This window comes from Hippoglossus hippoglossus, chromosome 16 (genome assembly GCF_009819705.1).
Source record: "Hippoglossus hippoglossus isolate fHipHip1 chromosome 16, fHipHip1.pri, whole genome shotgun sequence".
Classification (NCBI taxonomy): Eukaryota; Metazoa; Chordata; class Actinopteri; order Pleuronectiformes; family Pleuronectidae; genus Hippoglossus; species Hippoglossus hippoglossus.
In genome coordinates, this window is record NC_047166.1 from 19,334,740 (window position 1) to 19,591,479 (window position 256,740).

General features: G+C 40.1%; 7 protein-coding genes and 4 long non-coding RNA genes across 18 annotated transcripts in view; 6 read left to right on the top strand and 5 right to left on the bottom strand.

The window, feature by feature from the left end:
• Positions 1-8,384, bottom strand: part of ano10a (anoctamin 10a) — a 25,695-nt gene extending 17,311 nt beyond the window's left edge. For 2 of the 3 annotated variants that reach the window (XM_034609929.1, XM_034609930.1), the window contains exons 1-7: positions 8,174-8,384; positions 5,385-5,540; positions 5,116-5,313; positions 4,132-4,266; positions 2,644-2,763; positions 1,621-1,805; positions 1,041-1,425 (exon numbers count right to left, since the gene is read on the bottom strand). In XM_034609929.1, coding sequence (XP_034465820.1) covers positions 1,041-1,425; positions 1,621-1,805; positions 2,644-2,763; positions 4,132-4,266; positions 5,116-5,313; positions 5,385-5,540; positions 8,174-8,369 — 1,375 coding nt within the window. In that variant the 5' untranslated portion in view covers positions 8,370-8,384. Of the gene's footprint in view, positions 1-1,040; positions 1,426-1,620; positions 1,806-2,643; positions 2,764-4,131; positions 4,267-5,115; positions 5,314-5,384; positions 5,541-7,685; positions 7,722-8,173 lie in introns of those variants that run through there. The other variant, XM_034609931.1, reaches the window with a different exon arrangement.
• abhd5a (abhydrolase domain containing 5a) lies at positions 8,335-17,268 on the top strand. The gene is made up of 8 exons (XM_034609934.1): positions 8,335-8,473; positions 9,080-9,121; positions 10,628-10,713; positions 10,856-11,231; positions 14,611-14,765; positions 15,111-15,222; positions 15,399-15,585; positions 16,671-17,268. The coding sequence occupies exons 1-8, from the start codon at positions 8,442-8,444 to the stop codon at positions 16,758-16,760; spliced, it is 1,080 nt and encodes a 359-aa protein (XP_034465825.1). The 5' UTR covers positions 8,335-8,441; the 3' UTR covers positions 16,761-17,268.
• Positions 17,269-69,985: 52,717 nt separating this feature from the next.
• On the top strand, positions 69,986-89,880 carry LOC117776208. Its single transcript, XR_004616411.1, has 3 exons — positions 69,986-70,156; positions 80,032-80,118; positions 89,602-89,880. It is a non-coding gene; the product is annotated as an uncharacterized LOC117776208 (long non-coding RNA).
• A 3,497-nt stretch (positions 89,881-93,377) lies between these two features.
• Positions 93,378-103,427, bottom strand: zgc:114181 (uncharacterized protein LOC619255 homolog). Its single transcript, XM_034609891.1, has 12 exons — positions 103,347-103,427; positions 102,473-102,583; positions 100,561-100,704; positions 99,949-100,111; positions 99,454-99,542; positions 98,608-98,805; positions 98,407-98,491; positions 96,356-96,516; positions 95,858-96,022; positions 95,594-95,735; positions 94,128-94,275; positions 93,378-93,758 (listed from the first exon to the last, which is right to left on the bottom strand). The coding sequence occupies exons 2-12, from the start codon at positions 102,581-102,583 to the stop codon at positions 93,680-93,682; spliced, it is 1,485 nt and encodes a 494-aa protein (XP_034465782.1). The 5' UTR covers positions 103,347-103,427; the 3' UTR covers positions 93,378-93,679.
• A 1,836-nt stretch (positions 103,428-105,263) lies between these two features.
• taf2 (TAF2 RNA polymerase II, TATA box binding protein (TBP)-associated factor) lies at positions 105,264-127,175 on the top strand. The gene is made up of 27 exons (XM_034609884.1): positions 105,264-105,701; positions 105,919-105,973; positions 106,412-106,572; positions 106,765-106,883; positions 107,106-107,247; positions 107,618-107,849; positions 109,136-109,320; positions 109,535-109,648; positions 112,418-112,517; positions 113,174-113,259; positions 113,350-113,485; positions 113,607-113,761; positions 113,996-114,110; positions 114,247-114,356; positions 115,236-115,301; positions 115,495-115,621; positions 115,905-116,030; positions 118,751-118,891; positions 119,357-119,467; positions 119,682-119,875; positions 120,114-120,253; positions 120,699-120,768; positions 121,418-121,527; positions 123,073-123,302; positions 124,325-124,516; positions 124,608-124,710; positions 124,837-127,175. Exons 1-27 carry the CDS (start codon positions 105,652-105,654, stop codon positions 125,127-125,129), a joined length of 3,663 nt encoding a protein of 1,220 aa, XP_034465775.1. The 5' UTR covers positions 105,264-105,651; the 3' UTR covers positions 125,130-127,175.
• An 86-nt stretch (positions 127,176-127,261) lies between these two features.
• Positions 127,262-168,068, top strand: enpp2 (ectonucleotide pyrophosphatase/phosphodiesterase 2). Of its 2 annotated transcripts, none has more exons than XM_034609889.1 (25): positions 127,262-127,622; positions 128,253-128,358; positions 133,524-133,679; positions 135,390-135,515; positions 136,002-136,062; positions 136,300-136,397; positions 136,607-136,686; positions 137,647-137,766; positions 138,457-138,512; positions 141,151-141,216; positions 142,127-142,199; positions 142,458-142,566; positions 142,728-142,853; positions 143,833-143,864; positions 143,972-144,099; positions 147,260-147,335; positions 147,479-147,566; positions 148,486-148,655; positions 150,900-151,035; positions 151,439-151,578; positions 152,482-152,617; positions 153,043-153,120; positions 153,217-153,349; positions 153,982-154,135; positions 167,764-168,068. In XM_034609889.1, exons 1-25 carry the CDS (start codon positions 127,605-127,607, stop codon positions 167,932-167,934), a joined length of 2,637 nt encoding a protein of 878 aa, XP_034465780.1. In that variant the 5' UTR covers positions 127,262-127,604; the 3' UTR covers positions 167,935-168,068. The 2 variants fall into 2 exon arrangements, with proteins under 2 accessions (XP_034465780.1, XP_034465781.1); XM_034609890.1 differs by having other exon boundaries at positions 127,264-127,622; positions 150,990-151,035.
• On the bottom strand, positions 143,384-144,731 carry LOC117776207. The gene is made up of 3 exons (XR_004616410.1): positions 144,717-144,731; positions 144,399-144,401; positions 143,384-143,500 (listed from the first exon to the last, which is right to left on the bottom strand). It is a non-coding gene; the product is annotated as an uncharacterized LOC117776207 (long non-coding RNA).
• Positions 168,069-169,911: 1,843 nt separating the features above from the next.
• nod1 (nucleotide-binding oligomerization domain containing 1) lies at positions 169,912-181,927 on the top strand. 3 transcript variants are annotated; one of them, XM_034609885.1, is made up of 12 exons: positions 169,912-170,223; positions 170,862-171,054; positions 171,155-171,329; positions 172,612-174,424; positions 174,520-174,603; positions 174,948-175,031; positions 175,128-175,211; positions 175,707-175,790; positions 175,872-175,955; positions 176,039-176,122; positions 176,216-176,299; positions 177,083-177,447. In XM_034609885.1, exons 2-12 carry the CDS (start codon positions 170,884-170,886, stop codon positions 177,153-177,155), a joined length of 2,820 nt encoding a protein of 939 aa, XP_034465776.1. In that variant the 5' UTR covers positions 169,912-170,223; positions 170,862-170,883; the 3' UTR covers positions 177,156-177,447. The 3 variants fall into 3 exon arrangements, with proteins under 3 accessions (XP_034465776.1, XP_034465777.1, XP_034465779.1); XM_034609888.1 differs by lacking the exons at positions 169,912-170,223; positions 170,862-171,054 and having other exon boundaries at positions 171,192-171,329; positions 172,616-174,424; XM_034609886.1 differs by lacking the exons at positions 175,707-175,790; positions 175,872-175,955; positions 176,039-176,122; positions 176,216-176,299; positions 177,083-177,447 and adding an exon at positions 181,684-181,927 and having other exon boundaries at positions 175,128-175,210.
• Positions 181,928-184,551: 2,624 nt separating this feature from the next.
• znrf2b (zinc and ring finger 2b) lies at positions 184,552-201,934 on the bottom strand. Of its 2 annotated transcripts, none has more exons than XM_034609893.1 (5): positions 200,748-201,934; positions 189,875-189,970; positions 185,770-185,875; positions 185,044-185,120; positions 184,552-184,943 (listed from the first exon to the last, which is right to left on the bottom strand). In XM_034609893.1, exons 1-4 carry the CDS (start codon positions 201,151-201,153, stop codon positions 185,063-185,065), a joined length of 666 nt encoding a protein of 221 aa, XP_034465784.1. In that variant the 5' UTR covers positions 201,154-201,934; the 3' UTR covers positions 184,552-184,943; positions 185,044-185,062. The 2 variants fall into 2 exon arrangements, with proteins under 2 accessions (XP_034465784.1, XP_034465783.1); XM_034609892.1 differs by having other exon boundaries at positions 184,552-184,945; positions 185,047-185,120; positions 200,748-201,933.
• A 3,286-nt stretch (positions 201,935-205,220) lies between these two features.
• LOC117776894 lies at positions 205,221-208,108 on the bottom strand. Of its 2 annotated transcripts, XR_004616512.1 has the most exons (4): positions 207,976-208,108; positions 207,497-207,632; positions 207,009-207,096; positions 205,221-206,040 (listed from the first exon to the last, which is right to left on the bottom strand). It is a non-coding gene; the product is annotated as an uncharacterized LOC117776894 (long non-coding RNA). The 2 variants fall into 2 exon arrangements; XR_004616511.1 differs by lacking the exon at positions 207,976-208,108 and having other exon boundaries at positions 207,497-207,881.
• Positions 208,109-243,721: 35,613 nt separating this feature from the next.
• On the top strand, positions 243,722-248,052 carry LOC117776967. The gene is made up of 3 exons (XR_004616523.1): positions 243,722-243,846; positions 247,681-247,776; positions 247,887-248,052. It is a non-coding gene; the product is annotated as an uncharacterized LOC117776967 (long non-coding RNA).
• Positions 248,053-256,740: the final 8,688 nt, after the last annotated feature.

Below are 256,740 nucleotides of genomic sequence, written 5' to 3' on the forward strand. Positions count from 1 at the left end.
TTGTAAACTGTGTTGCACTGACTGGGCTGATACAATGCAATATGTTGCACTTGTGGCAGTGGCCCAGTTCGTGGCAGCTGGTGTAGCAAAACTTGTACAGACTGGGCTGGATTTACATTTCTCCCTCACCCTCTTAGCTTGTTGCACTTACCAGATGAAATGACTTCCTCCTTTATTCTTACTGGTAACTATAGTTTAGTGACCTTACTTAACTAACAGCATAGCTCCAGCCAACTTTGAACCTGAGGTGATCATTCTGAATAAGTAAAAATAAGTGAAACATGTGCAGGTGTGTGGTTCCTTGAAGAGGATGATGGTTTTCTCTTTAAAACCTCTGTGCACGTACACAGGTTTTTGACTGGGAAGACCAGATTTTGGACCAACATGGAAGCTGTAATCAGTGATTTTATCTAGAGTTGCAACAAAACCTTATTTAGGTTTTAAAGGTTCAGTGTGTAGAATTTAGTGACATCTAGTGGTTAAGTTGAACGTTGCAGCTGAATACCCCTCAACTCACCCTTCCCTTCCAAACATGAAAGAGAACCTGTGGTAGCCTTCAGTTGTCATAAAAACTCAAAAGGTGTTTAGTTTGTCCAGTTTGGACTATTGTAACAAAAGATGGTGGGCTCTGCAGAGAGGACCCACTCGCAATGTAAATATAAAGTATTTAAATACAACCCATTCTAGGGTAAAGAAAACAACAATCCTTACAATTTAGAGGAAACACAATAGTGAAAATATCACTACGATTATTTTTATATTTAATTTCTGCTAATAGATCCCTTTCACCTAAATCTTACACACTGAACCTTTAAGATGAGATCTTCAAATTGCTTATTTTTCCAACAAAAGGTCCTAAACCTGAACATATCCACTGTCCTTTAAGTTAAAAGCAGCTAAATGTCACATCTGAGATTCAGGAGAAAGATAATGTCGAGGATTTCAGCTTCATAACTATTTTAAAGTATCAGTTGATGTCAGTGTCTGATTTGATGTATGTTGTTTCTATATCGACACTCTAGTGTCAAGTAACAACTCACCCCACTCTGTAAGGAACTCCGCAGCATATCTGTAGATGAGGTTCATAATCTCTATGACCACAGCGTAGATAACACTGGGGATGAACAACAGTATGCCGGTCCAGAATGTGGGATCCTCGTCGTGCACTGTCAGTGCCCATCCTTCCATTTGGAAGTAGATCATCATTACGTAGAGGGACAGGTAGATGCAGAGCAGGACAAAGGGCAGGGACACAAGGTAGACACGCAGCTGCCTCTTGGCATTGGGGTAGAGAGGCTCCTCACGGCCCGTCACAGGGTTGAACCCAAGGACGCCATGGAAACCAGCCCGAGGTTCTTCAAAGGCTCTCTTCCTGCTCAGTGTGCCCCAGCTGTAAGCTAGTGAGGCACTGCCCCGCTTCCATAACTAGTGGAGGAGAGGTTCAGCTGATCACTTTGTTGTTAATCAATAAAGCTACGACAGAATATGCTTATACCATCCATCTGCTCGCATTATCACTTCATTTTTTAGAAATTATTAAAAGTCAAGTTCACTGACTGGTAGTAAAAATGACAGTATGAATTTTATTTATTTAAAAATCTGAAAAATCACTGTCCGTACCTCCAGGATAACAGTACACCAGACCAAGTTAAACGCAGCAAAGCCCACATATTTGTCGTAGTCCTCCCAGTCAAACAGATAGTAAGGTACTCCGATGAGGGCCATAGGCAGCAGGGCAAAGGTGAAGTACTCCAGGAAGCCAAAGTAGAAGGCCAGGCCTTCACCATAGTAGTGCCTGATGTCATCTGGGGACAGAGGAGAAATAAGAGAAGAGGAATAAAAACATCCATCAAGGTAAGGAACAGCCCTGAGCTGGAACTCTAGACCCCCCAGTCAATGGTTGGGGCATATATCTTCATTGCCTGGACAATTAATGAGTAGAAAAGGGGGAACAGCTTTAGGATGAATCCACTACTATAGGGGTGGGGGGGAACAACTCCATTTTCACAACTTTACCTCACCCAACCTGGGAAAGACTGCCCGATCTAAACTTATTAAACATTTATGTACATTTACTCTGAGTTGTCAGTTAGGCTGCTTGTTAAAAGGGATGACAGCAGGTTGCAAACAACAGCTCAACTAACAATTTGGCATCCTGTTCAGCCCAACATCAGAGTAACTGACATGACAGCAAGTTCAGTTGAAAAGAAATGGGTGGTGGTGGGTTAGAGTCTAGAGTACAGCCTCTAATCCAAACACACTTCAGTGATCACCATGAAAAACAGCCAACAATGGAATAAGGGATTAATGCTACTTTACCAATAGACCATAAGAAATACCTATAATAATATAGTATATTATTCATTTTAATGTTGACAGGACGGTGTGATATTGCATTTTCAGATTATTTTCTATTAAATATATAAATAAGAATAAGTATGAATTGAAATATTCCTGCAAAGGCAGTAAAGTTAAAGTTACGTCATTTAAAAAAAGATTATAGGACATTATCAAATAATAGAGTTTATATAGACCCACTGTGGTCCATGATTTATTTTCATGAATAATCAACATTTCAAAAACAACTACCCCCACTCCTCAATTTTGTTCCCAGATCACACTCTGGCTATTTCTTCCACTTACCAAGAGGCTGCAGGGACAACTTCACCTTCTTGTACCAGGAGAAAGACAGTCTCTTCAGCTCCTCCCTCTCGTGGAGAGGAAACAGTTGGATCAAGATCCCTTTGGACTGCATCCTGCGAACTAACATGGAAAGAAAATAGTTACTTCCTGTGTTGTGATTTTTCTGTAATCAATGTACTTCACCATCACTATCAAACCATACTGATCTTATTTTATAATCTAAATGATGATTAGCTGAAAAGTTACAAAGATATTTTGATAAAGACTTATTTGCTCAGAGGTTTGAATTAAAGACAGATGTTGCTGCATTTTTATCCCTCACTTTTGTTTGTCTGAACTCCCTCAACAATTAAAAATGCAGCTTAAATTTCTTTCAAAAATAAGTTTTACGTACAGGCACATAATGACTATAGGAGCCAGCCCATTCTCCACAGTGCACTGTCTATATAGCAATAATTCCTATTGTCTGACACAGAGTGACTAAGTAGAAGTACATGAAAGCTCTATCATTTTATCTGCCATTCTTTGAGTGCATCATTTGTCGAAAATGATTACATTCTGCTTTAACACCATTTTTCAAAGACAGGCACTGAATAGAGGCAGCCTATCTCCACTGAAAGTTCATTGCTTTCTTATCTCATGTTGGGAATATTTCACAGCATTTGCATATTTATTGTTTCCATACTGCAGCCACAGGCAGACATACTGGGTTTAGTCTGGTGAAGGCAGAGTTTTACTGCCTTATTTAATTACAACTTATAATCATTACAATTACTAACAAAATATATGTAATGCATATATGGATGAAATAATGTAAATATGCCACAATATGTTTGGTGTCAGATAATTGAAAAGCATTCATCATCCATTTAGAACAGCATTTAACTGTTATTTATGTTCTGCATTAATTCACTGAATATAGTCAATCAGGGTTTAGTCTGTAGCACCATTAATGAAAAAGGCCCATTAAGTGATTCATTGGTCCAAGGTGACATCTCTAAATTACTTATTTTGTCTAACAAACATCATAAACCATCATTTTTTATATTTATGAAAATATTAAAAAAAGAAGAAAGGAGTAATTAATCTTCACTGAAGAGAAGCTTCAGCCAGAGAATGTTTCTGATTAAATATTTATCAGAAAGTTGAGTGGACTAACTGATTAGCTGAGTGCTAATAGGTCTGGTGATGATGATGATGAGATGTAGTTAATTTATAGGAAAATCAAAGAACTTGTTCATGGATAAAATAACCACATCTGCTTTTGTACCAGACACATTAGGAGAGATCCCCACATAGCAAAACAGTTTTGGCCCAGATTTGGACCACATCCCACATTCAGCCCACAGACCGCAAGGAAGGATGGCACTTGGGCAATCTACTGCTGTTTGCCAGATCTTGGCCACAAGTAAGCCATAGCGATACCACATGTCAACCAAAGGTGCCAAAAGTGGCCTGAATTAGCTTGAGGCGTAGACAGACACTTACCGATAGACTTCCCAGGGTAGAGCTTGACCTGTGTGTATCCTGGAACATGAGTTTCATCTTTGGCTCTTAAGGTGTCCAGCTCATGTTTAATGATGTACTGGCACTCGGCCATGCTGAGGAAACTGTCTCCATCACCTGAGCGGGTCAGAGATAAACAGTCACCATGACACTCAAAAGACAGGCATGTAACAGTGTAACCAACAGTGCAGGGTGAGTGTGACAATTACAGAGACCACTGTTTGTTCTGAAACTACAATTCAATTGACTTTTGAAGCATTGTGTGAGTCTTCAATTGTCATGATTAGACATAAACTAGTTTAGAAAAGTGGGTATAATTCAGCAATGCTCCAAACAGGCAATATCCAACAGCATTTAATTATACAATAATGATTTCATTATTATTTCTTCAAAATAAAATAAAAAAGTGAATTATACGCATTATAGTTTCTCGGAGCCCAGAGTGACATTCATGTTTGAATATTTTGTCTGATCAAAAGTCCAAAAACCAAAGAGATTAGATTAACATTGATGTATAACAGAGAAAATTGTAAATTTTCACATTTTTTGCAAAAAAATTGATTAATCATTCTGTCGACAAGCTAATCAAGAAATAAACTAAGTCAATTTTTGATCAGTTATCATTGTTTGGTAAAATTAACAAATAAGTGTCAAACCAGGGTTTTTTAATCAGTGTGCTTTCAAATACCATTAATAGAAGAACCCTGGTGGTGAAACAGTTACAGGTCACGTAACATCACAGCAGTGTCCACAGTTCAATTCAGGCAGAAGATCATCTCTGCATGTCATACGGAAATATACTGAAATAATAATCTTTAGAAAAAACAATCAATAACAAATAAATTAAGGTTTAACTTACCAAACATATCCTGGTGCAACTTAAGCTACAGTTTTAAACTTTATTCTAAAGCAGAAATATTCACAAACCAAACAATGGCCTTCATGCAGAGCTCCCCTAAACTTCACCTTTAAAGTCTTTGAAGTTGTGCTTGTTGGTGGAGGTGAACGCCCTCATGGATCCATCACTGAACTCCTTGAAGAGGCCCACCTCCTCAGCACCAGAGAGCAGCCTCTGCCAAGAGGCCCCCACTAGGAACATGTTGGGGTTTTCCTTCTCCTGAGCCCCGACCCCAGGGCCCAGCTGCTCCACCAGCATCTCAGCACCTGGGAAAATGGCAGGATTAAAAACACTGGATGAAAAAATTAAATGTTAGGAGAGAGAAAGAGAACTCTACCTCCATTTTGCTGTTTGTCTCTTATCCTGCCCAGCAGCCATCCAATTGCCTCCTCCTTTGCATCTGAGGCCAGCTCCACCACCACTAGAGGAGTGAACGTGGAGCCACTGCTGTCTACTGATGGCCTCTGCAGCGACATCCCTTCTCCCTGAGTGCCTGCACAAGACAGGAGTGTGAAATGACAAGTGAAGAAGTGTTTTTCTATTTGTTTCCCAGCCATAAATCTGATTAAAGTAATTTCATGAATGTAAAAAGATATAAAACACTTTTTATTTCTCTGAAAACTTAATTAGGTTGTTGGTGGTATTTGACCACTGGACACTTTGGGGCTGACGTACACAAAAACAAAGGCTTTTCACACATAAAGTTCAGAACTCAATGATAACCACTGAATTTCTCTGATATCGCTGACATTCACTACCAAACACACAAAGTATCCAAGTGTGCACCAAGTTCAATCAAAAGAAATTGAAGTACCAATAATATAACAGAGCAGTGATAATGTGGAACAAAGGGCCTAGTCTAACAGGAATGACACAACCTTTTCACAAGGCGATTATCCTATCAGCCACAACAATCTCCAGCCAAAAATAAAAACTATCCAGTGAGTAGCAGTTCTGTGTTGATGAAAGAGGTCAGAGGAGAATGGTCAGACTGGCTGGAGCCAACAGAAAGGCTACGGTAACTCACATAACCTCTCTTTACAATTTTGGTGAGCAGAACTCAGAATAAACAACACGTCCAACATTAAGGTGGATGATCTACAACAGCAGCAGAGACCACGTCAGGTTCCACTCCTGCAAGAACAGAAACCTGAGGCTGCAGTGGACACGGGTTCACTAATGCTGGACAGTTTACGACTGGGAAGCGAATCTGGATTTCTGCTGAGGCTATAGATAGTGGACTCAGAAATCTGGAGTCAACAGTTTGAATCAATGAAGCCAAACTGTCTTGAGTCAACAGTCCAGGCTACTGGTGATGATGATGTAATGGTTTTGGGAATGTTTCCTTGACAAACTTTGGACCCTTAATACCAATTAATCATATGAAAGTCACTGCCTATCTGAGAACTGTTTATCCCTTTATAGCCACAGTTTACCATCTTTTATTGGCTACCTCCAGCAGGATAATACTCCACGTCACAAAGTAAACCTAAACTGTTGTCACGACAGTCAATTCAATTAACTTCAGTAAGACCTTAGTGATGTGGTAGAGCAGGAGATTGGCAGAATGAATGTGAAGCTAACAGATCTGCACAAACGATGTGATGCAGTCCCGTCAACATGGGCAGAATCTCAGAGGAAAAGTTTCCAACAGCTTGTGAAATCAATGACATGAAGAACTGAAGCCGTTTGAGATGAACTACCCATCATGTTCCTAATAAAGTGTAAAATAAAGGGAATAATCAACCTATTAATTCCACAGACTTTCTATCTGTGTGTAGAACACATATCTTGTAAACTGTTCAACTTATCTGCTTCACACTTGGTACAAGTATTGTTAAAGGCCCAGGGAAGTGCAGTGCCCAGTTTTGTTTGATTTGTACAGACAATTCCTTCAATATGAATACAAATTGAATTAACAGGCAACCAGTGCTCTGTAGCAGTAAATGACAGTGTGCTAACTGTCAGTCTGCGGACCGAGTTGATCATGTCTTCTTCTACATCCTCGGATGAACTACAGCAGCAGTTGGCAACATGGTCAATCACCACCAGATTACTTTGCTTAATATTGATCTGAATTACAGAGCTTTTATTTTGAAACGTTATTTTGAACAAACCTTTGAAATAGCCGACATGCAATGTGAAGTGATGAAGCAAAATCAGTTTCATTGAAAAACAATGACTATAAAATCTTCATTGCAGATAAACCAGGTAGGATGAAGCTTTCTAACTTCACTCTGCACCATAGACTGTTCATCTATATCTCACTGAGGTTTACAGAAGGAGTGTCAGGGTGTTTCCACCCTGGTATGTACACTGAACTCTGACTAACAGCATGACCTCATCATCACTAGTCGAATCAATGATAATATCACATGTGCACGGTCAATTGATTTATCGCAGATCCATAAACTGTGAGGCTTGAGGCCTGGAGAACAGATGACAGGCAGTCTACTGACAGAAACAGCTGATCGACTCATACAGGGGGAGGGGAGGGGGGGGGGGAACAGGGGTTATGTGGCAGCGACGCGTGTCAGTGACGAGAGCATTAAAGGGGAGTGAGCAGGATTCATTCCCTATAAGGAATCAACATGTAATGAGCGTGTGTGTGAGAGAGAATATGTAGCTCGATACTTACCCTGATCTCTCTTGCTCGCTCTCTGTGTAGCTCTGTACTGTCTTTCTGTGTGTGTGTGTGTGTGTGTGTCTGTCTGTCTGCAGTTTGGCTCTCACCCTGATCTATGTGTGTGTGAGTGTGTGTGTGCTCCTGCCTCGGGGCGGGTGAGCTGCTGATGTGTGAACAGTCAGATTGGTGTATAAACTACATATCTCTAATGTGTGTGTGTGTGTGTGTGTGTGTGTGTGTGTGTGTGTGTGTGTGTGTGTGTGTGTGTGTGTGTGGAGGCTCCTGCACCCAGAGGAGCTGTCACATCCGCAAACGTCCTCTTACTGTAACTTGTACTGTTCATGCCGCTGCTCGTGTGGACATAACACAACATTTGTTCATGTTCATGTGCGCACACACACACACACACACACACACACACACACACGTGCCGTGGTGTCAGCGCGTGTATAAGCGGTTCACGTGTCCAAATGAAGAACAACAGTTATTTCTCTACTCACCGCAGCCCTCTTCTCTGTTTGGGTTTGACAGCGCAGCTACTTCCGCATTACGCTTCTGACGCTGAGTGCGCTCGTTTCTCAGCACGGACGAGAAAAGAAACGCCGACACGGGCGGGGACTGCCGCTTCCCGGGCGTGTGTGCGGAGCGGGGCCTCCCCCCCCCTTCCTCCCCAGACAGTAAATCAAGCGTCTTCATTCATAGTGACCTAATGTAAGAGGCTGCCCGCACACGTGACCGCGAGGCGCTTCACAGAAGTGTTGTGGCAGTATGGCCGATCGCGCGGTGACAGTGAGCAGAGGGTGAGTACTTTCTCCAAACACTCATGAGCGACAGTCAACACGTCTAATCGTTGTTACAGCGGTACTGAGTAGTTCTGTGTAGTTCTGTGTAGTTCTGTGTAGTTCTGAGTAATCCAGGAAAAATGTACCTGCATGATGTCACACACTGGCAAAGCTGAACTAGTTGACAAAAGTCCGGCACCAGCTGAAGTTCGAGTAAACACACATGAACACTGGCATGCCACTGGAGGGAGAAACACACAGAGCTCACATGTTTACACATTTGATCTGTCATAGATTATAGTTCAGAGGAGATGACGACAAGCAAAAAATAGACATCAGTAAAGTAATAATAGGTGAACATGCAGTACAAGGAAATATGAAACACATTCATGAAATTGAACTAATACATACAGTTTATATACAGTGAAAGGGAGTGCATATGAGCCAATGCATTGCACAGGCACATGTGAGTTGCACATATAGAGATATTCATGGCAGACCACTGTAACTATACCCTGTCACTACTCAGCCGCTGCTGTTTGTCCTCGTCCACTTCTTTCACTTCTTGTTTCACTATGGCTGCAGCGTTGTTCAGAGAATGCTGTCTGTTGCTTGTGTTCACAGTATGGTCAGCAGTGTGTGGAGCTACGTGGACACCACAATGAAGTAAGTCGGACCTCTGAGCGTCCACACATCTCTTCTGCTCTCGTTGTTAATGATCAAGTCCCTGTCCACTTAGGAAGGAGGTTTTCTTACTTTTTACTTACTGGAGGTTTGAGCTTCTCTCTGCAGAATGATGTAGGTACAGAGTTTGACACTGGAAGGCTGAAGGATAAAGTTTCTCCAACAATGTTCCAGGGTGCAACTTACACAAGTGCGATGAAGAAACTTGAAACCTCTATTGCATGTGTAATGGGCCTCTCAGAAAAGTGAGAGACATTTAGTGAACTGCAGTTAAACTTTTTATTTATGCATAACCATAGATAACCTTTTAAACATAAGGTAATAAATGTGTCATTTTATGAATTTCCAATTAGGTTTTTGTCAATAAACAATATTAGACACACACGCATGGTCCTGTACTTTCCAGTTGTCCATCTCCGGTGTTAGAGAATAGGAACCTGCAATATATTGTTTTGATTAACTTCCTGGTTTATCAAACACTTTGCACAATGCACTTTCCAGCTGTTGGCAAACATTATATCAATATCAACAGTTAGCAGTTTATTAGCAGGTGAACCCACTGTGGCTATAATGAATCCAGTCAAAAACAACAGCACTGCAACAAGTCCTACCTTGAAGTTATGTTTTTTTTTTACAAAACTGTGGTTATTTTAGAGGTCATACTTTGTGAGGCTGGAAAACGTATTATTTTATCATATTTTGTCTAGTCCAGTTATATCACAGAGGGTAGTAAAAATATTAGAAACACCTATCCATCACTTTTTGTGAAATATCTAGTAGTACATTTATCAGATCACATTAAAGGGTAATTTGTCCTAAACACAATTTATAGAGGTGGTGCAGGTGAGTCTGTGTAGGAGGTGCAGACACAGTAACATTACAAGGTAAGGAGGATGTAGCATGTGTGTATGAAATTGAGAATTTCATTTAGAGTCACTTACAGGTAGAAGTAATAGTAATAATATGCACATAGTAAATGGGTAATTCCATGTGGTGTAAACGTGTGTGGAATGGACCACATGAAGTCAGTGTGGGAATGAGGTCAAGTTTGCCTTTCGTTTCTCCTGCAGAAACTTTGTTTCACGTTGTTAGTTCATCAGGCTACACTGAGCTGTTAAAATGATTTATCGTATTTAAGTCCAAGATTGAACCAAATAACAAAAGATATCTTTCATCATCAATGTTTTTTACAACTTTAAAACCACACTGTGTCCAGAGTCTATGATATTTGGGAAGTACCCTCTGTCTAGTTCAGAGTAACACTGAGCAGCTGATATAGAGGATATTGGATTTTAGGCTCATAATCATAATAAACACTAACATTCAGTCCTGATGCTGTCATGTGTTGTTTTTAATAAAAATTCCTGAATTCATACCATAAAATCAGCTGGTTTATTTCTCTGTTTTTCTCCATCTCTGTGTGACATAGTGTCCCTGTATACCCTCTGGTTCATGAGGATGGTGCTCATAAACCTTCTATCTGTGTAGGTGGTGCTGGATCCCCAGTTGGCTCCCATCATGGTGCCCCACTTCTCAGAGCCAGCTACAGGCTGCAGAGGACATGATGCTCCGATGTAAGGATCAGTCCTACGCCTCTAATGTTGTGCATGTTTGTACCACATCGTGTGTAGGAGTTCAGGTGATAAAAGGAAATAATCATCTTTAATCATCTTTTCCAAATTTACCTTGTCATTCCTCTCTTTGCTGTGTTGCCAGGTGTAGACAGTTCTTTCTCCAAACAGTATGTCCCCATATCCAGTGACAACCTGCTGTGGACCTTGAGCTTTAGCAGTGTCGGTGTGAAAGACAAAACCCCTTTGGTTCTGCTCCATGGGTTCGGCGCTGGTGTGGGCCTTTGGGCCCAGAACCTGGATGCTCTCTCTCAGTGTCGGCCAGTCTTTGCTCTGGACCTGCTGGGTTTTGGTCAGAGCAGCAGACCTCTGTTCTCTTCAGACGCACAAGAGGTAGAGGACCAGTTTGTGGAGTCTATTGAGCAATGGAGAGCTAAAGAAGGTCTGGAGTCCATGATACTGCTGGGACACAACCTGGGAGGATACCTGGCTGTGTCATACTCCATTAAGTATCCAGGCAGGTGGGTGCAGATTATGTGATTTCTGTTATATTACTGAAGCAATATTTTTTTATTTAAAACTATTTCATCATTGGGGCTGATCTTGTTGATATGAGCGATTTTAAGTGTGATAAAAGTTAAACGAGTTATACGCTAAGATGATGTGATTCACTCTGGAACATTCAGCTAATTAGACTTCCTGGCCAACGTTAAGAGGTAGCTGGCAGGTTTATTAGATTAATCTTACAGACAAGTATTTTATATGTGTATCCTGCCATGCACAGAGCAGAGTCGTCTACAGTTTTTGACAAATATTAGCAAAGTAATTGATGACACAACACATTAAGAATTGCTTTGCTTTCAACACCGCACATCCTCATTAGACGGGCTACTTCAGAAAACACTGATGGCAACTACTTGACAATTTTCCGCTGTCATTTTTCTCCACACAGTTATTTATGGGTGTAAGGAATGAAATTAGAACTTAGGAAATAACTGACAAACCTTCCTCTGTACCCAATTTGCTGAGCATTTAGCATCTGAAGAGTTGATGGAGACATATTTTCAGATCGATAGATTGAAGCATCAACTATAAAAGGTGAAGATATGACAATGCTGTGTTGTATTTACAACTTGATAAGGCCAAAAAGTCAGTTATTGCAGGTTAACTCGGCTGAAGATGGCCACATAATATGGATGAAAGCTCCTGTAACTAGCCTTTAAATGGACCTCAAATGCACACCACATTGGTTATAAACCAGAATGATCCTTTTAAGCAATACCGTTGATTGAAAAAGAACTAAAGAAGCAGAACCTGCCGGGAAGCCGAAAAAACCCTCTGCATTGAACATGGTTTGTTAACATGACCGTAGAAAAACATGCCAGCATCTGTACAGGATATAGTTGTAGCAGTGTGGTTGTAGGTGCTGGTAGCCAGGGATATCAGCAGTTTCTTCCATGCATCTCTACCCCCACTTAACTCTTATCTCTCCTAAATCACTCCCTCTTGCCGGGTCTCCAGCACCAAGCTTCAGCAGGCACCCGGTGCTACCCAAGAAGCAGTTGATAAAAACTCCTCAATCCTTTATCTCCCTGCTTCATCACTAACACTAAAAACTCCTACTTTTCACCCATTACTGTAAATGGCCTTTAGGTTAAAACAGGAGATGCTGTTATTCAGGGACATAATGTCGTCATATTAGCTAACTGCTCATTGTTCATGCCATGGCCTAAACACAAAGATGCTGTTTACCGACAGAAAGAAACGTCAGATTAGAAATTGAGGTCTAAAGTGATTTTTACTGTGTAATGTTGAACAATGAGCTGCAGTTTTGCAATGGATGGGTTTTAGTATTAACTGAAGTTTTCTTTGTCTATCACCCAGTGTATGTGATGACAGTAGAACATGAGTTTACTGGTACTCATTCACTGTTTAATATAAGTACAAAACAACTTGTTTTTAGAGCTCTGGATATTATTCTTCCCGGTTTAGCACTGTACTCACAAAGCACAACAACATCGCTACAACAGACAAGGCAAGAAACAGCAGTCTGATGGTGGGACAGGCTGTGGACACAACAGCAATTTTAACCAAATCATCAAAACCAATTTATGTGGAAGTAAAGAATTGAGGGAAGAGGAAAACTGTTCTCATGCAACTACAAAAAGTACAGGAGGTCAAATTGAACCACAGTTTGGATAATAATTCACAATTTTCCCTCCCTGTCATTTGGTGATTTGTGTGAGCAAAACTCAGAAAGGCCTCGGTCATCATCACCTGAATCTCTAAGACTAGACAGATCAAATCTGCACAGCCTTGATTGACGACAAGAAAACCTCTGTGCCTTACACATGGATACTAGATTGCTTGGTACAATACAAGGCTAACAGCGCAATGAAAACCGCCATCGAGAACTCAATGTGGCTATGGAAAAAAAACCTGGAAGTCAACCTTAAGGCCATTACACAGGTCATCTCAAGCCTGTTCAACATATGGCTGAACCCCGTGAGCCAGATCAGGGCAAAGAATGGATATGGATACAGATTCAGAAGTGGAGTGACCATCAGCCACCTCTTGGATAATGTCAACGAGTTGTACATCAGAAATGAATGAGACTCACTTGTCCACCTCATCAGGATTTACAGTGAGCACATCAGGATGTCATTTGGACTGGATAAGTGTGGGTGCATAGTGGCAAAGAGAGGGGAGGGGATAACAGACATACAGGACAGCTACAAGTACCTGGGTATCCTAAATAGCTCCACAGGGCAGGTGCTGAGAAGCCAGCTCATTGGTAGGGAGACCCAAGCCATCAGCGTGTCGCCTTAACAGTCACCATGAAGCTGGCCACAGCAGGAGACAGATCCAGCTCGATGTCAAATTACAAAGACTCCTTGAAACTCCTGCAAAAATCATTGCATGGAGGGTTCCACTATAAGTCCACCACCCCAAAATGAAACACAGAGCATCCATGAATATATTATGAAGATGGGTCCCTAGGATGAACTGCTAAGAGTCTGCATTAGGCTACATATGACGAGAGGATGATGAGGAAGAGATATCATGGAAGGCCAAGGTCCTCCGTATGTTGTAAGGCCGACATGAAGGATGACACTCTGATCATGACAGCATGAGAACAGGCCTTAAGCACCTGATCCACAGAGGCTGGCATATACCACAGCAGACAGGACCCAGTAGTGTAAGATGCATGCTGGGACAGCGTACACTGAGGAACAACTGTTCTGAGTTTGGATTAGAAGAACTCAAGTCCTAATGGGACATATCATAGAAAGTGGTTAAGAACAACAAAGCCAAGACCCTGTGGGGTTTTAGGCTCCAGAAACAGTTGCTATCAGTTGGCAATTCCAGCTGACAGTAAGAGTATGAGAAGGTTAAGAAGCTGGGGTACAAAGTGGTCCACGAGGCCATAGCAGCATTAGGGCTTAAAGTTACAGAAGATGAGAAGATTGATCCTCACACACTTATTTCTGTTATTAATTAAGCTGGTGGCAGGACACCATTACCTTCGCTTGCCCTTGATTTCCTCGAGATGTCAGATGGTTGCCTGGCAACGTCTGGTAGCCAATAAGATGAAGAAGAATTTTTACACTTAGTTTTTATGTCCACAGTGATCAAACAAGACATAACTTGTCCATTTTGTATTTAGCTTAGTGCTAATTGTAGGCAGATTTTACCATTAGACAGAGCTTGGTTTGTAGTTTCCACCTGTTTCCAGTCTTTCTGCGACACACAAGCTACACAAAGCTTATTTCTCAAAATGTTTAACTTTTCATTTTATTTTATATTAAGATATATTCACAGGTCTGTTTAATCTATTTCACATAACGGAACATTAAATAGTCCAAAAAGCACACATTGTTTTTTGTCTCTGGCCTGCAGAATCAAGCAGATAGTTCTGGTGGAGCCCTGGGGCTTTCCTGAGCGCCCAGACACAGAAGAGTCTGACCGTCCCATCCCGGTGTGGATCAAAGCCCTTGGGGCCATGTTCAGCCCGTTCAACCCCCTGGCTGGCCTGCGACTGGTCGGACCACTGGGTAAGACTGGAGCAATGACTTGGTAAAAGATAGATGAAAGAAGAGGGTATGAATATACAAATGTATGAGTACATCATTTTACAGGGTAAAACAGAACATTTGAGGCATAGACTGACAATGTTTGAAAAATACCAAATATATTATAAGCTGTATAAAATTTACTGAAATAAATATGATTGACAACTTATCAATACTTGAGATATGATGAGGACATGAATGCACATGTATTCTTGTAAAGCTGATTTATTATGATTTGGTCCAGAAGATATTTAAGGTGAAACCCTGGTACCTGTGTGCACTGTGACCCTTCCCATTGTCCCAGCATCTCTTGTGTGGCCCCTGCAGGTCCCACCCTTGTCCAAACTCTGAGACCTGACTTCAAGAGGAAGTTCTCCTCCATGTTCAGTGACAACACTGTGTCAGAGTACATCTACCACCTGAATGTGCAGACCCCCAGGTCTGTCTCTCGCTGCCTCTGTTACTGTTTCCCTGCCAAGCCTCATTCTCGCTGCTCATGTAAATAACTGGAATGAAAGCACTTCATTGCATTTGCTGCAGTTGACTTTCATTTCAGTTTTACTGCTCACTTGTATGTCTTGACATCATCATGTTCAACTGCTTGTTTGTTCACAGTGGAGAAACAGCTTTTAAGAATATGACCATTCCCTATGGCTGGGCTAAGAGACCAATGCTGCAGAGGATGGACCAGCTGCAGCCACAAATCCCCATCACCATTATCTACGGCTCCCGGTCCAGTGTCGACAGCAACTCAGGCTGCACCATCAAAAAGATGAGACCACACTCTCATGTGGAGATCATTGTGAGTTTAAAGTGTCCTGGTGGACAGAAAAGGAAATGAAGTCATGCACATAATTCAGAATCTTGTTATGAGGTTCACAATTATGTTAATTAGGTAGTCGACAAGTGTCCTTTGATATTTTGGGTTTAATGACAGAAATATATAAACTTCATGCCACTGTGATTGTAGCAAAAGATTATAGCCTTTTACACATCATCTCTGATGACTTGTTTTTTTTATGGTAAATAGATGAAATAGCATATAATAGTTTATGTATTTATTGTATTTTATTGATCAAAAGTCAGAAAAGGCTTTACTGGTAAGGCTGTTGTAACTATTGGGTAAATGTAAAACGTCATCACTTTCTACTTGTGCTCATACAAAGAATTGGGTGTTCAACTAAAGTTTTTGCAGTTTCTTGGGAAATAGGCCTGTTTCTGTGGATACTGAAGAATATCATATTTGTACAGTTTGTGCTGAAACAAATCAGTCTTCTACAGACCTCATAAAGGAAAATGTAAGTACAGTTCAGTTGTCGGTTCGTAAAGTCACAAGAACGACTTGCTGGCATTGCTGTACGCAGTGGATAATCCTTCTCTCCCACTTGATACACTCATTTATTTCAAGTCAGCTATAGACCTTTTTCACAGACATTTTGCCATGCGTCAGTAGGAAAAGGACAGATGTAATAAAGTGAATAATGGAATTCCATTTATCTACTTCCTTTTCTTAAAAACTCATGTCTTAAAATCATCTTTAAATTATTTGGTATGTTAATTTACACCTTCATTTAGTCCCTGTTCAGACTTGGATTTAACATCCGTCCTGAGTGATCTGATCACACGTGGACAGCTCTAAGTACATGTGTAAGGCACCCAAGATGAACAAGGTGGTCTTTAATGGTTTTGCTAACATATGTCCTTTTTCTGCAGTGAAAAAATCCAATAAAGATACAGTATGCTCCCATAGAAGAACTGAAATATAAGATGGGTATTAAACCAAAGACACCCTGGCTTTTAAGCTCAAACTGTAGTTCATTTGGCCTCTGTTCATAGCTTCCTGTTTCCAGTCACCTGCTTCTCTTCCTCACTAAATTCTCTGTGCAGACGATCCGTGGAGCCGGACACTATGTGTATGCCGACCAGTCAGAGGACTTCAACCACAGAGTGTCGCAAGCGTGTGAAAAAGTGGCATGAAGAAGAGACGAGCCGTACCATTGAACTCTGGAGAAAAAGGGGAGCACCAGTAACACCACGCACATCACCTAGGCAGCTGGTGTAGAACCACAGGAATAAGGAGTGTTTGTACATAAGAATATTCTAAAAGGAGGATCACACTGATGCTCACAAGTTGTATCTACTGACCAGGGAATTCAGTCATGTTCTTAGAAATTTGGTAAATATGATATGATGGATCAAGTCCACTCTTAAATGCTATTTAACAGCCTTCCTACTCGAAGATATGGGCTGACGTCACATGCTACATTCTAAAGCACAAACCACAGCTGTAACGTCTTGGTTAATCTGTTTCGGCTTTAGTCATACAGTATTTTCTCAGAACTGCCTCCTAATGCAGTGAAGAAACAACCTTCATTCAGCGTTGAGCACATCTTCGTCCATATGTGGCCTTTAATATTTCCTACTGTTTTCCTGATACAAACGTGCAATAATTTGTATATAACTGATAAATATACATTTAACAATTTATGAGTTTCATTTCATAATGTTATATATATATATATATATATAAATAAATGATATGGAAAATATCATAATTAGTACACCCTAAAGTACATCAGACTGAAACAGAATCAATGTCACTGCATTCAAAGAGCTCAGTTACACTTCCTGTACAGAGCTTGATCTGTGCATTGTGGTTTTTCCATATATTCTGATACAGACAGGAAATATACTCATCAGTATATAGTTCCACTGCATCAGCACCAGGAAGCGGCTATAAATGAATCTGCTGCCAGTAATGTTCTTTTCTGTAGCGTCTCTTCTCTGGAATTTTTTCATGCTCTGTTGTTTTACTCAAATTTAATTTCCACTGCATTAATTGTGAATGAATCCAGATAAGCATTAGTCTAGCCCAGCAATGAGCTGAAAACTACAAGACATATAACGTTTGTTTTCCTGTAGCCTGCATAGAGTTTACAGTTTGCCTGTGTGACGGTGTGTTAGTAGAGAAGTGCCAAAGATTTTCCACTGTACAGAAGTGATCCATACAGTGTTAATGAAGTTAGGGCCAAATGATAATACGATTTCAATTTTATTTGTATAGCACCAAATCATAACATACATTATCTCAAGACTCTTTACATAGTAAGTTCCTGACCTTGAAAATTATATACACCCAACAATTCCCACAATTTGATGCTTTTTTTCCCCAAGCCCTCGACACACAATCTTCATCTCAGAGAGTTCCAGCAAAAACACAATCATTTGAAAACATTTTAGAGAAAACTGCCAATTGAAATTTCTTATTTGTAAACTGGAAGCACAACTGACAGTCAGTATTATGCCTCTTTATTTCTTCTCATGGTTGATGTGCAGACATAGGTGTCTGAATTCTGTCTTTATAACAAGGGTCTGTCCATTTTTAGTGACAGTGCAACGTGGCAGTGTATGCACACACACTTCACATATCACACTTAACTGTTGTCTGGAGCATTGACGTTTAAAGGAGCACAGATACATGATTTCCACCATCATTCTCTTTTTTAGCTGGAGTCTGTTCACAGCTTCAACATTCAGCCATTCTTGTCCTGCTATTGGTACACCCCCCCTCCCCCCCCAATAAAGATACTCGAATTGAACATTATTGAAAGATCAGATGGGACATGTCTCTGTAGTAAAGATGCAAATTCAGTGTTTATCATTAGAGTATGACATGTCTTAAATTAGCATCAGCCTTACCAATCCTGCAGTGAACATTACAATGTTTTGATTCTTTAACATATTAGCTTGGAAAACCCAGTAGCCAGTTTCATGATGGTGTTTGTAGTGGTATTTGTCCTGTAAAAACAGACATATATGTCTGGAGTAAACCACACTACATCCTGGTGAGCAAGGTTAGGTTCCAAGGCTTAATAATTGTAATTTGTGCAACTACAAATTCAATTTTGTGGTTTTAAATTCCAGTTTTGCTTTTTTAACGTCATCTGTGGTTGCGTAGCCAAAAGTCTGAAAACATACGCTCTGAGGATGCGAGAGTTTGCACTCTACAAATTTATTACAGATTGCATTCTGGGGGTATAGAATTTACCAAGCATGAAAAGGTTCAACAAAGTATCAGGTTGCATTGTGGGAATTGTAGGATCTAGCGATTGAGATGGACCCATACTAGGGCTAATAGTCTGAGTACATAATCACTGATGTGCCCCTTACAGGGAATAACTGCAGTGTTTCAATGTAAATTGAAATAATTATCATTTTAAAGAAAACAATGGAATGTCTACTAAGCCTCTATGCATATTTAATGGACTCACATGCCTCTCTACCTCTCTCTAGTTTTTAAGGCAGGTGATTTTATAAATTAAATGTTCTTATGTTATTATTCCATAATATTAAATACACAAACTCAGCATTCAAAGAAGCTGAAGGGAGAAAGTCAACAATGCTCTTACTGTGAATTGATATTAGAAGTAATTTGTCACAGGGAAATAGGACTTTGTATTTTTACAGAGTGTCTTGAGCCAGTCGCTTAGCTGTTATTGTTAACTAAAAATAAATTTGTATTGCATCTTTTGTCTTGCTTCCAAAAATGTTCCCTCTTGTGACAGTTCACACATTTCTACTTATTTTAAATGTAAATCCAAATAAATGTTTGCCATAGTATAGTTATGGTCCACTTGCTTTTGTCTTGTGTCACACATGAAGAATGTAGCTCTAACTTGTGTCTGCATCACATGTTTAATCTTTGATGCAACACATTCATTCTGCTACTCCCCCTCTTTTGCTTTTCATTTCAATGGGGAGAAAGTGACTGATGAATCAACATTTCTCCTCCAGCTCCCCTTATCATTTCAGAGCTGTCAACCCTCTGCCAGTGAGAGAAATGAGTCCTGTGCAAAGGCCTCTGTAGTTTCCCAACACAGCCGCTAGAGGACACTCATGTGTAGATGAGGAAACCTTGTGTCCGCTGTATCACCTTTTTGGCACTTTCCATGTCCACCTTTTTCATTTCATTTTAAATGACAGTAAACTGGAAACAACCAACAGTTAGATATGTTTACATATTGGCTCTTACTTAAAGATGTCTGTAGATTACGAGAACAAAGAGAATATTAGTTGAGAATCTCAAGCAGATGTACATGGTCTGTTTCCATCTGTTTCCATCTGTTTCCATCCAGATCCGGATTTAAAATTGATATATATATTGATCGTAAAAGATACCCTATCTGTTTTTATTCTCCCTCTTTAGTTGATAAATGGGAAATATGCAAGCTCAAGTGAAATTATTTCCAAGTCATATGGAACCAGTGAAGGCACTTTTTGTCCCACTCAGACATTTAGGGAATGATTGATGTGGGTATAATTAAGTTCCCTTACACTGTTGATTAGCCTTGGAAGGAATCTTATTTCTTTCTTTCAGGAGCTTCATCAGAGCTATGCTTTCGTATAAGAATATTACATCATACAAGGTGTCTGCCTCATACTGAGAAATTATTTGTCTGTTCACTTGACTGTGTAAATATCGAAATACATCCCCACTCAACCAGACTGTGAAACCTCAGCCTCTCATGGTGGTTTATTGATAGCATTAGTTGGTTATCAAGCAATTAACTTTGACCACACCTCCGAGTATGCGCTATTAAGCAACAATAATCCCATCCTCCCTCTGACATGAGACCATTAAACAGAACATGGAAGGGTGGGGCCTCTACAGACCTGACTCTGTCTGAGAATATCGCACTGATGAATCACAGGATTGATTAGTGGAGCTGGAGATTTCACATATCCAGTCAGAGTCAAATCAGAGGGAAGGTGCAACATCATCAGAAAAGCAGGTCCAAATGTGGGCCATCAATTCTCTGACGTGATAAGGATACAAGCACGGCGGTATAGCAGCGTGCAGAGGAAATACTGATTCAATTGAAGAGAGCAGAGCAATGTAGTTTCAGTCATTTAGAAATTGTCCTCTCTGCTGCGTCATGGCTTGTAGATTCTCCAGCAGAAAGCTATCACACAGCTTTAGTAAAATGCAGATCTGAGCTACTCTGCTGTGCTCTGACTCGGAGCAAATGCAGGTCCACTGCTCAAAACCTCCACAGAAGACGGCACTGTCAGCTACATGCATGCTGCCTGATATCTTTCTGTCTCAGCTTGTTGCCCACTATGCAAAACTCAGCCACAGTCATCTTTTTGAACTGCTGATCTTAGTGTTGCAAATACCATCAATCACAGGATTTTATTACAGAGACTGGAACATGTTAGTAGAATTTATACAACTGCACACGGCTGGTTTTAATCAGAGTTACAGATTCTACTTTGTTCATGTTAACAATTACTCTTCCTTTCACACAAAACTGAGTGATGGGATCCCACAAGGCTCTGTGCTGGGACTGATACTTTTCACCTGATATATGCCCCTTTAGGCAATATCATCAGCGAGCACCACACAAATCTCCATTTCTATGCAGATGACACCCAGCTGTATTAACAGAGTTATTGTACACGACCCTAGGCAAGACCCTTAATGCAAACTTATCACCATCCATCCATCCATCCATCCATTTTCTGTTGCCTTTCCAAAGTTGGATTGCTATGACAGTAGATTAGGCTGACGGTTTCATTCCTTGACAACATTTCCCAGCTCCTCCCAAAGTGTTCTTTGGCCAGTTTACCTGTATAGCATATTTCTTCTAAGTCTCCTTAAAGTTTGATGTGTCAGGAGAACCTCCAATGGACGACAACTAACTCCTTTCAATGCAATTAAGCAGCAACTGGTTGAACTGATGACGGAGTTGTCTTAGTATTCTACCCAACCCCATTACGACATAACGTACAGTTTCCTAGAGATGTTTGTTTGCGCAGCCTAGCCATTGGTCCAATGACAACCAGAAGATGACAACCAGAAGATAAACTGACTGCTCCCTAGCTCTTGACACAAAGATTTCCATACCTGGGAAAGTAATTGGGATCCTCTATCTGAGACAATGTCCAGGCAGATGCCATTAAGAAAAACGCACATTATCCATCAAGAAGTCCACAGTCACTTGAGCTGGGGGGACCTTGGATAATGCCATAGAATTAACAGAAAATCAGTCAACTATAGTTGGGATTGTTGTTGAGGTAGTAGCAGAGGGACACCAGCAAAAGTCAGATCACTGTGATGCAATCATGCAGCATTTTGACACACAAATGAAACTATGCTTGAAATAATGGATTATTTTGATTTAATATATGATATGCATGGATAAAGGGAAAATATAGACAGCAATTACCACAAGTGTTGTAGTATCTTTTGAAAATTTGTTTTATCATTGTGTTGACTCTCAGGGCCACTGTGTAGGAGAAACTTCTGTCTGGAATGAAGATAGAATTGGACAGATAAGGATCTCAAATCAGAGTACTGACAGAGAACAGCTCAGTGTTGGAAGCATTTATCTAATCCACAAACCGTTGGGTGGAGTCTGACTGGATCAGAACAGGAGAGGAAGTGACTGGGTCCATTAATATCTGGAAGGCAGAAGAGGCTTCTTGAGTCCAGACAAACTGAGGATGACTGAGGAAGTAAGATGATTTAGGTGCCACCAAAAATGCTGCACAAATTAGCAAACCCCAAAAACCTCTACAGTACTTTTCTGGTTGCAGGCCGAAGCCATTCTGTGACTGCATGTGTTTTTTCTTGTATCTGCCTTTACCTGCCTGCTCTAGATGATGTATCCCAAAAAGCTACCAGTGCTGCCATGGAACTCATCTTCTGTCTGCTTTTACGAAAAGCTTTTTTTTCCGGTAAACACTGTAAATGGTAATGGCCTGTATGTATATAGATCTTTTCTAGACTCGATGACCACACTTTACAGCACAGTTTTTACATCCCCCCATTCACACCCACATTCATACAGTGCATCTATGTGCAGCACTTTCTCTATCGCACATCTTTCATACACTGTCGGCACAGCCATCAGGGGCAATTTGGGGTTCAGTGTCTTGCATTAGCAAACTTCGTAATGCAGAATGGGGGAGACGCGGATCAAACAGACGACCCTCTGGTTTGTGGACCACGCGCTTTATCTCCTGAGTCATGGGAGCCCTGTACTGATGAATCACAGGATTCAATGTAGGGCATGTCGGACATGGGGGAACATGTTCATTGGGATAGTGATGATCAATATGTCAGCCAGACACTACATCATTGTAGAGGTCTTTGAAAATTATGAGGGCGTTGGTGAGTCTGATTGGCATGACTAAATTCTCAAAGTGACCCAGTGGTGTGTTTAACACAATTTTGCGCTCGTGCCCCTCTCTGATTCTCACCAAAGGATAGGCATTGTGTAGGCCTAGCTCCGAAAAGATAGTGGCACCCTGGAGAGATTCAAGAGTTTAACTGCTCGATGGTAGTGGGTATTTGTGCTTAATCGTGACATTATTTAAACCACAGACTTCAATTGAAGAATGGAAAGTTTTGCCTTTCGGGTAAAACCCAGCACAGAGAAGAGAAGAGAAAGACCATTACGGCTGCTAGTGAGTCTTTAATGCATTTTTCAATAGCTTCTCTTTCAGCATGTGAGAGGTTATAGAGCCAACTAGAAGGGAGAGGGGCTCCAGGGAGCAGCTCGATCACACAATTACATGGTATGTGTGGTGGCAGGAAGAGGGCATGCTCTTTGAATCACGACCACTAAAAACCTCCACAAGTCATGATATTCAGAGGAAATGGAAGTTATATCAGGAAGTTTGGGTAAATACATGTTGAGAATGGTCTTCACAGGGGACAAAGTGGACTGCAGGAAGGAGGAATGAAACTCATCACACAGAGTCTCAAGGCAGGGAAGACCTAAAGGGATAGTTCACCCAAAAATGAAAATGTACTCGTATACTAACCACTATGCCGATAGAGGGGTGAAGTGTTTGAGTCCACAAAAAACTTTATGAGTTTTAGGCGTAAACAGCGTTCCAATCCAATCCAATCCAAATCCAATACAATTGAAGTAAATGGTGACCACTTGTTCATATGTAAAAAGACAACAAAAATAAACAAAAAATTCAGGTTCAGATCACCCCCCCCCCCCGCCTTTAGAGTCAGACCCCTCCCAATGGATCAATTTGCCTACAGAAGCTTAGCTCTTTCCCACAACACACCAACCCCTTGACAACGTTAATGTGGCATGGCAATTCTCAGAGAGGCTCTTGGAAATAGTATAGTATTTTATAAATGTAAAAGAAAGCTGGAATTCTGGTATGCACAAATGTACAAATACAAAGTATGTATCTAGAGGGCTCACAAGGACAAATTCATATTTCATTTTATAAAAAGTATACAGAGGGATGTTGTAAGGTGCCTCAGTGTCTCAGTTGTAAATCAATGGTGTCATTTGCCCTCAGGACATGAATCTGCTTCTAAATATACTTGTTTGTAACAATGACCGGAGCAGTTATTGTGTCTGATATGAGTGAGCAGGAAGTGAGGAAGAGGAAGAAGAAAAAGCGGAGGGAGATGGAAGAGGAGGCGCAGGAGAAAGACCTTTATTCTGGAGCACAGACCAGGCCAGACCAGGCTCATCTTGTCTGGGTTGCTAGGAAACCGACAAGGCGCCTGATCTAATTTATTAAATTCAGCCTCTCGCCTCCTCTATATCTCCCTCTTTCTGCGTCTGTCTCACTCGCTCACTTTCGGCCTCGTTGCTGCTTTCCTTATCTGCCGTTATCTTTCCCCCCCTCTGAGGCGTTTATCTCCCTCCCTTCCTCTCCTTTCTTCACTTCTTCTCTTTACCCCCTCACTCTATCAGGTACTCCCCTGCTGCCTGTATGTGTGGATATATCTTTCTCTCTCTGTCTTTTCTATCATCCCTCCATTTCAGAACTCAGACAGAGTATCCTCTCAGGCGGTTCAGCAGTGCCACCCCCATATCTTTCACACCGATCAGTGAGTACCACCCTCAGGCAGACTAGACCTTCTGTGACTTACCAAGCACACAAAACACACACATGTAAACACACACACACACACACAAATGCATTACCATTTAGACTGTGACTTTGTCTCGCTTTGCTATACAGTCTAGAACCATAAATGTCGATGCATCAGCCTTTCTCTACAAAGCACATTGCTCTGCTTATTGCCTGAATTATTCAACAATAACCATTTCTATTTTGAACCCGATCAATGACCATTCGTGTTTTAGATAATCAATAAAACAGGAGGTCTATGCATGGTATTTTCTCCCCAGATATAAAAATATTGAGTTCATCAGAAATGTATGTATGCCAGGTTCTGCAGGAGGAACCATGTGTTTCAGTCTGATGTGAATAAAACTGGAGCAGACAGAGGGACACATTTTGTATTTTACTCTTAATCTTTGTAAATTCATATTTCCTTTTTAATTTGCATGTGTTCATAGCCACAGATTAAAAGTGTAGAAAGTGTGGCTTTCTTGTAGCTACAGTTCTCCAGTTTTGGTAAGAAGTAACTTGACCAGATAAGATAAATTATAATATCTCATATTTGTGGTCAAAAGTTTTCAGACTTAATTATCAGTAGTCTATAATCCATGGTCAAGCAGAGTCAGTGAAGCCAGATTAATTTATATAGCACATTAAAAACAACGAGGGCTGAGCCACAGTGTTTTACCAACATAAGCTGCTTTCAGACATGTACTGAACCCCGGAGATCCTCTGGACTTTCTCAGGATGTTGTCCCTTGCCAAAACCTGTTTTGCAAACACAGCCAGGGGCAAAACCCTGTCTTAGCAGCAGCTCTCTCACCGCATTGTTCAGGCTATCTCTCTGGCTTCCCAGAGCAGAGGCCTGCTGATGCATCAAGGTGTGAGAGCACATTCGACCAGGGGTATGACAACTTCATCAGGTATTGTTTAAAGTGGTATCCGTGAGTGATATCTGTGCTGCAGCTAGTTTGTCATCACCATGTAGTGTTTGGTTTCACTGTTTGGATGTGACTGCCCCTTTAGTGGCCTGTGTTGTTCTTTCTGCGTTTTACCCTGTTTTCTCTCCTTTGAGGAGATTTTGTTTTATTATAAATTTGAAAATTAGTGTGAATCTACAGAGGTAGGATCCTAAATCTGCCAGAAAGTGGCCCTATACATGTATTAGCGTGTTCTAATTGATAGTATTTAACAGCCACTAAACACAGAGCCATCATCCTTCCTTACAGTCAGATTTTCTTTCATGAGAAAAAAAAACAACGTTTCTCTGTGTAATTACTGCGCTTTTGCTTCTTCAAGGGCACTTATTATTCCATATTTACCCTGATCCTGTGGCGTATTCTGTTCCATACCGACATATCTCTGCTGATCCAGGGACATAGATGCTTCTACTACTACTAACATACCATCAGTCACTTTTTAATTTCAACACTACTGGTTGTTTTTTGGGATGAGCGAGGCCATTAACGCTCCCCTGCTGTCCCAAAACCCACAATAACTGTCTTAGGACTGTACAATTTATGTCTTCAAATAGTAACAGTAGACAGGAATGCCTCTGTATGTTCATGCTTGTTCTTGTGTTGTATTTTGTTCGTGTGTGTGTTTAGACCTTTACTAACAGTGGAAAAATCTTTGTCTCTGTCTCAATTACACCCCTGTTTCTTCACACAGAGGCTGGAATATACATTATAAATGAACAAATCATCATCATCATCATCATCATCATCATCATCATCATCGTCATCACCACTATATAGTCGATTGTGACCTCAGCAGAATGAGATCAGTGGCACCGCCCCATGCGATGACTGTAAGCTCCAGTCATCATTTTTGTCGGGCACAGTGACACAGCAAACCGGGAGGTGGCACGTTACTCAGAGGCGCCTCAGATGCGATGTGAAGCCTCCAAGAATCACACGCCCAGGAATAAAAATCAAAGGCCATTAAAATGCTTGCTAAAGCAGAATTTTCAGCTGTTCCCTCACCAATTTGATGTCACCATGTCTTAGGTCTATGAATCCTCACCACCCTCTGGGTTTCCAGTATGTACGACGGAATGAGAGGGTGAAGAAAAAGAGAAATAATACCCACCCACTGTTGTAATGCCCCAAGGGAGCAGGGGGCTTAACACAATTTGAATACGAAGATGTGGTAGCTTGTGCGTGTGTGTTCTTGCTTCTGATTTCTTCATGTGTTTGTGATTGGAGATGTGAAAGCCATAGAGTAACCTGCCACTGACTAAATTGAGCTTTATCACTTCAGAGTTTTAAACACAATTCCCTACTTGTCTCCTCTTATTTTTAAGCCTCTTTGACCCTAAATAGTAAAATGGGGTCTGCTTACTCACAATGTGAATCAAAGATGCAATAGCAATCTACAAACAGTGGCTGGTTCGAAGGAGGACAAACACTAAATCTTCTCTGCTGGTTGGCACTCAGATGGCAGGATGTTTGAGCTAAAATTGAAATCGTCGTCTATGGCAGTGATTGACAGCTGACATTGCCCAATGGCGCTGAAAAGGGAGGACCAGCTGTTGTCTGCAGACCCACTCTAACAAATCTATGTTGTGTTGCCATTTACCTAAAATTCATTCATTTTGTGAAGAAGTTGGTTTTGAGTGTTTATCTTTAATAAGAAAGCAGATATGTAGTTTTGGTCCAACACCCTGCGCCTCGTCTACTTCGTAGAATTGACAGTACCCTGGGAGGAAGCTGTTGATGAAGCGAATGAGAGGGAAAGGCTGTGGTATGCAGACATGGCATTTGAGGCAGAGCAACGTGGTCCAAAAGCAATAATTTGCCCTGTGGAGGTTGGCTGCAGGATTTTCATTGCAACATCCACCATCAGGCTATGGACAAGCCCTGTTCCAGACCATAAAAGAAACATCACACACTGCAGAATGCTGCAGCCAATGGCTCTGGATCAGGAGGAAAGATCCCAACTGGGCCCCAAGATGCTAGGGACATGCACCCAGGGCCGATCAACCTGTGGTGGGCCTGCCTTAGAAGAGGGTGTCTTGTGATTAAAAGGCAGAAACACCTGATGACGCTAAGGTATACAACTGAAGACTGTTGGTCAATAACATCCCATAACATCAACTGGTGGTGGCCATTAATCAGTGCGGTAGAACATAAAAGGGATATTCTCCATCTTGTCCTATGTTCTAAAATGGGAAAACGTTTAGTGCAAAAAGGCGTAGAGGTAATGATGTCTGATCTACTGAGCAGCCACATGGCTTTAATAGTACTGCCATACAAGCCAGTAGCCAAAGTTACCTTTAGCCTCAGCGTACCCTCAAGTTCGTCCTGTATCATTGACTACAAGTCCAAAACACTTGATGATGCTAAGGCGCACAACTGAGGTTCTGTCCCTAACATCTGCTGGTGGCCGCAGACATCTACTTGTAGTTGGTAACTTAATTTGTGCAGAAGACCTTCAAACATATAAGAGCTATTCACCATCTAGTCCTATATTCTAAAATAAGTTAGTTACTGTCTGCTAACTGATATCTGCTGGTTTGTGGGTCGGTTTATCAGGTCTCTTTACTGAAGACAGAAACTGCTGTGGCTTGAAACAGGTCTGATGAGAGTGATGCGGACTGTAAAATCAAAACAATGAAGCAAAGACACAAAAAGGTTTAATGGAGAAATTATTTAATTTTGGTTTTATCACTAACATATCTCTTTTGGTTTCATCACCTATGTATAGCTTTTAGGTAAAAATAAAATTGTGTTTCAGGAAGTAGAAATGTTAATTTTAATGTTTTAGTTGATTTATGGACAGCATGGTGGTACAGCCAAACTGCTGGGGCTGACTCCAGTCTCCCTGTCATGTTTAAAGGATAAGCAGTATCGATGGACTTTCTAAACATTTGTCCAGTCTGTTTTGTCTCTGCTTCATTTGTAACTGTTCTTTCAGTTTATTTTTTTCTGTCGTTCCTTTGTTTCCTCCAAAACAGAGTCTTGCCCTTTCTGAAAGCCTCTAACGGTGTCTGGGATGTCAGAGGAGCATCACCGCTCTGTCAAACAGCACCTAGTTTGTCTCATTGTAATTCCTCACCGCCAACAGTACTGACGACTTCACGGAGAACTGTCGGATTAATTAAACTTTAAGATGAACGAATTAGTTCACTGGCCCCACACAAACACACGTACATGAAAACACAAACCTGTCTCTGCAGCTATGTGTTATGCTTCTCTCAGTTCTGTCTAAAAGCATTTAAATTCACAGCTAGGAGTTTCTGTCTGGCCTTCTCATCGACCCGCAGAGGGAAAGAGCAGGATGTTTGAGCTGCAGAGTCACTTCGGATCAGGTTTCAGGTATTTCATGCAGATGGGCTCACATGTCAGTGGCAAACAGTGACACAGTGTTGTTCCTCATACTGTATTCAACCTTTATCAGCAACTCTGCAATTCACTGCAATATTTGCCATCTTGTTTTAAAATGTTCTGATTGACGTGTTGCCGGAGGAAAGAAAGTTGAGCTTCTGAGGGGCTTCAATGTTGAGTAAACATCGGTACTGTGAACACGTCTGAGCTGTGAATCCTCTGCTGTGTTGTGCATGTGTAGAAGGCAAACTCCGGACACAAGACTGTGGAGATCCTTCTGAGGTCATGTCTGAAAACATCAATAGTCATGGCATATGAGAGTAATGAGACAGACCAGGGCATCTGACAGAAGGGAGAGTACAGGAACTTAGTTTGGGTCTTGAGGAGTTGTAGCATTTATCAACTGACAAACTGCACATAGACCTCACCGCTAGTTCTCAGCTATACTGCTATCTTCAAACCAAAGGCTGTATATAAAGATGGATTCTCTATCACTATCCAGAAATGAAGCCCAAATATCCCAGATTCGATTGCTGCCATCTTGCGTTGAAGACGTCAATTGAAGCTGTAGTCTGTGCAGTTGCAAGGTCCTGCTGAGACCATGCCCAGTTTTTACAGCATCAAAAAGTAATTCAAATCAAACTTACTTCAAAAGTTAACACTGGAAGGAAAATCAACAACCAAGAAAGCCACTTATTTGTTTTGCGTAATTCGACTATTTAGTTTGGTCCCTGTCCCATCCACAAGCATGGAGTGGATGGCATTTATGACCCATACTGCAGTCAGCCAGCAAGAGGCGATCAATATGATTTGGCTTCACTTTTGAGGAACAGTCAATATGCTTCTTAATCTCTGTTCCAGTCACAAGCCTCATGACACACACCCACTCGCTCTATCACTCATCTACACACACACACACACACACACACACACACACACACACACACACACACACACAAAGCAATAAACAATCCATTGAAGCAGCGTTACTACAATATTACTAAACAATTACTATACTTTTTGTTCTTTTCTTGGTTTTTCAGAGATAAACTAAGATGCAGCAGCTCTCCTGGCCGTCTTTTCATCTCTTTCTCCCCCTTTCATTTTCATATATCTTTTCTTCCTCTCATACCTTCACAGCCACTTCTTCTCTGAATGGCAATGTTTCAGCAACATTGGAAAAACACTATATGTTGCCCAGTGGACGTTGTTTGTGCCTCCCGCCCCACAGGACTGCTGGTCCTATTGTACACACTCACTCACACACACACACACACACACACACACACACACACACACACACACACACACACACACACACACACACACACACAGGCCTCAGCTGCTGTGACATGGCATAGGGAATATGAAAGCGGAGGAAGAAGAGAGATGAATAGAAGAAAAGGAGTGCTGGAAAGACTGCAAAGTGCCAGGAGCGGAGAGAAGGAGTCGGAAGGATGGGGATGGTGGCTGAGGGAAACAGATGGAGGGAAATCCGAGGAGAATAAATGGGAAGGGAACGCTGTAAAGAGGCAGAGGGAGGTGTGTAGAAGACAGACAGAAAGCAGGCGAGATCCTGCATGCCAAAATCAATGTGAAGCTAGCTGTGTTAAGTTATGTGCAAGCAGAGCGAAAACAGAAATACACTCCTAAAAATACTCTGCAGCTACAATCGACAGCAGGGGATCTGCAAACAAAGGAGGAGAAAAATCCATAATACATGATGCCGATGATATTGTATAGGTAGGGAGGTGTGTAGTCACCCACCCCAGCATCTGCCAGGCGAGGCAGCACCCACAGCGACGCACACGCAGGTCTCCATGGTGATATCGCCATAGCGGCGATAATACTGATGATGTACACACCTGCCCACAGCATGCCTGTAAGTCTGAGTCTGGAACTGCTCAGGTGAGGTGCTCTAAGAGCCCCTTGAGTGGGGTTGCCATAGCAACCAAGGGAGTCCCAGCTGAGAGCAGGGATGTTGGCTGGTGACAGGAAGACAGGAAGACAGGTACTGTAGGTGTGGAGACAGATATGCAGGTAAAAGAAAAGGTAGACAAGTTGCAGCCAGGGAGAAATGCATCAGATAGGAAGTTCAGTTGGTGACAGACGTCCATCTGACATCTTTTTTTAGAACAACTTTAATTGAGCCATATAACAAAAGCATGTCAGAAATATTAAAGAAACAGAATAAGAATCGACTTACAGTATGACTGTCAGGCCACAATCAGGCTGACCACAACACACAGTTAAATATCATCGCTGACATGCATCATGGTGACTGTACATGTGGAATACCAGGCTTTTCCAGAGAAATGATCATATTTTTGTTGACGTGAAAGAAAAACCTGTGTTACTGGTTTCCATCACAACACGATTGTTGTGATGGAAACGGCCAATCTGTGTCATTACAGTCGAAAACATTGTGGATTTCTTGTAACCACCAAGCACTTTTGGCAAGACCACATTCTAACATATAGACAATGTTACTTAGGCTGGTTTTCTGGTGAGCGAGCTAAGAAGCTGAAATCTCATCCAGAGGGAGTATTTGTGAGCAAGGAGCCTTTTTGCTGCTGCAGAGCTGCATGAACCAAACACAGTAAAAGTGTCAGTTTTTGATGAAGAATCATCACAGAGCAGATTTCTGATCTGGTCAAAGATATTGAAAAAAATTCACTTAAAGACCCTGCAAGAAATTAGAAAAATACATGTGATCACTAGTTTAGTAAAGCCCCGTGGCAAAGTCCCTTGCCACTGTGGGTCTACCAACAACAGCCAGACGACAGACGCTCACTGGTTTCATAATTTTTAATTAATCGAAATCAAAATAACAAACATGAACTCAGTACCTCAATCATACATGAAACATAAAGCCTGGCACTTAACCTCTTTCAGGTGGCTGGCTCTCCTCCCTGTGTCTGATGAGCCTCCTTCACAAGCACTTAAAGGGATACAAACTAAAACCAACATTGATAGGAAAAGGTACAATAGCCAAATAGATAAATTTACAAGACAGCATGCAATGGTCGAGTTTTAAACAAAGGGGTTGTAGCTAACATAGAGGACAATAGGTCATGTTTAAGTATACGCTCCCAATTACACACAAACTGAATATCTCAATCTATGCTCTTTTTTTAAAGGCTGATTCAGATATTCACTCAGTTTCTTCAGTTGATATCAGGTTATCAGGTGACAATATGGATGCAATGTTATAAAAAAGTGAAAGGTGTCTTTGGTACTGATGAACTTACAAAGCATTATCAGCTGAATCTGCAGCTCACCTCAGCTTTGCAGAGCTTTATAGAGACTTCCAGCTCATTGATTGTCTGTCCCGACCACAACTCTACGGCCCTGCCTCACTCTCACTCCTCTCGTGATGCTGTTTTCAGCCACAGCCGGAAGCTGTTTTCATAGAAACAGATCTAAAAACCTTCAATATCAAAGGAAATGCAAAGTGTGTGAATGAAAAAGCTCAAAAAGTCTACATAGAGTACTTATGGCAGTGGAACTAATCGTATTAAGTTAAAGACACAACCATAATGAATCAAAGCAAATTAAATGTGCAGATGAAAAGTTTTTAATCTGCTTCTAAATGCTGTTCAATGTTTAAGCTCATCTGGTGAAATCTGGCAGAGCATTCCAGCAGCTAAGACCATAAATGCCACAGTAGTTGCCATATTTATAACAGTAGTATATATAGACAAAGTGCTTCAGAATATGAACAGAGTAAAGCTATCCTGTCAAAACTTACTGATTACTACATTCTCAATGATGGAAAACAATGGTCAGCCTTCCATTGTTTATTCCAGATCATGACATGGCTGACCAGGCCTGCAGGATGTTACTGTTCCACCAAATCACAATCAATTCCATGTCTTTGCTTCAGGTGACATGGGAATTGTCTCAACTACCTCAAACGCTTCATACATTTACTACAGGGATTTCTGTTCACAGAGATGCTTTGTGAATTACTCTTAGATCAAAATGTGCATTTCCAAAATTTTAGACTAATGCATATTTTTGGATCAACACTGTACACTTGCATGCATGGAGGCTCTTTTACTATAGATGCACAAAAAATATGACAAAATGAAAAAGAATTTGTACAAAGTACAAAGCCTGACCATTGCAAGGGGTCAGCGTGTTCTTTGATGTCAGGATAACCCTTCATCCTGATTCTTCTGATGGAGGCAGAGGGGTCTGTGCTGATGACATCCACTGCAACCCCGGACTACAGAGCAGACCTTCCACCCCTCTACAGCACCCGCTGACTCCACAGCAGGTGAGCCGTGACTATTTTAACAAGGAAAAAACAAGTTTTCTCTTTCGCTTTTATTTTAGAATATGAAATAATGTAGCAGGTTTAAAATCATAACTGTGCTGAACTCTGCAATAATGCAGGATCTACATTTTGTTCTTGACTTACACAACTGGCTCTTTAACAGATGATGGAAAAGTCATTACTGCATCTTGTCTGCGGCCTGGTAGATGGTGACTGCTGTGTTTGTGCAGGTAAGGGAGACTGGGAGAAAGAGATGTTTAATTGTTCTGCTTGAAATCGAATGAGGTGTCTTATACATTCAGTTGGGTGGCTGTATCTCGACCAGGGCCGTGCAGAGACCTTTAGAGGGGCAGGTGCTCAAATTTCAAAAGGGGCACATGGAAAAAGGCTCATATGCCGACATAACTTAAAGCTACAATTAGCTTTTGAGGGGGTTGCTGGAGAGGTTGCTGCTGTCAGAGGGCTGTATTGATCTGAGACTCTAGACATTAAAAACAGAGGAGAGATATTAGCTGATTAACAAGTTATGTGACCACGACAAGATGCAAACCTTGTAAATATTACTGTTGCTGCTGTTGAAATAATATTTTGTCATATAACAAATCTAATCCTGTTCTGAATTCATAATTTTATTCTATTTTTGATGATAATTAAATAAATAAAATACAAGTATTGATAATTGGGAGGATGAGAAAATCACGGTTCAAATCCATTCACTATAAGACTTTTTTTATGGCACACACACACACACACACACACACACACACACAAACACACACACACACAGTGCAGCACCTAAGCCCTCCGCAAACCTGGGGAAATCCCCGTAACTTTCTTTAAACCGGTGGACAGAAGTACAAAAGAAAGACATACAGAAAGAAAACATCATACGTGTTTTCCTCAGGCAGCAGCAGTGGTTTGCAGATGTCGCCTAACGTTACTTGTACAGGCTGCGCAGTGAACACAGCGATATAAACCACAACCATGCATGTTCATTGTCCACTGCGTTCATGTAGAAAAACACCAAATAATGTGCACTCTGCTGCAAATCCCCATTACCAGGGTTGAAGTTCTTCGTCCCGCTGTCTCAGACGGCGCTGTGCGTCTGCAGTGTCAGCGCCTGGTCGCAGCTGCGGAAGACAAGAAGAGGGCAAGTCAGGATGAGCTCAGGTGAAAACTCATCATGTGACTGACGGCAGCCAGGTCATTTGATTTGTAGCTAAATTATTAATAATTGTTAAATGTTCTTCATGAAGGGCCATGGGCATGATTTCACAAAAAAAAAAAAAAATATGGAAAATATGCTTCTGACAAAAGGGCACATTTGGGCATCTAGGGCAAAGGGGCAGGTGCTCCAGCACCCCCCCTCTGCACGTGCATGGTCTCGATCCAGATTTCTGTGGCCCCATGTTTGAGGGAAGATTCAGGTTTCGCCTCTCCCCTGTTTGAGCCACAGTACAGAGTCAGCCATCCATTGTCGCTGTAAAGTTCGGCCCCGTATTGAGCGAGGTAATATTTAATAACGTAAAGAGTGATCCCCTCTAATGTATTTAGAGGCTCTGGTCATCTCACTCCTAGACTATTGCAACTCTCTCCTGGCTGGTCTACCTGCTAGTGCCATCCGACCTCTGCAGCTCATCCAGAATGCAGCAGCTCGACTGGTCTTTAACCTACCTAAATTCACTCACACTACTCTGCTCCTCCGCTCCCTTCACTGGTTACCAGTGGCTGCCCCCATCCGTTTCAAAACATTAGTACTTGCGTACCCTGCTGCGAACGGATCGGGTCCAGTCTACATCCAGGACATGGTCAAACCTTCCACCCCAGCCCGTTCACTCCGCTCTGCTTCTGCCAATCGGCTTGTTGCTCCCTCACTGCGAGGTAAAGACTAAACAAAATCACGTCTGTTTGCTGTCCTGGCTCCTAAATGGTGGAACGAGCTCCCCATTGACATCAGGACAGCAGAAAGTCTACACATCTTCCGCCGCAAACTAAAAACACATCTCTTCCGACTATACCTTGAATAAAAAAAAAAAAGTGGCGCTTAGTAGCACTTATATGGCACTTACATAAAGCACTTTGTAGTTTGAAAATTGTACTTTCTTGATTCTTGTTGTTCTGGGTTTGTACCCTCATGGTTGAATGCACTTACTGTAAGTCGCTTTGGATAAAAGCGTCAGCTAAATGAAATGTAATGTAAATGTAATATTTGGTTGCAATTTGATGACTGACCTTGTCTCCCCCTATTTGCAGATTAAGTACCAGACTGTTGCTTTGCCTACACCAGTGTTGTCTGACCACTGGTTTCTGGGTTGGATTTATACTGTTGGTCCGACATCTCCATGCATCACATTCCTGATGGACTGTTCAACCTTTAATTTGTATTGATTGTTTTTTTAAAATCTTTTATTGTGACCCTGAACCAACTGACTCTCACTCTTGTCCTTGTTTTAGGCAGCTGGGCGACCTACGGGGAGTAGTTGTGGGATTCACACCACTTTGCATGTAGTGTGGTGGGCCTGAAGGGCGGTGGTCACTTGAACAGTGTGTTGTGGTTTTGTCCTTGCAGTGTGAGTTGCAGTGGTAGTGATCAGTGTGCTCACGTGGTGGTGTCTATTGGGGTTTGAGATAGAATCTCCCCGTGGTAAGTACGCTGCCTACATAATGGTCCACGCTATTAAGGTTAAAGTGTGTTGTATCTCTGTGGTCTCAGTCGTTGTTATTTTAGCTTTTATAAAATTAGGAAATAACGTTTTTTACCCATAAATGTAGTTATTTTTATAGTTATCTCCATTCTAGTCCCCACCATAGTTAAATAAAAATAATTGTGAACTGAATGCACGTCTCCGCTTGTGAAATTTGATGGTATCCATACACACTGAGGTCGATGGGGTCTAGTATGACCCTTAGGCTGTTTTAAAGACATATCTGTCATTCTAAACAGGTCGGGACACAGTTGCTTCAGCTGTGTACAGCAGTGAGGCCATTGTGTTGAATGGAAGTCAACAGAAAGTACTGTATTTTTTTTGTGCAGTGGACCACACACAAGAATGTACACAGATGATTTTAATGTAATGTTGCAAATAGATTTAGTAATGTCTTGACATTTAGCTGTGATACACTGCATTTACACAAGGTTTAGTTTATGTGGGTATTTAGTCATGTGTATTAAGGTACAGACAATGTGTATGTAAGCAAAAAGTTTTTTTTTCAATAGTCTAGTATATTGTAGCATAATATTTTATGAAGGTCACCAGTGGATCTGGCTTGTCTAATATAGCATTGTGCGTCACTTATTAGAGAATGCATATGGAATACATATCTTCCTTTTTTGTTACCCAAAGAGTTAATCAGCTGAAAGAAAAGGCCTCTCCTATATGGATGCAGTATCCTTGAAATAATCAGACATAATGCTTCCTTGCTGGCATGACTTTCAGGATAACAGAGAATTTCTTACTGGCTAACAAAGTGGTACAGATAATGAGACCAGCAACACTCTTATTACTAAACAAAAATGCTAAATCCCTGTGTAGAAAAATGTTTTATCTAGACTAAGCAAAAGCTGCCTACAGCAGCTATTTAGAACATTTTTGAGTTTTTATGACAACTGAAGGCTACCACAGGTTCTCCTTCATGGTTGGAAGGGGAGGGTTGAGTATTCAGTATTGGTATTCAGCTGCAACATGCAACTTTACCATTAGATGTCACTAAATTCTACACACTGAACTTTTAATTCCTATTAAATATACAATCACATTACATGAGAAAAAGAACTATGCAGACTGAAACTGCACTGGTCGGTGGAGGCATACATCCTCAGAGACATGATTTCATATGAAGGGGAATAATTTTCTGATCAATATGTTGTAGATGGTCTCTCTATTATTTGCTGATATATCTCGGGGAAACTTATTTTTGTGTGCGTCTTAAAACCACAACTGAAAACATTATTTTTCGGCTCTTTTAAAGTTATTCCTATAAGTGGCCAATGCAGCAATAATATATAAACTCTCATCCTTTTGGACTCTTTATTTGATTATTAAAGAATATGTAAATATGTCATGGATGTCAAGATGCCACCGTCACCTTCGTGGGACCTTCACCTTTTCCATGAATCTATAATTTCATCATCCAGAGCAGCTCTGCCTGAGAAATGTCTGACTGAAATTCCAATCTGCTGGCTGTACTATAGGCAGGTGTGAATACATATTCTGTTCAAATGTGCAGCAAGGCTTTGTTGGAAAAAGTGTGCATGCACTATTAAGCTATTCGCCTTTGCCTTTTTAGTATTCAGAGTTTTATGATAATGCAAATTAGCCCTGAGCCGCTAGACTGCAGCTTCAACTCTGCTCATCAGACATACAAACCTCTATATGTTTTAGTAGCTGCAGTAAGCTACATGATGGCAAGTGGTAATATAGAGGTCATTAAGTCAGACTGATTAAAGCTAGCAACTGATTAACTCTTCATCAAAAAGCCAATAAGATGTTGCAGTGAGTTCCACAATACCAACAAACAATGTTGGCCGTCGGGTTGGGTGATAATTTGGTGTAAATTTGTCACTGGAGGTAATTTCTTTTCTTATACTTTGGACTGTGTTTTTATCTTAACAATAAAAGCAAGTCACTTGGACATGCAGACTGGAGGAGCCAGGAATTGAACAACCAACCTCCTGGCTGGTGGACGATCCGCTCCGCCTCCTGAGCCACGGCCATCCACAAATATCAAAGTATTGCTCAGTGCAGTTTCAAGTATCTGCACTTCATGGCTGCAAAGGGATGCACAATAAATGAAACAACCCAGGCAACACATTAAGATATGAATTCCATCCTATGTGATATGTGAATAATCATCAATCAAATTATGGAGGGGAAAAAAAGAAATTAATTAGATAATACTGTTAATTTGTATCATTGAAATAACTTGACAAATGACATATGTTGAACAAATGAGTCATTAGAGGAAATGATTTCTTTCCACCTACATCTTCCCTCTTCCAGGAATCAGGAGCTCACACAGGAGTCCAGCTGCAGCTTTGTAGACCCAACAAACCTCTTTCTAACACAATCATTATCATTGTGTCCATTTGTTAGGAGCAGCAGAGCATCCAGATCCCACCCTTATCACCCTCACCATATTTGGAAGCGCAACTTCCTTCACGTTTGCCCTTTACTGCCACAACCGGACTTGGAAGCCTTGATGAGAGAGGAGCAGACCATAAGTGTGTTCGCACACTGAATGACAGCTGTGAGCTCCCAGCCCTGACTCTGGCCTTCTCTAATTGGTTCGAGGGGCGAGGCTCAGTCTTGTGAAGGGAATATCTCTTCACTTCTGCCAGGCTGTTCAGTGAGTCCGGCTCCGACCGCACTGCTCCACATTCAGATATGTTTGGGGGCATATTTCTACTAAACAGGACGAAGTTAAAATCTAGTGTGTGTGTGTGGACCATGTTTGGTCAATGTGGGAAATTGAAGATTTAGTTGAAATGATGCTAAAGCCTGAACTAAATACCACTAAATTATGTTAGTGGATAATTAACATATTCATGATGTTTTTGCAACATTGTTCCATACTACCTAGAGTCACTGTTTACCCTTGAGACTGTAAACTCAAACACTTCACCCACCCCTCCATCAGCATAGTGGTGAGTGGATAATGAGTGAATTAACATTTTTCAGTGAACTATTCCTTGAAATGCTTTATTCTCATAAGGAGCCTGAACAGATGAAGTAAGACAGGTTAACATCTCATTGATTTAAGTATCTCACAGTTCAGAGAAACACAATGTATTGACAAGTGTTTGTTGGTTGACTTATTTTTTAGCTTTTACGGGTTACAAGTGAAAGGGTTGGAACTGATCAAGGGATTTGGGATTTTTTTCTTTAGCTGTATTTGCAAAACACATAAACAACTAGAGCAGAAAAATACTCTCTACAAATCACAAAGACTGAAACAATGTATAGTGTTTATTAATTATAAAATGTAATTTAACTATTAATTTATTTTGTTGACACACGTGTACACTCAAATGTACACACACAAACCCAAAAGATATGTAAGTCCCAGCTTTAATTGCTAACCATATATGTAGGTTTGGTTTGGGCTGAGCTTTGGCTTTATTGTCTTACGACACACAAGTACACACACAGGCACACACACACACTAGTATGACACAAGAACAAGCATGAACACATATTGCAAGTGCATTTATGACCAACATCTAAATTGTTTCAGCTCTTCTGCATCTTCAGATAATGTGAATGCATCAGTGTGTAGCCATCCTAGATAGGTTAAGTGTGTGTCCACTGCATCTGTGTGTGTGTGTGTGTGTGTGTGTGTGTGTGTGTGTGTGTGTGTGTGTGTGTGTGTGTGTGTTACTGCCAGGCCTGCACTAATAGTCTTAATGCTTCCTGAGGAGTTGCCCAGAGCTGCATTAGCCGCTGGATGGGCCATTGATTTGACGAAAAGAACTCAGCCCTCCACCCTACCCATCCCAACACACACACACGCACGCACGCACACACACACGCACGCACACGCACACACACACTCATCCAGCCCCTCAAGCTCTATATGGTCAAGGCTTCCTGTCTTGCGCCCACGGGGTTATCTCCCCAATGCAATTAAGGTGTTTTAAAAGTGCATTTTCAGGAAGAAGAGGCATGGGGGTAATGAGGGAGAGTGCTGGCTGGACAGCTCTGCTGCTGAGTGCAATGGGAAGCCCCCGTTACCCACCAAGAGCCCAGCCAGACACTGAGATGGATGGATGGACACACCCCAACTAAGAGTGTAGCAAAGGGGAGGAGAGGAAATGGATGTATCACTAGGGGGGGAGTGTGTGCGTGTCTGCCTATGTGTTTGTGTAATATTAGCCGTGGGTGGGGAATGGGTTGGGGGTGAGGCGGTCTTGTAATGTAAATATAATTAAAGGACAGTAGGTTTGATGTTCATCCTTTTCCTGCTACACCTTGATAATTGTTGATGTGTTGATCCTGTTCTGTCTCTCTCGCTGAGACCAGATTTTTAAAAATTTAAAATAATACCATACATATTTGTAATGTTGTAAAGCATTACTTTATTCATTGATTCATGTAAAATAAGTAAAGTCATGTTATTTGTCAAAAATAGGATCTCAAGACTGTCGTCATTTTTAGGTTTTCTAATATTCACATGATGTAGAAAATAGTCCATTAAGAGTAAACATCCAGCAGTAGAAAATGTTTTCATGTTTGGAACGATTTTATTCTGAAGGATTTAATGTACGAATAATGTAGAAACCTACGCAAATTCAATGCCAAAGTGCACTTTTCAATACAAGTCAGAAAGTGCTTTACAACAAACAACTCACAAACAATCTGAATAGAAATAATAATATATTTTAATAAGACAGATAATATAAGCAATAGACATTGCGTGATAAAAGCTTAATATAAAGATGTGTCTTAAGAAGTGAGATAAAACAGGTAACTGATTCTGTGAGTCTAATTCTTGGCTCGGGAACCAAGTGTGGTTTGGCCTATCTGTGTGGATATATATTATTATAATAAAATATATTAACCCTTCAGCCTGATACTTTAATTCATGTTCATTCATCAATTATCAGAATTACTTTAAAACTAAACAAACTAATCGACAAATGATTCGGTCAACGCAGCGGTATAATCCTAAGTGGAGGTCACATAAACCCAAGATGGGTTCATGTCGGTCATAATGTGTGTTTTCAGGTTGAAGCAGGCTCTGTAAAGTGGAATGTCTGCTGCTGCTCCACATTAAGCCGTTTCCCTGTCCAGATGATTTAGACACATTAGGGTTAATGGGCTAATTACTGTGGCTGCTCCCGCTCTCTCTCGCTGCATGTTATGCAATATCTGGGAGGATACAGACAATTGGGTTTCAGCATCTGACACTGACGGAGAAAGTCTGTCTGACTGCGTCCCTGCTGCCCTAAGCAGTATGTTTCCAGTCCATCCCAGAAAACACCACATTCTGTGATTGGGACGGAGCGTTTAAAAAAAAAAAAATGGGAGCAATAAACTGTGTTGTTTGTCTTTATGTTAGGGTTCTCATGAGTGTGCGTCTCGGTGATTTAGCCTACCTCGAGGTGTGGCATAAAAATTGTGTTACTGGGCAAAAGAAAAGAGCAATTGAAAATGGGCTCGATCTTACAAGACAATCTTTTTTGGGAATGATGCGCAAATTACAACTTTAAAGGTTCAAGTAACAGAAGAGAGATAAAGAAGATAGGGAAGGAAAGGAGGGAGCTGTGTGAGCAACAGAGAGAGAAATGAGACAGATGCAGCTGATGTCCCCAGGCTCAGATGAATTATAACGGCTTTTCAAGCAAAACAAGAAAGTAAAAGGAAGTGTTTTAGCTAATGAAGGCAGGGATGGTTCCACTGAAACTTTATGAGAGGCCAGGAAAAAAATAAGAGGTGGTGGATAGGTTAAAGAAAGGAAAAGATGGATGGCAATAGAAAGAGAGAGCAGGCTAGAGGAGGCGCTGTGGCTACCACACTATAAGCTAATAAAGTGGGAGCACTCTGCTCTTCCATCCTGCCTCTGGTCCTGCTCTGCTGCTCTCAGTAAAACTGCTCTCTTTCGGAAATCAATAGCCCCATAATTTCACCCAAGTAGCTGCCCTCGCTGCTGTGAAATGGCGACACATCACAGGCGCAGCGGCAGCGGTGGCCGCACACACCGCCACAGCCCGCTCGGCCCCACAGCTTCGATGAGGAGCCAAATATTCTATTTATCTTCCCTCAGATCACTGAATACAAACTGGGAATGAGATTTGTGAGACAGAGAGGAGATCCATGAGATGCAGAGGGGGGGGGGAGAATGAATGCAGCGGCGCATACTGTATTCAGACAGGACTTACAGAGGCAATGAGGCATTTTATACCAGCTGGATTTGAGGCAAGCCGTGGTGTTTTGATTGCATTGTTAGGGCTTTGTTTGAGGTCCAGGCTCCACTCTTCGGCGGGGAAAGGCATTGTCGTATGCTCGTAGCCTATTTTGTGCTTTTTGGAAAATAAAAACCTCTTCCATTTTGAGTCACACATTTTTTTCACAGCACTTCAGTCAAGCAGAGCACCTCTTTCACAACAATACTCCGAAGTGGATTTCTCTTCTTCTACACAGAGATGTTGGTCTTGATCGGTTAGTTTTGAGCTTTAATGGCACCAAACAATCTGTATGAGGTCATTTTCCCCCCTTATGTATTGAAATGTCAAAGTTCTGTCTATACCCGGGGAATAATTATTCCATCGTAATAAATCTCGATCACATTTAGCATGAGGTTACAGTGACAATGACATGCAGCAGCCAGAAAGTCCAGTATGTCAGCAATAGTGCAGGTGAAGTGGAGCTGCTGGTCTCGAGGTCGCTGAAATGATTACTAATGACGGTTGCTATTACATTTTTCAAGTTTTAATTATCACTGAAAGCAGTTTGGATTAGAACGCTTAGGAAAAAATCCCAGTTAATACTGTCCAGTATCAAACACAGTTACAAGCAGTCTCTCAGGCGCGGCATCATGGTTTTGTCAGTGAAGTGTGCTCATGCTTTGGTTAAATAAGAGTGCTGAGGAAATCTGAGTGAAGATTTCCACCTTGTCTGCAGAACATGCACAAAGGAAATCACAGATAAACTGTGCATGTTCAGTTTTAGCTCAGTGAATGAAGGGCCTTGGACGGTTTGTCTGTCGAAACTTACTAATAGCTTGTCAGTAATGTAAACTGAAGCTTTCAGTGTTACTCTTAACAGATTAGTGCTGTGTGTCTGCAGCCTGTGTTTCCCCACCGCACACAATAACACCTTATATAATTTATGTTTTACTCATTTACAATCTGACAGTTGTTGAATTAAATTGCTCCAGCTGGGGAAACACTGTAGAAACACACAGACTCATATAACAGACTCCTGTGTACATTTAATCTGTCGAGCTCATTACAGTCACTGTCATTGTCTTCTTACTCTTCCATGTAAGATGTGCATGGGGGCATTGAAGCACCACAGGCGATAGACTTTGTGATCGAGTGAGACAATCAAATAATAATAGCCTACTCTAAAACAAAAATAATAATAAAATGATTTCAGTGTGTGTATCAGCAGTCTTTGAACATGTTCAGCACAATTTAACATTTACACAAAAATACTGACAACCGAGATAAATGATTGAAAAAACAGATTACATATAGGACAGCAGTAAAAGTGGAACAAAAATTATATGGCTATAAAATGTTATCACAAACGCACAAACTTAAATTTGTTTTTGTTAACAAAATCACCCATACGTGAATGCATACTAAAGGTGATATACAACAGCAGGCTGATATTTATGACCCTTATTATATGACTCTATAGAAAAGAAAAAAACATTTCTGTGTTTTTTGGGAAGGTGCCTCCTCTGCTGTATGGATTTCTAAAGGAAATGTGTGCAGGGCTGTTTTCATGCAGTGAACTATTCCTATAAGTGCCACAGTGTTTTACACCTACACACAGCACTGTGATGGGCAGACAGCTTGTTACACAATAAGAGGCGTCTCCCAGGTCTATACCACAGACTGGAAGTGGCTCACTGTGAAGGAGCAGGACTTGTTTTTGTCAAAGCTGCAAATGAGGGAGTGGAAGTGATAGAAGGCCGCAGAGAGATGGGGTGGAGAGAGGGAAGATGGAGGGTGGGGGATGATGAGTACAACAAAGGCTCTGTGGTTAAGGTTATGATGCAGAGTCACAAGTGCACAATGAGATAATCATTTACTCCTTCCAGGATGCACGGTGCGGCGTCAGCAAATTACATTTTTAAGGCATCAGTCTAACTCAAGAATGAACAGACAAGCAAAGATAAACAGTCACAGTGAAATCACTGGCAGTGTGCCCTAATTGTGAGACATACAGATGGAACTCTTATTTGTTGTAAATTACAAAGAGGAGGTGGAACACAGTGAATATAAAAATAAAATAAACTATAGATATTTAGGTGTATGTATGCTCCGATGAAGGTTTATTGGCTGAAAGTTCCGAAAATATAGTGAAAACCCTACATTATATTATTATTAGACTCATGATTCTTCCAGCATCGTTCTGCAAGGGTATTTTATATTATTTTTGAGAGCTGATGAATTACATTGCTTTTCTCTGTGCTAAAGAGGGAATGCAGTATAATACATATACTGTGTGTGGTTCGTCTGCAGCATATGTGCCATTAATGCCCAGCTGTCACTACCTGGAGAGTTCTTGGTATTGGGAAATTTGAAATAAAGTGAGAAATTTAATATACTGCAAGACTCAAAGGGGGTTAAGTTATTATTTACAAGAAGTGTACAAGTTGAAATCAAACAGATGACAAAAGAAAAATAATGTGCAGGGAGAGGGAAAAGAACATATATACCTAATTCATATAAAACAACATTCCCCGGGTAAGATTATTATTATTATAACATTGTTATTATTGTTGTCATTGTTGTTGTGGATAGACAGTACATTTAAGTGAGACACAAATGTAATAGAGTGTATTATAAAACCATATACACCATGATTTCTATTGCTTTCAAATTTCAATGGTTAAGAATAATTTAACTATCCAGACACATATTCTCTATTAAAGATGAAGCACTGTGATAATGTACTGGCTTTAATGTTAGAACAGTTCTATGTTGTTGGTTTAGGTTTAGGAGCAGGAGATAGTAAAGCTGTTATCCCCCTATCACAAGAAGACGGTTCTGGAACCTTGGCTTTTCTGGGTTCTGATCTTTCCTCCTGTCTGTATGTTTGGTTAAATGGCAACTCTAAATAGCTTGTAGGTGTAAATATGTGTGTGAACAGTATACTGTATATGTATAGCCCTGTGAAAGGATGATGGCCTGTACAAGGTATACTCTGCCCTCCACCCAATGTCAGCTGCATGGGACAGTCTCCACCCATCTCCAACCTCTAAAGGACAAGCAATGGAGGGAGGGAGGGAATGGACAAAACTGTTATCAGTGTATTGTGTAACGGGTACATTTGGTATCAGATGACAGAGACATATGGTACAAATAACGTGTAAATGATGCATTGGAAGGTGAGCTACAATTTCTTTGAGTTTCACACTTTTTTTTATTTTGTCTTTACTACGCTCCATAATCCAGTGTATAGCCCATATTAAAACTTGAAAAATAGAGAGCAGAATGAATAAGAGTGAAATGTTACAAATAGCATTCCTTTTCTCTCTTTATAAATCCAATTCTCTTCTACAACCTTTCATGTGTTTAAGGTTAAGAGGTGAAGGGTCAGCTACACTACTGTAAGTATGTGACAATGGCAGAGTGATGAGACTCATGCACAGAAAAAACTCAGGAGACGAGGGCTTAGATAAAAAAGCCAATGTCTTTACTCATGGTCAAAAAGATTATTCACTGGGAGTTCAGTCCAGAACAGGCAAGGAGCAGGTGGGAAAACTAAAAGGCAAGCGACAGAGACAGGAATTAATCAGGTGATTGAAAACCAGAAACTACGATGACAGGAAACGTGTTTTTCAAATACCTGGAGGAATCACAATAATTGAATGGATTATGTACACTGGCAACCTTTTTTCCAGTCCACTTACAGTATATGTGCCTGTACTACACACAGGACAATGGCCTAATGTCCTGTCTGGTGATACTGTATTTTCTCTTTTTTTCAACATGTTCTGTGTTAGCTTTATTTGTTTAGTTAGTATTACATAAGCATATTTTTAGGAGGTTTAGAGTTACAGGGGCGCAGTCGTAAAAAAAAATAATTTAAAAAAAGAATGACAGTGGACTCTGTTCTAGGCTCTTCTTGAAAGTGAAGAAGTATTGTGAGGATCTCTATTAATAGTTCAGTGTGCTATTTTAAAAGCATGACCCATATTACAAACAAAGGTTTAAAAAAAAAACTGTACCAAATGTACTGTAATGGCAAATGAAACAAATCATACATTTTTTTTATTTTCACCAGGTAGTCTTGAATTGACTCTAAATATAACACACTATGTAGCACACCAAGGCCAAAACATACACAACAGTGCCAAATGTCTTGTTGGCTGGTTGCAAGTTATCAATGTTGATGTGCCATTTATTTGGAGATGTCCTTTTGGTCGCATGCAGGGAGAAAGACGCAGGAGATGATGCAAGAAGAATCCAAAATTCAAGGAGAAATTCCGATGGCTGGAACAGCAACCAGTCAGAGCAGGAATGGAATGGAAAGCGATCTCCACCACAGAGGCCTATGTGCATTGTGCTGCGTTGATTAAAGCCTTCAGCATCCTGTGGCTCGGTTAACATGCAGGGGAGTGGGAGCGCAGGAGGGAGGAGAGGAGAGGAAGGGAGGGTGGGTGGATGGTAGAGGGAGACAAGAGACAGGGAGAAAATAAACTGAATGCATGTGTGTGAATTGGCATCCACCTATGTGAATGTGTATGTGTGTGTCTGCAGAGAGACATGAGAACGAGGCGGGCACCTAAAGGAGAATTGACGTGGATGCACGAGAGGAGCGGCAGTAGCCACCTTTATTGCATAAAGGCTGCTCTCAGGCAGCTCACTCACTGGAGAGCCCAAACTCAAACTTGTAAGAGCTTCTCAAACCCACACACACACACAGATATCATATGTTTGTGTGTGAGCATGGAAAGCCAAAAGCCTGAGCAAGTCAATGTGACCCTTTTGACTTTCTACAGATGCACATGCGAGCCTGTATTTGAGTGTGTCACTACTTCAGAATATGTGCATTTGTGAATGCATGCACGTAAGTATAGGCTGTGTGTGTGTGTGTGTGTGTGTTGTCAGGAGACCAGTGGTGAGGAGGAGGAGGAGAAGAGGCTAACAGCATATTAACAAAGCTAAGAGTAGGTGGGAAGAGAAGCTTACTGCCTATTTTACAGCAATTAAACACAGCAGTCGGTTTTAGCCTATAGTCTGCTGCACCTCCCCCTCTCTTTCTTTGTGTCTCCTTCTTTCGTTTTCTCTGCGTCTTCCACATCTCCCTTGTCTGCATCTTTACTTTCCTTAATTCTAAATCTACCCTTGTCTCTGTTCTTACTCCGTGTCTCCACATAATTGTTTCTCTTATCCTCTATTCTCTCTGGCTCTTACCAGTGGTGATTGCAGTTCTGATTTTCTGCGTCATGACAATGGCAAGGGTTGTTTTTTTTCGGGTGTCGCCACTTTAATATAATTTGTCATGTTTATGTTTGTGGCTGACTGAGGATTGAGGTTTTTTTGAGGAAATATTGCAGCTCCCTCATCAGTTTACAATCACAAACGACTGCCTTTTATTGACATGTATCTCTTATTGATAAGTGACTGAACACAGACTTAAAAACTCCCACACGTGTAAATGTGAGTGTTAATGGTTGTCTGTCCATATCATACTGTATGTGCTGGTACTGTGATCGTTAAGTGACCTATCCAAGTCTACCTCATATTACATTACTATAAATGTGACCTGGGAAAGGCACCACATGCCTAGGACCCTGCAATAGATTGGAAATAATAACAATTGGGTGATAATTGGGTAACACTCTGATAACATGGTTGTTACTGACCTAGGTCAACGTAGGTCGAGCTGTGTATCAGGGTGAGCAGGGTGAAAACAAACGACTTAGGTTCAGACAAGCCATTAGCGGGGGCGACTGATTGGAGAACATTATCAGGTGTTGGCTTGGCCGCCAAGTGGGGACCAGGTGTTAAATTCACGTGAGGTTTGAAGGATGTTGGGGCTGGGCAGCAAAGGCTCTGGGTCACTGGGCAGCTAGGTCTCTATGGCACTGTGCATCGTAGGCGACCACTGCCTGTGAGGAAAGGTTACTGCGAAGGAAGTACTGCGCAATGTCTTCAGGATCAAAATGGAAGCTGGTAATCTCGTGGACAGGAAGAGGCAAGTTAGCTCACGGGGAGACTGGATGGTGGCTAGCAGAGTGGGAGACTGTCCTAAGTTAGGCTTTTTTCATCCATGGCTTTAAGGATGCTTTGATACCATACTCATAGGAGCCTTGTTGTGCTTCTTACTTGCTTCTATTTCATTCCTCTCTTTGTCTAAATGTCAATGCAGTTCATCCTCAAATTTGGCTGGGCCCATGGCCGGTTGGTTTATGGTGTAAAGCCCAACTCATGCTTCTGCGTTGAAGCTACGCCATAGGTGCGCATGCAGCCTACGCACGGAGCCGAGCATTCAAAGTTGTGCGTAGGTATGTGTAAGTCCCGCTATAATTACTCTATCGAAACGCTAGTGGCGGTAGAGTTTCTATGCTGGTGTTGAGTGTCTTCTATTTTCTGTTCTGCTTATTTACAAATTCTCTGGTGTCTCTGATTACTTCAGAACGATGGTGAGTTTTACTAAGCGGATCGTGTTGGAGTTGGAGCTGATAGATGTTGAAGACCAATTCCTTTTACTTAATGAACTGTAACGAAGAAAAAAAGAGACATCGTCCGTGTTCGTTCCTTCAACTCAATTCCATCGGATGCTACCAAGCGGACCAATCACAGCTCTTGCAGTCTGTGTCGCCTCGACGTGTAGTTACATTTTTAGGGAGGTGTACATTTACGCGTAGGCTACGTCATAGCATCACAGGAAGGGACCAAAACACAGACAGATTTCGTGGAGAAACCTAAATAGAATATAAATACGCTGAAAGGACTTGTTAAATGTCGTACTATAGCCAGTAGCTCATTCACCTAGCTTAGTAAAAAACACTGACTTTTTGTTATCATGGTGGGGTGGCAACAATATACCAACATAAAATTAAAGCAATTTATTTAGAGATGACTATCCTGTATATTATTGTAATATTTAGCTTTGAAACCAAATCCCCAAATTAGATAGTTTCTCCTGACACCAATAGATAAAAGAGATAAAAAAAAATTATAATATGCAAAATGTTAGTGTGTGAGTATGTGTGCGTGTGTGTGTTGTTCAAACACGTGTTTGGCCCACAGATATGCTCCAGTGATTCAGCCATTTCTCTGTGCCAGTCAGACTCGCACTGATCCTACACTCTGAAGCCTTGCAGTTACAAACAGATAAAACACAGAACCAAAGGAGGTATACCTTTAATATGATGTATGATTTTATGCCACAGAACAATAGAGCTTTATATTCGCACAGCCTGCAATGACCCTGCCCATTAAGTTTCTGGACTCCCAAAGACCATTTGTGAGTAGAATAATAATCAGAATATGAACTGATATGTAACAGAATTATTCTTAATGTTTTGTACGCTTAATTCAGTACAAATGCTGCAGAGAAATGAGCTCAAGGTTGTCTCTCTCAGATGAACTGACAGTTTAGATGGTGAAAAATACAGACGCAGTCAAACCCAGTGTGCTTCACAGTGGGATCATTTGCTGCCCTGTGTGTTGCCGGACTCGATTGATTGATTCCATGGTGTTTCTTCTTGCAAGTTATGGCATGGAATGCAGAATATTTCAAGTAGCTGAATGACATTGGTTGCTGTTAAAAAGAAAATAATCTGTAATCATATAGTTCCCATACATTTTGGAAAATTAGATTTTTTGTTTATGCACACATGCATTACAGGAGCATGGCTGAAAGTACATAATAATGTCTGTATATAAAGAGGAAAGATGTGTCTCCTCCCACTGTACAAAAATAGAGCCAAAATATCCTGCTGCCTTCTTGAGTCGATGACATCACATGGAATCAGAGGCATGTGTTTTCGAGGTTCTGCAGATTCTCCCAACTAACAAACCATGGGTCCGTTATGGGTCCTCAGCTGTCAATCACGACGTTTCATCCCATTTTTATGGCATCAAACATAAAACCTAACTTGAACATGAACTCTTGAAAATACTGTACATCAGTGTGATAACAACTACTTACAATGACAGAAACCATCTTTGGAAAAAAAATGATGAGCCGTGTACGTTGACCTCTTTTTTGCAAGTTGTCATGTTTCATTGGATGAAACATATTCGACAGTAAGAAATGCCCTGTCTCCTCCTAGGAGTATTTTTATTTTGAGATGTAATTTAGCTCATTAAATTGATCAAAGAAAATGTTCCCAATTGAATTAACTGATTTACATTTTAAGAAGGAGTGCATCTCTATCTCGATCTCACCAGTCGACTAGCAATAGCTGCCAATAGATTTTGTGTCTTTCTTTTATTGCCAGTTTGTGGTTGCTGAGCCTGTACCTGGCCGGGATCTTTCTCTGCTTTGCATCTCTGACAGTTAAGAAATAATCATAGAGACATGATAAGTCTACTTTGGCCTTTCATCCAGTGTTTGTAATTGGTTTCTTTACATTGTGTTATAATCCGCTTTACTCTGACTGCTGTTTGGAAAGTAGTGTTGTAGTGAGACAGGTCAGTGTGTTTGAGAGAGGGCAATTAGTCTCTGCACCAACTGACAACAGGAGCTTGAGTGCTCTCCTTTGAATGTTAATTATCTGTGGGTACCTGCCTAATTTAGCTCAAAGGGTATTTGTTCATTTTTTTCTGTCATATAAAATGTTATGGAGCCTATACTTCACCACCACATAGCACAATGGACAGGATAGTTAGTTAGTTAGTTAATTGGTTTGTTGGTTGGTTGGTTGGTTGGTCGGCCATTCCGTCAGTCAGTAGGTGACTGGTTGGTTTCTTTTAGTGCATTTATTGCCAACTTGAAACTTACTGTGGCTGTTTTACAAAGGTAGGTGAATCTCATACTCGGTTAAACTTGTGTGAACTTTTATTTATTTTACGTATTTTAAAAGGCCTAATTGTGACATGTCTAGCTCTTGCTTCAGTCCGCTTTCAGAGGGAGACAGTAGAACGAGGTCACCAACATAAAGCCATGACATCACCTCACAAACAGTTAAGTTAATTTATCCTCATTACTCGTGCCTTCCTTAAATTGATAGAGGTTGGTATCTCCAGTCTCACTCACAAGTGGTTGTCACCCTATAGGTAACTCCAGAAAATTAGAGGGTCCAGCCCCTCTCCAGGGGTTTGGTTTGTTGCCAGAACCCATGCTAAGCATAGAGGTGAACCCAACTATATGTGGTTATACCGCTTTACTTCTTGCACCTTCTCAGGCTCCTTCTCCATGAGAGAGGGGACATTCCATGCACCTAGAACCAGTCTGCAAAGCCAGAAGTAAGCGTAGATTCTGCCACCCTGCCTTAGCGGTGGTTGATGAGCCAACAGAGTGGCAAGAGGTACGAAATTTAGTCATCATTCATTATATTTGTGTTTTACAAGTGTTAATTCATATTTACGTCTGTTCTTTTCCCAGTGTGCATGCCTGCTGTGAAAGAAGCCTATTTTGTACATATGAAAATGATGGTTGAGGGACATAGTTTGAAGATTGCAGCTGCATCTAGTTCATTATTTTCAGGAGTGTTTTGTGTCATGTCTACACTGTAAAGAATTGACTAGAATTAACAGTAAATACCTGGCAAAAAAGTTGCCAATAAAGTACTGTAAAATTACTGTTAATTACTGTAAAAATAATTACAGTATATTACAGGATACGTTTTACAGTTTTTTGTTGTATATAAATTACAGCAATTTCTTGTTTGTTTTTCTTTTACAGAAAACTGCAATTACTTGTAATCTAGTTTACAACATTACCTTGTATTCTATTCAGATTACAGAAGTTACCTGGCAACTACAGTTGCCAATAAATAGCTGTTAATACTTCACAATACAATATGATGTTGTACAATTGTTTTAGTTATTTTTATTTTTTACATTAGCAGTTTAAATTATGCATATTGTGAGGTATTTTGAATGAGACCAGGCATACTGTTTATCCAAAATTCATCTACATTGCACTAAAGTCTTTTCACCTGTTAAATAAAAACAACAATACAGTTTCACAACGTTTTAAGAACATAGTGTCCTTTTTTTCAGAAAAGCTCTTAAACGTAAATTATACATCTTTGGACACCGGCCACCCAGTGGAATTCACATTGACCAGAGTTTCAACATAGTCAAACATTATTAAAACTGACAACATACTCGGCTTAAAGGCCCAATCTGAAACCAGGACCTGAGGTAGAAATGTATTAAGAAGAAGGTCACATAATTTTTGGTATAATTTAACTTTTAGCTAACTAGCTAAAAAAGATGACCTTTTTTCAGTGTGTTCTTAATATATCAGCAAAAGATGTAAATACTAATAAAATGTTAAGAGAAGAACAATGTCCAGTCACATAGTGAGGAGGAGAACAGTCCTCATGCTTTACGTTTGACTTACACTCAAAACCATTCAAAGTCCATTAATCTCTTGAGGAGAGAAGAGATGTGAGGACTGACAGAGTTGACAAGATAATCATTTGCCCATTTAATATGAAAAGCAAAACTTCACAAGATTGCATGAGCTGACCAGCAGTGATATAGTTGCATCAACATAACCTCAGGCAGCATGTCCTCTGGTTGGAGATTTCCTGATTTCCTGAAAAGTTATACCTGCTAGAACAAAACAAAAAAATGGTATTGCAGTGTATCAGCCGATTTGGCTCACAGATGATCAGTGATCTGCGGGAAAAAACAGCAGGTCATCCCTACTACAAAAAATGAAAACCAAAACCTTCAGTAAAATAATTAGCTGTGCATTCATTAGCCTACATAAATTAGCAAATTAACATGCATAGTGGATCACAATATACAGCTTTTAATTTTATGAAATGAGCTTTTCTGTTTTAAGTGCTTTATAAACATTAATCTAAGACCTACCTTCGGTTTGCCAAGCGCTGAGAAGCCTCGACACTGGATAGGTGTGATGTTGGCAGGGAGATCCTCCTCTTTGATGAACTGCAGGTCAGATCTGGATGCCACTCCAATGCTTGGGACTGTAGTTTGTCCTCTGGTAGGCTGGGTAATACCACCAACACAGCTTGTCTGATGTCCTCCCCCAGTACTAACATGTCAGTATATGTCTGGGAGGGAGTGGTGAAATATAATCACTGATGTGCCATTCAGCTTGTACACCATTAATGGACAATAATCAAGGAGATCTTCTTGCTTAACACACATGTAGTTTGAGCCCTGGACTACCTCTGTTAGACTGAATACCCAAATCAGCAAGTTCCACAGCCAACTGCCTCCCCACAATAAAGTAGACAAGATGAATGCCAAATGTCCCTATGTTCAAAACACGATTTAGCTACAATAATGGGAAACTGCAGTCACTGACTGTTCAATTTAGGCCCAATCCCATTTCACCCAGCTAGCGCGCTAGCGTTAGCATGCTAGCATTAGCGCGCTAGCTTTAGCATGCTAGTTTTAGCGCGATGTTACTGAGCTTAACTGCTCCTCTCATAACAAAGCATCCTGGTAGGGTTGCATACTAGCTTTTCAATTTCAAATGCCATTGATTCACTTTAAGTCATTCACTTTAGTAAGTTGTCACTTTAGTAACTGAAAACAATAGCATTGGTTTAATTAAGATCTCAACAATGTTCTTACAATGACATCCCAACAAAGTTGAAGCCCATATTAATTTTGTAGGCAATTAACATTCAACTTACGTATTACGTAGTGGCTGGACACGGCTGTTGCTCCTCTGCTCCCATGCTCTCATGTCAAGGTCGTCTTTCCATCCGCCTCGTGCAACGCAATCGATATCAACAGTATTTAACTGTAACATGCACCATCTACAGTCAGAATACAACTTGCCTGTAATTTTACAATGTGTTATTGTGGAAAAATGCTGTTAGCTACTGTCATTATATTTGTCCCATGATGCATTGCGATATACAGGTAAACATCGTAAAACGACAGAACAAGAAGTTACTGTAAAATTTTACTGTAGAAACTACAGCAATTTGTTACAGTGCAGCTTATAACAGCAACAGTTGAAATGTTACTGGGGTCATAAGATATAAAGGTGATTGAGCTGCATTTCAGTGATTGAGGTTATGGCAGCACGACGAACTGCAAGAGGTCCTTGATCTGATCGTCCAAGATGAGGAAGCAGATAGTGATTTGGAGGAGGAGGAAGACAACATGGAGGAAAACTCTGATTACAGCCCCACTGATGAAGATGTCTCTGAGGGAGAGGAGCAGGAAGCACGGGGGACATTTATATATAAAAAAACAATACTATCAGTTGGTCCTCACTTCCACAATAAGTCGCAGAAAGTCATCGGAGTGACTCGGTATTAATGGTTATCATGGTTATACGTGTTTTTAAAATAAATCCAAACAGTTCCAGAATGTTCTTGCCATTCTCACTTTCAATAAAATATATTCAAATGGCCGTTGTGTTTTCATGTCTTAGGTAAAACAGAACATGATATTGTGTGATAGTTGATGTTTTTCTCCAGCAACGATTGGTGTAAAAACCTAAAAATACACTCTCCCTGTTCTCTGAAACATTAATTTAGGATGAATCATCCATTTATTAATGTCAGATATTAGAGAGGCTACTTATACAGTCTAAATAGATCTGGAGTTCAGTGTAGAGACGTATTAGGAGGGAATTCTTGGCCCGGGTTCAAATTGACCAGGACCCTGTGAGGGCATGAAATATGAACATAGGTTTAAATAGTATTTTTCCCTCTGAATACTGGTAAACCGAAACCATTCCTCTTGCCCTCATCAGTCAGGAGTCTTGTGGTGACTTGGACATCCTACACTTTTACGGCGGGAGATAAACTAAGGTTCAGCGAGAAGGGAAATGGTGTGAAGGGGTAAAGTCAGCTGCGGCACTCGGGCTACGACGCCGAGCACCCACTACTAATGATGACGTGAGCGCAGAGGGCAGCGAGGAGGCATCCATCACATCAAATGTGTTCGGGAACTTTATTGATCATCCGCTGATGCTCTAATCCTTCGCACATGTTGGGCTTGTTGTACAGTGGCCCTGGATAACAGGGAGGACCGGAGCCAGGAGCACCGGTGTCAGTAGCAACTGTTGCTGATCTCTCCAGTTCTTCTCCCGCCCGGCTCACACATCACCTTCCAGCAGCTGCCCTCTGAGACAGGCTGCTTCATCATCTGATGGTGAAACCAGTTAAAGGTGAGCTGGTGAAAGCTCCACGTCTCATCAACACATGTTACTGACTTGACTTCTTCCCCAGATCCAGGACTGCGGCAACGGCGGCGGCCACATTGGAAGCTGTTTGTGGATTGTGATTACAACGAGATTACTTAGATATACAATGTGCCTGCTCACATATACGATACCATCATTGGCTGTACTGCTATTGTTACGCTTGTCATTGCAGATGCTTTTATCTCTGTCAGACTTTAGACACTAACGTCTTGTCTCACAAATGTAAATATTCTTATTTTGCTGACGTGCTCAGCGTCTAATCCACTTCCATCCAATCCCTCCCACACCAAAATGTTTTTTTTAGTAGTGTTGAGGAATTTTTGACCATCCTCACACCATTAGGAGAATAGAGCTTAGTGAATATGGGCTGTACAAATGAAATTTCTCATATTTAGTAATCTTCTACTTTGCGTTGCTGCTATTAAAGAGATACTGCACACCTGGTTTTGTTTTTATTTTTTATTTGTATTCTTGTTCATATAATGTCAAATTCCTGACCACATTTATAAATAATCTTGTAATGCCACCAAGGCAAGGCAAGTTCATTTATAAAGCACGTTTCAACAACAAGATAATTCAAAGTGATAAAAGGCATCATGACTAATTGTAAATGAAACATAAGACAATATGAAAAACAAGCATTTAAAAAGAAGTTAAAAGTTAAAAAAGGACTTCAATACAGAGTAGAAAATAAAAACTGAACGCTGCTTATCCATGTTTAGTTCTGACTCGTCTACCAGTCAGAGATGTCGCTCAGACACAGCTGCTTTTTAGGTTTCTTCTGGACTTCTTATGCTGCTCCAGCTTTTCCCTGAGCTCTGCAGTTTCTCTGCGGAGAACCTCCATAGCCTCGGCCTTTGCACGGATCTTGATGAGGGTCTCATCTTTGGTTGCTTTCTGGTCCTCCAGTTCCTTTTGGAGAGCCACAAGGTGATGATGATAGGTGTCACTTTCTGTATCCAAACTGAGTTTCAGCTCATACCTCAAGATCTTCACCCTCTGCATCACAATGGTTAGAGACTCTCCCTGTGTAATCAGAGACCAGTTCTTTTCAGTTACAGCCTCAAGGCTGAGAGGGAGCTTTGTAGTGTCCAATTGGAGAGCCTCTCTCTCATTGTCGGATTGTTTGACTGCATAGTGGAATTCCTTTTCTCTCTGCAGGTCATTATTAAAACCCTGTATCAGTCCTGACTGAATATTGTTCACTTCAGTCTCCGTCTCCAGCTCGGTATTGATCTCACTGAGACTCTCGGTCTGAGAAGGAAGATCTTGCAGTTCCTGCAGTGAGGCGTCATCCTTCAACACATCCCCCTCGATTCCGTCTATCACCTGGTCAATGAACTGATCTTCCTGCTTATGACTCAAGGTTGGCTCATTCTGCAGCTCGTCTGCAAGACTCCCAACCTGATCTGAAGGGGTCTGGTTCTCTTCAGACTCGAGCTCCAGCTCGGTATTGATCTCACTGGGACTCTCAGCCTTGGATGGAAGATCTTGCATTTCCTGCAGTAAGATGTCAGTCTTCAAAGCCACTGCCTCAGATTCTTCCATAAGAGACGCAACCTGGTCTGAAAGAAACTGGTACTCTTTAGGCTCCATCTCCAGCTCGGTAGTGTGGTCAATGAGTCTATCAGCCTGACAGAGACGATCTTGCAATTGCTGCAGTAAGATGTCAGCCTTCATCCCCCCCGCCTGATACTCATCCATCAGCTCATCCAAGAAAGCATCTTCCAGCTGATGACTCTGCTCTGTGATGATCTCACTGAGACTCTCAGCCTGAGATGGAAGATCTTGCAGTTCCTGCAGTGAGGCGTCATCCTTCAACACATCACCCCTGTCTGCTTCTATCACCTGGTCAATGAACTGATCTTCCTGGTCCTGACTCAAGGTCTGCTCCTTCGGCCGCTCGTCTACAAGACTCTCAACCTGATCTAAAGGGATCTGGTTCTCTTCAGACTCCATCTCCAGCTCGGTATTGATCTCACTGGGACTCTCAGCTTCATGGGGAAGATCTAGTAGATGCTGCAGTAAGATGTCACTCTTCAACGCCACTGCCTCAAATGTCTCCTCAAGAGACCCAACCTGGTCTAAACGAAACTGATAGTCTTTAGGCTCCATCTCCAGCTCGGTCGTGTGGTCAATGAGTCTGTCAGCCTGACAGAGACGATCTTGCAATTGCTGCAGTAAGATGTCAGCCTTCATCCCCCCCGCCTGATACTCGTCCATCAGCTCATCCAAGAAAGCATCGTCCAGCTGATGACTCTGATCGGTATTGATCTCACTGAGACCCTCAGCCTGAGAGGGAAGATCTTGCAGTTCCTGCAGTGGGACGTCATCCTTCAACACATCACCCCTGTCTGCTTCTATCACCTGGTCAATGAACTGATCTTCCTGGTCCTGACTCAAGGTCTGCTCCTTCGGCCGCTCGTCTACAAGACTCCCAACCTGATCTAAAGGGATCTGGTTCTCTTCAGACTCCATCTCCAGCTCGGTATTGATCTCACTGGGACTCTCAGCCTTAGATGGAAGATCTTGCATTTCCTGCAGTAAGATGTCACTCTTCAACACCATTGCCTCAAATGTCTCCTCAAGAGACGCAACCTGGTCTAAAAGAAACTGATACTCTTTAGGCTCCATCTCCAGCTCGGCAGTGTGGTCAATGAGTCTGTCAGCCTGACAGAGACGATCTTGCAATTGCTGCAGTAAGATGTCAGCCTTCATCCCCCCCGCCTGATACTCGTCCATCAGCTCATCCAAGAAAGCATCTTCCAGCTGATGACTCTGCTCTGTGATGATCTCACTGAGACTCTCAGCCTTAGAGGGAAGGTCTTGCAGTTCCTGCAGTGAGACATCACCCTTCAGCATATCACCACTGTTTTTTTCTATCACCTGGTCAATGAAGCGATCTCCCTGCTCTTCACTCCATGTCTGCTTCTTCTGCAGCTTGTCTGCAAGACTCCCAACCTGGTCTGACATTGTCTGGTTCTCTTTAGTCTCCAACTCGGTATTAATCTCACCGACACTCTTAGCCTGGAGTTTGTCCATAGTAACCTGTTGATTCTTGTGAACAATTGTCCAATGCTTTTTGTCTCTCAAATCTGTTAGCTACTGATCTTCTTCTCTGTTTGGAGCGTTCAGAAAGCCTTTAAGGTTGGTAACCAGCTTCTTTAAACTACTTGGTGGTCCTTGATGCCTTTGTCCTTTGACCTTTGTTCTGTTTATTGGTGGTAACCAACCTTAAAGGCATTCTGTAGTTCAGAATGCCTTTAAGGTCGGTAACCAGCTTCATTAAACTACTTGGTCCTTGATGCCTTTGTCCTTTGACCTTTGTTCTGTATTGGTGGTAACCAACCTTAAAGGCATTCTGTTCGGAGCGTTCAGAATGCCTTTAAGGTCGGTAACCAGCTTCATTAAACTACTTGGTGGTCATGATGTCCTTTATCTTTGTCCTTTGTTCTGTTTATTGGTGGTAACCAACATCAAAGTGTTGGTAATACTTTGATGTTGTGTCATGGCATCAACGTGGTATTGCATTACCTCCAGGAACGTTGCACCAACACAGTTGATGGCGTTAATGCACCTTGACTTTGGTTTCTATCTGCCAATAAACTGAAGAAGAACATCAAGGTGCATTACCGCCATCTATTGCTGTACTTCTATCTGGAAATAGCATTTATTTATTGGAATAGGGAGTATTCTCACTGTTACTGAAAGAGACAGTCATGGAAGAATTACAGTATATTACAGGATACGTTTTACAGTTTTTTGTTGTGTATAAATTACAGCAATTTCTTGTTTGTTTTTTTTTTACAGAAAACCGCAATTACTTGTAATCTAGTTTACAACATTACCTTGTATTCTATTCAGATTACAGAAGTTACCTGGCAACTACAGTTGCCAATAAATAGCTGTTAATACTTCACAATACAATATGATGTTGTACAATTGTTTTAGTTATTTTTATTTTTTTTACATTAGCAGTTTAAATTATGCATATTGTGAGGTATTTTGAATGAGACCAGGCATACTGTTTATCCAAAATTCATCTACATTGCACTAAAGTCTTTTCACCTGTTAAATAAAAACGGAGCCAGAGCTGCAACAAAATAAAACTCAATACAGTTTCACAACGTTTTAAGAACATGGTGTCCTTTTTTTCAGAAAAGCTCTTAAACGTAAATTATACATCTCAGGACACCGGCCACCCAGTGGAATTCACATTGACCAGAGTTTCAACATAGTCAAACATTATTAAAACTGACAACATACTCGGCTTAAAGGCCCAATCTGAAACCAGGACCTGAGGTAGAAATGTATAATTTAACTTTTAGCTAACTAGCTAAAAAAGATGACCTTTTTTCAGTGTGTTTGGAAATCTTAATATATCAGCAAAAGATGTAAATACTAATAAAATGTTAAGAGAAGAACAATGTCCAGTCACATAGTGAGGAGGAGAACAGTCCTCATGTTTTACGTTTGACTTACACTCCAAACCATTCAAAGTCCATTAATCTCTTGAGGAGAGAAGAGACGTGAGGACTGACAGAGTTGTTCTTGTTTTCACGCACCTTCCCACTTCTTTGGCCGACCAGCTTTGCCGTCTTGGTGCCTTTGGTTGGATTGATTCCAATGAAACATCTGAAATCACAAAATCACACGAAAAGAAACTTCATGAAAAATCTGCGCCGGCAGCTCCTTTTAAAAGAGGGAGCAGAATCCATCAGGTTGTTCAAGACATGATAATCATTTGCCCATTTAATATGAAAAGCAAAACTTCACAAGATTGCATGAGCTGACCAGCAGTGATATAGTTGCATCAACATAACCTCAGGCAGCATGTCCTCTGGTTGGAGATTTCCTGATTTCCTGAAAAGTTATACCTGCTAGAACAAAACAAAAAAACGGTATTGCAGTGTATCAGCCGATTTGGCTCACAGATGATCAGTGATCTGCGGGGAAAAACAGCAGGTCATCCCTACTACAAAAAATGAAAACCAAAACCTTCAGTAAAATAATTTGTTGTGCATTCATTAACCTACATAAATTAGCAAATTAACATGCATAGTGGATCACAATATACAGCTTTTAATTTTATGAAATGAGCTTTTCTGTTTTAAGTGCTTTATAAACATTAATCTAAGACCTACCTTCGGTTTGCCAAGCGTTGAGAAGCCTCGACACTGGATAGGTGTGATGTTGGCAGGGAGATCCTCCTCTTTGATGAACTGCAGGTCAGATCTGGATGCCACTCCAATGCTTGGGACTGTAGTTTGTCCTCTGGTAGGCTGGGTAATACCACCAACACAGCTTGTCTGATGTCCTCCCCCAGTACTAACATGTCAGTATATGTCTGGGAGGGAGTGGTGAAATATAATCACTGATGTGCCATTCAGCTTGTACACCATTAATGGACAATAATCAAGGAGATCTTCTTGCTTAACACACATGTAGTTTGAGCCCTGGACTACCTCTGTTAGACTGTGAATACCCAAATCAGCAAGTTCCACAGCCAACTGCCTCCCCACAATAAAGTAGACAAGATGAATGCCAAATGTCCCTATGTTCAAAACACGATTTAGCTACAATAATGGGAAACTGCAGTCACTGACTGTTCAATTTAGGCCCAATCCCATTTCACCCAGCTAGCGCGCTAGCGTTAGCATGCTAGCATTAGCGCGCTAGCTTTAGCATGCTAGTTTTAGCGCGATGTTACTGAGCTTAACTGCTCCTCTCATAACAAAGCATCCTGGTAGGGTTGCATACTAGCTTTTCAATTTCAAATGCCATTGATTCACTTTAAGTCATTCACTTTAGTAAGTTGTCACTTTAGTAACTGAAAACAATAGCATTGGTTTAATTAAGATCTCAACAATGTTCTTATCCCAACAAAGTTGAAGCCCATATTAATTTTGTAGGCAATTAACATTCAACTTACGTATTACGTAGTGGCTGGACATGGCTGTTGCTCCTCTGCTCCCATGCTCTCATGTCAAGGTCCTCTTTCAACGCAATCGATATCAACAGTATTTAACTGTAACATGCACCATCTACAGTCAGAATACAACTTGCCTGTAATTTTACAATGTGTTATTGTGGAAAAATGCTGTTAGCTACTGTCATTATATTTGTCCCATGATGCATTGCGATATACAGGTAAACATCGTAAAACGACAGAACAAGAAGTTACTGTAAAATTTTACTGTAGAAACTACAGCAATTTGTTACAGTGTACTTTACTGACCTCTGGAGACACACAGATGTTAAAATAAAACACGAGTGGAAATGAGCTCACAAGCACAAGGTTTGCATCTGCTGTTGTTTGAGATTGAATCACCCAAAGTGAATCATACAGTGTTCTTCAGCCTGATGACATAGTGATCTGACTCATAGATGATGCTGTTTCTCTTACTGGCGATGATGCTGATGATAGTGACAATGCTGATATTTCTTATGACAGTTGCACTAATCACCACTTCACTTCTGATCACACTGTGACTGATAAGGCACAGACAGAGGTCGGTGTGCTGGGAGAAAGAGAGAGAAAGAGGGAGGGGAAGTGCTTCAGGGTAATGGGGGAGGCTGACTCACCACTAGGTGAGAAGGTAAAGGAGTTTACAAGTGGACAGCTGGTGTCTCATATTAAAGGCAGAGGAGACTGAGACACAACAGAAAGTACCACCTGTGGTCTTCTTGGATGGATGTTTGCAAAATAAAAGTGGTGGCTTCGCTTGCGGTGATGCAACTGTGGGTTTCACTGTCAACATTATAACACTGCTGTGTTCACACTGTACTCGGGCAGATACAACACAGGGCTTCAACAGCAGTTATAATCCATTTGTTGAACTGTTATTAATATAAAACACATTTAAAGGACATTTTCAGTTTCTAATGAAAATGTTTCATGCAAACTAGATGGAAAATCATAGTATTTCCATTAAGTCCATGTTCAAACAGATATCTGAAATGTATTTGGCAATAATGCAATGACCCTGAGGCAACGTTTTAGTTTCAACATAAGTGAATAGTGTTTGTGACTTGATTACTTTCAACTGAAGAAAAATGGGGATTCTCCTGTTTAGAGATCCTGTCTCATGATGCCTGCCCACCACCATTAACCGGGCCTGAGGCAACCACGATCCCCAGTGTCTTATACTGTTCAGATTGTATTCATAAGCAGTTCTGTGGTAAAACCATTTCTGTCTTCTTCCCAATTTTCATTCCACATTAGAGTTATCAGAAGATTCTTGAAGATTCTTTGAACTTGGTAAAAAAAAAAAGGAATTCCAATATTAATGTGATCCTGTGGGGGTTTTAATCTCCAGAACCTCTATCAAGCTGTTGCATTTGAATTTTATTAATTGTCAGATCAAGCTCATGAGAATACAAGTGATGTAATAAATGGTTCAACCCATGATTTTACACAATTTCACGGACTGACCTTAATATTCTAACATAATAGCAATGTACCAACAAATACAAACAAAAGTTAAGACTGCATGCTTGTGATGTAGATGAATCATTTCAAATACCCATTACAAACTAACTGTTTTAAGCTAAGTTAATGAGGATATCATATGTGGACAAACACCAGTGGAATACATGTTCACATCATTCCCAGATGACATCGTTGTTGGTGTCCTCACTCAAAAATAGGTGTGAATGGAAATACATCAAAATACACAAACGCCTCATGTAACTCACAAAGTAATTGAGGCTTTTTGTTTTCCCTCTGCCTGTAGCTGTAAGGATAAGGAGATGATATCACTTAGTACACAGATGAAGACATCCTCTTCATGCTGCTCCACATTATCTCCCCTCTTCTTTAATTGATATGCCAGTGGCCTCAGCCCCCCCTACTGTAGCTTGTACAAGTCTTCCTCCTGTGTGTCCTGTATGACTCAGCCAGTCTGTGAAAAACCTCTTATGGGTTCATACTCCAGCCTCGATGAAGAGCAGTAATGAGGTTTTTTTCCTGCCCGTACTCTTCTCAACCTCTTTACATCCATGTGAATATAGAAGCAGATTTGCTGTAAAATTTATATTAAAACATTTTACAGGACTTTTTGTTTATTAACCAGCTCTTGTGTTTCTAGCAGACCCATTTCTTGCTATATATATGCATGTTAAAATGAGGTACCCCCAACAGTCACCTGAGAAATGGCGCATGCGAGGTGAAATGAATCCCCCTCATTCAATTAGGGTGAAAAAAATTGGGGTTTGGCTATACCCTACCTTTTGTCTTCATAAAGATAAACCTGTGATCAATAAATCCCTACAACACAGTCCAACAGGAACGACTAATCACACATTTTTGTACATCGCTGACCACAGCATGCTTCGACTTGTCAATCACAGTCTGTCCATTGACACCATTTATCCTAATCGTGATCACACTGACAAAAACTAGAGCAGAGGAAAAGATAAGCGAGCATATGTTGAATGAACCCGCTGGACCCTGGCTACAGCCAAACTTTAAATTAGGCAGAAGTAGCATGGCTGTGATGCCAAAATTTGAATGTTAGCTAATTAATGCGAGCGTGCCCAGGTGGACGATTATTCCTGCTTGTACAACAGTACAACTAACTGAACCAGGTAGCATTAGAATTAGGTCAACCAGGAGAGACTGCAGTTTATGATACTGTGTTCATACTAAATGTCAAGGGAAGACAACAATTTTAATATTGAACAATTTTCTTATTATTGTAGTCGAATTAATGGTTGAATTAGTTTTGATAAATATAAAGAACAGTTAAATTTGAGGCAGCTCATGGGCCTATTTTTTCTGTACAGGCAGAAACCGTAAAACAATACAATGTAAATGCCCCAGAATAAATAAAAAACGGATGCTATCTAATTTAGCCTTCAGGCTTCTAAAAGGCAGATATTTTGTGTTTGCACTACAGCTACATTCAACCTCCTGACGGACTTTAATGCAAGAAACAGCTCATTTCAATAAAAGACAGGCTTTTAGACTGCATAACAGCAAAGTCCAGGTAAACAATTTAACAACACACTTATTTTGACTTAAAAGCCACATTTGGTAAATATGGGAAAGGGACACAAACAGTCCAACATCAGTCAGTCCATCATTACAGCGTTAGCAGAATCTTTCCGACTCGCGCTGCTCTTTTCTCTGCCCTGTTAGCAATGTTCCTAATGGGTAAGTTCACAGCAGCTAGCTGGTGTAATCATAACACAGGCAGAGGAGTGGGTTCACAGTCTCCTAATGGCCTCATCAATGTAAATTTCCAGAATAATAATGAGATGAAATGTGTGTACATGCACAAACTAGTGCTGCACCTACAGGAAAGAATATTCATGCAAACAACTTGATGGTTTGCTAACGTGGCTACGTGTATTTTGTTGAGTTGATGCTGCTCTGAGAGGACACAAATCAAAAACTGTTGAAAAATATTAAAATCTATGTCTTGAACCAAAATCACAGTTTTTGTGTCAAGGGTTTTATTTTGCTTTTTGTTCAAATATCACGGTTAAATGTATGTATTTGTTTACACAGGCCCATTGCTTTGTAGCTGTACTGAAATAGCAATGTGGCCTTACACAAAATAATTAATCGTATAATAAGTTGTAGATCATCTCGTTGAATTTATAGAAGCCCTTTACAGTTAATGGTTGCACACTGTGCGCATACATGGACAGACAGAGATGGTAAAACACTAGAGATGCTCTGTTGAGTGGTGTCTATACTGCAGATGTATCATAGGTTTGTGTAAAAATAACACCTTTCTTCTCCTCCCCCTCCATCCTCACAGCCTCTTCAGCTGCTCTCTCTCCAGAGGTCTCAAAACACAATCACCACTCCACAAGCTACAAAACACCATGATCAGTATTGATTTAAAGTTGTTATTTCGGATTGTCCAGGTTCTCTTACAGCAATCCAGTGTGAATGTGAAAAGAGTCTCCTAACATTACACACAAGTGTAATCCTCAACCTCGTACATCCAAGCTGGAAATCACAAAAACCAGCTCAAGTAGTTATTATATATCGTATTATATATGAATTCTCAGACGTTTTATCTGAGCTAGTTCTTAGCACAAGGTCATTATAATAGGTGATTTCAACATTCATGTAGATGTTGCTAATGGCAGCCTTAGTTTTGCCCTTAATTCACTTGTAGACTTAAGTGGTTTTATTCATGCAAATAACCCCACTCACTGTTTTAATCTCAAACTTAGTAATTATCTGGCATATGGCATCGATGTTGAATATTTAATAATATTTCCCCAAAACCCTCTTTTGTCTGACCTTTTTGGATAATATTATTTTACAATAATCAAAACATCAATTATAATCTGACCTTTTCAGATAATAGTGTAAACAAATTTAAGGAAATAATTGTCAGTGAAATGTCAGCAAGGTACAGTAAAGTTATCAAAACTTCACTCCTACATTAGTTGATGGCTTTGTCAACTGTACAGCAGCCTCATTGCAAGCAACCCTTGACACTGTCTCCCCTTTGAAAAGGAAGGTAGTAAATCAGAGGAGGTTAGATCTCAAACACATGCTTTAAAACAGACATCACAGAAGTTGGAAAGGGAAAGTCGGCTTGCAGCAGGTGTCAGGCGGTACATGTTCATGTGGGCGTAGCTTTGATGAGACGGCCGATGGGAGGGGGTGGGGTGTATCGGTTGCGTTGTTTCAAAGTGTAGCCTGCTGTTGCTAACTTTTCCAGGATTACCAACCCTAGCTTTAACTACAGGCATTTCTAGTGTGACAGGCACCGTATGTTTTATCACGAATTTAGCATTAATAAAATGTAAATATGTGCTGCAATAACTTCATAACTACAAGTACACAAATTCATTACAGTAGAACAATGAACATTGCTCTCCCACTGCCCATACCGTTGAAAGGTGATATTCTTTCATCTTGTGTGCACATGATAATCATCTTGGAAACATATAGAACATTGAGTCAGCTGTCCAGGAGTTGATATGAGTTGATAAATGACATCACATGACAAAACGTGAAAAACAGCAGAAGAGACACCACCGCACTCTTGATATACTTTTGACACAGATGCAGATGAATAATGACTTCATGTGCACAATCCCACACCTCAGAAGTGTGATAAAAAATACGCACAGTCTGACACGTAGGAACACTGTGTCTGTGCTGTGGTGCTGCAGCAGGAAACCACAGGAATATTGTGTGAGGGAATCTGAGTCTTTAGGAAAACACTTGACAGAATAAAGCATCCAACAGTGTTGTTTTCTTCAAGCAGAGCTAATAACTAATATGCTGCTGATGAAGGTAAAACAGGTTAATGATACAATTAGTTACACAAGAGGAAAGATAAAAGTTGGTTTCCGAGCTGCCTCTTACTAAACATGGCGTCGTGTAAGTGGCACCGAGACTGCAGGGGCTTCTTCGTGCATCTGTCAATCACACAGCCTGTCGATATGAGCCCTTGTACCCATTAGCTGCACCGTATGGTGCTAGAGGCTTGAAGGAATCTGCCGTACGCGTTCTCATTTGTATGTTGAGTCAAGTCCTGAAGTGCATCTAATCCGTCCACTTGGTATGAATACTTAGATTTTAAAATGAAAACTTTCTGTTTATCTTCTATTTCTGAGCAGTTTAAAATTGTAACATGAAAATATGAAGCTGAAACATTTCATCAGTTAGTCCAATGAGTGAAAATTAAGTTATAGTTTAATTTTAATATGATAATAATAATAACTCTGGACCCTGCAGCTCTGGAGTCAGAGATACTTTCAGTAAGGACAGAGAGAAAGAGCACAAACCACAGACAAAATTATTTTCGAAGAGAGAAGAAGGAAGAAGTGCAAAGTATGTCATGGGAATTCTCCCAGAAGCCTCAGTCTGTAGCAGCCAGGATGCTTCAGTGCTCACCCGAGCAATTAAATTGAATTAATGAAGACTTTGTTTATTAAAAAGTACTAAACACTTGCAATGTGTTGCACTTAGAGGTTCTGAATCTCTCTCTACCATTAAAAAGGAGAAATTAAGTATGTAGAGCTAGTGGCTGTCCGTTGAACATGGTGATATAGGCAGAACTAATTTCACACTCCACTGTGACGGCTCATGGTGGATTGGTAATCGATATCTCATCTCCAAGGCAGCTGTGCATTTGCATCACTTCACGTGGCACACGGTTTGACGAGTGATATAAACTCCAATGTAACATAACAATTGAATTTAACTTTATTTATAAAGTGACAAATTGTCCTAAGAAAAAGGCCCCTGCCTTGACTGGCAGGGTTGAAGTGAAAGAACTGGAGAAGGGAGAAGTGAGGGGAAAGAGAGAAAGAGAGGAGGGAATAAGTTGCAGGTTGAAGGTGCAGTGGTTTGTTCCTGTTGTGTTTAAGCACTGTCTGGTTGTTTTAATGACAATAATAATAGCTCTGCTCATTGTTATAATGGGGTTCGATTCAACAGCAGAAGCAGTGAAAAGATTTTCACTCATCAGTTCTAAACATCACTGAAGACAAACTAAAGTCTTCTGTTTTTGTTTAAGATGTAAATGGAGGACGAAGCTGTGGACACTATTCAAGTCTTACATCATCATCTAACATTATAGACAGTTTCATTATGTGCGTGCAATATACTGTACCCGACGTCACCCATGGTTACCTCTTATGATTTAACTTTAACTGTCCGAACGAAAATATTTGAACTATGATGAACACACATGTTAGTAATTAAGAGATTACCAACGAGTACATTTGAAAATTGATTTTAAAGCAAAATGCATAAAAAGCATATCTGCTACAGAATTTTCTTAATTCATATTTGGGGCAAATTGAAGTTCTTATGTCACAGAAATATCTTTCCTTTTAAATATCCTAATAAATATGCTCATACCAATACAGCCATTTTTCTGCTTATCATTTAGAAGAGATGTACATCGAACCAGGCAAACAGTTCAAACTACCGGAAGAGAAGCTGGACTAGTGCTCAAGACTCTCTCTCTCTCTCTCTCTCTCTCTCTCTCTCTCTCTCTCTCTCTCTCTCTCTCTCTCTCTCTCTCTCTCTCTCTAAAATGCAGACACACACACACACACACACACGTACCCCTCTGACTCACCTTCCTTCATGGTTCAGTAGTTATTCATTCAGTCACACCACCTTTACCCTCCCAAACACACACAGATGCACACATTGACATAACCACATTAGCATATCCTTCTGCAGCATTTAGAAGCAGCCAACTGCCAACAGGGACGTGCAGTGGATGTTAGAGGGGCGGGGGCCCAAATTCATAAAAAGCAAATTTTTTGGCAAAAAAAACATTAGTGACAATGTTACAGGGAAAATGTTCACAATCATTTACGTAACGAATCCCTGTCTCGATCTCTGAAAGCAGGACTTCATCTCCAAACTTCTTTTTACTCTTTGATGTCACTTTCATGAATCAACATTTCTGACATATGGGGCAGGACGTAGCCTTATATGGTATCATTGGTGCGCTAATTGGGCAAATTTACTATCCTCGTGCACCTTTGCTCAAATACAAACAGGAGGCATTCTCCATTTTTACCAACGTCATTTGCACACCTTTCTGACGATAGAAGCATTTGCTGAATCTGACACAACATTACCATAAGAACGACACAAATCGATTCAACCCGTCCGAAATAATCCGATTAATGTAGAACAAACAAGACTGAATCATGAACACGAACTCATGAGCCTAAACAGCTCTAGTTTGCAAATCCACCAATCTGACTGTTGAGGGAACAGCATCATCCTGAGGTGAAAGTGAGTGAATGGACACGAGTCTGATCAACTGTGAGATGACAGCTCCCGTTGAGGCAGACAACCAGTCAGTCACCCTGCGACCTCGCCTCCTCCGTCACTGTCTCACAATCAGCGGCGCCAACCGTGCAGCCGGGTTACAACCTAAAGAATACAGCATCACAAATTCATGACCAGGCTCTTTGTTCATTTTTTATCATACATTTGATTTCTATCTTTAAAAATACTTCCTGAGCTGAGAGGCTTCATTGATTCTGTCTACAACCCTTCTGGGCATCACCCCTCCTCCCATACCCATCCTCTATTCATCTATCCTTTCATTCCCAACCGTTTCCTTTCCTCGGCTTTCTCGATCGTCCATCCTTTTTTTTTCGCACACTTCCTCCCATTCTCCTTTCCTCCCTCCCTTGTTTCCTCACCCCCTCCTTTTCTCTGCTTCTTCCTAAAACCTAAATGCAAAGGGAGGATGTAGGATGCAAGGCTAGACCTCCAGTCGTCGGTGGGAAAAAAGGGAGAGACCATCAGCCCACAGACGGAGGGATGCAAGAAAGGTATAGGTTGGAAGGTAGCAGTATAGGCCGGCTCAAGCCTCCCTCCGCCTCCCCTCCCTGCATCCCATCAGCACCCCCCCTTTCCTGTGCCAGGGTGGTATGACCTGCTGGATTACAAAACAGCCCTCCCATGTGTCTGCCCATTCTCTTTGCCAGCTGAGAGACAGCGCTACCAAGCTCCTGGAGCTCTGGCAAGGGTTACAGAGAGGAGGAGAAGAAAAGGATGAGAGAGGGTGGGAGGGAGACAGAGAGAGAGAGAGAGAGAGAGAGAGACCGATAGAGGAGAAAGAAGGATGAGGAAAGTGAAAGAAAAGTAAGAGATTGAGAAAAGAAGAAACAAAGAGGCAGAGAGGTGACAAAACAGAGAGGCAGAGAGAAAGAGACAGGAAAGACGATTTGGAAAGACAGAATTGGTGGAAAGAAAAAGAGAGTGTGTTTAGGAAGGAGTGGGGGGGGGGGGGGGGGGGGGGTTGAGTGATAGTGAACATATTTTAGATGAAAGCTTTGAGGGGAGCAGGACGATGAGAAGCATCAGTGCTGTCAGAGCATGTTCAACCCTGAGGGGCAGCCGGGGGTAAGTTACACACTACTGTGCTACACACACACACACACACACAGCAGCATCTTAATGTACAGTATGTCTAATACAGCCTTTTCTGCTAGGCCCAGGGGCAAAATTTCACACATCGTGCACAGTTAAATGAAACTAATCTTTTCACGACTTGACTTGAATTTACAACCTTTGGATAATCTAAAGAAAATATGTATTTATGGTAATTACTGTCATTCCAGTTCAGTGGAAGTTGTAAGATCCATAGCACTTTAAAAGGAGGAAGACCTTGAAGGCATCACCTTCATAACTATACACTTCTATGCATTTATGGTGTTTTTTCTTCACTTTTATATCATCTGTTATTTGAGTCTGTTTGCTTTCTCTTTGTTCCTCAGGCTAGTGCAGGGTGGGCCATTTTATAACATAACAAAAGATAAGAGCGACTGATCAAGACCGAAGTCGTCAGCAGATACAGATAATGGCGTAGGCAGAGGAGCATTGGCTCCGTGGAATCAATTTCATATGATGTCTGACAGGCTGTTGTGGAATCATTATGCAATCCCCAGAGACAAAAAATGCTTTAAGAAGCTGGTGTGTGTGTGTGTGTGTCTGTTTGCACTTCAGCACACATTCCTGTAGCACACAATCGTCCTCTCATTTGTGGGCGGAAACAGCTCAATTTCCAAATCACCAAGCAATTTGCCCCTAAACTGGGTTTCACCAGCGATTCACGGAAGTTTCCAGCAAGAAGCCAGAGGAGAGATGTTTTCTCCAGGCTACAAGAGAGAGAAGCCTCAGTCCCAGGGAGCTGTTAGGTTAGATTGTTGGTTAGCAGCACTGTAGATCCAATTGATTCCTGTGCCGGGAGGCGAAGGGTTATATAACTTGGTGGAGCCATTTGGATAGAGTGGGTTTTATTGCGTGAATGAGAGACACTTCCCCAGATTTAGTTGCTTAAACCCCCCTGAGGTGGAGGAATTATGGGAAAGACAGGAGCGGGCGGAGGAGCTGGCTCTCACAGGTTGCTCCACAGCAGCCATATTAGCTCTCTTACAGGCCCCAGGAGGACAGAGGTCGTCATGGTGAGGGGGGTCATCATGTTAAGTGGTTGTCATGGAGATTGTGGATGTGGTGGTGATGATGCTGAGCTGATGTGGACCCCTGTGGACGGGGCTCACCTGGTCTGAAGAGATCATTAAGCTCATTTTCTCCCTGCAGCACCTTTTCCTTTTTTCATCCTCTGTGGAATTATGTTCTTAAGTTTGTTCATCACATTTTCATGTGACTGATGCACAGAAGGAAAAAGGAATTCAACCTTCAACAAGACAAAGCCATTCTGCTCAAAAAGGTGGGGTCACTGTGATTTTAACTCTGCTGATGTTGATGGTCATGATGGACTCTGTTTCTTCTTTTCATTAATTAGTCCATATAACTAAACTAAATAATGCTGACATTTATGCATGCACCACTGTAACAGCTGCATTCAGACCGAAGCAGAAAGACAGTTTTAACCCTTTCAAGGAGGGTGAGCAGATTGTGAATAGTTTTGCTGTGCTAACTTGCATCAGGGAAAATGAAAAAACAGTGAAATCTCACAGATATTTTCAACAAATCTCATATATTTGGTGCTCAGAATGTCGTTATTTGCACCGACAGCACAGAGTGAGCGGGTATGTGTGTGTACGTCTGTGAGTGAGTTGCCTTTTCACACAGTTGGGCGGCTCACTATTAGGCCAGGAGAGAGCGTAGATCACCTTCACCCACCAGGTCCCCTCTGTGTGGGCTGAGTCTTCTAGATTCTGACTTATTTTCTCTCTTCTCTTGTGTTTTTTTTTTTTTCGTCTTGATCGTAGAAATTCTCCCCTTCCTTCATCTAACAACTTCCTTTGTGTGCTAAGCCCAGAGCATTGACAGCGATATCATTCGGGTTTATGTGTTTGGACATTGTTTCTGCCCTGAGGCCTCTGCGCTCTCACATGTCAGCAACCAAGCAATCATTTGAATATCTAAATGCACAAAGCAATTACGGTTTACAACCATGTAATGCAACAACAAACACACAAACTGAAAATATGAAAATAGATGTCATTAAATAATCGTATTCCGCTGCTTAGTCATTGAAAGTCATGTGTTTGAAAGCAAAGATTTAGGAAAAAATCCCTCACAAATTGTTATTTCACAAGATAATATCACATCACAGCAGTTGCTCCACAAAGAGACGCCCCAGTTCAATTTGCTGTGTTTAAATCGAGCAGAAGTAATTCAATCTGGTTTTTCTTGCTGAATGCTTGGTCATCCTTCTCCGGGCCTGTGAGGCGCCGGCAGTGTTAGGCGGGCTGTGGTTTGTCTCTGCAGAGTATAATGTGAGGCTACAGCATCGTCGCCACACACCAAGCTGCTTCTTGTGTTTCATACGGCAGCACTGGGCGCTGACCCTGTGGCTGTGTGAGAGCGGAGTGCGTGTTTGAGTCAGGGCCCCTGGGTGTGGCATTCACCCAGAAATCCTTATACAACAGCAGCTGTGTGAATGCGGTGAAATGGTAACATTCAGTATTTCATCCTTGACACCAAGTAAGAATTTTGTAAGATTTTACTGCATCCTCCCCTTGCCACTTGATTTTTTTCTTATCATATTTGGTGTAGTTGCAAATATTTGGTTGCTCACAGAGAGAAAAATATGAAATGGGTTCACACACTTTTATGAACTTCTTGTGGATTTCATATCCACATCCCTTATAATAAATACTAGAAGGTGTTACTGTCACTTCTGTTATATGTTTGTGGGAAACACTTTAGGAATCAGTCATTTTACTTGGGTTCTTTTCAATCTGTAAACAACTTAAGTCAAACTAACTTTTATATGAATACAATTTATTTAGTTTAAAACCATATCCTTGTCATTGCTGCACTGAAATACTTCAGCGTGATTTCCGCCATTTTATTCCAACAAAGGGAAACATCATTTATTTTAAACAATGTGTTTCAAGGTATTTTATTTAATCTCATAATTTCAACATGAATTACACAATAAACATCAACAATGTAAGTCATCTGTATTACTTTTAAAAATATATTATTACTGGCATTGTCATTTCCATCCTATCTGTTTCACATCAGTAAAAAAGTGCGAATGATTCTCGTTTTAAAGGACCTTTTCCCACATTTCCCTGAAAGGAAACGTGATGTGTTAGCGTGTTAGCATCTTTATGGGGTTAGCATTCAACATTTATCGAGTCCACAAATTTATACTGTTAATTTTCAATCATTCGGATGTTAGTCGTCACAGCTCACTCATATTTAGCCATGTACTTCATTCAACCTCTGTTACATCACCATTTCTGTGGAAACCACGAACACAGACACTGAAGGAACTGAATTGACTTTATGAGTGGTGGAAATGAGCACGACCCCTAACAGGCAAATTTCTAAATAAATAAAAACATTTATTTCACCATATATACAACTTGATAAAAACATATATGTATCCGTATTATTTCATGTCTTTATTGTATCAAAAAACTATAAATTATGATATACAAACTCACGTATAAATTGTTTAAATTGAAACAATCGTGCTGATCTATTTCCCACCAATTTGTTTGAAGTAACTGTGGAATAATAAAAATGTTTCATGCTCTTTGTGATACACACAAGCAGCCACACATGAGGGTGGAGTGTAAAGGTAACAGCAGTGTGAGGATGAATTCAGTCGTTAATACTATTTTAACAACCTGCTACATTTAATGCCTGGTACTGAAATTACAGTTGAGCGCAATAAATATAATGGGCCGCATGCGTTTGTGTGTCTGTCACTCAATGTTGAAATCCTTTGTTCTTCATCATAGAGTTGATAACAAAGACAGTTACCAACAAATTAAATTATTTCTCAGTAACAGGGCCTCAGGACATCTGTTCTCTGACTTCTGTTCAGCAAAGTGCTTCTGAATAAAAAGGTGTGGTGCAGAGTGGTTTAAATTTCAGTATCATTGTAGTTAATGATTTCAAATGTGAACTGATTAATTTGCACTTTTTAGTTTAATTTAATTACATATAATTTGAAAACATATCAGATTAAAACATAATTAATTAAGTCTTACAATTAAAAATAGAATTAAAACAGTGCAACTGTTATAATGATATAATGTGGGTTAGAGGCTGCTGTCGGTGCATTTTCAAAATATGGAACAAATGTTAAATGTATGTTAGATTAACAAATAATATAATTGTGATATAAGCAAAACACTGAAAACAATATAAGAGCAACCTTTCCTGCTCCTCTTTTCCTCCTCTGCACTAGCTGAGAAGCCCGATTTTTGTCACACACAAACCATCACACACTCTTTCTAAAAGGTAGCAGTGTGTCTGTTTTTTAAGATTTACATTTGTGCCACTGTGAGATTTATGCAAAGTCTCCTCAGTTAGAAAAGTGGCGAGTTGGCTGGACTCTGCAGAATCTGCAGTCAGCAAAAAGTAACCTTGGTTCAGACCAGCATAGCTCGAAACAGCACATTTATCCAACAGTGTGATATTTCCAAATTGCAATGCACTAAAACATTTATTAGCTTTCATTCTTGTGTAATGGCACGATCAGTAGTTAGCAGCCCAGTCCACTATAGTTTGCTCTTAGTCTCTTTTAAAGAGCAGAATCTGGCCAAGGCCGGTCCAGTGGCCTTTGACTCCTCACGTGTCCTCATCAGCACCATGTTAAAACATCCACCAGCTTCCTATCCTGTGGTAATGGCACCATTACCACCCATCAATAATGCAGAGGGGGTAAGTACATGTAGCCACACTGCCCCTCGAGACTAATACAACGGATGTGAGAGCTGTCTCCTACTCACTTGCTGAGTAGAACGAGGGGTTGTGCCTGTTTGTTTAACCTAACATCGAAACCCTTCTGGCTAAAAACAACCTATGTGTGAATATACACGCATGAGCACGGAGCTGCATTGTTGTAGTGTGCATGCATGAAAAAATATGCACCAGACATCGTGAGATGCATGGCGCACAAATGCACACAAAGCGCACAAAACAGCTGATAAGGAAGAGGCAGCGGAGAGACACCACATGCTTCCACATGCATGCATGCGTCGCCACATCACATGATCACACGATCTGTGAGTAGGAGTCTTTGTGTGCCGGTTGCTGGAAGCATATAGGAGTGGAGGATGTGTGTGTGTGTGTGTATTGGAATCTTTGGAGTAGCAGAAGCTGCAACAAGGCAGACTGTTGATGCTGCATGTTTTTTAGCCAGACACTGTGAGAAAGTGTGTGTGTGTGTGTGATAGAGAGAGTGCTACTCCTACATGTTTCCATCCAGACAGAGCTACGCATCAGTGTGGGAGGGGTTATGAGAACAATGATGGGTTCTCGTCTCAGCCTCCTCGCACACAGTGTTTTTGAGCGCGTGGGAGCGTGCGTGCGTGTGTACGTGTGTGTGCGTGATGAGCAGGACTCTCACATGTGGCTGTACAACTGAAAGGTAAGCCCTTGTCTTTTTTCTTTGTCTTTGTGTTGCTGGATCATGACATGGATTTATTATTTTAAAATTTTCTTTACTGTCTTTTTATGCTTGGAAATATTTCTGTTCTATCTATAAAGGCAGCGGATGTTAACTGTACGCTCACATTTCTTTGTTCCCATTGGCTGAGTTACTGGTAGTGCATGCTAACCTTTCTCTACTTTGAGCACTTAGGTACTTAATGTGGATAAGCGGGTTTGAAAACATTAAAGAGCTTATCGGCTCATAGTAACTCCATCATCCACACCTACCATTTATCATGTGTCAGTCTGATGTGTGTGTAAATTGGCTGTGGGTTGCAACAAACCCTCAGAAAACCCTAGAGATAACGCAGCCTCAGTCCCAATTTGTCAAAACGGTTTACGACAGGGTTCCCTGAGGATGCACCATCCATTTTTCATTGTCTTCCCACGCTCCGTTTACACACACACACACACACAGAGAATGGTGCACACATGCAGAATCAGATGTAGTGCACATGTATGCAACCCACGCAGCGGCGGCAGCATTTCCATATCAAAGATTGTCTCCCACCAAAGGAGCTGTAATGGGCGGTAAACTTTCCATTAGAATTTGTTGCTGGTTAATATTAGCTCCTGGCTGTGTGCTGGATGACATCCGAGGGAGGAGAGGAGGGGGGAGGGAGGGTTAGATGGAGAAGATGGAAAGAGGCGAAGGGGGTGAAAGGTAAAGGGTCGCGGAGATGAGGTGAACACGTGAAAACGGCGAAGAATGACGGTGCATTTGAAGGAAAAGAGCACAAAGGAGTGCGGGAGAAGGAGAAAGGAGAGTCAGTGTGGAGTCTTTCACACTGCTGGTTGCTTCCTGCAGACAGCACCCCCACCCCCCCCACTCCAAACTAAAAAACACAGGCACACACACACACACACACACACACACACACACACACACACACACACACACAGACCAGAACACATCCCTGTCCTCCCTCCCCCCAAGCCTGCATGGGCATATGGATGGCTGGCAGACAGGCAGGCGTAGCGGCCCTTTGTTTGACACACAGCTGCACACAAAGGCATCCAGACCTGAACTATGGCTGGAGAGTGGAGGCATGGTGCGCACACACTCACACACAAAGGCACACTCTCATCAGGACCACTTCTGATTGGCTCAAACTGTGCTTCGTGTTGATGCGGCAACGATCAATATGTGCTCTTGTTTAAACTTTGTCGCCATTTTTCATGTTCAGAGGAATTTAGACAAAACATTAAACTAAAGGTTGCGTATTGTAATCTCAGACTAAAAAGATGATAATGATTCCAAAGAGCACATCAGCTCCTCTTGAGGCCACGTGGCTCCACCATCGCCAGAAGTCGTCAGGTTGAATGCACGGTTTTAATTCTTGTTTCTAGTTTTGTGTCAAGAAAGCAGAGCCAGACCATTCACTGTGGGAGGATAAAGGTTTGCTATGTTTGTATTCAGAGTAAATGCAGGAACAAAGCAATGTGACTGAAGCACCAGTGTGCATTGGAGATCAAATCACTAATATGGTTATGTTGGGTGTACTGCCAGGGTATGAGTGCACCTGCAGCGACTCACGCTTGAATAACATGTTAGTGTTCCCGCGGCTCAGGAACCAGAACTGTAAAAGTCTCCCGACACCTTTTATGAAGCATTAACCCCGCTGTGACAGAGCAGCCATCTTCGTTCGCTGCGAGCAGACAATTCTTTCACACAGGTGAATTGGACACAGACAAAGAAACATTTGGCAAGAGAAGAATATCCTGATTTCTTTTTTTATATATATATATATTTTTTACACCTAAAGTAAAGCTTCTTCCACATTTCAGTGGGATCTTTTCAATGAGATGACAAGCTCTCTGCAAGAATCTGTGGTAAATGGATTTCACACCACACTCCTTGCAACAGGGGATTTAGGGCGCTGGCAGGCAAGAGAGCAATATCCGCCACCGGAATGTCAGCAGTTTCCAATCTGCCATTTGAACTGCAAAACACTGTGGAAAACACTGTACAAGACAGTTCAGGGCATTAGCCCCTCTTGGCATCATCAAATCTCAAAATAATTCTGCCGCAGAGAAATTAAAGCCAGCATGCTGGAATTTTAACATGATGAAAGTGAAAATAACGCCCAAAAAAGAGACAGACATGGTTTAAATCTGCAGTTATATATGAAGTATATGGCAATTCTGTTTATAAGAGCTGAGGTCTTTGTGAGCATAGGGAAGTTATTACCACAGCGCTTAATCCCACACACTGTGCTGAGCTACTTAGAGAGAGAAAACGTGTGTAGATGAGAGGGAGAGAGAAAGAGGTGAGGCTCTAATTCCTGCTGAGGATGGCAGGTATGTTAAAACCAGATAAAACCAGACATTAATTGAGTGACAGTTGAGTGACAGAGTTTAGGAGGCTTTATCAGAGCCTGTGTGTGTGTGTGTGTGTGTGCGGGCATATTTGTGAGAAAGAAAGGATTTATGGATGTGGCCTCAGCGAGTCCTCCTCTTCCTCTTTCCGTCTTTTTAATTCCGCCTGTCTCCGCTGGTTTCGGCCGTGTTGGCGCAGGCCGTGTGTCACATCGGGACACCGGGGGCTGGAGGGTGAGGCGAGGTGAACCAGGTGCACGACTACACGGAGAACATCAGCTCTGGCTGTCTGAAAAGCCTCATGATCCTGAACTTGAAATCAGAGGGCTTTGAAAAGCCACCCGGGGGCTTTAGAAGATGTAAAAGCCCTTGTTTGTGACTCTTCAAAGACCCGAATGATTTCTGTTGAATTCCTCAGATTCTCACACTTTTTCAAATCATCTCCGAAAATAGGACAAAAATCAATCTTCTCAGCTATTCTTCGTAGTAGAATGTGACTAGTGACGAGTTTGTTAATCAATCCTCGCATGTTCCTGTCACTTCAAAGTGATGCAGTTGAAAGCTAATACAGTGTGCTATTCGAGGCGTTGTCTGTGTGTGTGTGTGTGTGTGGGTGGGTGTGTGGAAATGTGTGTGTGTGTGTGCGCATGCATGCGTGTGTTAGTGTGCAACCTCTGTCTGCTGCTTTTAGTGGAGCTGTGAGGACACATTTGCTTTCATTTGCGGAGCAGAGAGGTAATTTTGACCCGACCCTGGAGTCTCAGTGCTCATCCTTCTATTACAAGCTTTTTTTAGGCCGCCCTGATTCCATATCCTCATTTCTTGTGGAGGTGAGGAATTGCTGTAACACAAAGTACAGCACTCAGCATGACTTCAACAACTATCTGTCATTTGAACGCAAGGCACCTTATTGTGCCTTATGTTGAATCTCATTATATATAGCGACCTTATAGTGATTTTCCCTATAGATTTGAAGGAGCCCAAATGATTAACTCACTTTTGTTCCTCTGTTTGCCTCAGGATATTGAGACATCTGTCTATTTCTTCAGTAGGAATGAGCTCAGTTGAAAACTGTGGATCATCAATGTTAACAATGTTAATCTCTTATATTGTTGAGGAGGCTAAAATAAAGCAAATCTTTTTTTTCTTTCTTTTTTGGGTAGTTTGGATGAAGGAAACTGTATATTTAGTTTGAGTATTTTCAGAATAAAATGAGGTAAACTCTGTATATCTTTTATTTATTTTTCATAAATACAATAGTTTGTGTGTGTGTGCGTAATATGTGTTTATAGATCCTCGCAATTTTTGACGTGTAAAGTCCTTGTCAAGTCTCTCCAATGGCAGTTTGCATATATTTTGTTTTTGTTTTAGATAGATTAATAGATACTTTATTGGTCCAGAGGGACATTTTTGAATTATTTGTATTTATCTGCAATTATTATGTCGACCCACAATATTATTCTTATACATTTTTGAACAGTGAACTGAACCAAAACCACAGTCAGGATTAATGCCCCCTCTAGCACCTCTGATAACTGTCCCATCCCAAAGGCAAAACATTTAGTGTCCTTTCATGCTCGAATCAATAGTCATCTGCTCTGTTATACGCCAACAACCTCTGCCGCCATTGGTGCAGAGGCAGCGGCCGCTTCCTCCCAGGCCAATCAATGCTGATAATCATAGCAGGGATATAGACGAGGGGCTGCGGGCTGTAAGGCTGCATGATTAATGAGCTTATTATCAACGCAGAGCGGACCTCATCACAGCCACACGCCTGGAAGAGACACAGTCAATAGGGAGGCAGCACACACAGAGAGGCTATAGGGACGACACACACACACACACACACACACACGATGGACCACTCTCAGGTGATTTATTACACTGAATTAAATAAGCTACAATGTGTGTGAGTGTGTTTTTATGAGGGGTCAGGTCCAACCTGTGAAACACGCACCAATAGTCCTTTATTAATTTATTAATTCTCAAAGAAAAACAAATTTATTACCATGACATTTGCCTTTTTCCTGCAGGTCGGCCATCACATCAGCCCTGGAGTCAGCTGAGAGGTCCGGAGGTGCTGCGAACTCTTTAAAGCCATTCTACTTGGACAGTTAAAGGTCAGCTTTATTTATCTTTGAGCATATTGATTTTAATCTAATTCAATCCAGTATATACATACATACAGAGTATATACAAAAATATACATCATCTGCCTGTTGGTTCAGTCTGTGCCTGATGAGGAAAAAGTGGGGAAACTTCTCCCCCTGGAGACTCATACGACTCAGCTGAAACAAAGTGTGGACAATATTCGAGGGTTACTCAGATGTCTGGAATTGTCAATACGTAACACTAACAAGGAGCCCAAGGGACACTCAGCGATCCTGTTGGAGCTGATTAGGCTGAACTCAGACAGAGCAAGGATTAGGATATAAACTCACAGAAAAATAAGTGAGTCTATATTATTTTTCTTCCTAAAAATAATGGTTGTTCTTAGTCAATTACAGATAAAGGGCGATGTACTGTGTTTTGGATAGGTAGTTAAAAGGGAGAATGAGAGAGTATGCTCTTGGTACTGTAGGTAAATGTACACTCTCTCATTATAGGGTATTAACAATAATAACTAATACATGAAATATGAAAAACTGAGCAGACTGACAAATGGACTGATACAAAATTATATTGACTTGAGTAACTTGAAATAACCTCATTATTATTATTATGATTATTATGATTATTATTATTTTTGTTGTTGTTGTTGAAAAAAGCCCTGTAAAGAATTCATTCAGATCCTTTTTTATTCTTTCAGTAAAATATTTTCACCATATTTGGAACATATATTGTACATCCATGGTTTTATACATCATGCATCGATACATTGGCTTCTAGTATAGGACAGAAGTGGTAACAAATATAGTTATTTCTGTGGAAACAAGGAAATCTTAGAATAAAGTTTAAAAAATACTAAAAATAATTTTAGGGTTGGGTATCGTTTTTTTTTTCTTTCCAATACTGGGGCTAAATCGATTCTATATAACGGTTCCAGTGCCTAAAAGGTGCCAGAACCAATCCTTTTTTTTCTTGAAAAAAGCATGGTCGGCAATAACAATGACCTTTTATTGCTAAGGCAAATTGGAAATTGAAATTTAACCTTCACAGCAGATTTATATTTTATATTTTATTTATACTTATTAATAGTTGGTTACTATTTATGGCCAGTAAAAGAATTACAAAAATATATTGTAATTCATATTTTTTCGACTAACCTAATAGGTATTTTGGGGTTTACATGTTTATATTTGCTTTAGTAAAAAGAAATGACGCATATCAGTTAACATGAGCACCAGATTAAGCAAATTGAAAAAAAAGTATATTTTCTCTCCAGGTCTTTTAAATTCCATTAACCTAAAACTAAAATGTCTGTTTGTTTGACCTGATATATGCAGATATATGTGACCTCTTACGAAACATAATTTTCAAACAAATGTGCTGAACATGTTCCGAGAGTCTACTTTTACCCAGAATTTCGACCTACATAGCAGAGTGGTGTCTCTCTGTAGTCCTCATATGCTGTACATGAAAATTGAAAGCAAGCTGAGGTGTAAAGCCCGAGCATGTCAGGGCGTCCTCTGGTGCGTCCACTGTGACAGTCCGTCCAGAGAAAGTCTCCAGCTGCCCTCCGTCCATTCAGCAGATCCTGCCCTTCTAGAACTGCTCTGCTTCTCTCCTCCTTCCTCCGTCACACAGTCGCTCCCGCAGGAGTCTGGCAGACATCCTGCTCAGTTAACTAAAGGCATAAAGCAGGTGGTCGCCCACACTGTCCATCTCTCCAGGAACATCATCACAGCACAGCCATAGCAACCTCTGTCACCCTGCATTATTCCGCCCTTTCACTCTTATCCCTTAAAGTTCTCACTGTATCGGTGAAACTTCTCTACACGCACAACAAACTTGCTCATAAAGACGAAGACACAAACCTCTTGTGTTGAACATTGTTTTAATTAGTTCTGAGTTCTGGGTTGGATCCAATCTGATAATCCTGCCTCCACTTTTGTGCACCTGCTTAGTAACCATGACTCACTGTATTCAATTTGCCTCTGCACCTTTTAAAGTATTTAGCAGATTACATAATTGCATAAATGCATCAATATAATTTTAGTCACACAATTTGCACATCCATCTCCGCGTAGGACAAATCTTTCAATCGCTATTTGACTTGATTTTTCTTCCATCATTTCCACATTAGGATTAATATAACAAGAGGTCTCTCCTTCACCTGGCTCAATCAGCTAAGCTATATTTCACTCTTATTACAGATGCTATCATTTAATGTGGCCTGGAAACGACTCCAGCCAGAGCAATGCCCACAGGTACCTCCGATAAGAATTATTCCACAGGAAAGGATTAGAAAAGTGACATGCACATTTTTGGGATGTGGAGCCCCCAAGTTCACGGTGAAGCTAATTAGGAAAAGCAACAATTTCATAGTTGCTGGTAATTTGGTAACGCCGGATCTGCAGAGGACGACTCAGTCGGTTCTCGAACACACACTGAGAAATGGCATCACCTGCAATGGAGGACAGATGAAGATGCAGAGTGAGGTTTGCTCCTGTCAGTCAGAGCAAGACATTACATTTCTCAACCATTTTACAGTTTGTGTGTGTGCGGGTGTCGTTGTCTTCCCCTCTTTTCTTCCACATAGCTCCATCTTAACCTTGCCTCAGTCTTTCTCCACCTCTTCATCTGTTTCTTTGCCGTCTCTCTGCTCCCCGTCTTCCTCTCCTCCTCCTCGCTCTCTCTCTTCCTGTCTGTCTATCGGTGGATGCCAGCTGGTTCAGTGCTGCTGCAGTGTGCCACGCCTGCCAAACATTCAGTCAAAAGGCGAACCAGTCTAGGATCACTGCTTCACTTTCTCTTCTCCCGTCTCTGCAGCTGCAATACGATAGCTCCCCCTTCACCACATTATCTGTGACTCTGCATCCTCGTCTTGCTATTAGGTCGCACTCCATTTTGTTTTATTCTGCTTTAAAATACGACTACACTTTATATGGCATAATTCCCAGAGATACTAGACATGATATTTTTTTCTTATCATTTATTTGATCATATTTTGCTCCACATTTCCCGAGATTTCTCCAATATTCAATATCCATTATTTCCAATTATATATTTACTTATGCTTTACTTCCTACAGCACTGTCAAATCGTTTGTCCTTATTTATAATTAGTTTTGCCTGTATGGTGTGTGAATGTAAAATTATGTAATTTGAGGTAAGATTTAAATCTTAAAACATGGGTCCTTGATGTATCGTTTTTTTAGATTATTACTATAACAATGTTACTTTATTACAATTTTATGACACAATGGACTTCTGTGGCTCAGACAAATAAGACACACATTTTTCATAGTAGATCACATCTTTGTTTGATACGGCCTCTTCTTTTGATGAAATGGTTTATGTGTGTGTGTGTGTGTGTGTGTGTGTGTGTGTGTGTGTGTGTGTGTGTGTGTGTGTTGGGCAACATGTACCTATATTTGTTGCATGTGTGTGCCGGAGCTTCCTCTAAGCCACAGAGACTTTGATAACAGCCCATGCAGAGCGCCAGACACAGACCAGTGGCTTCTTCTAATGAGCAGACTGTTGATGGTCGGCCGTGGGGACCCAGCTTCAGGGCTGGCACACCCTACATGATTTTAAGAACTAATTAAGCACTAAAAGTTGCTTCCTTCAGCGAGAAAGTCAAGATTCATATGGAGCTCAAAGACAACTACGGGGCGAGAAAAACATAGTGTGCAATATTTCATCCCTATCTTTTATTTGCATTTGGACTATAGTGCTCAGACGTGTTCAAGTTTGGACTGTTTTCCAAACCAGAAAGAAAAAGTCTCTATTTATAGGCATTCATTATTCTTCCTACTGCTCTGCCACTGTCCTGATGGACCTGAAGATACTGTCATCTTCACTTTGGAAAGTAAACGTGGATCAATCCCATGCTGATGTAGAGATAAAATGAGCCTGGAGACACAGCCTGGATACTGACAAGTCAGTGGCAGCTCTTTGCTCAAACCCCGATGAGGACTTTTAGATTATTTGATCAACTAATTCAATTCATTGTTATACTTTGATATGTCCAATTTAAAGATGTCTCAATTTTTTATTTATAATCATCTGGTGTCATCTTCAAATGTCTTGTTTACATCAACTGTCCAAAACCCGCCTTAAATTCAGTTTACAGTGATGTAAGAAACCGCTTCATTCATATCCTCTAAATTTATCTCCAGATTCCGGCTTTTTGATAAAAATAAAAATAATTGTAGCTTTGTCAAATATATGTTTGAGTTAGAGTTTGTTATCCTGATGCAAACTCCACTGCTGCTCCTGCACGGTTTCCAAAATGCTCCTCAGGCGATGCATTACAGTTACATCAACCACCATTTCCGTTCATGTTAGGATTTTAGTCCTCTTTTCACAATTAAATCAAATGTCATTGGTGTGAAGGGAGGCAGTAAAGGGAGGCAGCAAAGTGAAGGGAGGCAGCAGCGTTTCACAGTGATCACGGTGAAACCACTTTTTGCTTAAAAACATAACTAATAGGTTATATTCAAGATAATATCGTATAGAAGATTAAATGCAACCCCGCACAGTCCTCGGGTAAATGTACTAGTTAAAAAATAACAATCTCAACCCATTTCTGACACAGCTGGATTTCCTGCTGATATACAGTAGCTGTGAATTGATGGTGACTTTATACCACTTAACTCTACAGCTACTTTCAAATGTCTACCAGTGGAACACACACACACACACCCACGCACCAGAGAGAGGCTGGATTGGCAGGTAGGGCGTGTGTCAGCATCGTCTCTGTCAGCCGTCCTGCTCTGCAGCCAGCTGCTCCTCCTGTGATAACGCTAAGAGTTTATTCTGGGCTGAAAACACTGGACTCAGTCTGGCTGTCAGCCCATCACTCAGCCTTTTCTGTCTGTCTCTTCACAATCTGCTGCCTATATTCCTCCCCGTCAGTCAGTTTGGGGCCGAAGCTTGTTTGTAATTCTCTTTTTGAGTGCATTTGTAGTATTATTTTTAACTCTGTGGCTTTTTAATAACTTTATATTCAATTCTACAGCCTTGTCCCAGTCACCAGGGTCACACAGTAAGCTGTGCATGATGGGAATCTGAGTCGGAATTGATTTAGAAGAAATCCTTAAAACAGGAACTGAAAAGAGCTTAAATCAAAAGACACTGATTATATAGATCATACTTTCATTTCACATATTTATGCTTCATGATTAACTGAATGCATGCACCATCCCTCATTTCTCAGAAGTGTCAGCCACCCTCATCTCCTTGTTTTCCTCCTTCTCCTTACAAAATGAATAATGTTAAATCAATGATGCCAATGTCAGGCGCCGTCTGAATGACTGATCTGAATAAAATGGCCAACTCTCAGTTAGGAAACAAAAAGCTTGCTTTTATCCAGCAGCAGACAGACGCTGTTTCTCTCTCCGTCTCTTTCTCTCGCTCCCTGTCCGCGTAGTGCAGAGTAAGCACAGCTGTCTGAAAGCAGCGTGAAGGATGGACGGCTCCAGCAGGAGCGGGGAGAGGCAGGGAGACGTGGACCTGGGGGAGAGCAGTGTTAACTGGGTGTGGCGTGGTTGGGGTTGTTTTGGCTGCACAGACAGAATCTGTGGCCAAGATGCATCTGGCCACTGAGCATCTGGCAGAAAGTCAAAACACTGTCGAATGCAACAAAGCCAGCTACACAGATTTTTCATCCTTGTACCTTTACTTAGTCAAGGAATGTTAATGGCTGATGAGCCTTACGGGACACACAGTAGCAGTTGGTGTTTGAAACTTCACATCAGGCAGCTGTGGCACAGAAGGAATAGCGGGTTGTCCACTAACCACAGTGTTGGCCGTTTGATCCCAGTCTCCCCATTCCGTGTGCCGAACAGCGTTGCCAGATGGGAAATGTTGAATTATCATACCAGAAGCTTAAAATCATTGTATTTTGACCAGAGTAGGGGTGGGATGCTCAATACCAAGGTTTTCGAAGCTGTGGCAAGATTCAGAAGCGATTAAGTGTGAAGAAACGATCCGTTTCAAGGCACAAAGCTCTTATTCTGAAACATGAGACAGGAAGGACTTGGGTTAAGCTCACTAGTCGCGAGTTATGGCATCATCAAGATGTGTAAATATACACGTAGGTGTCCTTGTTCACGTTCAACATAACAACATGCATGATTTGCTGAAAAGACGTCACATGAGAGGAGATGCGCAAACACAGACGTGTTCCATATTTTACTATCCAGATTACAACCGATAATACTAAGTTTCACAAAATGAATATGAATCATTGTACATGTATTTTTGATTGTGCATCGTAAAGAGGACAAAATTATCGTACAAATACAAAGTGTCCCAGGCAAGATACGGATCCTCAATGTGAATGGGTGAACGGCGAAACTGTGCTGCAAAAAGCTTTGAGTGGACTAGAAAAGCTCTATGCAAATAAAGAACATTTTAAAAGATCATTTATTATGACTTGGCAGGCGGGGAAGAGGTAATCAGATCTTAGGTGAAAGTGTAAGGAAAAAATCCTGAATTCTAAATATTTGTCAAAATGAAAGTTCAGAGATATTAGCAGATAAATGTACTTAATATATAAAATCTTTAAAATCTATAAAGTATTAGAATGACCCCTGTCAGTGTGTTACTGCTACTAGGTATTTAAATCTATCATTTGTTGAGTAAATTTAGAACTTAGTTTGTATGTACAGTCTCGCTTTTCAATTTAAGCACCACAGTAGGAGTATAAAGGAAGAAATAATGAAAATAATAAAGTATGAGTATCCCAAAATTATATTAAGTACAGTACTTGACTGTTTGACTTTTTGATAACAGTCTGTCTGAATTAATATGGTTTTATGGCCCCTCTTTGAAATTCCCAGTAGGTAATTTTAATTTGTCAGAAATTCGGGATGACATTTTTAAATATTAAACCTAATATTGAACTTAATTGTTCCTGAGTGAAATCAACCCAACATCTGCCCTCTCAGATCATATTCTGTGAGTCATGATCCACAAAAGAGAAGTTCAAATGTGAGACCAAGATACTAGAAATATCAAAGTCAGGCAGGGTTTTTTTAAACTCTTTTTCCCTAATTATTTGAATATGAAGATTTGGTAGGATTTATTTTTTATATTTAATATTACGCAGTGGTTAAATTCCTGAAAACACAACAAAAAGCTTAATAGCCAATTGACCTTTTAGTGATTACTTAACAAGAAACAAAAGGAGTGCAGTGATCAGAGAGGACGTGAAGCCAACAGTTTAACCAGATTACCTAAATTATTTTATTTCAACAGTGTCTCTCTGACACTGATGAATGACAAAAGTTACCTAAACTAATTTTTATTGTCATATCAGTCATTCCCTGTACAGAAAAAGAAAATACTAGCAGACAACCTGCCCTCATGAGACTGTTTAGTGCAGCAGGTTAAATGTGCTGAAATGACACCGGCCGTCTCCACACAACGTCAGAACATAAAAGATGCATATATGAGACATGGGATCTCCACATATTTATACTGTAGAAACATTGTTAAATATATACTTTTAAATATAATAGACACACATGAATTATGTATTCTGTATGACCCTATTGAAAGTATAAAGATAAGCCTCATCCTCACCTTGAGAATTCATTGGTCTTCACTTCCTCCATTAAATGAATTCACCGAGTGTACGTGGCTGTGTTGTCTCGTGTTTGGGAGGCGTTGTAGCAAAGGTGTCTGCTAAGCAAAATATTGCGGTAAATGGAATTCAGACAAAACCGCCAGGAGAGCTGTTGGGCATGTCACAGGAAACATGCATGAGGACCGCCAGAGGCTGAGTGGGTTGTCCCCCTCGAAGTGGATTCAATCAGGGGCCGTCGCAGACAGACAGACAGAAAGCAGGGTGTGACACAGCACAGGGATCTTTGGTCTGGATAATACGGATTTAAGGAATAAGAAGGGGTTTGCCAGAAGATAGTCCCAAAGTTATAAAAAAAATAAGATTAACTGTAACAAGTTCTTATACCTTTAAATATTTTTTATAATAAAATGATGAATTAATTTGAAAGAGATGAAATCATGGAATTGAAATAAATGATTCGAGGCACAATTTAGCTTCTCTGGCTACAATTTGTTGTGTTTCCCAAAGGCTGCACAAATTCAGTTTCCAGAACAAAGTCAATAATGAACAAAATACAATAATTCATCCAAATTTATTCTAAAATCTAAGCACATGATCTGAACTCAGATTGGTTAAAGCTAAGGTTCACATTTTAACACTAGCTAACAACTCACTATCTATAACCCTATTATATTTATACAGCCTAATTTACAACTATGAAGGTGTTTATAAGGAAACATACTGTCGCCTGGAGAGAGGAGGCAGAGGCTGTGAGCCTGGTGCGTGTACAACTATACTTTTCTTTAGCTTTGCATGGACGTCTGGTATCTGAGGTTACCACTAAGACAAGCTATGTTGTGTGTCCCGAGCAGGAAACTGTGATTGGTTGTTGTTATGACAACAGTATCACGTACTCCCACTGTCAAATGTTAAGCAACGAGTATGTGTGAGTGCTCGGTTAACGTGTACTTTTCATTATGTAGTTAAGGTGTTTGAATGCAGATCTCATTTAAATAGCAGGTATAAAAGGGATTCTGCAGAACACCCACACATTTCCAACGCTGCACATGGGAGGCTCTGACTTTAGATTGTAACTTTCTGACACTCGAGCACAGACACTTCACAGCCAGTGATTGGACTGTGAGAAAGTAGGAAGTTATCTCTTTATTCTCCACCAAACTACTCACAGAATGTTTTATGTGTACAAAAAGTGCTGTGCTCTTTGGTTCGTACGTCTCTCCTGACAAGAGACAATATGAACCAGTTTGATCAAAGATAACCTGACATTTGCAGTAAAGAAATGTATTTTGGTAAACTTTGATTGCAAGTCGGTGACCGGATGCAGACTCCAGTCTAACACCCCGACCTCCACATGCTTATTTTCTGCTTGGTTTCCTAAAGGTCACACTAACCTCCACTGAGTGTTGGTGCTGGCTTTGCTGTAAATGCTGACGTGCAGCATAAATGCAACTCCCAGGTCTGACTATTTTGAGTTTTCACAAGTCTAAAAGTTTACTTTTGGGCTTCATGCTGCTCTTAGTTCCTCTTGCCGCAGTGACAGACCCCCTATTGCTCATCTCACTAAGCCAAAGGCGTCTACACCCTGGTTAACTGAGGAGACACATGTCTGCAGCAGGCCAGCAGGAACTTGGAGTATAAGGGTGTAATTCAAAATCAGAATCTCTCGCCAACCTCAGACTGTCGGACTCCTCCAAGGCCTTCAAATTGTAAAATTCCTCTAACATGGTTACCTTCGGTCTTAGTCTCAATGAATCAGTTATAACCAGCATATGTTACCCGTGTTGTGCTGCTGACGAGACTCTCACTCAGTTTGCTTCCTCGAGCACATGAGCATCTAGGCCGCCTCTCCCTCTCTCCCGTGGTTTTATGCCTTCTCGTTTCTCCCCTCCTGTTGCTCCCTGCAGGTATTTCTGCCTCCAGAGCTGGATCCGTGATTGCTGGCCTCCTACTGTCCCAGAGTTCCTACTCATCACCTGCTGCTACAATTATTATAATTCTCTCCCACTCTTTCTCTTCCCCCCTCTCCTCTTTTCTGTCTCAACCCAACCGGTTGAGGCAGATGGCCACCCGCCCCGAGCCTCGTTCTGCTCGAGGTCTCTTCTTTCTTTGACACTCTCAGTGTTTCCTTGACACTGTCACCAAGTACTGGCTCATGGGGGAATGTAACACACTCAAGAACTAGATTGAAAGTGCTCTGAGATAACTTCTGTTGTGTTTTGCTGGAAGATAAATAAAATTAACTTCACAATTAAATACCTTACCCTTCACCTACCTTACCCCAGACCTTAACCTATAACCCAAAGTCAGCCAAAATGCCCTCAATCTGTACAAGGTACAAGCAAACACACACACACACATACAGGAACACACACACATCGTCTTCTCTAGCTCATCATTTGTCAGGCTGGTTTTCAATGTTACTGAAATCCTGGTGCTCCTTCTCCCCAGAAAAAAAAAAATCCCAATCCGTTGGCTCTGACATGAGCTAAACTGTGAGGCTAGTGCCTGGGTGGGTTTTTCTTCCTTTCTCACATTGTGTACCTCCTTTCCCTCTTCCTCAGTGAAGTGTGTCTGGCCATTATGCACAGTGACACTCTTTGTCTGAAGGACACGGGCGTTCAGCCAAGAGCTTCACTGGTCCATCCCAACCATTTAATTGAAACCATAAAAGAACTTTCTTTTGGCACAAAAGCCCTTATGTGGGCGTTGTTGCAATTAGATTGACCAGAAAGGCCAGGGAACCTGATAAAAAGGGATTAGAAGAAATGTATTGCTGGGATATTATGTTGAGTGTGACACGGCAGCTTGTGGAGGAATCAGGAAAGGCCTGACCGGGCCTGGGTTGGTCAGGCTTAGGGACAACCCAATGATTAATGGAGTGGTCAAAGGCTACACTTAAAACCCAATTTCACAAGAAGAGGTGACTCGGCGGCACAAGTGGCACAGTAAACTACCTCAGTCACCCCCAGTCCAACACAGCACTCAACAGCTGGCTGGAGCTCAACTGTATGAAGCTGCCCATTGTGTGGGAGCAGAGCTTAGCCCACAGAGCTTCCAGCTTCACGATTAACTTAATATTTAATATTAGTGGAGGAATTAAGCTGTATACTTATTTGAGTAGTAATATTTTCAAAACAGATCCCACGACTTAGCATAATGTAAGAGGTGTCAAATATTAACACATTCCCTAACTGTCAAATTAAAGTAATGTTTTTAATTCAATACTTACAGTTTTATAATTGGTACTTAAAATACCTCACAAGCTCCTACACCTCCGCTGCACACCGGTTTGAAGTCTGTCTCTTAGGGAAAAGAGGATCTTTAATTCAATTGTGTAATGTAAATGTTATTTGAAGAAGATTTTATTTGACATGTGGCTATCATTATCTGTCTCCCCCGCTTACATCCAATGAATGCAAACTGTTCCTGGATAATTCTATTGATTCTTTCAAGAACAGACCTGATAGGGATTTTATTTTCTAACCTTCACGTTATACTGAAACGCCGGCTGAAGATCTGCAGATCATTTCTACTATAAACCCACTTTACTGTGACATGATTTCAGCTTCCATCCACAGCGGGCTGCTTCAAGGTGGATTAAGGCTCGCTGCAGTGAAACCAAAGTTATTCTCAGCTCCATCACGGCCCTGTCCTCAATACCACCGCACTTTATAAATAGGCGACCAAATGGAGCACTGTTACATCTGAGGGCAGCTCCGTGTTTCACTGTGCATTCACACTGAGATTGTGTAGGTTTGTTGAGGATAATCACTGTGGTCAACATTTGCACTTTACAGTTATGTTACATCGCTTCAAGTGATTTTTCAGGTTCTCCATCCTGCTGTTTTTAAATGCTATGTTTCATTTTGTAACACATTTTGCTTTCTCTGTCTTCTTTGTTGCAGGTTAAAAGATGAAAGCACAGAAAGCTGCTTTATGCAAACTGCCCTCCAATGGATACAGCACGTACTTTAGTCATTCTCCTTCCTCCCAGTTTAGTTTCATCCTCCAGTGTTTCTGATTTCACTTACTTTCATTACCACGGCTGTACAGTGATGGGAGCATCTGCGGAGATAGGTTTACTGCAGAGGACAGGTGAGTGCTCTCAGTCCACTACTTTTAATGCTAATAAGGGCGACTGATGGTCTCTGTCTGAGTGGTTTGAATAAAAGGTGGGTAGAGTCCATTTACCTCTGAGGCTCCACTGTGTCTGCTGCCCTCTCAGAACAGTCAGGCTGCTGTCCCGTCAGTGGCTCGTCCCTGTCACTGACTCACTGAAGACAAACTCCTAAACTGCGGCCTTCACACCGCCTCTGCACTGCACAACAGTACTGTGAGAGAGTGTGTGTGTGTGGTGAGGTGCGGAGGGTCAGCTGGTGTTGTGAATCAGGCCGCTGAAATGTCAGACACGGCTTCTTCCCAACACCAGGGTTCCTCCTCACCACTTCCTGCTGGGATACCATCTCTCCTCAAAGACTGTCGATTAGCTTATGGCCGCCGTGTGTGTGTTCCATAAATGCTGCAGGAGAAACGGAGGCTGTGACGACACCTGACACCTCATCCATAACTGAAATAACTGTAAATTGTATAAGTAGTTCTTATGTGTCCAGAGCTGCTTAAATACAGATTTTCAATTTGCCATTTTAATGTAAAACGCTTTGTGTTTGATTTCCTTGCCAACATCTGTATCTTTAAACTATAACAAGCTTATTTTTTGTTCTTAAAACACGTTTGAATTATGTGCCACAGATGTTAATTATATTGTCACTTCAAAATATCTTAAGCAGCTCAGCAGGTCTGAGCCTACAAATGGATTTGTATTGGTGGCAGGTAAGAAATCTCAGTCCACTGCACAGGCTTCTTGAATTTTCACTATTTTACATCAATAACTTCTATTCTAACTCTGTTTTAAGCCTCCCCATTCAGCAGCATATTAACAATTGACATTATTGTTGCAAGCAAATACCACAATTTGTAACTATTGGTAACTAATTATATTTTGTCTTCATGAGTATTCAACACGTCTAGAATCCAAACTGTGAATGATTTATAAATGCGTATATAAATGCTTTCTAACTGTTTGTGTGTATAATTATAAAAAAATTATATATGACAACATCTATGTTAGACACAATAAATAAAACAATTAAAGATGTTTCATAAGAAGAGTAATAACTATTAAGAAACACATGAATAAATATTTTATCTTTGTTTATCTGCTTTGTTTTACAATAAGATACTGATTTTAAAAGAATTCTTGAAGCCTAAAATATAATTTTTTCTTGTGTTCAAATGTAAAAAACACATAAATGCCAAATGTGAGAGTAAATCACTTGTTTAAACGTATTGCAATATTCTTATTGAACACTGTTGACTCTCAGATGCATTGTAAACCATATGAATTTGCCTGAAGGGGACTTAGTCTTGTGTGTAGTGCTCAGACAATGGCTGGACTCTGTCCATAGATACATTAACCGCTGGCAGCAGCGTATTTGTATGTGCAGCGTCTGTATAGATTTTAGTCTTGGCTCTGAAATAAGAGACTGTGATTTCAGTGAATGTTTTACCTGTAAATAAATGTCTCATGACTGAAGCAACAATACGTGTGTGTGTTTGTTTCATTATTAAAGCTCAACACTCAATGGAAATATTTCTACCTATAATAAAAAATACACACATCATTGCATTGTAAAGCTTTTACTACTTGACACACATGCACACACACTTACAGTGCTGTCTGACATTAGGAGGAACATGAACACATTCCACATTTGCAAAGTGAGTGATGATCCATGGACACTAACAAACAGTCAGAATGTAGCATGTACCATTACATTGACTCACGATGCCAAATGAAAACGATAGGTAGAGAGACAGAGATGGAGATAAATAAAACACAGAGATAAAGGCAGTGGAAATAGAAAGGCGTCAATGAGAACTCATTGTACCTTTAAGGACGTCACATAACAATGCTGCACAACATCACACACTAGTCCTCTTAATCTGGGATACTTCATTCAGGTAGGCGATGAATAACTTGGTTCCCTCGATGTAGTTGTACCTGGGAGAGGAAGAAAAGAATGAGACACTGAACTAGATTTCTGTTAAATTTCCCTGTGGCATAAATTAAGACTTACAAAGCTCTACGGAAGCTGACTGACATATTTTATTTTACAGTATATTTGATATATATATCTTTAATTCTGATATTAAAGTTTGTATGATCTTGTAGCTTTTTAGCCATTTATTCTGTTTATTCTCCAGGTCTCCTGGCTACACGTGTACACACACAACACACACACACATACAAGGTTAAAGGATAGTGGAAGATGAAGAGAGGAAAATACTGCTGGAGGTGCAGATTCCACACCAATAAAGGCTTCTTGTAAAACCTAAATGAACCATGAAGAAATGAGCTATGGAGTCAAACCTGCTCATTTTCTCATTCTGCGAGTGCAGCCCGTCATCAAAGCCTCCGATGGGCATCATGATGATGCTTTTCCCCGTCACCTCCTGGAAGGTCTTGGCAATGGGGATGGTCCCGCCCTCACGGATCAGATCAGGATCCATGTCAAACACTGCAGAAGGGAGGACATATTATATCAGTAAAGGACATGCATTCTCAGGTACCACAGAATAAAACAGACAGACATTTGTTTGAATTATGTGTCATTTAAGTAAATATTACTTGAGCACTTTATCCCATTTCAAAGACTAATACCAAACACTTAATAAAAGATAAAAATAAAGAAAAAAGAACCTTAAGAGCAATGTGAGAGTCATAAAAGAGGCCAAAGCTGTAATATAAAGTAACACCATGAAACCACCTCCATAAAAGTTTAGTGTGAAGCCAGCAAACCTCCTCAGGCGTGTTCTTCCAAACCTCAGAGCCCTGCGTCAAAGATTTAATCCAACCATCTTAAAAAAACAGCATGAACGAGGCCAAACATCTCAGGCTACAATGTTAACTCAAGGTTAAAAGGTCAATAATGCGACTTGAGGAACCTGAGATGTATAAAGTCATTTCTGAAACTAGGGGAATAATGTCAGCTGTATTTTCTGTATTCTGCCAAATATGTCTTAACAAGAAATTATACAAGCAAAAGCTAAAGTGATTTGTTTCTCTGGCTGTACATTACAATGGCAGTTAGAGGCCCACATAATGGTGAGTCATACAATGATGGGGGGCAGAACTCTTTCTAATTTGGGTGTATTCAGTGGTGAAGCAGAATTTGACGTGTCCATAAGTTTTATTGAAGAATATACTTTAATGTCAGAAGAGAACAAACCAATATGATTTGTTAATATATGTTGACAGTCACGTGAATCTAGAACAAGAATGGGACAAAAGCTGAGCCATGGAACATGTGTCACTGCTGATAAAGAGGATAATATTGTATTATTATATTTGTATTACCATTAGATCCTACCCTGTTGGTTGGGATCAGTAAAGTACATTCACTCAAGTCAGGGGTGCTGGTAAATTGCTACTTGCTATGCTACATTACAGAGGACAATATTATGCTGAAAAAACGATTTGATTAGATTAGATTAAGAAGTTACACTAAATATAAAGAGTATTATAGGCTCAGCAGAAGCTGGTAAAAAATATTGTGTCTTTAAAACATCAGTTTTCTCAGTATCCATGAAAAAAATATTAGCACAGAATTTGGTAACAGCTACAAATACAACTTGAATATACCCACAGAATAAAACTCAGAGTCTGGCTCACAAGAGGAGACAGAACGACATACTGTATTTATATTATTGCTGCTTGTATCATTTTATATCTTTTTATAGTTTTATTTAGTTCCGTTTCAGTTTGCTTCAGCTCTACTATCTGTGTGAAGGACTTGGATAAAGTGACGGCGGCCGAATGTTGGTGAAGAGCTGTACCTCTCTTGACAGCAGCCCTCCCAGCCTCGTAGAGAGGGTGCTGAGTGTCCACCAGCCAAGGCTTTGCTCCAATCACCATGGTGACTTTCAGCTTGTTAGGACTTTTCCTCTTGGCGAACACAGAGTGAAGGTAGTCAGTTACCTAAAGCATCAACACAAGGAGATAAAGAGCAGAGGGAGGAGAAGAAACTATTTGTTTAGTTTTCAAAAAATTAAAAATCAATGTGGGCATTATGACAGCAGAGCATTCACGTCCCGTTTTACCTGTTTCTTGACCATTGCGGGCTCCATGTTGGGAACCTGTCTGATGGAGAACTTGGCCGTAACCTTAGCTGGGATGACTGTCTTTGTGCCGGGGTCGGAGAAGGCCCCCTCAATGCCATGGATGGTGACGGTGGGGTAACGCCACACGTGGGCCAGTAAGTCCACCTGCAGGAAACACAGGAGAGAAATTCAGCTGTCTTATTGCATTGATCTAGTTTTATGTCTGTGGAGGTGGCTCATCCGACCACATGGAGAGAGAAGAGAGACTGAGAGACACGCACAGAGAAAGACTGAGACAGAGCTGCCCCCAGAAAGATGTTGTGTGTCAGGCTGATTTATGATGATTAATGGAATTTATGCTTGTTGTTTTGATTTATATTGATAACAAACAATGACATCGGTGAGCAGCTGTCGTCTGGCCGATGCCGTAAAACCCATGGTGGCCAGGGACGTTGCCACAATCATAAATGATGTCCATTTTCTTAACGGATGTCTCACCTTGTTGCTGTACATGAGCTGGTCGACCCCGATCTTGTTCTTGTAGCTGTCCATGTCGAACTGGATGTCCTGGTACATCTTCCACTCCTCATCAGAGAGGGGAGCCACAGCCTCCCTGATCCCAGGAATCAGGATGTTACCACTGGGGCTGATCAGCGTATCTGTGCAGCAGAATAACAACATGACGGACCTCTCCTCACACATGATTAACATCAGCGTGTTTGGTCAGTGATATAACAGGTTGACTTGCAGGGGCCTGGAGGATTTCAGTACCCAGCTCAGAGACACATCAGTAGGGAAGATGCTTTCAAGCTTAAAAATGTAAAACGTCATGGTTGCATCAAAATTAGTACATGACATATGAGTAAGTTTGGGTACCCGGAGCCAAAATGTAAAATTAAATAAAAAATGTTTTGTTTGGTTGTATGTCCTCAACAGCTGTCTGGCCAGTTCTGTTTTAATTGTGGTCTTGCACACATTTGAGAGCAGTACGTTTATGACATGTTATCATTCATATCCAAACACTTTGTTACTGTGTCAGAACTAAAGCTCGTTTTCAGACACGACCTCCGGGTAAAATCCGTAGAGTTTACCTGCAGTTTGCCTTTCACACATGCACAGTGCAGCAGGGGGTTTTCTGCACAGACACGTTCACAACAGCATGAAACCTCTTTTCTTCCCAAGGAAACTCATAAGAATTGTTTGAGCATATCTGATATTATCCACATTCATTAAATTATGCATATCATATTCTTTTATCTGTGATTTTGAGAAATATGTTTCTTACTTTAAACTTTTATCACACAGAAACCTTTTCAAGAACAATACCATGTTCTGTCTCTATTATGAACATTAGGTGTGCACGCTGTTAGATGACTTGATTAAATCACTAACTTATTATTACTCTGTCTCTGAATAGAGGGTTTGCATATTCAGGGACTGTCATCGTGATTGCAACTATAATGCTGTATGATTGATCCCATGTAATTGTTCATTATGTGGAAAAAGAAAAATAATAAATAAAAGAAAATAAACAAGACATAGTGACAGGATGGCCTCATTATTCAAGTGTGTCCCACTGAGCTGTGATAAACCCCCACATGGCTGTAGTCACATTGTGTTGTTTAAACTGTAATTATGAGCTGCCAAGAAACATTTCTGTCTCTCACTTTTAATTCCGAGTGAGAAATATTGTGAATGTCTTAAAATGACAACATCACTTGCTGAAAAGAACTAAAGACATGTCAAAAAACTGTTGACAGAATAGTTGCTAATTAAAATGAAATCCAATTTTAGCAGATACAATAGAGTCAGCTAATTTTCTAGGAGTCTAACAATGTTTATTATCCTGCAGCATAGCTGTACAGGCAGGGTGATGTGTCCACCCCTGTCTGTGTGTCTGTGTGTGCATGGACAGAATATTAGCTACTTAAGAGTTTTTCTCCAGACGATTCACTTTGGAGCTGATTCGTCAAAGTTCAAGGTCGACAGAAATATGGCTAGAAAAATAAAATAATGCTTATATTGATCAGAAAATTATTACCCTTATGATAAGTGACATTAAGAAGTCACGCATGGTTCAAAAATATTTTTTTCCAAGCTTCTCTGCATCCTTTAGAACTATAGACATGAACTAAAGCTTACTTTTTTTTTTTTTTAATTAATGATCACATGGTAGGATTGATGTCATGGTGACATTTATAGTGTCAATATTACAATATAAAAAAGTTAGCTTGCCTTATTGGGGTATCTGTGATTATTTTCATTTGTATCTAGGTTCAATTGCTAAGAATCCATAACACAAAATTATTATTTAGGATGTTTATATGTGCGACTTCAACGTTAGCGCTAAACACCTCAACCTGCATGAATGGGTGGTTTTCATTGTGTACTGTGTTTGCAGAGATATGTCACACAAATAAGAACTTATTGCATATATTGTGTGGGTACTGGGACAGTGTATCTCAATATACTTGCTAGTTAAATAAACACTAAATAAAAGTAGAATATACAGTGTTCTATTGAAGATGCTACACTAAAAATACACTCACCAAGAATACCAATAAGGTCAGTCATTGGTTCAATCACAGCTCCTCCATACACTCCAGAATGTAAATCCTGTTTAGGTCCTCCAACCTGCAAACACACCAGAGGAACTTTCACCATGAAGCAGCAGCACACAGGTTCAGACTGAGTCTATGAGCTGAGAGTTAGAAACTGTTTGTTCAAGTCAGATATTCACAATAACCAACCTCAGCAAAGAAGTAGCAGTTGCCTCTGGTGCCGTAGGTGAGGGCGGGTCGTCTGCTGAGCCAGCCACAGTCTGAGATGATAATGTAATCCACATCAGACAAGAAGGTGTCTCTCTGGGCCAGGATCATTGCGTCCAGGCCGTTAGAGCCCGTCTCCTCCATGCCCTCGATGACAAACTTCACATTCACCGGCAGCTCCTGGTGGATGAGAATGAAAGCAGTGCTATTCCATTAGATGTGTTTGGCTCTGACTGACTGTGACAGCCAGTATAGTTTGGTTGGAGGGTGACATATTGGAGGAGAGACTCATCTGGAAACAACATTTTTGGAAGATTCATTTTATCAACACCTACAAAGGCTTCCAGCATCTGGCCGGTGCCTTTTGATGTGCATATTCAGTCGTGTTGTTTTCGAAGACAATGTCTAGATGAGGATGGTGGGAACAGACTGCTGCAGTGACTTTGCAGAAACAGCAGTGACTTTGCAATTAGTTTGGCTGACGCTCGACTGTCCTCTCTTATTAGCCCGAGGCTGCTCTGTTTGTTCCCACTAAATCTCTGGGGGAGTTTACTTGACTAAAACATTCTGCTTGAATATATGGGAGTTATCTCCTGGGTCTATCTTGCCTATGGCGTCTCTCTCTCTCTCGCTCTGTTTCCCTTATCCCTTATAGTCCAAGTGTTTTCAAGAAAAAGATTATTTGCAAATATGTGCTCTAATCTGTCCTTTGCTCACACTTAAGGTCACGGTGCCGCCAAGGCTCCCTCGCACCTTTCATTCTGTTAATCTGTGGCGTTAAAGAACAGACCAATATAAGAGCGGTGTTGAACTTGAGCTTTGACTCACCATGTTGAGGGCCTGGTAAGCCTCCACAGCATGGATCCAGGCTAAAACTGGGGCCTTGTTGTCTGATGCTCCTCTTCCATACAGGTTACCTAAAGACACAATCACACAAAAGACCGATGCAAAAATTAATCATACCAGTCATTTTCAAGCCATTTCCAAGCAGCTGCTGTGCTCTGCTAGAATCTTGATTTTATAACTTTGACATTCTCCGACATTATCAGCACACTCATAAGTTAAAGACAATGGCTGTGTTGGGATTTTGTGATGTTTTCTTTTAAATCACTGAAATCAGAAGTCATTTTAAAGTTAACCTGATCAGTTAATATTTGATTTGATATACAAATACTGTATTTCAGGTGTTTGTATTAAGTTATATTGTTATGTTTTTATATTTTTCCCTAAATTCAGTCTGGAAAACCACTAGAATTAAATGAACTGGGTTTGGCCACACGGTTTGAACTGGTAGAGACGACAGAGGAGTTTTAAGGAACTTACCACGGATGTCAGTCAGGTTGTAGGGATCCGTTGCCCAGCCGTCCTCTAGCTTCGCTGGTTGGACGTCCACGTGGCCGTAGATACACACTGTGTATTTGTTGGAGTCATTGCCAAACTGAGCTGTCACCACTTTCGGCAATGCCAATGTCTGGCCATTGGGAAGCTGCAGACATTAAAGGAGACTTAACATCAGCGTGAACTGCTGCACTGATACATATAAATAACTTTCCATCCCTCAGTCATTTTGATTTTGGAAACCTGTGCTGCAGCATGTAGCTCTGATTGTATTAGTTTCCACAGGAAAGCTCAATACAATCTCAATTTGTGCATATTTCTCAAATATTGAGGAATTTCAGTCTTTCACAGTTAGTAAGAGTATACGACAGATTTTAAGGAGGGCAGAGGTGCTTTGTGTCAAAAGATCATCTGCTACACTTCATGTTTTGGTCTCTATTACTGGAAACACCTCATGTTTCATGAAGCAGCTTATGAGGAGGTCGACTTATTCCCGACTCCACTGTCATCGTCCCTGCCGAGCCAACCTCATCATTGATTATACCCAGAGCTCTGATATCTCAGACAGTGCATATGAGAGGCAGCTCTGTCACTGACCTCTTGTTCTCCGATGTCCACCAGCTCCACGGCCCCTCCCATCAGCCTCAGCTTCTGAGCAGTCACCTCCATCATGCGGTGCAGGTCTGGTCTCCTCAGGACATTACTGGAGTCACTTTCAATCGCAACCCAATCCCGCAGAGCCTAAAAGACACACACACAGTACACACAAAACATGAACATGCAATCATCTGTTTCTAATCCTCCTAGCATCTTGTAATGTGATATAGCACGACTACTGTAAGCTGCTGGTGTCCAGTGACCAAAAGATGCCTCAATTTACTCTTCATGAAATATACTGCCACACTGCCACCTTCGGCTAAAGCTGCCTTTATTCCTCTGAGCAGTGGAGATATGCAACCAACATGAAGTATTTTGGAATCATGTGTCTCCCTCTTTGACAAATGATTCTGTTCAACAATTTGTTAGAAAATTATCATAATTCTAGTGCGATGCCCTTTAATCTAATCAGCATTTAAATGTGTCTTCAGATTTTCAAAATGATACCAGTCATAAAAGAGACCAGCAGAAAAAAGAGGGTGTGGAGATTGTCAACTTTGAGGAAGAATTCAAGCCTGTAAAGCAACAGCGCCACCTAGTGACCAGCGCGGATTCATTTCTGTTGTGCGTAGGGTGGATACAAGTTTCAGATGTGTATGAAACCTGCAATATTATAAAGATGATCTGTTTCTGTTTGAAGCACAATAACATCATCCAGCTTTGTCTCTCTTTTTGTTATATTTTTATATTTTTAACTTTGTAAGGGGAATAACAAATGTCGATTTTCCTACAATGCACACATGACAGAAAGGTTATCATATTACATATATTCAACCGTTACACAGAGGTTTAATCAGATTTATTGAGTTAACTTTGCTCATGTTGTTTAATTAAGCTGTGAAATATACTCTGATACTAAATATATACATTTATATATTACCATATTTCCTTATTGTTTCAGAAAAGTTATAGATCTTCACTCAGCTACATTGGATACTCTATTAACATTGTTTCTCTTATTTGTACAATATTTGTTTTTGCTAGTATTATTATAGATGTGATACAGTGAAAATGTTTATTCCGTTGTGAGTGTGTGAGTAAAACAATAAACGGCTGTGTTTAAGTGTGAGTGCTCAATAAAGACAGTATTCAAATGATAGCTACAGCATGCTTATTTGTGACAGCCCAGTGTAAATGGACTCACTCACACAGGGTTTTATATATATATATATATACCAGTCATTTTCAAGCCATTTCCAAGCAGCTGCTGTGCTCTGCTAAAACCTTGATTTTATAACTTTGACATTCTCCAACATTATCAGCACAATGGCTTAAAGACAATGGCTGTGTTGGGATTTTGTGACATTTACTTTTAAATCACTGAAATTAGAAGTCATGTTAGAGTTAACCTGATCAGTTAATTACTTCTCGCTCATCCATTCACATGCTAAGTATTGCTGAGTAATACCATCAAAACATAGAGTTTCTTATCTCTTTCTTATTTCTTATCTCTGTGGTGTCGATATATCAAACAATAAATCACATTCAGCACCTCTCATGGATTTAAAGTGTTACATCACTTGTAAGAGTTAACAGCTCAAAAAATCACATTCGAGTGTGCACATGTCTCTTGAAGTCGCCTCTGGTGTGTGCAATAATGGTGTCTGAATAAGACACTGCCATGTAAAAGGCCTGTATTATGAAAAAAGTAAAATTTAAATACATTTTCACTACGAAGATATTTGATTATTTTTAGCTCTAGTGAAACGTAGTGATGAGATTTATAGTGAAAGAGTTTTAAAGAACATTAATATTGAGATGATCAAATACTTCCTATACGTGCTTAAGAGACTGAGTTCAGTGCTCGAACTGTTCAAAGTGTGACCACAACAAGAGGAAAAATATTTTGTACCTCTACGTAATCTTCTTCATGGCTGTCGACGTACTGTGCCAGCTCCGTATACTGGAAAGCCTGGACGGTAGAAATGACGAGCAGGACGGAGAAGACAACTGGAATATTCATCTGTGGCCGGAGACAGAAAAGAGTCATGAATTCATCAGAGCATGTAAGAAACTTCCCTGAGTACAGTAAGCACATGCAGGGCTGCAGATCTAGCTATAGAAATACTAAGGAAATTAGTTCAGATTCCACCAGCCACCAAATAAATGATTTGTAAGCATTACATTACATTACATTACATTTCATTTAGCTGACGCTTTTATCCAAAGTGACTTACAATAAGTGCATTCAACCATGAGGGTACAAACCCAGAACAACAAGAATAGAGAAAGTACAATTTCTTCAAAAAAGCAAAATTACAAAGTGCTATAAGTAAGTGCCATTTTAAGTGCTACTAAATTGTTAGTTTTAAAAATGTTATTCAAGGTATAGTCGGAAGAGGTGTGTTTTTAGTTTGCGGCGGAAGATGTGTAAACTTTCTGATGTCCGGATGTCAATGGGGAGCTCATTCCACCATTTAGGAGCCATTTAAGCAATATAAAAAGCTGTAAAATGTTCTTAATATTTTACCTTTTTTAGTCTCCTTTGCCTGTCCAATATTCAGTGTTCAAATATTTTCTGTAAATTAGATATACAGAAAATTAACTTGATTAATTAATCATCAATTTCTTTATTGATCAATCGTCCAACTTCACAAATTATACAGTTTACAGTAAATCCCCTCGAAGTGAAAAATATAATTTGCCTAAAAAAGTCACATCAAATCACACAAATTCAAAGAAACAACATCAACAAACTACATTCACTGGATGACCTTTTGTCTTACCTTTTCTCTGCTTGAGGTGTGTGTGTGTGTGTGTGTGTGTCAGTCCCCTCAGACAGGCAGACTGTGGCCCTCTGTTGTTTCCTGGACGTTTATATACCCTCCCCTCATATCTCATTCCCACTGGGCCTCCAGGGGTCACACAGTCAAACATTTCCTGACTCTCTGCCAAGACAGCTGACAAATTAAATTTTTCTTGCTGACAGGAACAAGAGTTACACTCAATCTATTGATTGAATTCTCCGGGAAAGCACACAGGAGTTCAGAGGGAACAAAAGCAGCAAGGTGAAATAACTAAATTCCTCCTGTTTTAAAATCTCCTTGCGAACCCTGATAAAAAAACAGAGTGGCTTTTCTTGTTCCACATTAGGAAAGTGTCCCGTCATGCTGTACTTAACATTGAGCTACTTGTCAGCATTCCTAATATTAGATAATCACCTTGAGTTTCCCTGAAACTATTTAATCCCATCAACTCTTCATGCTCATTGGATAAATTGTCCTCTGTAAAACTTCCTTCCTCCACAGTGGGAGACAGGACAAGAACCTGAGGATTTGTCACACTCACATTTTCATTTTCCATAAAGATTTGAATTAATCATCAATCAGAATACTGTGATTGGACAGAAAAAAAGAATACCTGGTTGAAATATTCCCTTATCTGAAAGTAAAGAAAAACCAGTTGGAACAATGGCTTGTTGATAAGTCGAGACTAAAAGTAACTTGGTGCAGTTAAAAAACGTCACATTGAATCTAGTTTGTTGCATTCCCTTGCTTTAATCAATAATATATTTTTATATTTAAATTAAGAGTGAACCAAATTATAAGCCAAGTGGAATGTGACAGGGCAGTAATGGCAAACCCACAGAAGTTCTGCTTGCTTACTTTCTTCTAGGTGCACATGTCCCATGTTGAAAAGATTCTGAGCACATAAAGAACTAAAGGTGCAAAATGAAAACTTATAAAATAATGTGTTTTTGCTAAAGAGAACATAGAGCCATTTGAACAGAATTATTTAATTGAATATGAAAAGTGCATTGGGTTATTTCATAATTATGTAATTATTATCTGTAATATAGACAAAAGTGGTTATCTGAGTGAACAAAGCCTTTCTGACAGTTCCAATCATTCTTCAATCGATAAAAAGTATGCAAATATTCTATATAATTTTTTTTGTGATGTAATAAATATAGACAGGTTATGAGTACCGGTTGCTTAAAGGAGCTCAACTAAATCCTTATGGAAATAGTAATGAATTCCATTCATTCAGCCAATAAATTATATCAAACCTCTTCTTATTGGCCAATAAAATATGAAACGATGAATTCCGTCCCAGTGGTGCCCCCCTGTAACTCTACTACACGTTTCATATCCTGTGGACAACGTGAATGTTTTACTAGAGGAAACGTTTTAATTCACTCTCTCAATCCAAAGAATCATAAAAGGTGCATGTTAAACCATGTATGATAATCATTTCACTACATAAAGCTCATCTCACCTGTGACTGTCATACTTGAACTTCAAATGGACAATAACCTGCACACTGTAAATATGTTCAATCACGTGTGTAGTGTGTATAATATCTTTATTTTTATTGATTTTATATATTTATGCTTGTACTAATACACCACAGCTAATTCCTTCTGTGTGTTTATCTACTTGGCGATGAACCCCGACTCTGCCTCTGATGTAATTCTCAACATGCACAGGAGGGGGCGCGCTGAGTGAAGCTCATGCAGGAAGTCTCCGCCCCCTCTGACGCGCCGAAGACGTGCCCTCAGTTTTTTTTAATCAATAAATGCGATTAATTGTATTAACTTTGAAAACTAGTGTATACCACACGTTATACATTTGCTGTGTATTTTGGCGATAGTCCCATTTTTATTGAAACTCTCTTCTTGTGTCTGTTTTACGCAGGAGGTCAGAGGTCACAAAGAAAATGGCGGAACCCAGCGGAGCGGCGCTCGCTTCTCTTCCTGCAGCCGAACACAGAGCGGTTTTTTGAATGTTGTGGCCGCTTCAGCCTCTCGCTGGGGACCTGCTCTCTTCTACAACACCCACTGGTGCTCATGGCGGACTCGCGTTAAGGAAACGTCCTCCGTGGCTGCAGTGAAACCAGTGGAAACAACCCGAGGCTCATCACAGGGACTCTAACCCAGAGGACACCGTTTACTTATTAAAGTGGACTTTTTGCAGGTTGCGGCTGAATGTGAAGCTAGCGGAGTGTTAGCTTCGCCCGGCTGACAGAGAGGAAGCACACGGAGCAGTGGAACAGCGGCATGTTGCGACTTCATCACAACAACCAGTGAAGATGAACAGGAAGAAGGATAAAGGGTTCGAGAGCCCGCGACCATTCAAATTATAAGTACTTCTTCCGTATCTCTGCGTCTTTGTTAGCATTGTGATGATTGGTTTGCAGCAGCACAGCTAAGTTAACGCTAACCCAGCTTCCATGAGTCCTGCTTGCAGACACTAACCCAGTGTGATCGTGTCTCTGCTCATTGAATGTGTAGTAAACAACATAGTCCATTAAGATTTACATCCCATAATGACGCGGTGTTTCTGTTGCTGTTTTTACGACCCATCAGATGGTGTGCATCAACAACATCAACTTCCAGAGGAAATCTGTCATCGTGAGTACAACACGATCATCACACACCACACTTATTCAATCAGGAGGAATCACCAACAACATGGAGGATAGTTATTACTGTAATAACACTTTATTACACTGAGTTAGTTTTGTCATTCATCATTTGTATTGGCTTGATTTAATGTTGTTATGCTGTGTCAGATCGGGTCTTGTTATCATGTTACAGCTCCACAGAATTATATTAAACTAACTGCTGTGGAAAAGCCAACACATGCTTTTCACCAACTTCTTCCTTCCCTTTATTCTACTCTTTTTAACTTTTATTTTACTTGAAAATAGTTTTCAACTGTTCTTTCAGATTTTAAATTGATTTATTTTCATTTAGTCCCTTTTGTTTTTAATGTGTCTTTACAGAACCTGTGTATGAACTGTGCTTTATAAATAAAACTGCCGTGCCTGTTTTCCTTGCATCCCTTAGGGCTATGTCGAGCTGACCATCTTCCCCACTGTGGTCAACCTGAACAGGATCAAGCTCAACAGTAAACAGTGCCGCATTTACAGGGTCCGAGTCAATGAACTTGAAGCCCCGTTCATTTACAATGACCCCACACTGGAGGTGTGCCACCACGAGTCCAAGCAGTGAGTACATCACTGTGTTACACATATGGGTCCTCTGCTAACCAGATATATGTTAATTAAACCAGAAATACATGTAGTTGTAATGGTGCATCGATATGGAGCAAGAAAAAGTATTTTTTTTAATAAACTATTATTGTCTACTTCAAGAGGCACACACAGTTTTGTGTAAATATTTTGTATGTTTCTTCGTAGGAGGAACCTCAACTATTTCTCGAGTGCCTACACAGCAGCAGTGAGTGCTGTGGACCCGGATGCAGGACACGGGGAGCTGGTCATCAAGGTGCCCTCTGAACTCTGGAAACAAGGAGATGGTAAGGGGAAAAGTGTAAAAGCCACAGTCAAATCTAAAAGTAATAATTTTTTAAATAATAGTCTAACATCATCGTCACATAAGTCCATTTTTTAATTTTCTTATGGCATGGATTGATGTGGTCACGTGATATGGATTTCCAAGTTTTCTATGTACTGCATTGCTGAAATGAAACCATAAGACCATGGTTAATCCACCAAATCTCTGTGTCATCTGTGTTCAGATTTGAAAGTTTTAAAGGTGTACATAGAATTCTCACTGGACCAGCCAAAAGGAGGTCTCCACTTCGTTGTTCCTGATGTGGAGGGCACCATGGCAGAGAGAGGAGCTCATGTGTTTTCCTTTGGATACCAGAACTCCACCAGGTATCCGAACATATTTCTATAATTACCCTATTTTGTAGGAATGGATTCAAATGAAATACTTTGCTTTTAGTAACTGTTTGTACAAGGACAATTTCAAACATTTTGTCCCTAAGCTAAACCAGATTTTGAAATACCAGAATCCACAGACTATTTCCTGTCTCAACAAGGTTATAGTGTAGAATCCTACTTGTATTCTAAGCTCGCTGGCTTCTCTTCTTTCCTTTTTGGATAGTTCCTTTGTTTTTGTTTAGACTCACACTTAGAGCTGGTCATAAAGGGCAACTAATAAAGCTCACAGTCACATTAATCATTTCATTTATTTGTGCTTTTAGCCTGTGCCTAAAGCTCATTAAAATGTCTTGTACCCCAGATTCTGGTTCCCCTGCGTGGACTCCTACTCAGAGCTGTGTACGTGGAAGCTGGAGTTCACTGTTGATGCTTCCATGGTGGCAGTGTCCTGTGGTGATCTGGTGGAGACCATGTACACCAATGACATGAGGAAGAAGACTTATCACTATGTCCTCCCCATTCCCACGGCATCCCCTAACATCTCCCTGGCTGTGGGGCCCTTTGAAATCCTTGTGGACCCCTACATGCACGAGGTGGGTTCTTAGTGACCAGTGCTGCCTTTAAATGATGATGTTGCTGTGTGTAGTTAAGAATTGGAAAATGAACTAATTTAACACGTTTTGACATCTTTACAGTATGTATTACTTTCAGACCAGAAAAATAATAATATGAAGAAAAATATTATTTTACTTTTATGACATGTAATGTTAAACAGTGTCTCTTAAACTTTCTGGCCAGTAACTTCAGTAACACTTACTCCTAACTCACATCATGCAAAGTCTCTTTTATAGTGAACTGAGAACACCCCCCACACACACTCATCATATTTAAAAACAAGGGATTTTCTTGCTTTCCAATGCCTTTATATATTATTGTAAAATGAGAATCAAAGTTTGAGACTTCTTTCCAAATGTAAATTTGACTGGACAGTCTGGTCTGAGTCACAAACGCATGTAAGAGGAAAGTGTCAACTATTATTATATTCACTGGGACCACAGTTTAACTACACTACAAATTACAGTCATCTGTCAAACATTATGAGACACACTGACTTACTGCAGGTCAGTCATAATATAGTAATATTTGCTATAGGAATGAACACAAGGTGGCAGTATTGACCTTAAGATATCCTTCACCCCTTAGTCCCTTTCAAAAGAATAAGAAAGCACGCTGTGGTGACTCTCAAGCAGTGTACTATACAGATAATGTGAATTACAAACAACACCTGTACAAATGAGTGTGTGTGGTAGCACTAACAACAATAGTGTGCATCATGTATCGGGAATGGAATTGTGAGTACTTGTTTATTACAGTATGTGAAGATGTGAAGCAGGTTGTAATAACTAAGAAACAAGAGTAGATCTGTTACAGCAGATCTTACTGGTTGGTAATTTATGGGGAAAGAAACTGCTCCTGTGTCAAGGTTGTGATGGATCTGTAATGATTCTCCCAAGTTTCCTAGTTGAGTAAGAATACAAATCGCGGAGGGAGGGCAGTGGAGCACCAGTGATTGTTTCTGCGGTGACATACATAGTCTGTAATGGTAAATGCCATAATGAAATATCAAGGGAACTTCCAATATTCTTTTATCATTACTGTTATTAGCTCAACAGTTTCTGTATTTGGCAATTTGCAATAGTGTTACTGACTCTGGCTGGAGAGCAAAGTTTAACAGGAACAGCTCTTAAATGTGAACATTGCAAGTTCAACTTCAACTAGTTAGTTGTTGCCCATAATCGTATTAGCATTGTTATCAATGATTTTTAAGATATACAAAGACCTAATAACTAACATTGTTCTTGCTCCTGTTACCTTTCAGGTGACCCACTTCTGTCTGCCGCAGCTGTTGCCACTGCTCAAACACTCCATGTCATACCTGCATGAGATTTTTGAGTTCTATGAAGAGATCCTGACGTGCCGTTACCCTTATTCCTGCTTCAAGACTGTGTTTGTGGATGAACCCTATGTGCAAGTGTCCTCTTATGCATCCATGAGCATCTTTAGGTAATGTGAAATAGAGTTCAACTGCTTCTCTGTCCATTCAGGTTATGATGGAATTGTTAGATTTCTGAGCTCATGCACATGTTGGTGCAAACATGATTTTATGGTGCATAAATTAACAACCATAGAAACGTGATAATTTTCAGGAGATTGTCAAGGATGCAGATCAAAGTCATATTGTTTTCACAGCCACTTCCACTCTGCCTCTGTCTTTCAGTACCAACCTGCTTCACAGTGCTATGATCATAGACCAGACCCCACAGACCCGTCGCTGTCTGGCCCAGGCCTTGGCTCAGCAGTTCTTTGGTTGTTTCATCTCCAGGATGTCATGGTGAGATTTAACTTTTTACTGTGTAGCAGAGCTACATTTGAGACTATAAACAACCTTTTCTAAGCATGTGCTTGGGCAATGACTTTTTTCCAATCTTAAGGAGACAAACTAAATGCACTTAAACTCAGATTGCTAAAACAGAGACCAGAGTCTCAAAGTCAGATTTCATGTTTAGAGCCTCCAACTTCTGAAGGCTCTATTGTCAGTGGCCTTTAGCACAAAGAGGATTTCCTCTCTTTATTCAAGCGCTTGCTCTTTCAATTTGAGAGGAGGACTTGCTGATTTCGCGTTCAGATTTTGTAATGGTTTCATGCAAATCCCTGTGCTCGCACTCAAATATACCCTGCTTGTGCTTCGATTTCCTGTGTTCCAGCTTCACCTTTTCTCCTCACGCTCACGTCTGTAATAGGTTGAATAACATAGGAAAAAACCCTCTGTATTGCAGTGTCAGTCAAGTCTATGTTTTACAGTATGTAAGTGCATTTGTCTCCCTCCAGGAACTAAAGTAAATCAAGAACAAAGCAAGGCAACTTTATTTATAGAGCATGTTTAATTTCAAAGAATTTCATTGTTCTTTTCATGGAATAACTCACCGCACAGTGGCAATGCAATAACAATAATAACAAAGCAGTATACAGTATGAAAACAAGCCCATAATAGAATTACACACACTGCCATTGTCCCCTCACCCTCCAACAAACACACACACACACATATTCACACTAACATTGTTTATAGGCTTGAGAAAACAATAAGGTTTTGAGTTTGGCTTTAAAGGTAAATTCCAGAAGGCAGGTTCACAGTAACTAAAGGCCCCTGATCTTATTCTGGGTACAACTGAGTAGCCACTGTCTTTATACATATATGTATTTCATTCTTCATGTGACCATCTGAGTGCAGCACCAGGAATGCCTTCTCGAAGTGAGTGCTGTTTGCCTCATTTGTATGATTCATCACGCCCCCCCCCTGCGACAGCAGGCCACCTTTGAATGTGGTAATTCCGAGCAGGTATGCTGCAAATCGTTTGAAGCCTTCTGTGACTTTGACTGTCGTGGGATGAGGTGTTTTGAGTTCAGCCAGGGACGGACCACAGTAAGCTTCAGAGGCCAGATTGTTAAGTCATGGAAAAGTGCTGTCATAATTGTTTGGAAGCATACTCACATAATGTCCAGGCCGTCAGCCTTACTCTTCGTTGTATTCATGTCTTTTTGAGACGTGTGGTATCATTTACCCTCAGACCATTTCATATAATGCTGGTGATGAGAGATTTGCAGCACTGTGATGTTTTGTCAGGAGTCACAAGATGGGCCAGCACTGGCATGAATGACTGTATTTACCACTATGATGGATCACTGTGTTAGTACCTGGCAACTTGGCCAGTGTGGTTTCTGTGTGTGAGAGACTGAGGAAATAATTCGGAGGGGCTTGCTCATGTTGAGAGACCATCAGTCAAACTTTAACACTAGTTTCTCTGGTACTGTCGATATTATATTAATTGCTGATGAGGATTTAAAGTAATTGCGTGTCCTTTCTTTACCTTTGCTCATTCTCCATTCTGCCTCCCTCCTCTTTTATCCTGCCTGACCTCTAAACACACATCAGATGTGGGACCTTGGTTTGCTTTTGTTGTTGAGCTGGCTGGTGTGTAAGACCTCAGGAAAGTCACAGATCTCTTTTATGTTAGCCAAGCTTGGTGCTGCCTGCTAGCAATTAATCAGAGTGGGGGTTAACTGGGGCCGGTAATTGAAAACAGGCTGCGCTCAGTAGCTTGTCAGACGTATAAAAGAGAAGGCATAAGAAAAAGAGAAACCTTCAAATCTTTGAAACTGTGTTGAGGAATTGTGAATTTGAGACCCTGGATCACTGGTTTATCTCTGCATCACGTGTCTAATCAAAGAACTACTGGTTTTCTTCTTAATGAATGTCTGCTGATGTGAATATAGACTGTTGCATCTGTATATTTTATTTTTTGTGTTATAAAACATTTGGCAGTTTTTCAAGCCTGAAGATGGAGGCTTCTATTCAAGAAAGGTTCAGTTGGTCTTGAGGTCAAGGTCCAGAGGGAAAGGAAATTAGGAGCTGCAGAATTCACAGTTCTTGAATAGTAGTCATAATATGATCCATAAACCCGGGATCAGACCCGTAAAAGAAAATACTTCTCTGCATAATGTTGATTATAGCTGATACATAGATGAAATCACCATCATTATATAAACCAGACCTGATTCAGTTCTGCGTAAAACCACCGAGGTTGAATCAGCGTGTTGTCTCTTCTTTAACAAGCTAATAAAGCCAGGTTGGTAAATTTATGAGAGTTGTGATTGCCAAGTTCCTTTCAACCCAGACCCTGAGGGTAAAATTCACCATTATAGAGAGATGAAGCAACTCAAGTGTGGCCTGAAAAGCGTTACAGAGGGTTTTCACTGTGAAAGAGGCCAGGACAACGTCGGCAAAAGGATTTAACAGGTCAAAATAAAAGCGATTTTTATTGTCAAACTTTGTTATTCAGTCTTGAATCACTGATTGGTTATTAGTTTCACATTTCCTGTTGCTATAAATCTTGTGATGAACAAAAGTGAGTCTCTACAAAAAATGTCTGCAAGTCTAAAGTTCAGAATTAGGACAAACCAACAGACTTTAATTTTAACTACAGTTCATTTGCCACTATTAATTCTGGATCCTTTCTGGGAATTACGTAAATGAATTCATTGATGTTAAGTATTTTGTGAACCTTCATGGCAGTGACATGGCATGTTGTTGTTTCTGAAGGGCTGATGAGTGGGTGTTGAAGGGAATCTCAGGCTACATCTATGGCCTCTACCTGAAGAAAACCTTTGGAGTCAATGAGTATCGACACTGGATAAAAGAGGTAACGCTTCTATCTATCAAATGTGTATCCACTGTTTATCCTGTCATAGCACTTACTCGCCCCCAGACCACTGAGCAGAGCTGGTACCTGCCCAACTGCTGCAGTGAGGCGGCCATGTTTTTGTATTTCCCACCGTCTCAAAATTGGTTATATTTTTGGTTAGATTCCATCTGTCCCATTCCCGTGAATGCGATATCTCAAGAATGCCTTGAGGGAATTTCTCCAAATTTGGTACAAATATTCACTTGGATTCAAGGATGAAATCATTACATTTTGGTGGTCAAAGGTCCAAGGGTCAAGGTCACATGACCATGCGTTGTTTTGAACGCAATATGTCACGAATGCCCAAAGGGAATGTGACACAAACATTCACTTAGACTCAAGGATGAAATGTGAGAATTTAATGCTTTTCTTTGCCATTGTTATTTAATAAGTTCAGTTTTTGATCACACATTGTTCATATTTCAGGTCCTGAAACATGATCTTAGCTGTTAAAAAACATTTTTTAGGTTAAATTATTACTAAATATTAGTCAGATTAATCAGTATTAAAACTAATCATTGCAGCCTAAAAATAATGTGCATGAGATAAAATGTAAAGACAACATCAGTTTGATTAGTTTAATTTTTTATAAATGTTATTCTGTCTCTTAACAGGAGCTGGACAGGATTGTGGACTATGAACTAAAGATGGGAGGGGTCCTGTTGCACCCAACCTTCAGTGGAGGCAAAGAGAAAGACAAGTAAAACATTTTTTATTTAAATCCCTACACACTGATTTAATGTTTGAAGAGTAATTTTCTAGTTCACACTGAACTTTTTTCTCTCTTTAGTCCCACTCCTCACCTTCACTTCTCCATCAAGCACCCCCACACGTTGTCCTGGGAATACTACAAGATGTTCCAGTGTAAAGCCCACCTGGTGATGAGGTTGATAGAGAACAGGATCAGCATGGAGTTCATGTTGCAGGTCAGGCACAACCATTTTCTGTCTCTGTAATTGAAGATGTCAAAACCAGTTTAAGTTAACATTATAAGAAATGCTGCTTTAGTCTTTATTGTTTTTCTTCTTCTGTCCTGCCCTCCTCTAGGTTTTCAACAAGCTCCTGAGTTTGGCCAGTACGGCCTCATCCCAGAAGTATCAGAGTCACATGTGGAGCCAGATGCTTCTGTCTACTCACGCTTTCCTCAAATCCATCTCCAACGTCTCTGGCAAAGACATAGGCCCGCTGATCAAACAATGGGTGTATCCTTTAATACAGTTTTTAAATATTTTTCCTAACTCTTTACCCATTTGAAAATCAGAATGCAAGTTTTCACAATTTCATTTTTTCAAACTCGTAGAAATGATTTGCTGTTTTATTAGTAGATGTAACTTCCTAGTATCTGTGCACCATCTTTAGCTGTAACCCTGGTGTGGTGATTGTGATTGTCCCAACCGTTCTTGGTCGCCTGTGTGCATCTTAACTCAACTGTCCAGAGACCAGAGTGCTGTGGTGAAATTCTTTGGAAGTTTTGCCTTTAACAGGAAGAGGAACGTGTTAGAGCTGGAGATCCGTCAGGACTACACATCATCTGGAACTCAGAAATATGTGGTATATGTACTATTTTTACGTTCAGAGTAAAAGTCATGACTTAAACGAATAAAGAAGTTAGCAAAGTGGCAGAGTCCATTTCTGAAATGTACTAAACTGCGGTTCTGAAGAAATCTATATATTTATCTCATTGCAGGGTCCCATCAAGGTGACAGTGCAGGAGCTGGATGGGTCCTTCAAACACACACTGCAGATAGAGGAAAACAGCCTCAAACATGACATCCCCTGCCACTCCAAGAGCAGACGGTACCTAAAACAGCAATGCACACTTCTTCATTTTATCATGATTTGTGAATTATATTACTTAATTAATTGATATTCTGTATTTATATAATCTGATCTCAATGTAAAATCTGCCTGTCCTGGGAGAGGAATCCCTCACACAAGACTCTGTAAGGTTTCAAAGTTCTGTGTTTGGTTCAGCAACAGAATCCTGCAAACACTAACTATAGAATGTTTGTGCCAGATTTGGCCACATTTGTGTCTCATGACTGTCAGGTGGATTTTAACTTCTTAACTCTAAACTCTATTGCTCTTTATTTTTCCTAACTCTATAAAGCTGCCTTTTAAAGCCATTAAATAAATCAAGAAAGAAAGAAACAAGGAGCCCTTCACTAAGTAAATTGTTTTTTAACAATCAGCAATGCAGTGTTTCCCATTAATAATCTAGACTGTGGCGACCGGCCACATTCTTTTTTTTCCTGCCACAACTTCATAATGAACCAAAAAACATTGGTACTTCTCATAATACCATAAGAGATCTCGGTGTTCTTGATGTTTCTCAGTTCTTGGTGTTTCACTCCACTGCTGCATTTTATAGCTGAGTGCAGAGATGTTGCACATGCAGCATGGTCGTGTTGCTAGGATATTGTATCATAAAAGGAGTTTTCCTCCATTTTGTCAGTCAATGTCTGAGACTCATTATAAATCTTAAAGTCGACTGATGCTTCCATTGTGGTGCTTCCTTTGGCTCCTGTGATTTGTTAATCTCCACTTTAGCTATGGTGCCTCTCTCCTTCTTCTTCTTTTCTATTAAAGAGTAAAAGGAATTTCAACATGTTTTTTTATTTATATGTCATACATTAGTGTTAAGTTTTTGTTAGTTTTGTGTGATTCTCTTCCCAGAAACAAGAAAAAGAAGATCCCTCTGGTGAATGGAGAGGAGGTGGACATGGATTTGTCAGCTATGGAGTAAGACATTTCTTCTGTCATACATACTTCTGTCATTCTGTAATACAGTTCTAAAAATCCCCTTGACTACATCCACATTATCCATATCATACACATTTATAATCTCTGGGAACCAGTGTCCACAGGTCAGTTGAGGTGAAGTACTTGACATTTCTTTCCCCTGATGTGTCCCTGTCTTTTTGTGTCTCTGCAGCGCTGACTCTCCTCTCCTCTGGATCCGGATTGACCCCGACATGTCCATTCTGCGGAAGGTGGAGTTTGAGCAGGCTGACTTCATGTGGCAGTATCAGCTGCGCTATGAGAGGGATGTAGTTGCACAGGTGGGTTATTGGTAGTGTAGTTTTCCAAAGACCCTTTTGTTTGACGATGTAGCAGCTTCTGATTTTTATCAAACCTTTACTGACACAGGTCAAGTCCATTCAATTAACATTTCATGCGGTGCATTCTCCTGCTCTTTTCATGTTCTGGTTGGAGTTACATGTTGTTACTTTCAGCTGTAGGAGTGTGTCTGCCATCTTAGCCAACAAACACTGATTAGACATCTTTGAGTTGAAATTCTTTTCACATTTAGTTAAAAGTATGTGTGTCTTGTCTCTCCTGAAGGAGGAGTCTATCTTGGCGCTGGAGAAGTTCCCAACTCCTGCCTCCAGACTGGCTTTGACTGACATCTTAGAGCAAGAACAGTGTTTCTACAAAGTCCGCATGCAGGCCTGCTTCTGTTTGGCCAGGGTATGTGTATATGCACATGTGTGGGATTTGTTTTGTGTGTGTTTGTATTTATTTTAGTAGCAATTTTTTTTTTTGTTTTACAAAAGCGAAGCCTCTGGGTAGCTGCTTGGCAGAGCTAAGGTTGAACATTCTTGAATCAATATGTGACACTGCAGGTTGAACTCCTATGACCTACAATCATTTTACAACACACATTTGTGGAGAACTCATGTCAGAACGTCCAAAAAAGGTCCAAAACATCATCTTGGTCTGTTAAGAAGTCATATGATCAACTTTTCTTTAAGACCTTTAAAATTAATATGCATCATTTTAATATTGTCTGCTGTTTTGTGTAATGTAAAATTCTTACAGTAACTAAGTGAGATCCTGAACTGGACCACCCTCTGGTTCCAGATAGGCATTGTTTGGATTTGGTTTTGTGCTTCATTAAGTCTCATCACTTGTGTCAGTAGTGTCAGGTGATTGAATGAATATATTGTCTATCGGCTGTTCAAACTGAGTTGAAACTGATTTTAAAATCTTTTGCCATACAACACGTTGCAGAAAGACCTTCAGCAAATTATCCCAAATAGTCGATTTTGTGTTCCTCTTAGCAATAAGCTCTTCCATGCATTCGCTGATTCGGGCGTGTGCGCCACACACACTCCACCATAATTCAATTCCACAGTATACACTGTATAGACGTGGGCTTTGCAAAGGCGCAGTAAGAGTGGAGGGATGTGTGGAGTAATACGCATGGATTAGTTGAGTAGTAGAGATAGAAGGAGAGCCTTCAGATGAATGAAGGTTTGGGAGGTCTGTATGAATGACTCATAGTGAGTGTAGTGAAAACGAGACACACAACGTTGTTCAGTTTGTACTAAGGCACTGAAACTAGTGTGTCATCTCTCTATTGAACTTGTGTCCAAATTTGAGACATAACCTCTTTTCATTCCTAATGATAGAGGTCAGTTTGATTTTCATTTTGTACTTTGGTAAAAATGTTTTTTTTTTTTTACAAAATCTCTAGTGCTAACAGTATTGTGAAAAGAGCTACAGTATGAGAACAACATATAACTTCCAAGCTTGCAGGGCCACCCACCGGTTTAACCCTCGCTGCACTTAAGCTCGTTGCCTGAATAATCCTATTCTGTGGCTACAGGAAATTCTCCATCTCTGGATTTGGTCTGTTCCAACTTTAACCCCACTGGATTTCCGCCATTCGACTTCCACCTGAACCAATATTTTCACAACGTGATAAACTGAGTGGAGGTTGAAATGGCAGCACTTCACTTCTTTCATTATGTTGCCATGTTGGCCTTTGGTATATACTAGAACTACTACTACACACACACATTCACTCACACACTCTCAACCTGCACATAAACACATGCACTCGCAGACTTGCATACCCACACTGACCACAAAGTGCGGTGTGACTGACTTTAACTCTCAGATGGATTTGGCTGCATTATGATAGGTTGGGATGGCATTTACTTGCTTGTTTTTGGTAGAAAATGTGGGAAGTAATAAGGAACAGCCTGGGGCTGAAAATCTCAGGGAAAACACATAAAAACGGCCAAATGCATGCACAAGACACGCAAAAAATACAGATGTGTTTTGAATGCGTTCATGCACATTTACAGGAACATTCTTGTGTTCATTCCTGCCTTTATTTATCTAACCATATGACAACATCCTGTGTCAGTGACCCTTAGCCCTTTATTACCACATTAACATAAATTCCCTAATATCCTGTTGGAACTCAAAGACCACTGGAGCCACTGGTCTTCATACCTGTGGAAATCTCATGATCTGCTCATGTTTACGTTCGCCTTTTACATTGAAGTTCAGTTCTTACCACAAAAACGAACAGACAGAAAGGACATTGTTTTACTGATTCAACTATTCTAACTCCACTTCTAATCCCAGCAATTGTTGACTTGTCATTTGTGCGCCACGGCATTCCTCAAATAACTTTGGTGCATCTTATATTTCAGTGCAAATATACATTTTGTTCAATATGTGTTGCAGAAATCTTGAAACCAGTCTTTATATTTTACTGTAATTACTGCGACTGAGGACAGTTGACAGTTGATGAGGTCCACACGCAGCAACTTGAACACATCTCAACCTATTGCTGCTTATCAGCGGCCTTTGAACCAGTGAACCCCCCCCCCCCATTCTGCTATTAAACCAAGGATTTTCTTGGTTAGAATCCTATCTAACTGGACGTTCCTTCAATGTCTCATGTGGACAGACGTCCTCTTCCCATCCCCACAGGGTTCCCCCAATACAAACAATTTGCAATGTACAGGCCATAGGTTTCTCTCGCCTTGACTGTGGCAGTGCCCTTTTAGTGAGCCTCCATTCATATGCAGTGAAACCCTTACAGATGGTCCAGAATATGGTTGCACCTCTGGTCTCATGTCACTCTGCTGCTCATCAACGTCCCACTCTGTTTTCAAGACCTCTTAAAGAGTAATATCTTTCAAGAGCACTTTCTCTCCTAACACCCCAACTAGAAATTCGTTATCTGATCTCCTGCAATTTATCTCGTTTAACAGATTTAGAACTGAATTCAAGCTCTTCTACTGTACTGATGCTTTAGTGTTGGTCTCCAGTATTACTTTGGACAAAAGCATCTGCCAAATGACTAAATGTAGTAAATGTAACTAAGCAAAGTAATTGACTGTAAAATTGTGTTAATCCATTTTCATTGGTGTGTGTGATCTTTGCAGATAGCCAATTCTATGGTGAGCACATGGCAGGGCCCACCAGCTATGAAGTCCCTGTTCACCAGAATGTTCTGCTGTAAGAGTTGCACCAACATTGTCAAGACCAACAGCTTCATCAGCTTCCAGAGCTACTTCCTACAAAAGGTTCGTCAAACACACACAGCTAAACACACACACTTGACTTACTGTAGAACCAAACTTGTACCTTTGTCTGATTTCACTTATCACAGATGAATAAATCACTACTAGTACTGCTGATAATGTTAACTGATAAGAAACCAGAATACCAGGAAATGTGTTTTGAATTCATTTTAACTGCAATGCTATTACTCATTGTGTCCACCAGAGAGCCCTGAAAACTATATTTGAAATTTAACATGTCTCACTCAGAACATCCTTATCAATTGCATTACATTTATTTTAAATAAACATTAAATGATGTTGACAATTCTCAAATATTGGTATCAGGATTTAATTTTGAATATGCGTTGTGTTCTGTTGAAGAGGTACTGCACTAAAGCACGTTGTGAAACTGAGCATACAAATGATTGTCCTGTCCACTGCGATATCATCTCATGATTGCTGTTCCATCTTTGTTTTCCATGTCAGACGATGCCTGTTGCCATGGCGCTACTCAGAGATGTTCAGAACCTCTGTCCCAAAGATGTCCTCAACTTTATACTTGACCTCATCAAGTATAACGACAACAGAAAAAACAAAGTAAAAACACACATTTACTCATTTTCTCTAAGAGTAACTCTTAAAGACTTAAAATCAAGAAAATAAAATGCTGTATTTTTAATGATTTAATTACATGAATGGATTAGACCTAAAAGGAAGTTTGTTAAAATGTTTTTATTTTACACACAAAGAGGGATATTAATTAAAATGTCTCCTTTTTCTCTTTCCTCCTCCCCATCTTACCCATCTTTAGTTCTCGGACAACTACTATCGGGCACAATTGATTGAAGCACTGACCAACTCTCTGACCCCAGCCATCAGCATCAACAATGAGGTGCGGACAGTGGACAATTTAAATGCTGACGTCCGTCTCATCTTGGAGGAGATCACCCGATTCCTTAATATGGAAAAACTGCTCCCCAGCTTCAGGAACACCATCACTGTCAGGTACAAAGATGTGCTCCTGGATACTGTAGGGGTCAACCAATAGATCATTTTTCAGGGTTGATACCAAATATTAGTAATAAAGGAGGCTGATAACCAGTATGTGGAACCAATTTCTGTACATGTAGTTAAAAAAATGTAAATCTTGCTGTCAAAATTCAGAATAATCCAAACTCTAACACAAAACTATTGCTACATGAAGAATATGCTTCATTTTTTACCGACATCCTTCTCTCTCCAGTTGTCTGAGAGCAATTCGGGAGCTTCAGAAGAACGGCCATATTCCCAGCGACCCATCACTGTTCAAGTCCTACGCTGAGTTTGGACATTTTGTAGATGTTCGCGTCGCTGCCTTGGAGGCTCTGGTGGACTATACAAGAGGTAAACTGTTTACACTCATAGAAAACAGTCCCCTCAATATGCCTGTATTTTTTTATCAAGATCCATGTATTATTCTCAGAGACCCAAAACTACCTCTGCAGACGCACTCCTCAAGTACAGCCAGCATCTTTAATTTGTGTTTATGATGATTTTGTCAGATGACATCTCCATTATAAAGTTAGCAGAGCAGCAGCTTGGAAGTGGCTTGGAAGTGATTGTGCAGACATAGAGGAGGAGAGGAAAAGCATTGAACATAAACAGAACAGAAAAATCTTGTATGTGGCTCTAAGACAGAGATCTCTTGTTGCTGACATGGAGCCAAATACCCTTTTAGCCATATATGACTGATATGTGGTTTTATTTTGACACATCTGTTGTATCTTTCAGATGTTTTTCATCAGGGTTGTTGTGTTAGTTCTCAGTTTTTGTATTTTTTGTCCAACAGTGGAAAGAAGTGCAGCGGACCTGCAGTGGCTGCTCGCCATGGTCCAGAACGACCCAACTCATTATGTCAGGTCAGCACCAAGCACACCTGCACACTTCGCACACACATTCATGCTGAACATTACGTGCAGTACTTTACATTTGTCTCATGTTTTATTTCTTGTCCTGTACATTATTGTATCTCATCTTCCCAAACCTGTTGTCACTTCTGACATTCATGTACATTATCATGAGACAGTAATGTGTTAGTACTAGTCTGATGACTCCCTCATTACCTAATGTCACCTGTAATCATATTTAAGTGTAACTTAATACAATCATTACATGTACATATGTACACTGAAACTGATACTGTTATTATTCCTCCCTGTCCATACTGACTTTAAACGATTACCCCTGCTTCGAGGGAAAAATGACACTGATGGGTTGAAGTTTATGATCAATATTACTCACACATGCTCCTAAATACATTTTACAGTTTGCTCACATCTATATCTACTCACAAATGGGAGTGAAACATCCCACTGTCAAGCTGTGTCAGAACATGGTACCAAAAATAAGAAAAGTGAAAATGCAGGGCCTGCTGCCACTAATTTTACATTGATATGTAAACTTTGCCTGTAGTTCATGTTAAATTGATGCATTGTTGATACGAAAAGACCATATGTGTGGATTTTAATTTCTTTGCTTGTCTGTATTTTTTGCTTGTTGTCCAATCAGACATAAGGTCCTGAGCATGCTCGGTAAGAATCCACCTTTCACCAAGACATCAGACTCCCCTCTGTGCAATGAAGCACTGGTTGACCAACTGTGGAAGCTCATGAACTCAGGTACACACGCACACGCACACGCACACACACACACACTAGATGTGACCCAACCATTTGAAAATGTTTTGTCATTGTGGAATGTGACCAATAAAATATATCTTTCTTATCTTTCTTTCAAATACATAAATTGAGATTCTCTTTACACATGTTTGAATGGACAGACTTCTATCAGACCATTAAACTAACTGATAGGTTCTCTGTAATCAGCACAACTGCAACTAACAATCATTTTGTTTATGGATTATCAGTATCTCAATTGAACAGTCCAACATATTCCATTTGGTTCTTCATTGGCTGAGGGCGTGCTTCAGATGAAATGTTTTCCTCCCTGACTTTTATTTCTTCCAATCCTGAAATGTAAAAGGTGAAGGTCTAGTATTTGGTGCAGTGCCTCCACCATATACGTACATGGTTCTGCCCTCTATTGTGTATTCAGGTTCCATTTCATTATTCTCTTCCAGGGGGTCCTACGTGTCTTTCAGCTCGCTAGCCAGGCCATAGCGCTTCAATCTGCCAATCTAAATACACACAACCTCACAACCCAAATAAGAGTACAGTGTATGTTCACAATTCAATATTCCTAGAGACCATTTGACTCTGCAACATGTTATTTAATTTATTGACTTACATATTGAAGAATGATCATAAACATGGATGATCATTATTTCCAGGGAACTTTTGTTTGTCGGTCAGACAGTGTGGGGTGCTGTGGTCCAACCCGACTCGGCTGCCAGTTCAAATACACAGCGACCAGAATGCGAGGACCTTGAATACTATGTCGGTTGTTTTATTCTTCACCCCCCCCACACAATAACCCACAGGCCTCCCATGTGTCAAACCCCACACTCACGCAGGATGATGTTTCACTGGCTGAAGGTCAATGCTGTAAGAACACAAACTGAGTGCTTTCTGCTGCCGTTAGAGTAAATTATATCAATCCTCTTCCAAAGCCACAGTTCACCCCCCATGTTCGGCGCCGGGGCCTTTGGATCATTAGCTTCAGCGATATTTGATGTTTAATTCAGTCCAACTCTCAACACGCTGCTGCTCAAATGATCCATATAATGAAGCATTTTGTAGCACTCATGCCACTGAGAGCTAATTATCTGGTGTTTAGCTATGCTCATATAGTCTCTGTGGAGATGTTGAATAAAATGTGTAGTGAAGGAACAGGCAGCGCTTATTTCAGCTCTGGATTTATGTGAAAATTGGTTCCCTCCATCTCTTTATGTAGCCTCCTTCAACCTTCCTGCTTTCCTTTCTACACCTCTCTTCTCTTGTTTATTCTCTTTGCATTTCTTTTAGTCCCTCCACTGAGGGTGGCTGCTCTGCACTGTGTGTAACCTCAATGTGTTTGATCCTCTGGGAGTATTTTGAAGACAAAGCTGTCTTAATGTGTTAGCAGACAATAGGTGACAGACACAAAGGAGGGATGCATCACAGATCGTTGGCTTAAACTGAACCAGAGATGTTGCAGTGACATAGCCAGTATCTTCACAACAAGACTCCTCACATCCTCATCATTCATTTCTTTCTTTTTCTCAGGTACCTCACATGACTGGCGGCTACGCTGCGACGCAGTGAACCTCTACTACGCATTGTTTGGTCTGACCCGTCCTTCGTGTCTGCCACTGCCAGAGTTGGGCCTCGTGCTCAACCTGAAGGAGAAGAAAGCCGTGCTCAACCCGACCATCAAGCCTGAGCTGGGGGTCAGTGGTGGTATGGAGACACCTGCCAGTATAGGTATCCATGGAGTTGGCATGTGTTACACAGCTGTAAGTGGTTCAATTCCTTTCAATTTTATTTGTATAGCAACAGAGCACAACATGCACAGTGTGTATTATCAGTCACGACTAGGCTACCAGTGGCGAATGTTGTGAATCTTCCACCTGATCTTCCGTCAAAGAAAATAAATCCCTGCTCTTATGTTTCACCATGGCTGTGCCTTACAACCAACTGCAGAATAGACAATCTGCTTTGTGTTTGCTCTGCCACGCACATGACCAATGCACATGAATCGTCATATGATGTGCATTTTCAGATGCGTTAGTATGGACGGAGATGATTTCTGATCTGGAGCTAAAAGGCTGCTCTAAACAGAGATCGTCTTTGTTTTAAACGCTAGTGTGGACATTACCTAAATTGTCAAGACAGTTATCTTAGTGTTAATAAAACTGTCATATTTTGAAAGTAAATTGTGTAGTTTCAGCGAAGCAACACATTTGTTGAAGACCCACAACATCACACAACATGGAGTTTAACTGGTTTCTCTGCCAGTGCTGATGTAATCAGTGAGCTACTTGGTGGTCTTTATTCCTTTCGGTTTCAATGTCTGAGTAATCCCACGTTGTAATTTCAAGATGGCAGCTACTTCATAAAAGCTGTTGTCTTATGTAGGATCTCTGTAATTACGGCCACCACAGTATAGTGTAGCCAACACTGATTGGATACACACAATCTTTGGTGGCCCTGAGAACTAAAGAAACACATGTAGAAATACTGAAAATACACACAACACAAGCAAATAGACCAGTGTGCTGCACGTACACACATTTTCTTAACTTGCTTGTGTTTTGCCTATTTGCATGTGTTGCAGTGTGTTGAGCTTTAATGGACACTAAGGCTGTGACACCTGATTAAACTCTAACATGGAGTAATTACATTTATAGATGATTGACTTCTTATAAACTATTTCCAATGTGTTGCATACTCCACATTATTTAAATATCACTATTGTAAAGAAAATGAATAATGCCATATTTCCACACATTCATGTTTTCGCACTTGTGATCGGCAGGTTGACGAAGAGCCGGATCCTATTTCATTGGGGGTGTGTGGGGTGGGTCAGCCACCTCTCGGCCTGAAGAGGAAGGCTGAGACCCCGCTGGGCTCCCCCCCAGAGCCGGGACAGGTACTGCAGCAGCAGGAAGACGAAGGCAGAGCAGGGCGCTACAAGATCAGAGTAAAGGATCTTTCCTTTCCCCCAAAAGTAATGATACCATTTTCTTATTCATGCATTTATTATACTCTAAAATACAAGTGGTTCTCAGAAGGTATTAATAAGTTCTGCTCTGCTGTAGTTTAACACCATGGAAGAAGAAGATATCGATATGGAGACTGTTCATGATAGTCAGGCCTTCATCCACCAACATCTTAATCTGATGGAAAGACCCTCTACACCAGGTACACACACACACACACACACACACACACACACACACACACACACACACACACACACACACACACAATATAAAAAACATAAACACATAACCAACTTAGACATTCCTGTCCTCTTTCTCTTTTCAGGTAAAGAGCCGCTGTCAGTCGAACAGTCCATGCTCTCCATGCCCGCCACGCCAGTGCCCTCCTTCACCAAAGAGACCACCTCCACCTCGTCTAAACACGGCAGCGAGCACAGCCACCACCATCACCACCACCACCACGAGCACAAGAAGAAGAAGAAGAAGCACAAGCACAAACACAAGCACAAGCACAAACACGAAAGCAAGGAGAAGGAACGAGAGCGGGACAACTCGCACGTTTACAGCAACAGCCCAGCCAGCGGCAGATCCCTGCGCTCGCCATCTCTGTCCGACTAATAATCCGAGAGAAACGATGTTACCTGGATACAACCATCGCCTGCTTGCATCATGAGAACAGTGACACAAAGTGGAGGCAAAGCATGTTCAGTTGAACTAAATATTTGTTACTCTGAATGAGGCAGAATCATTCCGACAAAATGTTGAAGAAAAGAATCACGTCCAAGTGTAGTTATAGATGGAAAGAAGCAGCAGTAGTGCATGTTGCCTCCGAAGAGGAAGTGTTAGTGCAGTGTCGTCAAGGTAAACCTTGTTTCTTCAAACACACACACACACAAACACACACTGGTGCTGGTGTGGGTGGACTCTACTGGAAGCAACCGTCTGGCTGGGGCGTGCAACCACAGTCACCTTTTTCCACCAACAGTCAAATACAGACTTATCCCACCTCATACAGCCGCCCCTGCTGCATGGACACCACTCTGGTCTGCCTCATCCCCACAGCTGAATCCCAGCATTCAGTGCGTGGCTTCTGAGGGGAAACCAGGTTGTTGGCGGTGAAGATTTGACCATCCTGCCTCGACTGAGCCTCGAGTGACTCATCATCCTGCACAGGACATTTCATCGTCTGCTCACTGGTGAAAATTCAACAAAAACAACAATTTTTACTGTATTGTACAATTAAAACTCAAGTTATACTAGTGTTTTTTTTAATACCTTTTGTTTCCCAACTGCCATCATTTTTAAAAGGTGCTTTTATATCATTGAAGGTTTTGACTAGATTGAATCCAGCTCCACGAAGACATTTACACTGGGTTTACTCTGGCACTGTTTCCTGGGGTTGATGATGTGGTTTTAAAAAACATCCAGAATTCACCATTGAGATGACCAGACCGGTGTTGATCATGTAACTCATATGTTTCAAAAAATGTTTTTTTATTAAATCAGTCGGTTTCATCTTGTTTTTTCTACAGACAAATAAAATCGTAGTATTCATATAAACATTCTTGACTCTGGTTAATTAGTCCTGTCAGCATTAATTCCTTTATAGTACATGTGAACTTCCCAGTTAGTGCTTGTGTAAGTAGATACAAGTTCCGTCAGCTTGTCCTTAATAACCTCTAGAAAGCCCTGAGACGATCTTTAAGATCTGTAGATCAGAAACTGCAAATGACAGAAATAAGTGAAAGAGAGAAAAGGTCAAAGTAGAATCCAAAGGCTTCAAGGGAAATGAAGGATTGGAACGTAGACCTCATTTTTTTTACATTGTGTTCATTTGTTAATTTGCCTTTAAAATAAATTGGATGGAATCATCAATTTTTACATTTGTTTCAATTCTCATTTTGTGTTTTGTTGGATTAAAAAGATCACAGGTATAACAGTCAGTTTGTCAGCATCAGAAATACCTCACTACTGCTACAGTGTGTCACAGTGAAGAGCCACAGCAGCAGCAGCAGCAGCTGTACACAGTAGCCTGATGTAGTTATCTCAACATCAGACAGAGAAAACACATTTACCCAAACCCCTGTTTCTCCACTCGTTTCTCTGGTTTGTTCTTCAGTTTCTCATCCGTCTGTTAGTGCATCCTTTTGTCGTGGGTTGACCCCCCGACCCTAGTGTGAAGCTACCCATTAAAACCTGGGAATGAGGTCTGAGTGATCGGATCTCAAGACGCATTGAGGACACATTTAGGTCCATTCAGACCTGCACTTACTGGTGACCTCTTGTGATCGGATCTCTCAGGTAGATGTTTTTACCAGGTCTGGCCCTAAGATGCTACAATTCTCCATAAAGACTTAAATAAACTCTCATTTGAACATGTTCTCAACTGTTCTCAAAACAGAATTCCTTGTGAATTAATTGATTTTTTATTTCATTAGACAAAGCAAATTGGCCAACTGCTTCTCCAAATGATTTGAACTGTAACAATATGTTTCTAGTATTTCTTGCTACTTACAGGTGAATGGTTTATATTATATAATAAGTCGTATTATTATTATCATTATCATTTATTTCTACATGCTCATTGTTTGCATTTCAGTTGGTTTCTGTCATTTCTATTTGTTTTGATTTATAGCAGGAAAATAAAACTTTATTTGATTAGTATACAGTGGTCCAGTGGATTTCATTTCACATTTCCTTATTCACTCCAGGACCGATCACTATCATCTTCCTGAGCTTTCAACCACATTCAGCAGTCTTCTGAAGACAGGTCTGTCCAATGTAACACAGCATAGTAGAATAATAAAGGTTACAAGAAGTAGAAAACTCAGGATTCAGGAGCTGAATTCCTTCATACGTGGCCCAGGACACGTTTGATAAAACAATGTGTGTCCACGCGTCTCAGACGACCTCAGAAAGTTGTCATCTGCATGCCGAGTGGAAGCCCTCCTCCTCCAGGGCACCTCCAATAAGAACAACCCCCCTCCAGTTCTCCTCCACGGTCCTCCTCTCCGGTGGTCCTCCTCTGTCGGACTCAGCATCAGTCACTCTCCCACCCACAGCTCCACACTGCACTCCCCCCTCCAGAGGAACATGTTGCTGCACAAACCGGTAAGAGTCCGTGTCTGCACCTTTTAGCTGCGCAATGTAGACGCTGCTGTGCGTAAAACCGTGCGTAATCGACCCGCGTAATTTGTAAGTTTGTGTTAATGAATGTGGCCGAAAGGACATTTTTCCTGATGTTTAGACTTTTTTCTCTCTCTTGCTTTTCTTGTCTTCCTGCCGCTCAGCATTTGCAAAACAATGTGTGGATCCGTCAGTCATTTCCAAGTGATTCTTCAAACTGTCATTGTTATGCGGACGCGGGTGGTCGTGCCTCACTTTGAAGTTTCTCTCCTGCAGGCAGCAGCAGGACGTGTGTTACACCACCAACAGTAAAGGGACAGCAGTGTCATGATGTGTGTTGTAGTGATGCTTCACAAACCTTTGAAACTACACATGGAGTTTTGCGACAGCAGATGCACTTTAAAGACCTGCACCCCAATTAATGTTGTTAAATCAACAGAGTAAACAAGCGGGAGACATGGCTGTTTGAGGCACTCTGCAAGTTGACCCAGAGAGTAAAAATGATAAGATAAAACTGTGCCTGACAGTCCTGAGAGTAAGTGTCTGTGGAGAATAATCCACATGTGATTATCAGTTACAAACACGTTTCTAATGTCAGATGTGTTGTTGTGGCAGTTTGTCTGGATCCTGTCCGTCCTGTGTGGCACTGACGTGTGTTTGGGGTTCGTGTACGACCGACCCAAACGCTCGGGAGAGGACGGGACCTCGGCCAGGACAGAGGGTGAGTACTCTCTTCTTCTTCTTCTTACTGAGAAACAGACAGAGCGTCTCTGAACTGCTTGACCCCGAGCCAGCAAAACATTCACACAACAAGTGAGGCGGCCTTGAAAAAAAAAAAACACCAGAACCCTCTCAGCTTCAGGGGGGGCTCCTCTGACCTTGACCTCTGAACTCATTGTAGGTAGTAAACAAGAGCAAAGGTTATCCGCCTGTTGGAAAAGGAAAAAAAATCAAGAACATCTGGAATCTCGGCAAAAATTTTGACAGATTTATAAGAATATAACATTAATACATAAAATTCTGCATAAAATTCCTCAGCAGAGCATGAAAGGTGTTTGTAAATTTGATTGGTTGATTTAAAAAAAACTATTATCTAAATATGAATTAATCCATAATTAAAATAATTGCTAGTTGCAGTCCTACAAAGTAAAGCTGCTTTCAGACATGCACTGAACTCTGGAGATTCTCTGGATATTCTCCGGAGAGAGCCTCCAGACTTTCTGCAGAGTTTCTCCGGTCAGTCGCCCAGTGTAAAGTCTGCAGAGAGTCAGGAGGAGCCGATGTGAGAGCACGGCAGGAGATCCTCCGCAGGATTCACAAGAAGCTCAGTTGATGACGCTTCTAACACAAGAGAGACTCAAAAATGAAAATGAGGTAAAGAACTCTCTCAGGATGAAAAAGCTGTGACATACACTTAGAAGATAGCGGCAGGATGTCAATCAATTTGATTGATTGTTGTCAAGATGGTGATAAGAGCCGACGCTGGTGTCGATGTGCTGTAAACAACAACATGTGATGTCAGCAGCAGAATAAAATACATTGTGTCCTGCTCCACCCCTCACCTTAACACTCCACAGATTTCTGTGTTGTTGCGAAAGCATCTGAGAGGAGAATCTCCTGCTGCCTTGTTCATGTGTGAAAAGACAACTCAGTACAGCTGTTTTCAGACATAATCAGTGGGTAAAATCCGTAGAATTGGCTACAGAGTTTACCGAGAGTTTGCCTTTCACACATGCACAACACAGCAGGAGGTTCTCTGCATAGACGTGTTCACAACAGCAACAAATCCTCCACATTATTCTGGTGAGAGGTGGAGCAGCCGGGTGCAGCAGACAGAGGCAGGAAGTGATGTATTTACTCCGCTGCGGAGATCACATGATCATGTTTACAGCACCCGGCCAGCGTTCTCAGCTCTTATCACCATGAACTCTCTTGCCATCTTCGTCTACGTGTGTCACCGCTTTTTCACCGGGAGATATTTAGTATTCTTTTTGTTTTTGTCACTTTTGTGTGTGTTAAAAGCGTCATCAGCCCTCACACACCTCGCTCATGGTGAATCCAGCGGGGGATCCCCTGCTGTGTTTCTACGGACTTTATACCAGGAGGCCAGGCAGATAAAGTCTGCAGAAACTTTGGAGCATCTCACTCGGACATTTGCGTTCACAGATGCACCTCCTCCAGGGGAAATACGGAGAGTATGCGAAGTTCAGTGCATGTCTGAAAGCAGCTAACTTGAACCACTACTACTGACTGACACTGCTCCCTCTCTTCAGTCACTACTCGACTAAGCTCTCTCTCTCACTCATTGAGCCGGGGAGGAGGAGTCAAATTTGAATGTTTACAAACAGCAATTGACAAATTCACACACACAGTGTACCTTTAATTAAGTGAAGCATGTTTTACACCGACCCTGATATGTCTCGGCCAAGTGTAGGAAGGACACGTCAACTTTCCAAGTCCAAGACCCACGTAAAGAACAATGAATCTTGAATCCTGAATGAGCTTCAAACATACAGTGACACACATCTGTCCCCAGCTGTGTCAGAGATCGCTCCTCCAAACACGAGCAACACTATTCCTCACCAGCAGCTGCAGCTCCAGAGGAATTTCTCCTGCTCCGTTTATTTGCAGGCTTATTTTCTATATGAAGTGTCTGCCAGCGCATATGAAATGAGTGAGCAGAGCGTGCGTGGACAGTAGATCACTGTGGCCCTGCACAGCCCGTGTGTGTGTGTGTGTGTGTGTGTGTGTGTGTGTGTGTGTGTGTGTGTGTGTGTTTTTCAGGAGAGGGAGTGTGTTTGTGCTGCTCTACCCTTGAGTCAATATTAAGAGAGCATCACAGCTCATTTTCTGCTCCACATTCTCAAACCCTGTCGACCACGATTTATTCAGCTATCTCACCACGGTGCTGTCTGTCCATTGTGGTTCTTTATGGTCCGTCAATCAGTATTTCTATAGCCTCACAATATACATTGTCTCAAGTCACTTCACATAGTGAGGTGGAGACAAAAATCATAGTGAAACACAACAGTCCCACAACCTGCAAGCACTTTAGCGACTGTGGAAAGAAAAACTCCCTCATCATCTGGAAGAATCCTCAAACAGAATCAGACTCAATGTGGGAGGGGCCAACTGCCTCGACCGGTTGGGGGGAGAGGAGAAAAATGAGGGAGAGGGAAAAGAGGGGAGAGAAGGGGGGTGGGGCCCACAAATGTAAGCTCTGTCAGACTGTCTATAATGGAAGAGTGGCATTTATAGATGTAATGATGTTATTAATGATAGCAACTAATTAAAAAGCAAATAATAATGAATATATAAAAATATATGATAATAATCAATATTATTATGCAACTTAAAAATCGCCATAAATCAAAACAAGATTGTAGTTATCCATTATTCATATTTTAACATGCAAAATAAACCAATGACACTTTTCCACACAATCATTCAGTGACTTAACCAGTGTGCTATCCCCAAATTTCACAGTTTAGTGCTGGGTGACGCTTAATCGAGCAAAGTAGTTCTTACAAAATATATCATATTCAATACTTAATTTTAACTGTCAGTGGTTTAATCTCCATTTTTCATTTCAGAATAAAATAGATATTTTAAAAACACAGTACACTCAGATCTGAGTCCTGCTTCCTGTCAGGATCTGGACATTTGTTACATTAACAATTACATTTAAAATACAAACGTACTTTCGGACAACTCATCTTCTTCAATATTATCCACATGTGAGGTGGGGAAAACATTTCCCTCCGACAGGCCTCAGTCAGTAAAGTAGATCCCGACCATGTAAAGGAAGTGGCCAGCAGAGGCAGCACTGAGTGATGAGGAAACTGTGCACCACCTTTGACGTTCACATGGTTTGAACTGATTGTAATGGACTGACTCTCAGAATTGAAAACATAAACAGGTGTAAAAAAACAAAACATGGACGATGGCTGGATTCCATTTGGCTCATTCAGTTTCAGGGTCCTGGCACGGTGCTCGCTGGCTCACCGGCACACTGAGAATAGAATGGAGCCATTGTTAATGCTTTATTAATACTTTAATGCTTTTCTTCCTATGACAAGTCAAAATGTGAACTGAGAAAAAGTTTGAACAAGAAGAAAAACCTGACTTAGAAGTCAGATGATGTTTTAATGCTTTACAATGATTTGCACTCACCAGTTAGCTGTAACATTTCCTTCATATGAAGTACATATGCATGTTCACGTGCACGTGCACTCTCTCACACACACACACGCACTTATGTATATGGTTATGAGATCTCAAGTGTGTCTGTAGTTAGGCTCAGAGGGTTCTCACTCTGAGGGCGAGGAGGCAGAATGGGCCACCAACAGGTCGTATTATCGTCCCAAGTGAACAAGAGCCACATTGTGTTTTTGTGTCCCTATAGTGAGATAGAATTACCACAGTTTGGAACCCAAGAAAAAAAAAACGAAACCATAGTAACTATTGAGTTTGGCATGCAGGTATTTTTTTAACAGTTAATATTTATTATGACGTGTGAGGCCATTAAATACATTTTTACTTTCCTGTGTCTATTTTTAAATTTTTGACAAAATAGGTATGTAACCAATATGTTGTATTTATGACTGAATGTCAGTGTAGTTCGATGATTTTAATTTCATTTAATGACGGTGCAGCTTTTCACTGGGTTTAATTTTCATATAGAGTCCTTTATAAATTCTCTCTTGGATTCTGTTGTTGTGGCCGGAGGCCAAATGCCGATATTTCTGTTCAGTTCACTATTTTGAAAAGTTTTAAAAAAGAGATGGAAAAGTAGAGTCTGCACACTGGATTTTAGATTCTGTGCCAAAAGTTAGTTTTCTAATCTGACCGCATTGGGCTACAACTCAGTTTACGCAGACTATAAAACCCTCGATTTATCAGAATATGTATTTGGTATTTGGTGCTTACAGATTCAGCACCAAACAACATGAGGACACATTTCATTAGTCCACATTCAGTCTGAAATACAGTCACAGTGATTCTAACAGATGCTGCGGCAGACATCTCTGCAAAGATGTGGGTGGATCATTAATGACAGTTTGCTGTAATGGAATAATAATTCACTGACTTCAAATGAGAAATAATAAATAATCTAATTATAAACCTCATTTTAGTCTAAAGGAAAACAAAACTATAAAATGATATTGAATGATTTATCATACATCCAATAAAGGGTAAAGAGTTACCAGGTTTCTGGTACTCGTATTTGTTCACTGCTGAGCTCAGAATTAGGATATTTATGATAGACTGTCTTTTCTCATTAATGTTGTAAATATTGTTATTTTGTTGATAACAATGCTCTGTTACACTCAGCATCTATTACAATTCTGTTCTGGGAGCAGGATCCCTCACATGTCTCTTACTTTGAGGTTTCTATGTTTTTTCCCCTGTTAAAAGTTTTTTTCTCACTCTTGTTGAGGGTTAAGAACAGAGTACATTGCACCTTGTTAAGCCAATTGTGTTTTTTGGGCTGTATAAATATATATTGATTGACTGATTGATTGACACTCAGAGGACAACTAATGCAGAAATTGTGTCTATAACACTGTAACATTATTATTGGGGTTGAACTGTGATGTACGTTCCCTTTACAACAAGATCAAACTCTCATGTTTGATGGACTCTCCTCTGCTCGCAGACAGTGATGATGCAGAAATACAAAGCTGTGTTTGCTAATGTTAATAAGTGAAACCCAGAGGAGTTTGATTTGGTCTAGGTGCACTTTACTGACACTGGGAATCTTTACTGAAATCCAAAATGTCCACACATACTGTATATCATTGATGTGTGGAGATATTCAGTGCAGCTTCAACCTGATTTTTGAAATTTTAAATAAACTTGTTACTCTATTTCTCTGGTCCTCAGCTCGCTCTGCCTTCCAGTATGTACCGACCTCCGGCTCCTGCAGGAACAGGTGTTTCGAGCTGGTTGAGTTGGATCCTCCAAACTGTCGCTGTGACAACCTGTGTAAGACGTACAACAGCTGCTGCTGGGACTTTGACCAGCTCTGCCTCAGGACAGGTACTTCATCGACCTCCCCACTCGGCCTCTCATTTGTCTTTGAGCCGTCCTCTGTCTTAACACTTTCATCTTCACGTTCAACTGACGAAACAAGACTTGAGACACAATCAACTTTGTCTTGGTCAAAATATGTGGGTTATTTATTGTAGCAGCGTAGTCAATTCTAATAAACTGTAAAAAACAAACACTTCAAAATTATTTCAAAAGTATTATAGTATGAGCACAGATTCATTCCTGAATCCTCAAGTAAATGTTTGTTTTGAAAAATAAAAATGATTCTTTGCAGTGCAGTGGCACATTTAGGATTTTGCTAAATCAGGGGCCATAAAGGGGCCAAGACTTACACAGAGGGGCCAATTCTGTGACCAACATCCAACACATGCAGTTCCTGATTCAGTAAGGTGCACATCAAGTCATTCCTTGTTTACTGTCAGCTCTGTAGCTTTGGGCAAGGTCACACATCTGTAAATATACTTTATAAATTGTTCAAGGAACAAGGAACAGCTTTCTTTAAAAAACCTTAGAAGATCGGCGGTTCAATCCTCAGGCTTTCCCATCTACATGCTGAAGTGTCCTTGGGCAAGACACTGAACCCCTAAATGGATCCTCATAGATGTTGAATGCATTAATTGTAAGTCGCTTTGGATAAAAGATGTGTAATAATAATAATAACATTTACTTGAAATGCACCTGATTTATTTGACAGCTGTAGTCACTACACATTACAAATGATGATTTGATAAACATAGCAGTGCATTATAGGTTACACCACCAGTACAGAGTATGTCATCAATAATAAGAGTAAAACACAGACAGGAGTCAATCATTGTACATTTTTACTTGAATATTACATATACATAATATATAGAAAAGTACAGTTAGTTTTAGTTCCCTCCAGTGTGCAGTGGGCAATTTGCAGCTGAGTGTGAAGTGGCCGCGATGAGGATCAGCACCTTCACTTCTGACTTTATTGGTCTCTGCCAATAAAAATGAGGAAGTTTAATCATCTCAGTGTCTTGTTGTTCATGAGTGAGGGGAAGGCGTAGATGCAGGTCGGCACAGCGTCAGCAGTAATGCAGGCATCATGTCGGACGGTCGTGGTGAAGAGGGAACGATTTCGCCAGTCAGCGTACATTCTGACCCTCACTGAAAGAGATCAATCATCTTTATCTGCCTTTAAGTAAAGCATTAGTCAAATCTCCACATTTGATTTTGAAGCCTGATTTTACAGCTGCACAGTTTATTATTTTGAGCTGGAAATAGACCTTTAATGTACATGCACTTGACATGAACTGGTTTCTTTATAGTCGTGCTAGCTGTAGCTTTGTGTTGCTGTTTCTCTCTGTGCTTCTTCTACCATTGGTGCTCTGGCTTACTGCTCCCCTCTTCAGCCTGGTGGTCTTTGGTTTACCACGGCCTTGCCACTGAAATCTAATGATGATATAACTTGTTTTTCTGGTCGTTCTTGGGGCTTTACCATGACGGTGTCAAATCCTGCTTTGAGCTACAACTCTCATCTGGTGTTCTCATCTGTGGGGTTTGGTGGTCCCATGCTGCCGCCTGCACAGCCACACAGTCTGCCTCTGAAGCCCTGCTACACTCATGTATCAGCTTTCATTTCTCAGTGCTTGTGGTTTCAGGTTTTATCCCCTAATTGAATCTTATTTCATTTTATAAAATGATTCTCCTAACTGTTCCTTCCATACACAGAGGGGGGATATGAGTGCAGGAAGGATCGATGTGGGGAGACTCGCAATGAACTGCATGCCTGCCACTGCTCTGAGGACTGTTTGGCCAGAGGAGACTGTTGCACCAACTACAAGATGCTGTGTAAAGGTTTGTTATATTAATATAAGTCTGTTAGATTCATTTTAAAACATACAATGACCTTTATGATCTTTGTGTGAAGTTTATTGTAGTATCACACAACCTCTCAAATGATAGCTGGCACTATTTCGCTTTGAAGAGCTTTCTGTTTACAGAAGTAACTAGTAGCATTTGCCTTGACTTTTTAGTTTGGTCCACTTCCTATCCACTAACATGGAGGAGGTGGGATTTTGACCTATACTGCATCCATACATTTTTAAGTTATGCATAACTGTAACTTTATTTAATCAAATCACTTTCAAGTTATTTACTCACGTCAATGCAACATGGTATAAAAACTGCAGACCGTGCTTTAGTGAAAGTCAGAGGAACCACAACAATCTGTGCAGTAGTGATATTGTCGTCCTGTCACTGTGTGGCCCACCTGTCTGAGGAACCAGCAGCACCACTGCAGAGCCGTGATGTCAGAGCTAAAAGTGAACATCTCTCTTTCAGGAGACAGCTCGTGGCTGCAGGATGAGTGTGAGGAGATGAAGTCCCCTGAATGTCCAGCTGGGTACATTTACATGTGAACAGTAATGCAGAATGTAGCTGTCATAATACGACAAGATCTTTTATTATTTATGTTCGCATGAAATTTCACAATCAAAATCCAAGTTGTGGACATTCTTCCTCCCTGAGAGCTTTTCTAAATGCCACATATCTGAAGTATTTGCTCAGGACTGAATTTGTATTTTCCGATTTGAATCCATGAGAGCATTTGTTTTCCTCCTCTGATTTTGTGTGTGTGCAGATTTGTGCGTCAGCCGCTCATCATGCTGTCAGTGGATGGATTCAGAGCATCTTACGTGAAAAGAGGAAACACTGTCATTCCCAATATCGACAAACTCAGTAAGACCTTGATGGGGATCATGGGAGAGGGATTCTTATTTTAGCTGTAAAGACCTTTGAACACAAGACATTGTGGTTGTGTCACTGCTGAACAGGAACACATCGGGTGAAAAGTGAGATTATTATTACTGTAAATGGAGAAATCATTGTGAATAGAACTAGGCATTGTGCTGATTTAGGTGTTTTCTCTGTGCTGCTCTTGTTTTCAGGAACATGTGGAACCCATGCTCCGTACATGAGACCTGTTTATCCCTCCAAAACCTTTCCAAACCTCTACTCACTGGCTACGGTACGGCACACGGCCACTGACATTGTCATGCTCACAACTTTGAACCTCAGCTGTAGCTTTACAGTTTAATCTTAGATTTAAGATCAAATTCAAAATGTCATATGGATGTGGCAGCGTTTGTATGATATGATATGGAGGTCTAAACTTATGGAACTAATTGGGTTTCACTGGACTGAAGTGTTGTGGCATGTTAAAGATAGCGTTAGGCCCAAAGTACAGCTGAGGTGAGACTGACAGGGGAAAACTGATGCTGAGAAATTTGAGTTTTGAGTTTATCTAAGTTGAGTTTAACAAGCGGTGAATTGAGTCACACAAATTTTCTTTTTTTAAATTTCCCAACACATGCAAATACAAAAACACATTCTCATTCAACTCAGAAACGCACTCCAAATAGCAAAAAACGACAACAGAAATGTTTCCAGGTGACCCAAAAAAGTAATGAACCTGGCTGTAGTTCAATTACTAACAAATACAATTTGATTGATTGATTATTACAAAATAAAAATGTATCATGTTATAAGTTAAAACATGTAATGTCATAACAATATTAAAATATAATTTAATAACGTGACAATGTTTTGCTATACAGAAATACATTTCAGGTTGTAACGTGATAGTGATCTGATTTTCTAACCACTCTTCCATGTGTGGTTCCACTCTTCCAGCAAATATGAACGATAGCTGTTGGTTAAATGTTAAAGTCTACAATTTCTCCTCATGAAATGTAGCTGAGCAATAGTAATATGAAAAATAGGCTTTAAATAAATACCTCAAAATTGAATAATAATATTAAGGTAAATGTAAATTTATAGTCCATCTCTGAAAAGGTCCATTAGCACTGAAACAGGAGAATCACGGTGCTTAAATATACAGGGAGATCTTGTGATGTTTTGGAGGCAGTACAGAGAAAAGAAGACAAATAATAATGATCCAAGTATTAGTATTCTCTTTCAATTTCAGGGTCTTTATCCAGAGTCTCATGGTATTGTTGGCAACTCCATGTACGACCCAGTGTTTGACGCCACGTTCAGCCTGAGGAGCCGAGAGAAACTCAATCATCGCTGGTGGGGAGGACAGCCAGTGAGTCTCTTCTCCTCTCTTCTCTTCTCTTCTCTTCTCTTCTCTTCTCTCCTCTCCTCTTACCATCTGTTTTTCATCAACACTGTGGTTGTTTTTCATTAGTGAGCTGTTATTTCTCTGTGCTGTGATGACGGATCATTTTGCGAATGGTTTTGAACATGAGTGATGTTGAAATGAATGTGTCAGGTCACAGATCAGAGGCCAACAAAAGCAGGGGAGATGCTTCGTTTGAAGCCAACTACAATGTGAGGAGCAGGACTCAGATCTAACAAACTCAGTCTGATAGATGTTATTATCCATTGATCAATGCCAGATGGTAACATGTGATTAATAACTAGCATCATTGTTCGTCCTGAGAAGTCCAAAGCTTTGTCATCAAAGATCCTGGAAGGCTTTTCTGAGGGTTTACTTACAGTAAAGACCAAGTCTGTTCCACAGCATTAATGTGTTGATTGTAAATTGAACAAATATAATATGGAATCAGAATGCTCTGCTATTACAGCTTTATATATGGTTTTAGCTGGAAGAAGAGAAGTTGCTCTCTGTCCCCACAACTCATACAGTGGGATCTTTTATTTCTCTCATCATGCTGCAGTGAACTACCATGACCTCACGCACGTTACAACAGTGTCTTAGTAAGAATCTATGTCAGACTGATACGATAATCAGAATGTACCATTTGTTTCCTAGATCTGGATCACTGCCCTCAAACAGGGAGTGAAGGCTGCCACCTTCTTCTGGCCTATGTGAGTCCACACACACACACACACACACACACACACACACACACACACACACACACACACACACACACACACACACACACACACACACACACGTACAATGTTATAAAGTCTTCCCAGCTTTGTTCTCACACAACTTTTTTAAAGGTTTCATTTCCTTTCTTTTCTAATCAGTGCTTTTAGTTTAAGCCTTGTTATTTTGCAACTCAGTGTAACTGTAACTCTTGGTGTGTGTTTGTTAATCCGTGTTTTGATCAGCTGACATGGGCTGTGTCACTGTGTGGGATGTAGATGAAAATAACTGCAGGTGTTCAGGGCAGTTAAATCCTCATTTTGACAAAATAATAATAATAATTTCAACATTCATTGTGTTATGAACCTCAACCTCCATGTTATTATAATGCTTGAATGACAGAGAAGGTGAAAGTCACCATGTCCATGAAAAACTGATTTAAATGACTCCCACTTCCTCAACACCCTTTGCAGGAAGCTCAGGTGTTGATGGCACAACCCACTGAATAGGCCAAACTAAAAGAAGAAGTTCCTATTAGCTTCACCAGGTTTACAGTTGCATTGTTAACTACTTTTGTATCTGAGGTTCACTGCCGAGTTACAGTTTGTTGGAAAACTAGACAAGATTGTGCCAGCAAGGTGACCTGAAACAAATAAGATGACCAATAACGTGATGGACGTGTTCAGGACCTGTTGGTGGCACATTTTGGCTCCTGACCCACAGTGTGAGAACCCTCCTGGCTAACTACAGACACCCTGGAGATCTCAGATGGTAGCATCCATCTCATTGTAAAAAAAAAGATCAATTTCTTTTGCATTTTACTCGGAGGGAGGACTGAGAGAACCTGAGCTCCTGTGGCATTGTTCAAAACAAAGTGCAAACTCTCCAGATTTAAAATAAATACTCTTCCCTTTGATGTGCCTTAAAACACTGCAGATGCTTTGGCCCTAAATCCTCCAGAGACTGTGAATGATTCTGTTCCTCGCTCAGGTCACTGCACCTATAGCCTGAGGTATAACACAAAGGAACCCACATCTATCTGCACAGAGGAGGCTTTGATGAAGCGGGAGGCAGATCTCAGCAGGGATGGCATTGGGCTGTTTTCACAGCAATTTGTGCAAATGGGCCTGTTTAAACTATGCAGGATTCCTCTGTGAACGAGGGTCACAGACATGCCAGTCCATAGAACCAGGGGGGCCAGAGTGTGGTTTACAGTGCTTTTCTTGCACTTGGCACTGACAGAGGTGTGTGAGAAGTAAACAGAGAATAAGGCGAAAGAGACGTGTGTGTGTGTGTGTGTGTGTGTGTGTGTGTGTGTGTGTGTGTGTGTGTGTGTGTGTGTGTGTGTGTGTGTGTGTGTGTGTGTGTGTGTGTGTGACAGGGAGGCAGAGAGACTGGACGTCTGTGCTGACATTTCTGTGTGGCTAAGAAAAAGCCTTCTCATACATTCACAGTTTAATGTTATAGCACCACTGTGGGGATTGGCATTGGTAATGGGGAGAAGGGATTGTTGCCGTGGTGATGGTATAAAAACAGGCAGTGGGATGAGGAAAAATTAAGTTAAAAGTATGAACATAGACAGAAGTAGAGAAAGAGAGCAGGAGCCTGCTGTCAAACATTAACACAGTGTAACCACACCTCCATGCCACCCCCCACTGCCTCACACATCAAGCCCCAGTCAGGGCCTCGGTCCTGGGCTTGATGGTTGACAGCTGTGGACTGTATGACAGCCAGCAGCCTGGTTGGTGGCCTCATCACTACACAGGCAGAATACAGCCCGCCTTTGACTCTCGCTCACTTGAAACAGTGAGCTGCCTCTCAATGTGTTCTTCTCCACACGCCTCAACTTTATGAGGCTCTGTGAGAGGTAAAGGTTTAATGGTTGAAGAGGGCAGCCGGATGCCAGAATCACTCTGTTACTGTAAACTGGCTTGTTCATCACCATCATCCAACCTGTTTTTATCCAGAAGAAAGCTAGAGATTGTCGTTCAGGGCTTCCTCTCCACTCCTTTGGATTGTTGCATTTCTCTCTTCACCCGCCTGAGCCAACAGAGTCAACATAAATTACAGCTCCTCCAAAACGCAGCAGCCAGACTCCTCATTAAATAAATTAAATTAGAGCATATGATCCCAATTTTAGCTTTTTTTCATTGGCTTTTTAAGGCCTGTTCTCGACTCGTACCTAACTACATTTTGGATCTTTTGACATCATACGTGCCCGGTCGTAACCTGAGGTCCTCAGTGGAGACCCTGCTCACCATCCCACAGACCAGGCTGAGGACCAGAGGAGACCGGGCCTCTTCTGTCAGGGATCCCATTATGTGGAACAATCTCCCTGAGGAGATCCGCCTGATAACTCCTTATCCTCTTTTAAATCTCTACTAAAGACTCATTTTTATAGGTGCTTGAGCTTTCTCCTAGTTCTGATCTTAACGTCATTTCATAATGTTTTATTTTATCTTTTTTATCTTTGCTTATCTTGCTTTTTAACTGTTTCCTATTGGTTGCCTTCAATCTTTCATTTCTAATCTTCCTCGTAACTGTGTTTTAAAAGGTGCTTTTTAAATAAAGTTTATTATTATCATCATCAGGGTTTTACACTACACTGTGTGTTTGTGTGTTTTGCAGTGCCATCCCATTAGAGAGGAGGATACTGACCATGCTGCAGTGGCTCCACCTCCCTGAAGGAGAGAGGTGAATTCAGTTAGACATTTACTGTCTGCTTCACATGTCACACTTCTCTCATTTTTCTTTCTGTATTTATTTTCTTTGTCAATATTTCCAGCCACAGTTTAGTAACAGTGGAAAAAAACTGTTTTACCACATCTAAAGGCTTTTTTAGAATCATGTAATGTAGCCCTGCACCGCAAAATGAAATGAAATAAAAACAGACTAGTCTTTTCATAAAGCACAAATAAAATTTGAGTTGCGTGCCGACCTGTTCTCCATCCAAGTTTTATATACAAGCTACACAGGAGCACATATCACAGCCAGGGAGTCTTTCACAGATTCTCACTTTCCCTGTGTAAAACTCAGACCTGACTCGTGGCTCTGTTTACCATCTGATGTGGCAGATCAGCAGCTGGTTTCTCCAACATGCTGTTTGACCGTATTAGAAGTGAGAAGCGTTAATACCTTGTGCAAACAGCCACATGAAACGGTAGTGAGAAAAGCCAGCTGTCCAAAGGGTGGGTGGCACAACGTTGTTTAAAAACAGTTTCTGTCTCTCCAGGAAGGTTGAATGAATCCACATGCGATTAGCTCCAAGCATGGGGGGAAAAAATGGTCTCATTATATCTTGCAAAATCAGCTCCAAAGGTTAATCATCTGGAGATAAAATCACAAGTAAAGATATCACAAAGTTTGGTGGAAATCTATTGTTCTGTGTTGCTGAGATATTTTGTTCAAATGGCTAAGTTTTGAAAAGATGTCAAATTCGGAGCAAAGCATTTAAAAAGTGTCATTTCCCAAAACTCAGCTATTGTTTTTCTCATTCATATAACAACCCCAAACAATGCCATGGTCATTATAAGTTATTATTAGTTATTACTGCCACTACATCTGTAGCAAACACATCTTCAACAACTCGTATGTCTCGTTTCAGGCCATATGTCTATGCCATGCACTCTGAGCAACCAGACACATATGGACACAAAATGGGGCCCATGAGCGTAGAAGTGAGTATTGTGTATCTGCCTGTGTGTGTTTGTACCTGATTAAAAGCTCTGCAGTAAAAGTACAGTGTGGATCCATTAAAAAATAATGACATAATTAGTTTTTATATAATATAAGATAAAGTGCACACATTGTTTTTGCACAGTAGAGAATGTGTGTCCTATTATTGTGGGATGGATGGATGTGTGTAGAGGTGTGTGTTTTGTCTGCATCACCCAAACACACACTCAGGTGATTGCGACTCCCTCTGTGTGTTCCAGCTGAACAACCCTCTGAGGGTCATTGACAGAATCATTGGTCAGCTGATGGATGGACTGAAGCAGATGAGACTGCACCGCTGTGTCAACATCATCCTGGTGGGGGATCATGGTAAGGGAACACACACTGTGCTGTCAAATCATTATTCAATTATTATCAAATCATTATTCAATTAAGAGAGTTAAGAAGCGTTACATGGTAGAAAGAAGCTCCACTGACAAAACACAAAAAAAGCACAAAGGCACTACAGCAGTGTCCCTGTGTGTTCTCAGGTATGGAAGAGGCCCACTGTGATCGCACTGAGTTCCTCAGTAACTACATGACCAATATTGATGACATCATCCTCATCCCCGGGTCTCTGGGCAGAATACGCTCCAGACACCCCAACAACCCTAAATGTGAGAGCAAACATATGTTACATGTTTCTTTTGCACTCCTCTGAATTTCTCTACATCCACGAGCTGGATTGAACTGAGTTTTGTTTTTTGGTATTTTGGCGAATGAACTGAACTGAAGTGAAGGAAAGACCATTGTGGAATTTTGGTTTGGTTTGTAGGATGTGGGGTTTATGATGGTGGCGCAATTTGTAATTATATGATTATCATGATTATGAGGGTTGAGACCTGGCCGGCCGCCCTACAAAACAAACAAACAAAAAACATCGTATGGGTATATATCACGGATGCTAAAGTTCGCCTGTCACAACATGCATGTGTGTATGTGTACATGTGTTTTTAGTTTGGATTATTTCTTCTAATGTTCTTGTTATTTTTGATTTGGTTGATCTTTTATATTATTCAGCATTTCTGCTCTGTCTTTGCTGTCGGCCTCCTCTGTGGCTCCCTCTGTGTGACTAAAATCTCAATGCGCTCCTCCATATATGCGGAAGAGGAGTCGCCTCGCTAGAACCGCAGCGTGCTATTCTTAGAATAATAATTCTATGACTAAATCTGACAACATTCCAAAAATGTTCCAGGATGTATGAAACTGCCTGATGTGTAATAACATGGTCACTTCTTACAGTTGTTCAGTGTGAAAAAAAAAACTTTCAGTCTCAGAGTCTTTTCCTAGATGACCTGATATTAGTGGTGACTGTAAGAAACTTACTCATCAATACGAAACATTTTAACCATTCACATTAATATCAAACTTCACTATGTTCTGCTTATAGTTGGTTCAGCATCATCATCAGCAAACATGAAACACAAATTTTTGGCGAGAACAAAAAGAACTCTGATGTGACAGTGTGCACAGTCCCTACAGTACAGTGGCTTGTGTCAGACCAAGGAAATATGTCCGTACAGCAGTGGAAGTTCAATATGCAAAATGGTTCATCCTATTTAAAAAGATGCTAAATCCTGTACTCTTTTTTTTCAGATGACCCCAAGGCTCTTGTTGCAAATCTAACAGTAAGTAAGAGCCTCGCATGAAAAAATGTCTGTGAATTGTGAAAGAACAGTTTGAGAATTTCTTGTAGAGTTAAGTTCAACGTGCAACACTGGCTCGATCTTTTCAGTGTAAGAAAGCTGAGCAGCACTTCAAGCCGTACCTGAAGCAGCACCTGCCCAAGCGTTTGCACTACGCCTACAATCGACGCATTGAGGAGATTCATCTGCTGGTGGAGAGGAAGTGGCACGTCGCCAGGTATAGTGGCACCGCTATAACAGGAAGTTCAAATATATGTGATGTAAATACGGGTGTTTAGACGCTAAACTTGGCAGCCGTAAAACTCACACACCTTTCGATGTGCCAGAGGGGACACAGTATAAACAGGCACAGGGGAAGTTCACAAAAAACACAGTCATTATGGTGTTGAATGTTTAAAATGGCTACAGAGAAACTAAAGCTGCTTTCAGGCATGCACTGAACTCCACATATCCTGCTGACATTCTCCGGAGGGGGTGTACGTGTGAACGCAAACGTCTGAGTGAGAGCTTCCGGACTTTCTCCGGCCAATCCTCCAGGAAACATACTCCGTGGGTTCACCGCCAGCAGTAGGCGTAGTGTGGTGGTGTAGCAGTGTGTTGATGACTCACTAATACACAAGGGATGTGAATATGAAAAAAACTAAAAGCAAACAATCATCTCCATAGGAAAAAGCAAAACCATACACGTAGAAGACACCGACGAAGATGTCAAGAGAGGTTTTGGTGATCGGAGCCGACGCCAGTGTTGATGTTCTGTAAACAGAAACATATGATCTCCCGCAGCAGGATTAATATACGTCACATCCTGCCTCTCCCCCCCCCCAACCTGAACACTAAAGAGATTTCTGTGTTGTTGTGAATGGGTCTGAGTGGAGAATCTCCGGAGAAAGTCCAGACCCAATTTGGGGGGGGTCATGTCTGGAAACGGCTTCAGATTTAGAGTTATCTACAAGAAACTGACAGATCTCACAACTTTTACATGATTTCCAAACCAGAGGGAAATATTATTATATTTATATTATTATTAAATTATTAAATAGTTCTCTTTTGCCCTCATATTATACAGTTTTATTAATTCAGATGACAGATGTCTGGCCTCATGGACCTGTTAGTCAGAATGTCCTTAGTTTTTATGTCTCACTGGTACCTTACCACATGTTTTTGGTTTAAATATAGCAGTAAGCTCAAAAAGTTTGTTTTAGAAAAAAATAGTTTTTATATGATTTGGAGATGTATACATTCTTTTATAATTTTGCAACATCTTTGGACTGTAGCTCTGTGGTCATACAGATACAATTTGTGGGAAGTTTTTCATAAAAACTGTCAAAGAACCTGTATAGTACCAAATGATGCATTTTCTGAGTAGCTCAGTTCATCCTGAATATGACTATAAGACAAGGGATGGAAATCAATTCTGCTATTTGTTCAAAGGGTTGAATCCAAACCGGTGAGGCAGGTGATAGAGAAGAGACGTGGCATGTAGATGTGGCGTTTTCAGCCCCCCCCCCCCCTCATCAGTGAAACATCTTGAATTACTTAAAAACACATTGTATATGAACATTGGCTGCTATCAATGCATCATTAACACATGCACAGTGTTAGGTAGGTAAAGGGCCACATCACTGTCAGAGCTGCAGCTGCTGAAATGTTAACGATTTGCTCAAATGAAGTGACAAGTTTGACCTCTTCAGTGATTCAGTGACAAAGTAAATCATCACGAGTCAAAGTGAAAACAAACCACCACAGCTAAAGGTGCTGTGTGTGTGTGTGTGTGTGTGTGTGTCAGGCCTACAGCCTTCTTGTGTAGAGCTGTCATGCTGTTTTTGATGATGAACTATGAGAAAGCTACATTCTCACTCACAGCTGCACACACACACACACACACACACACACACACACACACACACACACACACACACACACACACACACACACACACACACACACACACACACAGCTAAATTAAATCCTTGAGGTTTCAGTGCAGCTAAGATAGAGAGCCGGCCTAATCATTGGCACTGAAGCTGTTTACAAACATTTACACACACACACACAAACACACACACGCAGGCACACAGAGGCACAGGCACATATACATTAGCCAATGTCAGTGTAAATCCCAACTGAAAATGAAAACTGCCAAATGAAATACTGATTTTGTCTCATTTCCCCGTCAGCAAGTAATTTACATTTTCAACATGTTTGTGGCTTCACCCAGGACACACACACACACACACACACACACACACACACACACACACACACACACACACACATTATGGTGTATAAGTGGGAGCAGTGTTGTAATGGACACTTAATAAAAAGTGTTTGGTTTTCAATTAGAGGACTGTGGCCTGAGTTGTGTGAAGGAGTAGTTGACCCGGGCTGAGGACTGAAATTTGTTTGTTTGTTTATGCTTTCTAATGCACAGTTTAACCTGGTGTGAACCTCTCTCTGAAACATCTAGATATTTGACACTTGTGAAATTTATGTAGAAATGAAATCTTTGGACTTCTTAAGTGCCCCCTGCGGTCACATAAAAGTCAGTGGCTCTTTACCAGGCACAAAGCAGCACAAAGTGTTTTTCCTAGAAAATTTGTTCAGGCACATTGTTGGTTCATTTCTATCTTCAGGCAGTGGAACGGACTTGGGATTTTGTCACAAAATCTGTATCTGAAGTCAGTGGGACAGTTTTTCTCTGTTATTTAAAAAAATAAAATTGAATTGAATACCTTTTATTTTTATTCATGCATTTTTTCTATTTTTTATGTATTTTGTGACGCACTTTGTAAACTTGTTTTCATTAGTGCTATACAAATAAAATTATTATCATTATTATTTTAAGGCTCATTATGTAGATAGTAATTTGCACCCCTTTAAAAGGAAGATGCACAACGCACACTCTACTTGTTACACTTGAGCAATGCACTTAGATCGTTTAACTAAAACCCAATATGTCAGAGGTCAGGAGAAAAATACTGAAATTACTTTTTACTGCGTCATCCTCTTCCAATTTTTCTTTTTACTTTGAAATCAGATGTCTGCTGATGTTAAAAACATTTCAAACTCCACACACTGACAGGAGAAGTGACAGAATAACATTCTAGAAGAAGCAATATTCTGATGGACATAATGTGTTCCTAAATTTAATTAACAATTTGGCATATTTTTGTTGCCAAAATCCAGATTTGCTGTCTTTTAATCACTGTTTTACAGATTCTCAATGAAATTAAACCATCACGTATGCAGATACTTTGATGCTGAGTCACAAATTTTGTGATTAAGTATGAATCTATTATATGATCTCAGGTCAATCACTTCTAACTACAATGTGCATCAGCCACATACTGATCTGTCATTCATACTATTGATTACAGGAAGGTTCCTGAGGGGAGGAGGCACTGTGGATTCGCTGGTGACCATGGATACGACAATAAGATCAACAGCATGCAGGTACATCTATCTGTAATGTATACTGAACTAAATATCCAGAGAATTCTTTCATTTACTTGTAACTATACAGATTCCTTGATTTTATTTAAGTGTTATTTCTTGTAACAGATCACGTAACCTGTGTTATTCACTTCTATTTTCAGACTATTTTCTTGGGGTACGGACCCACGTTTAAATTCAAGACAAAAGTTCCAGCCTTTGAAAACGTTGAGCTTTATAATGTCATGTGTGGTAAGGCTTGTTTTCATCTCATTTCATGGGTCTGGGTGTGTATGAGTGTGTGAGAGTGTGCAGGGGCGCCGCCAGGATTATATTTCACTGCACTGTCGTAACTTTAGTCTCAGTGTACGCACATACTCAGCAAGCAAGTGCACGAGAGAGAGAGAGATTGATTCCTGTCATGTGCTTATTTTTCCACTTTTTTTATTGTGGCGTAGCTCAGGGGGCCTGCACAACTTCAAGTGTTGTACAGCACAATAAAAGCATTCAAGGCCCGGGGCCAGTAACAACATTAACAAAAGCAGGGGAAATGGTAAATGAGTTAATTGTTCACCACAAAACTCACAGTTGCATCTTTATTATAAAAAAATATAGAAATGTGTAGTAATAGTGGGAAAACCAAACAGCTGACATCATCATCATCATCATCATTATTATCATCAACAAATCAGGGAAAAAGATGCTAATGACCAAACCAAACCAAAGTGCTGTAATGAACAATCGAAAAACTAGACATTCTCTGGAGGGGATGTGTGAATGAAGATGTCCAATTGAGAGCCTCTGAACGTTCTGCAAAGTTTCTTTCGCCAGTCTCCCCGTAAAAACTGCAGAGAGTATCAGAATGAACCGATGTGAGAACACACAACACAGGTTTCACTGCGAGCATTTCCAACAGGCGGCAGACGCAAAAATGAAAGAAAGAAAGAACTCTTAGGTTTTGAGACCCAGTGGACGCAGCCAGTAAATGGAGTCTCATTCTGGAAGCACATTGTTTAATATAACTAATCCTAAACCTGAACTGCTGTTTTTTACAAAGCTTTACAAAGGCTCTTGTGTGTTTGAACGAGGTGAGTCAGTGATGCTCTGTGTTTCACTTCTTCCACTTGCCTCAGTGACTCTTTACGCTGACACTGACTGCTCTCACTCTCAGATCTGCTGGGTCTGAAACCAGCCCCCAACAATGGAACCCACGGCAGCCTGAACCACCTGCTGAGGACTCCCCCCCACAGACCCACCATGCCCGAGGAGGTTTCCAGACCCACAGCCTCCGCTCTTGTTTCTACGGGAACAGATGACCTGGGCTGCAGCTGCGATGACAAGGTCAGCTGTGGTGACTTGGCCCCAGCTTCTTGTAGAACCCTAGTTTTTAGGAGATTGGCTTGTCGGTCAGATCACTTACATCAGTGATGACAACAGTGTAATCGAAATCACCCTCATCCCCATGGTTACCAAATTAGGCCAAAATACAGCCGCTACAGTGATTTCAAATATGTGAATCATTCATCAAGTGAATTTATACTAATTTATCTGAAAACTTGTTTTAGTAGGAGCACAACTATGTAATTAGTAGCTGTTATGTGACATGGAAGTTCCATTTAATTATAACAATGACGACATTTTCACATTGACTATTGGTTCTTTTGCTTTGATAGTATTCTATTCAAGTAACTGCTGAGCTGAGTAAACAGCTTTTAAACAAGCAGTTAAATTGCCTTCAGCAGCAAAAACAACTAAATCATTTTATCTGAACTGAGGCAGCCTGGCAGCAAAGACCATAATCTCCAAATTGTCAATTTCAGGCATCAATCATTGACCGACTCTGATCTGCCGTTCTATAGCAAAGACTGTGTCTGAATGGAGAATCATTACACAAAAAGAAACACCATGTATTTTTGCCCGATCTCTGCGCTGGAGAAAAAGCAGAGGCTCCCAAAAGCAATGTGATACCGTGGAACCATGACTATTTATAATATACTACATGTGAATGCAGACTGGAGTTTTCAAGATAGCATCTCACTTCCACAGAGAGATTTCCTCTTTTTCAGAGGGGAGAAAAAACATCATCTGACACTATTTATTAAATGAGGTGATATTATCTGATTGATTTATTAGTATGAAGCTACAGGTCATTTAAACTGAAAACGTAGTCGTCTTAGTGAAAACCATATGACATAGTTTAGTATTAAATGTCGGCATGACTCAATAGAGCTAATGGAGATCCATGGATGCATTTCATATCTATTGCATGTTTGCGTCACTTTTGACAAAGTTGGTCAACAGGCCAATCGATAAAAATGACAATGTAAAACTTGAATGTGATGATGACGCATGGACAATGTTTTGAGTCAGTGCCGTCAGGCAGTTCTGCTGCAGTACCATTTGGTTGTTTGCTCATAATGAAAACTTTACTAAACACTACTCACTGTCACTGTTGGAGAAGATTTCTCGTAAACAACACAGGCTGAATCGCAGTGCAAGAGTCCGTTTATTCCATCGTCTACTACAGCTTTTATACCTTTTAAACAATATTGGTGCCAGCGCTGACGTGTGCGCGGACATCTTCTATTTCCAGGAACTTCTCACCTAAAGTGTATGTTAGGGCCTTTCCTGTCGTTGAGTCAATTGTGAGTGTGTGCTTAGACATATTCATGTTCTGGCTGTTAAAAGTGATATTTAACTTACACTTCTTATTAGTTATTACTGGCTGCTCTGCAGAGAGTGTTAGATTGTTTTCTTTTTCTTTTTTTTTATGAATTGTGTTCAGGAACCATTAACCCTGCAGAGGTGACCCAGGAGTTAGTGCTGGAGCTGAAAATTCTAAACTGGAAATTGAAAATCTTAGTTCAAACGAAAAAAGGAACCAAATTCCACTGCAGTAGTAAAGTGATCATAAACATTCCTAATATTTTGGCCTTCCTGCGTTGGTTCAACTCCATTAATGCATCAAACTGATGATTTGAAATGCTGGAAATACTGAGGTTAGCTGCTCTTCTCATGCTCTGCAGAGCGTTGTGTGACTCTTGGAAAAGGTAGAAACCTTTAGCAACAGTACAAACCATCAAACATCTCAAATACAGCACAACAAGAAGGGTTTTCAAATGCAGATGTTGTCTTTTTTTTTACTTTTCTCTTTTGCAGTGCAGTTGAACTTTTTACACAGCACACTTGTAAAAAGACTCATCTGCATGGGCCAATCAGCAGTGATCATTTGTTGACTTGTGAAGATGTATGTGATTGCCCTGTTGTGTCTTCTCTTCAGCTTTCTTTAAAACTGAAATGAGCTTGTTGCCTCTTTGCTTTCTGCTGCAGAGCTGGAGTCACTTCACCTCCACCTCCCTTCATTCATTCTGAAACTAAACATGTGATACAAAGAGACAATCTCTCTTTTCATTGACCCATTAACCTTTGGCAACCTTCTCAGTGTATTTACCTGAGTGGCTTGCATTGAAGTGTGGATTGGATTGAAGACCCAGCCCTGCGGCACACTGTTTCACTTTATCTGTGTTTGTCATTCCCATGAAGATCTCTGGCAAGAGATTGTTTCAATCTCCGATCTTTTTGCAGTTGCGTGTAAAAAGTAGGGGCCAGAGAGGTTTGAAAGTGACCCTTGTACGAGGCTATAACCTGGAGTCACTCTGGCTCTGTCTCTTACAGAACAAAGTGGAGGAGCTAAACCAGCGACTGAGGCAAGCTATTGATGGTCAGTCTTCCATGATGCTACTGAAAATGTGTGACGTGTCCTGTATAGAGTTATTCATCTTACACAATGTTATATGAAAACATGCAGGGTCCATTTGCCTTTTTAAATGGACAGAACATGTAGATGCAGCCTTTCAGATTTCTGCCTTAGATTTTTCTATAGGTACTTCTCCAAACACAGTGAATTCCATCCCTAAATAACCAGTCTACTCTGATATGTAAAAGATTATTTGAATGTGATAATATCACGTATCCTGTCGCAAACATCTGCTGTGTGTCAACAGCCACTTGCAAAGATGCATCATCTGACTGTTTAACGTGTTCCTGTTCGTTCTTTGACTCTGTAAAAGTTTCCTGTTACAGTTTCTCCTCTGCTGTAAAGCTCTGTGCTCCTCCTCTCTCAGACAGCAGGAACCTTCCGTACGGTCGACCTGCTGTACTCTTCCGTACCAAATACTCCATCCTCCACCACAGTGACTTCATCAGTGGCTACAGCGAGCCTCTCTCTATGCCCCTCTGGACATCATACGCCGTCAGCAGACAGGTACTGTGCATCCTGTAGCTCTTTACACTCTGCTTAAAGGTTATTAAGTCTTCACTTTGTGTTTTGAACCAGTGTTTCTCAAATGGTGGGTCGCAGGGCCCCTGTGAGTGGGTCACCAATTTTTGTGAGAGAAAAAAAAGTTTTAGGAGAAAACTGTTTAGTGCCATGCTTATTATGAAGGACATATGCTGGATGACCCAGAAACAACATAGAATATTAATACATAGAAAATTGTATGTCCTTGTTTGAGAAGTAAAGAGTGTCCAAAGACTGACACCCACAAATCTCTCAAATTAGCACCTAGTAATAGTAGAGTGTTCATTTGACTGCAGGTTAAATGCACAGCAGTTCATTAACTCTATAAAGATTTCTCACCCCATATTGTTGTGATTTTAGAATATATTTCTCTTAATAACACAGTTGCCAAACTTATTGTTTGTTTTATTTAATTAAAATATATGATGACGCATTTGAAACAGCTAGTGGCTTAGTGTTGTCAAGATGAAACTGAGGTCTGTACAGGTCTGTGCCTGCAACAGTACGATTCACAGCTTTTCAAAACTCAAGTAGCGCCATCTGCTGGCAAAAGCACAGTTGAACCTTTTTCCCTCTATGTACCTTCTCTCTCAGTTCATAGACAATTGCTCTGATAAGATACACAACTGTTAAACAACTGACAACCGCACACAGTTAAATCTATGACAGAAGTCAGTAGACCTATGACCTGCTGTGGAACAAAAGCTCTTTGTTATGTTTTAAAGAAAGTTGCATTGTGCCTGTATCCAGACGATGAACCCAACCCTGTGTGTGTGTGTGTGTGTGTGTGTGTGTGTGTGTGTGTGTGTGTGTGTGTGTGTGTGTGTGTGTGTGTGTGTGTGTGTGTGTGTGTGTGTGGTCCTCCAGGTAGAGGTGTCTCCTCTGCCAGATGCTCTGTCCAACTGTGTGAGACCTGATACCAGAGTCCCTCCAGTCTACAGCCAGTCTTGCACCAACTACAGAGCAGACAGACAGATCACGTACGGCTTCCTGTATCCACCACGTAAGTTTACCTGCACAGCTTCAGTGCTTAAATACAGAGAAGGGACTTCAGAAAGTATTCAGACCAATTTATTGTGTTGCAAAATTTACAGTTTGAACATTCATCTATTGTCAATTATCCACAATGATGAAGTGAAAACCAAAATAATACTTTTACTTTCATGTGGGTTGAGTGTGGACCAATGGACAAAATGTCAATTTTAAGATCACACAAGAAAAAAGTTTTTTGTTTAAAATTATACAAGTTGCTGTCTAAAACCAAGTCTGTGATTTGTTTGCTTAATAGTTTTAAACAAATATTCTGCACTAGCCATAAAATTACATTTTCACAGTCTGGGACTCAGCTTTATATTCAGTTCAAACATTGGGATATTAGATCTGAGAACATTACACAGTTTGTAAGTCTTTCTTTTTCTTTATTGACAGAATTATCCTCAACGATAGACAAAAAATATGATGCTGTCCTTATCACCAACACGGTTCCCATGTATCCTGCATTCAAGAGTAAGTGTGTTTTTTTCCCTGTGATATGTGAGTGGAATCCTGCTCAAACTTATGTTTCATCACCACATCCTCTTTGCTTGTTTCTCACTGCCGCAGGAATCTGGGGCTACTTCCAGAGAGCACTGGTGAAGAGATATGCCACTGAGAGAAACGGAGTGAACATACTCATTGGGCCCATATTTGACTACAACTATGATGGTGTCAGGGACTCGGCAGAAAAGATTAAAGAGTAAGAACATCCAACATCCTTGATTTCAGCAGCTACACACATTTTCATCTTTTTGTTCAGTTTTTGAGGCGTAGAATTCAGTCCAAACTATTTCATTAGTTTTAAAATATAAAGAATTGTAAAAAAATATCATATCCACAACAACAAAATGAAACAATAACCCACCTGAATAACTCTGCCGACCGGTTCTGGAGTCTCCCCAGGTGTTGACCTGATTCTGCTTTGCCACCAGTGGACAACTTAATGACAATAAGCATTATTATTGATCACTGTTATTGTTGACATTATTATCTATTATCTAAATAATATTTATTTGCGACTAGACAAGGACAAATATTAATAAATGCAATTATTATTATTATTATTATTATTATTATTAGTAGTAGTAGTAGTAGTCGTAGTAGTAGTAGTAATGTCTCTTGTCTTGCAAAGTTAATATAATACTACTAATAATGATAATACTACTACTACTACTAATAATAATATAACTAACAATATCACCCATGCATTACCATTATTGTTTTCATATTAATACAGCCAACAGAAATGTGATGAGCCAGAACACACTATAATTAACATATTATGAAAACTTCTCATGAAGTTTTAATTTGTGTTCTTTATCTTTATTGCAGGTATGTAAGTGGAACAATTCCCATCCCAACACACTACTTTGTGGTCCTGACCAGCTGCTTAGACTTCACTCAGGCTGCAGACACATGTAGCGGCCCGCTGAGCAGCGCAGCATTCATCCTGCCACACAGACCCAGCAATGATGAGACCTGCAACGTAAGCAACATCACATCTTTTATTTCACCCTCACATTTCCAGATCCCATTTGAAAGTTACTTTTTAGTTACTTTTGTACTTTTAGTTACTTTTGTACTTTTAGTTACTTTTTAGTTACTTTTGTACTTTTAGTTACTTTTTAGACGGATGGATTTTCGTCCGTCCGTCTAAAAAGTAAAGTAGATTTTATTTATTTTTTTCGTCTGTTTGTCTGTCCGCATTATTTTTTTTTTTTTGGACGGACAGACGGACGGATTTTATTTATTTATTTTTTTCGTCTGTTTGTCTGTCCGTATTTTTTTTTTTTGGGGACGGACAGACGGACGGACGAAAATCCGTCCGTCTAAAAAGTAACTAAAAGTACAAAGTAACTAAAAAGTAACTAAAAGTACAAAAGTAACTAAAAAGTAACTAAAAGTACAAAAGTAACTAAAAAGTAACTAAAAGTACAAAAGTAACTAAAAGTACAAAAGTAACTAAAAAGTAACTAAAAAGTACAAAAGTAACTAAAAGTACAAAAGTAACTAAAAAGTAACTAAAAGTACAAAAGTAACTAAAAGTACAAAAGTAACTAAAAAGTAACTAAAAGTACAAAAGTAACTAAAAAGTACAAAAGTAACTAAAAGTACAAAAGTAACTAAAAAGTAACTAAAAGTACAAAAGTAACTAAAAGTACAAAAGTAACTAAAAAGTAACTAAAAGTACAAAAGTAACTAAAAGTACAAAAGTAACTAAAAGTACAAAAGTAACTAAAAAGTAACTAAAAGTACAAAAGTAACTAAAAAGTAAAAAAAAAAAATTTGGGACGGACAAATGGACAGATTTTATTTATTTATTTATATTTCGTCTGTCTGTCCGCATTATTATTTTTTTTTTTGGGACGGACAGACGGACGGATTTTCGTCCGTCTGTCTGTCCGCATTATTATTATTTTTTTTGGGACGGACAGACAGACGGATTTATGTCCATCTGTCTGTCATAAGTATCATACCACGTTGTTTCACTCTCCAGCTGCACTGATTGAAACAAGAAAAACAGTCATACTAAAAAGTACAAAAGTAACTAAAAGTACAAAAGTAACTAAAAAGTAACTAAAAGTACAAAAGTAACTAAAAGTACAAAAGTAACTAAAAGTACAAAAGTAACTAAAAAGTAAAAAAAAAAATTTGGGACGGACAAATGGACAGATTTTATTTATTTATTTATATTTCGTCTGTCTGTCCGCATTATTATTATTTTTTTTGGGACGGACAGACGGACGGATTTTCGTCCGTCTGTCTGTCCGCATTATTATTATTTTTTTTGGGACGGACAGACAGACGGATTTATGTCCATCTGTCTGTCATAAGTATCATACCACGTTGTTTCACTCTCCAGCTGCACTGATTGAAACAAGAAAAACAGTCATACTAAAAAGTACAAAAGTAACTAAAAGTACAAAAGTAACTAAAAAGTACAAAAGTAACTAAAAGTACAAAAGTAACTAAAAAGTAACTAAAAGTACAAAAGTAACTAAAAGTACAAAAGTAACTAAAAAGTAACTAAAAGTACAAAAGTAACTAAAAAGTAACTAAAAGTACAAAAGTAACTAAAAGTACAAAAGTAACTAAAAAGTAACTAAAAGTACAAAAGTAACTAAAAAGTACAAAAGTAACTAAAAGTACAAAAGTAACTAAAAAGTAACTAAAAGTACAAAAGTAACTAAAAAGTACAAAAGTAACTAAAAGTACAAAAGTAACTAAAAAGTACAAAAGTAACTAAAAGTACAAAAGTAACTAAAAAGTAACTAAAAGTACAAAAGTAACTAAAAAGTACAAAAGTAACTGAAAGTACAAAAGTAACTAAAAGTACAAAAGTAACTAAAAAGTAACTAAAAGTACAAAAGTAACTAAAAAGTAACTAAAAGTACAAAAGTAACTAAAAAGTACAAAAGTAACTAAAAGTACAAAAGTAACTAAAAAGTAACTAAAAGTACAAAAGTAACTAAAAAGTACAAAAGTAACTAAAAGTACAAAAGTAACTAAAAAGTAACTAAAAAGTATCTAAAAGTACAAAAGTAACTAAAAAGTACAAAAGTAACTAAAAGTACAAAAGTAACTAAAAGTACAAAAGTAACTAAAAAGTAACTAAAAGTACAAAAGTAACTAAAAAGTACAAAAGTAACTAAAAAGTAACTAAAAGTACAAAAGTAACTAAAAGTACAAAAGTAACTAAAAAGTAACTAAAAGTACAAAAGTAACTAAAAAGTACAAAAGTAACTAAAAAGTACAAAAGTAACTAAAAGTACAAAAGTAACTAAAAAGTAACTAAAAGTACAAAAGTAACTAAAAGTACAAAAGTAACTAAAAAGTAACTAAAAGTACAAAAGTAACTAAAAAGTAACTAAAAGTACAAAAGTAACTAAAAGTACAAAAGTAACTAAAAAGTAACTAAAAGTACAAAAGTAACTAAAAGTACAAAAGTAACTAAAAGTACAAAAGTAACTAAAAAGTAACTAAAAAGTAAAAAAAAAAATTTGGGACGGACAAATGGACAGATTTTATTTATTTATTTATATTTCGTCTGTCTGTCCGCATTATTATTTTTTTTTTTGGGACGGACAGACGGACGGATTTTCGTCCGTCTGTCTGTCCGCATTATTATTATTTTTTTTGGGACGGACAGACAGACGGATTTATGTCCATCTGTCTGTCATAAGTATCATACCACGTTGTTTCACTCTCCAGCTGCACTGATTGAAACAAGAAAAACAGTCATACTAAAAAGTACAAAAGTAACTAAAAGTACAAAAGTAACTAAAAAGTAACTAAAAGTACAAAAGTAACTAAAAGTACAAAAGTAACTAAAAAGTAACTAAAAGTACAAAAGTAACTAAAAAGTACAAAAGTAACTAAAAGTACAAAAGTAACTAAAAAGTAACTAAAAGTACAAAAGTAACTAAAAAGTACAAAAGTAACTAAAAGTACAAAAGTAACTAAAAAGTAACTAAAAGTACAAAAGTAACTAAAAAGTACAAAAGTAACTAAAAGTACAAAAGTAACTAAAAAGTAACTAAAAGTACAAAAGTAACTAAAAAGTACAAAAGTAACTAAAAGTACAAAAGTAACTAAAAGTACAAAAGTAACTAAAAAGTAACTAAAAGTACAAAAGTAACTAAAAAGTACAAAAGTAACTAAAAGTACAAAAGTAACTAAAAAGTAACTAAAAGTACAAAAGTAACTAAAAGTACAAAAGTAACTAAAAAGTAACTAAAAGTACAAAAGTAACTAAAAAGTACAAAAGTAACTAAAAAGTACAAAAGTAACTAAAAGTACAAAAGTAACTAAAAAGTAACTAAAAGTACAAAAGTAACTAAAAGTACAAAAGTAACTAAAAAGTAACTAAAAGTACAAAAGTAACTAAAAAGTAACTAAAAGTACAAAAGTAACTAAAAAGTAACTAAAAGTACAAAAGTAACTAAAAGTACAAAAGTAACTAAAAAGTAACTAAAAGTACAAAAGTAACTAAAAAGTACAAAAGTAACTAAAAGTACAAAAGTAACTAAAAAGTAACTAAAAGTACAAAAGTAACTAAAAAGTACAAAAGTAACTAAAAGTACAAAAGTAACTAAAAAGTAACTAAAAAGTAACTAAAAGTACAAAAGTAACTAAAAAGTACAAAAGTAACTAAAAGTACAAAAGTAACTAAAAGTACAAAAGTAACTAAAAAGTAACTAAAAGTACAAAAGTAACTAAAAAGTACAAAAGTAACTAAAAAGTAACTAAAAGTACAAAAGTAACTAAAAGTACAAAAGTAACTAAAAAGTAACTAAAAGTACAAAAGTAACTAAAAAGTACAAAAGTAACTAAAAAGTACAAAAGTAACTAAAAGTACAAAAGTAACTAAAAAGTAACTAAAAGTACAAAAGTAACTAAAAGTACAAAAGTAACTAAAAAGTAACTAAAAGTACAAAAGTAACTAAAAAGTAACTAAAAGTACAAAAGTAACTAAAAGTACAAAAGTAACTAAAAAGTAACTAAAAGTACAAAAGTAACTAAAAAGTACAAAAGTAACTAAAAGTACAAAAGTAACTAAAAAGTAACTAAAAGTACAAAAGTAACTAAAAGTACAAAAGTAACTAAAAAGTAACTAAAAGTACAAAAGTAACTAAAAAGTACAAAAGTAACTAAAAGTACAAAAGTAACTAAAAGTACAAAAGTAACTAAAAAGTAACTAAAAGTACAAAAGTAACTAAAAAGTACAAAAGTAACTAAAAGTACAAAAGTAACTAAAAAGTAACTAAAAGTACAAAAGTAACTAAAAGTACAAAAGTAACTAAAAAGTAACTAAAAGTACAAAAGTAACTAAAAAGTACAAAAGTAACTAAAAAGTACAAAAGTAACTAAAAGTACAAAAGTAACTAAAAAGTAACTAAAAGTACAAAAGTAACTAAAAGTACAAAAGTAACTAAAAAGTAACTAAAAGTACAAAAGTAACTAAAAAGTAACTAAAAGTACAAAGGTAACTAAAAGTACAAAAGTAACTAAAAAGTAACTAAAAGTACAAAAGTAACTAAAAGTACAAAAGTAACTAAAAGTACAAAAGTAACTAAAAAGTAACTAAAAGTACAAAAGTAACTAAAAAGTAAAAAAAAAAATTTGGGACGGACAAATGGACAGATTTTATTTATTTATTTATATTTCGTCTGTCTGTCCGTATTTTTTTTATTTTTTTGGGACAGACAGACGGACGGATTTAATTTTTTTTTTTTTTTTTCGTCCGTCTGTCTGTCCGCATTATTTTTTTTTTTTTTGGGACGGACAGACGGACGGATTTTCGTCCATCTGTCTGTCCGTATTTTTTTTATTTTTTTGGGACGGACAGACGGACGGATTTAATTTTTTTTTTTTTTTTCGTCCGTCTGTCTGTCCGCATTATTTTTTTTTTTTTTGGGACGGACAGACAGACGGATTTATGTCCATCTGTCTGTCCGTATTTTTTAAATTTTTTTGGGGACGGACAGACGGACGGACGAAAATCCGTCCGTCTAAAAAGTAACTAAAAGTACAAAAGTAACTAAAAAGTAACTAAAAGTACAAAAGTAACTAAAAAGTAACTAAAAAGTAACTAAAAGTACAAAAGTAACTAAAAAGTAACTAAAAGTACAAAAGTAACTAAAAAGTAACTAAAAGTACAAAAGTAACTAAAAGTACAAAAGTAACTAAAAAGTACAAAAGTAACTAAAAGTACAAAAGTAACTAAAAGTACAAAAGTAACTAAAAAGTAACTAAAAGTACAAAAGTAACTAAAAGTAACTAAAAGTACAAAAGTAACTAAAAGTACAAAAGTAACTAAAAAGTAACTAAAAGTACAAAAGTAACTAAAAGTACAAAAGTAACTAAAAAGTACAAAAGTAACTAAAAGTACAAAAGTAACTAAAAAGTAACTAAAAGTACAAAAGTAACTAAAAGTACAAAAGTAACTAAAAAGTAACTAAAAGTACAAAAGTAACTAAAAAGTAACTAAAAGTACAAAAGTAACTAAAAGTACAAAAGTAACTAAAAGTACAAAAGTAACTAAAAGTACAAAAGTAACTAAAAAGTAACTAAAAGTACAAAAGTAACTAAAAAGTAAAAAAAAAAATTTGGGACGGACAAATGGACAGATTTTATTTATTTATTTATATTTCGTCTGTCTGTCCGCATTTTTTTTTTTTTTTTGGGACAGACAGACGGACGGATTTATGTCCATCTGTCTGTCCGTATTTTTTTTATTTTTTTGGGACAGACGGACGGATTTAATTTTTTTTTTTTTTTTCGTCCGTCTGTCTGTCCGCATTATTTTTTTTTTTTTTGGGACGGACAGACGGACGGATTTTCGTCCATCTGTCTGTCCGTATTTTTTTTATTTTTTTGGGACGGACAGACGGACGGATTTAATTTTTTTTTTTTTTTTTCGTCCGTCTGTCTGTCCGCATTATTTTATTTTTTTTTGGGATGGACAGACAGACGGATTTATGTCCATCTGTCTGTCCGTATTTTTTTAATTTTTTTGGGTCGGACAGACGGACGGATTTAATTTTTTTTTTTTTTTCGTCTGTTTGTCTGTCCGTATTTTTTTTTTTTTTTGGGGACGGACAGACGGACGGACGAAAATCCGTCCGTCTAAAAAGTAACTAAAAGTACAAAAGTAACTAAAAAGTAACTAAAAGTACAAAAGTAACTAAAAAGTAACTAAAAGCACAAAAGTAACTAAAAGTACAAAAGTAACTAAAAGTACAAAAGTAACTAAAAAGTAACTAAAAGTACAAAAGTAACTAAAAGTACAAAAGTAACTAAAAAGTAACTAAAAGTACAAAAGTAACTAAAAGTACAGAAGTAACTAAAAAGTAACTAAAAGTACAAAAGTAACTAAAAGTACAAAAGTAACTAAAAAGTAACTAAAAGTACAAAAGTAACTAAAAGTACAGAAGTAACTAAAAAGTAACTAAAAGTACAAAAGTAACTAAAAAGTACAAAAGTAACTAAAAGTACAAAAGTAACTAAAAGTACAAAAGTAACTAAAAGTACAAAAGTAACTAAAAGTACAAAAGTAACTAAAAAGTAACTAAAAGTACAAAAGTAACTAAAAAGTACAAAAGTAACTAAAAGTACAAAAGTAACTAAAAGTACAAAAGTAACTAAAAGTACTTGGAAGGATTTGGAAAAAAATAAATAATGCGGACAGACAAACAGACGACAAAAATAAAAAAAATAAAATCCGTCCGTCTGTCCGTCCCAAAAAAATAAAAAATAATGCACAGACGGACGAAAAAAAATTTAAAAAATAAAATCCGTCCGTCTCCATCCCAAAAAAAAAAAAAAAATACGGACAGACAGATGGACGAAAATCCGTCCGTCTGTCCGTCCCAAAAAAAATAAAAATAATGCGGACAGACAGACGGACGAAACATAAATAAATAAATAAAATCTGTCCATTTGTCCGTCCCAAATTTTTTTTTTAACGTTTTAGTTACTTTTGTACTTTTAGTTACTTTTTAGTTACTTTTGTACTTTTAGTTACTTTTGTACTTTTTAGTTACTTTTGTACTTTTAGTTACTTTTGTACTTTTAGTTACTTTTTAGTTACTTTTGTACTTTTAGTTACTTTTGTACTTTTTAGTTACTTTTGTACTTTTAGTTACTTTTTAGTTACTTTTGTACTTTTAGTTACTTTTGTACTTTTTAGTTACTTTTGTACTTTTAGTTACTTTTTAGTTACTTTTGTACTTTTAGTTACTTTTTAGTTACTTTTGTACTTTAGTTACTTTTTAGACGGACGGATTTTCGTCCGTCCGTCTGTCCGTCCCCAAAAAATAAATAATGCGGACAGACAAACAGACGACAAAAATAAAAAAAATAAAATCCGTCCGTCTGTCCGTCCCAAAAAAATAAAAAATAATGCACAGACGGACGAAAAAAAATTTAAAAAATAAAATCCGTCCGTCTCCATCCCAAAAAAAAAAAAAAATACGGACAGACAGATGGACGAAAATCCGTCCGTCTGTCCGTCCCAAAAAAAATAAAAATAATGCGGACAGACAGACGGACGAAACATAAATAAATAAATAAAATCTGTCCATTTGTCCGTCCCAAATTTTTTTTTTAACGTTTTAGTTACTTTTGTACTTTTAGTTACTTTTTAGTTACTTTTGTACTTTTAGTTACTTTTGTACTTTTTAGTTACTTTTGTACTTTTAGTTACTTTTGTACTTTTAGTTACTTTTTAGTTACTTTTGTACTTTTAGTTACTTTTGTACTTTTTAGTTACTTTTGTACTTTTAGTTACTTTTTAGTTACTTTTGTACTTTTAGTTACTTTTGTACTTTTTAGTTACTTTTGTACTTTTAGTTACTTTTTAGTTACTTTTGTACTTTTAGTTACTTTTTAGTTACTTTTGTACTTTAGTTACTTTTTAGACGGACGGATTTTCGTCCGTCCGTCTGTCCGTCCCCAAAAAATAAATAATGCGGACAGACAAACAGACGACAAAAATAAAAAAAATAAAATCCGTCCGTCTGTCCGTCCCAAAAAAATAAAAAATAATGCACAGACGGACGAAAAAAAATTTAAAAAATAAAATCCGTCCGTCTCCATCCCAAAAAAAAAAAAAAATACGGACAGACAGATGGACGAAAATCCGTCCGTCTGTCCGTCCCAAAAAAAATAAAAATAATGCGGACAGACGGACGAAAAAAAAAAAAATATTAAATCCGTCCGTCTGTCTGTCCCAAAAAAATAAAAAAAATACAGACAGACAGATGGACATAAATCCGTCCGTCTGTCCGTCCCAAAAAAAATAAAAATAATGCGGACAGACAGACGGACGAAATATAAATAAATAAAATCTGTCTATTTGTCCGTCCCAAATTTTTTTTTTAACGTTTTAGTTACTTTTGTACTTTTAGTTACTTTTTAGTTACTTTTGTACTTTTAGTTACTTTTGTACTTTTTAGTTACTTTTGTACTTTTAGTTACTTTTGTACTTTTAGTTACTTTTTAGTTACTTTTGTACTTTTAGTTACTTTTGTACTTTTTAGTTACTTTTGTACTTTTAGTTACTTTTTAGTTACTTTTGTACTTTTAGTTACTTTTGTACTTTTTAGTTACTTTTGTACTTTTAGTTACTTTTGTACTTTTTAGTTACTTTTGTACTTTTAGTTACTTTTTAGTTACTTTTGTACTTTTAGTTACTTTTGTACTTTTTAGTTACTTTTGTACTTTTTAGTTACTTTTGTAGTTTTAGTTACTTTTTAGTTACTTTTGTACTTTTAGTTACTTTTGTACTTTTAGTTACTTTTTAGTTACTTTTGTACTTTTAGTTACTTTTGTACTTTTAGTTACTTTTTAGTTACTTTTGTACTTTTAGTTACTTTTGTACTTTTAGTTACTTTTGTACTTTTAGTTACTTTTTAGTTACTTTTGTACTTTAGTTACTTTTTAGACGGACGGATTTTCGTCCGTCCGTCTGTCCGTCCCCAAAAAAAAAAAATACAGACAGACAAACAGACGAAAAAAAAAAAAAAATAAAATCCGTCCGTCTGGATTTGGAAAAAAATAAATAATGCGGACAGACAAAGAGACGACAAAAATAAAAAAAATAAAATCCGTCCGTCTGTCCGTCCCAAAAAAAAACGGACAGACAGATGGACATAAATCCGTCCGTCTGTCCGTCCCTAAAAAAAAATAATAATGCGGACAGACAGACGGACGAAATATAAATAAATAAATAAAATCTGTCCATTTGTCCGTCCCAAATTTTTTTTTTAACGTTTGTTACTTTTGTACTTTTAGTTACTTTTTAGTTACTTTTGTACTTTTAGTTACTTTTGTACTTTTTAGTTACTTTTGTACTTTTAGTTACTTTTTAGTTACTTTTGTACTTTTAGTTACTTTTGTACTTTTTAGTTACTTTTGTACTTTTAGTTACTTTTTAGTTACTTTTGTACTTTTAGTTACTTTTGTACTTTTAGTTACTTTTTAGTTACTTTTGTACTTTTAGTTACTTTTGTACTTTTAGTTACTTTTTAGTTACTTTTGTACTTTTAGTTACTTTTGTACTTTTTAGTTACTTTTGTACTTTTTAGTTACTTTTGTACTTTTAGTTACTTTTTAGTTACTTTTGTACTTTTAGTTACTTTTGTACTTTTAGTTACTTTTTAGTTACTTTTGTACTTTTAGTTACTTTTGTACTTTTAGTTACTTTTTAGTTACTTTTGTACTTTTAGTTACTTTTGTACTTTTTAGTTACTTTTGTACTTTTAGTTACTTTTAGTTACTTTTGTACTTTTAGTTACTTTTGTACTTTTAGTTACTTTTGTACTTTTTAGTTACTTTTGTACTTTTAGTTACTTTTTAGTTACTTTTGTACTTTTAGTTACTTTTGTACTTTTAGTTACTTTTGTACTTTAGTTACTTTTTAGACGGACGGATTTTCGTCCGTCCGTCTGTCCGTCCCCAAAAAAAAAAAATACAGACAGACAAACAGACGAAAAAAATAAAAAAAATAAAATCCGTCCGTCTGTCCGTCCCAAAAAAATAAAAAATAATGCACAGACGGACGAAAAAAATTAAAAAAAATAAAATCCGTCCGTCTCCATCCCAAAAAAAAAAAAAAATACGGACAGACAGATGGACGAAAATCCGTCCGTCTGTCCGTCCCAAAAAAAATAAAAATAATGCGGACAGACGGACGAAAAAAAAAAAAAAAATTAAATCCGTCCGTCTGTCTGTCCCAAAAAAATAAAAAAAATACGAACAGACAGATGGACATAAATCCGTCCGTCTGTCCGTCCCAAAAAAAAAAATAATAATGCGGACAGACAGACGGACGAAATATAAATAAATAAATAAAATCTGTCCATTTGTCCGTCCCAAATTTTTTTTTTAACATTTTAGTTACTTTTGTACTTTTAGTTACTTTTTAGTTACTTTTGTACTTTTAGTTACTTTTGTACTTTTAGTTACTTTTTAGTTACTTTTGTACTTTTAGTTACTTTTGTACTTTTTAGTTACTTTTGTACTTTTAGTTACTTTTTAGTTACTTTTGTACTTTTAGTTACTTTTGTACTTTTAGTTACTTTTTAGTTACTTTTGTACTTTTAGTTACTTTTGTACTTTTTAGTTACTTTTGTACTTTTAGTTACTTTTTAGTTACTTTTGTACTTTTAGTTACTTTTGTACTTTTAGTTACTTTTGTACTTTTAGTTACTTTTTAGTTACTTTTGTACTTTTAGTTACTTTTGTACTTTTTAGTTACTTTTGTACTTTTAGTTACTTTTTAGTTACTTTTGTACTTTTAGTTACTTTTGTACTTTTAGTTACTTTTTAGTTACTTTTGTACTTTAGTTACTTTTTAGACGGACGGATTTTCGTCCGTCCGTCTGTCCGTCCCCAAAAAAAAAAAATACAGACAGACAAACAGACGAAAAAAAAAAATCTGTCTGTCTGGATTTGGAAAAAAATAAATAATGCGGACAGACAAACAGACGACAAAAATAAAAAAAATAAAATCCGTCCGTCTGTCCGTCCCAAAAAAATAAAAAATAATGCACAGACGGACGAAAAAAATTAAAAAAAATAAAATCCGTCCGTCTCCATCCCAAAAAAAAAAAAAAATACGGACAGACAGATGGACGAAAATCCGTCCGTCTGTCCGTCCCAAAAAAAATAAAAATAATGCGGACAGACAAACAGACGAAAAAAATAAATAAATAAAATCCGTCCGTCTGTCCGTCCAAAAAAAAAATAATAATACGGACAGACAGACGGACGAACAAAAATAAAAAAAATAAAATCCGTCCGTCTGTCCGTCCCAAAAAATACAGACAGACAGACGGACGAAAGTCCGTAAAGTAACGTAAAGTAACTAAAAGTAACGAAAAGTAACGTAACGTAATGTTACGTAACGAAAAGTAACATAACGTAACGTAACGTAACGTAATGTTACGTAACTAAAAGTAACGTAAAGTAACGTAAAGTAACTAAAAGTAACGTAAAGTAACTAAAAGTAATGAAAAGTAACGTAACGTAACGTAACGTAACTAAAAGTAACGAAAAGTAACGTAAAGCAACGTAACGTAACTAAAAGTAACTAAAAGTAACTAAAAGTAACTAAAAGTAAACCAACTAAAAGTAACTAAAAGTAACGTAACTAAAAGTAACGTAACGTAAAGTAACGTAACGTAAAGTAACGTAACGTAAAGTAACGTAACGTAACGAAAAGTAACGAAAAGTAACTAAAACGTTAAGTAACTAAAAGTAACTGAAAGTATTTATTAGGGGGGCTTTGACAACGAGTCAATATTGACACATGGATCTGATCAGGGTGGGACTGTGAATGTGTGAATGAGGTTTGATGCTGATGGAACAATGCACAGAGGAGTTATAAATAAATCCCTATTGTTTGGCGAAACATCAAAATTCTCCGCCACAGGGCGTGTAACGTACACTTACATTTTTTTAAATTTTACTCTTAATCGTGAATTTAAGTTATCTCTCAACATTAATTGACAAACATCCGTAAGTTTAATTTAGTTTGCAACATATTAACAATGTGTGAACGAACTCTTCAGCCCTGGGGAAGAAGATTTGTGCCTTGGGAAGACCATGGTCTTACACTGCCCTCTGGTGACTAATATTGCAGGTGCAGCTCAATCATTTTGATTTGACTCATCAAACTTTAACGCCACGTCACGGTCAAACCGCGTGATAAAATCAAATATACCGAGGTAGTTTACATCTCCATCTTGTTGAGATAACACTCATTTCAATATGAAGTTGATCTGATGAAAGCCCTACGACAAGTTCATCAAATTAAAAATGTGGCAAATGGCCAATATGGCCACTAAAGTCAAAATGGTGGGCTTCCTGTTTGTTCTACCTTTTCGATCCAAGATACTTTATTGTTTGTTATGAGAAGACACATGTGCCTAACTAATTTTTTGTACATGTCCGCCACTCTTGGTGCCGGGGCTGCCCTTTAGGGGGCGCTAGTCAGTTATTTTGCCACGCCCATTCCTTAAAACCATATGAATGTCTGCAGGGGGGGCTGTTGCTACACAAATGTACATTGAGGGAGATAGACCCATGAACACGGAAGTTACAGCAATTTCGTGTGTCACAGCGAGTCGATGAACTTTAACGCCACGCCATTAATATGGCATTTGATGAAAAGTCCCAGTAATCTTATGCCTACATTATCAATGTCTTGAGACTCGTTTGATACAGTTTGACATGGTTGCGGCCAGTGGATGAGGAGGAATACATCCAAGTGTAAGACGTACAAAATACAAGACATTTCCTGTTGCCACCAGGGGGCGCTGTGATTTGAAGTCATGATTTATGTGTAGATGTCATCAGGCCGGGACTCTTGTCTTATATGTCTAGTTTGGATTCGATTGGACCACGTATGTCCAAGATACAGAACCTCGTGTTTTGATGGCGTGTAATCAAACTTTGACGCCACGCCACGGTCACACCATGTGACGAAAAATCGATCTTTGAGGTAGTTTTCATCTCCATATGAAGTTGATCTGATGAAAGCCCTGGGACAAGTACATCAAAGTAAAAATGTGGAAAATGGCCAATATGGCCACTAAAGTCAAAATGGCGGGCTTCCTGTTGCCTTTTTCCAATTGCACCCCTGACCTTTTTTGTTTGTCTGGTCATGATACACCTGGGCTACGATTTTTGTGAAGATCGGTGAAAGCTAACTGAGGGGCTTTTCCTTAGATGGCGCTGTTGAGCCATTTTTCCACGCCCATTTCAAATTACACCTGAATACAATTACTTTTTGGGGTTTTGAATTCCCTGCAAACTTTGGTAACAATTTGAGCATGTCTAGGCCCTGAAAAAGCCCCAAAAGGGAAATACAAATCCTTTGAAATACAATAGGGCCTCCCACCGGAGGTGCTCGGGCCCTAATAATAATAATGACAGAGAGAGATTTCTAATTCTAGATTATGAATATATCTATTGTGTGATATGTCTTATCTATCTGTAGGTTGTAGTTAGAGGTTTTTTTCCACTGACCTTGGTGGTGTGGCCATTACAGTTGAGTAAAATCTTGAAAAGCAAACCCAATCCTAATGCTGTGTCCTCCTCCTCCAGAGCTCAGAGGAGGAGTCCCGCTGGGTGGAGGACCTGATGAAGATGCATACAGCTCGGGTCAGAGACGTGGAGCTCTTGACAGGCCTGGACCTGTACCGCAGAACCACCCGGAGCTACGCTGAAATCCTCTCGCTCAAAACTTACATGCACACTTACGAGAGCGAGATCTGATCTCTGAGCACTCTGTTAATGCTAATGTTACTGATCTTTTTCAGCCGTGGTGGATGTATGTGGTACAAGGAAGAAATGGGATTGTCTACACTGACCTACACTAGCTTCTTCTCTCCCTGGGCACTGTTGCTGCCATCTGCAGCTGTTCTCCCTTTCACTGAGCATTTGGATTCCTCTAAGCCATTTTAACTGTTTAGCAGCAGGACAGCAAAACATTTCTGCTGCTCTGTGTTATTGTTTCAGGTTTGACTCTCAAATTTAATCAACTTCCAACTCGCATTCAAGTAAATCAAACAGAAAGACACATTCAAATTAAGGACAGCCACAGAAGGAGTCCCGACATACATATTATTCTGGGATTCCAACACAGGGTTAATCTTATTTTAGAATCAAGTTTCAAGCCCCAAGAAATAATAATAATAATTAAGTCAATGGTTCGGATTAAATCTGTACATTTGTGCCATACTGTGTTAATATCAGGTGGTTGAGGTTGATAATAATCTGCCCTGTAAAATGTATGCTGTTTCCTTCTATGCTACTCATGACAAAAAGTGAAATCACCAGCAGCATGGCCACAACAACTTGTTAGGGGACCCAATCTGCAAGCCATATAACAACTAGTCACATACATATACTGCAGATATACCCATTATATTCTCTTTAAAGAACCTGTACAAACATAAATCCAAGCTAATTTGTAGAGCACAATATTTCCTGTGTGAAAAACATAACATTTATTAATCTTTATTGCAGCACAAAGAACTAACATTGGTCCAGACAGAACAACCACATCGGTACTAAGGCAGGAATGTACTAGTGCAATGAGCACATATTTTCCTACATGATATTGACCCACTCTGACATTATGTTTACTCATTTTACTTTGTGTGCATTGAATTGTGTATTTTTTGACAAGGAATAATAATAATGCAATGTGTTTGTGTGTGTGTGTGTGTTGAACTCAAGATATTTTCGTGTGTGTGTGTGTGTGTGTGTGTGTGCGTGTCGTGATGTTGACGTTTTGGTCTGTGCACAATAACATTGATGATGATGATTTATTCTTATGTTTTCTCTAAAACATTTACCACCTGTGAGACTGTCCTATTTATGCTTTATGTAAAGTTCTTCAAAATAAACATGTGTTTTTACTAAATCAAATGTGTTGCATATTAAGTTTCTCCACAGTCAGCATAGACTTACAACACATGGTTACTCAAAGTAGTGAAGCAACAACAAGCACTTTATTAGCAACATTGTACTACAGATGGGTAGTTCCTCCTTTTGCTCTCAAACAATACACCTCACATTGATTTTACAAAATGTTGGAAACTTTCCTCTGCTCCATGTTGACATGACTGCATCACATAATTTCTTTCTTCTGTTCTACATCACAAATGTTCTACTGAACTTCATGTTAATGAAGATGGAGCATTCATATTCATCTGTATTCTGCATCTGCCTCAATTTTGGACGTGTTGTACTGAGCCTCACTTATGAAGTGGTACATACTGAAATGAACAGCAACATTTTACCACATTTAATGTAATAATAATACAATATATAACCTTTTTATTGTCCACACATTTTCCACAAGCAATGCTTTTTGTCAAGTATGATAAGTACAAATGGGTTTTTAGACCTGCCTGAAATGTATTGACTAGATGGAAAGACATCAGATTGTTGGCTTTCATAAATAAACTTAGGTAGTAAATAAAGTTATTAAAGTGAACCTCAGTGTTGTGGTTTTCAAGTTCATGTTGTAACTTTGTTGTAAAGTTGGTGTTCTTAGTGCTTCGGGTGTATTTGAGGAGCTCCAGGACAACACTTAAAACTTTGATAGGGATGGATGCCCTGAACCATCCCTTAGTTATGCTGCTACATGCCTCTACTGGTGGGGGAGCTCCCAGCATGCACTGCGCACTTAAAGTTACCACTTCCCTTTCCCCTCCTCAGTGCTACTTGTTGTGGGAACTCTTGGGTTTCTCTTTGAAATTGAATTGATTAATATCATGTCATTAAACGGTAGAGAAAGACCTGGCATGTGTATCAAATTTCCGTGGGCACGTGAACGCCTCACACACAGGCAGTGAGATAGTTCAGAGAAATGAGGCGTTGCTGCTGAATTTCACTTCTTTCACTTCCTCTCTCACTGAGTCTGTTCTCACACTGAGTTTGTGCTGAGGAACAGCTCGTCTCTGCTGTCGGTGAAGTCCACATGAGTAGTGGGCGAATACAACTTTTATTTTGAAGAGCCGTGTTTACAGAGCTGGTGCTGGGGACGCTGTCGTGGTAGGTTTCAGGATTCATTCAACTTATTTACAGCCTCATAACAACAAACACCGCCAGTCAGCTGATGTTACTGATGTTACTGAGTCAGCAGAACTAATTATTTTTCTGTTTACTTTAATTCTTTTTAACAGCTGTTATTCAAACAAACCTTGATTTAAAGATGAAGGGATTTATTTGTTTAAGGAGTTGATACGCAGGATTAAAGAGTGAGTGTGTAATCTATTGTGATATGAGGTGTGTCATTCGAGAACAAAAGAGAACGAATGGAAGGGTTCAGGAAACAGGTGTGGTGCAAACAGATAATTCAAGTTATGTATTAACATTGACAGTTCACATTGACTGAAGTAGCTTCAGATGGGATAGATAACTGTCGTGTGTGTGTGTGTGTGTGTGTGTGTGTGTGTGTGTGACCAATTGCCGGAGGAGGATTCAGATGTACAAGTGAGCTATAGTTGTTTGGAATTCGTGACGTGTCCAGTGAGAGTACCTGTGACATTAATGCAGCGGCTGTATCTTTAAACGTGTCTTGATCCGACACGTCTACCTGTGATTCATTTATCAGCAGCATGAGTATGTATTTGTTGATGTAAAAAGGAATTATAGACTTTAACAGCTCCTTGTCATGTGTGATCCCACAGAAGTGACCGTTCTGCAGTAAATATGGATCAGAGAGAAGAAGCCAGATGCCTGAACATCCTCACCTTACACAGAGAGCTGCTGGTGTCGAGGCTGAGGAGCCTCCAGTGCATCCTGGACAACCTGCTGGCTTGTGGCTTCCTCTGTGAAGAAGATGTTGAGATCGTACAACAAACTGTCACCAAGACGGATCAGGTCGGGAAACCAGAGAGATCTGTTTAACAAGGCCATATCTGACAGTATCATTTTTATACAATAATATTTGTTGTTGTTATTTATTGTTATTATTTTGTAGGTGCGCAAAATCTTGGAGCTAGTCCAGTGCAAAGGAGAGGAGGCCTGTGAATACTTTCTTTTCATCATATACAAAGTGTGTGATGCATACATAGACCTGCAGCCATGGCTGGAAGAGATCAACTTCAAACCGAGCAGTGACATAATGCTGATGAGTGTGGAGAACACAGATCCCAGTAAGTCTTACAACCTAGTAACTAACTCATGCTCTGTTCCACCAACATGTTTCTCTCTTTGCTCTGTGTTTGTGTCATGAAAATGTCTGATGCCCAGATGTAAGACAGATCCTAACAGTTAAACCAGAGTTATTGTAATACATTGTATTGAGAGGTATTTCTATTTTTCTAAGTCCTTTAGAATAACAAGGATCCTGCTACAAATAAAGAATATTGTATTATATTAAAAATACATATATTGATTATGATTACTATAATGTTTAAAGGTTCAGTGTGTCAAATTTAGTGACAGCTAGTGGTGAATTTGCATGTTGAATTTGAATTTGCATGTTGCAGCAAATCAAGTAAATTGTGAACAAACATCAGCTCTGATTGGCTACACAGTCACTTTACTCCCCACACAGGCTGCTATCGCTTCTTAAGGCAGATTTACGCTCCATCGTGGATACGAACCCTCAACTCCTCCCACCGACCTCTACCACAAACATCAGCCTACACACCAGGGTTCAAATTCACATACGACGATATTATCAGAAAACATAAAAATATGGCTGTGCCACAAACCTTCCTTAGAGGTTGCTGCTAGGCTGGCGCCTAGCAGCTGACTTAGAACTGGTGCAGACCAGGGGAATCCGACTGTTTAATTAAAACCCTCACCTCACTCTTCATTTCCAAACATGAAGGAGAACCTCTTGCCGCCTTCAGTTGTCATAAAAATTCAAAAGGTGTTTAGTTTGTCCAGTCCGGGCTACTGTAAAAAACATGGCGGCCTCCGTAGAGAGGACCCCTTCCTGATGTAAATATAAAGTATTTAAATATAATGAGCCCATTCTAGGGTAAAGAAAACAACAATTAGGACAATTCAGATGATTATTAGTGAAAACATCACTACGATTATTTTATATTAATTTTCTGCCAATCGATTCCTTTCACCTAAGTCTTACAAACTGGACCTTTAAGCAGAACCATTACAAAATATGGAACATCTACACATTTCCTAAGACCACCAAAAAAGTGGAATCATGTCACCAAAGCTAGATTTTAACCAAAGATGTGCACATGTTTGTCTCCCTGGGCTCAGTCTGAGGTTATAAACAACATGGGAGAGTCAACATCGATGTGAAAAATTGCTTGACTATGGTTTTAACAATTTTAGGTGGAACTTTCATCTTCCTCATCCTGAGATAAATTTTTTTTTCTTTTATGTTTGCTTTCTAAACATTAAACTATGCATCACTGAACGTAACTCTGGTTATTCTAACACATGTTTATTTTCTTTAAGTCAGCAGGTATAGCGCAAAGTTGAGGCAGGAAATGAGCCGGGACACCTGCTTCATCATGTCATACGGCCAGCAAGACGAGACCCGTCTGGAGGAACTCTACACTGACTCTCTGATGGAACTGTTGAAAGACAACAATGAAAGTCTGGGCTTCGTGGAGAGTCTGGACCAGCTGCTCGGAGACCACAGCATCTTTAATCCTCAAGGTGAAATCATCTATGTGATTGGGGACGCTGGAGTGGGAAAATCCCTCCTCCTTCAGAAGCTCCAGAACCTCTGGTCCAAGAAACAGCTGCAGACAGACGCCATCTTCTTCTTTAAGTTCCGCTGTAGGATGTTCAGCATTTTTAAGGAAACAGAACAGATCTCCCTCAGAGACCTCTTGTTCAAACACAACTGTCATCCAGATCTGGATCCAGATAATGAGGTGTTTGATTACATCCTGCGCTTCCCTGAAAAGGTTATTTTTACATTTGATGGCTACGATGAGATTCAGGAGAATCTGGACCTGATGAATGTCCCTGAAGTGGTGTCGCCAGAGGACAAGGCACATCCCCTCCAGCTGCTGATCACCTTGCTCTCCGGGAAACTGCTCAAGAACTCCCAGAAGATTCTGACGGCTCGGACAGGGATTGAGCTCCAGAGCAGGGTGATCAGAAAGAAGATGGTTCTGCGGGGGTTCTCTCCAACTCATATGAAGTCCTACATTAATTTGCACTTTAAGGAGCAGGAACACAGAAAGCTGGTGTCAGATCAGCTGGATGCTAGCCCCCACCTCTGTGGCCTGTGCTCCACTCCGCTCTTCTGCTGGATTCTATTCAAGAGCTTTAGCCACCTGCACACCATGCATGATAGCTTTCATATGCCTGACTCCTGCATCACACTCACCGACATCTTTCTTCTGCTGTCCGAGGTGTTCTTTAGCCGCTCAACCTCACCCGCTCCGTCTCTGCTGAAGAAAAGCAGCCGGTGTGCCTCAGAGACATTCAAATTAGGGCTTAGGCCCCTTGCTGCATTTGCCAAGCTGGCACTTCAGGGTATGGAGAGAGGCACCTTCATTTGTAACCGAGATGAGATCGCTGCGTGCGGTCTCAGAGAGGAGGACCTGCCCCTCGGCTTTCTCCGACCTGTCAGTGACTGTGAAGCCAGCGGAAGCCCTGCTGACTTTGAATTCCTCCACATCACCCTCCAGTCTTTCTTGGCGGCATTTGCGCTTTTGTTGGACGAGGAGGCTGCTGCAGACTCCATTCTCAAGTTCTTCACAGAGTGCAGCAGGAAAAGGGAACCATCCTGTCTGCTGTTTAACTTATGTATCACTGGCTCCTCAAAACACAGACAAAAGAAACCATTTGCAACCAATGAGCACCTTCAGTTCACAAATCTCTTCTTGTGTGGACTGCTCTCTAAAGCTCACACTGGCCTGATGGAGCATCTGGTGTCTCCTGGGCTACTCAAGAAAAAACAGGCCGTGCTAAAATCTTACCTGTCCACTGGTGTTAAGTCCCACCTCCGTGGTTTACCCCACTACACTGGCGAGGAAGGCAAGAAACTCCATGTTATGCCCAACTTCCTGTGGATGCTGAGGTGCATCTTTGAGACGGGGAGCAAAGAAATCGCTCAACTGACAGCGAAAGGCATCACAGCGAATTCTATCAAGCTGGGTTACTGCAACGTCTACTCGGGTGACTGCACCGCCCTCAACTTCGTACTGCAACACCGTCAGAGGCTCCTGGGCATTGACATGGATAACAACAACATCGGTGACTATGGGGTGAAGCAGCTGAGGCCTTCGTTCTGTAAGATGACAGTAGTGAGGTAAGAACCTTCTGATCTCCACTGAGGGATATTCTGACTGATTCTATATCGCACAGGATGTAACTTCTAGCACTAACTCAAGTGATTGTCTCTAGATTGTGCGTCAATCACCTGTCAGACAGCAGCATTGAGGTGCTTGCAGAGGAGCTGTGTAAGCACAAGGTTGTGGAGGTCTTGGGGTAAGTTGACATCCACTGTTCCGGTGTATTTAAACTCTAAAACCTTCCATGGACACTGTATGTTTTGGATTCTGCATTCTGGTTGGTTGAAGGCATGAAGGTTGATATGATTAGATATGAGACAATTAGCCTAACCCTAAAACCCTAATTATGACCTAATGTGACATGTTTGTCTCCCAGGGGACATAATTATTCTGTTGAATGGTTGAAAGTTAGCTAGCAGATGAAAGTAGGATACAGCCCCAATGTTAAGTCTCAATACTCCATGAACTAAAATACTGCTTTATGTTTTATTTTCTCATAATAAAACTGAACCTTTGACCTTAATTTGTCTTTGTCCTCAGACTTTACAAAAATCACATCACAGACATTGGAGCCAAGCTGGTTGCTAAGATAATTGAGGAATGTCCAAAGTTGCGAGTTCTCAAGTATGTGTTGTACCAAGAAATTGTAATGCAATACTATTTATGTAATATGGTGTCCTTATACCTTTTTAATGGATGCTGTCTTCACCATGTCCTCAGGATCGGTGAAAACAAGATCACTAGTGTTGGTGGGAGATATCTGGCCAGTGCAATTCAGAAGAGCTCTTCAATATTTGATGTTGGGTAAGACCTCACCACTTTTAAACATCTCTGTACAGGGGTGGCTTTATACAAATGGCTAATGATTGACAAAATAGACTTGTTTCCCGGTTCAGATGAGAAAACACTGCTATCCAGCTAAATGATTTGTATTTATTGATTACCAGTCAAAGCTTGCATGCCAAATGAGGAAGACAGGAATCAAACTGCTGACCTTCAGGTTAGTGAGCGACCCGCTCTATCTCCTGAGGCCCAGCCGCAGCTGTCCTCATCAAAGTGGTGATATGAGAAAGAAAAAGCACATATTCACAAGATGGGGGTTGATTTATCCCAAACCATTACGAAGATTTAGCTGTTAGATTTGTTTTAACTGTTAACAGAACCAAAAACCCCTGGTGAATGAACCACAGTATCGACTTGTTTAATCTCGATGAACGTGTGTGCTTTCTAGGAAAACCTGGCAGATTATTTGTCCGCTGGTTTAAAGACAAAGCTGGTTTTGATCTTCTTCATTTTCAGAATGTGGGGGAACAGCATCGGAGATGAAGGGGCAGCAGCGTTCGCAGAAGCTTTGAGGCACCACCCGAATCTTACCAACCTCAGGTGAAAGGGCGACTTCCTTTAATAAAAACCCTACTGATTTCCACTCATAGTTTTTAAACTGATGGATTATCTGTGTTTTAGTCTCTCAGCCAATGGCATCACAACAGAAGGTGGGAGGGTTTTGACGGAGGCTCTGAAAGAGAACAGCGCCCTCAGGATATTCTGGTAAACACATCACTCACTCAGAGCTGCATGATGTTCACTGTTCTGACTGAAGCACGAAGAACAACATGTCTGTGCTGCTGCAGGTTGACGCAGAACGAGTTGACTGACGATGCAGCTCCATACTTTGCTGAGTTGGTTAAAGTTAACACAGGTTTAATACACCTCTGGTAAGAAAAACACACATTCTGTATTTAAGGACCTGTGATGCTGCTGCTCTGCTCAGACAGTGATTGTCGGAAACTCTGTATGTGTGTTTGCAGGTTAGTCAACAACCAGTTCACTGTGAATGGGATCAAACACCTCGCCGAGGCCCTCGCTCACAACTCGGTGCTCGATGAGATAGTGTGAGTTTACAGTTACACAGCACGGTGACTTTAGAGCAGCTTCCGTTTCACCACCAACACACTACACACCACACTCACCTCCATGTGTGCCAACACTGAAGTTTAATCTGCCAAAGTGATGACGAAATAACCTCCTTTTTAGAAATTCCTCACATTCAATAATTCTACTGAGGCAGCTTTTATTCAACGTAAAACGTAAAAAATTTGGTGAACAACATTCTGCCTTTTAGTTCATTGAACAAGGTTATCAGGGCTATTGCTTCATTTTCAGCCCCAGCAGCTGTTTTCAGCTGACAAGTTGTAAAAAGCTGTGCTCAACCTGCACACAGCAGACAGACGACATCAGAGAACAGCTGGAGAACATGTTGGATATATATATATATATATATATATATATATATATATAGTGTGAGTATATAAACTTGACATAAATTGTCAAGTTTGTCAAAATAAATAAAAATAAACTCAAACTCTCAAAGCTCTTTGTATTTCTCCAGAACCCTCCAGTGATGACAATGTAGGGGCTTTTTGTCCAATGATTTTAAAATGTACTTGTAAAAGGACTAGAGGTATTATGGTTGTTTCAGCAGCCTGACTCCAACATGAACTACAAGAAGACAAAAAAGAAATGATCACAGTATGTATAAGTATCTTGGCAGCGTCCAGAGAGAGACGGTGTCTGATACCGTTGTACCTGATGGTTTTCAGCAGATATTTTACACGTGTCTTAAGATCCTGCAAATTTGAATGATAGTCTGAAGGTTTCCTATTATGTTCCTGCAGTGTGAAAGGAAACCAGGTCTCTGCAGAGGAAGAGGAACAGTTTAACGGGGAGAAGAGGCTGCGCTTCCACTGAGGAGCCAATCGTGTGAGACGAGCACATGTTGAGTAATCTATGTACGGGGAGTGAAGTTGTTGTGTTCACTGTGTGCATGCACAGTATTAGCATTAGCAAACTGTTGAGGTATGGTGTTATACTTAATGCTTTCACCTGACTGTGGGCACAAAGTTACATTATTTACTTGCAAATATTATATCAAGTAATCATCATTATTGATGAATCTTAAAGGGCCCATATTTTGCACCTTTCTGGGATTTAATTTGAGGTATTAGTACCCCTAAGATGATATATCAGTGGTTTAAAGTCGGAAAAACTGCTGCAATGTGTATTTTCATGTCCTCTCTTCTGCCTCTCTCTGGAGCTGCAGACAGAACAGGCTGTTTTCGCCTGCCTCTTGAGCCCCTCCTCTGATTGGCTGACTGCACTTATCGCCGGTCTCATTCTGCCGCATTCCCTCTGGTGAACACAGCTGAAAGACACGTTATGTTTGCAGCTATAGAAGACCAGTCACATATTTACAGTCGGTTATAACAGGATGTTTCTGAACGGTAAGTTACACTGTCCTCATATTTGTTCAAGTTTTAGCAGGACAGTCGGCCAATGTAGGAGTAACGTCCCGAGTTACAGTACGGAGTTTCACAACGGAGTTTCAATACAAAGTAACGTCCAGCGACACGGCACATCAGAAGAATGGTGGTGGTGGTGGTGGCGGTGTTGAGCGGGGGTGGTGGGTTCGGAGGCTGGACTGGTACCGGCTGGGTGGGGCTGAGAGACGAGTGCGATCCCGAATGACATCATACGGGGGAGGAAGTACGAAACAAGATGTTTCAATAACATATTTCTTAGAATGGACTGAGTGAAAGGTCCGCGGAGTGACTGTTTTCAGACTTTGAGGGTCCCTACTGACCCCCTTCAAGTAATTACTGATAGTAAAAGCCCAGAAAATGTATTTTACACAATATGGGCCCTTTAAAGGAAACTGTGCAGATCAAATAGAGGATGTTTGACAGTTTAATGGGAGTGTTGTAAAACAGGAAGTGGCATATCTGGTTAACAGGAAGAAGCCATCCGTTTGGCTTCTTCCTGTTAACCAGATATGCCACTTCCTTCTTTATGAACCGTTGTAACATGTGTTTCTTTATGAATACAGTATTTGGTGTAAACATAAACTTTATTATTTATCTGACTGTTACAAAGTGATGTACATATACACTGCTGGTGGAATATTTGTGTGTACTTCAGTAAAGAGTGTTATGTTAACTGTTTGTGTGGTAGCTCTTTGTACACAGATATAATGGTTTGCATTGATATAGCACTTTTATAAACTTGATGACCACTCACAGCTCTTGTGCAGCACTCTGTCTATCACACATCACTCACACACTCAGACGTCAGGGGGAATTTTGGGTTCACAGTGTCCTGCCCAAGAACACTTCAGCATGAGTAATAGTTGAGACGGGATTGAACCGCCCACCATTTCGCTCTATCTCCTGACCTCATACTCATGCTGAAACTGATGGAACTATATGAAAGAACCGAATGATAATATACTCAGTACTCATTACTACATAATTACTTGGGTACGTGATGGTCTGATCACACCCATGTGTGAAACCAGGATACAGTAATTTGCAACTTAGAATGTGGGTCAGGGCTGTAAAATGGGGGGAAATGGTCCCTTCTTATCTCTCTGCTTCCGGCATCCTTGTTCAGACAACTCCCATCTTTAAGCTCAGCCTTCATTTAAATCTTTAAAATCTCAGCTACGCACCTGGAAAGTTTCGTTACTGTGTCTTGCACAGCTGTTACACTATTGTGGTGAAAAAATCTGTCAAAAGACGAGAGAGGCAAGTACATGCACACACGCACACGCACAGGAACAAGGTTATTCTGCTATTCTGCCTTAATCCTTCCTGGTTAATGCCATCTTTCTTTCATACAGAGGCAAATGACTCACCATCATCAAAAAAGAAACAGTCAATCAAATCAATATCAAATCAGAATCATAGTGTATGAGATTTATGACCCAAAGTGTGGGTTATTTATTTATATATAAAATGTGAGCGCAAGTCAATGAACTGATGTATGACTGAGCTCTATTCAGACAGATTTGTACGTGAAAAAAAACAACTTTCAGACTGATTCAACTTTTTACTGAAAAATTCTGATTTGCTTCAAACACAAAGTAACATGAGATAAAAATGCAGTAACTAAAACAGAATTATTGGTATACAAATGATACACTCTTCATTGCTTTTTGTACATAGTTTTACATAAAATAAATATTTGAATACATTTTCATGTTGTGATTATGTGTTTGTTACGTATTGAACATCACACATTCTCTGTTACATTATACAAGGTAATGCTTGTTGGGGCTCAGAACTGGCAAAAAAAATTATTACAAGCTAAAAAGTGCTCGACTGATTCTATAGTTTCCCATACGAGACTTGTTTTAGGACAGTGCTTCAACTCGATACACAGTTCTCCCAGTACAGGTCAAAGACCGGAAACACGACCTTCACAACCCCTAACGAAACTTCAGCCAGTACACCACTGTTTGTTTCAACTCACTGCAATCTCACAAACACCGATATCTTCATAAAAAAAAAAATCTTACACCATAGAATTTAAGCTGATCGCTTGTTGAATTTAACACTGGCCTTGCCCTCTGTAACTCTTCATTTGAATCTTCAGCTAAAGGGTTCGGTCCCTGCACTTTGGATGAGGGATGACTCAGTGTGCTATTTCAGGCTGAAAGTTCAGTTTGATATAAAAAATATGAGCACAGATAAATTAATGTCATCATTTCTATTAAGGCCAGATCTGTCTCACTTTTCCTCCGACATTCTTAATCGGGAACATGATGATGATGAAGGTCCAGTACGAGCCCTGTGACGTGTCCTCGCTGCTTCCAGCTCCATTAACACTACATGACTCTGTAGACAGGGTATTACAGGGCTCAGCTAATCTCTGCATGTGATGTGACGGAGCAGTAATCATGAGTCCTGAGTGTGGATCCCAAAACTCCAAACTCAACACTTTCCTCCATTGTTTTCTCCGGTCACCCAGCAGGCTCCTTCTCTCTTATTCCAAGGGCAAGACACGTACAATAAAGGTGAAAAAATGTTTGAGGTATTAATATATACAGGATGTAGTTCTTTAAAGGGATACTCCAGTAATTTAGGATTGCACTCCCACCAAACACACAGGAAAAAGAATGGTGAAAAATAAATGGTCCTTTCAGTCCCCAGTCACCCCGGATACTACAATTCCAATAATACAACTTACTATTATCGTTTACTACTTATCATTCCAGTGTTACGCATGAACGTTCACAAATGTTAAATCTGAGGCCTCAGCCTTCTGAGTTAGACATTCATTCTAGATAAACTAAAAGATGACCATTGAATGGCCAGTTCGAACAGAAGGAATTATAACAGACACTAAAAACCTTCTTATTTATTTATATATATATATATATATATATATATATATATATATATATATATATATATATATATATATATATATATATATATATTTGTAGTCCAGGCTCCATAGACTTTCTGTAAAATGTGGTATTCTTGAATCCATTGTTGTGTGAGGACTTACAGAGGGAACCGAAATAAATACCCTCCTCAACCAATGTCTGGCCCACAAACCAAACCACCAACTCAATGAGCTGCTTACTGCACTGCCAAGGCAAACTGAAACTACCACAACAAACCTCGAAACAAACTGAGACATAAAACTCTCCTCCCTCATGATGCTGGACTGCCTGTTCTTCCTGTGCTGAAAGAAGAAGTATGACTTTTATTTCCTCAAACTGACACTAAATAGCCTTCATGTTTTCATTTCCTGTGATAATCTTTTTCAGTTTATATTAATATTACAGTAATATTAATAACGATACATATAATACATTCAGTTAATTGATTGTGTGTCGTTTTGATGGAACAGGGGGACATGTGTTTTTCAGCCCGTGCTGATATATGGTTTATATGGTTATAATGAAAGCTATAATTGAATAAAGTTGTTTTTATCCTTCACCTTCAGTCAAATTCATAGAATAATGGCTGTCATGTTCTCCTGTTTTAAATAACGTCAAAATATAATATGGTGATTGTAAAACAAATAGTGTCAAACCTAAAGAAAAGATCCTCTCTGCTCTCTGAACCATTAATTAAAAATCAATCACTATGATGCAGGGCCTCAGGACGTATCCTGCTCAGAGCCCATCCTGCTCAGGGCCCATCCTGCTCAGGGCCCATCCTGCTCAGGGCCCCTGGAGGAACAGACCTGTGTGAAATGAGTTACTAAAAGCTGCAACAACAACAAACACCTCACTGTTCGTAACTCCTCACCGTCACACGTTGACCATAGGATTGAGTAAAACGGTTTATACTAATCTGAGATAATAAATCAAAGTGTAATTTGTTAGATTATCTGCTGCTGCCTCTTAACACTTGGCAAGAAAAAGACTGTTGGGTGTAATTTTCTAATGTGCAAGTCCAGTTTTCACACACATCTGCACATGTGTATAATAATGTGTGCACTATAACTGATCTTAGAACAGAGCCAGCTGAGTAAAAGGCAGCTTGACAACACACTAGACACAGACGTCTATGAAAATGACGAGTAATGAAAGTCAAACTTGTTTTAAGAGACAATAGACTGGGGCCACCACAAGAGGGCAGTACACTACATGATGAATCCAAAGAAGCAAACAGGACAGACACTGTTCTGAGATCAGATGTGAGGACAGGTATCGCTCCCACTTCGCTTTCGTTCTAATTGATGTCTGGTTTAAGCTTCAACGGGGCACGCAGTGCTTGACTTGCTGGCCCTGATGGCACGCCACTGATTCCAGATTACTGTGATGTCAGTTTCTCACAACAACAGAGCATTGCTACCAGCAACGCCTTTTTTCTAAAGACTTAAGAAACCCACAGCTTGAGGCAGTCAGGCGCAGCTCAAACTAAATATTTCTATTTCATATTTGAATAAAAGATTTACTATAATATGTCTGGAATTTTAATCAATTTTAATTGAGTTGAAAATAAACAGTCAACGGATCTTCACGTATATAATGTAATTTACAAGTTTCTTTGTATACGCAGAGTTAGAGGTGACATGTTGTGAGTGTGTGTAACTGAGCCCAGGTTACTGTGGGACAGACAGGAGAGATGTGGATTGGGGATTTAGCAGCTGATTACTTCCTCCTCTCTGGTTCAAGGGGAATGACCTGGAAAATAAGCTGCTCTGTAGCTGTTGACCAGTTGGAAGATGAACCTGGACGCATGCATCTGGTTGGTTGGACACGGACGTGCATAGAATTGTAGCATCACAGAAATGGTAGTGATACATGAATGTTGCTTTGTCTTTCCTTGCCCCCTCTCACACTCCCATGCTTCTAGTACCTGGAATGAGGGGATAAGAAACAAGAGCTGGAGGACATACAGGACATTTCACCGCTGGTTAACTAACATTTTTGAATGAAAACATCATCATGAACTCATTAAGAAGCTCCACATGAAGCAGATGGCTTTAAAGCTGCTCTCAAGGAAATAATGAAGCAGCTTGTTTGTTTTTTGTTTTTTTCTCAGAGTATAAGAAATGATCTTCAGGGTGGTGGGACGAGCACTACATTCTGAGTCATGTGGAAAAAGTAGCAGGGTGTGGAGGAACAGGATCACACATTCAAAGACAGGTTTGGAGCTTTGGGGTCCACACAGTGATTCCACTGAGGAGGTCGTCCTCTGTGTCACAGAAATCCACTGGGATAGTTTTTCATGAGATCTAAAGTCTGTACACTGTGAGGTCTTCAGGTGAACCCAAACCCCCGACACAGACCCGATCAGTCCTGTGTCTTCACAGACATGACCTGGTTTGAATGAATGTGAGCATTGTAATTGGAGGTTTGATTGAAGCTGCCAGGACCCGACAGCAGCAGCAGATTAGTCGACCAATAAACAGCCGAGGCAAGTTAGTGACGACAAACCACAGAGACTTCTCCCACAACCTGCTCAGTGCTGATCGGACCAGATGCTGCTTGTTGTTAAGACTGATGTATTGTTTGTTTACCTGGTGCATGTAAACCAGCAGAATCTACACTGAAGGTAAATGTTGTTGCCCTGATGGCATAAGGCTTGAGGTGACAACCCTTCACGTACTTTCCCTTCTCTCTACTGTCAACTCTCGGTAAAAGTATAACCCAGAAATACCTAGAAAATAATGTCTTGAAGTTCACATTTATTAAATGATAATTATTTTGTAACGCTGAATCTTCCTCAGTGTGCAGACTCGGATTATCTCAGCCCAAACACGTACAGACAGGTGCACAGAATAAGCACAAACCAAGCACTGTCACTGAAGTGGAATATCTTAAAAAAGGGATTTCTGCATTATGTTCCAATATCTGTCTTTTATTGTTCACATGTTTATCTTTAATTTATGTCTGTCTTGTAATAGCATCAATTCATTTGACCCCTTTTAAATCATCCAACCAACCGCACAGACCATTCTTATTACAGTGTTTGATTTGTTCCAATTCTCAGCACCTGACATTTGGGTGTTTGAGAGTTGATGTCTGCAATCTGCATGATAAAAAAATGAAAATGCAGTAAATGTGAAATTTAAAACATTTTTTTCTTTAGTTTCTTTCTTTACAGTGTTATAATCAATACCATTAATACAATCTAGTCAAATGACATATGTTTTGACAGACTGAAAGTGAAAACAACTGAGGCTTGTTATTCCTTGAAGTCACTGTTGAACAAGATACAGCAAAAACTGACTCAAGCTTCTTCTCACTGATTTTTGTTATGACATGTATTAACATCAAACAGAAAATTTATATAGCAAGAAACTTTTATCGTTTCAAAATGTCACTGACTTTTTTTTATACCATATCTCATTGTTTCATGAAATCTCTAGCAAAAGAGGTTGTATATTATTGCAACATGAAAAATATCCTGTTATAAGGTGAAGAGGTTCTAGTTAAATCTGGTCATAATGAGAGAGACTGCTATTTTTTGTCACAGCTGCAGCAACACAGTCAGACCTCCACAAGAGCACTGATGAGAGTGTGTGTGTGTGTGTGTGTGTGTGTGTGTGTGTGTGTGTGTGTGTGTGTGTGTGTGTGTGTGTGTGTTGGCACCGTTTTTACAGCAGCTTTAGTTTTAATATCATCCGTGCTGCTGGTGCAGACTGGTAGACTGGTAGTTGAGGTGAGATGGTCCTGCAGGTCCGTGCGGTCGCTCCACACTCTGCTGACAGTGTGGACTCCTCTGTGCCGCCCTGCTGCGGCTGGGCTTCACCTCCACAAGGCACTGGTAGACACTGATGCTGAGGGAGGAGGGGAGGGACAGAGTCGGAGGGGGGGGGGGGGGGGGGGGGGGGGGGGGGGGGGGGGGATAATTCATCATCGCCCTGACACCCCCCCTCCACCCCGCCCCGGGTGCAGGACAGTGTCCTTCTCCTCCAGTTTCCCGGTGTAGAAAATGCTCACACCTGCCGTCCAGTGGCCACCCAGGAAGAAGCGAAGTGCCTGTGAGCGTCAGGGCTGCAGAAGATGTGAGTCGGAGAGCGGCTGGTCCAGTCTGACACTGTGGAGTGTGGATGAGCAACTCGAACATAAACAGAAAGTCTGTATCCCTGAAGATTGTTTCAATGAGATTTGGCACACCATGGCACTACATTATTTTTGAGGGTGGGGGTGGTTAACTGATCACAGTGGTCACAGTGTCCTGCAGTCTCCCAGGATCCACTCTTAATCTAGTAGATCCTTCATTGTGGGGTACCTGCCATCAAACAACCAAGAGATTGTTTTAATTATCAAATGATAAAAATATAGTTTTAATGAATATTGACAATCTGTCCCAGTATGTGAGAAACACTTTACCTGTGCAAAAAAAGCTTCAATCTGACGGATGCTCCGGACACGATCTGTTCACTTTAAACCACTCGTCGATACATCTAGAAGACATATCGTACATCTTACAGTTTTTAAAGTCACCCTTAATGAAACTGGATCCACTTGATCTTCATCGTCACACATTTTTTCCACCCTCTTTTAAAACAGTTATCACAGATCTCATACAAAGATCTAAAACCATATCGGAAAACAAAAGTAAAACAACTATTTCACAAGTGGTCCATTACTTATTCTAATGGACCTGTATGAAGCTGCTTTTCACAAATATTCTATCAGTAATCAGTCTTTATCCACCTCTGTGTTGCAAGCATGGATCGAAGAGGCTGTGTGAGTAGAAAAAAAAAGTACAAAATCCACTAATGCTGTATAAATTCGGATCCACATTAAATGTCACTGTAGCTCTCACATGACAAAGACAGGTCACTGACACACGGACACCTGCACATCAGTGTGCTGCTGAGTAACATGAGCCACTACTAAAAAAGCTTCTATCATAATGAATAAATATCATTTTCCACCTCATAACAAAACATAACACCTCTAAATCAATCATTTGAATGATTATGATGCTGCTGTGGAGGTGTGTTGGAGAATCACCTCATTAACTATGCTGGAATAAACCTCATTTTATGACCCGTGTGTCATAAAAGAAATAAAGTGATGCAGCATTTTCTGAACTGAGCATCTTACCCTTTGTGGTAGATGCAGAGGCAGGGCAGGCGAGCGATGGTGTCTCCCTGCACCAGCTCCTCCAGGCAGATCGCACATTCTCCTGCATCCTTAGTGAGGACGTCCTCTGTAAGACAAGACAACACACACACACACACACCAAAAATATGGTACAAGGACACTGTACATGCAATGTGCGCCTGCCCCGATGCTGAAGCAGCAGCGGTAACCATCCTGCAGTGGCAGGTAAGTATTGTTCGGTACCGTAAAAAACAAAGTACCGTGAAATTTTTTGAATTTTATCATCGACTTGGTACCGCAGTATCGGTTCTCGTGACACCTCTTGTATCTGTGCGTGTGTGTATGCACTTTTTGAGCATAGACCTTAGGGAGTGAGGACATTTTTGGAAAGTGAGGACATTTTGGCCGGCCCTCATTTTTTCAAAGGCTGGTTTGAGGGTCAAGATTTGGTTCTATAGTAATTGTAATTAGGTTAAGGTCAGGGTTAGGCATTTAGTTGTGATGGTTAAGGTTAGGTTTGGGTATGGGGCTGGCACATATGCCAATGAGTGTCCTCACCAAGATAGAAATACAAGATTGTGTGTGTTGGTGTGTTTATGCCTAAACATGGAGCAGTGTTCATCTTGCTCTGCTTTGAATAGCATTGAACCAGGAAGTGGAAGTCATCATGTGCACCATTAAACTCATCACCTGCAGCAAAACACAGTCATTAGGACTGGCCTTATGTAACTGTGGATTAACCCACATAGGCCTGGGAAAGCCAGTTATTATGGGCTGTAGCACATCCAGCTCAGCTGAGGGAAAACATCTTTAATATACGGACGGTGCCTGTAAGTCGTTCACACAGTTGAATGACAGAGAAAAAGATGGGAGAGTAAAACTGATGTAAATATTTGTCTTGTTACCAAATGTTTATTTCAGAGGCTTAAGTTCACTGGTCTGGTCCAAGAGTCTGTTTCTCTGTTAGTTCACATGCATGTTCACAAATCATCACTTTACAATGTAGAATTACCACTCTTCAGTTGTATGCCTCTGCCAACCAGTGCAATTTCAGTCTACTATCTTTATCTAATCAGTTAATCTTTGAGTCCAAGTGACAACTGGTCAAATTTGAAAGAAAACCGGCAAACTTGAGATATCATGTTCAAAGAAGCAAAACACATATCTTTAGGCCACCGTGACCAAGCCCTTTAACTTTTGTCCATCGCAATCGTATCAGTTTATCTTTCTGACCAAGTTAACATTTTCTGAGATGTTGCGTTCACAAGACCAAGAACCTATTTTGTAGGGTCAAAGGGAGAGTATCTCTATTTGATCTTTGACCAGAAAATTCTGTTCAGGTCATCCTTGAGTCTAAGTGAACGTTTGTGCCAGATGGAACGAAATTTATTTTGGGCATTCCTGATATATAACGTTCACAACTCAAAGTGAGGTCATGTGACCTTGACCTTTGACCACCAACATCAAATCAGTTAATCTTTGAGTCCATATTAATATATGTGTGGACTTCAAATGAATCAACATCTCCTACCTCTGATATGATTACTGGAATGGAGTGTGAAAATGGTCAAACATATGGTCAAATATAGTCACAGATAGTCATCTGTCCTTGTCTGTAAATATTGATTACTTTCCTTTCTTGAAACATTTAGGCAGCCCTGATATATATAAAAAAACAAAAGAAAAATCAAGAGAATATAACCTCTTTAAAGACACCAGCAGCAGGAATCAGAATCAGGCGCATTGAAGAGCAGCTTTTACTGCAGCAGGTTGACCTCTGCTCCCTTTCTCTGGGCTGTTTAATTTACAACAGTGTCATCAGCCTGTTTCGCAGCAGCTTTAAATCAGAAATGAGGTCATGAAAATCTCAGGCTCTATAATGCAGTTCTATGGAGACACACAGAGACAGACCTTGTACCTTTTGCTTTTGACAAGTGGCTCCTTGTTTGAAGTCTTGAATGAAAAAGATAAATGTGTATATTGTGTATCTGTTCAGTTAACATTTGACGAACATATACACAAACATTAATCAAAAGTAAACACTGCTCAGTGTGGTGTTGTTTGCAAATGATTAGTTGCTACGACTTTTGATAAAGTGCACATGGTGGTGAGTGTGCGTTTTATTAGCGGCCTGTCCTTGGACGGCAGAAAGCAAACAAACATGCTGATTATAGAGCGTCTGCGTGTGAGAGAGTGTGAGAGAGTGTGCATGTGTGTGTAGCATGCAGACAGTGGGAAGCCCTGACCGGCTGATTATCTTATTAGAATGGCCACGAACACAGCAGAGCAGCTGTGATCTCTGGACTCAGTGACCATGAGAGAGAGAGAGAGAGAGAGAGAGAGAGAGAGAGAGAGAGAGAGAGAGAGAGAGAGAGAGAGAGAGAGAGAGAGAGAGAGAGAGAGAGAGAGACACACACACACACACACACACACACACACACACACACACACACACACACACACACACACACACACACACACACACACACACACACACACACACCTTAAATTACATGATTGGCACATTTTTTAAGTTTCAGGGCAGCGTTAACAGCTCTGTGCTCTTAGTTTTGGATATTATTATGCTAACATTGATAAATAGGGCTAAACATGGACGATGCTGCTGAGGATGATGGGATGATGGGAATGTCACTACTTAAGATATGTGGTCATAAACCAAAGTATTGGACTAAAGGTATGTATCTTCGTCCTGAGGGGGGAATGACTTAACCAGACAATCCAATCAACAGTCAGGGGGTCACCAACATCATAAGAATTCATTATTTTAAAACCATAAATATCTGTACAAAGTTTTGTGCCATTGATTTGCACTATCCTACAAGCAGCTATAGAGATATTTTGTTGAATAAGTGAAAACGTTGGTCTTTTTTTCTCCTGGGTCCATATTCATCATTCATATTTACAGTGTAATTATTATTTTATCACCATGATATATATATATATATATATATATTGTCCATATCATGATGCAATAGGCTGAAATATAGATTGTATGTAAAGATGGACGACATGAAGGCTCCTCACAATGGAAGTGTAGTAGAGGTCATAACTCCCACCTCCTCCGTGTTAGTGGATGGGACATCGACCAAATGAAAGTCAAAATACACAGATACAATTTTCGAAAAGATGGTTTCTGTCATTGTAGGTAGCCATTATCAATCTGATGTATGTAGAAGCAAGTTTCATTTTAATTAGTTATTTGATGCTATAAAAAGTTGGATGAAACTTTATAATTGACAGCTGAGACTGACTCGTGGTCGTGTGTAACAGCTACTGAAGCTCCATCCCCCGATAGCAACTATGCAGACTCTGGATCCAAATGATGCTTTTGGCACAAGTTGGCAGCATTCTTACCTTGCTTTTGGTTTTTCTCTGTGCTGTATTCTGGACAGATTAAAAACCCTTTTGAGACAATTTTGTGGCAGATCATACTGTGCATCAAAGTCTTAATTCCCACTTAGTGTTGTCACAATACCAAAATTATGGTTGCGATAACGATACTTTTTCGATACTTTTCGTGAAAAAAAAATGAAAAAAAAGGGGTCTCTCTATCTGAGCCAGTGGCACCAGACTTCTGTATGAAAACGATCTGTTAGCGCACCGATTAGCTCACTTTAAACAGCATCATATCTTCAATTAGGTGGAATGTGACCACCTCAGTCTATTTCCATTGTTTTATCCTTTGCTGAAATCCAAACAAATTGCTGATCTTATCAGATTGTTTGGCCTGTGTTCATGCGTTAGTCAATGACAGTTTCTTTGTCCTAATCTCAGGAGAGAGACTTTGTCAATATGGTTACAAAGTGTTACCATATAATAAAGAAATCCCATTGTGTGACATTACATAGAAGTACAGAATTGTAATAATGAGCCTTTATATATAAATTTTGTTTAGTCAAAACAACCAGCAAGAAGGGCAGGTTAGCATGCTAGGTGGCTAACTTGATATTTGGATGCAGTTTTCATATTACCTTCTTCAGAGTGTCTCGACATTTTGCTTTTGTTTTGGACACAGAATTGTCAGCTTCATATTATAGTTTCATTTGTTTGCATGTGTGAGTTAAATAAGAATGATGAGTCCTACCGTTGTACGTCACTCTGGGTTTGGTTAAACACAAAACCAGGTGAAGATCCATCTCATCCGAGGACACGAACTTAGAGCACACAGGGCACTTGAAGCCTGCAGGAAAAAAGGAACACACACAAAACAATTAAAAAGAAAATTAGATCATCTACGGAGGGGTGGAAAACCACATTTAAAAAAAAAATCATTGCTCACTCTTTACAATGTCCATTATCATGATGCTACACTTTTCATTTTTAAAACAAATGGTGTTAGAATCCATCCATCCATCTTTTGAGTGGGGAGCTTAAGCCAATCCCATCTGGCATTGAGCGAGAGGCAGCCAGTTCATCACAGGGCTGACATATAGAGCAAAATAACCATTCACACTGACAATTTAGAGTCTTAATTAACCTAAGCTGCATGTTTTTGGACTGTGGGAGGAAGCTGGAGTATCTGGAGAGAACCCAAACAGACCAGGGCACCCCGCCACTTGTTAGAATCTCTATTTATAGATACTGTTAAGTCACAAAATGATCATTCTAATGCCATAAAACACTAGCTAAATTCCAATGCAGTGTGGACATAATGTCTTCAATGTAGAAAAGTGATGTCATGTAGTTTGTTCTTTATATTACACATGATGATCCTCAACTGAAGCACCTTTTCTAACATCTGAATGAGGGTAGACAGCATGGGAGACTGTATTAGTTGTGATTCATCTGTTTGTGTAGAAGAGAGACGGATGGACAACATCGTTAGTTCTTACAATTCTAAAAATAGCAACGGAAACTTCGTGATCTGCCCCTTCCGTCCAGATCTGCCGCTAAATTTAATGAGTTCTTTCTTGGCCCATGTCCAGTCCTTCTGCCAAGTTTCAGAAACAAACCAATGGATGGATGCAAACACATAAGCTCCTTGGTGAAGGTAATAAAGAAACAGCCTTGTAATCAATTGCAAATCATGGAAAAACCACAAACATAGTATGTAAACGTGGTTTAAGGTAAAGTTGCCATTGCAACCTTTTTGGTAACAAGCAACATTACAATAGAAATACCCATACAAATAAAGCTCACAGTGCTTGGTGCAGCAGTCTGAGCACTCAGATTAAAGTCCACAGCCTGGGTAAAGGAATAAAAATCTATCTTTACAAATGAGCATTAAAGTGAGTATTGTGCAATCAGGTTGTCTGTGTAAGTGGGCGTGTAGTGTGGGCGTGTAGTGTGTACTCAGGTCAGACCCACTCTTACTGAGCTCTGCCCATTTTATATGCTCACTTGTGGAAAATTACCAGATTCAAGATTTCAAAGCAGCAGTTCACAAACAAAAGAAATTTGCCTCCACATAAAATACAAAAATGTTCGCCTTTTGGTCACAGTTTGGTTAAAATTTAGGCAACAAAACAACTTGGTGAGGTTCAAGAAAAGATAATTGTTTGGGTTAAAAGAGACCATCTTACTACCATGTGCAAAGGCCTTCTGGCAGAGTCTTGAAGGCCAACTTCTCCCATGTGCATTTGACAAACCAATGGGTTATGTCACAGAGGGTGGCCACTTCGTCTCAACTCCTTCCTCCTATATGTTGGTGTGCTTTCTTTTGGCAACAACTTCCAGTTAATGTTTAGCAAATTCAAGATACTCAACTACAATGTTGAATGTCTTGAATTCTCAACAGAAAATTGAATAAAGGTGGACATTTTGGGAAAGTTATTAAAAGGTTGAGGTTTCTCACCATTTAAACAACCTAGTCACGACCATTATGTCCTGACAGAAGCATGGAAATTAAAAATGTTGATGGGCAAAAAGTATTGAGTGCATCTTTTATGACCATTTATGGTTTCAGAAAGAAGAGGAAGAAAAAAAAAAGAGGAAGAGCACTAAGATTACCCCATTGTTTAAAGAAAGCTTCATGTGTACATTTGGATAGTATTTGTGGTTTTCTTTCAGTTTCAGTAGAACACACTCTTCTGTTGTTTATGGAAACTGTTGTACCACTTGTCTTGTAAAAATTCTTTCAAACCTCAACGACATTTTTTCATTTATCAACAAACAGGGTTAATAGGGATACACAATATTTGTTGTACTTATCAGTACATGGTTTATGCTTAGAACTATATTTTTCCTGTTTTATAATCACCAGGAAACTGGAAATTACTTTGAACTGGATTCCTGGGAATCCTATTTCCTGGAAAATAAAAACACTAACTCACTATCTTGGCATAGACCAATGTGACATATATGGTTCTGGTGAACAAACTGAAAGCTAAACAGCAGCTTCTTAGCCACTGGCCAAAGCTTAACAATTCTTAACACTGGTAAGCACAATTCTTCACAGCTTTCAATCTTTATGCACCTCATCTGCTGCCCATCAGATCTGCTGCTTGGAGAGCATCCCAGCGTTTCGAGTCCATTATTGAACGCCGCTCTGCTGCAACCCCTGAAGCAGCACACCCAGGAGTCCATTCTAATAAATAGGATTTATGAATCATCATTTTATCGATAGGTTCACTGATTATTAACCAGCCCAGCTGCCCACTAACCTCCAGGTTGAGTCTATCACAAAGACACAAACAAGCATATGCACAAAAAGAACATTTAGCATCACTTCAATGTTCTTCCTTTCTTCTTTTCAAAAAGGCTTGAAAATTCACAAGTTGAAAACTGGCAGGAATAAAGAAAAGGTCTTTCAGAGGGCACCCATCCCGTCCTCTCTGCCTGCAGTGCTCTACTCTCTGTCGGGGAAAGAGAAACATTCAGGCTATCTGTTCTGCAGAAGAGTCAAAAGACGAGACAAAAAAATGTATATAAAGATGGCAACGTGACAGCCCCCCCAAAAATGAAGCCAAAACATGATTGTCCCCTTGTGGCTGACAACAGGGCAGGTCATAAACTCTGCCCCCTCCATGTTATCAAATGGGACATGGACCAAACAAAGAAACATTTAAGTACTTGTTCAATACATTTTTTGTCAAAGATGGTTTCTGCCATTTTAGATGGTTCTCATCATACTGATCTTTGTTTTTTTCCCCGATAAGTTTGGTTTTAATTAGTTATTTGCTGCTATAAGTACAGGGTGAAATGACATGAACGACAGCAGAGACTGACTCACTGTCATCAGCACAACATGGTAGCCTGTATCCATGAGGAGGAAGTGGAGACGAGTCCTCCAACTTCAGTGGTCAATAAGAGGAAGAACAAATGAGGAAGAGCCATAACAAAATTTACATTTTGGTTATTTTTGTTTCAGTTTTAAGATTACATGCCTTCCTGTTACTTAAGAAAACTGTCTGTCTAATTTGTCTGAGGCAATTCTGTCAAAAATCTATGAATAAAATTACAGATCATGTTCATTGGGCTACAATATTTTCTTTCCCTTGCATTTCCAGTGAAAACATGGCCCCTCCACAACCTGCTCATGATTACCCTGAGCTTCCCCTGCCACTGAAGGAGCAACACAAGGAAGCCTGCAAGACAATCAATGATCAAGGTGAAATAATAGCACAGCTTCAAGAACAAGCAGTTCTTCTTGTTTCAGAGCAACAATGATAAAAGTTCTAAACAGTGTTTTCAGATCAAAAAACATTTGAGGCAGTGTTGATAGTACTACAACCTACCACTGAAAACATGGAAGGGTTGAGTCAGACACAGCAAATAAGGCATGCTGATTAGATATAATGCGGGGGTTTTGTATTCCTAAACTGGCAATCAATGACTAGTTTTTACTTTCCCTCTGTGGTGTGAGGCAAAGATTTCCAGGACAGGACCTTCCAGTGTTCTTCAGTGTGTCACAGTCAACTGTAAAAAGGACAAACTTTACAGATTTCATGTTGTGTTCATCTCTAACTAGGCCTTGGAGAGAAACTGCAAACAATCATGTTCCTCCTTGTTTCTGAAGCACTTTCTCACATACAAGAGTTATACATGTATAAGACTACAGAAATACATGCGCAGAGATGTATAGCTCAAAGTTCTCAACTCTGAAATATACTTCAACTACAAAGCTAATAACACTTTTTTAAATGCTTCATTGGTAGGATATTATTATGAGATCTAGCTACAATTTTAGGAGAGAACATGCTACCTTTGGTTGGGCAGGAAAATGTGATCTGTTGATGTGTTTAAAATGAGCATTTGAACGTTTACTGTAGCAGTCAGAAAGGTTCTAGCTGTGGCACCACTCTGCAAACTGAGCAGTTTCTCCACAGCTGTATCTGAATGATGTAAGGTGCCTCGTTTTCACATTATAGTGTTTAATTGTGCTATATTAGCAAGCTAATGAGCTAATTATTCAATCCAACAAACAAAGGCGGTCACCATTCATGCATTACTTTCCATGTTGTGCACATATACCTCCATCGAGTTACTGTAGGCTTTTAGCAAAAGGGCCCATGTATCCTCGTTGTCACCATTTGCCCAATTACTGAAAGATTACATTGAAGCTTACATAGAAGGTTTAATGTCCACATGAGCACTGGGATAATAACTTAAGCCTTTTTTGTCCACTCTTTTACTATTGGAGAACTTTTGGTTTTGGATCACACCCTCTATACTTCTATAACCCTCTATAAGATTTTGTGTGAATGCTGTTCCATTCCTGCCTCTGTTGCACAAGAAAGAACAGGTTCTCTGCAGATTAATACTACCACATACTTCTAGTGGGCCATGATCAATTTGTATGAGTCCATATATATTGTTAGGAAGATCTTGAGGACAATTTGGAACTGGAATTTCAACTGAAGTTAAGACAGTGAGTGAAGCAGAGCCTCTCCAATCAAAACCGAAACAGCCCAGAAATCAGCAGAGACTGAATCATCCTACATTTCCTCCTCAGCCTTAAGAAATCTGTTCCCTCACTAGAGCAGCCTTGCAACAGATCCTTGTTGCTTGGCAACTGTTGCATCCCAGGGATTGGCACCTCACTGCGGAGCTGTGAGTGGAGTCAGTGCCGGACTGATTGGATCCAACTGAAAGGGGCCAACAATGAGACGATGTCTGTGATAATAGTCCATCAAAGCCATTCTGATTTCGCTATATGAAGTAACCAGTTCATTTTGTCATTCAAATTTTTAGTAATTAATCAATTGTTAAAGTTTTTTTTTTAGGAAAAATTACAATTTTTATTTTTGAATTCTCAATTTTAAGCATATGGTGCGTTTCCTGTAATAGTGTAAGCTAAAAATTGTTGGCCTGAAACAATTTAAAGTTAAAATTTGGCTTTTTGATAGGCACTCATTGTAATACTCTATATTATTCTTTATATCAATAGAGTAATCAAATTGGCAGATTCTTACAAACAAGAATTCAGATTCAATAAGTGGATTCCAAAGAGGATCTAGCAGAAAGCTGGGAAGCAGAGGCAGTGGAACTAGGTCGATGTTGGAGACAACTGAGGGTCATCATATTGATAGCTGAGTTGAGAAACGGTTGGCCTTCTAATGCTTGTATAATTCATATCACTGGCACCTGCACACCAAGGGACTTGGAGTGAGTAAAAGAGGAAGTAGAGTGAAGAAGGAATAGGAGGGAGTGGGGCTGGAGAGGCCAGCGACAAGAGGACTATAAATAAACGTGCTTTTCAGCTGCTGGGAAAATGGGGTAAATGATGAGAACCATTCCTCCAGTCAAGTTAATATACCCCAGCGTTCTACTTAGGTCATTCTCTTTCTCCATCTCTCCATCAGTAAATATTAGCATCACACACAAACCAACAGCACCCAGAGGCAACAGTGGAAATACCAAAATATCTCACTCAAGTCCAAGGTGCTTTTAGATTATCTGGGAAATAACACCTTCTGTAAACCAACAAGGTCACCTTTATTTGACCAGAATTTAAAGTCTATAAAAAAAACTATAAAAACTGTTTTTGATATTAGGACCTTTACTACCATAATTTATAGTGTATTGAACTACATTATATTTTGGCCACTGTAGATCCACACATATCACTAATGATGAACTGAATATGGCATTGAATCATATTACACTATTACCAAACCTTTTTCTCTGTATGCTCTCTCATTCTCTGTCTCTCTTTCAGTCAGTAGATCTCCAAATATAAATATAAAAATGAATACAATTAAATTCAGTGCAATGTGCATACTCTCACTTGTGCTTTAGCTATTTTTTGTGTTTTAAGAGCCAGAATGGTTGGCCTACTGAGCTGTAGGCGGCTGACAGAATGGTGTAGGACTGGCACCTGACCAGCTTCCACCCAGCTATCTTCTCTCCGCTCAAACCAGACTTCTTGTTTGAGTATGAGGACAAGGAGGTGCAAAATGAGTAGGAAGTGGAGTCACAAGCCGTTTTTAGACATGTCTTCGGGAGGATCTGGAGAATTGGGTCCAGACTTTCTCAGCCTTTCACACATGCACAACGCAGCGGGGGGGGGGGGGGTCCTCTGCTCAGACTCGTTCACAACAGCAAGAAATTCTCTGCAGAATTCAGGTGAGGGGTGACACAGCAGGCAGAGGCAGGAAGTAACGTATTAATTCTGCTGCATATATCACGTGATTTCAACGGCGTCTGCTTTTATCACCACAAACTCTCTTCATCTGTTTCTTCTACATTAGTGGCTCCACTCTTTCCTCTGGATATATTTATACTTCCTTTATTTTATTATTATTATATTATATTTTTGTGTCTGTTGCGTGTTAGAAGCGTCATCAACTCCTCACTTGTTCGTGGTAAATCCAGCGAGGATCCCCTGCTACGGCCTTACATTGGATTCTGCTGACTTTATACTAGGGGGCCTGGCTGAGAAAGTCCACAGAAAGTCCAGAGGCTCTCACTCAGTTATTTGCATTCACACATACGTAGAGGGTCTACGAAGAAAATGTGGAGGATCTCCAGCGTTTAGTGCATGTCTGAAAGCTGTGACAAACATAGGCTACATCTGATTCTCACTGATTGCCAAGCTTGTAAATCTCCCATTAACGTAAATCTCCCATTAACCAATAAGATTAAAACATAACATTTACAATGGACAAGTGTCTAGTACACAAAATATTTTTGTATATAACAAGGGTTCCTTTGGCACATGTTCTAATAGCAGCATGAATAATACAACAATAGGATCATACACCTGCAGCTAACTGACTGAAACTAAATAAAAAAGACCAACAGGGTGGAATTCCATCCCCCTTTTAAACCAAAAATTCCCCCATAAATAGGCCCTTAATGTGAGCTCAGTTGAGCATCCTTTAATAATGCTGATAACTAAATCACACCATTTTGAAAAGTTGAAACCGAATTGCATCGAAAAGGAAAAAAAGGCCAGTGCACTTTGCTTCGCTCTCCCTCTCTCTCCTGCACAAACAGATCAGATTGACCATGAAGCACCAGGAGAACTCCCACCTGCATCTGTGATTGTTAAAACATCCGTAAAGATTTTACCATCTTTGGCTGGCAGGCCAGATTCAGCATATACTCTTCAGATATCGCTTTTGCTGTATGTGTTCACACAACAAGTATACACGTCTCTACTGCCCCTGCAGTGTCGTCATGTGCATGCACAACCCTGGCCGATCAAAAGTTAATCATATAGTGATGATGATATGGTGATTAGAATCAACAAACAATTCTGAAGTGAAAAATGAATCTATAAAAGCAGTAATCTATTGACATCTCATTACACAGGCAAAATATGATGACTAAATTAGACGGTTGGGGAGACAAGCTGTGAGCCCAAAGCCATTTCCTTCAGACTCCACAGCTGCTACATCCATGCAGCGAGACAGCACCAAACATCTGCTGCAGTATTCAAATGAAGGGACTCGGCCGCAGAGATTAGGAGAGCAGGTTAGTTAGCTAAAGGCTTATCTCTTCAAGGTAGATTTCTGCTAACCTGGAATGACTCAGCCACCAACAGTAACATGGCTCAGAGCTGTGGTGACTGACCTGCGGACATTGCTCCAATAAGACCCAATGTAATAGTTCTCAGCAGCAGAGTGCTGGCAACAGATCATTGGTCCTTGGTCATGAATAATGACAGCAACACTAAAAAGACATTATTAGACCGTGCATTGTCTCCTCAGAAGCAACATGGCCTCCTGCTCATTTTCATCAATAGGAATGAAATAACAGCCACTGTTGATGAAAAATACATACTGACAAAATTACCAAATGTTCTGTTTAAACACCCTTCATCAGTCAAACGTATTTATATGAAAATTAATGTATATGTGTATGTGTACACACAAAGATGCAATATGTGTAACTTCAATCAGGGTAGATTTGAACATGAAAAGACCAGAACCTGTTGTGTAGTCAGTAATTCTCTTGCACTCTCACACTTTAGTTTTCTACATATTAGTTACACTTAATTAGTTTCTGTTCACCTTTTCACCTCAAGCACCTTCACATTGCAAACTTAGTTAAATTCAGATAGTGATGTACTTGTCTATGCACAAAGAAGGGACCCTGCTGTTGCCAAGAAAGCGCCGATGACATCAGTCCAGCTCCCTCAGCCAAAGATTGCAACAGCCCCAAAACCTACGCAGGAGAAACAACTGGGAAACACTGGTCCAGATTTTAAAAATGACGTAGTCAGGGGCCAAATGAAGCAATACGCTCTGTTATTGGTCTTAACTCTCCCCTCACTGGGTCATCTGTTTCTGATAAACTATTCTGAGACCTTATTTTTGATTAAGAGAGGTGAGATCCACGTTCCTGTCAAACGGTGGGCTTCCTCTGGAGGCTAATTCATTCGGACAAATTATCAATTTAACAGTTTACATGCTTTTATTTAAAATATCTGGTGAAATTAAAATAATCCGAACGATGTGGCTGCGATTTTGACACACAGTTTGACCCAGCTGCCAGCCACTGCTGTAGTAAGGGAATGGAGGACGTAGAAGAGGACATGATCATGATCTGTTTGCACGCTGCCATTATACAAATGAACAATGTGAGAGCTAAGGATAATGGTTTGTAGCAAATAAAATTTTACAGCTAGTGTTGTAGAGACATGTACAGCTCTGTTTAACATTTAAGGCAGATTTATTAAACCTTTGATCCAATTGTAATAAAATAAAAAAATTAAGGAAACAGGAAGCAACAGCAGAATTGGAGTAGCAGACGGAAAATCTTTAATTTCACACAAAGGTGCTTAAAACCCAGGTTTACAGTATGTGCCCAGCCCACTACGAGCACATACAACAATGAAAGGTTTGCTATAAAATGCTGCTCGGCCAAACTGGTAAAACTAGGCTGCAGAGCTGCGCTATCAGACTCTATGTTTGGAAGCTGCATTCATTCAGATCGCACACCGACAACAGGAGAGCATTTCCATTCTGAGTTTACAGTCAGACAGGGACGGAAATACTAAAAGCAGCCCACACATGATGGTTGAACTATGACATTGTATTGCATGTGCAGGAAATGAAGACTTCAGCCAACCTTTTCCAGGGCAGGCTTCTCCCTGCCATTATCAAAAAGTGCATAAACTTAAGCAACACCTCATTAAATGAATAGGACCCCTGTCCCCGCCATAGATTTAATCAATTCAGTGGGGAGAATTTGGTTATTTTGACAACTGATGGAATTCCTTTATTCGTACATTTTAGTCAGTTTGAGTGAAATTACTATGTAAAGTTGTCCAATTACTGTGAGGGCTGAACAATAAATGCTGTCAGAATGATCTCAGATATCAGTCAATTTATTACCATGTCACACAGAGCATCGTTTTTAAAGCAACAGTTACTAGTGTGTCTTTCGTCCATGAGCAAACATTTACCACCATTTCAGTCAGTTTAACAAGGAGCTTTCAGCCATAAAACACCAAACCTGCCAAAACTAAAACCTCTTCATTGGAAAACTGCAACTGTTCTCAAATTGAGGCAAAGACTTCACTTTCATGCATGGCCTAACAAACACAGCTAATCTTCTGAATTGACTGGAGATGATTGGTTAACCTCAACATGCCATGAGGAGAGCTGGGGGGGGACCCGTTGATGCTGATGTGCAGCTTGTAATGGCATCAAAAGCAGCTGATTGAGTCACTTAAGTCAATCTTAAGACCTGGACTGACGTTCATTGATCCGATGACTTCAAACAGTCAGGGTGGATCAATGACATCAACAAGAGGACTTTCAAAAGGAGGCTAACGCCGGTTGTTTTAACAAAGTTTGGTTCAGCTCACTCTCGAGTCATCACCATCATCATCACACGAGCATCATTAAAACCAATGGGGCAGAATCTCCATCCACTGCCTGTGGACGTTTTATCAGTAGTAAGTAGAAATTACAGAATAGTGGTGCTAAACTACATTTTAGGTCATTTAAAATGTTGACAGTTTGTCCTTTGAGTTTTACACTTAACTATCCCACTCACCCTACTTGGTGGTAGTACTGAAACTATAAGAGCTCATGTTGATCCTCATTTTGAAATGCTTCCCTCTCCTTTGCTTGCATTTGATCATTTTCATTGTCAAATAATGTGTCATTGATTATTTATGGTAACTAAGTTCTGTTGTAAGATAATCATTGCGACCTAGTGGGACCTGTTGGGATGGTGTGTGTTGTGCATTGGTCCTACACCAAATAACACTGAATTAACTGAGTTGAATTAACTGTTTGGTGGATTGTTTCTTATATGACCAATTCTGCTGCTTTCACATAATGTTCCCTGTGAATTCATTTGATTGACACGTTGTTCTGTTGCTTATTAGATCTGCACCATCAGGCTGTATTTCGAAGGAAATCTAAGTGTATATAAGAAACCAGTGGAAGAACTGAACCGGGCTTTGGATAATCAATAAACCCTAGTTGTCGCTGACTCATTGGTTTTGTATGTAATCATTAACATTTAGATGAGTCTGGCCCCCATCCTGCAGCATCATGTGTCACCACACTCCAGTGAGTCCTGAGCTGTGTCAGCAGCACACACTGCCCTCTTACCTCCAAAGAGATTGGGCGAGAGGTGAGCTGGTAACGACCCGATCAGCAGCCGGGGACCGTCGTGCTCTCTGCCGGGGTGCTCCAGGTCCGCTGCCTCCTCCGGGCTGCTTCCCTCGGACTCCGGGGAGCTGTAGGCTCCTCTGCTGTTGGGTATGTTGATCCCAGACCGAGGTCTGGTCCCGGAGCCCCCGGAGCCCCCTACAGTCCTGGCCCTGGCCCCGATGTGCTGGCTGGTGCCGGACGTGGCTCCCGAGGCGCCGTGGTACCTCACTCCCCCGGCGGCAGACCTGCTCACGTTACTGCCGTTGCTGCTGGAGGTGCTGGAGGGCAGGTCCGAGCCGGAGTAGGCTCTGGTCCGGCCGTTAGCAGCTGGATTAGCGGTGGGGCCGCTCTGCTTCGCCCCCATGTTAACCTCCACTGATTCGGCTTTCAAATATTAAAGCGCCGCTGCGGGACAGTGCGCCAGATTTACGCCCGAGGCAGATGGCTGCAGGGCACACGGAGGCAGGAGCGGAACTAACTCGGTCCCATGGAGGTGAGCGCAATGTCAGTCAGAGCAAAGTTGAACCGCACATGTTCGACTTCTGTGAGGAAAACTTTATCCGCCGTCACCATCGTCTTCCGTCAGTTAACAGTTGTGGTCGTGCTGCAGATAACGTGGATGGTTCCTCTGAGCCGCCGCTGTGGAGCCGCTGTCCTCCGGCCGCTGTTCCCTCCTCAGTGTCCGCTCCGCCATGGCTCCTGAGCGGCGTGAAGGAGCGGAGACCCGGGCTCCTCACACCTCCAACACATTGCTTTAAAGGAGGAGGTGACGGAAGAGAAGGTCCGGCATCGAACCGTGTGATCAGTGGCCGCGGGCAGACTGTCTGAGCAGGTTAGCTGTTAAGCCACCTGAGCTCACGAGTGTTTCCGGGGAGGATTTTCAAAATAAAGCCACTGCAGTGTTTCAAGAGAACAGGTACACCCGGATACACATAGCTGAAAAACAGCCCTGAATTTTTATTCAGTTTCATATATGTGCTTTAGGCTCTTATCAGTATTAAGTAGACTATGAGCTAGTAACCTGTACTTTGATACCACAGTGCTCCAAGCTACCACTATATAAATGGCATCATGTTAAACTTTCTCAAGCTGCTTTCAGACATGCACTGAACTCCACATACTCTCCGGAGGGGCTGTATGTGAGAGCTTTCAGACTCTCTGTGGACTTTCACCAGCCAGCCCCCTCATATAAAGTCTGCAAGATGTCTGAAGGAGCCAATGAGAGAACACAGCAGGAGATCCTAAGCAGGATTCACTGTGAGCAAGTGGGTGTGTTGATGACGTTTCTAACATGTGACCAACGCAAACATAAACAAAAATAAAAAATAAACAAAAATAAAAAATAAATAAAAGAAAGCCAATATCCCCGCATGAAAAAATGTTACCATACACTTAAAAGGTGTCAAAAGCGTTTGTGATGATAAGGGCAGACGCCTTATACATATGATTTCTGCGGCAGAATTATTAAGTAACATCCCTCATTGTGTGGTTGTGAAAGTGTCTGAGCGGAGAATATCCTGCCCTGTTGTTCATGTGTGAAAGGCAAACTCCAGAGAAAGTCCAGACCCAATTCTCATCATCCAGAGGTCATGTCTGAAAATACTTTAAGTGCTTTATAGTACAGCTGACATTCATCTATTCACACAGTGCTTCAGGAGACGTCAGGAGCTCTGGCCCAAGGACACTTGCATGCGGATTGGTCAAGTTGGGAATCAAACCACTGATCCTCCCTTTCGATAATGAACCAACCATGTGGCAGTGCAGAGCATAAAATCATGCAGCTCCAGGTCAGGGGCTTCAGGGAGACACGAGACGTGATTGTTTGTTTGAGTGTTTCTAATAAGCCTGGTCTCCAGAGGTTTTCACACATATTGGAGTCAAAATAATAACCATCCAGTGAGCAGCAGCTCTGTGTTGATGAGAGGTCAGAGGAGAATGGTCAGACTGGTTGGAGCAGACAGAAAGGCTAAGGTAACTCAGATAACCTCTTTACAACTGTTGTGGTCAGTGAAGCATCTTCTAATCTGAACTACTCAAATCAGTTTATATAACAGGTCACATTCACACAATGCTTCTATATCCCACATACATTCCCACAGTGCTATTCTGCTCTCAGACATGCAGACTGGTGGAGCTGGAGACTGAACCAACAATTCGCCAATTTGTGGACGACCTGCTCTACCTTTTGAGTCACAGAGGCCCACATGTACAACATCTCTACCACTACACAGCAAATCAAGGTCAATTATGTTTGTTGTCTGTTTACTGTACAGGTCGGCTGTGGCTGAGGGGGTCGTCCTCTGACTAGATGGTTGGTGGTTTGAACCCAGTCTTCCCCATCTGCATGCCGAAGTGTCCTTGGGCAAGATACTGAAGCCTTTCTCATAAAAAAAGTGCTGCCCATAGATGCACTGTATGAATGTTTGTGTGAATGGGTGAATGGCAAAAAAAAATAAAACCATCGTATCGTGTGGTTGGATTGGTCATCAAGACTAGAAAAGTGCTATATAACTACAAACCATTTACACAAGATTAATTTCAACCACACAGCAGTTTAGCTGTTCTTCTTTTCAGTTTCTGCATACTGTTCAACCCACAGACTCTATGGGCGAGACTTTGCAGACCGTAACCTTGCAGTGCTCATATTTTTGGTGAATGATGAACTGAATGGATCAGTCTGCAAATACTGAACGCGAACCTGAGCATCGTTTATTGTCACGAGACTAAACGGCACTCGCCTTTTATGGCACCGTAAAATTAAAGATTTTATTTCTGTCTTACAAATCTTAGAGTGAAATTCCGCCATGAAATCATACAGTTGTAGCTCAAAACTTCCTGCAATCCATAGCACAACATCTGAATATTATCTGCGCCATGTTTTTTTCTAATATAGTTAAGCAGAGCAAAGTTAGAGAGGTTTTAATAGGCACCACCAATGAACTGAGAGAAGAAGAAGAGTGGTATAAAGTTTAAAACCACAACCTTCACTCAGGGGCAAATATCAATCTGTAAATGTTAAAGAAATAATAATGATATTTATTGTGGTAATTATAAATATCGACAAATATGAATATTTTTATCTTGATATAATGTTTGGCCATATGACCCAGCCCCAATAAAAAGTCAGTAAATCTACCAAAAAAAGGCAATAAATTAGCAACCTTGTTTGTCAACGCTACCTTTCGACAATTGTTTTGAAAAAGCAACGTATCAACAGCGTAACTTTTAGTCCCTCTGTGTTTATAGGGCTGTTGTATTCGAGCCAGAGCCACGACTCAGACAGCAGCAGCTTGTGTTTACAGGAAACACATCAGGACAGCGAGTCTCCTGTCACTCCCACTGAGCCGGGGAATACACCAGACAATGCAGTTCACCTTTCAAACAGCTAATTCTGCTTGGATATATATGTGTCACGAGTCTGATTGGTCTGTATCTGTGGCACCACAGGCAAAAAAACACTTCTCATTGAGTTTTTGGTTTGTGGTTAACACTGCCATGCTTTTGTTGCTGTGAAACATGAACCACTACATTTTAGTAACTGAAATGCTGCATTAAGTCATCAGAACACTTCAGTGACAGCTCCCCTGAGGGTCTCTCAAGGCTTTGAATGCAGAACTCACATAGACCATCTGTAAACAACAGCAATCACTTTATGCAGACTGCAGAGCTGACAGGGCGGGTGAGGAAGGTGAGTGGTTTTCTCACCCTCGACTGCGATAATCCCTCTAATCTCTTCTGTCTGGAAATAGCTGACAATCAATGGCCGCAACGTTCATCACCATCTGCACAATGAAGGGGAGACCGGGGCAGCTCAGCAGCCACACAGCAAAACCATAATTACATTAGACCTAATGGCTTTTTTTTTAATGAAGTGTGACAGCATTATTTAGTGCCGAGTATCAGAGGTGTATTCAAGCTGATGAATATAATTTAGACAATGTGACACACTAATTTAAACTTATACCGTGGATCCTAATTAAGATATGTAAACTGTAAAAAAAATTTTTTTAAAAAGTTGAGCCAACTTAAAAAAGTAAAGCAACCAGCTGCAATGCTTTTTTGAGATTGCTCAACTTAAGGGCTTGTGAGTTGTGTCAACTTAAAGTGTGAAGTTTGCCCAAAGCGCTATCTTAAGTTGGTCTAACTTAACATTACTATTCAGTTCTACTCATGTATCTAAGTTAAAAGTACTTAAAATATTAAATAAGGTATACTGGCATGTGTGTATTCTTATAAATTGAAAACATAAGTTGATGGCACTGCATAGTTTTAGTTGAGAGAACTATAGTTTAAACTTAAAATGTTGTATTAATTCAACTTTACTGCCCATAAGTTGAGGGTACTAAAAAAAATTATTTACTCTTTTGCCTTACTTTTAAAAAGGATTAGACATTTGTCGTGAAAATTCAATACTAAAAGACATCATAATTCTTCAAACATGATCTATTTATTATGAACAATTGGTAAACATTTGGTGCAAACCATTATAAAATCAATAACTTAACTGCCAACATAGTCAACATTGCAATAGTAACAGCAGACATTTTGAGTGTCATTATTCATCCTTATCTTAACCTAATGGTTCCATCGCACAATTATTTTCAAAACAAAGCATATGAAAATGCAAGTCACACTGTATATGTAACAGAATAACACATTACAACTTAAAGTGATAGTTCGCAGAAAAATGAAAATTCAGTCATTATCTACTCACCACTATGCTGATAGAGGGGTGGATAAAGTGTCCAGAGTCCACAAAACATTCAGTTATTTTTTTTTTTTTTAACATAACATGCCTCCATACTGCTCCTGTGGTGTCATCGAAGTGTCCAGAAGACCCAACATTCACATTCGACTAGAAACAGCGTCATTTTCTGTTTCGGTTAACTATCCCTTTTAGCAAAGGATCATTACCTCATACCTACCATTTATGTATTAACTCTTTTGAGAAACAAATCCAGCAGTGAAGAAACACTGAATACAGATAGGATGGTTAAAACACACTGACATGAATGTATGGGTGTGTGCGTGTGTTTTCATGGCTGGCTACTACAACAAACTGTTCTTTAGAGCCTGATCACGGGCAGAGCACTCGTACCAAAGTTCATGAAAGGCCTCAAGTGTGCAATCCTATGGGGTAGTCCAAGTTGAGAGCGTAGATAAGTCCAAACAGAAGGATGAAGGCAGTTGTCAAGTCACAGATGACGATGAGTTCAACCCCTTTGACACACATTTCCTCCGAGTCTGTATCCTACAGAAAACAAACAGAGACTAAAATAAATATTCTTTAAAGTTTTCATCCCCCCCATTAATAGGTCTAAGTAAACATTTGTGCCAAATTTGACATTATTTTCTTGAGGTGTTCTTAAAATTCCGCTGCTCTGCAGTTTCCAGCTTCCAAGGTATACTGATCTTGCTCACTAGTGGACCAATGATTTTAGTTCTTAAAAGTGATAGAAAAATTACTTATTATTTACACACCACTATGATAGAGGGATGGGTGAAGTGTTTGAGTCCACAAAACACTTTTGGTGTTTCAGGGGTAAACAGCGTTGCAGGCAAATCCAATACAATTGAAGTAACTGGCAAAACAGAAAAAAAATGTAAAGTGCCTGATTACTGCTGCTATGGTTTCATCCAAGTATCTGTAAGCCCCATAAAACTTTTTCGACTACATGTGCTCTGATATCTTCCTCTATTGCCGCATTCACATCTGCACACAAGCTCTCGCCCCCGAGGGGCGTGTGGAGTGCGTGTTAGCATCACTACTTCCGCGAGCAGACTTTTAGACTTAAAATATGGTGTAAATGACGTTTCAAGTCGAATTTGAATGTCTGGGCTGAAGGACACTTGGACACCACAGGAGCAGCATGGAGGAATTTTTTTCCATTTGAAGGAGTCCGCCAGTTACTTCAGTTGCATTGAATTTGGCTGCTGCACTATTTACCACTGAAACTCCAAAAGTGTTTTGTTGACTCAAACACTTCACCCACCCCTCCATCAGCATAGTGGTGAGTAAATAATGAGTGAACTTTCATTTTTTGGTGAACAATCTTTTTAAATTCAAAGATAAAAACATGGATTTGTTTTATGGCAAATTGCTATCAAATTAGTCTGTTTGCTATCTAACCACAGATTTACTGGCCCGTTGTATATTTATAATGGCCCAGCATTCAAAAATGAAAACAACCATAATGGCATAAACCAAAGTTGTCTTACCAGACATGTCTTCAGAAAGTTGTCTCGCTCCTCCCTCATATAGAATGTCAGACTTCTGAGATCTGTGGCCTTTCTGTGTGCAAGCTGTCTGAAAGATACAAAATGAAGATAAAGATACAAAATGAAGATAAAAAAATATCACATGGCCTGAAAATAAAATCAGTCTTTCATTTAGGCACAACTTATGTTTATTTGTTTTCTAGAGCAATTGTTATAAAGACAACAACATTGGTAGCATGTGTTTAATGCAAAGATATTCAACAACTACAAGAACAATGGTTTTCCCCATTTTAAACATGGGCAACATATTTTTTCTGATATTACTAACCATCATATTCCACAGGAAAGGTAAGGATAATGTTCAGTCACAGCACGAAGCGAAGTGTAAAAAAAGTGTTGCTTGCTTGACCACCTGTATATTAAAGCATCGTTAACCAAATATATGATGTATGAACGTAGGGGAAACCCTGCATTTATCTCCTACTTACATTTCCTGGTCATCAAAGATGTCCAGAAGGGCCCTGAGGTCTTTTCCAAGTGCTTGACGTGATCCGGACAGCTTTATCAACTGTGATGAGTGTGCGTCCAATGATAAGAACGTTTCCCAGTTCCACTTAAGTAATTCTAAAAAAGAGAGGAGACAGTGTTCAAAGATATGTTAAATATGGTTGCTGCGGTGGTCAAGACAGACACTCTGATCACTTTCTCGGCACACATTACATGACAAAGAGATCAAAATGCATACAAATCGAAGATCAATTTAACTATTTTAATTTTAAAACAATTTTAAAACTTTCACAAAAAATTAAGCAATTTATTTTGTCAAGTAGTAATACCACCCTAGCTTTGAATAAAACAGGAAATACATTAAAAGATGACTCAACATCAAAAGTTACCATTATTTAACCTTCATCGTTAGCCATTTGTAAGTCAAGAAATAATGTTTTGATCATAATATATAACTTACACAAAAGCCTCACTGCAGCCCTCTCCTCAAACTTGACATAATTTAGGGGGTGAGGGGTTCATTAAAAAACAATACATCATTATACTAATTAAAATTAAAATCATATACATATACAAGGTTTTTATGTTGTATCACAAGGGAAGGAAAGAAAGATTACTTTAGGGTCTTATCAGTACCAGAGAGAATAAAGTGTGTATCACAATAAGATGGGGGGTAGAGTACCTGTAGATCAACGCCACATGCACACGGGCTAACTGTAACGTCTGGAAGTGGCACCGCTTCAACTAGCACAGCAGTTTGCAGCTAAATGTTAGCATGCTAATCAAAACAGCTAACACTGCAATCGTCGTCAGAAAGTTGTGCGTGTGCATGGAAAGTACAACCTTTAAAACACACAACAATGCGCACACTCCTTCGATAAGACAATAACGTAACACGTGGGTAGTTTATTAACTTAAGCACGGTGAGGTTGGTCTACAGGTAGTTTCTACAGGTAGCTAACACAGGTAGCTTCTACAAGTAGCTTTGTAAACGTTGTGAACCTTTACATTCAAAAGACAACGGGTGGCAGAATAAGCAGTAAACAAGCGGTAACTGGAGCACAGAGTCTTACCTGGTTCACGTGAGCTAGGAAAGCGAGGCGGAGCGCCAACAATACGGAACATGTGCGGACATGCCCCGTCGGGCTGACGGCGCCGGTGTTTGAAAATGCGCATGCGCGGTGATATTGACTAGGTTGTGACTTCACGTCACGCAAGTGCACTCCTAAACACACTTAAACTTTTCAGTGAGCTGCATTACTTATCTGTAAACTTGGAACTTTAAGTTAGCTCAACATTTTTCAAAAATAGTTGCTCACTCAACTCCGAAAACAAAGTTAGAACAACGATTTTGAAGTTGGGCTTTTTACAGTGTACATCAAACTTAACCTGCAATAAATATGTCATCCTTTCTATTGAAGATAATCAGGTGTAATAAAACAGCATCATTTTCATTGTTTGATTATTCCAAAACCAGATTTTTTGCTTGGTTTTCAGGAAAAAAAAGCTAAGAAAACACATCCATCAGTCGTCAGACTTGGGCAATGACAGTTAACTTCCTGCATTAGCATTAATTTGGAGCCTCATTTTATTTTGAATTTGTCTCTTCCAACTCCTGATAAAAATGTCTTGCTCTTTATTTGCTAAATGCTCCACTACGTTCACCATATTCACGAACTGTGCAGTAATTTTATAATTCTTGGAAATTCACTTAGAAAAACACAATAAACATTATACCTGCTTAACATCAGCATGTTTCCATAGTCATTGTGAACGCTGTACAATGTAGGTTCGCCGCACTGGGTTGAGTTTGCATGGTCTCCCGTGTCCATGTGGGTTTTCTCCAGGTACTGCGGCTTCCTCCCACAGCCATGCAGATTAGGGTTAGGTTAATTGGACACTTTAAACTGTGAATGTGATTCCCTGGCGACCTGCTAAGGATGTTCCCCACCTCTTGCCAATGTCAGCTGGGATTGGCTCCAGCTCTCCCCCGGGACTCCCTAAAGCATAAACTGTATTGATGTAGGCTGTCGACTCTTATTTTGAAGGACCAGTATGTAGAATTTAGTGGCATCTAGTGGTGAGGTTGCAGATTGCAAACAACTGAATACCCCTCCCACCATCCCTCTCTTTCCAGGTAAGTGGAGAACATATGGTGGCCTTCCTGTTACATATAAACACTAAAGGGCTCTCTGGTGGCAGTGTTTGGTTTGTTTGTTCAGGGATTTGTAATTTTGATCTCATCAGAGGTTGTGAAGATCCGCTCCTATCGTGCCTCTGATTGGCTTATCCTGATAACTCTCCATAACCCCAACCAATTAGCACCCTTTTAATCTTAATTTTACCCAATCGGAGGAAGGGTCTTTGTCCTCCCTGGGTGGGAAAAAAAAACCCAGCATGCCAATGAAACATAGTGGTCTCAAGACACATTCCCTATACAGATTGATTCTTGGCTTACAGATAAACAACAATTGTTAATTTCAGATCATACAGTAATGAAAACTTTATGTGTCAGTCGAGTTATTGAATATGTAGCATCTCTGCCAGCTAATAAATATTGTAATTATTCTTGTTAAAAAATCTTTATCCTTACAGTCAGAACTGACTACCAAAAAGACAGTACTTATACAATACTTCCACACCAAAGCTTTGGTAACCCACATTTGAAAAGTAGGAAAAGTAGAAATGATGTGTTTGTAAGACATTAAACATCCTAGCATTTCATCATTTAGAAAAGTGTGGGATCAGGTCTTGAGTAAACCCATCCTCTCTTTGACCAAAACTGAGCTGTGCTATTTAAAGGTGGAGTCTATAGATCACAGACACTTTTAAAATCCCTCAACTCATCTGCCACAGATCACACCTTCACTATGAGGAGAAATCAGGAGCAGATATATTCCATTTTTAATTGGGAAGGATATTATCAATTATCTGATAGAATGCAGCCAGCCACAAGCAGGACACTGCTAACCCCTGTTGGCCAACAAAATAAACTACAGCTTACTTGGTAAATAAAATAAAATAAAATAAAATAAAATGTATACCATTTAGTTGCTGTAACAACAGACAGAAAATAAAACTATAACTAACCCGTGTGAGAATTACTTTTCTTTCACAGTCTACCAATACTATGGATTGTACTGGAAAAGTAAAAAAAAACAGCCTTTGACGACAGCCTTTGGCTTGCAGGCAGACACAGATATTTATGAGTCAGATCAACTGACTGAAAAGAAGTGAAGCAAATGAGAGCAAAGAGAAGGTCATGGTTGACAACAACCATGCAATGTTAAAGGGATAGTTCACCCAAAAATCTAAATGAAGTCATTATCTACTCACCACTATGCTGATAAAGGGACCACAAAACACTTTTGGAGTTTCAGGGGTTAAACAGCGTTGCAGCCAAATCCAATACAATTGAAGTAACTGGCGACCACAATCCCTTTAAGCATGTTTGCACAGGAGGATTTGGGGCAGCTCAGTCAAAAGAGGGAAATAGTTCTGTCTTAACCCATCAAACTTTAAGATGTTTTAAAAAAGCTTTTGGAGAGATATACTGTATGATCTAAAAAGGTTTTCAGAGGATTTTCCATGCTGATAATATAAAATAAGAAAATGAGGAGAACCAGCCTAAGGGTGAACTTTCAGTCATGGAGCAAACATTATTTAACTCACTCTAGAAAACACTCTAATGTTCCTCAACACTGGAAGATCCAGTGACTGTGGAGAAAGGTGCTATTATCTCATAAATCCACTCGCAGCAAATGTTTCCTTTAGACCACCGGGGGGCAGTGTTGCTCTAATAAAAACGAGCTGACAGAGTGGTCAGTATTACTGCACAGCTGACTGTGGCTGCAACAGACCAACCGGTGATGAGTAGTTCTTAGTAGAGAGTTTATACAGCTTCCAGAGAATAGAGGATGTGAAGCACTACACTTAAACAGTCCTTCTCAGAACACCCAACACACGACAAGCCTTTTTCCATGTTAATCTTTCATTTACAGCACTAAGGCATCTACTACACTTCTGTTCGTCCTGGGAGGGGGGGATCCCTCACGTGTGGCTCTCTCTGGGGTTTCTATCTTTTTCCCGCTGGTTTTTTCTGATAGTATTTGTTGATGTCGCACCTTGTTAAGCCCTAAAAGACTAATTGTGATTTGTGAATATGGGCTATACAAATACAATTTGATTGATTGAAGATAATATGTTTGTCCTCTACCTTGTAAAAATGAAAGCATGAGTCATATATACAATAGAAACAGTGCACATGATGCTGCACAGCGCCTCTGTCAGCAATGTCATTTAAAAAAATATATATTATTGTCACATGTTTAAAGGTTACGCAGGATATTCTCTGCCACCAAAAGTCACACTAGCACAAATCAAATGCTTCGTCAGCCACACCACTGTCACGACTCCAGAAGCAAAGTGTCCCCGTGCAGATATTTAGACTGTTTCTGGTTTAACAGCACTGTGGTGGGCAGGTGACATCAGCAAGGAGGCAACGATTAACACGTCCAACTGGGTGTCACATCGCTGCTGAGCGGAGCTGGGGAGTGTTTCAAGAGAATTTAGGGCCAATTGATAAACGGGAACTTGGGGGCCATAAAATAAACCAAATACCAAGGAACTGATATGAAACTTCACCATTACAATCGTCAAACGGTTATTTTACTGTCACAATTACAAACAAAGCGCAAAAATAACAGTAAAGTAACTCCCCAGCACCATGCCAGGTACAAAATTATGAAGCTTCTGGCAGAAAGCTAGAGGCATGGGGCCTTGTTAGGGGGTTTCCTAACATGGTGTCATCGCAGCCCCCTGCAGGAACATAGCCAATCAAAGCATTTGAGGGTCGTTGCTATGGACTAACATTCAGCCGTTCTCTGGTGTGACAAGTGCAGAGATATTCATACATTTATACATTAAGCTTATGCATTTTTAAAGTGAGCTTACATTTAAATAAAATGTACCAAAATAGAATCCAACCATACCGTATAGTTCATATCATCAAGTGGTCATTTGACCTGGTAGGAAGCCTGTCAACATCCACATCCTGATGTTTGAAGGAATTTATAAATAATTAATCTTGATTTTCTTAGGTTTAGACCTAAGTTCTATGTTTTTAAATTGCATTGTTTGCTGTCATAGATTTTTTGACCACATTAAAGTACAGATTTAAATGCACCTGACGGATTATGATCCATTTGGCCACACTCGAGACTTGACCTTGTCTTGAGAAAATAAGACGCAATTACTCCACTATATCTTTATACCTATAAAATAGATAAATATAGCTGCAACATTCATGCATATTGATATATCTACATATATATAGTGTTTATGTTTGAGTTGTGCCGTAAATTTAAATATCACTTTGATTTGGAGCGTTTGGATGTGATTCTAATCAACATAATGATGATGTGCTCGAAAGAAACATACGTGATCTCCCCAGCAGAATATATATGTTACATCGTGCTTCTGCCTGCTGCACCCCCCCTCACCTGAATGCTCTGGAGATTTCTGTGTTGTTGGAAAACCTCCACATGTGTGAAAGCCAATCTCTGGACAAAGTCCAGACACAATTTTTCGGGACATCCTCCGGAGGTCATGTCTGAAAATGGCTTTAGTGCCCGGGAGGGTGGGGGGGGGGCACTCTGGCAGGTCTGTGGCTTCTCATCTCTCAAGGTTGATGTGAATTCTGATCAGGTTTAGCTCCAGTTTACAGGCGCGTATTTTCCGATAACACAAGTGACCACTGATTGACCTCAGAAATACGGCAAAGCTGCGTCTATGTGTTCTGACTACCACTCTGCATTCCAGACCAGAACTTGAAAAGAAGAAAAGTGCACTTAATTAATTGCCTGACATATTTTCCAGTCTTTCATGCAGCCAATTTAGTGGAAGATGTCAATCAGGCGGATTAGGCTTGTTTTTCTGTTAGCCTTGTACTGACAGTGGAAAATGATTAAAAGGGGAGATTATGTGACAGCAAATTTGTGTTGATATCATTAAACTTTCATCATGGACTGGGTTTAAAGCTCTATATTGCTTATTAACTCAGCTTTTTGTGGCTGCTTGCCTATCAACACTTCAAATGAACCAGATACAGAGCAGCTCCCCCCCCGCCAAATCCACCACACTCTAATGCTGCTGTGGAAATATCCCTTGTAATACTGGGAGGAAAACATGTGCATGGATTTTCTCCCCTTTCACCCCCATTTCTTGTCCATGCAGAGGCTTTGCAGTCTTTGTCTTTTGTGAACAACAGAGAGATGTGTGTGGTTGTAGATCCATTCAGTAACAGTATTCCGTAAAAGTGATTCTGGGTGTTTTCGCTCAGAAAAGGTGAATGATTTTACAAAGAAGGGAACAGATGACTCTCTTTAGAATGACTAACTAACAGGAGTGTAAGTGATCATTTATTGTTGAGGATTTCTGTATAACCTGCCCTGCATTTGATTTTCTAATGTGTTAGATTAAATATGTAAATATGAATACATTATATAAACATGTTTTTGTATTGTATATTTATATATATTTTTTTCTTCAAAGAGGCATGTTTCTTCCCCTATAGACGACCAGCTGGCCCATTCATATAGCTGTCCATACAATGCCAAAGGGAAGTACACAGGAAATAAACCTCACCACCACGTGAACATACCAGGTTCACCAGCTGCCTGTGCTTCCTCCCTCCAGGCTCTGATGTTTGATCTCAGACAGGACCTGTGTTTGCATTAACATGATTTGATTGGCCGGTTCCCGCACTGCCTACTTGATAAATTGAGCTTTTCTCAACTTGGACCACAAAGTGAAGCCAACGGAACCACAATGCAGTTCAGCAGCACATGACATCACCCCATTCGAAGTAAATAGGTAGGAGCGGGTAACCAGACGTCAGAAGCAGGACTTACACACAGAGAAAAACATGGGTAGACATGATACAAAAGAAAGGAGAGGCAATCAACCCTAATTATTGGTTTGGCCCTTCTGCCTATTATTAAAATGATTATATATTTGACATCATTAGATAATTAATGAGAGCACTGGCATGTATGCAGCATGTTTCTCTTGTAGCTGCAGGAGGTAGAGTTACTTTGAACAACAGGTTTTTTTTAATATACCGGGCCAGTAAATCTGAGATGACTCACGTGGGAGGTAATACATATTCTGAAACAGAAATCAGTTTTCAGTTTCTGGACTATTTCTCTGACCTTCAAGGTACAAGTTCTCCAACATTGTACAGTACTTCATGTATTTAGTTAATTTCCACCACTACTTTATGCTGAATTATTATTGTTATTGATCATTCTTCAGCAGTGCTGGTTCAAATTGTGCCTGGATGTGTATTTACAAGGACAATTTACAGGTAAGCTGAACCAGAGCCACACTGAGCCAAAGTAAACAGCCTTTACTCTCATTCTTGTAATCCCACCTTGGCTAACTTGCAATTAGCTCTGGCTGGTCTGTGTGTGGTGTATTCAGCCTGCAGGCCAGGTATCCTACACCATGGGAATATGACTTTGCCTTTGTTTGGTCTGTCAACACATAATGTCATAATTTACTAAAGACAAGAGAGCTTCAGACAGCAGTCGGCCCAGCCTCTGCAGAGGAGTTCCTGTACTGCAGGCTCAGCTTCGCCACCTGGTCCACACACACACATACACACAGACACGCACACAAATACACACACACACACACACACACGATGGGGTGGGTTCATCCTCAGGATATATACAGACACAATGCAACATTCTTTGAAACGTAACAAAGAGCAACAAAGAGCTTTTGTTGCACAGTCCCCCAGTGACCATATACAACAGGGTTCAACAAAGACTGAACAACTGATCACATTTCTATATGTGCAACATGGCTGTGTGAACGGAGGGTTTCTGTGCCTCAGTCAGGACCGTAACTAGACCCGACGTGTCTCTAATGTTGAGGAAGCGCTTGAAGGAGGTGAATGCAGGGAGCCTGCGTGGTAATGTTACAAGGGTATCGTTACTGTGTCGTTGCTGTTTCACTCACTTTTTGCAAGGAACTAGGACATAAGCCCCTCAAGCGCTTCTCACTTTCTGATACATGACAGAAAACCGTGGCACTCAAATGCTGATGTGTTACCAGGAAATCTTGCATAAATATGTAAATCATTGACTGTCTGAAATCACTCGCTATTTTCTGTATAAATGCACTTTATGAAACCTGCCATTTTATTTAAGTGTCCAAATTCAAGGTGTGTAACATAGTGCACATATCGTGCCCTCAAACATCCACAATGAGTGCTGGCATCTTTTACATTTGGAGTCTGCGTACTAAAAGATTGGGGTTATTGCTGATACTGACCATTCAGTCATGAGTCAGTCTCAGTTGTCAATCTTTCAAACTTTTGCCTACTGAGGTGAAGTGAAATGGTGGTGAATGCAGTCAGTTTGTGGTGTGAATGTAAACGGGATGTAGATGTAAATATATATGTCAGATACATGTAACTGTAGCTGTGTCTCAATTCAGGGGCCGCGTTCTTCGGAGGACCTGGTCTACGCAGCTGATGTCGGCTGAAATGAGATGGTCTGGTCTTCACACGACTATCACACGACTATCACGCGATCGGTCTTCAAATGCAGCCTCAGAAGGACGCGGCCCTCGAATTGAGACACAGCTTGTGTAAGCAGCACATATTTAACCCTAACCCATCATTTGGTGACCTTCGTAACCCACGTGCATATTTACCTACTAATTCCACAACCTCTGTCTGTATGTGGAATGCATATCTCACAAACCGTTCATCTGACCAGCTGCAAAAGTGTATTGTAAATTACTGGAGAAAGCAGGGCGGAGTTTGGTGTGATTTGACACTCGATACTTTCAATATCAATAAAAACTGAATAAACAGGTGACCGGCACAAAAACTACTGCAGTGGTCGGTAGCTGGGTCAAAAAAAATGATTGGGAAATTGAATCCCAGCACCAGAGCCATTCTAAAAGTGGGCGGCCCACATTACGCTCTATACACAGTCTACAGGTTGAACAGTATGCATGAATTGAAAAGTAAGAACAGCTAAATTGCTGTGTGGTTGAAATGAATGTCGTGTACAGCAAACATGCAACAACCATACTTGACCTTGATTTTGACTTCATTTGAAGTGTATTGTATCAGTGCATCAGAAAACTTTACACCAACCTGCTCTGTTCATTTTGTCCAGAGTTTGCCTTTCACACGCAGCAGGAGAATCTCCGGTCAGATGCTTTCACAACAACCCAAAACACTCCGAAGTATTCATGTGAGTGGTTGTGCAGCAGACAGGACGGAGCGTGTGAACTCTGCTACGGGATCACTTGTGTTTGTTTACAGCACATCAACACTGGCATCGGCCGTTATCACCAAAATCTCAAAAATCTTGTTGTCTTTCCAGGTTGACATCATCCTTGATGTCTTCAACGTGCATGACTCCTCTTTTTCATCCCGAGATATTCTGAGGTATGCTATTTTTTTTTCCTTCAGTTTTGCATCTGTCAAATGTTCGAAAAGTCATCAACACGCCCACTCGCTTGTGGTGAATCCTCCAGATAATCTCCTGCTGTATACGGGCTCTTTCTGACATTTTACTCAGGGGCTGGCTAGAGAAACTCCAGATAATGTCCATCGCAACTGACTTGGACATTTGCGCTCTCACATACAGTCCCTCCGAACCATTTCAGGAGATTATCCTGAAATCAGCTCATGTCTGAAGGCAGCTTCAGACTCACCCATGGTCCAGGTCTACAGCTGTCTGTAACAGCATGTAGACATCATCATTCCTCACCTTGCAGACAGGACTGATTTGACCCAGAGGAGCTGTGTGAAAGGCAGGAGTGCTGACTCTGCAGCGGTTTCTGGGGACTGACATGTCCCCACAATAACACTGCACACCGAGCACCCAGTTAAACTTGAAGACTCTCAGTCGACTCAGTTGATCTTTTACTAAGGATTTGAATCCCTGACTTTCAGGGGGCAGTACTACACAGCTGAAATAATACTAAAATGTTCTGCATATTGTGGATGCAGTAAAAATAACTGCTTACCTGTAAGTGTAATGTATGTAGTGTATGTGGTTTTTTTTGGGGTCGGTGATCAGTGAGAGAAAAGTGAGGTTTTTATTTTCTGTGACAGAGACTGGCTAAGGGCAGGAACTCTATCAAGTGTGCCCTGTCTCATTTGCATGCATAGATGGCATAGTATTAGCATAGTGATAGAGAAAAAAAGCAGAGAGAACTAACAGGAGATATTTGACAGCTGATACTTAGGGCCCAATTACAAGCATTCGCCTGCATTCTCCTTTACTCAGGGGCTTTCTCACAGCCCTCTGCTCGGCTCGGCTCGGCACAGTGGGCCTATCTTCAAACTGTCAGCCTGTTTAGAGCTGGAGATTGTGTGTGTGTGTGTGTGTGTGTGTGTGTGTGTGTGTGTGTGTGTGTGTGTGTGTGTGTGTGTGTGTGTGTGTGTGTGCGCGGGAGAGAGAGAGAGAGAGAGAAGGAGAGAGAGAAGGGGGGGGGGGGGGATACCAGCTCTGCACTAATGAGGACAGGGACAGAGACAGCTAGAATCCTCTCTACTGCCTCACCCCTGCAGCTCTTCCCGCAGGATGGAGGAATGTAAATCAGCTTTCCATATTCTAACTCAGGGGGCAGGCTGGAGATCTGGAAGGTGGACTTGTGGTTCAAACCATTTCATAAGGCTAACTCAGCACTCCAATTACCATGATGTCATTTATACCACATTAGGACAAATGACGGGTTAATCGAATTATGCTTTAGATCATGTTAATTATAACAATCAGTCAGACAGAGATTAAATATGAAGGTTACACAACTGTTCCCGGTGTCTCTCTCTTCATCCTCTCTCTCTCTTCTATCCCCTCTTTTCCACCCTCACCCCTCTGTCTCTCTCTCTTACCCCAACCGGTCGTGGCAGATGGCCGCCCACACTGAGTCAGGTTCTGTTAGAGTTTTTTAAAAATGGATTTGATTCTCTCCATAGTTGCCAAAGTGCTCATTGTGGGAGCTATTTGGTTTTTCTAATATAATGTAAGGCCTTAACCTTATTATGCAAAGGGCCTTGAGAAAATATACGTTGTGATTTGGTGCCCCACACACACACACACACACACACACACACACACACACACACACACACACACACACACACACACACACACAGCGAGAGCCGCAAGGGAGGGATCCCTCTCCCTGGACAGACAGAAGTGCAAAAGATGCCGCTTGTAGCATGCATCCAATTTATTCAATAATTGCAAGTATGTCAAAGAAGGCTCCATCTCTAACCGTTTGTACCAAATTTGTGCCAAAGAAAGAAAGAGAAGGATGAATTAATGATCCGCTGATGCTAAGGCCAAAACACACCGCTGCCGAACAGTGCACATCTACACAGCCTCCCCTATTATTTTTTATGTACAACCCCCACACCAGCCGCAGCTACACCACTCTTCTATTTCCAGCCTTGTCGCCTGGTGCTACATGTGGTTCAGACACACACCAATCACATAACTTGTATAGCAGCCCCACATCTATTTAGTTTTCAGTCTTATCACGTGACGAGAGGAGAGTTGACTGACAAGGCGGAGGATTTGTTGTCAAAGCAAAAGCACCTGTTTAACGACATTTCGGATTTGACCTGAATGCCTACAGGAGAACCTGATTACATTCATGCAAATTCTGTCTGATAAACACTCATCTGCATACACCAAGTGCAGCACAAGAGTCGGGCTTCCCACAGCGATCTAAGGTTAAACGTCAGCTCACAGATACTGAGCCGACGTGTGTCTTTTTCTTGTAAAATGTCTGGTGTAATCAGCAACAAGTTTAGTAGCTGCTGGGAAAATGTTCACATCACAATGCTTCCTATTGGTGCATATGTGACACTTGACATGAGTCAAATGATGCGCCATGCTGTTTGGCTGCAGTGTGCTTTACAACAGCGTTATCTAGTGTAACAGCCTCCTGCATTAAGCTATTGACCTCCCAGCTTGATTTTTAGTTCTCGCAAAAATTTGTTTTGTACCTGTCACTTATATTAATAACCTTCAATTTTGTATTTGTCTTGCTCCCTTCAGCACTTCACACTTCTGAAACAAATCAGGAAGTCACCATTCTCAGCACTAATTGAGTCAATCAAATGTCAGATAAGATGCCCAAGTGAAAACAGTAAGAACAGGAAGGGGGGGGTCAATGCTCTTGCAGGACATGCCACCTCCTTTGTATCTGCTACAACTCAGACAGGATCCATAGGCTGCATCCATAGCATGCCTTTGCCTGTGTAGTATATAAACAAATGGACATAAAATGTAGTTTTGGATCTTTATCCAGACCAGCGTTTGGCTGGAATGTTAGCTCTGTGTTTTAGTTCTGTATCATTAAAAATCACACAGCACAAAAAAATAAATAAATCACACAACCATTCATTTATGCTCATGTGTAAGCTGATGTAAACAGGAAGCACATGTCTACTCCGCAGATGGTTGCTTGGTTACAGAAAAATATACTTACGAGGAACAGCAGCAGTGAAGAGTAAGATCAGGGATCTCATTTTTTTGGGAGGCGACGATTATGGAGTGGTGGAGACAAATTAAAACTGATATAGTGTCCGTGGCTCAGGAAGGGAAGAAGGTCGTCCACAATCCCAGTCTCCCCCATTCCATGTGCCCCTGACAGCTGTGTCAGCAGTGCATGAGGGATGTATGATAGAGAAAGAATGTGGGTGACTGTGTCATCATTTCTAAACATCTCTGTTTCTGCCTGTCCAGAATAAAAATGCAGTCCCGTACTTTTCAAACTGAAACCGGTTCAGCAGCATTTCCGATGCTCAAAAACTCCGGAGGGGCGTGGATACCAGGTGTAAACGAAGCAACAATGATTTAAAGCTCTTAAAACTGAAATCAGAATCAGTATCAGGGTTTATACATACAAGGGATCTGCTGTGGTGTGTTTTGTACAAGCGTAAAATATGGATTGCGCAACATGTTGTAAACAATAAAAAAGGGTTGTGCAATATGAACGATAAGATAATAAAATTATGAAGTATGTACAGCATGTGGGGGAATTTAAGCCACGCAGGGATTGGGTCCTGAGCCTTATTGATGAGACCAGCAGCAGTTGGGGGATGAGGTTTTGGTCCTGGCTCTAAGAGTTCATGTCCAGGTTATACAGTGATTAAGGAGGTGAGGATGGACTCTATGATGGCAGTGTTGAAGTTGCCCATTATAGGCTTTGGTTTAGGCTTAAACATAGAAGTGTGGACGTAGAAGCACTATATGAGAAAAACATGTTTTTGCTCTTGTTAATACTCAACTTGTTGCAGTGATTTAATTTGATTCACCTATGTGGCCCTCAGAGGATCTTTTAATGGTGAATCTTGAATAAAGGAAATCATTGGTCTGCATTTATATTGTGCTTTTCCAGTCTTCACCCCTCAAAGTGCTTACTTGAACTGTGTTCAAGTCTCTGCTGGCACAGGACACTTCGGCAGGCAGACTGGAGGAGCAGGGATCAAACCACCAACCATCTCGTTAGTGGAGAACCCGCTAAGGCAGTGTTACCTTTTGTATCAGACACACTGTGGTGTCAAGGCCCAACACTCCGAGCACGGAGAGACACCGTGAGAGCCCCGCCACCTCAGGATTAGTCCAGAGAGAGTGAATTCTTAAAAAATGGCTTTTCTCTCTGTGACACTTCTCCTCAGTGTTTACCTTGCCAGCTTCAGCAGCTATAGTCTTGTAACAACTCAGTTTAGTTTGGAGCAGAATATTAGGCTATATCTAGGTCTTCTAGATGATGATATTTTTACATATTCGGTTGTACAGTTACAGTTAGTTGTGTTTTGTGTCTGGTCTTGACTTATTTAAGCTCAGTCTCTATTGGGGGAAAATGTGTTTGCTGCTGCCTGTTTTGACCGTGCTACAGTTCTCTCAGAAGTTTAATGAGTCTATTCGATAAGGCCTCAGCTTCCCACAATAAATAAATCATGTTGATGGAGAACGAACACTTCTCCTCTCACATTTTGAATCTGTGAAATTAATTCCAACCCTCATCACACAGCCATACATCTCAAACAGCTGTTGTAGGTAAGATATAGATGAAATTAAATTTGATAAAGACGACCCTCAAGTATCTCAATTACACAAAACGCTCTCCTTCACTCCATCTCCCTCACCTGGCTGTACTTTCTCTACTTGTTGGAGACGAAGGTGTTTGATGAACTTGCAGCAGTAGGGTGATCTCTTTCAACATACAGCCATGTTGTTTTCTCTTTCAACATACAGCCATGTTGTTTTCTCTTTCAACATACAGCCATGTTGTTTTCTCTTTCAACATACAGCCATGTTGTTTTCCTCTTTCAACATACAGCCATGTTGTTTTCTCTTTCAACATACAGCTATGCTGTTTTTCTCTTTCAATATACAGCTATGCTGTGGGGTAAGTCAGAATCAACTCTTCTGGGCCAAGTCACATGCTACAACTGCTCCATCTCCATTTGAACAACAAGAACAGCCCCTGCAGCCCCAGCATGGAGAGAAATGATTGGGTCACCTGGGATCTCAGTGAAGAACAGAGAAAGAAGCTCCCCCAGGACCTCAGGTCAATATCAAAACAGACAACTGCTCCTATTTACACACCATCACCCTAAGGCAACATCAAACTGACCTAGAAAGCAAAACCTGGAACAAAAAATTGGAGAATAAAAACTACTGAGTGGTATTCAGACTGAGGGCTTTATTGCAACGAAACCGGGAACAAGTGCAGTGGCGAGTGCAAGCTCATGGCACAATTAATTTTCGCAATTTTTATAGCCCGAGGCTCAAGTGAGGCCCCTGCTTTGAACAAAGGGAAAAAGGAGCTGCTCACCAATTGTGCATCGCTCTCACCCCATGTATCTCTTCTGCTATTGTTGTGTGTTATGGCCTTTTCAGACACAATTAAATTTGCACTTCACTGACTGCTAGGTTTGGTGCACAATGGATTTTCACAGTTTGACGCAAGCTAAAACCACTGGGGTGCAAGCCATAGGAAATAATGTTTTTTATAAGTGTAGTGTTGCACTGTTGTTTTGTGTTTGGAAACCCCATTTTGTGTTTGAAAACTGTTTAAGAATTTATTTAGTAATGGTGCTAGCTTACAATACTACTGGTAACATGAACATACCTTGTGAAATCTGTCTGAATGTTTGTTAACAGTATGTTTCCAAAACTTTGTTTGAATTGGTGCAACCTTAACTGTTTTTCACGATAGCCATATAGGGCATGGCACCAAACCAAGCCGAGTAACTCACAAAAAACTTCAGCAGATTATTCACATGATAATTCTTCTTCGCCTCCCCTGGCTTCTCATTAGCGCTACAGTATATTTATTCACAGATTACGTGATTACAATCATTATGTAAGTGAATTTCAGATATTTTTCCTGTATATTCCTGTATAAGGTTTAGGGAAGAGACTTTCAACACAAGAAACAAACAGCACAAAGTAAAGACAAAAGACAGGTCCTGAATTGAAGAGAATTGGGATCTGTTATCTAGGAGTTTAGAATTTAAAATCTAGTGCCAAAGACCGGTAAAGTTGACTGGTTAAATTATTGCTTCCATGAAATTTGGTACAGACATTATATTGATTTTGGTCATCTTTAGAGGTTTCCTATACTTGCATTAAAGGTGACATATATGGTTTTTGTGTGAAATGTCTCATAATCATTTTTTTCATGATCTTCTGACTTTTCAATATGTCATTTTGTCCAGTGCTGTTACCTGACATGCCATTCTGTGTTGTGGTGCTCATCTGCAAATGTTAGCATGCTTAACTAAGGTGATGAATGTGCTAAAACTAATATCTGGTTTGGACTGTTAGCATTGTGAACGTGTTCATGTTAACATGTTGACATTAGCGCATCCTATTACTGTAAGAATCTTTTTTATTATAATATTTTTGTTCTGTTCTCCTTTAGGCATTTTTCTCTTTAGTCCAGTGGTGGCAGTTCACAAAAAGCTGCATGCTGAGTAGTTCAAACTGTTTTTTATGGTGAAAATGATCATGACCATTTCTGGAAATAAAATGGGAGTTAGAAAATCTTTCAGCATCTGTGGCCTGTCCTCAAGGGCGTCTGGGGTTCAACGTATTATTTTAATCTGTAATCTTCTGTATCCACACTAAACTGACAATAAATACACAAATGCTGATACTCCAACTTTTTCTCAAGAGACAAGTATTTTATATGAAAGAACAATACAACTGTTGCCTTAAAGCAGTTAAGCATATTTCCACTCAGTTTCAGCATTCTTCCTTTGGCCTGTTTCACATGAAAACATATAACTTACATAAACAATGGGATATTTGGTCTTCCACTGCTGTGTGGAAATTGCTGCTACGATTTCTAACAGATCATATTTTATGTAGTGCTGGGCCTCAGCCCCTGAGTGACACACATGTTCACAATTAGCTGGGAGACGAAGGTCCGGCTGTGGTCGGCCTGTGGGGAAGGAAATCATGAGTTCATGATAGTTAAAGGATTAAGGCTGTGTCTTAGGAGATGTGTGTGTGTGTGTATGTGTGTGGGAGTGTGTGTGCACGCGTGTGTGTGTAAGGGAGAGATATGACGGAGATCCCATCTGTTTCTACATTTGACTGTCTCCTTGTTCTTGTCCAGGCTATATTGCACCTAATCATAGCATTCTGTAATTCACAACATGGGCTGCCACTGCAGATCTGTTTTACACTACATTGCAATCCACAGTAAACCTGTGTATAAACATCCCATTCATACACTAAGTGTGTGTGTAGATTATAAGTACGTCTTCATTAGTGGATGTGGACAAATGCGACTATGGCAGCTGCAACAGTCTAAATAATACATGGAAAAACTATGAGAATTGGCAACAACTGGCTCCTACTTCAGTCTGCACTCACTCACTCACTGCCACTCCCTGTTTAGCAACCACACTATCATTAATGTCTGTTTAAAAGCAGAATAGCCCAGTTTTTTCAATGAATGTAGAGTACGAGTGTGCCTTAATAAGAGCAAACTCTCCAGAGAAGTCCTGAACTAATTATAACATCAGAATCCGGGTTAGTAAAAGTCATTAATTATGATTTGAATGTTAGCAATCATAATTAATATTAGATTTAATGGTAACTATAGATTTAAGAATTGCATTCATGATCTTTTTTATTTCAGTTACATTTTGTGAGGCTTGATTACTGCTTCCAAGGGCACCGCTCCCATCAGAAAATGAAGAGGACAAATGTTGAGGATGTAAGACAAGGTAAGAAATACAATTAGAGATTAAACTTGCAAAAAAGTATTTTAACTTAATTATAATAATAATTATTATTATAATAACATAGCAAACCTGATACTGCAGACGACAGCAAATCAAATATCAGCTCCCCCTGACAGCAAAGTTGGCTCACTGACTCAAAACCCAGAATAAGTTCAGTGATTTACTGAACTTCAGACAAATACAAACAATGTCACACACTGGAAAATCAAACAGAAGTAGGACATAAACTGCATTAAACAGAAGTGTTCCCTTCCTTTGTCTTGAAAGAGACCAAAGAGAGATTTTTTTTTATATTTACTTAATTTTTGTGAACCTCATTTAATTTCGGTTAAGTGTGAAAGTCTTTCCTGCATTTTGTGTCATTAACGTTGGAGTTCCTCTCCGCTCAGTGCGTGTGTGCATCACCCCTCCCCACATACACAGACGGAGGAGACACATGTTGACAAGTTGTTACGTCGAGTGCAGACGTCAACACCAAATATCTGATAGTCTGTTTGGCAACATGCTAGTTATTGCCAGAACACTAGCAGCCCTACTGTTGCTTCAGCCACATTTTTCTTGCACAAAAATTCCAATATGCTGATTGTCTTATGTGGAATGGTGAGACCGCCTGGATCCCGAAAGTAAAACACCCCAAAACTAATAAAAACTAAAACATCAGAGGACACTAAACAAAACGAAGGCAAGCGAAGAGCCATTTTACTTCCCTGACAAATCCTCTGCTGGATAACTAACTCAAAAACAAAACAAAACTGAGGGCTTTCACGTTACCCAGCAGAGGTAGCACCACCACTGATAATAAAAACCTTTTATATCAGGGACAGATTCCCACTGTAACAGCTGAGAACACATTGAGTCAGTCTACAGCAGTTTAATCTGCATTAAAAATGTAAATCTGATGTTAGCCTCCTCCTGATATTTCAGTTTGGAGGTAAAAAAAAAATGGATTTGTTGTGGAAAGCTTAGGTGGGCTGCATCTATGGCTTCCCTTATGCATAACTTGTGGGTGTTGTAACGTTGGCCCATGGGTTCCTTTTTACTGGCCTGTTGGAAACCCAAATTCATTGAGGCATTGCACCAAATATATGTTTCTTCTGTGAATGCACTGGTTCATAGTACACTTACTTCACCCCTGGCTCAACCTTACAAGAATCAGCGATGGGCAAGCGCCAAATTTGAGCAACTGCAACTGTTTTTCTTCCGTTTCACATGCTGTATATTGCAATTTTCGACCGGCAACATGATCCATTTAGATGGTTAAATATATCAAATTTACCACTGCGTGCAATACGGAATAAGTGAAATGCATCCTGCTTATGTTTGTGACATGGAGCTGGTTGGGCTGTGCATTGTTAAATCAAAACAGATGGAAAGAACACATCCTTCTTCTCAGTGCCCACAATGCCAGCCGGGTTGGTTTGTGTTGCAACCCTGAAGGTCAGAGTTACACAAAGCCAAAGCTTAAAGTGACTGGGAAGACAGACGAACGCCCCGAGGGATGCAGTCAACTGGGATTACTGGGCGAAGAGTCCCAATATCATGTTGCCATTTCCTTGTCAATTACTATTTACTCCTGTTTAAACAGAGCTGCTTAAACTGTGTGCTGAGACAACCGACACATATCAGGCCATGCAAGTGTGAGACTGTGATTTCATGTAAAAATAAATAATAAATAAACTTTATTTAAATAGCACTTTTTAACAACTGAATTTGCAAAGTGCTTTGACAACAAAGCAAGAAAAGTAAATTAAAACTTGAACAGGTAAAAGCAGTAAAATGACGAAAAAAATAGGTGAACAATAAAATAAAAGGTGAAAAGAAAACGATAAAATCACAGCATCACATGAAAGCAAGTCTATAAAAGTGGGTTTTAAGAAGTGATTTAAAAGAAGTCACTGACTCTGCGAGCCTTATCTCCTCAGGTAGGCCGTTCCAAAGCCGAGGGGCCCTGATGGCAAAGGCACGGAAAGAAATTCATTGGTCTCTTTAGCCATATTATTTCACTCTTTATATTGCTCTAATTCTGCTCACAAAGATTGTCACATCCTGGGTAATCTATATAATTATTCCAGAATTCTCTATTTGTCTGTATTTGGGACTCATATTTTGCGCACTATTCATCTTATCGTCTTCACACTTCTTAGTTGTCATGGGAAGTGCAGTTCCGAGTTTTGTGCGATTTGGACAAGCGACACATTCAATATTCATACAATTTTAATATCCAAGTGACTAGTGCTCTGTAGTAGTCAGTATGTTTGTGTGTGTGTGTGTGTGTGTGTGTGTGTGTGTGTGTGTGTGTTAGTTGTCAGTCTGCAGACCCAGTTGAATCTTCTTCTACCTCAGATAAACTGCAGCAGTGGTTTGATAACATGTATTTTTTTTGTTTGTTAGACATATCGGATGTAATAGTGATTTTGTTGTAATTTTAGAGGTTTGGTTGAAGGCTAAATCTAAATGCATATGTACAATGTTGCCGGGAAGATGGTGGTTCGATGTAGAGCCCAAAGGCGACCCTTGACTGAAACGCTTCTGTCATTCTCTCTTTCTACTGTGTCGCTATGGCAGAGGGTGGGATAAACTGCTACATGTACACAATGTGATTGGATGCTGGTCATTACCTAATATCTGTAACAACCACCAGAAAATTGATGAAATCTAATTATCAAGAGAATGAGAGAGGTTGGCCAGCTTAAAGAATTGAATCGCCTTTTTTCAGGTCGGAGCACCATCTCGTCATTTTGTGTGACCATGTGTGCTGGCTAAACACTCAATTCCAATAAACTTCCTCTGGGACTCCTACTATCAGTGGTGTGTGCGACACATTTCTGCTGTTCTTGATCGTCCCTGTTGTGACTGCAGAGCTCACTCGGCTCAATGATTGAAAACTTGGAGCAGCTCAGTGGGACAGAGAGGCTCAGTGGACTGCTTCTACTTTACATTGATGTTGATGGAGCAGATTGTGGAGAACATTTCAGTGCACAAGACTCACATGTGACATCCAGACATGGGTGTGCAACAAATGACTTGTTGTAACACACTACAGAGGATAGCATTAAAAAGTACATTGTTGCCTAGCAACATGGTCTTTTGCCAGCTACGGAGCTTATGTTGTTTATACACATCCAATTTTTTTGCTGCTTTTCTTTGTTTATGCTATAAGTGGCAGACCATTGGATTTATGTTGGTTGTAAAGCTGTGTCCCAATTCAATGGCAGCCTCCTTCGTACGGAACCGGTCTTCAGCCTCCGAAGGATGCAGCCCCTGAATTAAGACACAGCATAATATGATGTCTATAGGTTTGTAGTTATCAATTATCACTTATATATGGTGGCCCCCTAAGGGCAAACAAAAATGACAAATGGGGAATCGCTACGGAAAATAACACAAAGACAAAAAGGGAAACACAACGGCAAATAGGGAAACATCATTGTCATTTGGGCCACTGTAGTTGTATGTGCAGGCTACAAGTTGCATATGAATTGAAATATTTATGCATATATGCCATATATATATATATATAACACCTAAATCTATTATTTAGTTTATTTTTATCCAAACGATTTTACTTCTACTTAGGTCAAATGTATTTTAATGAACAGTTACTTGAGTCATTTTCTAGTTCTTTTTCCACTCCTGGTATGAATGCAGCATCACAATGAAGAGTTAGTGGAAAGAAAGTCACAGCTTTGTTCATGGGGAAGTCTGCAGATGCACACTCATGGAACACTGCCTCGGCAGGAATCTCACATCTTATTCCCTTGTTCTTCATGTAATTACACATTTCCTGAAAATTCTCCAACTTTGTTTATATGAGAACAGGCCAAATATGCTCTTGCAGCCTAAGCAGTCATGGGGAAATGGGGCTAATGCACATGTGGAATGACAAACATACAATCTGTCACCCCAGAAGCAAGCAATGGAAGAAACTGGAAACCTGCTGTGTTTTATTGCTCGTCGGCAGACAACATACACTTTAAATACATATATCTCAAAGGTGGTCTCTGTAGATAATCTGAATTTGTTAGTAGCTCTAACACACACCTCCAATATTCATTGATTGGATGCTAGGTTTGCCGACTCCTGACAGTTTCTGTGTGGCCTAAAAGGGATGAGGGGACAGAGAACCACCGAGTCCACAAAAGTAAAGCAATCAAAACCTATTTGACATTACCCTACGTGATTGAAGAGCAGTTTGCAAGTTAGCCAGAAAGCTATTGTGACTTGCAGTTAGTGCCTGAGCCACATTAGTTAGTACATCTAGTACTACAGCACCAAGATTCTAACACCACGGCTGTGTCCGAAATCATTCACGAACCCCTACTTTACTATATATGGTCTTCTATGTAGAGTACTATATAGTGAGCTCAACAGAAAAAGAATAAAACACTATCGGACACTACTCTGCACATTTTCTCTGCGCCGGTAATGACGTCACTGACGCAGGATTATGATGTACAACAATAATGTCGGCTAGTGGAAAGTGACACAATACCTTTAGGTAAAAACATGTTGAATGATAATCTTTAAATGTTGAAATAAACTTATTTGCTGCAGTTTCTGCTGCGATGGTCTGCTCTGCTCGTATTTACATTTGTCCGACAGGTCGGACTGTTCCTGCTGCCTTAGCCCCTCTCGCCTCTGCTGCGAGCACAATGCATGATGGTATATATTGCTCGGGTTGTGACCATCGGTTGTACACTATTTTTTCATGATGCATTATGGGAAACAATGAGTGCACTAAATAGGGAATAAAAAAATTCACTAAACATTTGGACACAACTACAAAATGATAATTATCTAGTGGACTATATAGTGATTAGTGAGTGATTTCGGACACAGCCTAAGTCACAGATACAGATGGATGAACAGCCAATTCCTAGTGTAACAAAGGCTTCACACAAAGGCTCAGACACCCCTTTCCATCAAGGCAGTTCCAGGGCTGGTTCGGAGCCAGTGCCTAATCTCGAACCAGTTCTTTGTATTACGACCGGCAATGAACTGGCTCTTGGCCAGTAAAACTGGTTCCAGGGTTGCACCATGTCTACGCTGGTCTAGGAGAAAGAACTGCCTACGTCAGAGGCTGGGGCAGGATTATAGTGAACAACAAGACCAACCAAAACTTTATAGTGAGGACCATTTTTTTAAAAACAGCATATTTTCTGCAGCGAAATAATTCTATATATTATTGGTCAAAGAACAAAAAACTACATTAGTGATAAATGTGGCAATCCCAGCAGATTGAGAAGTACCAAGGGCTGGAAGAACAGCTAGAACAGATGTGGAAGGTGAAATGCAATGTGATAACCTTGGTAGTGGGAGAATTAGGGGCTGTGACCCCCAAACTGGGAGAGTAGCTCCAGCAGTTCCCAGGTACAACATCTGAAGCCTCTGTCCAGAAAAGCGCATACCTAGGAACAGCTTGAACAACCGAAGAACCCTCAAACTCCAACACCTAAAGAAAAGACATACCACCACATGTAAAAGATATATATATATATATATATATATATATATATGAGTTGAACCAGTTCCTGACCAGCTCCAACAGTTGGTTCACTTCTGTGGAAATAGGGTAAAGATGTTCCGTCAACAGGATTTGATCGATGGAACACTATCCATCAATAAATATTAGTGTTGAAAATTCTTTGGACCATGGACATCCGAATAATCTAATTCTAAATAATGATCTGTTACATTAAATTACTTTTTCCATAAAACCTTCAAAACATGGACTGTATGACTAACAGATGATAGATGTGATTCAGAGGGACAGATTTTCAAACTTTTGCTCCAACAGCAGCAGCCCATTGAATTTCACCTTTGTGTAAGTAAAAGTAAATCTGGACTTCTATTTCAGTAAACGTGTTTTTAGATTCTCCAGCCATTCTTGCTGTGTTCAATGAGTTTCCAGCTTTCTCAGGGAGAAACCAGCGGAGCTAGGGCTCAGTTCACTTTGACAGCCCGGCCCCAGAGAGAGGATCTGGGTTCTGAGCGCCAGATAGGCCAACACTGTGGAAGTGTGGAAGAGACAGGGCCTACAGGGTGAAAGAAAAGGAGGGCTAAAATAAAGCGGTGCCGTGAAGCTTTGGCTTACATTTCACAGACGTTGTAGAGAAACACAATACACCAGTGGGAACACCACATAGGGAAAGAGATGTGTATAGGTGTAAAAGACAGTAGACTGTTACTGTGCCTGACACATCAAAAAAGCACCAGAAAATATTTTTATGAATTGAATCAAAATGAAATCATTTTCATACACTATGTATAATATTAACATACAATAACAGTATTACCAAAGGCCAGGATAACAGCCCACCCCAGATAGCATATACGGATATGGGCAAACATATCGTGTTTTTTGGCAAACACACGGTGCTCTATAGGTCCGGTGTGATCTGGATGTGAACTTAAAGTTGCCCTTGTAGTAAATGGTGACTATGCCCCAAATAGCACAAAACAAATTTGGCCAACGTTGGCACCTTTGGTTGACATGCAGTACTGCTATGGCTTAATTGTGGCCCGGATCTGGCAAACGGGAGCAGACCGTCTAAGTGCCATCATTCCATGCGGTATGTGGGATGTGTGGGATGTGCACCAAATTTGGGCCAAAAGAATTTTGCTACGTGGGACTCAAAACAAACACTGAGCTAGTACTCAAAAATGGCAAAAATAACACCACCATGTCCCAAAGTACTGCCCATAGGCTTTACTTGAGATATCATGTATTGTTGTCCATGACTGAGGAATCTTACATTTGTAAGCCTGCTGTAACTCATCCTATTGCTTCCAAATTTGGCTGACCTGTACAAACTGAGACATAAATAAAACTACTGAGTTTGATACCGTTAAACGGTAACATTTTTAACTTGACAAACTCCCAGTAGCGCCACCCCATGGCCAGTTTCAGAACGTTGTCACATTCAGGAGCATATGAGCCACATTTCTGCATCAGTAATGCAAAAAATTGTGAAACAATAAGTTAGCTCAATATGTCAGAAATTAAACAGCAGCACTAATAATATGGATTTTTATCAGTAAATGCATTTGGAGGTAGATTGCATTTGGAAATTATTATTTCGATTAGTTCGTTGAATTGGTGGTCTCTTGTCTTTTACTGATTATGAAATGCACATGAAGGAATATTATTGGAGGTGTAGTTATATCTTGAGTATCTATGATTGCCTGTTTTTGTTATTCTGTAAATAAAGACTGAGCTGTGCTACTTATACTGTAATATACTGCCAACTGGGACTGTACCCGACTAAGAACATTTTCAGCTGTATCAGATATGGATGTTGAATATAAACAATTTCTTCATATAGAGAATTATTTATTAAACTGCCAGATTTGGGGGGATGTTCACTGAGCTCTGAACTAATGCATGCTAACGACAGATGAGAAAAATGCAATGTACATTTTTTTACTCACACTAGATATCAAAGAAAACAGTCATCTGTAGTACACATAAAATACAATAGTCCGATAAAATACAATACTTGCAGCGGTATCACATCACTGAGGCTTGCTGATGAATTTTAGTAATTGCCTCGGTTGTATGGGCCTGCAAAAATATCAAAGACTCGTAAAGGAGTTATGGAGGTTCACCTGGGAATCTGGACTGCACCATCCTGTGCAGAGCTCAGTGAAACTCATGTCATTCTAATAGCTGGTATACATTTAATAACTTTTGCACAGCTACAGCATCAGAGTTGGAGCCAGCACATCTAACACAGTGTTGAAATTACATGCCCGTCATTCTCTGAGGTATTGCGATGTGTTTGAAGTTGAGCAGCTCCAAATCGTAATTCTGTTCTACTGGAGAAAATCCTTGTCCCTGACACATCTCAGCCTCTTGAACCTCTTTTTTTCCATAATTCACAGCATGATAAATGAGCCATGCATCTGCATCTCTCCTTCTTACCTAAAAAATGCATCCTATAATTTATCTGCTTTCTACACATATGCCCACCTTTTCACCTTTTGAGCTCTACCACTGAGAGTTATGACTGAAGACATGCACTGCCTCCCCCCACCACGCCGCAGTACCCCCACCCCACCCACCTCCACGTTTAGCCCTGGGGCTGGATATCTATAATTCATCTTTTATCTGGCACTCACAGTCTTGCTTGCTGTTCCACCCAGCCGTTGCCCACTTCACAGAGTAAAACCTCCTGCTGCCGCTCGCTTTAATACAAATCTCACAGGGCACCTAGATATTGATTGTAATCCAGGGTAAACAGCCTGTTTGCATAATCATGCGTTTCACAACCGAGCATCGGCGCAAACGAGGCTGCGGCGCTCAGGCTTTGGTTTCAGGGCAGTGTAGCGTGCCAATCGGGCACCAGCACCACTGATTTAAAGGGTCTTAATATCAACGGGGGGCCTGACCCTGGACCATTTCAAAGGCAAACATGTTAATAGAACAACTATGTGTTGTGTGTGGAAGACGAAAGAAGAAAAGGCAAAAAGCTTGACCTCCATGTGGGTTTTCAGTGTATGACTCCCAAGCTGAGAGCACATGCAGTGTCCTGAATGCAAGCCAGGTTTGCACATGCAAATCAGGCTCCACCATTACCCTCCGTCATGATGAAGAAATAAAAGAATGGTAGAGTTGGGACGGCACTATTACTACATGAAAATGTGAGTTCTAAGAAAACAGTCGTAGGCCTATTTAGTGTGTGATTGGGAGACTGGTTTGGCTAATATGTGTGAAATGTAATGAGTTAGTCTTTTGTTGTAGTGGAAAGGATCTAAATGTATAATCGGTGTGATTCTTTCTGAATAAAAATCTCCATATGTTGCCAAACAATGCTCCGCTCATCACGTTTGCATAGCGTCACTTACACCAGCATTTGGGGTGGTTACTTTTTTTTTCAGGTAAGAGCACAGATAGTAGAAAAGTAGACAGTGGTAAAAAGAGGGAAAGATAGATACCTTTAACCTCTAATTGTTGTTATGTTCCAATTACGTTCTACTGAACATAGTTGGCCACTTTAATGAATGGGAAGGATTGGTATGTATCTGAAATTATTGCACAACCCTAACACTAACCCAATTATTGCACTTACTGATTAAGCCGTATATTGCAATAGACAATATATTTTCATTACAAACTTAAGATGCACGTCATTATGCCTAAGCATGTCCCACTGACGCTCTTTCTCACACTTTGCAGAGTTGCAGTTATAGAGGGATGCTTGTAAACCCACATTTCTTACCATGTTTATCAACGAAAAAAAAGTCCATATGCTGCACTTTATCCATTATGCCTGTTTTAGGACTCTTGTATTATAACAATTTCCTCCCCAAACAAATCTATTCGTAAATTCTCACTTACATATAAAATGTGAAATCTGAACTGTCTCCAGCCTGTATGAGGTCAAACTTCCATCCGTGATATGATTAGATTGTATGAGATTGTAAAGACCCAAGTACAACCAAACGACTGAAAGCGATATAGTGTTGGAGGCAAGAAGAGAAACAGAAAGTAGGAAGTTGAACTTGTGTCTTGACATGTTACTATCTCTTCTAATAATTGCCTGCAGAGCTTAATTGTTTGGTTTGGCTCAAATGAACGCCTGCTTGTTTATATTGGTTTGTTGAAACTGGTTTGAACAAGTGGGACAAGGCCACTCATCTACTATTCAATCCGCTGCAGTCATTGATAATAACAAGTCAGACACCAAAAAGACTCAAAACTTTCAAACATATGTAAACCTTTTGATTACAAAATGGCCAGATACTGTTACTGGGAGGGTGGCCCAGCTGTTCTTGCAGCAACAAGGCTCTGGCTTCAATCCTGTTGGCCTTTCTGTTTGGACTTTGCATGTCCTCTGTGTGGGTTTTCTCTGGGTACACCAGCAACCTCCCAGGGTCAAAAGAAATGCAGCTTAGGCTATTTGGGGACTCGACATTCCCCGTTGGTTTGAACGGTTGTTTGTCTCTACGTGTCAACCCAGGGTGGACTCTGCCTGGGCAGGTGGTCAGCTGTTGCCCAATGTCAGCTGGGATTGGCTCCAGCCTCCTGTGACACTCAAAGGATAAGTGGAATAGATAATGGAGTATAGATGGATCAGATGGATGAATTTTACTGTTAGGACAAACTGCTCCTTTTTGGCCCCACTAGTGGTAAGGTTTCAACATCAACTGAAATTGTCAGTATGTTGTTTCTACTTCTGTATCTAATGACCCACTAAGCCTTCAGGAGCTGCTGACAAGGACAGGGGACATTAATGGCCATTGGTTTTGTGTCACCCTCCTGTCTGCTGATCCTTGTGTGTTTGTTGTGGTGCATGAGTCTGCTTCACTCTCCATCTCACATCATCACTCAGAAACCACAGTGAAGATCAAAGACAAGTCTCCACTGACCATGAGCTCTCCAGCACATGCAAGTCAAAGTAAATGGGAAAAGAAACCTTTAAACCATGGTGTGTTTCGAATTTCAAATCACGCGAGTAACATGTTGGCTCCTTGTGTGGTTTTTACAGAATAATATGTAACAATTCGCATTTGAAAATATTTTACACCCATTTAACAACTAGTGGGGATTGTTTAGGTTTCAATGCAGAAAAAAATTGCTACTGTCTTTGCTCCAGCTGCGTACAAGCCATGACCTTGGGTGGGCTAAATTGGTTTTCAGTTGGCCTGCTTTGTTGCAGAGATTGAGTCGCTGTGAACTCCTGCCAGATCCGTTTGGCACCCTAACCCCTTCGGTGACTCTGTTTTTGTCCTTGTGCTGCCCTGCGAAGGTCAGATGGATTAGCACATACCTTTCAACTCCACAAGAGTACAAGTCGTGACCTCAGTGCTATTTCCAGTGCCGTGCATTTGTGCCATTGTCACAAGGACACACGCACACAAGTTGACTCTGGAAAACTATCACACAACATTTTATGACACAAGCACAAACTATTCAGGGTGAATGAAGTGGACATTATGTTCATACTGTGTTACTGTGTTATTGTGCAGTGAGTTTTAAACTTTGTGCATATAAACCACCTTTGTAATACTTGAGTCTTTTTAACTTCATAACACTTGTAACAAATTTGGTCAGGCTCCACACAGGACGAGCTCCAAAACAATCCGATAGATCTCCTTGCATATCAACAGGGAGTTACCCAGCTACGGGGGCAGATGTTGCCTGATGCTTCACCGAGCTTTGACCTCAGCCCTTCATCTGCTGTTCTGTGTTTTGAATTAAGTAGAAATACACCAGGTGCTGAGGTTAAAGGACCACAAGTCAAATACTTTAACGTTTATTATTTATGCTTTATTTGGTGGTAAATATGCATTTATAGAATAATCTACCAGGAATGTGTCTTTGCATCATTGGTCAATGCAGTGCCTAGCGAGATAACATCATGTTGATCCAACAGTTGAGACTGTGTTGCTGCTCTTGTAGACTGGCTCCTTCTAAGTGAATGGCAGGGCTGTGGGGGGGGGGGGGGGGGGGGGGGGGGTGTGTGTGTTCACACAGGGCTGTATTTGGTCAAAATGGGTAACGTGAACTAAAACAGAAATACATTTTCTTGTATGATGCATCAGCATATTTTGTACACTATCACATATTGTTCTGTGTGGCAGGATATTGGCTAAACAATTTTATCTTCCTGAAGAATTTTCAAGATAAACACCATAAATGAAGTGTCTTCATTGTTTATATTTCCTCACATAAAATGTTGCGATGATTCAAAAAATTTTGTTTGTCTTCACCCCTTTAGAGATACAGCAAAGTAATGCGATCAAAATGGTAATATGTTGCCTGCTCTGTTTCAATTCAACCTTCCATAAACTCACAGTAACTGACAAGTTGAATTACAATAATGAGAAGCAGTGCTGAGCAAACTAATGAATGATGAGGCAAAATGATGAATTTTACATCCAAGTGGTAGCGTGATAAGATTTTTTCAATTTCATAAAGAAAACCTGTGTCACTGAACAATGAGCCATTGAGCTGAGACCAGACTAAAACTGTCCCTAAAGAGAAACTGATGAGACACACATGACATCCTCTATTCCAAGCACTGCACTTATTGAGTTACGGGTTCGAACGGTGAAAAGCAGGATGTGATTAGAAAAGTACAACATTAAATTACACAAAAGCCAAACTGTCTGGAGTACAAGTGTTTTTTCTGTCCATGTAAAGTTCAATCTAAAGAATATTACTGTTTAAACAATACGCGATCTATACAATGTATGTACTTCGGTTACCCAAGAAGAGTTAGTTCACAACCTGCCTAATAAAATCTCATTAGCATGTGATTCTTCTTGGACTTGCTGCTAAGGAAAGGAATATAGAATGTCTCTTCAAGAAATTTATAGCACGTCATGCCTGAGTTCATAAAGAGGCCAAGCTGCTGGTTTTCAGAAAACATAGAAAAGGGAAAATCCCAGGGAACCTATATTGTTAAGTTGTGTTATATAAAAGTGAGATGAAAGGGAAACAATAACAGATGGTATGAATTTGCTCAATATATTTGAAACAAACGTTCAGTTTACAGACCAGACATTTACAAGATGAAGCAAGATAGCAAATTAAAGACACATTGACTTTATATGCAAACACATTGCCTATGAAATTGTCAGGTTGCTCATTGGCTCTTGGCCTGCACATTACCCATGACAAGGAATCCTTGATTCATTTCTATGAAGTTTTCAGTGGATGATGGTGCCATTAGGATGATGTGGTTTTGGTGATCCCTGACATATTTGGGCCAAACGCTTTGAATTTCACACAGTAGCTGCTGTACATATATTTCCTAGAAAACAAACATTTGTATTTTTTCACTTAAGTGTTAAGTATGGTGTTCCACAAGGAACAGTTCTTGGTCTTTTTTTCTTCTCTCTCTCTCTCTCTCTCTCTCTCTCTCTCTGCTTTTAATTTTTTATGGTGATGATACTATTTTATATGACATCAGTTCACAGTTGATACATAAAATACAATTTTGTTAGTGACAAAATGGTGACAAAACAAAAAGTAAGATATTTTTAAGGACACTTAAGAGTGTAAGGCCTATGGTGATAAACAGACCTCTCACTCCACCTTAAATCCTCCTCAATACTGTATGTGTATGGCAGTTCACTGTGCACTTTATCACAGGTGAGCAATTCCTCACTCACCATTGTATCTGGGATGAGAAGGAAGGATAGTCGTACCTAACTAAATTAATTTAATTGGGTGTTATTAATCTATATATCTGCAAAAAACTGACACTGACAGCTTCCTGGTGTCCTGTAAACATGTTTTGTTTTATATGAAACTCTATAAACTGTTTAAATATTCTGTGAAATGTCACCGAACATTTTAAAATAGCTATGCCATACAATAAAATTGAGCTGGTTTCAGGTGCTGTACTCCTTACAAAGAGCTACAGAAAAATATCTGCCTAATAGATACTACATGGCTTATTAATCAGGGTGTGAGAAACAAATGGCAGTTCTGCTGCCTGTGGCGGCTCAAAAAGAAGGTTGGCGGCTCGAAGCCCAGCCCATGCCAAAGTGTCCATTGGCAAGATGCTGAACCCTGAATGGCCCCTCATAGATGTTGAATGCACTAATTGGTGTCGCTTGGATAAAAGCATCAGCAAATGACATGTAATGTAAAAACATGTGAATGCTCCAAAGAGCATGAACCTATTTGATTTTATGACCCCACATCCTTTCCTTCAACAGCACCCTTAGGATTAACTTTACATTTTATTCTTAGTTGGCTCAGGAGGCAGCACAAACAGACACTGAACCCCAAATTGCCCCCGACAGCTATTCTGTCTGTGTGTGAATGATGAGTGAAAAAGTGTGACATATAGAAACGCTGTATATATGTGTGTGCGAATGGGTGACTAAGTGTAAAGCGCTTTGAGGGGTTGCTGAGACTAGAGAAGCGCTACATGCAGTCTATTTAACATTGCAGCACGTTTGTGGGCTGGACAAATTTAGTCTGAAGGGAACATTTACTGTGGTCATTCTTTTTTGATAATGCCATGAAAATTAATTTTAGTATATTTAATTAATTTTGGCTAGTGACAGCCAATATTGACTCTCATAAGGTTATAGAGATAAAATGTGCACACACCACATATGATACCCTGTCACTGATGAGTTTTCTCATCTCATAGTCACAGTTGTCTCCTGGTTTTCCTCTGTAATGTTGAGGTCAGGTGTTTGTTAAAGCCCTGGTCAACTAATCTCTGTGGCTGTTTCCAGATGCATATGTCCATACTGAATAAGAGAGGCACAAGGGGGGGGGGGGAGCCAGTGTGTCATCTATCCAAGTCAACCTAGCAGCTGAACTAATAGATGTGCTGCCAAATAGACAGGAAGGCTGGATCATTCAGAAGTGTCTTTATATATGCAGCTGGAGCTGGGTTGGAGAAAAAATGTTTGGAGCCTGTGCAGAGGAGTAAATGTTTCCTTTTGTTGGGCAGGTTTATCAAAGGGAGGCCTTGATACAAATCTTAGACCCTATAAAAAAATCACATCTGCAAACAATTTTTCAAATGTTGCTCCATGTCTTCAGTTTTCATTTGTGTTTCCAAAATGGAATCTGTTACAGGTAAACACACAGCCAGCTGCTTGGAGATCAAAAGGTATTTGATTGGGGAAAATGGAGGGTGTAATGAAGCTTGATTTGTACAACAAAGGTTTGTACACACAGATGTGAGAGGTCAGGGGTTTAAGGGTCATTTAATCAGATCATTGTGTGTTGATAGACAGGGAGATTCATTGGTGAGGATGAACCTTTTCAACAATGTGAAAATGGAGTATGATCCAAGCACACAGTATAGATGGGAATGGTTAGCTCTAATGTGTTGACTGATCAGATGAACGGTTTGTTCTGCTACACAACACACACACCTCAAACACCTGTATACATGTCAAAATGTTGCGGAGATGCCCATGAATTAAAGATGAGAAGCTTTAAGCTCCAACAGTTATTGTTTTGCCATTTAGTGGGAAACATGATAGAAGTTCACACATCCATAAACATATATTCAACTACACTTACAATCGCAAATTGACTGTTCACTACCTCCGACAGCTTTATGAAACAGTTGTCAAGCACATGCAGGTTACATAGATGATGCTGTAGGCAATTTTTTTACATGTAGTAGACAACTAGCATTACTAACAAATATGCTGTAAAATGTGTGTGTGTAAAATGAAGCCACCCACCTACACCCTCAGGCTTGTTCTGACATCATAGAAATTCAACAATATTGCACCTAAACCCTCTTGTCTGACCATTTTTTATTAATATTTTGGTTCATGATAATGGACCACACAGAACCTTACTTTTTTCCATAAGTGTCAGTTTGTCTTGTGAATCGTGGCAGCGGCACACTGATTACTGACATGGAAAAAAGCGCACAAAAAAGTACCTTACAATCAACAACAAGCAAAAATGAGGGAAGCCATCAGGCTGAGGAAGGAGGCCTTAAGGGCTGTTTGGCCCAGGGGTCTATACTGAAGGGCTGCGGCTTCAGCAGTTGTGGAAGCAAAAACTCAGGTGTGCAAGGAGTTCACAGGCTATTGAGAAAAAATCGTTTGGTTGGCCTCAAGGAAGGTCTGGGAAACGATTAGTTGACCCTGGTATGGAAAGGCAAAAAGATGTTCAATACATCTGTGGATGAGACAGATTCTCAAGACTTGGGGGAGGCCTCACCCGTACCCCTTGTCGAGCTTTCTGAGGTTGGGGACAGTACCTGTGGAGTGGCAGAATGGGGTAATGGTTCCTGTTTTAGAAAAGGGGGACCAGACCCAAAAAGCATAGAGATATGGGCCAGTTTCACTTTGGCAAACATGCAGTGCTCTCAGCAAGGTGTAATCTGGATGTGAACCTAAAGTGGCCCATGTGGTGAATGGTGAAAATGGGCCAATCAGCACAAGCAGAATTCTGGACACTTTTGGTTGACATGCGGTACTGCTATGGCTTCCTATGGGCCAATCTCGCCAGATGTGGCAAATAGGAGGCAGGCCCCAAGTGCCATCATTCCACATTGTATGTTGGTGAGATGACAGTGTTGCAGTGCGACAGTGTGGGCCAAATCTGCGTTCATAAAAACAAAATTTGCTATGTGGGCAGGGTGGGGTCTAATAATTGTATCATTATCTAAGTATCATATTCAGCCATGCAGGGAAGGTTATTCCAGGTTGCTGGAAAGGAGGCTCCCACTGATTGCCAAACCTTGATTCAGGAGGTGCGATGTGTATTTCATCCTGGCAGCTCTTCACAGCCATGTCTGCCATCATTTCTGTAAGTAGATGTAGTGTTTTTTCCACATTTTGTTCTTCACACACTGCTCCCCATTGTACCTGCTTATGTCTGTTATAAAGTAGTTCTCAGAAAATCAAAAAAAAAAATCCATAATAAAGAACTCTGACTTTTTCAGCATCTACCATCAAAACAATTGTGGTCCCTGAAACCAACCAAAGCTGGTTTATTTCAGATTTGAACAAAACTTTCTTGACATTAGTACAGATAAGGTCAATGCTTGTGTCCAATGTCCTTCCTAAACTATTTAACTCAAATTTTCTCAATAAACTCAATGAACATGTTTTTGATCTTTTCTTCATCTATGTTGAACTAATTTAAACAGATTTTTCTGTCAATATTAAACACATTTCCTCTCGATTGAACTGTTATATGATTTTGAAAATGAATTGCAACGCCACCGCCATAGCTGTTTCAAGCTTTTCTGTAAACGCAGTAACCTGATGTATGTGTACATTTTCACTATTAAACACAAAAGTCTTGATAAATCATGAGTAATTGTATGAAAGGTAACTACCATGAATATTGAACCTGTTTTGCAAATGCCACATCTCTCATTGGTTCAATAAGAAGACAAAACATTAGTGCAGTGCTTAGTGCTTCCTGCATCCTTCTTTGCTGGTATGCTCCTCACGTGGTTGATGCCATTAACCACTGCTGTAGTTTAGCCTTTGCTCTGGTCATTGTGAGCTGCTTGTCAATAAACCACAGGAGTGAATCCACAATCTTATAAAAATAAAACAATAGGTCAGGCAAAGATTTTGATCCTATGTTGAAGGCTAACCCTATTTGTACAAGACTAGTTATAAATCTGACCGCTATGTTCATCTGGGAGGAATGTTATCCAGATGACTTAACACTTTGGACTAACCACCATATATGTTATATTTTTTAATTAATACTTTTAAAAATTGCATGTTATTAACGGAGGAAGTCAACATGTGTACTAGTCATAGCAGAATTCCAATGAACAGTATAATTTGGCAATTTATGTTAATAAGTTAACAGATCATTAGCTAATGGATAGTAAATAAATAGTTTTCCAGTGCTCTCCCTTTCTCTGTGGATGAGGATAAACAAAAACCACATGACGGCTTTCTAGTTACAACTCTTCACTTAGTGAAATTTAATCAAACATTCTATCACGATAGCCATTAGCCAAGTCTGTAGCAAGTCTGCAGACTTAAATTCTGCTTAAGTTAAACATGCAGGACAAAAGGCTGTGCACCATTGTGTGTGCATACAAGTTCTCCTGCTGCTTGTATCTGCATTGAGCCCGAAGGAGAATAGTTCACAAACTGTTGTCTCAGTACAAGTCAGGTTGAACAACCAGGTTGTCATCTAGGTTTGTTTACACAGGCTGTCCAACCGCCACTTCAGTCATTTAAAGGCACCTTCAGACGAGTTTTGAGGGTTATTGGCAAAATCATTCATGTCCTCTGTGTCTGACTATGTTTAAGTTCAGACATCACAAGTCAGGATGATAAATGCACTGAAGAAAGCATCTCTCTGAAGGTTTAGTTGGGAGGATTCTTATCACATCTAGTGGTGAAGTTGCATGTTGTAACTGAGTACCTAACCATCCCCTTCAAATGTTGTAGCAACACCAATGGTGGCTTTCAGTTATGATAAAAAGTCAAAAGGCCTTTTCTAGAGCCTTGTGATCAGTTTGTCCATTCAGGGCTACTGTAGAAACATGTGTGCAAACATGGCAGCCTCCGTAGAGGAAACCTGCTCCCAAAGTAAATATGAAAGGCTCACGTTAAGGTAATGAAAACACAACAATTCGTACATTCAAGTCTTTAAACACCAATGAAAACATCATTATGCTATGATTATTTTCTTCTTAATTTTTGCCAATAGATCCCTTTAACCTAAATCTTACACACTGGGACCTTTAAGATCTTATACAGTGTCTGAATCTTCACTTTATATTTTGTTTTTATTGTTGCACCTGTAAATTACCATTACTGCAACAACAAAAATCAACATGAACAAAGACCATTCAGATCACTTTTCATGAGGCTCTTATAAATTTAAGCATTGAAGAATATGGATGACAGGAGGCTGATGAGGTCACAGCTCACACTGCTGCCAACAGGAAGCAGGGAAATAAAAGACTTTCCTTGTTGCAGGTGCTGGTAAATATCAAAATATCGTTGATTAGGTCAAACTAAGAGAAAAAAAGTCATCAGGACAGTTAATGTGTGATTTGTTAGTGATTTGCTAAACTCCGGTGCACATTCTATCTTGCTCTGTAAGAACAAAAACATTTGGCTGAGTGGCAGGGTGTCTTTGGATCTGATAACAATCTGAGCTGGCTGGAATTCCCAGGAATTCCAGTTGAGGAGACACAGAGGAGCCATGTCTCACTGGGCAAGTTTCTCTGTCTCCCTGTCAGCGGCTGGCTACGCTGACAGATCCCATCAACACTCTGCTGTCCACTTACTCGCCAACACACACACACAGACACACACACACACTCAATCATTCACCATCCTCTGACTGCCATTGGATCTTATCTCAACAAGGGTAGAGATTAGGAAAATCTGAGTGTGGCATGAAGAATAGTATGCGTAAACAAACATACATCACATGTTGTATCTAGAACGTGCGAGGCTGTAATGTGGGCAGCTTGTTTGCATTGTTTTTCTGAATCCGACACTCCTGTGGTTTCTCACTCACTTGGTTTGGCCCTCTCCATGTGCTGCGTCTCTTCTTCCTTATCTGTGGATTCCTATCGGGTCAGTCAGAGATGTCAGCGTGCAGTGATCTAAGACTTTTCTCTGCTACTCTGCTTGCTGACGTTCAGTGAGGCTGGAGGAATGAAGCCTCGCCATCTCACTGTCTTCAATGATTACAATACAGTGTGCCTGTCTGGGTGCATGCTTGGTATGCAGGGCAACAGGGTAAACACATCATTGCATAACATTGCATGCATAATGCTGTGCCATCCATGTCATTCACAAGTGTGACCCCTGCTAGTGCTTATTCATTACTTGTTGTTTAACAGTTTTTATTTTATTTACACTCTAAAAGCAGGCAATTGTGTTCACCTCTGTGTGTGTGTGTTTGTGTACAAAATAACTCAACAATGCATAGACACATTCTCACCAAACCTGGTGGGAATATTAGTTGTGGGTTTATCTTTGGATTATTAACTTGTGGAGCTGATCGGTGAAAGTTCAAGGTCAAAGGTCAACACACATATGATCTGAAAAATACATTTTCCGAGGTACCTCTACAACTAATAGGGAGTCTAAAGCTTTTTGATCAGCATGTGTTCCCTATCCTATGATGTCATGTGATAAGTGAGGTCATGAAAACTCACAAAGAAGTTAGAAAATGACATCATGCATAGTTCGAAATGCATTTTTCCAGGTATCTCTGCATTCTATAGGAAATTATACAACTAACTAACGATTAGAGACACAATCTGCAGCTTATTTAGATTAACCACTCATCCTTCATCATCTGGTTTAAATGACATGATGAAATCATTATGAAATGGAGTAATTAGAAAGTAATAAGTAAGCATTCCCTGATTTCATGCAGGGTATGGATTGCACCTCTCTTGCTTTTCATGTCACTTTATTTCACTTGTGTTTTTTGTGTTCTGCTGAACACCACCAGACATTTCATGGTGGTTACAAGTAGATGGCACCGTTCAGAGTTTTAGCAGAGTAGAACATCACATTTTTTTATTCAGGCGGCCATGACACTCATTTAGTCAAAGTAATTAAATTGTTGTGTCAGCAGCACAACCAGACTTAGTAATGCACTATAATTCTGCTCTGAGTTAATTTCTCTCCACTCCTCCATGGTATTTGCCACAATCATTCACCACCATGCTTCTGCGTGTGCATACACCCCATGAGCACCAACACACACACATGCATCGTGGTTAAGCCTTTGCACAGTATATCTCCAGCCTCGTCTGCTTTCTGTCCACATATGCAATCAGCGTGGTCCTCTGAGAGACTACAGTCACTTTGGCTTCCTAACAGGGAGAACACACACGTCTGTAAACACACACAAACAAAGCTTATCTCACTGGGAAAACATGCGCAATACTACTGAGCTACCTCCAAAAAGCAACCCGTTTGATGAGCGTGCCAAAAGAGGGGAACATTAAACACATAAAATGAAGTTTGATTCTGTTCCAGGTAAAGACAAACAGACGACCAGGACTAAAGGGGCCATATTGAAAGTCTCAGACAGTCATTGTCCCTTCTGGCTCTGGTGGTTCCACCACAGACTGACAGTAATTGAGCCTTGATTACAGCAGTGATATTGAGCTGGACACACAGAGACATTTCAGTCTGTCCCGAGGAAGCTAGAAAAATCACTCATTACTCTAAAACTGATATTTTTTTCAATGTCTTATGAGAACACTGGCTTCAGAAAGTATTCACTCTTTGCACATTTTATTATGTTGTAGATCATTTTTTAAAAGGAATCTATAGTACACTCAATAAAACTTAATAAAAAATGTATATTAAAAAAGGGAAATCTCTCATTTACTCAAGTATTCCCCTTTGTTGTGTCTCCAAACTGTGGATGAATTAGGTTATGTTTTCATCTGCATTTGTTTATTTATCTGATTGCAGGATTATCCAGGAACTGCAGAACACATGACCACATCATTTAGTGGAAGGATGCTTTATGGGTCAGGATCACGTTTTGGTTGAGATCCTGAACATGGGCAGATCCATTTTTTTTTCTTTTTTCACTTTCTTTAACAATGCGAGAGGTGTTTTTTCAAAATTGTTGTGAATTTCAAAAAAACTAACAAACTGATCTTTATGGGTGTGTCAAATTTGGTGCGGCTCGATTCAATTTAGGGACTGTTTGGCCTCGGCGGAGGTATGCCCTTTCTTAATGCCATTTCTTTGAATTATCCAAAAATATTTCTACAACTTGATTGTAGATTGAGTTTACCTGTGGCAAACTGAATTGTTTGGATAAAGTTGAAAAAAAGGCACATACGTGTATATATGGCCCCAAAATTCACAGTGCATTTCAGGATATACCCCAGCCATAGATTCCAAGGAACTCTATGATCAAATGAAATATCAAAAATATTGATATTTTATCAATTCTATTGAAAAGTTTTTTCAATTATACTGTTTGCTTCAGTGTCACAGCTCTTATCAGGCCTTTCTACAGTAGCAGCAGAAGCTGTTTTCAGTGGGAAAAATCCATGGTACACCTGGTCAGTATCAAACTGCCGACAGACGCTGTTAATGGTGAGCCAGATGTTTTAAAATAAAGTTAATGGAAGTAAAACAAAGCTAAAGGGAAAGTGAATATTTGACTTTTGTCGGATCTGCACATACATGGGAAACACTTTACGATGTGCCACAAGAAACTTGTGTGGGGAATGACTGAGGATCTGTCAATATGTTGTTTGGAAGTATTTCAATAATGACTCAGACCTGGAGTATGAAGCAGATAATTACAGGTGGGACACATGAGCTCATTTCTCAATAACTCTGCAACACTTACTCTTTTTGTCCACTGTAATGTAAAGTGATAAATCATTCAGACTAGTTACAAAGAAGTCTCTCATTACGTCAACACACTGTTTTCTCGCGCTGACGGAGGTGATGTATCCCACAGAGTGGTTTCTGAGTAGTAGCTCATTACCTCATGGTGGCGCTATACTCAGGGATCACCAAACTCAGCATTATTCAACCTGCATGGATCATGAATCGTGAATTCCTGTGCAAAATGTCATCCCAGTGTGATAGTGGGAAAACTTTTTTGCATCAGATTTGTAGAATGACTGGAGGCATGTTATTATGCCCTTAAACAAAACCAGCCAAATCTCTGCAGTGACAGATCTTATAAACTTCCTAAAGGAGCGGCATCTATTCATGCAGGTGTTGTCACTCTGTCATCGCATTAACATTCCTGTGTAAGCCTTATGTCAAGAAGCGGAAGAAGCATAAATTCTCCAACAAAGAAGAAGAAGCTTGATACACTCACGAGGGAACAAACAAGGAAACATTCTGGAAGTGAAAACAGGAGATTAAGAAAAGTAGCATTCCTCCCAGAATGAGATTAATATCGTATTAGTGGAGGTAAAAACATGGACAAATCAGGTACAAATTACACTGACAATACAAATACAAAAATACAAAGTCCATTTAGAGTATAAAATGCACAGCATTACATCAAATTGAGCTGATCTCACAACTCTAAACTGCCCCAAGGTGTGAAATACCTGTATTTACATATTTAAAGCTTCTCTTTATCTATTACTATTAATAGACGTACACATCACCCTCTTATCTCTCTGCAGGAACATTCCAGATGTTCCTGTCAGCACCAACTGGAACAAAGAACAAGTCCACTGTTTCAGAGGTGATACATACTGGCTCTGTATGTGTGCTCTTAGTCTGAGGACACACATCTTGATCCTGAGGTCATCTTACTGAAGGGGCTGGATGCTCGCTGATTGGATATCCCCATTCGAAAAGTAATCAACCAAGACTGTAGCTTAAGAATCACAAAATGAGTCTATTGTGTAAAGTGTTCATCTTTTCCTCTTTCAATTTGATACTCAGACAAAGGAGGTGGAGACATGACGTATAACATCTGCCACATGACTGACTGACCTGGAAGAGGATCCTTCTGCTGCTTTTCAAATCCAAATCATGGGTTTAAAGGTAAAGGTTGGACAGAGAGTAAAATACCCCTGAAACTAATGTGAGATTTTAGACTCGATGAACAAAACTCAACATGCCTGGGTAATGCCCTTAAACTCTGCTTGTTTCAGATCAGGTTATATGACCTCTGACACCACCACCTGTCCGTGAGGACGCAGACACCAAGTAACAGTGAGTCCAGATGAAAGGTAGATCACAAAAAACCAAAACAAATACAGTAGCAGACTTACTGTAAATTCTGTGTGATTTAGGAAAGAGAAAAGTTTGTTCCTACAGAAAGTCAATATGACGCACTCCATAAATTTGCTTAAATGTTCAATAAAATATGATTTTTTAAGACTATTCAAATAACAAAAATGTATTTATATCTATATTAAAAAACCAAACAGTCTTGGACAATGTTAAAACCATCTTGATCTTTGTGAATAAACAATGATGTCTGTTAGAGTATAGCCATACTACAGGCTGGGCTGACCAAGAGTGAAGGGATAACCAAAGACTAATCTTCCGGGGATCAATAAGCTGTGCACAAAGTTTCATAGTAATCCATCAAGTAGGTTCCAAGACATTTCAGCCTGGAGGAAAGTGGTCAAGATGATAGGAGATAAACAATACCTACTTCGATGACACCGACACACAAGCAGTATGGAGGCATGTTATGTTTTTTTTCGGTTTTACGTCTGAAGAAGTGGTCCCCACTTAGTTCAATTGTATTGGATTTGGCTGCAAGACTATTTACCCCTGAGACTCCTCAAGTATTTTGTTGACTCAAACACTTCACCCACCACTCCAAAAAAAAAAAAAAATCAGTTTCATAATTGTTTTCAACATAAATCACACATGTAGTTAATCTTATTTTTAATGGATAGTTTAAATAGGGGGGGATAGGGGGGGGGGATCTTTGAGATTTAGTTACTGTTTCTGTTCTTGTCAGGTTCGATGAAGCAGATGGACCCAGGATGCAGAGTTTAAACAAAAAGTGTCCTTTTAATAGGTGAATGTCGAACAGGAACTAAACAACAAACAAAGGAATCTCGAAATGTCAAAACAGAAAAAAACAAAAGCACACAGGGGAAAACACCAGAAGCTTATGAGGAGATGTAGAGGACGGGAGCTCAGGAGACAAGGGACACAAAAAGCACAGGAGATTACGACAGGACATAAGACAGACATTTAGACAACGAACCGACAAGGACAAGGGGAAGCACAGAAACTTATATACACACAGGGAAGGCAGGGGCAATTGAACACAGGTGAAACACATGAGGACTGGTGCAGACAATCACAGAGACAGGAAGTGAAGAAAACACACTAGGAACAGAGCCTACAAAATAAAACAGGAAACAGAACACAGGGGAAACATGCGACACCGAAACAACACATATACAAACATAAACACAAGGATATAAAAGAAACACAAGGTAATAATTAAACAGAAAACACTCTTAATAAAGAGGCAGACAAATAAACACACTCAGAATACAAAACCATTACAGTTCTCTCCTGTGTTTGTTTATTGGTTTGGTCAGTTAGTATATATCTTGCCCTCATGGCTCATTTTGTTAGGTCTGTTAATTGGGTTGACTTCTTCAGTTTGTATATTGTTAAACATTTTTGGAGAAATAAACCCAGACCTTTTTTTTAAACTTAAAACTTGTGCTTTGTGCCTCGACTGCTTTGTCCACAACACCTTTGTTGCTTCATGTTAACTTGTAACTGACAGTTTTGAGGGGCGCAGTATGTTTATCATTGTAATTAGAATGTTGTTTTGTTGACAATGTTATCATTATTAATGTAACTGTAATAATGATTCATAAAATTAAGTTAGTGACAGCAGAAATAAAAGGTGACACTACCCTATTTTCACAGCGGGATTAAGTACTTGTGGAAAAAAAATGCCGACCTTGCAGTACCCCCCCCTGGCATTTGTGCCCTAGGCAGCTCCCGTATGGCCTATGCCATGGGCTGCCCCAGGCTCAGCGAATACTATAATACACCCTAAACCTGCCACAAGGAACAAATCAGTAAAATCACCTGCTATGTATGGAGTTCCTATTTTATATTTAAACAACTTTTACGCCATCTATCCATCATGTGTATGTGTGCGTACCGAGACAATGAATTTCAATAATGTCCTTACATTTGAGTACTGCATTTGTAGTGAAACATGGAGCTTCTCTTTCCGGCTTCTCTTTCATCTTCTCCCTCCTTATCACATCAAAGAAATGAATGTCTCATCAATACATGTTACTGACTTGACTTCTTCCCCGGAGTCCCGATGCCTTATCGGTCGCAGATCCAGGGCCACGGCTGCGGCCACATCGTGGATTATGATGGTGATTCGTGAATCAGAGATCATGATAATAATGGCGGATCCTGTATCGTGCTGGCATCTGATAGTGGTGGTGGACCACGATCGAGGTGGCAGCTGATGGTGGATCCTAATGGCAGCAGTGGACAATGACTGTGGACTATGGTGGCAGCCGATCGTGATGGTGGATCATGATCGTGGTGGCTGCTGACGGTGGACTATGATTACAACAAGACTGCTTGTTATACAATATGTCTACTCAGATACTCGGCCATTACTGACAATAATCCATCAATTAATTTACCTTCCATAATGCTACAAACTGTTTCTTCTAATCAATGCTGTAAATACCCTTTTCTTTCTGATGTTCTCCATTACATGTGGCATCTATTGCACTTCTGTCCGTCCTGGGAGAGGGATCCTCACATGTGGCTCTCTCTGAGGTTTCTACTCTCTTCTTCCCCTGTTAAAAGTTATTTTTTGTTGTAGTTTTTCCTTACTCTTGTTGAGGGTTAAGGGCAGAGGATGTCACACCTTGTTAAAGCCCTATGAGACAAATCGTGATTTGTGAATATGGCTTATACAATTAAAATTTGATTGATTGATTGATTGATAGTGGCCATGCACACTGGTTTGAGAGGTTACAAACAATATTAAGTGAAACAAAATGCCGAGCTAATTCTAGGACAAGCATTTCCCACAGGAACATGCATTGAATGGTATCATTCACAGAACAAAGTACTGACAACAATACATACACCATCTATTTAGTATGTTCAACCTGTACTGGCATAAAGCAGGACCGTATCAAATGATAGCAAGATAAACAAAGTCTTTTCTCTTTGAGACAGTCCACAACATTCATCTTTGATATGCAACACTTAGGTCTCTCTTCTGGTGAGGCAGTTACTATAGCTACTCTTGGTTTGGGTTGTAAAGAACACAGCAGCCTTTACAAGCAGCAACACTCATGGGAATGATAACAAGAATATCTAAGAGCTCTCTCTTCTTTGTGTCTCTGTAGTTATGACACTTAATCATACGAATATTGATCATGTTTCACACTGATAAAGATTGTTGGATTTTTAGGTGCCTCATCCAACGATGTTTGTGAGATAGTAGATTCTGAAAACTTAAGAGTGCTCCACCAACATTCCATTGTTGGACTTAAATGAAAATAAGGATCAACATCAATGCTGCAGAATCAGAGATATCATCTTTTTCATTCAACACATTCTTTTTACTTGCCAAAACCTGTCTTTTTCATTACCCACAATGCATCTCAACTGCCAACAGTATTGTCTCGGATATTGCTTGTGTTATACTATTGGGATCTAATGTAGCCAGGAGCCTCTAGCCTCAAGCAGAGAGGAGGAGTAAGCTACAGAGACATGATAAGCTCACTAACTCCACACCTCCAGATTTTCTTTATTTTCATACTTGTAGACCTCAGCCCCAACCCACGCTGACTCCGATGACATCACGGATGTCTTTCAGACTCACTGAGACACTAAAAGCTTCATCCAACATCTTTTTACATATGCAGTGGTAGCATACTCCCCAACGCATTAAACTCAGAGGACCAGTTGTAGCCGGTGAGCTCATTTAAAAGACAGTCAGAAGTGTTTTAGAGCTAGACATGTGAATTTCCGACACATTAGGCATCAACCATTGGGTCACTACTAAGATCTACCACTTGTTGATTTTCTCACACTTATCTGATTGTGTTTTATACTGGACTTTGGCAGGAATGAATATTCAAAAAGAAATAATATAATAATAATAAAAACACAATTTACCTATTCGTCATTCAAAAATATATCATTCTACATGATGCTGCAGTAGTACTACTATTGCCTAACAGCAAGAAGGATCTGGGTTTGAATGTGCCTACAGCCTCTTATGTGGAGTTTGCATGTTCTACCAGTGCATGAATGGGTTTTCACTGAGTGCTCTGGTTTCCTCCCACAATCCAAAAACATGCAGCTCGGAGAATCTAAAATTGCCTGTAGGTGTGATCGTGAGTGTGAATAGTTGTTTGTCACTACATGTCAGCTCTGTGATGATTGACTGTCCAACTGCCCATGCGTGTCTCCCAACCCTTACCCAATATCGACTGGGATTGGCTACAGATTTTGAATGTTGTTGTACCTGCAAATTAGTGTGAATAGCCATTTTCAGAATTGGAATTGGTTTCTCTGAAAATCTGGAGGCTCTCGCTCGGACATTTCCATTCACACATACAGCCCATCCACAGAAAGTCCGGAGCATCTCTAGAGTTCCAGTGCATGTCTGAAAGCAGCCTACGACATCATCAAATTGAACACCACAGTTGAAGTAAAAATCTATTACGTAACTTTGTATGATTATTTGTTAAGTTAGAAAATCAGTAAACACAGTGCTGGACAACACAAATATTGAATGCTAGAGGTAGAAATAGTTTTTAGGCAGAGGAACAGGTTTGGAAGTTGGTGGAGGCTGTAGTCTGATGGCTGAGACTCTCGTTTGACAGAGTGATGATTGTTGTGTTGTAACATGGAGAGCTGAGCCTCGAGGGTAAGCGCAGCAAAAAACGCTGGGAAGTTGACTGGCAGCGAAGGATCAGCGTTACCTCAGACACGGATCTGCTTCTATGCAGGGAGAAGAAGTTCCAGTATTCCGTCAGTTCATTCTGTACCCTTCTCCAGGTCAGCTGTGGAGCCTCAAATGTGAGCATATGAAGGGTCGCGCAGATATGTAATTACACATGTTAACACACAAATAAAGTGCAGTGTAATTAGAGTGCAATTACAGCAGTGGAAGTCAGTTATCTTCAGCCTACAGCTATAAGCTCTTAACACAACACCCTACCTGCGGTCTCATCTCCGGAGCTGTGATGGTGGTGAGGGACACACTGACACATGGAGGCCTATTCCTCCTGTGCACTGGAACATCCGGCACCTTGCTATGTGAGAGGGATATACTTGACTTTGCAGTGGCAGGATGAAAGATAACCGCATATCCAGGAGTCCCAGGGTTACTGCCACAGACCTGATGAGAGGAAGGAGAGGCTTTGGCAAACGGGTGAGAGATTTGTGCAGGCCGGTGAGAGGTGTGGGAACACAAGGACAGGCGACTTACGTTTGTGTGGTGTGCAGTAGTGGTGTAACAGCTGTGAGCAGCCAGGCCCCCCCTCTCTAAATGCAACTGGAAGAAATTAAGTGTAAAAAGGGAAGCTTGACTGATGCTTGCTGCCCACCTGTTAATGCTCTTATACAAACATCGGTGTGTGCCTCTCAAACAGGGCAGCCACGTCTCTCAGGGGTCCTGGGAAGGTTCAAAGATTCTGTATAAGTGTCCCAGTGTCACAAAATTCTGTCTGCACAGGTAAACTGCCCCTAAAAGAGGAACAGGTGGTAAAGGGTTACAGCAGCACTGTGCTGATCAAGGAGAGGGTTTTCTAACAGCTCTCTGGCCAGTGGACAAGAGTACAACACATTGTTCAATCAAAACTTGTGCTCATGCTACTACAGATCCAGGATTGAGGCGAGAGTAAGCGTATTGATGTCCTCAGCAAGCTGACATCCCATTATACACTAACTATCAACCTCGGACAAGACTGTGTGAAGTTGATCTAACCAAACAGCAATCAGAGAAAACTGAGATACTCCGGTTTAGAAATTCACACAGTCACACCATCTAGCCAAGGCTTTTCAAGTGTTAAGAAATGTTAGATTGCAGCACAATGAATCTCTGGTGTCTGATCTCACTTCCACCCGGGACTCTTATTATTCCTCCCCTGCGCATGTATCCACAGTGAAGAGAGCAACTCCCAATGCTGAGCTGTAACCTGAGTCTGCGCAGCTGCACTTTGAATTACACTCTTTTATCAAATCACTGCTTCAGTCCAAAGGAAACAAGGACAGCGCAATATAGTATCCATATACTGTGTGAGGAAGAACATTTATCATATTATGAACCTGAAAATTACCACAATATATCTCCTCTGAGTAAATAATCGTATGAAACAGGCCTTAGTTAGATAGAACCCTGAAAAAAGAGCTCAATGTATTCAGAAAAGTTGTAGTAAAGATTAAGTTTGATCATATACTACCTTCATACAGGTCAGTATGTCAGAGCTGTGTGGTCACAGTCTGAAGTCTTCACTGTAAATCATGTCAGAATAGTGTGCTACGAGCTCCTTTGAACTGAGTAAAGTAGAAGAGTGGTAGGTGGGGAGGATGCGTGACTGCATTAAGGATAAAGGAGGGAACAGGACAGTGGGAGGGAAGTTGAAATAAAGGAGGGGTGAAGGGGAGGCTGGGGCAGAACATATCAGATGACATGACTTCCTCCAGCAGGAGATGACCTGTCCTGATAAAGCATTGGTTTCTGCTCAGGCACAGGATCTTCCCTCTGCTGTGATCGGAGCCTGCTAGTGTCAGTGACTGACTCCAGCACCTGTTCATTCACACACAGATCGGAGGAAAGACAACAACAGACAAGCATGGACTAGCACAGTCTGCAGCCAGGCCTTACTAATATAAGGGTGTACACGGGGGGGTTGACTACCCAGGGCCCTTAAAACCCTAACATGAAGAAAGTTTATTTAAGCTGGCAAAGAAAAGAAATAACAGAAAGCAAAATGAGGGAAAAACTGCTTTTGGTATTTTTTTCCACGGTAAAGTTGAGCACAACTGAAATAGGTTAACAATGGGCTGAGCTAATGTCAGCAGTTGTTTTGATTGAAGACAGTCACCCTGGAATCCTCCCTGCAGCACACTTAACATAAATGAATCAGTTTCTTAAATAAATCAGCATCATCATAATTTAACTTTTCGTTTTGGTTCATGTGCAATTTGCTAACATGGAAGGGGTGGGATTTATGACCTTTACTGCAGCCAGCCACCAGGGGCCGATCCAGATGTTTTGGCTTCACTTTCAGGAGCAGTAATGTCGCCCATCTGTCTGTAACAATTCTTGGTTGTACCTAAATAAAAGCACAAAAACAACCCAAAAACATTGTAGCTCATTTGTATTGTTTGCTGTTTTTTTGCAGGTTCTGTTTACATGCTTTTTCAAGACAATTTGAAAAATGCAAAGAGAGCTGAGGAATTTATCACACAATCGGCAGATGCCATTATTATTTTTTTCTGCATCATGTAAGCAACAAACACATTTTTTTTAAAGCCTTTTCATGTCAAACTAACTATGAAATAAAATACATTTATCCATAGCTGGCACTTGAGCCAAAGACGTCAGGGGTCAGACTATGGTCTGGTTCACCACTACACTCATTCATAAGTTGATCAGATACACTGGTCTGCTACTCAGACCAGTGTATCAGACAGAGACTGACTGACTGACCTCTGAAGTCTGTGGCCCCTCACTCTCCTGCAGGGCTAATGACACCATTAACCTCTGACATACAACCGTCACTCTGCTGTGTGGAAGCAGGATGTATTGCATTTCAAGGTAAACATAACTCAGATGGCCTTATCAGGCACATCTGCTCAATATCCCACTGATGTTAAGACATGCACTTTTTACTGAAGGAATCTTAAAGCCAGAATGCCTTAGTTCCTCCAGGCTCAATCCTCAAACCAGCTCCTCCAGTAGCTGTGGATCGGACCTGAACAATGTCCAGGAGAACCTGTGGATCAATCTTCCTACAGAACAGCTTCAGCTCAGACAAATTTTTAGGATGTTTGGGATGAAGTGTGCTTGGACTGGTTCACCCCAAAAGGAAGTACGTTTCTTAGTTTGAACTAATTCTGAAGATTTTGCAAACGATTCAGTCTTAATTTATTCAGGCCACAACACATTTTCCCTCTTGTGTAGTATCCGGTTGCTCTTCAGCAGACTACAGCCCCACATGCTCCATGCAGCCAGGCACCTTTATTCTTATAGACTCATGAACAGGGCTGTTAACCACCTCTAGTCATTCCCATAATCCTTTAGGTTCTGTTTCACCTCATTGAACATTTTGTATTTTGCTTTTGGAGGCATCTGACTGGGCTCTTGCATGGTGAGAAGCCCCAGAAGAAGCTCATTTCCATTTATTAACAATTTGTCTGACTATGGACTGATATATAATATCTAAATTCCTTCGCATTACTTTATAACACTTCTCAGCTTCATGCAAATCATCAGCTGTTGTTCATCTGTCAGATATTTGCAAAGCTATGTTGTGAATGTTTGTGTGTTGAGTTCAGTATGTACGAGAACAATACATTGTAAACTATTACTTGTTAAAATGGGTTGTATTTGTTCAAAATGGTAGCTTAGATAAATATATGATCATAGTTTAAGACAAATGTAAACGTAAATGCAGATAATTCCAAAGTGTTCACTTATTTTGATATATTAAATATATCAAAATAATTTTTGTAATTAAATATTTCTATCTTCATGTGAGGCACTGTAAGATCAAAACTGACACATTTATAGTTCTTAGACCTTCTACTTAGACCATAGCACTTTATCAAATTGAAATATGCTCAACAACATATCTTAATGTGGAGCAGTACAGACAGGTGCTTCTGTGAGACAGTAAACAGAAATGCAGGTAGTCACAAAATGATTAGTAAGCTTGTTCTTCTAATTAATCAGATAAAGACAAAATCAGGGAGCTCACAACTGTCAATCAATTCATGAACACATTTCACTAAGCA

Bases quoted from the DNA above. Each gene is read 5' to 3' on its own strand.
- zgc:114181 (XM_034609891.1), bottom strand. From the start codon at position 102,583: ATGAATATTCCAGTTGTCTTCTCCGTCCTGCTCGTCATTTCTACCGTC. The intron at 98,806-99,453 runs GTGAGTCAAAGC...CTCATCCACCAG, and splicing joins CTTACCAGGCCCTCAACATG to GAGCTGCCGGTGAATGTGAA. The intron at 96,517-98,406 runs GTGAGTGTATTT...TCTGCTGCACAG, and splicing joins TGACCTTATTGGTATTCTTG to ATACGCTGATCAGCCCCAGT.
- nod1 (XM_034609885.1), top strand. From the start codon at position 170,884: ATGGATCAGAGAGAAGAAGCCAGATGCCTGAACATCCTCACCTTACAC. The intron at 174,604-174,947 runs GTAAGTTGACAT...CTTTGTCCTCAG, and splicing joins AAGGTTGTGGAGGTCTTGGG to ACTTTACAAAAATCACATCA. The intron at 176,300-177,082 runs GTGAGTTTACAG...ATGTTCCTGCAG, and splicing joins TCGGTGCTCGATGAGATAGT to TGTGAAAGGAAACCAGGTCT.
- znrf2b (XM_034609893.1), bottom strand. From the start codon at position 201,153: ATGGGGGCGAAGCAGAGCGGCCCCACCGCTAATCCAGCTGCTAACGGC. The intron at 189,971-200,747 runs GTAAGAGGGCAG...TTTTTCCTGCAG, and splicing joins CTCGCCCAATCTCTTTGGAG to GCTTCAAGTGCCCTGTGTGC. The intron at 185,876-189,874 runs GTAGGACTCATC...CTTGTCTTACAG, and splicing joins ACCCAGAGTGACGTACAACG to AGGACGTCCTCACTAAGGAT.
- abhd5a (XM_034609934.1), top strand. From the start codon at position 8,442: ATGGCCGATCGCGCGGTGACAGTGAGCAGAGG. The intron at 15,223-15,398 runs GTCTGTCTCTCG...GTTTGTTCACAG, and splicing joins CTGAATGTGCAGACCCCCAG to TGGAGAAACAGCTTTTAAGA. The intron at 15,586-16,670 runs GTGAGTTTAAAG...TTCTCTGTGCAG, and splicing joins ACTCTCATGTGGAGATCATT to ACGATCCGTGGAGCCGGACA.
- enpp2 (XM_034609889.1), top strand. The intron at 136,398-136,606 runs GTAAGACCTTGA...TCTTGTTTTCAG, and splicing joins TCCCAATATCGACAAACTCA to GAACATGTGGAACCCATGCT. The intron at 147,336-147,478 runs GTACATCTATCT...TTCTATTTTCAG, and splicing joins ATAAGATCAACAGCATGCAG to ACTATTTTCTTGGGGTACGG.
- taf2 (XM_034609884.1), top strand. From the start codon at position 105,652: ATGAACAGGAAGAAGGATAAAGGGTTCGAGAGCCCGCGACCATTCAAA. The intron at 109,649-112,417 runs GTGAGATTTAAC...TTGTTTCTGAAG, and splicing joins TTCATCTCCAGGATGTCATG to GGCTGATGAGTGGGTGTTGA. The intron at 113,762-113,995 runs GTATCCTTTAAT...TCAACTGTCCAG, and splicing joins CCGCTGATCAAACAATGGGT to AGACCAGAGTGCTGTGGTGA.